At 41.3% G+C, this 258,701-nt stretch overlaps 14 protein-coding genes and 2 long non-coding RNA genes across 22 annotated transcripts; 5 read left to right on the forward strand and 11 right to left on the reverse strand.

Annotated features, from left to right (window-relative positions):
* Window positions 1–8,479: 8,479 nt before the first annotated feature.
* LOC117470025 (proteasome subunit alpha type-6-like) lies at window positions 8,480–17,134 on the reverse strand. Its single transcript, XM_034114545.1, has 7 exons — window positions 16,892–17,134; window positions 15,839–15,933; window positions 14,875–14,956; window positions 14,230–14,385; window positions 11,943–12,121; window positions 10,162–10,256; window positions 8,480–8,845 (listed from the first exon to the last, which is right to left on the reverse strand). Exons 1-7 carry the CDS (start codon window positions 16,965–16,967, stop codon window positions 8,788–8,790), a joined length of 741 nt encoding a protein of 246 aa, XP_033970436.1. The 5' UTR covers window positions 16,968–17,134; the 3' UTR covers window positions 8,480–8,787.
* A 593-nt stretch (window positions 17,135–17,727) lies between these two features.
* Window positions 17,728–54,466, forward strand: LOC117470023 (inositol-tetrakisphosphate 1-kinase-like). The gene is made up of 10 exons (XM_034114543.1): window positions 17,728–18,013; window positions 19,141–19,165; window positions 47,368–47,490; window positions 47,929–48,046; window positions 49,572–49,667; window positions 51,024–51,064; window positions 51,154–51,319; window positions 52,276–52,343; window positions 52,921–53,083; window positions 53,644–54,466. Exons 1-10 carry the CDS (start codon window positions 17,829–17,831, stop codon window positions 53,775–53,777), a joined length of 1,119 nt encoding a protein of 372 aa, XP_033970434.1. The 5' UTR covers window positions 17,728–17,828; the 3' UTR covers window positions 53,778–54,466.
* LOC117470024 (erythroblast NAD(P)(+)--arginine ADP-ribosyltransferase-like) lies at window positions 42,331–44,358 on the reverse strand. The gene is made up of 3 exons (XM_034114544.1): window positions 44,087–44,358; window positions 43,841–43,926; window positions 42,331–43,347 (listed from the first exon to the last, which is right to left on the reverse strand). Exons 2-3 carry the CDS (start codon window positions 43,907–43,909, stop codon window positions 42,625–42,627), a joined length of 792 nt encoding a protein of 263 aa, XP_033970435.1. The 5' UTR covers window positions 43,910–43,926; window positions 44,087–44,358; the 3' UTR covers window positions 42,331–42,624.
* On the reverse strand, window positions 53,976–55,661 carry LOC117470026. The gene is made up of 2 exons (XR_004554645.1): window positions 55,337–55,661; window positions 53,976–55,292 (listed from the first exon to the last, which is right to left on the reverse strand). It is a non-coding gene; the product is annotated as an uncharacterized LOC117470026 (long non-coding RNA).
* Window positions 55,662–56,218: 557 nt separating this feature from the next.
* On the reverse strand, window positions 56,219–63,621 carry LOC117469952 (cilia- and flagella-associated protein 251-like). Its single transcript, XM_034114446.1, has 6 exons — window positions 63,504–63,621; window positions 59,098–59,138; window positions 58,926–58,995; window positions 58,059–58,124; window positions 56,494–57,506; window positions 56,219–56,326 (listed from the first exon to the last, which is right to left on the reverse strand). Exons 1-6 carry the CDS (start codon window positions 63,547–63,549, stop codon window positions 56,258–56,260), a joined length of 1,305 nt encoding a protein of 434 aa, XP_033970337.1. The 5' UTR covers window positions 63,550–63,621; the 3' UTR covers window positions 56,219–56,257.
* Window positions 63,622–66,278: 2,657 nt separating this feature from the next.
* Window positions 66,279–81,123, reverse strand: sars2 (seryl-tRNA synthetase 2, mitochondrial). The gene is made up of 16 exons (XM_034114405.1): window positions 80,830–81,123; window positions 79,752–79,847; window positions 79,287–79,316; window positions 79,012–79,152; window positions 78,144–78,198; window positions 77,976–78,039; window positions 75,572–75,677; window positions 75,428–75,475; window positions 74,073–74,181; window positions 72,412–72,457; window positions 72,238–72,325; window positions 71,625–71,737; window positions 71,370–71,463; window positions 68,926–69,018; window positions 68,580–68,645; window positions 66,279–66,710 (listed from the first exon to the last, which is right to left on the reverse strand). The coding sequence occupies exons 1-16, from the start codon at window positions 81,097–81,099 to the stop codon at window positions 66,570–66,572; spliced, it is 1,560 nt and encodes a 519-aa protein (XP_033970296.1). The 5' UTR covers window positions 81,100–81,123; the 3' UTR covers window positions 66,279–66,569.
* A 613-nt stretch (window positions 81,124–81,736) lies between these two features.
* si:dkey-260j18.2 (uncharacterized protein LOC325231 homolog) lies at window positions 81,737–88,171 on the forward strand. The gene is made up of 5 exons (XM_034114662.1): window positions 81,737–82,285; window positions 83,069–83,222; window positions 84,847–84,925; window positions 85,442–85,669; window positions 86,127–88,171. The coding sequence occupies exons 2-5, from the start codon at window positions 83,069–83,071 to the stop codon at window positions 87,622–87,624; spliced, it is 1,959 nt and encodes a 652-aa protein (XP_033970553.1). The 5' UTR covers window positions 81,737–82,285; the 3' UTR covers window positions 87,625–88,171.
* Window positions 88,172–92,871: 4,700 nt separating this feature from the next.
* LOC117469997 lies at window positions 92,872–94,127 on the reverse strand. Of its 2 annotated transcripts, XR_004554642.1 has the most exons (4): window positions 93,903–94,127; window positions 93,706–93,811; window positions 93,100–93,160; window positions 92,872–93,007 (listed from the first exon to the last, which is right to left on the reverse strand). It is a non-coding gene; the product is annotated as an uncharacterized LOC117469997 (long non-coding RNA). The 2 variants fall into 2 exon arrangements; XR_004554641.1 differs by having other exon boundaries at window positions 93,706–94,114.
* A 124-nt stretch (window positions 94,128–94,251) lies between these two features.
* On the forward strand, window positions 94,252–104,332 carry LOC117469991. 2 transcript variants are annotated; one of them, XM_034114497.1, is made up of 12 exons: window positions 94,252–94,337; window positions 95,913–96,041; window positions 96,160–96,322; window positions 96,452–96,644; window positions 96,933–96,998; window positions 97,205–97,294; window positions 98,883–98,979; window positions 99,311–99,381; window positions 99,473–101,504; window positions 101,819–101,947; window positions 102,032–102,079; window positions 103,283–104,332. In XM_034114497.1, exons 2-12 carry the CDS (start codon window positions 95,930–95,932, stop codon window positions 103,513–103,515), a joined length of 3,234 nt encoding a protein of 1,077 aa, XP_033970388.1. In that variant the 5' UTR covers window positions 94,252–94,337; window positions 95,913–95,929; the 3' UTR covers window positions 103,516–104,332. The 2 variants fall into 2 exon arrangements, with proteins under 2 accessions (XP_033970388.1, XP_033970389.1); XM_034114498.1 differs by having other exon boundaries at window positions 102,035–102,079.
* A 7,353-nt stretch (window positions 104,333–111,685) lies between these two features.
* Window positions 111,686–120,998, reverse strand: LOC117469992. Of its 5 annotated transcripts, none has more exons than XM_034114500.1 (7): window positions 120,669–120,998; window positions 120,289–120,345; window positions 119,035–119,102; window positions 114,797–115,843; window positions 114,072–114,227; window positions 113,411–113,506; window positions 111,686–112,916 (listed from the first exon to the last, which is right to left on the reverse strand). In XM_034114500.1, the coding sequence occupies exons 4-7, from the start codon at window positions 115,685–115,687 to the stop codon at window positions 112,596–112,598; spliced, it is 1,464 nt and encodes a 487-aa protein (XP_033970391.1). In that variant the 5' UTR covers window positions 115,688–115,843; window positions 119,035–119,102; window positions 120,289–120,345; window positions 120,669–120,998; the 3' UTR covers window positions 111,686–112,595. The 5 variants fall into 5 exon arrangements, 3 of the variants coding, with proteins under 3 accessions (XP_033970391.1, XP_033970390.1, XP_033970392.1); XM_034114499.1 differs by having other exon boundaries at window positions 114,066–114,227; XR_004554639.1 differs by lacking the exons at window positions 119,035–119,102; window positions 120,289–120,345; window positions 120,669–120,998 and adding an exon at window positions 116,178–118,317.
* A 16-nt stretch (window positions 120,999–121,014) lies between these two features.
* LOC117469995 (GTPase IMAP family member 8-like) lies at window positions 121,015–124,742 on the reverse strand. Its single transcript, XM_034114503.1, has 3 exons — window positions 124,694–124,742; window positions 122,206–122,775; window positions 121,015–122,132 (listed from the first exon to the last, which is right to left on the reverse strand). The coding sequence occupies exons 2-3, from the start codon at window positions 122,759–122,761 to the stop codon at window positions 121,375–121,377; spliced, it is 1,314 nt and encodes a 437-aa protein (XP_033970394.1). The 5' UTR covers window positions 122,762–122,775; window positions 124,694–124,742; the 3' UTR covers window positions 121,015–121,374.
* Window positions 124,743–128,495: 3,753 nt separating this feature from the next.
* On the forward strand, window positions 128,496–153,093 carry slc5a2 (solute carrier family 5 member 2). Its single transcript, XM_034114459.1, has 8 exons — window positions 128,496–128,507; window positions 128,583–128,685; window positions 145,109–145,250; window positions 145,836–146,004; window positions 146,446–146,646; window positions 152,406–152,489; window positions 152,528–152,537; window positions 152,942–153,093. Exons 1-8 carry the CDS (start codon window positions 128,496–128,498, stop codon window positions 153,091–153,093), a joined length of 873 nt encoding a protein of 290 aa, XP_033970350.1.
* Window positions 139,276–151,649, reverse strand: LOC117469996 (GTPase IMAP family member 8-like). The gene is made up of 4 exons (XM_034114504.1): window positions 151,556–151,649; window positions 149,059–149,628; window positions 148,175–148,953; window positions 139,276–140,193 (listed from the first exon to the last, which is right to left on the reverse strand). The coding sequence occupies exons 2-3, from the start codon at window positions 149,612–149,614 to the stop codon at window positions 148,202–148,204; spliced, it is 1,308 nt and encodes a 435-aa protein (XP_033970395.1). The 5' UTR covers window positions 149,615–149,628; window positions 151,556–151,649; the 3' UTR covers window positions 139,276–140,193; window positions 148,175–148,201.
* LOC117469994 (GTPase IMAP family member 8-like) lies at window positions 140,701–143,870 on the reverse strand. Its single transcript, XM_034114502.1, has 3 exons — window positions 143,841–143,870; window positions 141,591–142,160; window positions 140,701–141,511 (listed from the first exon to the last, which is right to left on the reverse strand). Exons 2-3 carry the CDS (start codon window positions 142,144–142,146, stop codon window positions 140,754–140,756), a joined length of 1,314 nt encoding a protein of 437 aa, XP_033970393.1. The 5' UTR covers window positions 142,147–142,160; window positions 143,841–143,870; the 3' UTR covers window positions 140,701–140,753.
* Window positions 153,094–155,224: 2,131 nt separating the features above from the next.
* On the reverse strand, window positions 155,225–171,339 carry fbxo46 (F-box protein 46). Its single transcript, XM_034114528.1, has 3 exons — window positions 170,942–171,339; window positions 160,067–160,712; window positions 155,225–158,494 (listed from the first exon to the last, which is right to left on the reverse strand). The coding sequence occupies exons 2-3, from the start codon at window positions 160,583–160,585 to the stop codon at window positions 156,740–156,742; spliced, it is 2,274 nt and encodes a 757-aa protein (XP_033970419.1). The 5' UTR covers window positions 160,586–160,712; window positions 170,942–171,339; the 3' UTR covers window positions 155,225–156,739.
* A 2,313-nt stretch (window positions 171,340–173,652) lies between these two features.
* Window positions 173,653–196,318, forward strand: coq8b (coenzyme Q8B). Its single transcript, XM_034114596.1, has 16 exons — window positions 173,653–173,738; window positions 174,843–175,021; window positions 175,624–175,780; window positions 178,265–178,470; window positions 179,094–179,160; window positions 180,682–180,756; window positions 182,204–182,317; window positions 182,407–182,492; window positions 183,073–183,213; window positions 183,305–183,386; window positions 185,999–186,092; window positions 189,753–189,894; window positions 194,057–194,164; window positions 194,254–194,319; window positions 194,557–194,643; window positions 195,560–196,318. Coding segments are annotated over exons 1-16 (1,917 nt in total). The 5' UTR covers window positions 173,653–173,737; the 3' UTR covers window positions 195,872–196,318.
* The last annotated feature ends 62,383 nt before the right edge of the window (window positions 196,319–258,701 follow it).

Genomic DNA, 258,701 nt, shown 5'->3' on the forward strand with positions numbered 1-258,701 from the left:
GGTGGAGAGGAAGGAGATGGTGGAGATGGTGGAGAGGAAGGAGATGGTGGAGATGGTGGAGAGGAAGGAGAGGAAGGAGATGGTGGAGAGGAAGGAGATGGTGGAGATGGTGGAGAGGAAGGAGATGGGGGAGATGGTGGAGAGGAAGGAGAGGAAGGAGCATGGTGGAGCAGGCAAGGAGATGGTGGCGGATGGTGGAAGCGGAAGGATGTGTGTGTGGTGTGGAGGGGAGCAGAAATAAGAGCCTGTGCAGTGTGTACATGTAGGTCTCGTACACCGGCTTCCTGTCTGTCCAGGACTTCAAAATACTTCTGCTGGTTCATGAAGCGCTGAATGGTTAAGGGCCAATAGACATTTCAAATATTCTGCTTCATTACGAACAATCTTGGTCTGCTTTCTGACCTCAGAGTCAGAGCTAAACTTGGAGAAGCAGCGTTCAGTTATTCAGCTCCATATATCTGGATAAACCCTAGAAACTGCTCTCTTTCCCGCTGCCCTTTATTAACAAAAAAACCGATTTATATCTTACTCTGCAACTTTTAGTCTTAGTAGTGTTATATAGATTTTAGTACATGTAAATGGTCTCCTAAGACTCAAAGAATTCTCAAGTTAAGAATGATTGGAAATAAGTTGCTGCCGGTTTTGATAAATGATTTCAAATTATAACTAAGATGAGGTTTGTGTTAAAGGTGGGGTAGGTCATTTTGGAGAAACCAGCTCGAGTGCGCGAGAATTTGAAAATACACAACCGGAGAAAATCTGCCACTTCCTTACAGAGCCCCTCCTCCAACACACACGAACGCACACATGACCAATGAGGGCACGAGATAAGTTTGTGCACAGATGGAAGGCTGACAGGCAGGTAGGCCATCCAGTTACTTTAGCCGGGCCGGCTCAGATGATTGGTCGTGCTTTTTACAGTACTACGGCTTCCACAGATGACATTTTTTTAATGGATTTGTTGTCAAAGCACTTCAGATATTCATTGCTATCGGGATGTTAAGAGCATTCCATGGAATATAACAAAAAGTGTATCTCGAGCCGGTTTCTCAAACGTACCTACCCCACCTTTAAGTTTCTACAAAAAAGGAGATCTAAGACGATGTTTTTATACCACCATTAACTAATATGTGACATGTCAAACCGTCTTACATGGAAAAGAGTAGAGAGGTTATTAGGGATCGGGATGAGAGTAAAGGGCAAAGGAGCATCCAGTGAAACAAATTACACATGTACTGTACACACCCCCCACACACTGCCAATCCAATGCATGTTTATATAATCTATCTGGTGTTGACAACATACAAGACACATGTTTGATCCCTGTGACAACATGTGGCACTGATTGCTTCCATGATTAAACTCTGACTTTTTGAACTGTAGAAATCCGTGTTTCTGTTTCTGCACTCATGCAAAGTGGATGCCTGCTGGTGTTAATAGTAGTTTCTTTTTGTGTGTTTTCACAGGTTTTTACGTGCATGCATGCAGCGCCAGAGATGAGGATGAAGAGACAAACGTGCACCTTCAACGCAGCAGTTTGAAAATGTTATTCAGAGTATTTAAAGGGCTGTATAAGGGGAGGAACTATAGCTGAATAGGGACATTTTGTTACCTAATCGGTATCACCTTTAAACTTTCCTGGTTGATGAGTTGCATTAACACAATACTTTTTTGAATTACATGTTTTCTCAAACTGTATGTTTAAATATGCAAATGAGGCATTCTCTTTTTAACCTGTTGAGCCCTGAGCCTGTTTTTCAGGTCTCAGGCTCGAAAACAACATTCCCAAAACAAATGACTATAACTTCACTTCTAAAAAGGGGTAAATTAATAATCTTTTTTCTCAAAGTAATGATAAACCTGTGAGTAGGATGTAGACAAGTCAGAATCAATATAGATTTTTTTTATTTTAAAGTAAATTCAGATTGAAAATAGTAAAACATGTAAATTATAGTGTCCGTCCAAAAAAAAAAACCATGACTTATAGTGAAAACCACCCTTGAATGATGGGATAGTAGACTAAAAGCTTTAGGAATCCAAACTATAACATATAATAAGTACCCTGTATCAAGATTGATATAAAACAAGTGACATTTGACCTTTATAGAGAGGTTTAGAAAGAAAAACCCACCTCTGGGGTCATTTGGGTGGATTTGCCATATCTCTGGAACCCATTGGTCGATTTTGATGATTGACACCTCTTTTGAACCGTTAGAGCCAATAGAATCGAGGGGAAGTCCCTAAATCCATCTAAACATTACCCATTGAGGAATGAGAGTGATGTGCATGCAGTTTGCCCAAAACCGGAAGCTGGGTTGTAGCTCTTATAGCAGCTAATATGAAATCTCCGTTTTTTATAAAAATGGAATGATGGATTATCAGAAATCATTTCAAAGTGACACAGACACATTGGATTACCCTTCAGCAGCGTTTTTCTCGTTTGAATGCCATTGAACACAACTTTTGATCAGAACAACAGCATAGGTAAGACATATTTGCCGTTTTTGCTCCGTAAAGCTGTGATGATACTTATATTTCTAGAATCTGTGGAATCTCAGCTTGAATCTGATATCTTGTTTGTGCAGATCCGATAAGTAATAAAGTATTTATACCGTGAGTTCTGTGCTTAGACCATTAGCATTTTTTCGCTCAGGGCTCATTTAGACGCTTCTTGTGAGACTTGTGTTTTCACTCACACACTCAATGATGTATCACCAATGAGTTGCAGGTAAGTTAGAATGGATACATGTTGCTGTTAAATAACTACAATGTGTATTACAACTGTTTCTTTGTGTAAAATAAAGCTTATTCCTCATGTGTGTTTTCAAAGTAACCAAATTCTGTTAAACCAAAGCATTTCCCTTTAACATGTCACCTTATATTTTCAATAAAGTACAAGCAGACTCACATTGCTGATCTCTCTTATTGTGTGTGTGTGTGTGTGTGTGTGTGTGTGTGTGTGTGTGTGTGTGCGTGCGTGTGTGTGTGTGTAGCATTACTATACTTGTGGGGACCTAAATCTGTTTACACAGTCACGTGTGGGGACCCGCCTCCCTTATGGGGACAAAATGGAGGTCCCCATGAGGGGAATCATTAATTTTAGGGTGAAGACTTGGTTAGGTTTAGGGTTAGGGTAAGGGTTAGGGTTAGGCATCTGTTGGTTATGGTTAAAGTTAGGATAAGTCTCCAGGAAATGCATGTAAGTCAATGTAATGTCCCCTGAAGTGATGTGTGTGTGTGTGTGTGTGTGTGTGTGTGTGTGTGTGTGTGTGTGTGTGTGTGTGTGTGTGTGTATTTAAATGTACAAATGTGTAACCAGACATTTTGTTTCGGTAAAAATGGTTAGTATCGTCAGTTGGCTGAGTTTTTTTCTGTTAGGTGGGTATGACACATTCATAGTTCGTTAAATGTTAAGAAGCCCTGAGACACAGTTTCGTGAAAAAAAAGCCCGTCGCCCCCGCCGGCCTTAACAGGTTAAATAAGTGGTAATTTGCATACGTTTCCAGAACAGAAATCTTGACATTGGATAAAGCCAGGTCCAAAATTCTTGTTTAATTTTGTTGACATAGAGGATTTTGTTTATTTATTTGTATCACACCATAAATCAGAAAAAATATTGTCAAAAGATAAAGAAAACAATAACATTTCACTTTGTTACAAGGATTAAAATGTCATATAAATCAGTCATTTGACAATTGAAGAACAAAGCCATCTTTAAACATTTTCAAAATATAGCTAAGAAGGAAACGGATTTTGATAGAACATCCTTTAAAGTGACTTATAGTAAAAGTACATATAAGACACTGCTAGTGAGCAGGGGAACAAACTGTTGAAAACTAAGACAATCACTTTTTGTGTTACAAGTTTTCTGAAATTCTATGTTTAATCATGCAAATTAGGAGTTCATCTAATAACTTTTGGTCAATGTTGGAGAAGTCTATAGATGCACATACTCAAAGTGCGTACTCAGTGTTTGACTAAAGGATTATCGTTGCCTTATGTGTCTCTCCTTGAGGCCTTTTGCAAATATACTATGATCAAAGTATCTGTATTTGCCTGGCGGTAATGCATCGAGCTTCAGTGCAACGCTCTGAAGTTCTCCCGTCTGAGAGGTTAAGTGGACGCAGAGGAGACTTAAGTTAAGAGGCCTATCAATGTTCCTCAGGAGCCTCTTGCAGTAGTAGCTTTAAGGAGACTAGCGGAGGGTTTTCTGCTCTCGTTGAGAATCACTGAGGCAAGCCTCTCAGCCTATAAATCCTAATTGTGTCTGCAAACAAACTGAGCATCCACTATTCAACCAGCCTCAGTGCCAGGAAGGAGTCAGAGTGACAGATTAGGGTTTTTTTTGTGAATGAAGATCGTAATTCCCTTTTAAATGTGTGATCTATCTGCATTGGACCCTTCAGAATTACAACGTGTGTGTAATGTTTGGGTTTCACATCTGTATTGTGTGTCTGGGACTTGTCTCCGTGCTTTAATGTTCAAAAAGCTCTTTATTTTTCTCATACTGCCTGTGCTGCAGCACCTCTTTTCACCCTCTGTCTGAAACCAGAGCCCAGTCTGCTCAGGTTAGCTGGCCGACTCTGTTGTGATTGGTCAACCGCTTAGAGATGTCCCGCCCCTTAAGGTAGGGACACACCAAGCTGACACCAAAGACCTCACACAGACGGACCCGACTGTTGTGTCGCCTCACGTCTCCTGCGTCTTGGCCATGTGTCGCACTGGAACACACCGCAAAGACTTCAGCCGACGGCCAAGTAGCACGTACGAACTGCGCATGCGTGAGTGGCAATAACTCTCCTTACCAGCAGGCGGCGGTAGTGTGTATTCGTCATTCAAAAGAGGCAACAACCGGAAGAGACACTGCGTGATAACCGAGAGAAGAAGAACAGACTACGTGATATAAACAAACAACAAATAGCGTGTGCGTTCCATTTTCACTCTACAACGAGAAGCTCATGGGGCTTTCCCGAACCTGTGTCGAGAGCTGGAGTTAAATGAAATCTCAGATTTGCCTTCTTAATAGTTTGTTTGGGTCCCTCACTTCCGTTTAGCTTCTCATGCACTGATTCGCTAGCTGAACAGCCAATCAGAGTGATTTATTTGACCGACAGCCTTTGGCCGATTGCCTACCGATTCAATCGGCCAAAAAGGTGTCGGCACGGCCGAAAAGACACGACGGTGCGGGACACACCAATCTGAGTAGGGCGACAGGACGCTAATCGTCGGCCTGACATCCATCGACGGCCAAAATCGTCTTGGTGTGTCCGGGGCTTTAGCCGATCACGTACAATGTGTTGGAGCGCTAGCCAATAGAAGCGCAAGTGTTACATAGTGATGTCACTATCGTAATAAACAAATGAGAAGGGAACAGAGGGATTTTAGCCTTTGCAGACCATTTACATGCACACAAATCTATATAACACACTACAGGAAAGGGAGAAACCAAAAAGGAGAATGGGGCCTCTTTGAATCAAATCTGAAGCTTCTAATTCTGGGATCATTTTCAATTTAAGCTCCACTATGCACAACTATAATCTTTACTCAACACAGCTTTTAGTTCCCTTCAGATCATCACTTTCACTCACACACTCAATGATGTATCACCAATGAGTTGCAGGTAAGTTAGAATGGTTAAATGTTGCTGTTAAATAACTACAATGTGTATTAAAACTGTTTCTTTGTGTAAAATAAAGCGTATTCGTCATGATGTGTGTTTTCAAAGTAACAACATTCTGTTAAACCAAAGCATTTTCCTTAAACATGTCACCTTATATTTTCAATAAAGTATAAGCAGACTCAAATTGCTGATCTCTCTTATTTATTGTGTGTGTGTGTGTGTGTGTGTGTGTGTGTGTGTGTGTGTGTGTGTGTGTGTGTGTTGAAATGTACAAATGTGTGTAACCAGAAATGCGTCTACACTCAGATTGCAAGTGACATTCAGTAATTGAAGACGACATTTATCCGCATCCACAAATTGGTGGGTCACTGGTGGAAACTCACACACACACACACAACCACCCACACACACACACAAGTACAACCACCTGCACACACACACACAAGTACAACCACCCCCGCACACACACACACACACACACACACAACAGGGTGTCATGCCACGATTGTCTGTCTGACGCACACACACACACACACACACACACACACACATAACAGGGTGTCATGCCAGGATTGTCTGTCTGACGCACACACACACACATACACACACACACAATGTTCCAACACTGGTAAGTATAATTGTTTACACGGTCAAAATAGGTTTCCTCAAATAGAAGAGTACACACTGAGTTCTGTTCTGAAACACAGTGAGGGACGAGAGGGAGACGCAACATTGCCATCTAGTGGAAGAATGGAGTACTTCAGGATCCTCTGAAGTACTGAACAGCAATGTGACACATGCATTGAAGTGTGACATCAAATAGGGCCTCACAATTAATCAAATATTAATCGAAATGATCATTTGTGCATGCAAGAATTACATGAAAAAGCCATATTGCTGTTTCCAATGCATGCTCCACTTTAGTAAAATGTTGCCGCTGCAGTCAGGGAAGAATATAGTTGAATCTAATTTAAAAGGATCTAATAAACACATATAGAGGGGCAAAACAATGAATGCATGTGAAGAAAAGGCCTTATTTGAAGTTATTTACAAAGTTCAAGATGTGTATATAAGCAGATATTTAATGTAGCAAATGAAAATTAAAGCAGTTCAGTTGATTTGATTTTTGTTAACAGGTTTTTTTGCAGTTTTTTAAAGATATGTTTTGCTTCTGAGATGTTAATGAGTGTTATTTTAAAATGTAAAAGTGAAATGATAACATTGAAATATATGTTGTTATTTAAACTTTAATGGCTGTAATGGTGCTGTAAGTCTGCATTCAAGCAATATTGGGAGTATTTTTTAATTAGTTGAGGGACGGTAACAGTTGCATTTAAAATGTAACTTTTTTTTTTGTCTCGTTTGGGATGCCTTTACTTTTCAATTCAATGCTCAAAAAGTTCAATAAAAAAATGTTTGTAAGTGTTCGCTTTAATTGTTTGTATTCAATTTGTATTTTAGCAATATGCTGACAGCAGAAAGGCAGAACTTAGCACATATAAATATGGTTGTTTTTTTAATTATAAGTAGTATTTTGATCAACAACTGAATCGCATATTTTCCTCATAACGTGCAGCTCTTTTTTAAACAATATTAATACTGTACTACTATCATTGCTGCTAAAATAACGAAACACAGATACATATTTCACTTCTTACAACAGTATTTGTTATTTTCTTCCAGTGTGCATATCAGCGACTGCTTTTCCAAATCCACAATATTATTTATCGCAGTATTTGGTGTGTTAATGAAAGTCCTGTGTTTTCGCTGTAACACAGTGAACTGATGCCCTCTGCTGGTCAACAAGGGGAGTGTTCTTTGACCAGGGTAACAGGAAATGATCAAATGTTTAGGTTAAAAAACTCAAAACTGTATTAACTGGAGTCATTTCAAGGGTTTGACAATAAGTCTGTTTTTATTGAAACTTTACAAATGTGGAATGACAACAGTATTGGTGTTAAAAACATACAATATTGAATAAGCTATAGGACAAATATAATATTCATGACCTGCTCCATCGAAATCAGTCGCATTGACCCGAAGACACATTTTGAGTTGTATACACTGTTGGAAAGAGGAGATTCCTAGCTTTCTAATGATATCAGGATTGTTTTTGTACAAATATGTCACATTATATAACGACTGTCATCATTTTGAGAAAAAGGCCTTTAAAGTTTCCTCTTCTCTGGAATCCATCGATCTGATTGATTATTAGCAAATGATCAAAGTAGTACGGAGGGAAGATATTTTCGTTTGGATTACTGGTCTGGGGGAAGCTTGCAAGTGTGTGTGTGTGTGTGTACGTGTGTGTGTTTGTGTAATTGTGCGTATTGTGTTTGTTTCCCGGGGAAAACCCTCACGAGAAACACCGGCTGTTGTTATGCCTGCTGTGACGTCAAGTTACTCCGTTCTCCGCTTGTAATTATGCCGTCACAAGCTTCCTAGTTGTATTTATCATCTGAATTTGCCAAAACAAGTTTAATATTCTGAAAGCCAAGACTTTGTTTAATTGAAATCAGATGAAAACAAACTATAACGGACCCTGCCGTGTTATCTATGATTACTATACGCCTTACATTCATAATGTCAGCCGGAGGGAGGGGGGGCGGCGCTGCGGAACAGCAGAGTGGCGAGTGAGAGCCGTCATCTTCCCTTCACAAGCTTCAAATATGTATTTATCGTGTGATTTTCATATTCTGAAAGCCAAGACTTTGTTTATTTAAAATCAAACAAAACACCCGAACCCCGAAAAACAATGTTTTTACGCAAATCCACGTTTATTTTTAAATGAGCCGTTGCGACTTCCGACTGATTTCGATAGAGCGGGTCACATATATGAAATAACTATATTTTTTTGCATTCAAATTAATGGACATATGTTGCACAGATGGAGGAGAAATGTGTTAGTTGTGTTTGATGGTTTGACAGATTCCCAACATTGCATTATTGGTGGTAAAAGTTATTGAAAAAGAACCGCTGGTGAAACACTAGAAATCAAACCTTTATCCATCTTTAAAAAGGGTCTCCTTCAGACGTGCTGTATCTACCTTCCTTGACACAGGTGTGTACTTCATGTTTAGCTAACAGTGCTGCTAAACTGGGATGAATCAAGCACGCTGAAAATGAAGAACTATGATGGCGGTCTGAAGTTTGTTTTGAGAGCACCTTTACTCCCGGTCTGCGATGGCCACCAGGTGAGCGTCTATCTCTTCCTCCGACAGCAACCTACAGGAGGGGAGACAATGGTAGAATAAAGGAAGGGAAAGGATTGATCGGTGAGTGAAGTACTCCAGATCAAAAACCCTACTTTAAAAGAACTACAATCAAAACAAGAAAAAGTAGATTGTTTCATCTTCAGGTTCATATCAGTATGTAATGTCTCTACTGGGACATGTCTCCAAGCTTTAATGTTCAAAAAGCTCTTTATTTTTCTCATACTAGCCTATCACGTACAATGTGTTGGAGCGCTAGCCAATAGGAGCGTGAGTTTTACGTAGCGATGTCACTATGTGACAGAAGTACTTTCCTATGTTTACCTATTTCTATGCATCTGTTGTCTTTCAAACCTGATGATTCATCTTGTTCAATTTAAATTGTCACCTATCATGCTATTTTTAGGCAATAGCATAAGTCTCAGATATATACAAATATATAAAAGACATGTCTATGAAGTGTTTTGCTCAAAATACCAAACAGATCACCCATTCTAGCCATGCCTCATATCCCTCTATTTCACTTCCTGTTTCAAAAGTGCTGATTTTGGGTAAAAAGCTTTCAAAAATAAAAATAATTGATAAAAAATTAAAAAGTAGGGGGCTGAGCTCATGCGGGACCCGGCAGCTACTGTCTAAACTAAATACTGCCGTGATGAAACGCCATATCATGGATTATCAAGGATTGTTTCTGAAACAGTATGGAGCTCAAAGGCTTTCTCTCTTGCCGGTTATACCACAAGGTGAGTTCCTTTTTATTTCCTGCTTCTTCACACACATGCTCTCCAGTACAGGTTAGCTCTGAGTGTTAGCGATGCTAATGTAAACACTGACCATATTACGTCCAAAACAGTCGGGCATTGTTTCTGATAGTAACGTTTCTGATAGGGCCGTGGGTCCACATTTCAGATATTACGTCATATCGGACGCAAATCTGGATCAGCTCCGTTGTAGCCCCGTTTTTAGAGATTTGGGTACGGAGGAAAAGAGAGGGTTTTATTTTCTGACGCTGCGCGAGTTCCCTGACACACCGGGGACACATAGTTATGTATAAAAGACATCAAAACGTGCATTTTGCATGATAGGTCCCCTTTAAGTGTCATACACATCCAAATGTAAAGAAATGAATCTGTCAAAAAAACTATATGTAGAAAAAAAATAATATTTATGGATTTTCCAATTTATTTAGCTGGCTTTTGAAAAGGATGTTGAAACAATAAACCTATAAAATAAAGTTTTTTTTTTATTAATATCAGTGTAGATTGATCACACATGCTCTTGATTATTTAATAGGATAACAAAAATGGTCTGATTTTAGTTTGAGGTTACCTGAACTTTGGTTTTTCTTTAGAGACCACGCCGATCTCCAGGTCAGATGGTCTGAAGTCCACGGAGAGGACAGAGGACAGACATGTGATGGCCATCTGCAGAGAGAGAGTAAAGTGAGTGACAGAGACACCGTGATGTAACCAGAGCTGGCAAAAGTACTCACATCCTTTACTCAAGTAGAAGTAGAGATACTCGTGTTTAAAAATACTCTGGTGAAAGTAGAAGTACTGACTAAACTTCTTTACTCAAGTGAAAGTAAAGAGGGCTTTGAAATGTACTTCAGTAAAAAGTACCCATAACTAGCAGCTGTTTTAAAGAGTACCTGACCTCCCTTTATATTAATAGAACAATAATGTCATTGTTAGCTAATGAATGTTTCCATGCTGAACAACGGCAACGTTTTCATTGGTCCCTCTTCTTTAGAGAAGACCAGGAAATGATGGATACACGGATCGTGTTCAAATCAATAGGCACGCAATGACTCTAAATAATAATGATCACGCCACCAAACACACATTCAAACTAAAGGAACCAGCCTGTTTGGAAAATGTGAGAAGTAGAAAGTACAGGTATTTGGGTTCAAAATGTGAGAAGTAGAAAGTACAGGTATTTGTGTTCAACATGTAAGAAGTAGAAAGTACAGGTATTTGTGTTCAACATGTAAGAAGTAGAAAGTACAGGTATTTGTGTTCAAAATGTAAGAAGTAGAACGTTCAGGTATTTGTGTTCAAAATGTAAGAAGTAGAAAGTACAGGTATTTGTGTTCAACATGTAAGAAGTAGAAAGTACAGGTATTTGGGTTCAACATGTAAGAAGTAGAAAGTACAGGTATTTGTGTTCAAAATGTAAGAAGTAGAAAGTACAGGTATTTGTGTTCAACATGTAAGAAGTAGAAAGTACAGGTATTTGTGTTCAAAATGTAAGAAGTAGAACGTTCAGGTATTTGTGTTCAAAATGTAAGAAGTAGAAAGTACAGGTATTTGTGTTCAACATGTAAGAAGTAGAAAGTACAGGTATTTGGGTTCAACATGTAAGAAGTAGAAAGTACAGGTATTTGTGTTCAAAATGTAAGAAGTAGAAAGTACAGGTATTTGTGTTCAAAATGAAAGAAGTAGAAAGTACAGGTATTTGTGTTCAACATGTAAGAAGTAGAAAGTACAGGTATTTGTGTTCAAAATGTAAGAAGTAGAAAGTACAGATATTTGTGTTCAAAATGTAAGAAGTAGAAAGTTCAGGTATTTGTGTTCAAAATGTAAGAAGTAGAAAGTTCAGGTATTTGTGTTCAAAATGTAAGAAGTAGAAAGTACAGGTATTTGTGTTCAAAATGTAAGAAGTAGAAAGTACAGGTATTTGTGTTCAAAATGTAAGAAGTAGAAAGTACAGGTATTTGTGTTCAAAATGAAAGAAGTAGAAAGTACAGGTATTTGTGTTCAACATGTAAGAAGTAGAAAGTACAGGTATTTGTGTTCAACATGTAAGAAGTAGAAAGTACAGGTATTTGTGTTCAACATGTAAGAAGTAGAAAGTACAGGTATTTGTGTTCAACATGTAAGAAGTAGAAAGTACAGGTATTTGTGTTCAAAATGAAAGAAGTAGAAAGTACAGGTATTTGTGTTCAAAATGAAAGAAGTAGAAGAAGTAAAAAGTGGTCAGAAAGATAAGTAGTGGAGTAAAGTACTGATACCAGAAACATGTACTTTAGTACAGTAACGAAGTATTTGTACTCCAATACTTCCCTGGATGTAACATTAAAAATATGAAATAACCCGGTTCCTCTCTACCTGTACGGTCCGGTCGTGGGTCAGCTCCGGCTTCTTCTTCATCTTCTTCTCCAGGTAGCTGTTGGCCTCCGTCTGTTTGGCCCCGACGGCTGAGGCCTTGAAGCCGCAATAATATCCTGCCGGGTCGCATTTAAACAGGACGGGACCCTGCTGGGGGTCTATAGCCACCAACATCATACCTGGGGAGGCAGGGCGATAACAGTGAGTGGAAGAATGTGCTTATGATGTTTAAATGACTCCATGTTTTATATATATATACCAAGCTCATCAATAAACTACAAATCATACAGAACTCTGCAGCCCGGATCATCACCGGCACCAAGGCCACTTACAAAGCCCTACATAACCCCCCCCCCCACCCTCCTATCTGGCTGACCTTCAGGAGTACACCCCCTCTCGCTCCCTCCGCTCCTCCTCTGCTGGTCTGCTAACCGCCCCCACCCCACGCCTCGTCACCATGGGAGCTCGGGGTTTTAGCTGCACTGCTTCCCAGACTCTGGAACTCCCCCCCCCCGCACATCCGGCAGTCAGACACAATCACCATATTCAAATCCCAATTAAAATCCCACCTGTTCAAATCTGCCTACTCACTGTAGTGCTCCCCATTATACGTTACATTTGTGTCCACTTGATTGTCTCCTCCATGATTTCCTGTTTGTGTTTTTATCATGTTCTGTTGCCTATTAGCGTTTTCTTTTTTTAACAAATTGTACGGTGTCCTTGGGTGTCATGAAAGGCGCCTAAAAATAAAATGTATTATTATATCAGGGGTGTCCAAACTACGGCCCGGGGGCGAATTGCGGCCCGCGGGCAATTTTTAATCGGCCCTCAGCAAATTCAAAAAGTATAATGGAATATGGCCCACAAAAGAAACTTGTGCTCGTCTTATATTGTACTTCTTAACTATATATGTAAACATACATTAAACCGCAGTATTCATGAGTTAATAAGCCAAATGTTTCAAATGCATTCAGTCAAGTAAAGTTGAAAACAATCTAACAAATCTAAGTTGATAAGAAAAAAGCCTAATAACTTATTTACATAACAAGCTTGAAATCTACCCTTCATATTTCCTCTTATGATAATCAATCTGAAGCTTCTGTTTTAAGGAATGAGCTGCTAACACAATTAAGTAAACCCTCTGGAGAGCTGTGATGTAGGCTGTTTGTTTTCATAAAGCATTTTCAAGTATCAAGCATCATTTACCTCCATTTGATTAATTTTTCTAACTTATAACTGAACTTATGAGGCGATGTACCTCTAATGAGCGGTCCAGCCCTTCGTATATTTTTCTGTATGTGGCCCTCGGTGAAAAAAGTTTGGACACCCCTGACCTATATCTATACCAGTGGTTCTCAACTGGCGAGTGGGTCTCGGATGTGTGAGTGAAGGAAAAAAACTGAAAAAATGTAATTCTTTTGTTTGCTTTTTGGGAAAAAAGTCAAACTTTTATTTTGAAGGCCCGATGTTCTAACGCTGTGCATGCAGTAGGCGTTGGACTGGAAGTACCGGAGACCATAAACGGTTTTGAAAACTTCTGTCACGTATTGATCATCCTCTCAATAAAACATCTTTGCTGATGTTTTTTCGAGTCTTCTGGCCAATCAGAATCAAGATTGTTGCCGGAAGTCCCCACGGAGAATAACTTTGCGGTAGAACTATTCTTTATACATCCATGGGTACAACTTCAGATAGAAATGAACACATGATGAAATATGACCCCCGGTTTGATGATTGACAGGTCACAGAACAATGGGGGCCATCTACCCTACACACAATTTAAAGTAAGTCACACAGACTATCTCCTCTTTGCTCTTCTCTCTGTGTGGAGCAGCAACATATTATTAATATGTTATGCCAAATGTCGGGTAGTAATAGATTTATTTATTTTCTTCTCAGAGTGTTCCAGAATGTGTAGTTTATATGTTAGTATTTCTAAACATCTCAGACCCCCCTTCTGGGGTTGGGTTTTCAGCACGTGGGCCTTTTTATAAAGTTCAGCTTTGATTCCATCATCTCATTAAACCTTATTTAAAAGCATACTTTAGTTCTGTGAAGGGATATATGCACTGTACTTCACTTTAATTAATATTGTATGCTGAAAAGTATATATATATTACTGCACGAATTTTTGTTGAATAGATTTGAGTGGTTCAAAATGTTGGGTCGCGATTTATTGACAAAGTAAAAAAGTGGGTCCCCAGGCCGGACCAGTTGAGAACCACTGATCTATACCATCTCATTGAATCAATAACACCAAGAGGCAGAACTAAAGACCCTCACTCACAGCAGCCTAGGGGTCTCATCTCGGCGTTCTGTGTGTAGACCTGAGAGATTTCAGCCATCCGGCGACACAACATGTCCGGCAGGATGTCGTAACCAAACTTATATTTCCACTCTCCTGCCTCCAATCGAGCGCGGTGGACCTGGGAGTGACTGTCCGCTGCAGAAGAGAGGGGAGACAGACAATGAATATAACCTTACAGACAAACGGGTAAGAATAACAGTTTCTAAACTCTAATGTTGCCACGACTAAGAAACAGTACACTTTACTCAGGAATGATGTTTGGGACTAGTATACTTTTTTTGATATTCTATACAGTATGTGTGTGTGTGTGTGTGTGTGTGTATTGTTAAGAATATTTCTGATACGGTTATTTCAAGGTGGGAATCTAATAAAGTTAAAACCCTTGTTATACTTTTTAACCATGTTGTTGGATTATGATTATTGATGCTTGAATGTGTTCATTAAAGCTGGTAAATGTGTGGCTGTTTAAAACAAAACTATGTACTGCTGCTGGATATCTGAACCTATAATAATATATAATAGTTAATCATCTGAATTCGTAAAGTAAAACAAGTACCTTAACATTGTATTAAAGCACAGTACTTGGACATGTTATCAATGAGTTTCTTGAACAATGAAACACACCTCCCTGTCCGGTCATCACACAGCCGATGCGAGTGGTCAGTTTGAAGATGTTGGTCACAGTGTCGGGGTCCAGCAGCTTGTCCTGCAGGCGGGGGGGGGGGGGGCGAAAGCGAACTTATAATAATTTTCAATTCAAGGCTTTATTGTCATACAGTATGCACAGTAGCGTCAGTATAGATATCTTAGGTCACAGGCTCCTGCAACAGAGCAACATGAATATATATAGGACATAGAACAAATCAGATAAAATAGTGCAGGAGAATGTTTTGAGATGTGCAAGTAAATACAAATAAAATAGAAATAGTAACTTATACACGTATGTGCTGCTGACACACCTCAATGTGTCACTGTGCATGTGAAAATAATATCAATGCTGCAATTACAAAAAACACATCGTGATCACATTTCACTTAAGTCTCATTCACACTGATTATGATGATTGGACAACGAAAAATTACAGCGTGGACAAAATACAGCTTTATTTGTCATTTCAAAATAAAAGTAGACTCTGGCTTCGTAATGGGAGATTTGGCATTTTTATGCACTTTCTATATTTGAGTCTCAAATCAGCAAAAAGCCAGAGTCCCGACTCCTGCAAGGCTTTCTGTTTCACTCAAACTCATAATATCATTATTCAAGACTGTGTGTGTGTGTGTGTGTGTGTGTGTGTGTGTGTGTGTGTGTGTGTGTGTGTGTGTGTGTGTGTGTGATGAGAGACCAGTAGGAAGGTATGTGGTGCTCACTGTGAGGGGCTGGTGGAGGTTTAACATGTTTACTGGAGGAGAACTGGGTGAAAAGTTGCAACGGGTCGAAGTAAAACAGGAAATGTGTGTGTGTTGTCGGGTGACCAGATCAGAGCCAAAACCCTGTTAATGTGCCATGATGTCGGTTGGTCGGGAAGGTGTGTGTGTGTGTGTGTGTGTGTGTGTGTGTGTGTGTGTGTGTGTGTGTGTGTGTGTCTCACAGGTATTTTCTTCTGTGTGACCACCACAGCGGTGTCAGTCCCTCGGACCCCCACGGACGTCAGCCCGCTCTGAGTAACTGCTTTGAAGGCATATTCTGCACCAAAAACACAGAGAGAGTTAAATACAAAAATAATCTCTCTATAATCTCTTTTTCAATATATTTGACATCATGTTTATCAGCGGAGACCTGCATGTTTGTTCCTTTACCAAAAATTGCATTTATAAGCAGCTATTTCTGGGACACTAACTTCAGAAGAGGAACTACTCAATGTTTTACTTGAGGAAAAGTAATAAGCAGAAATACTCCTATCCTGCATAAAAGTACAAAAGCATTATCAACTTCTACTTTATTGTGATTTTGTCTAATTATCTTAATCTGAAACATTACTACTAACTAAAGCTGTTATCAATGTGAGTGAAAAGCACAATATGAACATGTGACATATTGGAATAAAAGCATACAATTGACATAGCTTTAGTAAATAGCCTATTCTACTGCAATAATTGAACTTAATTACATCACACCACTGCAAAATGAACATTAATGACTTCAACATACATTACTCTAACATGTTAAACCATATCAAGAGTTACATTTGACTTTAAAATCATGACAAAGTATAATGAAAATCTTCAGGTTTAACAGGAGACAACCTGCACAATATTAACACATGACCTAGTAAATAGTCTAGTCTACAGCATAATTGAACATAATTACATTACTACACTGCAAACAATGACCAAACGGAAGGTCAACATAGAAATGTAACCTGTTAAATCATAAGAGTTGAATTGTATTTTGAAATGACAGAGAATAATACAAATCTTCAGGTTTCACATGGAAATGCTAACAAGTAGAACACCTGCAACGTGCAAAATGTGATGCTAACTGCACAACATGCTAACCTGTTTAGCTAGACTTAACGGTCATGCATATTCTAGTAGTACTGCTTCTTTAAACTCACAGTGAGATGGTAAAAGTAAAGTAACTTCCCTACTGCATTAGGGAGTATATTCATGGACTAAAACCCCATATAAAGTGTCTCTCTTACCGACTTGGTAGAGGCGGCCCTCCGGGGAAAAGATGGTGATGTGTCGGTCAAATCCTGCGTTTGAGCCTCGGGACATTTCTGTTTTCTCTCCAGGTGACCTCAGGTGAACTTTAAACACTGAAAATGTCTTTTAAAACCCTCCTAAATAACCGAGAAATGTGATCCTTTTGACGGTTAGTTAGCAGGGAACAGCATGACGAGGCGGCTTCGGGAGAATAATGGAGAAACGTCAGGGATCTGTTTTACTTTCTCTTTCTTTTATACGGCCCTGTGGTGCAGCTGCATGACTGGCCTCATCATTATTATTGGATGGCAGCGATAAGGAAGTCAAGTTTGAGGTACTTGTACTTTACTGACTGAGTATTTTATTTTCCTCCCCCTTTATACTTCTACTTTAAACCAGCTTTCGCGAAAAAATGTGTATTGTTTTTTTGGGTAACTTTTGAATATTCAGATTCATGTTATAATACAATCCACAAATGAATGAGCAGGTGATATTACAGGTTAAGATCAACTGTATTGATCCATTGTTGAAATACACAAGCTACCAGGATGTAGTCTTTATATATAGTGTCTTTAAAAAAAAATCTGGTCTTTTATAGAACATCAATTAATCAACCATTGTGCGGAGTTTGTTCTCTGAGGCGGAGCTGCATGACTGGCCTCATTCATTATTATTGGATGGCAGCAATAAGGAAGTCAAGTGACTTTACCAGTTAGACTCTCTCTCTCTCTCTCTCTCTCTCTCTCTCTCTCTCTCTCTCTCTCTCTCTCTCTCTCTCTCTCTCTCTCTCTCTCTCTCTCTCTCTCTCTCTCTCTCTCTCTCTCTCTCTAACGTAGTAAGAAATGAATCAGGAGTCGCGCTTTTTAAAAGACACAGAAGATTTTAGAGACTTCTCAGGAGACATATTGAGGGGAGGGTTGGGTGGAGATTGAGATGGAGAAGGAGCCAGGTAGAGACTCTCTCCCCCCTCTCTCTCTCCCGGTGTGTGTGAGCGGTCATTCCTCTCTCTTCGCCCCCCACACACACTGCCTGATGTCGGGCAGCAGCAAGGTCGGTTTCTGCCTCAGCGACAAGAAGCGCCGGAGGATCAACCTGCAGGCTTTTGCAGACTTCTGTGCGTAAGTTAATTTCTTAATTTCTATAAATGAATGTAAACAAGGCTTTCTTTTACGTTGAAGTGGGCCCCCTTTGTTTAGCATTATATTGTACATTTCTGTTTTTAATTATGAGTATCTTTAATATTATTACTCCTATGTTGCATACATATCTGTACTCTATTTTATCTTCTTATTTCACATTTTTACTTTAACTTCTTATTTCGTCTTAATCATTAACATATTTAGTGTTAAAATAAACACATTTTTACATATATGAATAGTTATGTTGCAGTTCAATGTGCACATATTGACTTAAATATTGGCATCCTATTTTATTCTATCTTCTTATTGCACATTTGTACTTATTACACATTTTTAATGTTGTTTTTATGTTGCTGTATTACACTGTATAATCTGGTTGTCATCATTAATAATCTGTATTAATGCACAACTGTAATTGTTATAATATACTATATTTTAACATATTTATTGTAGCTTTAATCTTCATATTTATACATATTTTCTTTTTCTTTATTACACTTTAAAATGTAGTTTTTCATCATTACCATCTTTATTAATACTAATGTTATAATATACACATTTTTACACATGCAAAAATATAAATCCACTTATAATTAATCATGTTTTATAACAGGTGAAGATCAACTTTATTGATACCTTGTTGAAATTAAAACGCTAGGCTGTATACACACACAAACACATGAATGCTTTAATAATTATTATAAAATAATATCATATATTTGTTGTAATAGATCCTTGTGGAAAGTACTTTTAGTTCTTTATTTTAACTTCAATAAAACACTGCTCTCTTCACCCTGAATACACTGTCTAGCACTGACTGTGTTAATTTTGATATTTTATGTAAAGTGAATTACATGAATTGATTTAATTGTATTTGTTTGATCTACAGATCTGAGGTTGAATGAGTAAGAGTGGCTGTTACACCCTCGATATAATCTAGTGTACACAGTTGTGCAACTCTTTATCAACAGCAGAGATAATCTGGGTTCAACTTTTATGACTTCATTAGACATTTACCTCACTCATTGTCAGCCATGTCTTACATCAGATGATCCTTATGTTAACGCCTCCATTCAAATATAAACACTTCACTCTCTTTCCTGCAGGGGCCATGGAGTGGAAGTGGTGGAGGTGAGTGGTTTCATTCACGTCAATATAAAGTGTGAGGAGCCTGACGTTGTGATTTTTGTGAGTGTGCATGTCTCAGTGTGCTCATTAAATAGGTGGAAATCTGACTCAATGCATGCTTTTCTTTGTATAGATTCAACCTTCATATCCACATATTGAATTTCATTATGTTGAGAGGTTATGAGTAAAGTATGAACCTGTAGTTTTCAAAAGATTCAATGGTTTTATTGTCATGCACAAAGCTACAGTGTAGAAATGGCAATGACATTATTCTGACCTGAGTTCCTCCAACAAAGCAACTTATATAATAAAATACAAAGTAAAATACAAAGTAAAATAAAAAGTAGTGCAAACAGTCTATATATATTTTAATAGAAGTGACCATAGCTTGACAGTGCACCCACAGAAACACACATACAGAGAAACACACACATATAAACACACACACACAGAAACACACACACACACAGAAACACATACACACACACACACACACACACACACACACACACACACACACACACAGAAACACATACACAGAAACACACACACAGAAACACACACACACAGAAACACACGCGCAGAAACACATGCACAGAAACACACGCACACACACACACACACACACACACACACACAGAAACACATACACAGAAACACACACACAGAAACACACACACACAGAAACACACGCGCAGAAACACATGCACAGAAACACATGCACACGCACACACACACACACACACACACACACACACACACACACACACACACACACACACACACACACACACACACACACACACACACACGTCATGTTCAGATGCCTTTAACTTTACTCGTCCATGTCACAGCCACCTGCAGCCCCCTCCTACAAAGTGCCCGAGTAAATCTGGTAACAATGGCTGCCTGATTGTTACTGTGGAGACATTTCACTGCAAATGAATTTCTGCACAGGAGCTTAAGAAGTTAAATTATCCCGTCGTATTGTCTTGACTTTAGTGCAATACCTTTTTAATTTCTCTCTATTTATTTATGGGTGTCTCATTTATTCCTCAAAAGTTCAATGTTGTCACTAATCTAGACTTTGCCCATGCACCCAGTTAAAATGCATAAACCTGACACTTCGAAACAATTAATTTGACTCAATAAAACCATTATAATGCAGATTATCACAGCTGTGTGTTTATGTTGTATTTTTCAACATCTTAAAATATAATAATCGACCAGAACGTAGTATTTTATGTCATCTTTCTTTCATCCAGGGAAGGAAGAATTACTCAGATGTTGTATACTTAACTAAAAATAGAAGTACCAGAGTGTAGGAATACTCTGTTACAGTAAAAGTCCTGCATTCAAAATGTTACTCAAGTTGAAAAGTATTAGTCTAAAAATATACTTAAAGTCATTGTGCAGATTGGTCCATTTCAGAATAATATTTAGGCTGGAATGGTTGGCTGGTTTAGAGGGGTTTTGGACACTTTAGCTGGCCAGGATGGCTGGTTTAGCCGGTTTAGCTGGTTTAGCTGGTTTAGCTGGTTGCCACCGGTTAAACCACCCATCCTGGCCAGCTAAAAATACCAATACTGGTATTGTCACCAGCATCCATCGATCACCAGCTTATGTTTAATAATAGTATTAAATATACCATGCTGGAAGCTTACCAGGATTCCAGGAGACGAGCATACATTGTTTAAATACTAGGGATGGGAACGATTAATTGAATATTCTAAATGATTCAGGTATGAGAATATGAGAATATGAGTTATGAATATTTTTGTTTTTGGGAGGGGTGCCTAAATTGATTACACATGATCAAATGGAATAATTCAATGTATACGACAGTGCCATAGCTAAGTGTGTTAGGTCTAAAGGTGTGTTTTGCTCCGCTCACCAGTCCCTCACAGCTGCAGGTGATCTCTCTCTCTCGCGTTCGGTTATACTTCACTCGCGTTTATGTCCAAATCCATCAGATCTAGCTAGTTCTAGCTAATGATATGGCTGCTGCCCCTCCCTACACACAGATCACGCAGACTCAAACCTCATCTTATGCCCAAATTCCAGCTGAGAGGGTCTTCTCTACAGCTGTCCTGATTGTGAATCGTCTCCGCACCCGCCTCTCCCCTGAGTAGACATGCTCATATTCTTAAACAAGAATGAGTATTGAATAGCTGCATTCTGTGCATAGGCCCTGTTACAGGTTGTTGATCTCTGTTGTGATAGGGTTACGTTACCCTAACCCGTTATGTTGTTCGTGTATGATCCCTCTTTCATTTAAAAACCAAGTTATGTTTTAAGCATGAAAGCTGTAGGCCTATAGCTGTCAACTGTTCAAACTGTGATCACCAGTTCAATACATTTGTCAAATTCGTCTTGGTTTCTATACTGATTTGAACATTTATTTTTCAAAATTAAAAAATGTTTTATAGGATATGTACATTTCGGTTAATCGGTTAACCGTTTTTTTGGGGGTCGAATATTCGAATATACATTTGCTTTCAAATTCCCATCCCTATTAAATACTGGTATGATTATTTAAACCAGAGAACATAAATATATTACAAAGATTCATTGTGTCATGTATTCTGGTATCTACCAAAATAAAGACATTGTATAGTGTTCATTACAGTATTTTAATTTAATAAATAGCTAGTTAATATAATAAAATACACAGTAACAATACAATAATTATACAAATCAACCTATACATCAAAATAAATATATGATCTAAAACAGGTGCATTTGATTTAAAATAAAAGTAATAAATATAATTCAATATTTAAATGGTAACAAAAACAGTAACACTATGTATGATAAGAAAAGGCAACAAAGAAAGTGTTTTTCCTAGTTCATGTCCATAATGTTTCCCGTTGTGTAGCGTCCTGCATCTCTGTCTGTTGAAGCCACTTCTTGAAGCAAACTGAAAAGAAATGTACAGATATAAGTACACTGTAAAAAGAAAACTTGACATTTACGTTAACATTTGGGCTGCTGTGGTTGCCAGAACTTGACCGTTAAAATATGGTAAAATACATTACAAATTACAGTCGGTTGGCATCTAGACGTTACAGTCAACAATTGCTTATGGGGAATTACAATGGCAAAAACAAATAGAGCTAGTGTACACGGTGCAGCTGTATTATCTGGGAAATAGAAGAATCGGATCAGGATTCGGTATTGGCAGACAATCAATATCAAATGAATCGGATCATTATTAGTATCAGCAGGGCCGGTTCTAGACAATTTGATCCCTAGGCGAGATTTTAGCTGGCAGTTTTGTATGAACATGTTTGAATTCGGGGGTGGACGTCACATCCTCTAGGGGGGTCCGGGGGTATGCCCGCCCGGAAATAAATGTTTGAACTTTTTTAAGTAAATTGCTTCAATCTGGTGCACTTTGAGCACACAATTACTAGAGACTAGATCTAGGGGGTACAACTCTAAAACACCCATATGAAAAAGATCGGTTTACATTTTAATAATCAAATAAGTATGTGAACATAACCAATAACCTACCATAGCCAATAACAAATACATGTAACGTATTTTATTGTTGTTGTTCATTCATATCTTATTTTACTTAGTTAACATTTATTTATTCATGCATATTTTTTTATCTCTCCAGTTTTAAACGATATTGTTGGTTTACTGTCTATAGTATACATTGGAATGATTTCAAACCTGTTTTTATTTATCCTAATAATTATAAAGGAGTGCCTTGGAAATATTTGTTTACATAAATTGTGATCAAAACGTTTGAGACCCAGTGAGATAACTTAGACTAAAGTGAACTATCTAAACACTCAGAGAGTCCTTTACCTCACTGAGCTGTAGTTATCAGCCTCTCAGTCTGACTGGACAGAGCTCTCCTCCACCCTGGTTGTAGAAACATCTTCTTCTTATATCCGTGAGAGCAGCTAGCACCAGATGCTAATAACAACAGCGCCAGTACCGGTGCGCCCTCTCTCTCTCGCTCTCGCTCGCTCCCACGCTCACTCGCACTTTGGCTGTGAGCTGCGGGCGCCTGATAAGCCAACATCCCCCACTTTCATCACTTACAGCGCCCATCGTACAGGACAAATGAAAAGTGTAACCGGGGTGAAAAGGGTGTTACATTTACTTAATTATGAATGTTGTTACATCAAGGCCGAAAATTAGGATGAGCCCCAACGGTCAAAAATGTTTTTTGCCCTCCCAGATCTGGCGCCCTATGCCACAAACCGGCCCTGAGTATCAGCATTTGATCACCTTTGTCGACTTGCAGCCTAAATACAAAGATAACTCCATTCCTCTCCTACCACTCTTACCTCTAATATGCCTTGGTAGAACTAGTGTTCGAGCCATTGGGTCCAGAACTGACTGATATTGGCAGAGCCGTCCCTGGCCAACATGAGGCCCCACGCAAAGTTATATGATGAGGCCCTCTGTTTCGCGAGCGTCGACGGGGGACGGGGGGGTGCTAGTGGGACCGTGCCGCGCCACACTAATTGCGGCGCATAAGCGCATAGGTGCGCCGCATTTTCAGCTCGGTTGAGGCACCCTCCGCAAGGTGAGGCCCCACGCAGTCTGCATGATCGGCCTGTAGGGAGGGACGGCCCTGTATATTGGCATCATATTGAACTCCAACTCCATCGATCAAGCCTGGCCAGCTTGTCCAGCCTGGTAAACTAACTAAACCAGCCTAACACCAGCTAAAACCAGTTAAAACCAGAAACCATCTTAAACTGGTCTATGCTGGTTTTTTCAGCAGGGGCATAAGGGAAAAAGTAGTTTTTGGACGCATATCCAGTAAATAAATGTCCAAACAACAACTATAATATCAGTGAAATCCCGAGTTTTTGTAATGTGATGAAAATGAGAGTTAAGTTATCCATTGTTTATTAATGTTTAACAGAGTTTTATGATTATAATCCCATTCTGTGTTTTAAAAACCATATGGGCTGCGTTTCACTTCTCTTATTTTTCATTTCCTCGCTCCTCGGTCTCGGTCTCACCGGAAGTTGATTTGTCTGTGCCATCTTGAGTAGCCTCCCAATGGCCTTATTTTTGCCGGAGGAGCGAGGAGCGAGGAGCGAGGAGCGAGGAGCGAGGAGCGAGGAGCGATAATGGAGGAGCTATAATCGAGGAACCACCAGACCATCCTTTGATGAAATCCTCAGACACTCGCTCCGCCCCCTTACTGTGTATCGCTCACTGATTGGACGATGCAGTGCATGCACTGATCTGATGCTTCTTGACATGAGAGCAGTTTCCCAGCGGAGTGAAGAAAACACATGAAACTCACGGGACTCACTCCTCAGTTTATACCGTGTTTTGTTTAAATTAATGCATAATTTAGTTACAAATATGTGATATATCTGAACAACAAAGTGGTCAAGGCAAGGCAAGTTCATTTATATAGCACCTTTCAACACAAGGCAACTTCCACAAAAATGGAAGACATTAAGAAAATGGCATTTAAAATCAGTCATTAAAAATAAAAGATAATAAAATAAACATTAAAAGAAAAAATACATGGATAAAAGTTACAGTGCAGTTTAAGATATGAATAGTTCAATTAAAAGCAGCGGCAAAAAGAAAAGTCTTCAGCCTGGATTTAAAAGCAGTAAGAGTTGCAGTGGACCTGCAGGTTTCTGGGAGTTTGTTCCAGATATTTGGAGCATAATAACTGAATGCTGCTTCTCCATGTTTAGTTCTGACTCTGGGGACAGAAAGCTGACCAGCCCTGATGACCTGAGAGATCTGGATGGTTCATAATTTAGCAGTAGGTCAGACATGTATTTTGGGCCTAAACCATTCAAAGCTTTATAAACCAGCAACAATATTTTGAAATCTATTCTTTGACACACAGGAAGCCAGTGTAAGGACTTCAGAACAGGAGTGATGTGATCCACTTTCTTAGTGTTAGTGAGGACTCGAGCAGCGGCGTTCTGAATTAGCTGCAGCTTTCTAATAGATTTTTTAGTGAGGCCTGTAAAGACACCATTGCAGTAGTCGAGTCTACTGAAGATAAAAGCATGGACAAGTTTTTCCAAATCCTGCTGTGACATTAGTCTTTTAATCCTAGATATGTTCTTTAGGTGATAGTAGGCTGATTTAGTAACTGTTTTAATGTGACTGTTGAAACTCAGGTCAGAGTCCATGACTACACCTAGATTTCTGGCTTTATCTGTTGTTTTGAACATTGCAGACTGAAGCTCAGCGCTAACTTTTATACGTTCTGCCTTGGCTCCAAAAACCATTACCTCAGTTTTATCTTTGTTTAATTGGAGAAAGTTCTGACACATCCAGTCATTGATTTGTTCAATGCACTTACTCAGTGTTTGAATTGGAGCATAATCTCCTGGTGAAATTGTTACGTAAATTTGTGTGTCATCCGCATAGCTATGGTAACTTATTTTGTTGTTTTTCATTATCTGAGCCAAAAATCATTTTATTCATTTATTGGAAACATTTTCATGATCGCTTTTTTCGTTTTACATTTTCATTTATTGTCATTTCCATTCAGTCAGTCATTAAGTGCTATTTAAAATGTTAATTTGCTACATATCCACACAAACAAACAAAGTGTGCAATCCAATGAATGTTAATCTAACTGGGTTTTGATAGATAACATATTTCTTTTTCTTCTCTCAATTATTTTATTTCTATTGTGCACTCTAATCAATATTAATCTAACTATTGTTCGTTTATACATTTTAAGAATGGCGTTTATCTTTTTTGAGAATGAGTTCTTATTTAATGTATTTGGGTCTACAACAGATGATACAAATGTTTGTGTCAGTAAATGTGTACTAACAGAGGCGGGGGTGTTTGTGAAAATAACGGGGACAGAGCTGCTGTCAGACATCAGCTGTGCGGCGTCATCACAAACGGACGTCGCTTCACGTGACGCTCCGGAGGAAAGGACGTCCCATTGCTCTTAAAACTCATTTCCCTGCTTCTCGTGGTTTCCTTGCGTCTCTCCATGCTTCCCTGGTGGGAGGGACTAGTCGCAGGGAAACGACGCAAGTGAGGGACGCAAGGAATCCATTTAACCGAAGTGAAACGCAGCCTATGAGAGTTGCTCATTCGCGCATGATGATAAAATGGCCCAACTTTTGAGAGAGCGAAACGTCACAGATTACCCGGCATGCCTGAGAAGTACCCGTATGTGCGCTCATAGCGCATGCGCAACTTTAACCATGGTTGCGGTCGAATACTCCAAAAAAACAGCTCCTAAGTTCTAACCCTATCGTCTATTCCTTGACCTTGGAGTGAAACGTCATGGGGTTAAGGGATAGTGGATAGGAGAATTAAAAAGGATTTAGGAGAAGAGACTGCGGTACTTTAGAGAATCCGACTGCACTTTCACTATCCGACGTGTTTATGATGCGCCAGCGGACGTCATAAATGTGCGCCTGCTGCTGTGGGGAAACTATGGAAACTACAGTTTTCTATACAGCGGACTACAACATGGATGTTTAATAAGAACGAGGGACTACTGTAAACTCTGCACCGTGCTCTGATGCTGTTGTTTTATGCTTTATGAACGGGGACAACAGAGAAACATATTCTTCATGACCAAAGTTGGAATTGAAATAAAAAAGGAAAGTGAAACTTATGCTCGTCACCCTCTCCCTCCGGTCCACATTAATACAAATGATCCCAATACGTATGATTGTATGAACTATGAAAAGATCTTAAAAGCAATACAAATGTATTTATTATAAACGTTAGTCCTTAACATCTATCACTGTGTATATCACCATTCAAACATCTTTTTAAAAGTTGAACAAACCCCACACAGCTCAGTAAAGACTGAAATGTTGACTTTATTTGATAATTTCAGTAAAAACTGACGTTCCTATTTCTCTTTTTGATTATAATACTGATGAACGTTCAAAACAAAGCACTTTGGCAACTTACCACATACGTTTTGAACCGTAACTTTCATGATATCATTTCTCGTTCATAATCGATTGTTTCCGTGAACGGCCGACTGTTGTGTGACGGCAAATGCCGCGGCCGCAAGGCATTGTGGGGCAGCATTTTCTCCTCTCCTTTTGGTCAGGGAGGTCCAGTGGTTCCTAAGCTAAAGGAGGTTATAAAGGAAGTTTGAAACCTCCTTTCCTTTTAATTTAGAGAATTCGAACGGCACTTATCATGGCTGCCACTGAGGGACTTCCGGGTCATTTCACTCCGTTAGGAAGGTTCCTAAGCTAAATTGACTATTCGACCGCAACCCATGGCCCCCAAAATGCTCGTTCACATCAAGCACGTCAATTTGCGTACACGTAACAGCACCGCACGTTCATGACAGCATGGTAATGGTTTGTTATTATGATAGATTTGATATTAACGAGGCGGCAGTTAGCAGCTAGCGGTTAGCTAGTAATTATGCTAATTTACACATCAATCGTTATGTACTTTTATATTACGCTGTAACAGGATCTAGTGATATCCAAGCAACAGAGCTTCATTTAGCATGAAAGAATTATTGCACTGTATATATATATATATATGTATATATATATATATATACAGTGCAATAAGCTTCTTAGTGCAATAAGAAGCTACAGGGACGTTAATCTACGTCGGTAATATTAACTTTATTTAATACAACATGTACGGTACAAGATTTAATCATACAGCCCATGTAGTATAATATTTTACAAATGATGAATTACAGCAAACATGTGCAATATATATCCATTATTACAGCTCCGTGGGCTGGCAGTAAGGCGATATGGGTCCGTTCTTATTGTGCATCCATGGGTAAAGATAAACGCATGTAGTGCTGAACATGTAACATGAACGTGCCGGGCGGCGCGGTCCCGTGGGTTAGATGCGCGTTCATAATGCAGAGGGAAATAACTCACAGAATAACGTTATTAGCACATTTTTACAATTTGAGGAACGAATGTTTTTAATAAGGGCTATACAAGTGTTCATACTGGGTAGTTTATTTAGTTTAAAAAAAATTATCCAACGATTTACAGACCACTCTTTCCCCATGTAAGTCAATGGGAAAAAGTGTGTCCGGGCCTGGCAACCAAAAGGAAGTGTAGTACCGCCGTTTGGCCAGCACGAATATTTTCATCTGAGTCCGGCGCACTTCCTGGGGGCTTGGGACAGAGCTGCTGTCAGACGAACAGCTGTGCAGCGTCATCACAAACGGACGTCGCTTCACGTGACGCTCCGGAGGAAAGGACGTCCCATTGCTCTTAAAACTCATTAGCCTCATCTCAATACCCCTCCTCGACTCCTCTCTTCCCCTCCTCCGGGACTTGACCCGGAAATCGATCAAGACACGCCATTTTGAAGGACGTCCCAATAGCTGAAATGCACACGGAGGAGTCGAGGAGGGGTGAGGGAGGAGGGGTGCGGGAGGAGACGGAGGCCCAATCCCAAACCGCCCCCAACACCCTACCCCTACACACTACCCCTCCGTTTGCGCGTTCGCGCGGAGGGTCCGCCACATTAAGTGCTGTTCCAAACCAACGAGTGTGGAGGGGGAGTGGGCTATCAAGCCCTCAAAGGCCCAATCCCAAACCACGCCCTACACCCTACCCCTACACACTACCCCTCCGTTTGCGCGTTCGCGCGGAGGGTCCGCCACATTAAGTGCTGTTCCAAACCAACGAGTGTGGAGAGGTGTGGAGGGGGAGTGGGCTATCAAGCCCTCAAACAGCGAGTCTGCATCGGTGCTGACTTGAGACTGGTCTCTACCTGACCGGAGTCACGCTGTGTGTGTCCGTCAGGAAACACGCTGTTTACAAGTAGTTCCTGCAAACATCCACTGATAAATTGCGATGTTAACAACCTCATGATAACCTCATATTTTTTTAACTTAGGATCATATACCTGTGTTTAGTCTAGAAAAAGGTAAATGTGTGCATTTTATTATAAAGTTGTGTATATTTACAGACTGTTGCAAAAACTAAGAAGCTTATAAACATCAGGTTTAAAACTAAAAGAGCTTTACAAAAAAGTAACACAATGAAAGATGTTTGGAGTTTTATTTGAGTTATTAATTTACATTTTTTGTCTAAGAGATGCTGATTTGAAACCGTTGTTACATACAGTTAGGGCATTTCCTGTTTCTGCCGGAGAGAGGGGAGTTTGTCCCAAAGCTTGCCGCTGTATTTACTCCCTCCATCTGACAGGAGGGAGCCTCGTTGAGCTGCAAGTGTGGCTACAGACGGAGTTCACTCCGCCACGGAGGAGTAGGGTCGAGGGAGTGGTTTGGGATTGGGCCAAACAGCGAGTCTGCATCGGTGCTGACTTGAGACCGGTCTCTACCTGACGGGAGTCACGCTGTGTGTGTCCGTCAGGAAACACGCTGTTTACAAGTAGTTCCAGCAAACATCCACTGATAAATTGCGATGTTAACAACCTCATGATAACCTCATATTTTTTTAACTTAGGATCATATACCTGTGTTTAGTCTAGAAAAAGGTAAATGTGTGCATTTTATTAGAAAGTTGTGTATATTTACAGACTGTTGCAAAAACTAAGAAGCTTATAAACATCAGGTTTAAAACTAAAAGAGCTTTACAAAAAAGTAACACAATGAAAGATGTTTGGAGTTTTATTTGAGTTATTAATTTACATTTTTTGTCTAAGAGATGCTGATTTGAAACCGTTGTTACATACAGTTAGGGCATTTCCTGTTTCTGCCGGAGAGAGGGGAGTTTGTCCCAAAGCTTGCCGCTGTATTTACTCCCTCCATCTGACAGGAGGGAGCCTCATTCAGCTGCGAGTGTGGCTACAGACGGAGTTCACTCCGTCACGGAGGGGTAGGGTCGAGGGAGTGGTTTGGGATTGGGCCGAAAGGGAGGATACCATGGATGTATAATAAGAAGGAGGATACACGAGAGCAGACTACGCGGAAGTGTTTTCACTACTCGCGTATAAAAGCCCCGCCCCCACCTTCACAGCTGGTCGATTTCAACACAGGAAAACGGAGAACTGGAAGAATGAGTGGAAAAGCGTCACATAAATGTGTAAATGCTCACAGCTCCGTGGGAATTATTATGTGCAATTCATTTCTTAAGGTTATACTAACAATTTAAGTCATGTTTAATGATCTTGAACGTCACTAAAACATAGCTATTAAGAAAGCTATTTCATAAATGGCTAGATCTTGATAAATACAAATTATTTGTTTTGTTTTGTGTTAAGATATTCAGGAGTTAAATTATTTAAAATTCACAGTCCTGAATGTTGGTTTCTGGTGAATGTGGGGATCTACAGGACACACATTTTCAGAGTAAAGGCTTTCACATTATTATAATTATAATTTGATTGCAATGTACATTTTACACCAAAACGGAACACAAAAGCAGGACCAACCATCATACATTGAATTCCTTGACTAAAAAGAGAAAGATTCATCATTTAAATACATATTTAACAATAAATGGGCCGGTTCTAATAGTCGCATCGCGTCCGGTGTGAACGCAGCATTAAGGGGTTATTCAGTTAAACCCAATAGGCTTGTTTGAGACGAGCTGCGGCTCGCCTCGAAAGTAGACGAGAATAGCCGATCGCAGCCGGGGGAGGTCTCAAAAAGCTCGCCTGAAGTCGGACAGCTCGGAGTCGGCTTCTTCTTCTTCTTCTTCTTCTCTCAGTTTTTTGGCGGATTTCAAACAACTTTAAGGTGCATACCGCCACCTCCGGAGTCGGCTTGACTCGGTTTGCATTTATAAATGCACACGGCATCTATTGCACGTCTGTCCGTCCTGGGAGAGGGATCCCTCCTCTGTTGCTCTCCCTGAGGTTTCTCCCATTTCCCCTTTAAACTGTGGGTTTTTCTCTGGAAGTTTTTCCTTGTATGATGTGAAACGTAAGGACAAAGGGTGTCGTATTGTCATACTGATATTCTGTACAAACTGTGAAGTCCACTGAGACAAATGTAACATTTGTGATATTGGGCTATAAATAAACATTGATTGATTGATTGATAAAGAATGGACAAATGTGTTTAATCGTTAATGTCAGATATGTACTAAGTAAATACATTTGTTCCTGCTCAAGATTAGATTCAACTTTATTGTTATTGCACAGATTACAGGTACTGAGACAACGAAATGCAGTTTAGCTTCTAACCAGGAGTGCATAAAGCAGTAAAGTGAAAAGTAATGTACACAATCTACAGAATAAAATATAGAATGAATTGAATGATGAATAAACAGTGAGGGGTATGAATACACTATATACACAGTAGCCTAGCCTAGTATGAACAGTGTGTTGTATGAATATGCTAAGATATATAAAGTATGACAACGGTAAGCAGTGCAAGTATAGTATACATTACAAATATATAGATATTAATTTAATGATGATAAACATTGTGGAACAATGATGAAAAATGTGAATGGAAGTGGCGACGTAAAACTGACACAAAACAACAACACACTTTTGCCGAGCCAATGGAGAGTTATATCTCACACAGGCTCCGCCCTCTACTGGACTCTATGGGTACTACTCTCTATCATGCTGTGCGTGCTTTCACCTACTGCATTTACGTAAACGTAACAGGGCGAGCCTACCTGAATGCGCGCACAGGCCCACAGTATATAAGGCAGCTACAGCCGCCGCCCCACTATTAGTGATGGGAATTATGGCTCTTTGAAGGGAGCCGGATCTTATGGCTCCGTTCCTTTCAAAGAGCCGTTCAAAAGAGCCGTTCAAAAGAGCCGTTTTTTCAAAGGGGGCGGGGTTACTAGGTTTATCTGCGAAATAATCACCAGGATAATGATTGACTGTATTGCCAGACCTAATGTCAAAAATCTGCATTGTAAACATGACACAAGGTGGCGCCATATCCATGTCATTCATGTCAGTGAATGACATGGATGATGACATGGATACTTTGAATTGACCCTCTGTATGTGTTAAGTAAATAAAGTTGCCTTGCCTTGAATGAAATTCACGCAAGTCTTAATATTAGATGCCGTGTTTTTAAGTGGCGATGGAGATTATTTGTTGACCCTGCTTTAAAGGATATTTTGCCTTTACAAATGGTGCGCTTTATCACTGCCTGGGTTTTGGTTGAAGTGCATCCAAATGCTGCTGCGCTTTCAAGTTTGGCTCATTTTCCATCCGAAAAACACGTTGTCTACCTGTCCTGTACCACTTGTTATGACTTCTCTCTCTCGCGTATTCCCTTAAGACCCACCCCACCTCACTCCTCGTGCTGAAACCTACCAAACAGAGTAGGGGCGGGTCTTCACAGAATACGTTTGGGGAACAAAATCAAGCTTTTTAAGGGGAGTGGATTTTGGCAGGCAGTGAGTGCGGACCAACGATTGAACGATAAAAAGAACGGCTCTCACCAAGTAGGACTCGGTTCCCCTCGTTCGTACCAAAGAGCCGTTCAAAAGAATCGGCTCGTTCTTGACCGACACATCACTAGTTACTAGGTTTATCTGCAAAATAATCACCAGGGTAATGATTGACTGTATTGCCAGACCTAATGTCAATAATCGGCATTGTAAACATGACACAAGGTGGCGCCATATCCATGTCATCATGTCAGTGAATGTACTTTGAATTTACCCTCTGTATGTGTTAAGTAAATAAAGTTGCCTTGCCTTGAATGAAATTCGTGCAACTCTTAATATTAGATACTGTGTTTTTAAGTGGCGATGGAGATTATTTGTTATCCTGCTTTAAAGGATATTTTGCCTTTACAAATGGTGCGCTTTATCACTGCCTGGGTTTTGGTTGAAGTGAATCCAAATGCTGCTGCGTTTTCGCGTTTGGCTCATTTTCCATCCGAAAAACACATTGTCTACCTGTCCTGTACCACTTGTTATGACTTCTCTCTCGCGCGTATTCCGTTAAGACGCACCCCATCTCACTCCTCGTGCTGAAACCTACCAAACAGAGTAGGGGCGGATCTTCACAGAATACGTTTGGGGAACAAAATCAAGCTTTTTAAAAGGCGAGTGGATTTTGGCAGGCAGTGAGTGCGGACCAACGATTGAACGATAACAAGAACGGCTCTCACCAAGTAGGACTCGGTTCCCCTCGTTCGTACCAAAGAGCCGTTCAAAAGAATCGGCTCGTTCGCGACCGACACATCACTACCCACTATCCTTTTTCTCTTCAGACGAGCTGACAACCGAAGAGTTAAACGTACGAAGATTAGAAGATTAGAAGAAACGAAAAATGGACTCACCATTACTGGAATCTCGGCCATGCCTCACCTGCCTTGGTTTGATCGCGGGCACCGATCTCCACCACCTCTGTTATGGCGCATTTCCACTACACGGTCGGCCTCGGCCACACTCGGTACGGCTCGGTACGGCTTGGCCGCGTTGGGCCTTAACAGGGCCGACTCACTTCATGCTGCGCTTCCATTACAGTTTAGGAACTGGGGTAGTTACTATAGTAACGCAGTGTAGGCGGAGCCGTGACGTCATCTTCAATGAGAAATCCAGAAACACAACACAGCCGTTAGCTGTGAGCACTCAGAGCTCACAGCTCCTCATATCTGTTCAGAAACTCGACAAAAGTTAAACAAGTACACACCACAGACTGCCTGTGTCATGGTGAATACAGTCGCTGCTGTATTTATGTCTGTATAGGCCGTTGTTGTGAGTGTGGACGGTCGGGGCATATACTGCGTTAGCTTAGCCAATCTCCATCTAGAAAAACACGAATTTTAAAAGGTTTTTCGCCTGCCGTCTGTCTGCAGACTTGACAAAGCATTAATTCATGGTTTTTACTAACCGGTATCAGTATGTTGTTACTTCGGCATCATTTTGAAACGTGTATTACAATTAAATCACGGTCAAATATGTCCATCTTGTTGTAGTTCTAGCCCTCTTGCCAGCGCTCCTCTCTCTAGTTTAGCATACTCAGCCCGACTCAGCCCTGTTTGTTGGCCCCGATAGAACCACAATTTTCTAGGGCCAGAAAAGAGGGGAAAAAGTGGCCCCGCGCCGTGCCGCGCCGGAACGAGGCCTAGTGGAAGCACAACCAAAAAAGGGGACGGCACGACACGGCACGCTTAAAGCGAGCTACGCGCTGCAATGGAAATGCGCCATTAGAGTGTTTGGGGGACCAGGATATGGCCGAGGCGGTGCCATTCACGTTCGCCATTCCAGCGGGGCGGATGGCTCCGTTTGCCGTTGTCGGGCACTTCCGGGTTCGGTCCATGGAGGTCCACCGCCCTAGGTGATGACCATGGCGGCGGAGCGCAGCTGCTCCCAGCGGGCAGCAGGCTGGGCAGGGAGCTGAAAAGAGCTCTGCCACGCTACCGCGTGACAGGGCGACTGCAGATAAACACAGGTGTGTTGGGCATCTCGCTCATTGCTGGAGATGCCCCCACCTCACCAGATCAGAGCGATTATTTGTAGCTTGATCGTGGCCGCCGCCGTTGTCTGCCGTGTGATATCCCGGTGAGGGATCACGCCGCATGGCACTTTTCAAAAAGGACCGTGTTGATCTCCTGGGAGCCCCCGTGTTTACGGAAGGGCTCTTTGGATCGATCTCCTTGGTCACGTGGGTGAGGAGTAGGCTGCTTCTTGCTCATCCCCAGAGGAAAGAACACTGTCCCACACTCCCCGCCCCCTCTGTAAACTCCAGTATAGGAGCCAGCAGGTGGGCGCGTGCACGTGAGTGGAATAAACCGTAGTGCTGTCAAAGCACTGTGCGGGTTCAAGAGAGTGATGTGTGTGTGAGAAATGCATTCAGTGAAAACGATTGCATTTATCCCAGAGTAAGAGTCATCTCTCTCCACATTTCCACTTTTCACCATAATGTCCGTTTCAAAGAGATGGCATTTGACAGAGCCGCGGCCCCACGGGAGCTGCCGCGGTGCGTTCAAGAACCTCAGTAGAAAATCGGCCCTTTTTCTGTGTCAGCCCCCATGCCAGAACTCCCTTTTATGGAAGGTTTGGCAGCGGAGTAGGCCACCAGAGAATACTACAGCTTCTTAGCTGTGGCTCCAAAGTCGAAAAGAGGCCCTGTTGCAAGAACGGTGGGTTACGTATATAGTAACCCTAGTTCTAGAGTGATGTGTGTGTGAAAAATGCATTTAGTAAAAAACGATTGCATTTATCCCAGAGTAAGAGTCATATCTCTCCACAATTCCACTTTTTCCCATAATGTCCCGTTGAGATCGGCAAGGCCGTTTTCATACGATGTTAATTGGACACCCATTATGAGGCGCGGCCCCCGTGAGAGTGGCCGCGGTGCGTTCAGGGACCTCCGCAGAAGAACAGTGCGTTACGTAGTGTAACTCTAGTTCTAGAGTGATATGTGTGTGTAAAATGCATTCAGTAAAAACGATTGCATTTATCCCAGAGTAAGAGTCATCTCTCTCCACATTCCACATTTCCCCATAATGTCCGTTTCAAGGAGACAGCATTATGACGATGCGCGGCCCCCCCGTGAGAGTGGCCGCGGTGCGTTCAGGGACCTCCGCAGAAGAACAGTGGGTTACGTAGTGTAACTCTAGTTCTAGAGTGATATGTGTGTGAAAAATGCATTCAGTAAAAACGATTGCATTTATCCCAGAGTAAGAGTCATCTCTCTCCACATTCCACATTTTCCACATTTCCCCATAATGTCCGTTTCAAAGAGACGGCATTATGACGACGCGCGGCCCCCCCCCCGAGAGCGGCCCGCGGTGCGTTCATGGACAGAAGAAGCTCCAATTAATGCTTATTTCTCTCTAAGAGAAAACAGCATTATGGTGGAGCGCGCGCTCTCACGGGAGCATGCCGTGGTGCGTTCAGGGACCTCAGTTAAAAATCGGCCGTTTTTTTCTCTGAGTGGAAACTACATTATAGAAAAACGGCCCTTTCTGTGTCAGCCCCCCATGGGTCAAACTTCCTTTTATGGAGGGTTTGATGGTGGAGTGGGCCACCAGAGAGTACCACAGCTTCATAGCTGCGGCTCCACAGCTGATTGCACATTATGGGGAATGGAAAATCAGTGGTGTATTAACAGAGCGGATGGACAGGACACTGAGACTGGGTTATTCACTCCAGTTTTGCAGCATCCCTCCTCCGTTCAGAGGCAGGAGAGAGGCACATCTGTCATCCCAGGAGGAGGTTTCCTCTCAGCATGTGCACTCAAGTCAGAGAGAAGGGGCACTATTCCCTGTACTTCCTGGTTCCCAAGAAGACAGGAGAATTCAGGCCCATTCTGGATCTTCAATGCCTGAACCAGCACATTGCATGCAAGAAGTTCCATATGTTAACTATGAAACAGTTACTGAGACTGGTGCAGCCAGGCGATTGGTTCACAACCATCGACCTGAAGAACGCTTACTTTCATGGCGAAATTGCTCCAAGAGCACAGAAAGTATTTGCGTTTTGCCTTCCAGGGGGTAGCCTACGAGTACAACAGACTGCCGTTCGGCTACTCCCTATCCCCACGCACGTTCAGCCACGACGCTGCAACCGCTGCGGGACCATGGCATGAGGGACGACCTCATAGTTATGGCCAGGTCCAGGGAATGGGCAATACTGCACACAGCCCAATTGATCCTACACCTAACCAAGTTGGGTTGAAAAAGAAGTTGCGGTCAATTGGAAGAAGAGCTCCCCCATACCTCACCAGCAGGTAGAATATCTGGGGGTGATGCTCGATGCAGGCAGACTGTGTGTCACCCTGACAGAAAGCAGACAGGCATCCCTGCTGCGGGCAGTCTGCAGGCTGCGTCAGGGGGCGACGGTGACAGCTTTGATCATCATGCAGACTTTGGGTCTCATGACGGCTGCTCACTCCGTAGTGCCACTCGGACTGCTGCATGCACGTCGCATGCAGAGGTGGTTTACCGGCCCTCGTTTAGATCTTAAGACACAAACGATGTCTGGTGGCCATCCCCCCCCCCCCCCTCAGTAGAGAGCAACCTCAGATTCTGGGGGTCCCCAGAGAATCTGCGGAGGGGAGCTCCACTGGGGCAGGTAACCTCCTATATCACAGTCTTCACAGACGCTTCAAAGAAAGTGACAGGATGGGGGGGGACGTGTCTAGAGAGGGCTGTGGGTGGTTGCTGGCCAAACCCTTAATACAGGGCAAACATGTGCTAGTAAGGAGCGACAACCGCACCACAGCGGCGTACATCAACAGGCAGGGCGGAGTCCGCTCAATAGCCTGGTTGACCGCAGCAGAGAACCTGTGGCTGTGGGTTTCACAGATTGTGTTGTCTCTAAGGGCCCTGCACATCCCGGGACGGGAGAACAAGGGGGCAGACCTCATGTCAAGAGGCGGACCCCTGCCAGACGAGTGGAGGCTTCACCCGGAGGTGGTGAAGCAGGTCTGGACTCAGTTCGGTAGAGCAGAGGTGGACCTGTTCGCCAATCGGCGCAACAGCCACTGTGCCCTGTGGTTCTCCCTGGCTCGGTGGGACAACCCGCCCTTGGGGGTTGACACATTTAGACACGAGCCATGGCCAAGAAAGCTGTTTTACGCCTTTCCACCGCTGCACCTTATCCCCCCCCTCCTGGAGAGGGTGAGGCGGGAACAGCTGTCAATCCTCCTGGTGGCCCCAGATCGCCGCCTGGCGCCGTGGTAACGCGGGGGTAACACAGATGATGGTGGGCCAGCCCTGGGCGATTCCTCAGGTCTGGGGAGCGCTGTCTCAGGAAGCAGGTGCAATAGGGGCGTTACCCACTCTGGGCCAACCTCTCCAGGCTTGGCTCCTGAGAGGGACAGGCTGAGACAGGTGGGGCTGTCTGATAACGTTATTCAGACTATCCAAGCAGCAAGAGCAGAATCCACCACAGCTTGTTACAGGCCAAAGTGGGCGGGATTCCGGCGATGGTGTGAAGGAAGGAGTCTAGAGCCTCTGTCGTGCACGCTGGGCTCTATTCTTACCTACTTACAGATACTGGTGGACAGGGGGCTGGCTCATTCCACAATTAAGGTGTATGCAGCAGCCATTTCGTCCTGCCATGAGGGATTTGGAGGCAGGTCAGCCTTCAGTCAGCCGCTTATGGCGCGGTTTTTGCAGGGGGTCAGGAGGCAGCGCCCAGTAGTGCATGCCTCCGCCCCGCAGTGGGACCTGCCGTTGGTGCTCGAGGCTCTGGTCACAGAACCATTTCAGCCTCTGGAGCTCTCCTCCCTGAAAGCACTGTCATGGAAGACAGCATTGCTACTTGCCTTGACTTCGGCTAAAAGAGTGTCCGAGCTGACCACTCTGTCGGTACACCCAAGTTGTCTTTTGATCCGGGGTGACCGTAGCGGGGCGACACTCAGGCCGAACCCCTCCTTTACTCCTAACGGACCGTCCACACAGCAGCGTTAAAAAAATCTTGGAGGTGGGCGTATCTGAAGCTAGGGGATACCTAGGGTACCTGGGGGCCCTGTCTTTCCTAGTCCGCTCGCTGAAGAGTGTATAGGATAGTGGGGCGGCGGCTGTAGCATTCAGGTAGGCTCGCCCCGATTGGCCGGCTACGTTTACGTAAATTCAGTAGGTGAAAGCACGCACAGCATGATAGAGAGTAGTACCCATAGAGTCCAGTAGAGGGCTCCGCCTGTGTTTATATAACTAGGGTTACAATACGTAACCCCCCGTTTCATCCCCAGCACAGGGTAAAACCCACCAATGAGCGCTCAGCTCGAGATACCAGCAAGTCGTTTCCCATCAAGCATTTCGCTTCCGCAGCCCGTGGAGAGAAACTGCGCCGCCTCGCCGCGCGTCGCTCTCAAGTCTGCGGGCGTCTTTGTCCCGCGAGATTTCAACGTCTCATGTAGGCGAGCCTCCAGAGCAAGTCGGACAAGATGACTAACCATCATGCAACGCACTAGCAAGACGTTGATCGCAATTGTGCAGGTCTGCGCAGGTCTCGCTTGTCTCAAACAAGTCTAATGAGAGGGGATACAGCTGTGCACATGTCATCATTAATAGACGTCGTTTAAGAGTGACGTTTGAGAGAACGAGGACATCCCAATTAATACCTGAGGACTCCTCTGTCCTCGCGTCACCTCCTCGTGTCTCTCGCTCGCATCTTACGGAGGTGGAGCTAAGACGCAAGGAAGGGACGCGAGTGAGGGAAAGGAGGAGTCGAGGAGGGGTATTGAGACGAGGCTTCTGTCACTACCCGATCGGTCCACCTGCCCGATCTGTACTGCGCATGTGCGAGATGGTCCGCCATATTGGACAACTACATACGGCAACTCTAATAGGACACTTGACACAGTGGCTTTTGGCAAAGCAGAAAAAGAAGTGATAGAGATTAGTTATTGTTATTACAACGTGACTTCACTATTATTTAACAACTATTTTTATTGGATTCTTTTATTTGGGGTTAAGTACATTGTCAGAATAAGTGAGAAATGGATTTAACTTCTGTTAGACAGCTATATGCCATACATTTTTGCATACATTCAGAGTAAATATTTATTCAGTATGATCAGTGGCGTTTTTATATGTACAAAAGTGGTGGGGCACAAAAAACTTAGATGTCTATATATAAGCTTCTGCAGTGATGTGCAGTGAGGTTCATGGCTGGTGAGGCACTGGCACTGACTCTTCAGGTTTACAAATATTATATTTTGACCTAAACCAAAATATAATATTATTTTCAAAAGCTTTTTTTGTCTGATGCTTCGATTAATTTTAAACAGACAGTTCAACAAAAGGTTACCCAAAAAATGTAATTTTATCATTTAAATATTGAATTGTTCTCTCTTAGTAAGATCGCATTTTCAATAAAATTGCGGTCTTACCTTGACTTGAAGATGAAGTCCATTTGCCTATCCTTCTGGACAAAAATGTCTATTACTTTTTGGTAAAAGTCCTCCTTATCTTCTTGTAGTTTCAAAAGTCTATCATAAATCTAATCGATAGATTTATGATAAAAAAATTATAAAAGTAGGGTAGACATGTGGATATTATCCGGCTGAACAAAACGTGCATTTATCTAACAGGTACGTTTCCCACAGATCTTATTTCGAGCTATTTTCTAAAATCCTATGGAGAAACCTCATTGCTTTTTTGTCGAGGGAAGCCAAGCGCAGCTTACTTCCTGGTTTTAGGACGCGTCACTGCAGCTCTCTCGTCTCCTCTTCACACACCACACTTTTCGCGGCACACGTACTTACAGCCAATCAGCTCTGAATGATGTGAGATGACGTATGGTGGGGATGGCAGCTCAGTGCCCCGATGGTCATTATTTTTTTGCCACACACATTCAATAGGAAAATACTCTGAGCATGCGCAGTGTAGTTTTTACAGTCACCGTTCACTTCACAGCGAAAGGGAGGGGCATGATCAGGTTTTGTCCCACATGGCTCTAAACAGCTCAATAGGCACACTGTGACTGTAGACACACTAATTAGAAGAACACAGACTAAAACAGCAATGTACAGACAAATCAGATGATTAAACATGATCTTAAAATATATTTTATATATTTTTTTATTTATTTTTTGCATTTTTTGTAATCATTATTTGTAATACTTTCTGCTGACACTAGGTGGGGCTCTCTCGGTTCTTTTTCTGCTTTGCCAAAAGCCTCTGTGTCAAGTGTCCTAGTAGAGTTGCCGTATGTAGATGTCCAATATGGCGGACCATCTCGCACATGCGCAGTACAGATCGGGCAGGTGGACCGATCGGTTAGTGACACTCATTTCCCTGCTTCTCGTGGTTTCCTTGCGTCTCTCCATGCTTCCCTGGTGGGAGGGACTAGTCGCAGGGAAACGACGCAAGTGAGGGACGCAAGGAATCCATTTAACCGAAGTGAAACGCAGCCACACACTTTTTTGCCCCCCCCACTTCTAAAATGAATCCGGCGCGCCTGACTGGAAGTATTGCTGATATCATGTCATATCCTCTTAAAATACTCTGTCCAACAATATAAGTCTCATGAAGAAAGGTGTTGTAACGCTGATTCAAAATAGCAGAGAAACATGCATTCTTGTACTCAGGAGGGGACATTGACAGAGGATTACTCAAAAAGTATACAGTAAAAGTATTTCATAGTACTTGTGGGAGTAGTTTCACTAGTACTGAGTCCAACAGTGTCAATCTCACGAAGAACTAATGGCAAAAATCATTTTTTCCCTCATCAAACTTAGCAGAAGTGGCTTGATTTTGTTCTCAGGAGGGGACATTGACAGAGGATTTTTTAAACAACACACTAGAAGTAATTCATTGTATTGTGGTAGTAGGTGTAAGACTACTGAGTCCAGCAGTATCAAATCATTAAGAACTAATGGTAAAATTGTCTTTTTATCACTCATCAAAGATAGCAGAATCGCTGTATAGTTTAAATCTCCTAACAATGTTGTCCATTTTAGACACAGACTTATTATATTTACAGCCCTTAATAACATTCATTTTCTGGGCTCAATGGGTGTTTCTCAATCGCGAGTACGCTTGCTTGGTAGCACATGTCTGCCGAGCATCTTGCTTCAGAAGCGAGTCAAGAATACTTCCTGGCATTCGGAAAACAAAGAGTGGAACAGGCTAGCAAGTGTGCAGGTGTGCGTCATATGAGAGGCCCCGCCTTACATCTTCCGTCACAGATTTGGGGAAATTGGTCCGTGCGCAAAGCATTGTGGGGATTTTAAGACCGCGGAGTCTACTCATGTGCAGCCTCGATATTTCTCCAAACGGAGTACGCTGGGCTCGGTAGAATTCCAAGTATGCTGGAGATTGGAACAGTCCTTCGGCGGCACTCGATGACGTAGTATGCTTGAAATAGTGGCTCTGGAGCAGCTTTACTCAAGATTGAGAAACACCCAGAATGTGTCTTGGCCGTTTTCGTTGTGATCGCTAAATTCACCTAGTTTCCCCTTGTTTATAATATTATCCCCGCCCCTCGCTCCAACGACCATTAGACCATTTAGTAAGGTAAAAAGCAAAAAGCAAAAACGTCTCTCAGACGCTCTTCCGTTTACGTGTTTAATAAAGAAAAACAATTGGACGGTAGATACACGGATTATAACACGGATTTGCTGGCTTGATTTTGTGGATCATTTTGTAACACTTCCTATGTGAGTAAGAACAGGTATCGGATTGTGTTGATGAGCTGTTGTTGAGATTACAATTGACCAAGATAGAATGAGAAACCATGGAAATATGGAGTTCTATATGCAGGAAATGCGTGCAATGCAATACCATTTATTTGAATTTGTTTGTAAATGTTAGAGTAAACATTTGAATAAAACACGACACTGAAAAATAAGAACAGACAAGCCACATTATTGCATTTAGCAGTTTAATGACTAGTATTAAGCAGAAGCAGTTATTTTCTTTTGAACAATTACAACAACACAGATCTAAAACGTCTCTTTGTAATTGGACACAGAAAATATACCACGTTGCTGGAACATTTGATTAAACAAGTCCACAATGATTGATCAAAGCCTGAGCATTAAAATTAATCAGCGTAGAGAAAATAAAGCCATGTTTAACACCGTGTAACTAATTCATTTATGACAAGCTAGTTAGAAGGTTTAAAGATGGACATGGTATTTTCCATTTGTTTGAGCAATGCAGCTTCATTTCAAACCAAGGCCTTGCAGTTCAGAGAGCTCATGACCCCTGCACTCTCCAAGACAAAGACAACTTCACAATCCTCCAGACCTTCGACCCTTTGACCTTTCTCAGTTATCTTGAATGTCTCATAGGGAGGGATGAGAACCTCGTCCTCTGTAGGAATGGCTGAATATTTTTTCACAGATGCGCCTAAACAGGTCTTAATTTTGAAGCAGGTCTTAAAACCGAAGTTCGTCAACTCTGAACTGAAAGATGTTGAGGCAAAGGAGCCAAACCGAATTATTTCGTCGACTTCACCAGTAAATAAAACCCTGGTTCGTCTGAAAGTAGTGTGACAGGGGCTGTTGTTATTCAAGATCTGTATGGCAGATGTCAGCAGGTAATGTAAAGAGCGGAATTTGAAATTGAAGGGACGGGGATAGATTCTCCCTTCTGTCCGGACTGCAGTATTAAAGTCCTCGTACACACCGTTATTTGTGTAAACACAGATTGCAATAATGTGATCTCTGGTTAGAGCCTTATCCTTCCTTTTACCAAATGTATCTTTTGCACAAGATTCTCCCACACTCCAGTGTTCTCCAAAATTGTTCACAGCTTTTTCTTCTTTAAGGAATTTGTCCTTCACTTTTGTCATCATTTTGTCATTGCAGCCAAGATACATGTCATCAACCGAATCTTTAACCATGGTCAATCGGATCCCCTTTTTGGCCACTTCGGCCCCAATTGGGACCTAAAAAACAAAACAAAGAGAAAGATGAAAACAAACATCATTAAACCAGCACTGTTAAAACTGTACTGTATAACAGTGTCTCTTTTAGAACCTTATTTAGATGGTGAAAGTTGTCAAATGAGTTACGATTGGGAGCAGGCTTGAGGCTTGAGAGTAAGCTTGAGAGTAAGCTCAAATGCATCACTTAGTAAATGATGGTATCCTAGTAACACTGCCACTATAGCACTTGTACACACTCATAGTAGTTCCTTAAGAATACATTTTTAAAAAGGAGACCAATTATACTCATGCAAAAAATTCTTTGATGCAAAATACAGGTTCTGATAATGACCATTTGTCCCAACCAGATCGCATAAAAAGGATTATTCAAAAAGTATAAATCAAGTTTTTCCCAGGCTTCCAAAGAACACACTATTCTAGTTTCACTGCTGAGATGTTTTATACATATATGAACTTGATCTTTAAAACACCCACTTCCACATGCTCAACTCACCGAGTCAACAGGCATCATCCAGCAAAGGAGTAGACCCAGTGTAGCAAAGATCCACATGTTGCCCTCCATCGCTGCAGTCAGGATATCTGTTGAATCCAAGCAGATACTCAAAGCAAGTCATAAACAATGAGCTGCATCATCATTTGTACCAGTAACACAGATACGTTAGGACAGTGGCATGGCAAATGCAAAAAAGTATTTCAGAAAAGAAAGATGGTCAAAATATGATTTAAAAGTTGAACTCACCAGCCTTAAGGATGGGAAGATGTTGTGCACTAGGTAAAGTCCTCAGGTCAAAGGTTTCAGACAACCGGTCCTCAGCATGTGTTCAGGACTCACGGTCAACTTCATATATACCTTCCCTTCGTGATGGGCAGGTCACACATTTACAATGCACTCATACAGTCGGCAGTAAGGAAGTGTCATATTACAGTATAAGGATGGGGCCGTTTTGCAAGATAGAAATTACCTTAAAAGGGAACTTTAGGGATTATTGTATCTTCAGCTGCTATCTTAGAGTATGGTCAGGCATTCACTCGTCTTGTATGTGGAAGGACTGCTCTGATGTTTTAAAGTATTTTAATTAACCTTTTGGTTTATTTGTACTCTAAACATTTTAAAGAAAAGTTTTATTTTTGTATTGACTTGTGTTTTCTTTCATTTATAAATAAATACATACATTGCATAAGTCAGGTAAAAGTCTGTGCTAAACGAATTCACAGAATTGAAAGTAAAAATGGCTTTCAGACATAAAATGATAGTTCCTCTAATATTTTATATATTAACTTATCTTGAATTACATTCTATCCCACTTTTGTATTTGTAAGAGATTATTGATTCTATACCACGTTTTATTTTAAGTCTGATATAAACCACCACAAGCTATTTGTGGTGTTTTACATGTTAAAATGATTCAATTTAAAATGTTATGTATTTGTCTGTCTTTGTCTTTATTAAGATATTAGCACAGACATGAGCTCTGGCTATTCTTCCACAGGTCCATACACGTTATGCCATTTTTTTATGAACTTATCTAGAATTGTCACAGTGACTCATAGAAGAAAGATTGGTTTATCTTAGATTACATGTTTTACCATTCTGCTTTCTATGTTTTCCAAGTAACAGAAAAACGGTGATGGCCCTATATTCAAAGCTACAGGTGCTGGGAGATAGTCAAGGAGAAAACTACTACAGAAATGTGGACAACTGCTTTAATGAACAGTAAAGATGCCCTGTAGAGTTCTCTTGTGAACAAACAACATTTATTTTTATATTGAATGTAACTCGCCCCGGGGAGGTTATTGCAAAGACATGTATGCATTTGGACAGGGCTAATGCATGTACTAGAGGAAGTATCAGAAAATGACTTTAGGACTTGTTTTTGGTTGATTCGTGTTCTTGAAAGATTGTTTTTTAATATTGTCTTCCATGGAATTGTTATGAACATTTGAACTTACTCTTACTTATCTGTAACTTTCAAAGCAACTCATGAAAGGACGATTTGAGAAGGCACATTATGCAAAGACACAATGACACCGCTTTACATGTTCGCCGTGCACGTAACAGACAAGACAAACGGTTATGGCCCTGTATGCAAATCTATAGCTGTTGGGAGGCACTCATTGAAAAACTACTACAGAAATGTGAACTGCCATAATGAACACTAAAAGAGCCACGTGAAGTTATTTTTTAATGAACAAACAAAAGCTATGTTTATATTTAACTCCCCAAATCTCATTGTGTGTATCCTTAAGCTCTCAGAAACATGATGATGATAACACGTGGGTTCGCTATCCTGGCTCCAAAATGGTGGAATGAGCTCCCCATTGACATCAGGACAGCAGAAAGCTTACACATCTTCCGGCGCAGACTGAAAACTCATCTCTTTCGACTCCACTTCGAGCGATAGAATTACTAACAAAGCACTTTATACTAACTAAGGACTGGCTTATCTAAAGCCTGTTGAGTAGCACTTGAAATGCTTGGGCTCTATGAAACCTGATGTACTTATATGATTCTGTTTTCTTCTAGTTTGTATCTTCTTGGTCGAATGCACTTATTGTAAGTCGCTTTGGATAAAAGCGTTAGCTAAATGAAACTTAATGTAATGATCAACATAAATGAGGGAAAAAACTGTACTTAAACTATAAACATTAAATAATGATGATGCATACCTGTTATAGATTTTAATGCATTTGGATAGGGCAAATGCAAAAGTACTACAGGGAATATCTCAAGACTGATTTTTATATAGATACACAAGGTAAAGGACTCAAATGCACGAGCCGGGAGACAGAGGTAAAGTATGAGTAAATACTTTATTTTCAAAAATAGGAATACAAAACAAGATCGATCACGAGGTTAAAAAAGGCACGAAAGAAAATCGCTCATTAAGTGAGGAACAAAATTTACAAAGTAAATCAGGAGCATGAATCAGGCTTGAGATAAGGTAAGTAACTGCTGGTACGCAGACTACTGACATGGAGACAGGACAAGACAAACTGACAGAATAGATTGAATCGGAGGGATGAAACCGTCTTTAATGGTCACACATGCAGAGCACACAGCACACAGTGGGTGTTTCTCAATCGCGAGTACGCTTGCTTGGTAGCACATGTCTGCCGAGCATCTTGCTTCAGAAGCGAGTCAAGAATACTTCCTGACATTTGGAAAACTCAGGGTGTTTCTCAATCGCGAGTAAAGCTGCTTCAGAGCCACTATTTCAAGCATACTACGTCATCGAGTGCCGCCGAAGTACTGTTCCAATCTCCAGTATACTTGGAAATCTACCGAGCCCGGCGTACGTAGAAATATCGAGTCTGCACATGAGTAGACTCCGCGGTCTTAAAATCCCCACAATGCTTTGCGCACGGACCAAGTTCCCCAAATCTGTGGCGGAAGATGTAAGGTGGGGCCTCTCATATGACACACACCTGCACACTTGCTAGCGTGTTCCACTCTTTGTTTTCCAAATGCTAGGAAGTATTCTTGACTCGCTTCTGAAGCAAGATGCTCGGCAGACATGTGCTACCAAGCAAGCGTACTCGCGATTGAGAAACACCCAAAGAGTGGAACAGGCTAGCAAGTGTGCAGGTGTGCGTCATATGAGAGGCCCCGCCTCTTACATCTTCCGCCACAGATTTGGGAAATTGGTCCGTGCGCAAAGCATTGTGGGGATTTTAAGACCGCGGAGTCTACTCATGTGCAGCCTCGATATTTCTCCAAACGGAGTACGGCGGGCTCGGTAGATTTCCAAGTATGCTGGAGATTGGAACAGTACTTCGGCGGCACTCGATGACGTAGTATGCTTGAAATAGTGGCTCTGCAGCAGCTTTACTCGCGATTGAGAAACACCCATGGTCCCGCCACTTCTGCTCAACAATATTTCCTGTGACCCTAAAACACCTGACCAGTTCCTCACAGACAGGGTCATACTGCCCCCTGGTGGCCAAACACTGTAACGTTATGTAATTAAAAACATACAATTAAAAACCTCAACATGTTAAATGGCTAATATATCCTGTCAGATCGACCTCACTCAGCCAATGGGACCTCAGGGGCCCTTTGACGTCATCGTCCACAAGCTGTCTGACGTCATTGTGGAGGCTGAGCACGACAGCCAATCACAGCAGCTCCTCGCCAACTTCCAGGTAAACAAAAGATCAAACTTTTACATTAATTATACAACTGTGCAATACTCATATCAGTTTAAAATGACTTTACCACACAGCATTAATGTTATTAATAGAATATAATGTATAATTGTAATTTACACATTTTACATATTTGTATTTGTCTATGTTGTTTTACAATGTGTATTTTTTTTATCGTGACTTTTCCATGTTTTCTAAAATATTTGTATTATTTTTGTATTATATGTATTTATTCTATTTTATTTATACATTTTTATTTTACTTTATTTTATTCCAAAATGAAGCAACTATTTCTGATTCTGATTCTGGTTTTTTTCTTCTTTCCCATTGATGCTTTTTAAGAGGAATATTGATTATGAATGAAGTTGTGTTCTTCTTAATAAGCCGTTATTATTGATACTGTATGCTCGATGATGTCTGTCTCTCTCATTACAGAGTTTTGTGTCAGGTAACCCCAGCACGGTTCTTCTGGACCCGCTGCCCGCCATGACCCGGCTGCTCGACCGCTTTGCATCGTATCGGATCATGAGCGAGCTGCACAATTCACTCCGAGGTGAACTGTTGCTTTGTTCATTATTATTACTCTAAACAACAACAGAAAACACACAACAATAACAAATCCAACCATTACAACAAGTGAGGTTGGTTAAGGCAAAGTGCTACAATCCAAAAGTGTACGCAGAAGGTGCAAATCAATGTTTATTACACTAGAAATAAGTACAAATTATGTAAATCTGTTGCATTTTATCCAATGTCTCAAAGAGAGGATTGGCTATGTGTGTATCGTTTATTGTACTTATTTGACCTCTCTTTAGTTGGTTGTTTTGGTTAAAGCTCCCATGTCATGCTTTTCCGGTTATTACCCGTCCCCTTGTGTGTTATGAAGGTTTTTCTGCATGTAAACGGTCTGCAGAGTCACAAACCCTCAAAGTACACCCTGTAGCGAGTAAAACTCTAACACAGAAAAGACCTGTCTATGCTGCCCCAGAACGCCTCGTCGGGGATTTCTCTTTTTCCATTGTTTGCTTCCTGGGTTCTGTGACGTGTGAACACCCAAATCAACAACAAATGACCGGATTGGCCCAAATGGACCAATCCTTGGAGCACCTCACACACCAGGATCCCTTGGCTAACTAACAGGGAGTCCCCATTGACTTGCATAGAGCTCCCTGAACGCTGGTAATAGACGAGTTGGGATGGCGGACAAATGCTCTCTGCAGACCCATTCTCACAGCGTTATAAACCTTTTTCTTAGTCAATATCAAGACACACTTATTGCTTTTACTTCGGCTGTGAGTGTTTGTGTGTGCTCAGGATGAGTTTCGCTTGTTCTCGCTGTATCGCCGACCCGGAAACCTGTCCGCTCCTCGCAGCTGCTCGCAGCAACGTCTCGACCAATCAGAGCACACTGGGCTCACAGGGAGCGGGGGGGGGGGAAGCTCCAACAAGCCGTTTAGGACAGAGAGTGAATACACATACTATACAGAGATGCTGTATGAGAAACCAATGTGAGTTTGGAAAATTGCACAATTTAAATCTATTCTAGTCGACCTCAACGATGGAATTATGATCAGTAGAAATGGCCATGACATGGGACCTTTAAGATATATTATAATATTTATAACTTTTACTCAGTGAATCTCTTATTTCCAGGAGTCTTCTCTGCTCTCTTCTCATTGTAAAGGAAAGTTCACACCCCCGGTTTTCACTTGTTTGAAAAAGTGTATGAAAAGCAAAGACAAAAAGACTCAAAGACAGTTTCTTCCCCAGAGCAATCATGGCTGAACTCTTGCACTAAAACCGCTTAGTCTTCCTCCCCTGTGCAATAATATATATAATTGATCATACATACATATTGACTCTACCATGAAGTCATTCCTGCACTTTATTTCGTTATTCTTTTATGTATGTATGAATGCTGTCTTTGTTGTTGTATGTTGTCTATTCTGAATGTTTGGATGGCACCTTCAAAAGGAGTAACTGTATGATACGTTTTACATCCACAGACCTGTTCATTACACTACCTAATCCATTATAATTATTATATGTTCTACTACTGTATATCTTCTCTCCGACAGACTGGCGTGTCTGCAGTCCTTCCTACCTGGAGATCCAGAGTGCTGATGATCTGTCGTCCGTTCAACAAGCTGTGACCACTCTCAGCTTTCCTCTCAGTCAGTGCTCTCTCTCTCTCTCTCTCTCTCTCTCTCTCTCTCTCTCTCTCTCTCTCTCTCTCTCTCTCTCTCTCTCTCTCTCTCTCTCTCTCTCTCTCTCTCTCTCTGTATCCTTCCTATCTCACTCTCCTGTGTTCATTAGCAAAAACCCTACATTTTGAGACATCAGGGGGGTCAAACTCAATTTCATCGCGGGCCACATTAGCATTATGGTTGCACTCAAAAGGCCAGTTGTAACTTTAAGATTATATAATTATACATATAAATATATAATATATATAAAATAATGTATTATATTACATTATTGCCTCTGCATTGGATTATTATCGGATAGGCAGTGCCGATTCTAGAGTCTGTGGGGGCCCTAGGCAAACATTCAAACATTCACTGGGGGCCCCTCTAACCAGCTTTTCATCACCACGCACAGCCGACAGCACGCCCCCCCCCCCCCCCCTTCATGTTGTCGTTGCTGTGGACCTTCTTAATCTACCTTCTTTGGGGGCCCCCTTCTGGTCCGGGGCCCCAGTTGCCTGCCTTGCCTGTCCGGAAGCGGCGTAGGGTAATAACTTCATAATTAATTACGTCTGGAAGCAGAAGTCTAGGGCAAATAATTGCAAGTCTCTTCATTGTCACAAAATCAGATGCATTGTGGGACATGTAGTTTATGGGCAACGTGCTTCTGTACAGCGGCATGTAACCGTATTGCAAGCTCTTGCGGGCCGGATCAAATGAAGTCGGGCCTTGAGTTTGACACCCCGGCTCTACATGCAAGAACAATAAGGTGTTTATTTACTGGTCCATTTGCATCTGTACACTTCTCCTGAATCCACCGAAAGTCACCACTGAATGATTCCTTGTTTGCATATTTTAACGAAAACTGTAAATACCAAAAATAATTGTGTAAGTACTATACTTTGTAAACATTTAAACACATGTTTCTTCTTATACTCGGAGCCTGAAATCTCTACTTAAGTAGCACTCACATACAACCCACTCTCCAGTTTCATTACTTTCTTTATTCCAAAGGTTTTTACTGAGGAGTTTTTTCATTTATCATTCATAGCCTGATTTATAGAGACTTTAACTACTAAAAACATGTAGAAATATCGTTTTCAGTGGCGTTTGACAGCATTTTCTGATTTATGGTTTGAGAAAAAACGATATATTGATTTCCTCTTGTCGCTAATGTTTTAACAAAATTAAATTTGGATGATCATCCAATGATTAGATTTCTGTTGTGAATGTGCACATACTTAATAAGATAATGCAACATCCAAGTGTCCTTCCTTCCTGTTTGCCTCCTCATGATGTTTGGCAGACGCACTAACACTTCCTCTTTGTCTCTGTTGACCCCAGTTTGTAAAACCAGAGTGGCTCATGGCTCTCTCTCCCACGAGGTGAGTAAGGTCAACATTATGAATCCATGTGTGTTTCCTCCTTTGATTTCCTCTCTGTTCACTAAGTGCATGATGTGTGTGCTTTGCAGATGTGTCTGATCTTCAGTGGGGGGGGTCTGGCAGATGTTCGTGCTCCCTGTGTTCTGCAGAGCTTCGTTAATCACGGAGCTGTTCTGCACAAAGTCTTCGTGGTGGGAGAGAAACACTTCTGCGTAGAGAGACCCTCCCTCAAGAACTTCCCTCCTGGCCCCTGTGGTCAGTCTGCAGGAACTAAAAAAAGACCTCCATTCATTTCCTTTCCTTTCCTTTCCTTTCCTTTCCTTTCCTTTCCTTTCCTTTCCTTTCCTTTCCTTTCCTTTCCTCTCCTCTCCTCTCCTCTCCTCTCCTCTCCTCTCCTCTCCTCTCCTCTCCTCTCCTCTCCTTTCTTTTCCTTTCCTTTCCTTTGGGGAAGCTTTCCTTCCTCCTCCAAGAGAGTAGAAGAGAAGAACTTTGAAAGAAGGAGTGAAGGAAGTGAGAAAGAGACTTGAGAAGACAAGGGAAGGAAGGGGAAGGGAAGGAAGAGAGCCTCGAAGAGAAGGACTTTCCTCTCCTCTTCTCCTCTCCTCTCCTTTCCTCTCCTCTCCTTTCCTTTCCTCTCCTCTTCTCTCTCTCTCCTCTCCTTTCCTTTGCTTCCTCTCGTCTCCTCTCCTTTCCTTTCCTTTCCTCTCATCTCCTCTCCTCTCCTATCCTTTCATTTCCTTCCTTTCCCTCTCATCTCCTTTTCCTTCCTTTACTATACTTTCCTTTCCTTTCCTGTCTTTTAATTTGCTTTCCTTTCCTATACCTTCCTTTTCCCCCTTTCATTTACTTAATTCCTTTCCTTTCCTTTCCTTACATTTCCCCTCCTCTCCTTTCTTTTCCTTTCCTTTCCTTCCCTATAACTTTGGTGATTTACTTTCTTTTAATCTAGTGCCACCTGCAGGCTTTTAAAAAATGTTTTGACGTAAAATGGAAAAAGTATGAAGCAGGTTCTGGGGTTACATACTTAATTGTCTTTATTTGCTTGTAAAGTGTCTTGGAGCACTACAAAGCGCTATATCATAGCATATATACCATATATAATTATTGTACTGTCTCTGTTTCGCTTTGACCTACGGTGTACATCCTTGCTTTTCTTTGCACCATGTGTTCCCTGTATCCTCTCCTCACGTATGTCCTCTCTCTGCCTCCAGACAGGAACACGATCTTCTTCAACAGCCATCATGTGTCCAAGCCCGAGTCCAACTCTGCTCTCACAGCAGTAAGTCATAACGCTGTTTTTAACAAAGCCTATATCGACTTCTCCTCTTATTTCTCACTTCTTATCCCAACCTAAGGGATACTATGACTGCAAAACTGCTTGAAAAAGGGCCTCATTGAATGTGAAGTTAACATGTAGATTCTGTCCCATTTCCAGATAACTTTCTGTAAATAAATGCTAGAATTGTCCTCCTTCTTGTCTTCCTGATGTTTAAGCTTTTTACAGCTGCTTACCCAGAAGTCTTTTAACTTGTTTTAGCACCTACCGTATTTACAATGTTGTTTTTAAAATATTCTGCATCTCTTTTATGCATGGTTTTTATGAATCTGTTATTCCATTGTGTTTATTTATTGTGTTTCTTTCTGTTGTCTTCTTATTAAGTTTTAATGATGATGTGAAGCACTTTGAATTGCCTCTGTGTCTGAAAATGTGCTATATAAATAAACTTACCTTACCTTACCTTACCTTACCTTACCTTACCTTACCTTACCTTACCGTACCTTACCTTACCTTACCTTACCTTACCTTACCGTACCTTACCTTACCTTACCTTACCTTACCTTACCTTACCTCTCAGCTGGACGAGCAGACGCCCCTGCTGCCCCCCCCCAGCTCTGAGGCCGTGGCCGCTCTGGTCAAAGAGCTGCGACTTCAGCTCGGCATGGCTCTGTTCGGCGTGGACGTCATCATCAACACACACACACACACCCTCACCGTCATCGACATCAACATCTTCCCAGGTAGCTCCACACACACACACACACACACACACACACACACACACACACACACACACACACACACACACACACACACACACACACACACACACACACACACACACACACACACCCTCACCGTCATCGACATCAACATGTGGCAGAGACGTCTCTTATCATTATCAGGAACATGGCTGGTGTGAAACTGTTTTTTAATATTGTTGTAAACTATTTGAAATTCAGCAAGTTTGCAAAGGGTCAACAATATGTGTTTTGCAGGGGAACACTTTACCAAAAGAGAGAAGGAATAAGGACTAACTACTCATTTATAAAATGTATTTGCGTGTTAAACTAGGCCTGCACTCATTTGTAAGGCAGCCTAAAGTACCATGTATAAACAAACCTTTAACCTTTAAATGGGCAAGCACCTGAAAATATTTTTGTAATGTATTTAGGCTAGAATGACACGCATTCATGATCGCAAGAGCCAGGAGGGAGGCAGGATTTGAAACGATGTGGAGCTCGTGACACTACACACACATACAAATGTAAACTGATATACACTTCTCTCTCCCTCTCAGGATATGAAGGAGTGCCTCAGTTTTTCTCGGCCCTGCTCAGCCACATCCAGTCAGTGTTGGGCAAACAGCCGGCCGTCTCTCCGGATGAAAAACTGACTTCAGGAGCTTCATCTGCTGCAGCCAAAGACCAATGACTGTTTCAACAGCTTCACACGACAAATCAAGTCATTTCTCTTTGTCTTTGCCAGTGTTTTTCTGGGACCAAACTCAAGATTTAGCTTGAATTGTAACACGACTTCTACACGTCAGAATGGCTTGATTTTTAAACTCCTGTCAATCACACTACAGATATAAGTGATACTCTATTTACACAAACCAACACTGACGACACATTAATGGTTTAATATCTTGTTTATTGATTTGATTGACAGGTAGCATAGAAGAAGATACAGCAGGCACAAAATACAGCACTCTGATTGGCCAGTAAATATTACAAATGGTGTTTTTTATTATCCTGTTGTCCGAAACGTCCCTTTATGCCCTTGTTGTCACCCCCCTCCCCAACAGACATTTCCTACGTCTCTCTTGCTGGTTTTTTGTAAGATTGTGAAAAAAACGTTGCACTAATATAGAAAACAAAAAAAAGAGTACATTAGTTTTGCATTTGTTATTAAAGTGAACAAACACCTCATCTTTGGAATAGACAGTAATCAGTGTTGACTGATCGTGTGTGTGTGTGTGTGTGTGTGTGTGTTATCACTCCGAGTTCACACAAATACATGAATGTACTGTAAATCTTGGCTGTGTAGAAAAAGAGATTATATCTGCTAAACGAGTACTCTATGATGCACTTTGATAACATATTAAAATACATGAAATCATTCATTATTTGGCTAATTATTGCGTTAACATGTGCTGTAGTCTATAGTGTTATTGCAGTAAAGTGGGCCTACCCTGATAAGTTCTACCCAGTGTCCTCTTGGGGGCGCTGTTGCTTCATATTTCCTTATTTGACCTTGGCTTGCAGACATACATATCTGATATTTACACAAAAGGACATGACAGCCATGAACACTAACACTACAGAGCGTGTATACATGTTATTGTTGCTGTTTACAAAGAGACAACAAAATGGCTTTTAGTGACTCCGTCTTCCCTCGACTTCTCCTTGGCTATTTTTAGATAAGAGTGCAAAGCTGAGAACCTGGAGTGACACTTTTAGACCTTGTAAGCTCATCACATCTCAAAGACAAACAGATGTAACCGCTGAGCTGCTTCCTGTCTCTGTGTGTTTGTTTGTTTGTTTGTTTGTGTCACTCCGGTTCGTCACAAACAGTCTGAGTTTAACAGTGCGAGAGCCAAATGAAACACAATCCTTATTTTATCATTGAAGAAACGAAGAAGAGGACTCCCCATATCGGTAGTAGTACATGTCGTTAACAGTCAGAACAGCTTACACATCAGTTATTGCACACAATATACATTTAAATACACATATTACTTATAGTAGGGAATCCCAGTAAGAACAACCAGCGAGGATGAATCTGCCGTCGATAATAACATCTGAATAAAAGTGCTGAATGCTTTTCATCCATGGCGGTTTAGGACTTTAGTGAATGACCTGTCTACGTTACAAACAGCTTCTACAGGACTTCAGTGAATGACCTGTCTACGTTACAAACAGCTTCTACAGGACTTCAGTGAATGACCTGTCTACGTTACAAACAGCTTCTACAGGACTTTAGTGAATGACCTGTCTACGTTACAAACAGCTTCTACAGGAGATCAATGTCTCTTAGATTCTCTAGAAAAGTGCGCCTCCTTTTTTTTTTTACACTGATTGGAAACGGTGAAAGCCTACTGCAGGCGATCTAGAAGCAGAGATGAAAACAACAGTTTCTACTAACGTCCGTTTACATGTTCACTTCTGAAGATCTCTGAGTGCTGCAGGGGATTCAAAGGCTGTGAGAAGGGAAAGTGTGTGAGCTGAATGTGTGTGTGTGTGTGTGTGTGTGTGTGTGTGTGTGTGTGTGTGGGTGGCCTAGCATTACTATACTTGTGGGGACCTAAATCTGTTTACGCAGTCACGTGTGGGGACTCGCCTCCCTTATGGGGACAAAATGGAGGTCCCCATGAGGGGAATCATACATTTTAGGGTGAAGACTTGGTTAGGGTTAGGGTAAGGGTAATGGAGCGTCCACACAGCAGCATTAAAAAAATCTTCTAACGCTTCTGCCCATTCACTTTGAATGGGGTGACGTCACTTTGCCTCACTTTTCGCCGAACTGCATTGTGGGAAGCAGAGCAGAGATTTTCAGGATTTTCAGGATTCAAAGTTGAGCAATGTTCAACTTTTGAAGCTGAGGTGGAAGCGTCGGCCAATCAAATCCCGTTTAGGCAAATCTGACAGTTCAAGCGCTAGCCAATCAAACCGCGTGTATGCTGGGAGAGACATGTTAAGGGTTAAGGGTTAGGGTTAGGGTTAGGCATGTGTTGGTTATGGTTAAGGTTAGGATAAGTCTCCAGGAAATGGGTATGTGTGTGTGTGTGTGTGTGTGTGTGTGTGTGTGTGTGTGTGTGTGTGTGTGTGTGTGTGTGTGTGTGTGTGTGTGTGTGTGTGTGTGTGCGTGTGCGTGTGCGTGTGCGTGTGCGCGCGTGTGTGTGTGTGTGTGTCTTATCCTCTGCGAAGCGCCCTCAGCTCTGCAGCCACTTTGCGCAGCTCTGCTTCGATCTCCAGCAGCTCCTGTGTGTAGAAAGGAAACATTTAGAAAACCGGACACAACAACAACAACAACAATGTTTCAGATCACAGCACTGAAGTATGCACTTGGTACCTGCTGGCAGATAATAAAAGTACAACATGGTTTAAAAACAATTCAAAACGAATTAATTAAATGTCGTCCTCCTTACCTCCCCTTCATCTTCTTCAGCGTCCCCTTCCTCATTGTCTTCCTCCTCCTGCCCCTCCTCATCCTCCCTAACATATTCATCCTCATCTCCTCCATCCTCATCTCCTCCCTCCTCATCTTCCTCCTCCTCTTCCTCTGCATCCTTGTTCCTCTCCCTTTCAAACTGCTTGGTGGCTTCATCGCTGGCTTTCTCCATCACCCTCTTCTGCTGCGGCTCCTTCACCTCCCCTTCCTCGTCCTTCTTCCTCACTTCGTTCTCCACTTTCTCCCCGGTCTCCTTGTCGTCTCCTCCCTCCTTCTTCTTCTCCTCCTCCTCTATCTTCTGATCCACGCCTCCTCCATCCTCTTTCTTCCCTCCCTGCGTCTCCTCCTCCTCTTCCTCCTGAACTCGCTTCATCTTCCTCACCAGCTCGTCCAGCTCCTCCTGCTTCTCCTTCCTCTCCTTCTCCTGGTCCATCTTGCCTTTGCTCTCCTTCTCCCCGAGCAGCTCCTTCAGCTCCTTCTCCACTTTCTCCCTCTCTACCATCAGCTCCACCTCGTTCTTCCTCCGCTCGTCAATCCTCTGCTTCTCCAAGTCCTCCTCTGTTTCCCCCTTCTCCTTCTTCTTCTCCTCCTCCTCCTTCTCCACTGCGTCCGCCTCCTCCTGTGTCTCGGAGCTCTTCTGGATCTCCCTCTCCTTCACCGCCTCGTAGCGTTTCTTCTTCAGTTCTTTCAGCAGTTCTTTCAGCTCCTTGTCGTTCCTCGCCTCCTTCCCTTTCTTGGTGATCTCCTCGGCCAGCAGCTCCTCCAGCTCCTTCGCTCGCTCCTCCTCCGTGTCGCTGCCTCTGTGTTCGATGCGTGGCTCATCCATTAACTTCTTCTTCTTAATGTCCTCCTTTTCCTCTGTCTCCTTTGGAGGGTCGGTCACGTCTCTCTCCTCCTCTTCCTCCATTTGGTCCTCCTCGTCTCCTTGCTCGAAGTCGCTCTCATCGTCAGACAGGTTGTACTCGTAGCGCTCCTTCGCATGCTCTCGCTCTGAAACAATTACATACATTTTATTCACAAAGGTGGAAATTACAAGTACTCTGTTGTGATTGGTCAACCGCTTCGAGATGTCCCGCCCCTTAGCCTATCACGTACAATGTGTTGGAGCGCTAGCCAATAGGAGTGTGTCATGTCTCCATGTTTTTATAGAACACATTACAGGAAAGGGAAAAAGCATAATAGGGCCTTTTTAAAAACACCCATTAGTAACCATCCAAATACCCCTAAAATATAAACTACTAAATGGTCCAAGAACACTTACTTTATTAGACTAATCATTTGTTTAAAATAGTTAAGATATAATAAACACAAACACATTCAAAGGGGAAATAATGCTCCAAACTAAACGCATTTCAGAGTAAAGTTTACAACAAGTTAGTGCCATGTGGTGCTAAGATTCATCATCACTTGTGTGTGATGGGAGAATCATTTTTGACACATTTGTGACATTTACATTCATTTATTTCAAATCAACATAAATAAAACAGTAAATCAGACAATGTCTTCTTGCACATGAGCGTGTGAAAGTGAGTTTGTGCGTACCGTCGTCAGCGAGCCTCTGCAGCTCGCCCAGCAGACCCTGGTGTCTCTGCACCTCATCGAGCTCCTCTGCAGAAACAATTACACATAATACTTTAATAACACAACAGAGTATAGAATACCAACACATTACATTACATTACTTTGCTTTTATCCAAAGCGACTTACAATAAGTGCATTCGACCAAGAAGATACAAACTTGAAGAAAACAGAATCATATAAGTACATCAGGTTTCATAGAGCCAACACATTTCAAGTGCTACTCAACTGGCTCTAGATAAGCCAGTCCTTAGTTATTATATAAGTGCTTTGTTAGTAATTCTATCGCTCGAAGTGGAGTCGAAAGAGATGAGTTTTCAGTCTGCGCCGGAAGATGTGTAAGCTTTCTGCTGTCCTGATGTCAATGGGGAGCTCATTCCACCATTTTGGAGCCAGGATAGCAAACCCACGTGTTTTTGCTGATGGGAACCTTGGGTCCCCCTCGCAGTGAGGGTGCAGCCAGCGAGCCGTTTGGCTGATGCAGAGCGGAGTGCACAGTCTCTACAAATGTATCTGTGTCGTCTTTACACAGCAAAACATCCATAAAAAAGTTGTCAAATTTCAGCAAAAAGACCAAAAGCATCTTGCGATAGATGATTCGCATTAGTTCGCTATCTTGTATCTCCAAGTAATATTAAATGAAAAGTCGATCAATCTAAGAATTAGTCGAGTGATTTTTAGTTGTTCATTAATCTTCTATTTGTTGTATTAATGGATTGGTTGTTTGGTCTATAAGATGTCAGGAATGTGTTTAAAATATAATGGATATTCATTCAGTCGTAAAGACCCGGGAAAAATACAGACATTTCACACTGTTATTAAAGACGTCACCTGCTAGCTGTGGGCCGCAGTCATGATGCGACTCGTCCTCATTAAGTGTCTCCTGAATAATACATTCAACCTGGAGGCACAAAATAAACACACACAATAAGGTTGACTAATTAAAAAAAGAAACTATATAAATATATTATATACATATAATAAGAAAGGACTTGTTTCTGACCTTTGCATCGTTAAGTGGTGAGGACACTGGCCGGCTTCCCACTGAGACACAAACAAAGAAACAGAGAGAGAGAGAGAGAGAGAGAGAGAGAGAGAGAGAGAGAGAGAGAGAGAAGGAGAGAGAGAGCGAGAGAGAGAGAGATGAGAGAGAGAGAGAGAGAGAGAGAGATGAGAGAGAGAGAGAGAGAGAGAGAGAGAGAGAGAGAGATGGAGTCAGAGAGAGAGAGAGATGGAGTCAGAGATGGAAGAAATACTTTTACTATACTATGTTCTTTAAGTACTCCATTACAAGTAAAAGCCCTGAATTCAAAATGCTACTTAAGTAGAAGTACAGAGGGATAAGTCAATAAGTCAAAGTACTCAATATGGAGCTCTTTCCACAATATTAGTGTTACGGAGTATTATATTATCCCATAATTATTACGATAAACAGACATCACTATGTAACGCTCGCGCTTCTATTGGCTAGCGCTCCAACACATTGAACCTGATAGCCTAAGGGGCGGGACATCTCAGTGTGAGAAAAATAAAGAGCTTTTTGAACATTAAAGCACGGAGACATGTCACAGTAGAGACACTACATACTGATATACACCTGAACATCAGCAGGAGAGGACTCTTTAAAGTAGAGACACTACATACTGATATACACCTGAACATCAGCAGGAGAGGACTCTTTAAAGTAGAGACACTACATACTGATATACACCTGAACATCAGCAGGAGAGGACTCTTTAAAGTAGAGGACACTACATACTGATATACACCTGAACATCAGCAGGAGAGGACTCTTTAAGTAGAGACACTACATTCTGATATACACCCTGAACATCAGCAGGAGAGGACTCTTTAAAGTAGAGACACTACATACTGATATACACCTGAACATCAGCAGGAGAGGACTCTTTAAAGTAGAGACACTACATTCTGATATACACCTGAACATCAGCAGGAGAGGACTCTTTAAAGTAGAGACACTACATTCTGATATACACCTGAACATCAGCAGGAGAGGACTCTTTAAAGTAGAGGACACTACATTACTGATATACAGCCTGAACATCAGCAGGAGAGGACCTCTTTAAAGTAGAGACACTACATACTGATATACAGCTGAACATCAGCAGGAGAGGACTCTTTAAAGTAGAGACACTACATACTGATATACACCTGAACATCAGCAGGAGAGGACTCTTTAAAGTAGAGACACTACATACTGATATACACCTGAACATCAGCAGGAGAGGACTCTTTAAAGTAGAGACATTACATACTGATATACACCTGAACATCAGCAGGAGAGGACTCTTTAAAGTAGAGACACTACATACTGATATACACCTGAACATCAGCAGGAGAGGACTCTTTAAAGTAGAGACACTACATACTGATATACACCTGAACATCAGCAGGAGAGAACTCTTTAAAGTAGAGACACTACATACTGATATGAACCTGAACATCAGCAGGAGAGGACTCTTTAAAGTAGAGACACTACATACTGATATACACCTGAACATCAGCAGAATAGGGCCCCTTTAAAATACTGGGTTGATTACAGTACTGCATCATACCAACTACGCGTATCATTTGTTGTTTTAAAAGTAATTAGAGTGGTAAATAAATGTAGTGGAATAAAAAGTATGATATGTGGCTCTGAAATGTAGTGGGGAAGTAGCATAAAATGAAAACACTAAAGTACAAGTAGCTCAAAATAGTCACACAAGTGAATATTTTTAGCGAAGCAACAGCTGCAGGGAGCATCACAGATGAACTACTTTGTCCACTTAGTAATGTTGGTGTTGCACAGGCGTGGGTGTAGCTTTCCCCTCATTAAGGTCAGCACAGCTACCTTAAAGTGACGCAGGATAGAAGCTTAACCCCCCCCCCCTATCTGCAGGATGCTCCCGGAGGCTTTAGCTCGCAGGTAGTTTCCCATCAGGGCTAAATGTGGCACCAATCCTCGCCTGCCAATGGCTCATTAACGACACACTGAGCTGTGCCGTCAGCGCCTTTTCTCACGGAGATACAGTGAACCACACCAGGACCTGCATGTCGGAATACACCACTATCTATGTATGTTCAGAACACTTTTATCTGATGATTATATATTAGACAGGCTAAGACACAAGATATGAGGCTGTTCGATGTCTGCGCCTCGGTCTAAAGGTCCTGTTTGATCAATGTAGAAAGATTTATTTTCAATTGATGTCAAATTAACACTTTCAAACCAAATGAAGATTAAATTAAACATTACCTTCACCAAATATACATATTTGTGTTTTTAAACAACACAACAGTGCAACAAATATTGATATAGAAGCTGTAAGACTTTACAAAGTAGTCTTAGTTACTTATTCTATTCCTAAAATGGCTATATATTCTATAGCGTACTCATATATTTAAAAATATAATGTCTATATTTTCACCTACTGTATTCTATTCCTATACTCCTACTGTGCTGCAGCACCTCTTTTCACCCTCTGTCTGAAACCAGAGCCCAGTGAGCTCTGATTGTTTATTAAATTGTCTTTCAATTCAACTCCGAACTGAAACACAACCGGGCGAAAATCATTGATTTAACAAATGTAGAAGCTGTTGATCTGTGACCTCAGAACACAGATCAGGATCAATGAGGCTAATCGACAAATTGACCACTGTTGAACCCTCGTAGAGACATGTGAGCTGCCTGTGCGTGTGTGTGTGTGTGTGTGCGTGTGTGTGTGTGTGTGTGTGTGTGTGTGTGTGTGTGTGTGCGTGTGTGTGTGTGTGTGTGCGTGCGTGCGTGCGTGCGTGCGTGTGTGTGTGTGTGTGTGTGTGTGTAAGCTGGGACACCTCGGCCTCATCATTACAAAGCTGTGTATTAGCTTCCTCTGCTGCTGCCCAACTAAACCCCATGTTCAGAAATCAGAAATAAAACACGTATTTTTGCAAAAACATGTTGCCTTGTGTAACTTTAGAGCCACATCTGAGTCAGGACTACCTATAGGGGCTGAGAGAGGCACAATAATGAGTTTATAACAGGATTCCCTGCATTAAATGTAGGTCTGCACTGGCAATACGTGGCGCAGTAGGATTGTTATTACCTACAGATGCTGGTTCTGTGGTGGCGATTATTTATTTTAACATGTAGAAGACACATATCTTTATAAGAGTAGTTTTTGCCAAATATTACAGAGTGTGAAGTCTGCTTGTTTGTTAATATTTATAACATTTCATATCTTTAAATATTTACATTTAATCATGCTTGTGCCTATTGTTTTGATGCTGCTTTCTTTTATTACTGCATGTATAATTTGTTTTAATGAACGTCACCACGAAAAGCCAAGCAAAAATTCAAATCACATTCACTCAAGTATTTTTACATTATGCAACTTTTACACTTCTTGAGGGCATTTTAATTTAATTTGTACTCCTCTACATTATTTAACAGCTTTAGTTACTATAGCTACTTTGCATATATAGATTAATAATACAAATGACCTAATAAATCATAGGTTAAGATACCCAGCAGTATATCCAATTAAACCCCACCTTAAAAGCACAACATTGACATTAATGCATTACAACTTAAAACACAATCATGTAACATGTGAAAAGGGCCATTCTGCAGAGTGAGTACTTTTATATGTTGGTGCTAATACTGTTGTACTATTACTTGAGTCAAATTTAGATGAATTCATTTGAGTTTATTTACAATGTAATGACAATATTTGAGTACGTAATCTTTCTCCGATTGAACCAAATGACAACAATGCTCATCCTATTCCATTTTCTATTCATCCTGTAAGCTAAATGTATGTTATTGCAGTGTTACCTCAGGACTCAGCAGGTATCAGCACTGCAGACTAATATACCCCCTCTGTGTGAGTCTCTCTTAACACTTTAGCAGCCAACACTTATTTCATAATTAGCCTACCGTATTTCCCACACAGTTCGCACCTTGCAGCATGTGCTCTGTTCCGCTCAACATGTGCGCGGTTTAATCCGCATTAGTGTTTTTTAACATGACTGTTTAACCAACATGATTGTGTTTAAAATGTGCACCATGACAATAACAACACCCTCAGTCCGGCAGAAACAGAAAGGTATAGGCGCATGAGGAATTATGTAACAACGCTTTATTTGAGCCTATTAGTGTAAACCCCCGAGGCTTTAGGGTTAGCAAACACACCTTCTGTTAACCATGTAAATCACATTATACCGCATTGTGCCTCTTTATATTAAGATATACAGGCTACATGCCGGTAAAATGACACAGTTGAGGCAGTGTGTGAAGGATGAGCCTGCTGGGAGACCCACACACTCACACGCACACATATACCTATCGTCGTTTCACACCGAGCCCCCCCCCCCCCACACACACACACACACATTAGCAGTTTGATGAATGTGGTGCATGCTTACCTCCGACTGCAGCCCACAGGAACACTGCGGTTATCAGAACTCCCATAGGATCCGTAGAGAGAGGTTCCTGCAGGAGATAACCTTGAAATATAACGGGCTTCTTCACACACACCCGCCGAGCGAGGTGGAGCCTGTGTGTGTGTGTGTGTGTGTGTGTGTGTGTGTGTGTGTGTGTGTGTGTGTGTGGTGTCAGGTGACTTGAGACCAGATCAGAGCCAAAACCCTGTTAATGTGCCCATGATGTCAGTTGGTCGTCCTGTACTTACAGTGTGTTAACAAAATGATCTGATTAAAATAAACAGGAGGCAGCTGTGGCTCACGGGGGAGAGGAGCATCTACTATTACATTCAATTAAATTAAATTAAAATGTATTTATATAGCCCAGCATCACAAAACACATTTGTCTCAGGGGGCTTCACAAATCAACAAACACGAATGATAATGTAAAAACATCAAACGTATCTGAGAATATAGTAAAATTACAATCAGAGGGTCAGTGGTTCAATCCCAGTCCCTGCAAACTCTCCTTGGTCCAGATACTTAACCTTAAAATGTTATTATTTCTTTTTTCTTTATTTGTAATCTCCATTAGGTCTTTTCTTATTCAAGATTCAAGGGTTGGATTATCATGTGCACAGTAGCTACAGTATAGTTATGGCATTTAAAATCTTAGGTCCCGAGCTCCTCCAACAGTGCAACATATTATATACATGACACAGACAACAAAATAACAACATAATAATAATACTAAAACAGTGCAACACAGTACGATACATTTGAATACAAGAGTCCAGGTGAAAGAAACAGAATTAAATATTGTACAGTGAAATATAACTATTAAGATAATACATTAAATACATTCTAAAGATATCTGCTTAAAGTCCTTTCCTTCATTCCTTTGCTATTTTTGTTTATCAAATAATCTGTTATCCTTTGTTTATTTCCTGATGGTCTTTCCTTTCTTTTGCTTCCTTTTATATATTATAAGAGCACATATTTTATTTGAACACATCTCTAATATAAGTACTGTGGTTCTCCATATTTACAAAATGTATCCTCATGGTTGACTGCACTTATTGTAAGTCGCTTTGGATTAAATGACATGTATACAAATGACCTGTAATAGCAAACTGCCATGTTAGATATCCTTTTTAAAGAGGTGCACAACTAAGAAAAACACAACAAACTTCAACACAATTCCACTAAATATGCCTATTAGAATATCATTATAATTGTATATGCATAGTCCCTGCATCACCCCCTACTGCAGTTCAATCAGGAGAGACTTCATTTTGTTTAAAGAACATTTATTGACACATGTCATATGATAAATGTTAAGTCTTTGGCGATTAGACCCCGATCCTGAAATCGTATATCTAAAGGGGGAAATGCAGCCGTGAGCATATAAGGAACCCCCCGGGGTCTAGACACTGGTGATGATGCTGAAGATCTGGATTTGATGAGGAGATGGGATGAAGAGGAGGTGTGATGAGGTCTTTGGATTAGCTCTCCTGGCACTGGATATGATGAAAGGAGGTGGATGGGGAGGAGGCGGGGCGGCAGCATGACAACCTGAAATCACAGCTGACTGCAGGAGAGAGAACCATTTTAAAGTTTGGCTGCAGCAGTGATTGGCTGCTGGAGAATGAGGTGAATGTAATAGGTTAAAGATGAGCTGATTATATGCAGCTGCGGACTGAATGTATATATACCCAGTCTTCCTGAAAGAACTTGCGCTGAGCTTCATGTTAATTACTTTAGCAATAATCAATAATTGACACCTTATAACAGCTGTATAATGTAACTCACATAGAGAGGACTCACCTGCTGTATCTGCATCCTCAAGGTCACACTGACATCAGTATGTTTGCCATCGTATGAACAGTGACAGAGTAGGATAAGCAATATGTTATGGCTGTGATTTGACAAAAATGGGGCTATATGATACACATCATAGTACAGGGTTACGATTGAATGATAAGCAAGATTTAACCAATTTAAACAAATGTAAAAAAGGTGTATCCAACAATTTTTTTGTGGGAGGCTGTGGCTCAGTGGTGAGTGTGCTGGACTTCAAATCAGGGGGATAGCAAGGGGATAGCAAGGGGATACCAAGGGGATACCAAGGGGATAGCAAGGGGATACCAAGGGGATAGCAAGGGGATAGCAAGGGGATACCAAGGGGATACCAAGGGGATAGCAAGGGGATACCAAGGGGATACCAAGGGGATAGCAAGGGGATACCAAGGGGATAGCAAGGGGATACCAAGGGGATACCAAGGGGATAGCAAGGGGATAGCAAGGGGATAGCAAGTTCGAGTCCCACTGCAGTCAGCATGTCGTTGTGTCCCTGGGCAAGACACTTCACCCCAAATGGCTCCTGTGGGGATTGTCCACAGTACTGAATGTATGTAAGTCGCTTTGGATAAAAGCGTCCAACAAATGACATGTAATGTAATGTATTTATTATCTATTTACTTTGTACATTTTTGAGATACAACACAGTATACCCAAACTTAATATCGAGATAGAGAAATGTATCGAAATAGCAATTGTTAAACACTTATTGTAGGAGCCATTATTGTTTATTTATGATATGTAACGCTATCTTATTTACATATATTGTGCACTAATTTTTAGTATTGGAAATTTGGTAATGTACAACAATTCAAACTAAACTGCTCAGTGGAGAATGTGCTGTATTGTGTCTGCGTACGATCACTTCCATCTACCTGTGTGACAACCGGAGAACAAAGAGTAACATCAATATGAAAATTGCCATTACACTTATCTTTATTGGATATTCCTCATTATGATCCCCACAATAACACACATTCTTGCGTTCATTGACCAATTCCTAGTGTATAAAAGCAACAAAATAAGACATAAATATATTTACAGAGACAGGAAACTGCAGGGTCTGATCCGTCGCCTCAAAACAGTGACGCTCTCGACTCAAAAAGTCAGAGTGTGTTTCATTTAATCTGAAGAACAATGGAAATGTTTCTCAACAGACAGTGTGTGAAACATCCTGATGCACGTCTGCTTTCTGTGTGTGTGTTTGTGTCATCTGCTCTTGGGAGCGGGTCGGGGGGGTCTGTTGTGCTGGTTCGGTCCGATGTATTTCAGAGGAGTGTATTTGGGCTTCTCGATCACTTCCAGGCCCAGAAAAGGCTGCAGAGCGCGGGGGACTCGCACTGACCCCTCCTGGGGAGACGGAGAGAAAGGATGTGGGTAAACACAACATTTAAAAACACAATGGTTTTCATAATTATTAACACTTTGATTTTAAGTCAATTGGATTTAAAAAAGGGTTTGAAATAAATTAAATATTATCTTTTAAATATATATCTTTTTGTATTCCACCAATAGGGTTATAGTAAATCCCTAAGAAGTTTAAGAGTCCTTTAAAAATTCATTCTCATATAAGGCATTGTCCATTTCTATGAAACATTGTGAAAAAGGGTTCATATCTCTATGAAATAAACATGAATACATTACACATACTGCCTTTCCTTTAATGTTTGTATCACAGTGTCTTTATAAATGACACTATGAGTTTTTTTTACTATAATACCTAAATGAATAGTTTTTCTACACTTTTTCCATGCCCCATTCAAATCAAATCACAGCGCACAAAACCAAAGAGGTGAAGGAATGTGGACGTGTGTGGGCTGTTAAAGGTGGGGTAGCTAAGAATGGAGAAACCAGCTCGAGTGCGCTAGAATTTGAAAATACGCAACCGGAGAAAATCTGCCCCTTCCTTCAGACTTCCTTCCAGAGCCCCTCCTCCAACACACACGACCGCGCACATGACCAATGAGGGCACGAGATAAGTTTGTGCACGAGATGGAAGGCTGACAGGCAGGTAGGCCATCCAGTTATTTTAGCCGGGCCGGCTCAGATGATTGGTTGTGCTTTTTACAGCGCCACGGCTTCCACAGATGACATTTTTTTTATATATTTATTGTCAAAGCATTTAATATATTCATTGCTATCGGGATGTTAAGAGCATTCCATGGAATATAACAAAAAGTGTTTCTGAAGTGAATTACCTACCCCACCTTTAACACAAAGACTAAATATCTCAATGACCAAGAACTCTTTAAAGGGGACCTATCATGCAAAATGCACTTTGGTACGTCTTTTATACATGAATATGTGTCCCCGGTGTTCCAGGGAACTCACCAAGTGTCAGAAAACACAACCCTCTCTATTTTCCTCCATACCCAAATCTCTAAAAAAGGGGCTGCAACGGATCTGATAAAAACTGATCCAGATTTGAACACTGTCCTGACGTCAGGACAGTGGCGCTACGGCTATTGGGCCAACTCCACCAATCAGGAGGAGACAGCCACGGCCATTGCCGTTCGAAAGCGCTGGAGACGCTGTAGTACATTTGCCAGGCCTCTAGATGGTGCTGTTCTCACTGAATCAGCCCTTGCAAAAACAGGGCTAAAAATATTTATTTATGTATTGCCTCGGGAAAATGTAAAACTGATTAGAAATGGCAACTGCAGTATTACTACTAGATCATTATTTCAGCATTTCTTATAAAATGCATGACTGACAACAATCACAAGGGGGAGCCACTTCAACACAGGTGCACGCAAAGATGTGAAATAGTGTAGTTTTGATAGAAAACACAAAAATAGAAGATGAAACTACTCAGATATTTTTCTAAAGATTATTTTTTTTACTCATAATATTTCAAACTTTGTCTGAAAAAGCATCACATTTTGAATTTTTAGGATGTGTTGTTATGAGCATGGGTTAATGCATAACAACTAGATTTATCAACGTTCACAGCTAGTAGATAATGCAGGGACATGAATACAAATATATTATTGAGGCCTTTCTTGACGGCTATTATGGATAATATACCATTTTTAGCATAACGTAAAGCAACCATTCCACAAAATGCCTCGACACAAATTGTGTTTCTCATTTCTTTTCAACACAAATCATTTTGTCCAGGACATTTCAATCGTTGTTGTAGTTTTCCATGACTTTTTGCATTAAATAATCCAGGTTTTTGGCATCCTCTCATGGTTAAAGTGAGCTCTTATGTCTTACTTTGGTCTGGTGGGTCTCCAGGATAGCGATGATGGTTCTGGGGATGGCACAGGCTGTAGCGTTCACCTAGAGAGAGAAACAGAGACATGATGGAGGTGTTATAGTGCTGTCAGACACAGGAACACACACACACACACACACACACACACACACACACACACACACACACACACACACACACACACACACACACACACACAACACACACACACACACACACACCACACACACACACACACACACACACACACCACACACACACACACACACACACACACACACACACACACACACACACACACACACACACACACACACACACACACACTCTCTCTCTCAGACTCACAGTGTGGGCGTACTGCAGGAGGCCGTCCTCGCGCTCATACAGGATGTTCAGGCGTCTGCTCTGGTAGTCTGTGCAGTTAGATCCGCTGGAGATCTAATAAAGAGAGAAGAAGTGAGATCAGAATCATACAGCTCTGTGAGGATCAATGACATGGTGACAATATGCAGGCCTAGTTCAACTTTTTTCGTACCCCATGACCAGAGTTGGGTGTAACGCGTTACTGTAATAATATTACTTTTGTCGGTAACGGAGTAGTGTAACGCGTTACTTTTATAATTCAGTAATCACACTACAGTTACTAACATTGCCCCGACACGCGTTACTTTGTTACTTTTATAAAATCAGTCATAATCACACTGACAGACAAGAGGGGTTTCCGCCGCAGGTTTATATGTACGTAATCTGCGCGACTTGCACGTCCACATCTCCACGTGCAGTGCTGCATAAACATGGCAGAGTCAGCGATAACTTTCGAGGGGTGGAGGTATGCCCATTATTTTGAGTTCGTCCGAAGAATAGACAGGAATGTGACGGTGAGGTGCAAACTGTGTCCAGGCCAGAAGCTGTTATACACTGCTGTAAACACCACGTCAAACCTCAACAAACACCTGCAAAGAACACATGCTAAGGTCAAGCTAATAGCTAAGGACCCCCGAACCCAGAGTGAGGATGTTGTGAGTGTGCCGCCACCGACTCCGAAGCAGCACAAATTAGAATTTGGAGGACCGGTAACCAAAGCAGAGATGGACAGGCTTGTAGCATCCTTCATAGTAGAGGTAATGTTGCCCATTTGCACAGTGGAATCACCATCACATCGTTCAGAGATATACTGCGCAAAATACAGATAGCAGGAGACAGAGGACAGCCATAGTCAGAGCTATCTGGATCAGTCTTATGCGACAATGCGACAACTAAAGAGAACATTTGAAACTTTAGCAGTCTGCGTGATCTGCCTGTAGGGAGGGGCGGGCCGGCCCTGCGAGTAAAGTAACGAGTAAAGTAACGAGTAAAGTAACGAGTAAAGTAACGAGTAAAGTAACGAATTACTTTATGTAGAGAGTAACGAAGTAGTGTAATATATTACTTTTTTAAAAAGTAATATGTAATATGTAATATATTACTTTTTTTTAGTAACGACCCCATCTCTGCCCATGACACTAGATTGACGTTCATGAAACCTGCAATTACATCATCATCATCTTCCCCATCTTATTATTTTAATAATCCCATCTTATTGACTCTCTTTTATCCATTTATTTGGGAGTTTTTCCTTGTCCGATGTGAGGGTTCAAGGACAGAGGGTGTGGTATTCCTATTACAGGGTATATGCAGGAATCCTGAAGTCAAATGTAATACCTTTTAAGACCTTTTTTAAGACCCTTTCCATACATTTTAAGACCTCATCGCCACTTCGAGTTCTAACCGGTTACATTGGCGACACACTTTACCTCACATTGACTATATACAGTATTGATTGTCCTTCCTCCTTATCTTCCAACCATTTGGACGCAAACTTGCATTTCCCCATAACGATGTTGCTTAACAACCGGCGTAAACGGACATTCGCTCGCTATCAAGCAGTGAGCGCGCGATGTCCTGTTCAGATGACGTCAAATCCAATGGGATGCCATAAATAAACTACACAGAATCACACTACACACCTACGCAATGATTACATTCAGGCAAACTGTAGAATACAACCTCTTTGGACAATTTATATACTTATTGAAAACAAGCTACAAAATGTAATACCTTGGAAAATGCTGTTTAATACTTTTTAATAGCCTTCATTTTCGCTAAATTGATTTATCAACTTTTAATACTTTTTAAGACCCCGCGGACACCCTGTATTCATATTCTGTACAAACTGTAATCCCCTGAGACAAATGTAAAATGTGTGGTTATATAAATAAACTTTGATTGATTGAATTATTTATATTGAAAGCCAGTACCATTTTTAGCCAAATAGAGTCTAAATATTTAACATTTGCTACATTTTTCTCACACATCACTGTGTTCATACATGACACAGATTCTGCTCTCTATTACTAATTCAGGACCAAATTGTTGAATAAATGAACAGAAAATTGATATTTTTCACCCAAAGATGGAAATTGTTTGGCTACAAAATTGAGGTGGTAAAGCATACGTTGCATAGAGAAATGTAAGGAGCGATTTCTGTCTGTTTTTCATTCTTTCAAATGTTGACAGAATTAAACTTTTGAGAAATGATGTGATTGCTAAGCGTGTCACTGAACCTTTGAGTGATAAAAGGAGGTCGCTGATATTGTAGGGAAGTTTGCATCTCACCATGCACAAGCTGTAGGAGAGATTTTCACAAATAATCATCTTTATAAAACTCATAGTCAGCAGATATCTCAGTTGACATCCCATCATATCCTCTGCATCTGTGGCAGGTATGTAAATGATATGATGGGACTGACCTCTCCGTAGTTGTCCCTCCCGGGCATCCAGGCTTCGATGTCGTACTTCCTGTGTGCCGGAAGACCGAGCTCCTGCGTCGGCATGTCCAGAACTCTGAGTGAAACACACACAAATACAGCATGGGGCTCAAAATAGAGCCAGGACTCTGTGTATACTCTCAATATCACTTAAAATGTAATGCATGTAGGAAAGAACATGGCCACTCAGATGTTGTGTGTGTGTGTGTGTGTGTGTGTGTATGTGTGTGTACTCACCTGTAGTGTAGTTCCAGTGCAGAGAACATTTCTTTCTGTAAGGAGATGAACTCCTGCAGCAGCTGAGCACTCTCTTCTCCCGTCTCATCTGCTGTCACTCCAAACATCTCTACCTGTGTACACACACACACACACACACACACACACACACACACACACACACACACACACACACACACACACACACACACACACACACACACACACACACACACACACACACACACACACACACACACACACACACACACACCACACACACACACACACACACACACACACACACACACACACACACACACACACACACACACACACACACCACACACACACACACACACACCACACACACACACACACACACACACACACACACACACACACACACACACACACACACACACACACACACACACACACACACACACACACACACACACACACACACACACACGTTAAAGGGGCAGCCGCCTGAACATTTGAAAACATCCTTTTCCTCTCACCTTTAGTGCTAATTCTCAGTCTAAATGAGTTAGCAATGCACATGAGCAAATATGTGAATGCATATGTTTATGAGAGTGATTCCTGTGTGTGTAATACATGTGTGTGTTACCTTGTTGAAGTGATGCACTCTATACAGGCCCCATGTCTCCCTGCCGGTGTCGGTCTCTGCTCTGTAGCAGGTGCTGCTGCACACCGTCCTGCAGACACGTCACACATCATCAGATCAAATATAACTTGATTTATTTTCTGTAGAGAATTAAGAGTGAGGGGTTCTGTTTATTACCTGGCAGGCAGGTCCTTCCAGTTCACTGCATGATCCATGAAATAACCTGCAGAAGAGAGACACATCAAACAACAACCTACTACACATGTGACATGGATGTTTCCAGCTCTTCTGATATACGCTAGTGTGTGTGTGTGTGTGTGTGTGTGTGTGTGTGTGTGTGTGTGTGTGTGTGTGTGTGTGTCTGTACCATTCCCTGGTCCTGATCAAATACCTTACTGATCAGGTATTGTCAGTGATGAAATGTAATAAAGTAAATGTACTCAAGGACTTAAGTACAATTTTGAGGTACTTTTATTTCAATTTATGATTTATACCACTAACATCTAAAAGACAATATTGTACTTTTTATTCCACTACAGTTATCCTAAAAATGTAGTGACTCTAATGATTCAGATTATACGCTAATGCAAAATGTAAATCAACAATATATAGTATATAGTATCATATAGTACATGAAGTAAAATGTAAATTAGTTCCACTTTGACCAGCTGTGATGAACACATTAGGCAACAATAATCATAATCCAGTAATTTAATGTATATGATTCTGAATATTACCCATTTTGAGTACTTTTGGTAGGTTTAATTTGATGATACTTTTGTACTGAAGCAAGATTTTGAAAGCAGAACCTTTACATATTGCTCCTCAAGTTCTTCTACCACCAAAAGTTATTGTTAAAGGTCCCATGTCATGCTTTTCTGGTTATTACCCGTCCCCTTTTGTGTTATGTAGCTTTTTCTGCATGTAAACGGTCTGCAGAGTCACAAACCCTCAAAGTACACCCTGTAGCGAGTATTACATTGCATTACATGTTACTTGTTAGACGCTTTTATCCAAAGCGACTTACATACTCAATACTGTGGACAATCCCCACAGGAGCAATTTGGGGTGAAGTGTCTCAGGGACACAACGACATGCTGACTGCAGTGGGGTTTGAACCTGTGACCCCCTGAAAACTCTAACACAGAAAAGACCTGTCTATGCTGCACCAGAACGGGTATAGTGACGTAACGGCTCACACACACACACTCAATCTTTTCTCAGCTGCAGCTCCACGGATTTCTCAGCCTGAACTGACGGCGGGACGCGGCGAGGCTCGCTCGGCCTGGGCACACACACACACTCACAGCCAGTGTGAGTGTGTCTCGCTGTCTGGCAGACCCCACGCAGCAAGCAGGAAATGAACCCAGCTCACACTGTCCGCTCCAGCAGCGAGCCCCGCAACGTCCCGCCAACACGGCACCCAGACCCCACGCAGCATTCTCATCTGTTTGTCATTACTGGTGTCATTTTCTGGTTGCTAACAAACGCCAATGTAACACATAAACACTGATGTTCCGCTGTAACGGTGGTGGACTTATCAGAACAGAGTGGGCGAGCTGACCAATCAGAGCACACTGGGCTCATAGGGAGGTGGGGGGGCAGGAGCTCCAACAAGCCGTTTAGGACAGAGAGTGAATACACATACTATACAGAGATGCTGTATGAGAAACCAATGTGAGTTTGGAAAATTGAACAATATAAATCTATTCTAGTAGACCTCAACAATGGAATTATGATCAGTAGAAATGGCCATGTCATGGGACCTTTAAAAGTGAAAACCTTGTTGTGACTGCAACACATTAACACATAAACGTTAGTGAATAATAAAGTATCACCTGCCACTCCGACCTCTCCGGTGCCGGCCAGGTTCAGGTCTGGGAATAGCTCCGGGTCCAGAGAATAAACCTGAGAGCGGTGAGATTTGGGCGGCATCCCACAGCCCTCCTGCAGGGGGACGAACCAAATTATTAAAAAACACAACAGTAGTTACATAGTGTAGGACATGTGATGGCTTAAAAAGGGCTTTAACTGAACTTTTGGTCTTTAAACGGTTACGTCTGAGTGTTTTGTGGCAAAATATTTACTCATAATTATTAATGTCTATCTAATCTCATTTTTTAATTAAAAATCTTATTGCGTTAACGTGTCAACATCAGGGATGTTAGAAACAGTGTTCAGCTACTATCATAGTAGTCCCTCCCTTTCCGGGGGACCTCCATGGGACCTTATTACGGAAAAAGTATGTATTGAAGTCAATGGAGAGAGAAAGATTATCTTTCAATCCCGTTTGAATTGTGCCACGAATCACACATATGATGTTTGTCAATTTAAAAGATAATTTTGCAAGTCAAGAAAATTAAAATGTGTCGTAAAACTGTGAAGTAACACTTTTTTTTGGTGTGAAACCGCTCAATGAACTACATCTCCCGTCTCGCACCACACACCAAGACGGCCGTCACGTTGGCACATTTCACTTCTTTCTTTCAGAATGAGGCGAAAAGTATTAAACGAGGTGAAAATCACTCCAAGTCTGGGCATGTTGAGAGCTGTACATACACACAAGGGGAGTTAGTCGGTTCGTAAGAGCCAGCATGCGGGACCGGGATTCTGGGATTTGTAGTCTTTCTAGTTGCGTATTTTTCATAGTCTTATATTTCAACAGTTTTACGACAAACTGTGACTTTTTTGATATGGAAATTATTTTTTAAGATTGACAAACATCATATGTGTAATTCATGGCACAATTCAAACGGGATCGAAAGATAATCTTTCTCTCTCCATTGACTTCAATACATAATTTTTCCGATATAAGGTCCCATGGGGCGGAAGTAGATGGGCAGGACTTCGCCTCTCTCCTCTTCTTTGTACATTTTTTATACACAAATCTAAGTTTACAAATTCTATATTTTGTGTATTTCATGATTTTATTTTATTTAAAAAAGCCCTAGAAGCTAATTATAAGAAATGAAACAATAAAGTTCTTTGGTACTAAACAATAAAGTAAATATTTAATACATTTACTTTATTGTATTCTTATTTATTGTAAATAGTAATGTCTGATATGTTTATTGTTCATTTTATTATGCACTTGCTCTATCCTGTTAGTTCATTGTGAAATACCTGAGAGCCATGTTGTTTTGTACATGTAATCGTTCAGATTAAACAAAACAATATCAATTCTGCGACTCACAAACACTGCCCCCTTCAGCATGTCAGGCACGACCATGGGAACGAAGCCCTGCAGGAGTCAGAGGGAAAACTCAACGTTAACTCTCCTAATCAGAATAATAATATACATTTAGAAATGATATCTTATATTCTCACACATGCTCACCCGTCGCTGCAGGGTGTCGAGGGCAAAGTTCTGCAGAGCGGTCTGAAGTCTGGCCCCCGCTCCCCTCAGGTAGTACGACCTGTGGCCCGAGATGTGAGCCAGATGTCTGCAGGAACAAAGCATAATGATCCCCGTTTATATCAACAGTTGGCTTCTTTTTTTTTTAAAGGTCCCCTATTATAGTGTTTTCATCAATATATTATAGGTCTCAGATATATACAAACATGTCTCTGAAGTGTTTGGCTCCAAACACCAAACAGATCATTGCAGCATTACCCATAATCCCCTCTGTTTCAGCCCTGTTTCAAAAGTGCTGATTCTCTGTCTGTTACTTTAGATGAAAATAAGGAGCCCCTCCCCACGCCCCTCTGAGAGAGATTTGGTTAAAAAGAACACAATGGTGTTCTAGGAGGAGATTCAGGTGATAAGGTGGGGGGGGTTACCTTGGTTGGTGATTGGCTAATGGTTACACAAGCCAAAAAAATCGTTATGACATCATAAAGTGACCAAAATCTGATCAGCTCATTTTCAGACAGGTTTTTATATAAATGGATCAGGACAAAAAGAGAGAGAATCTTTGTTCCTGAAACTTTCAGAGTCTCTTTACACAGAGGGGACACATGTTGATGTAGAAGAGACATGAAGAAGAAGGGACACATGTTGATGAAGAAGAGACATGAAGAAGAGGGGACACATGTTGATGTAGAAGAGACATGGAGAAGAGGGGACACATGTTGATGTAGAAGAGACATGAAGAAGAGGGGACACATGTTGATGTAGAAGAGACATGAAGAAGAGGGGACACATGTTGATGTAGAAGAGACATGAAGAAGAGGGGACACATGTTGATGTAGAAGAGACATGGAGAAGAGGGGACACATGTTGATGTAGAAGAGACATGAAGAAGAGGGGACACATGTTGATGTAGAAGAGACATGAAGAAGAGGGGACACATGTTGATGTAGAAGAGACATGAAGAAGAGGGGACACATGTTGATGTAGAAGAGACATGAAGAAGAGGGGACACATGTTGATGTAGAAGAGACATGAAGAAGAGGAGACACATGTTGATGTAGAAGAGACATGAAGAAGAGGGGACACATGTTGATGTAGAAGAGACATGAAGAAGAGGGGACACATGTTGATGTAGAAGAGACATGAAGAAGAGGGGACACATGTTGATGCAGAAGAGACATGAAGAAGAGGGGACACATGTTGATGTAGAAGAGACATGAAGAAGAGGGGACACATGTTGATGTAGAAGAGACATGAACAAGTGGATTTTGCATCATAGGTGACCTTTAAGTGGGTTTGCATGACGTTCTCATCCATAATCAGTGAATGACTCCAGAAGATGGAGGTCAGCTCGCACCAACTTTGGAGACACAGACGGGTGTACCACTATGGAAGTTAAGCAATGTTGTGCTGTGGATGGAGGCAGCAGTGAAACACATTTTAACCACCTAAAAAAACTATATTAATGTAAATGTATTCTATATTTGGCATATTTCCATTGACAAAAACAGTAATTTTGCCTTAGAGGACACATGGGTTGCTGATCTGCTTCCTTGGTCACTTAGTAAGTTTGTGTTATTGTGTGATTTTAAAGTATTAGATCAATTTGACCAACGTCACACAATTTTGTCAATTACTCCTGTGTTCAGAAAGGTACAACTACTGAGTCTGCTAACTTTGAAGAGAGCATGGATGGATAAAGAAGTTCCCTGTTGGAAAGCACTTTCTGATGGCTGATAAAATCTGTACAAATATTTTAAATATAGCATGCTCTTTGTTTTATATTGATTTTTTAGGTAGCTTGAATAAGTATTGCTACTCTTTGTCCACAGCAGCACATTGTTCAGCTCTTGTGCCGTTACTAAAGTCTGTTTCTCCAAAATGGGGTCCAGTTCACCGGCGTGTACTGTAAGTAATAGACTGTGTATAAGAACCATCAAACCATTCCTTTAATATTAGACAAATTATTAAAGGTCCCATGTCATGGCCATTTCCACTGATCATAATTCCATTGTTGAGGTCTACTAGAATAGATTTATATTGTGCAATTTTCCAAACTCACATTGGTTTCTCATACAGCATCTCTGTATACTATGTGTATTCACTCTCTGTCCTACACGGCTTGTTGGAGCTCCTGCACAACACACAAGGGGACAGGTAATAACCGGAAAAGCATGACATGGGACCTTTTAACCAATTGGACAATTTTTATACATATTGCACGTCAAATTTTTACTTTCTTTGCTCTCACTTGCAGGCTGATTCAACAGATGAAACTAACGTCCTCTTTCCCTCAGTTTTATAAAAAAAATATGAACCTAAGTTTCAAAAAGAGTAGTGCACAGGTGAAAGTGTAATATAAAGTGGGAGATATGAGAGCGGTCCTCACCTCTGCCTGATGAGACCCAGCTCCTCCCCCAGCTCCACATGGCCTCTGGGCTGGAAGTCAAACTCTGCAGCAGATAGAGAGCAGATTATGAGATTAGTGTTTTCTAAATCACACACAGGTAAAGCACTTTGGATGATTATCATTGATCTGACACTCCTGATCAATCACCTGGTTTCTCTCCAACCAGCTCCACCACCTTCGCCTGGCTCTCGTCTCCAACCGGCTGGAAGAGGACAAGACAAAGTATGTTGAGTATCCCAAAGTTGTATGTTAGAAATGTACAGTATGGGTCCTCAGTACATAGAAACTGCCGGATGCTAACTCACATATAATGGGCTATTTGCACAATTGGCATAAATTGCATTAATTAGCATATGCAGACAATAGCTAAAGAAATTGCATGGCCGATTTGGACAATTTTGTAGGAGGTTATTTAGGATGTTGAATCTATTTCGGACCTTTGAAGGATCAAGAATGGCAGTTTTGAGTCCCCTAAAACTTTAAAATCTACCCAAAATTAATCAAATCAGCACACCGAGAGTACAAAAATTGCCACTCTCTGGTTAAAACTGCAATTTTTGATCCCCATAATGTCAGTAATTGATTCAATATCCCCGATAACCTCCAAAATTGTCCACGCCCATTATCTGCCTATGATAATTAACGCAACCTATGCTAATTGTGCAAATTGCCCAACATATAAAAGTTAGTTATGTGATGAGGACCCATATTTCTAACATAAAACGTTGGGGTACTCAACATTTCCAGGTTCAGAATAGGTCTCTATGAGCTGGCAAATAGACAGACACATTTAAATATATACATTTCCGGTGTGTGTGTGTGTGTGTGTGTGTGTGTGTGTGTGTGTGTGTGTGTGTGTGTGTGTGTGTGTGTGTGTGTGTGTGTGTGTGTGTGTGTGTGTGTGTGTGTGTGTGTGTGTGTGTGTGTGTGTGTGTGTGTGTGTGTGTGTGTGTGTGTGTGTGTGTGTGTGTGTGCGTGTGTGTGCGTGTGTGCGTGTGTGCGTGCGTGCCCTCACCACATCAGGGTGTGAGCTGTTGGGCAGTCTCAGAGCTCGTCCGTAGTGCTCCTGGTCCAGCTCCGTCTCTTTGGGGTAGAGCTGGTTCAGTCTGTTGCGGGTCTCTCTCCCTTTCTGCAGAGCCTGGTTGAATTCTGGAAGCTGTGTGACAAAAAGAAATGTAAGAATCAGAACCTGGTCCCACATTACCACGGAGCAGGGTACTGACAGGGGAGAAACACTGCCTACATGTTGAGGGATTCAAAGTTTTAAATGTTAAAAATGCTAAAACTTACATTGCTGAGGCTCTTCTTGTCGTTCTTGATCTGTGAGGAAAAGACGAATGATGTCACGGTTATAAATGCAGCTTTAATCTTGTATTATAATTTCTAACATTTGGGATTTCTATGTTGTAAATGTACATTTTCTCCCTGGTAATGGTGGCATTTCTTGGGATTTTTCCTGGGAGACAGCGGGTTTTATATGCTGTACACACACCCTGAGACAAATGGGTAATCTGTGATATTGCGTTATGTACAGTAAATAACATTTGATTGGTTGATTGATATTCTTACAAACACACCTATTTCTCAATAGTTATTCGTAATGCCTGTCCAGGGGTCAGACTCCTTGTGAAATCAGTGTTCTGTCCACACTGGTCGCCACAAATAACCACAATAATCTGAGTTCCTTGTAATTGCTTTAAGTGAAATTGAAATCACAAATCAAGTTTCTATGTTCAAATCAATCAAAAAACTGACCACCAGTGCTTTGACTGACTCCCCGATCTGAACCTTCTGCTGCTCCAGCCCAGAGATCTCCGTCCTCACCGCCTGCAGCTCCTGCCACACACACACCTGCACAGTACACACATTTAAACACAGTTAATAGAAATACCAGGAAAACAGTGGCACTCAAGTTACATTTTTCCACATTTCATATTTCGTTATGTTTGTTTGCTTGTCTGTCTTTAGCTGTGATGCCAACTGGATATGATTATTATATGTGTTAAATCTGTTTTCTGGTTACATTTTATAACATAACTTGCATAGTCAGGTCACAGGAATACTTTAAATGACATGTTCTTATCTGACTTGAACATTGGGAGGGCATTTTAAAGTCCCCCTCCACTCAAAAATGTATTTGTTTTGCTTATTTTTACTTCATTTGACTCTCTTTGCAGAAACTGTGTATAATCAGAGTTTGACAACAGAAAGCTATTTTCCCATTATACCTCTGCAGGTATACATTTTAAAAGGTAAAAGTACTCAGATCTTGTACTTTAGTAGAAGTAGAATGACCAGAGTGTAGGAATACTCTGTTACAAGTAGTAAAAGTATTGGCATCAAAATATAGTTAAAGTAGCGACAGTAAAAGTAGTCATTATGCAGATTGGTCCATTTCAGAATAATATATATGATATGTTTTATAATGATTGATCATTAAAGTGTTCTCAAAGCTGGTAAAGGTGCAGCTAGTTTGAATGACTTTGTATACTGCAGGGTAGCTTGTGAATTTACTCCAGGTGGAACTAAAGTCTGATTCAACACTTGATTATATTTCACATCATTCATCCAGATCTGTGAAGTAACTAAAGGTATTAAATAAATGTAGGGCAGTAAAAGTACACTATTTACCTCTGAACTGTAGTGGAGTAGAAGTACAAAGTAGCAACAAATGACATACTGTATTAAGTACAGTGCTTTTACAGTACATGTACTTAAGTTACTTTACACCACTGAATTAAAGTCTATGTTTTGGCTTCTAAGCATCCAACCAGCCAACTGTCAACCCCAGACATGATTTGTTATCTTAATTAACAACTGCAGAAACACTTACAATCTTCCTGACATCTTCTCCTCTCAGCTCTCCCTTCCTGTTTTCCACATTTGCTATGACTTTCTCGGTCTGCTCACACACTTCCGTCATGTCCAGCTCCGGCAGGTCGCTGTACCCTTTGACGGAATGATCGTACAAACTGCTCCGGGCTCCGTGAGAGCACCGGATAAACACCCTGATCCTCTGCCGGGAACAGTGCCTTGTAATTGGCTTCAGCGCTGTCAGAGCAGTGGCTCCAACCCTGGAGACCATGCCGATGGAGGTCGCCATGTTTATGTTGCGTTCAAAGGTATGTGGGAATAATCAGAACTGTATTCTTGTGTAAACGAGAAGTCTTCTTCTTTGTTTGAAGGTGTATTACCGCCGCCTACTGTATTGGAGTGTGGACCTAAAATAAAATATATACAATTAAATTCAAATGTAAATTATTTGTATTAAGTCTAGCTATTAGCTTTTAAGCTAAATGCAACGTAATGTAATGTTTAAATAACTACGTTCCTATTTTCAGTGAATGCAGCATGAATACCGGAACTTACCATTTCGAAAATAAAACTGTTATTTTGCCCAACGGTCAGCCAACGGTTAACACATTTTGAAAAGAAAAACGAAGATTAATTGTTTTATTTATTTTCCTTTATTTATTCAAGAACAAATTGACATCAGGGTAAACATATAAAGTAATAAAATAACACGTAAAATTTAAAATGTGATTAAATATGTCTTAAATACACAATTCGTTTTGATTGCCTTTGTATTCATACTGTTTTTAATAGTGCTACTATAATGTTTTAATTCTTGGTGAATGAAAAATGTTTAAAATGAGGTTTGCAGTTAGCCCATTTCTTTTTATATAGGCACATTTCCCTAAAAATAAAATTAACTGTACAACAACAACACAATCTGCGTCCATACTGTCACCTTTGAAGTATGTACAACATGTCTCTATCCTGTAGTTGTACATTTTATCTCGTTTTTCTTTTAAAAAACGAGCAGAAATTGTTTATTGTATCTCTACACGGACGTCACGAGTCAAAGGTCGTCCAATCAGATGAGCGGAAGTTTATACGTTGCGGTAATCCGGTGTGCGGCCGACTGAACCTGAAGTCAGTGGTACATTTTACCCCTGTAGCCTCTGAAAAACTGCACTATTTAAACACATATTCTGCTTTGCAACAAAGTAGGACGTGTGAGGAGGATATCATGGTGGACTGACATCTTGTGAGCACCAGAGGCGGTGTGCACAATGCGCCTTTGAGAGCTAGTTTTGTTATGGATGTTGTTGCACCGGTGCTGCTGGATGAACACCGAGCTGACTCTGCTTCACAGGCCGCCTAACTAAACCCTCACAACCGGGTTTAGTTACAGCCAGCCTACCCCCCCCCCAAAACTGCCTCACACATTCCTGCTGAGAGAGACCCAATCCGGCTTCACGGTGGAAACCAGAAGACGAGCAAAGGTAATGTTGAGCTGTGAAAAATCCACATTTGACCTGTTTACTAATGCTACAAAAACAGCCTGCTTTGTGTGTGTCATTCCAGTCTGTAAATGCATATTCCTTTTTATATTCTGCACATGTCTGTTCTAGGCTAGCTTTTTTTGGACTGCTTTAAATTCTCATTTACTGCACCTATTTTATTCTACGGAAAACGATTAGGGCCAAAATTCTGAGACTTTTTTTAATTACATTTTTTACTTTATTTTCCTCGAAATTCTGTCATTGTGGTTGTGTACCATTTATATACTAAAGCAAAATCCTTGCATGTGTTAACAGACTTGGCAATAAACCTCATTCTAATTGATTAAGGACGGTATTTCAAGACATCTCCTTATGGTAAAATAAAACTGAAACGTTATGCAATAAGAAAACTGGGGCCAACACTATTTACTTAAAAATAGCTTGTATCTTGAACTCAACATTTTTTTTTCAGGGTCATATGTGTTATTTCTAGTATTATCTTTCAATATTTTTATGCGCGCTTCTTGAGTGATATTAAGCAATCTTTGGCTCTTTACTTGCTGTAACAAATGTACATGTCCCCTCTGTGGGACGAACAAAGGTGTTCTGATTGTGAACCTTATCTGCATATTGAAGTATGAATGCTTGTTGTTTGTATGTTGTACATCTCTTGTTTGTTTTTTTGTATTTTTGATGGCACCTTAAAAAAAAGGGAGTAGCTCTACTCATCCCATTGTACCTGTATAATGACAATAAAGAATTCTATTCTATGTTGTTGCTCAGATGAACGCTGTGCGGGGGGGCACAGCGACCTGGCGCCCCCAGCCGTGGCAGGACGGGGACGGGGGCGGAGGAGAGCCTCTGTCGGACAGCGACTCGGAGGAGGAGGACTTCCCCGACGACAGCACCACGCCGCTGGGAGACTACATCACACACGGTGAGTCAAGGTCAACTTTATTGTCAATCTTTCAGTTTGTGTGTACAGACAGAGAAATCGAAATACCGTTTCCCACAATCCCAAATACAAATATATATGTATAAAGATATGTATATACCTATATATCAGGGGTGTCCACACTACGGCCCGTGGTCCACTTTGAATTGGCCCACAAAGGAAACTTGTGCTTGTCTTATATTGTACTTCTTAAATATAAATGTACAAATATATTACACAGTAGTATTCATGTGTTAAAGGTGGGGTAGGTCATTTTGGAGAAACCACCTCGAGTGCGGTAGAATTTGAAAATACACAGCCGGAAGAAATCTGCCACTTCCTTACAGAGCCCCTCCTCCAACACACACGAACGCGCACATGACCAATGAGGGCACGAGATAAGTTTGTGCACAGATGGAAGGCTGACAGGCAGGTAGGCCATCCAGTTATTTTAGCCGGGCCGGCTAAAATGATTGGTCGTGCTTTTTACAGTACTACGGCTTCCACAGATGACATTTTTTTATGGATTTTTTGTCAAAGCACTTCAGATATTCATTGCTATCGGGATGTTAAGAGCATTCCATGGAATATAACAAAAAGTGTATCTCGAGCCGGTTTCTCAAACTTACCTACCCCACCTTTAATAAGACCACTTTTCAAATAAATGTAGTTGATTAAAGTTTTCTAACATATCTTAGTTGATCAGAAAAAAGCCCAGTGACTTATTTACATAACAAGCTTGAAATACACCCTTCCTAATTCTCCTTATTGTAATCAATCTGAGGGATGAGCTGCCAACACTCACAAGCATCATTTACCTTCATTTGATTGATTATTCTAACTTATAACTGAACTTATGAGGCAATAAACCTTTAGTGAGTGGCCCAGCCCTTCGTATATATATTTTTCTGTATGTGGCCCTCGCTGAAAAGAGTTTGGACACCCCTGGTCAAGTCAAAGTCAACTTTATTGTCAATCTTTCAGTGTGTGTGCACAGACAGAGGGATCGAAATACCGTTTCCCACAATCCCGAATACAAAAAATACAAATATATATAAAAACATGTATGCAAATATGTATATCCTATATATACACAATCAACAGACACATTTATACATACTATGCACACATTAAGACGTAAATAAAAGCACAACAATCAATATATACAAAATAACAGTCACTTCAATATCTTTTGGGAGCAAGACTCATGAAGCTAGAGAGAGAATTCTGGAGAATGAACCTTGTAGTGAATTCATTAAGTTTCACCTGTCTTCAGAAACACGATCATAATTATTTTATTTGTCCTGCAATGGGGAAATTCAAGGTGTTACAGCAACAAGAGTATAGTGCAGATTAATTAAAAAGAGTACACTTACATACAGTATTATATGAAAAAGTAGACGCATGTTGTTAATAATACAGACACCATGTTATAGAAGTAGCTGGGACTGTTCACAGATTGATAAATAAGCGTGAAATGCACGAGGGTATATTGCACACAGTTTTATTTTGACAGGCATTGCTATAACACCTTTACTGTCTTTATTCCTGCCTCCTTAAATCTCACTTCTTCTGTTCCCCCCCTCGCTTCCCTGATATTTATTTCCTCGTCCTGCTTTGTTTCTAGGATTGAAGCAGCTCCTGGATGCTCAGCAGCTGTGTGATGTTACTCTTCTTGTGGAGGGAAAGAAGTTCATGTGCCACAGGTAGGACTGCTTTTTCCTACACAGATGATACAGAAAAAAAAGATTAATGATTTTGATTGAAGACATTTATTTTTAAATTCCTCCTCTTGTGTTTGTGTACCATTATACACTAAAGCAAAAACCTTGTATGTGTTAACGAGCCATCCATCCCGCTTATCCGTGGTCGGGTCGTGGAGGTAGCAGTTCCAGCAGAGTGTTAACGAGCAATAAACCTATTCTGATTTATTAAGGACAGTATTTCAAGACATCTCCGTATGGTCAAATCAAACTGAAACATACTGCAGTGAGAAAGCTTTTTTTTGCTATTAGGGTCATATCGTTGTTGTGTTGTTTCTAGTTTTATCTATTAATATTTCTATTGTGTTATTTAGTTTTCTTCATATACCACTTTACACGATAGCAAACACATTGGTTTGTCAGTGAGCTGTAGGGAGACAAAAACAAGGTACTGTTAAATGTACAATTCCTTCTCCTCATGATATAAACACGTTATCTTCTATCCTTCTCGCTCCTCAGAGTCCTGTTGGCAGCGGTGAGTCCGTATTTCCGGGCGATGTTCACCAGCCCTCTGGTGGAGTCCCGCCTCACTGAGATCCGACTGGAGGAGGTCACGCCGTCCGTCATGGAGACGGTGATCCAGTTTGTTTACACCGGTGAGGCGGGGCTCTCTCTGGACACGGCGGAGGATCTGTTTGTGGCCGCCAACCGGCTGCAGGTCATGCCCCTTCAGGACCTCTGCTCCAGGTAAATCAGCTGTAGGAAAAGTGACAGGTGATCAGGTTTACAGCCAAGATTCAGGTAGAGATGTGTTCATCGGTAGAGAATTGGCAATACTGTTCCTACAGTAGTATTTAGTAGTAGTAGTAGTTGTTATTTTTCTTCTTTACTTGCTTGTAAAGCGCTTTGAGCACCAGGAAAAGCACTATATAAATCAAATGTATTATTATTATTATTATTATTACAGGATAGCTACTCTCCCATTATCTCATGATTTTCAGGTGATCTTGAATATCCAGGTGCCTTGCAAGTGACCTGAATTGGGCAGAAAATGTCGAGTGACATTGAAAAAATAAGCACTCTGTCAAGTACTTTGACGTTAGGTTTTACAACCCAGCTTTTGTCTTCTGGATATCAAACCCCCTAGTCTCATATACTCTAACTCTCCCCCTTCCTCCACTTTTTTCTCTTCTCTGACCTCCAGGTTCCTGTTTGAGCACCTCTCGGTGGATAACTGTCTGGGGATGTACTCTCTGGCTCGCTCTCACCACGACCAGCTGCTGCTCCGCGCCACGCTGCGTCTCGTGGCTCAGCACTTCCCCCGAGTCGCCCGTCAGAAGGACTTCCTGCTGCTGGACCACGGCACGCTGGGCAGCCTGCTGAGCTCCGACCGGCTGGGCGTGGACTCGGAGGCGGAGGTTTACGACGCGGCGCGGCGCTGGGCGGAGCACCAGCCTTTAGATCGCTACGCCCACATGCCGGCGCTGCTGCACCACCTCCGTCCGGGGCTGCTGTCCCAGGAGGAGAGCCGGAGACTCTGCCAGGAGCTCGGCCCCGCTGCCGCCGGCGAGGCCCTCGGGGGGCCGCTGAGGCCGCGGGAGGGCATGTTCGAGAAGAAGATCGTCTGCGTGGACCTGACGCCTCGGGAGGACGAGAGCGCCGCCTCCAGAGACCTCACCGTGGACTGCTTCGACCCGCGGACAGGGAAGTGGGAGAAGCTGGCGGCCCTCGGGTCCCTGGTGAGCCCCGGCTGCACCGCTGTGGGGGACCGGCTGTTCGTGGCGGGGGGGATCCTGAGGACGGGCTCCGTGTCTGCAGCCGTGCACGAGTACGACGCCGTGCTGGACCGCTGGATTGAGCGGCCCCCCATGGTGCAGCCGCGGGCCATGCTGGGCCTGCTGGGCTGCGGGGACTCCATCTTTGCATTGGGGGGCAGTAACCGCTCCGCCCTACTGGACTCCAGTGAGACCCTGGACCTCTCGACGCTGCGCTGGTCCCCGGGGCCTCGCCTGCCGCTGCCTCTCAGAGCCTTCGCCTGCGCTGCTCTACGCGGACGTCTCTACCTGCTGGGTGGAACCACGCTGGAACAGAACCGGGCCGTGGTGCATTCAGGGGTCCTCGTCTATCACACCCTCACAGACTGCTGGACTCGCGTGGCTCTGGACTCGGGGGCCACCTGCCTCGCCGGGGGGGTCGCGGTCCGAGGGGGCGTCTGCGCCATCGGGGGATACATGAGGGACACCACCAAGTTTCTGGACGGAAACTACACTAACCTGGAGACTTTAGACGCCACGGGGCGGGTTCTGTTCTTCAGGGAGGGCCGGGGGTCCGGGGCAGATAGGGAGGTGACCGGGGGGGGGGTGATGGTGAGCGCCGAGCAGCGAGGGGGGGCAGGAGGAGGGAGCGACCGTGCCCCGAGTCCGGTAGTTTTCCCCGGGTTGCCGCGGAGGATAGCGGCGGGCGGCGTGGCCCGGTGGAAACGCAGGATTTACGTCCTGGGGGGCGAGAACGGGTCGCGGTTCTACGACAGTGTTTACTGCTGGAAGCCCGGCTGGCGCAGTTGGGTCCAGAGACGAGAGAAACTCCCCGGAGACACAGGGGGGGTGAGCCAGTTCGGGTGTACCACCTTAAAGTTCCCCAAGAAACACATCCTGTCCAGACTGAGACTAGCCAAAGAAAACTGCAAGAAGCCCGCCGACTAGCTCCACAGGGACCAACTGAAGACGAAGCAGCTGATCATGTGACACACAGACCAGGAAGTAGCTCCTCCTTAACCTCATGAAATGTTGAGGTTGAGTCACAAGGAAGAGGCCATTTTATACAGAGTGCAGCACACGGTAGTCTTTTATTGACAAGATACAGGCAGATCTTGTGTTTTAAATCAGATGTCAGGCAAGTGGAGCTAGAACAGACAGTCAGGCAATATGCACCTGAATGTAACCTTATCCACAAATAGTAAAGTCCTTTCAGAAAGGAAAGGGCCTTTTTTTTTTAAATGTTATTCTTAAAGTGCAATGTTTTTTTCAGCATTTTGCTTAACCGCACAACATCTCAATGCTGTGAAGTTTCAGCTGCGTTGAGTTTAGACACAAGGACACATCGGCACATTTCTGACCATGCTATGTTTCATGCTATGTTGTATTGTTCTATTGCTTTTTTGAAACTGCATTAAGGGCTCTACAAATGCCCTTTATTTGAGTGGGAACCTATCAAAGATACTTTTCATAAACCATTTGCATATAGACAGTTTTTACTTGTTCTCTCATTTTATTTTAATTGACTATTACATAATAGAAACACACAAGGTTTGGTATTTCATTACCACAAACAAAGCAGCCATACAGAATATTAGTGACAAATCGACATTTTAAAACAAACAAACAGTATTCGTATGTATTACTACATTCATAACGGGTTAATCCAGGCACTCAAAACCCTAAATATGGCAACCCATGTGTTAATCACACATCAGATAAAGTCTTCTTACTCGGTACAGACTGTCCTCATGTTCAGTGAGGGGAAACCTGTGCAGATAAGGCATCATGATACGAAGATTAAAGATAGCCACAACCATTTTAAAGGTTAAAGCTGGCTACACACCAACCCGATTTTGGGAGTCAGAGGCAGTCGGGCATTCGCGGCGCCCTACTCAGGTTGGTGTGTCCCGCACCGTCGTCTCTTTACGGCACCTTTTCACACCTCCCGCGGCCGATTCAACATGTTGAATCGGCCGCGGGAGGTCAGAGAAAGTCGGCCCAAGCAATCACTCTGATTGGCTGTTCACACTACTGCTGGCAAGGACAGTTATTGCCACTCGTCGACTGAAGTATTTGCGGTGTGTTCGTAGGCGGGCGGCGTAGCCAACGCAGGCGACGTAGCTGACGTAAAAGTCGGACGTGTGTTTTATATATAGAGCATGGTACAGTGTCCGAGGGTACATGTGTTAGAGCAGGGGTGTCAAACTCAAATACACAGTGGGCCAAAATAAAAAAATCGGTACTAGTCGAGGGCCGGACTGGTTCAATGTTTATTGAATGAACTTATTGCACATATTAAACCTGGAGCTAACAAAGCTTAAATTATTGCCTATAAAAACAACATTAAATAATCAGTTGCATTCATTTCTTATGGCTCTATCTGCAGCTTTTCGAGAGTCATTTCTTATGATTACATTTTCCCACAGGCCAACAACAGCTTCAAGAAAACTATTTCCCTCAAAGAACAAACCAAACATGCCCTGTTGTCGCAAGAAAAAAAGTGCAAAAGGAAACATCCATTGAAACCCAGTTTGCTGCTCTGTGATGCTAGTTCAAGCCAGATACTTGGCATCTCATCTTGGGTGCAAGTTCATCAATGTTTGGGGTCAGGCTCTGAGCTGAGGGAACCCTCAGGATTGAGTGAAGGTGTGCGTGCAATATACCGGCGGGCCAGATCTAAAGGCCCGGACACACCAGCCCGATTTTGGGAGTCAGAGGCCGCCAGAGGCAGTCGGGCATTCGCGGCGCCCTACTCAGGTTTGTGTGTCCCGCACCGTCGTCTCTTTACGGCACCTTTTCACACCTCCCCACTACCGCTGCCTGCTGGTAAGGACAGTTATTGCCACTCGTCGACTGAAGTATTTGCGGTGTGTTCGTAGGCGGGCGGCGTAGGCGTAGGCGGGCGGTGTAGCCGGCGACGTAGCCGACGCAGCTGACGTAAAAGTCGGGACACCTTCGGTACACGTTCTTTGGTCTCAGGTGGGTGTGTAGCGGCCTTAATAGTAATTTGAAATTATCCTGCGGGCCGAAATTAAATCCACCACGGGCCTGATTTGGCCCCCGGGCCTTGAGTTTGACACATGTGTGAGTCCTTGTGTCTAAACTAACTTTCCTAGAGCTCCAGGTGAACAGCTGTGTTTCTGCAGCCGTGTCAAAACAATTTTATTTCCATTGCTCCAACCACAGAGCGTGTGAATGTGTTAGGCATGGAGTATTATGCATTATTTGAACACTTTAGCATTGCACCTAATTTATTCAGATGTATTTCTAAGGTTTTATTGTGAAATGTCATGTTGCTCTGACTGCAGGGCGGAAAGATAAGCTCAGACAGGAGCATGTGTTAATTCACTCTCATCTTGCTGAGTTGACCTCACCATCTTAACAATACATTCTTCTCATAACTGCAGGCCAGATACTGGGTTTAAAACTTTGGATAGTTGGCTAACTGATTCAGTTTGAATACTTTTTTTAGGAAGGAAACAGGAAGTGCGTCTTTCAGAGATGTAGGATTTTCTCTTTCAACATCGAGATAAGACACATTTTCACTCTAGATCTGCAGAGTTGATTTATTTAAGTTTACGAAATTCACTCCGAGTCGCTACTTAAGTATTTCAACTCAGAAATAAGCACTAATTTGGTGAGAAATAGAAGATTTCACATGTTAAAACCTGATCCAAATTCATGCATCTCCCTCAAAAAGACTCAAATCAGACTGGGTTGTCTCATAAATCTGCTTTTCACTTTCACTGCTAGAATCAAAAATGCTAGTACTTTTCATAATTTTCCAGCTTTTAGAAAGTATTACAATGACTCTCTTGAGACACAAGAACTTCCCTGTATTTTCTATCTGCTAGCAGCAGATGTTTAACACTACAGTCATGAACTCCCCAGCTATCACTAAACACTTTTAGTGCAACATCTGTCACTTTGTTGCTTTTCCAATAACATGTTCTGAATCATGTCAAATTAACAATTTATTTGTCTTCCTTGGTGTGACATGTGAAAGGTGTGTGTGTGTGTGCGTGCATGTTTTATATTGAGGCGTAAACCTGTTTTTTGCACACATCCAAACCCGTGCAGCTGCCCTCATTTTATGCAATCGGATCAAGTTTGTGAACTGAAAGGCAAATGGATGTTTTAATGAAGAGCCCTGCTGTCTAAGGATTAAACGACTGTTTGATACATTGTTTTTCACTTGTGAATTTTCTTTGCAAATGCCGTGACTTTTTAATTAAATGTTTGTACGTCATTTGGGTTTTACGGTAGATTTTTGTGATAAAAAAAAAGGCCCAAAATAGATTCAAATCTTCTTTAAAATCCTGTAAAACATGATGACTGAAAGCCTGTTTTTCATGGTGTTAATAATTACTCTAATGAATAAACTGCTGACACTTAGTCACCGCTGACCAAAGTTCTCACTTAGACTGACCACTACAGATCTACTGCCCATGCATCGCTCTCTAGTCCTTTTTTTTTATGTCTAACTTTATGTGTTTTTGGAGTTTTAGAAGCACAAAGGCAGGTTGCATAATATAGGAAGCTATTTAAATTGAAGCAGCAGGTATAACAACGTGTCTTCAGGTGTAAGTGGAGCGATGGAGAATCTCTCTTCAGGACAAATGGTCATCAACAACCCTGCAGACATCTCAGTTATTGTTTTTGTGTGTGTGTGTGTGTGTGTGTGTGTGTGTGTGTGTGTGTGTGTGTGTGTGTGTGTGTGTGTGTGTGTGTGTGTGTGTGTGACCACTAGAGGGTGCAGACAGATACAAGATAATAAAATATACATAAAAGTTACAGTGCAGTGTAAAATATGAATAGTTCAACTGCAAAAAGAAATTTCTTCAGCCTGGATTAAAAAAATGGTTTAGGATTCTTTAAGTGGTATTTTGCAGGTTAAGGCCGGTAGGCCCCGTTCAGTTCAATCTATCCATGTATGAAAGGAAGTCAAGACAAAATCGGTCCAAGTCTTTTTTTGACAAGCAACAACGTCTTGATGTGTTTTCCAGAAAAGGGGCTTTATTGGGCAAGATCAATTTGCTTTGTCTCTGTTTGGAGCATCAATGTTCCTATAGTCATCTCACTAACTTATGTCACGTTACTTCTCCAGGTCTTCATTTTCTTTGGCATGTTTTTTTTCTGTGTTTTCTTCAAATCCAGGTGGGTGCCTCTCAGTTTGCCAGCAACATTGGCAGTGGTCACTTTGTGGGTTTGGCCGGCACCGGGGCAGCGAGTGAATCACAGTGGGGGGGTTTGAGTGGAACGTAGGTCATCAAACATCTTCTTTAAAACACTGGATTGATGCATTAATTACTCTAAATCTACTATAAATGGCAGTATCACATGTAATGTAACACAAGTACTGTACATCAAATATTCACTGTTTTCACAATAACTTTGCACCGGCACACATACATGTAAAATATATTTAGTATATACATTTGAACAGTTACTTACCTATATATAATGATATTTTTAATTGTATTAATCTTGAATCTTGTGTGTCCTGTTTTTCAATCTCACCCTGTTGCTTATGAAATATTTTTTACGGTGCATATATGATCAGATGTATAAGTTGAAAGATACCAATAACTTGATTGTGCTCCTTGTAGTTTCTAAAAACAGCCATTCTCTTATCATACTATCGTTTGTATTTGGGCAAATGGTTGTTTTCTAAAATATAGTGAAACGTGTGTGTGTGTGTGTGTAACAGCGAAAGTCCAAAATGTTTTATCGTCACGTGGTTCATGGAGACTCAGATTGTTCCCGGAAGTTCGTGGCGGGCCATTTGAATGCATTAATAACAGGCGTGCCTATCAATGATTGTCAACTGACAGCACAATGAGTCAAAGCCGGACTAGCTGCAGCAGCATGATGATGTTTATGTGTTGTTTTAGGAATATCCATGTAAATAAATGGAATTCAATAAACATTGAATAGCATGTCATGCAGTTTGTCTGTGCCTTTTCCTCCGTGTTGTCCTGGCATATAGTCTCCCCCATGGTTTGCTGTGCTGCCTGGGGATGCTCCAATCGCTCAGAGAAAAGAGTACAAATGTACGGCTTCCCCACTGACACAGAGAGGAGGAAAGAATGGCTGGCTCAAGTCAGCAGGAGCAATTTAACTATCACAAAAGACAACAACAAAATATGTGAGGTAATCATATTTTTCACAAAACGAAGACCACACCATTGGGAAGCTTAATGTCTGGTTTAATAAAAATAAGGAACAGGGAGAGGCTTGCAAAACTCTGGGAGTTGAGACTCAGGTGCAGGGTGAGGGTCTCATTGCAGGTCTTCAGGCTCCATTGAATCCCCCTGGGGTTCTTGTGCTGAAAGAGGGAGACAAAGACAGGAGAAAGGGTTAGATACATCTATATAGCAACCTATAGGATGGGAAATTGCTGACCTATTTTAAACTTACCTTGTGTTTTCACTCTCACTTAAGTCCATCTCCCTTTGCCATCAATCCAAAATCAGCTGAGCTGCAACATAATACAGACAGGTAATAATCAACAGAATCACAAGGACATATGGCTCTGGTAAAAACACTCACCCATAAGTAGCGTTTTTGTTTACCGTTTGGAAGTCTCAAATATGCACTTTAAATCTATATCAATAGCAATGCATCACAACAATAGCTCTCTTCCTTATTATTGTGTAACGTTAACTATATTATACTAGCTTGAACTCCAAAATATCCTAATTTCACCACCTCCACCCACTACAATCACACGCACCAATGTTATATTTAACTCCCTCCACCCCGGATAAAAGCACGTTAAGAAGCCCTTTTTCTGTAATTCCACAACGTTGGATGAAATAACATTAGGAGAACGGATTAATAGGCTGTTCATGGTTAACGTGTGTTGCTTACTTTATCCGGTATCCTAGCCTAATCTGTTATCTGTAAACGTTCCCTAAATCAGTAGATTTAGGGGTAATCCACTAACATCCTTTAATACACATGTTAATTTGAGTCAGATGTGCTGATAATATCCGCAATATAAATCTTTAAACGTCTTCTTACCTTTAAAAGTCCATCACGAACGGTCTATTATGCTGCAACTCTACTGCGCTGCTAGCCTTGCCGCTAACTTCCGGGAACTATTGAGAGGCTCCACGATCCGCCATTGCTGTACACAAATGGTCCATTGGAGTAAACGGAGATCGTAACTCTTTCTATTAGGGAAACTCTATCTATTATAGGGCTCTGGGTATACCTACCATTTTACCTGACTACCCACCGTCATTACGCGAACCTTGGTGGTATACGTGGACTATGCCGAAGTCGGCTTAAAACAAAGAGTGTATCCATGTTTGTTAGTGTCTAACTAACATAAATCCTCATTTTCTGAAAAAGTCATTTTTTACCACTAAACCTGTTTTTGAGTGTATCCCAGTGTATAGAACAGCGCATCACATCGGTGGTCGGTAGCTTTGCAGTTCCATACACATTTGTGCAGTTCCTTACACATTTTTTTTATGCAAAAGGTCACATTTGGCGGGCTGGCTGCCCTGTGATTGGCTGGTTTTCCTGCGTGGGTGGTCCTTACAAACCACCTCCAAGATGCATGCTTGCTGCTGCGTTCAGTGCGTTCACTCCTGGAAAGACACATGGACAATGGAGCTACAATAGCCTACTTGATTAAACACAAACAGGTAAGCTTGCATACTTGTAGATATTGCTTCTTTTACATGAGTAAATGTAACCTCCATATTATTATTGATTGCCAGCTGATGAAATAGCATAATAGCACTAGAGCTAGCTGCACGTGCTTTAGAGTATGCTAGCATGTGTACATGTTTTTGTATTGAACTAGTAGCACCAGAGCTAACTGCGTGTGCTTCAGACTCTTGAGTATGCTAGCATATGTGCATGTTTTTGTATCGAACTAGTAGCACCAGAGCTAACTGCGTGTGCTTCAGACTCGGAGTATGCTAGCATGTGTAAATGCTAGGTAAGAGTAATGCTAAAGAAACAATGTCGGCAGCTGAAGTGTGTTTTTGTTTTTTGAGTCTCCGGTTTATTTATGTGATGTAAACATTGTATTTAACTTTTACATGAGTACGTGTAAACGTAACCTCCATATTATTATTGATTGCCAGCTGATGAAATAGCATAATAGCACTAGAGCTAGCTGCACGTGCTTTAGAGTATGCTAGCATGTGTACATGTTTTTTTATTAAACTAGTAGCACCAGAGCTAACTGCGTGTGCTTCAGAGTATGCTAGCATGTGTACATGTTTTTGTATTGAACTAGTAGCACCAGAGCTAACTGCGTGTGCTTCAGACTCTTGAGTATGCTAGCATATGTGCATGTTTTTGTATCGAACTAGTAGCACCAGAGCTAACTGCGTGTGCTTCAGACTCGGAGTATGCTAGCATGTGTAAATGCTAGGTACGAGTAATGCTAAAGAAACAATGTCGGCAGCTGAAGTGTGTTTTTGTTTTTTGAGTCTCCGGTTTATTTATGTGATGTAAACATTGTATTTAACTTTTACATGAGTACGTGTAAACGTAACCTCCATATTATTATTGATTGCCAGCTGATGAAATAGCATAATAGCACTAGAGCTAGCTGCACGTGCTTTAGAGTATGCTAGCATGTGTACATGTTTTTTTTATTAAACTAGTAGCACCAGAGCTAACTGCGTGTGCTTCAGAGTATGCTAGCATGTGTACATGTTTTTGTATTGAACTAGTAGCACCAGAGCTAACTGCGTGTGCTTCAGACTCTTGAGTATGCTAGCATATGTACATGTTTTTGTATCGAACTAGTAGCACCAGAGCTAACTGCGTGTGCTTCAGACTCTTGAGTATGCTAGCATATGTACATGTTTTTGTATGAACTAGTAGCACCAGAGCTAACTGCGTGTGCTTCAGACTCTTGAGTATGCTAGCATATGTACATGTTTTTGTATGAACTAGTAGCACCAGAGCTAACTGCGTGTGCTTCAGACTCAGAGTATGCTAGCATGTGTAAATGCTAGGTAAGAATAATGCTAAAGAAACAATGTCGGCAGCTGAAGTGTGTTTTGTTTTTTGAGTCTCCGGTTTATTTATTTCAAGGTTCTTTATTGTCAATCTGACATAGCTACAGAGTAATTATGTAGTTGAAAATCTTATGTCACAGGCTTCTCCAACAATGCAACATAATAACATTTATTTGATGTAAACATTGTATTTAACTGGAGCTGAGGACAGGAGGTATGAACTATTACTCTTTTTCACAGCTACCATCAAAGTCAAGATGCAAAGGCGGAGACGGAGATGCATCAATCCAAAGGATGATGCCAAATGTTATATTGACACTGGAGGGGACAAAGCAGGACTTGACGTCCAATACATCAATGCCATCAAAGGTGAGTTTATTCTTCAGTTCTGACTGTTTAATCATGATTTAACTTAAAGTATAAACATAAAATATTTGACTTTAGTGTGCTATTTTTCTCACTTATTTGTTATTTGTGTTCCTTGTAGGTCAAGGCATCTTCACCTCTATACCATTTCAAACGGGAGACTTTTTGATAGAATATAGAGGTGAACTCATAAGCCAACAACAATGTGAGACGAGACTGAAACGTTATCCTGTCAGGCTCAAGGGGTTCATGTTCGAATTCCATTTTGATGGAAAACTGTGGTGGTGCGTATTATGTCAATGATAAGTCTGAGCAGAATGAATGAAGTTGGATTTTATTTTCACAGCTTAGCTAGCTGTTTTGAGTATTTTAATTGACTGTTTTGCAATGAAGTTTTACTTGTGTTTTTGTAGCGTTGATGCAGCAAAAGAGAATGAGTCTCTTGGAAGACTTGTGAATGACGATCACAGAAACCCGACTGCAAGGATGAAAAAACTATCTGTGCAAGGGAAGCCCCATCTTTGTTTGTTCGCTGACCGAGACATAAGTCCAGGAGAGGAGATCACCTATAATTACGGTGATTCAGACTGGCCGTGGAGATGCAAGGTGGTCAACATTTTACTTGCTCTAACCATCACACCACATACGTAAATGCTACATATTGTCCAATGCATTAGTTTTGATTATGATTATTTCAGTATAAATATCATTATTTTTGTTATACTTCTGATACAGTGAAACATAACTACATGGTGTTTATTGAAATGTATATCTGAATAACTTTAATTTCATGTTACTACAAGCTATGGATGGTTTAGAATCTTTAGGTACATGGGAACGCACCATCCAATAATAATAATAATGTTTTTGTGTGTGTGTGTTTGCATCTTGCAGGGTCTTGATGAAGTGATGCCTATCGAAACCTGTGGGGCCACATCTCCAAATGAGAACATTGAAGAGGTATTTTTACATTTAACATATATTTAATATCTCAAATTGATGTTTTGTGGCTTACAAAAGGATCCAGTAAGGTTTTTAACTAAGTTTTCCTTTCATTCTTTCTGTCATCAGTAGGACCATTCTTTTATTCAATTCCAAATATTCTCTGATAGTACATTTCCGACTTTCTGTTTTATTGATCCTTCTCTGTGTTTTATCTGCTACAGATGGTGACTAACAGCGACTGCACTGAGACCACTGAGAGCTACACGAAGACGACAGGTCAAGTGTTTTCTCCCCTCAGCAGAGCCGAAAAGGTACATTACATTTAAATACTACTTGATTTTTATCTATTGACACACCGACATGTTTCTTTGGGCTGTGTATGCAGTAGTCTGAATATCATATGGTTTATAGAGACAATGGTGTGTGAGGACATTGCCTTCAAATGCTTTTCAAAGTGTAAGTCATGACTGTAACTCATATTTGCACTGCCTGCATGTGATCTGTATGTTAAGTTGTTCAGTAAGTAATGATAAATGTAATCTATAGGGATGGGTATCGTTAAGGTTTTAACGGTACTACTACTTTTATCGATACCGCTTATCGGTCCGGTCTTTTAACGGTACTCTTATCGGTTCTTTTGGAGAGAAAAATGAGGTAAACTAACTATTATGTATGTCAGGGACTATGGATGGAAATTAGCTCAAAGCTAAAATCCGGCATATTTACACTTGAAGCATTATTTGTCTAAAGTGTTCATTAATGTGCATTGTCCCTATTCAAATAAACAATTAAATGAAAATTAACAAATTGTGAACATAACTAACATTGCTTTTTATTTAAATGAAATACATAATATTTCACATCAACAGAAGCAACAACGTTTTAACAAATCATATTAAATAATCTGATGACAGAACTGTGAACAGAATGGCTGAAACTTTAACAAACTAAATAACTCAGTTACCTCTAATCATTAACCCATGTTTGAATCATTGAGTTAGCTCCGTGTGTTGCTGCTAGCATACATAATATACCTGACGTGGAAACGTTACTCGTGGATGGGGCTACAGAGCTACTAGAGAGACAGTCAAACCCGGTGCATTTCTCCGTCTGAACGTGGTGCACTTTTGCTAAATGTTTAGACAAATTGCTCGTGTTACCGCCCTTACATGCTAAACTCTTATTGCACTTTAGGCAACGAGCGAGACGGGTAAAGTTTAACCACACCTCGGAGCGCGTTCTCTCCGCCATCTCCTCCGTGTGTGTGTGTTGCTGCATGTAGCAGCTGCGTGTGTGTAAACTGCCCCGCCCCCTCGCACACAGACGGGGGAGAGAGATCTCTTGTCTGGATTGGAGAGATCGAAAATACAAAAAATGACGCATTTTGCAGTCTTTTTGCGTATTAGAAACGGAGTTGGCGACACTAAAACTGCAATATAATGTTTGTGTAGCAATAATACACATGACATATTTTTTAGATGTCTCCAGTACCGATAAAAAGACCAATAACGTCGGAGCTTAACAGTACCACGGTCTTTAATAATTCAGCCCCGGGGCCCGTTTAATACCGGGGCTCGGTACCCATCCCTAGTAATCTATGACAAGAGATAATGTAAACTAAATATAGTATATCCTGAATTCCTGAGTGTGAAAAGTGGGTTTAAGGATTATACTTTTCATCACCTAAGACCTGTAATCATTTGGCCTGTCGAGTGAATGCAGAACGGCATTGGATTTCAGAAACACAACCTAGATGCTTTCATATGTCTTGAGACTTGTAAAAGCAAATGTTATTAAACATTGATTTTTGCTATTAAAGGATTTGCTTTAAGTAGATGTCAACATGTCAATGTGAAATTGTTGCTGCTCAAAAATAAAATTGTTACATTTTGCCAACAGCATTGCTTGAGGATCGCAACTGTATCCTCATTGGACAGGTGTGTTTCCTGTGTGGGACCTGTGTCCTCCTCCAAGTGGCTTGGATATGAATGCAGAGGTGAGATAGTCATGTATGAATTTGCAGTAGTTTGGTATACTTTTTAGAATGATACACCTTGGGAAAGGTATTCCTAGTTTACACCATTGGCTATATATATATAAACTGTATTAGTGTAATGCTGCGTACAAATAGGTCATTATTGAATTATAATAGTTGTAGACTCTGGTATATTGTTTGGATTACTTACAAATGTTTTATTTTTCTTCCTTATCTTTTATGGTTTAATGCTGAAGATCTTTTTGACCCCACTTTTGTATTTCATTGTGCAAACAAAACAGTTTTAATAGACCAGTACTATTTACAATAATATACAAAAAATGTGTTGCAGAGTGTTCACAAGTCTGGCATCAATCCTGCTTCAGAAACATTCAGGATGATAACCTCCATTATCTACCTAAGGTGAGCATGAGCTTAAGGTTTTGTTGAACTTTTAGCTGTCTATAACTATACGTCAAAACTAAATGTCGTTTTTTTTTTTCATTTCCAACAGCCTTCTGAAAACAGTGTCAGAGATGAACTGCAGTCAAACCAATCGGATTCTGAAAAGGATCAAATATCAGATGAGTGCATGTCTGTTGAGGAATACATACCCGACTCACAAGATGATGATTCAGATGCAAGTATCCCCTTAATGCCTGGTCAGTCAAAAGCTGGACAGATTGCATTTAAAACACTAACTGATGTCGGAAACAATTATCCATCGGACACAAGCCTCCCAGTATTGCCCAGTACATCAGAGGATTGGCCCCCTCTTGATATGGATATCGATGCTACAACATCTAGTCCATCGATTTCTAACAAAGACTCGTACAAGAAAAAGCCAAAGGCTAAAGCTGAGCTTCCCGAACAACATCTGACATTGAGCACAAAAAATTACTGTTTCGTTTGTAGAAAACCACAAAGCAAAATTTCCCGCCATTTCAGAACGCACAAAACACATGCTGAAATTATACATGCATTTTCCCTTCCCAAACACTCGAAAGAGAGAAAGATATTAATAGAAAAAATGAGGAATAAAGGAAATTTTAAACACAACACTGACGTTTTAAAGAGTGGAACAGGGACGCTAAAAGTAAAGAGAAAACCAAAGGCTGAAGCACCGGCAGGAAAATTCATCCACTGCATGTACTGTAAAGGATTGTACATCCGCAAGGACCTTTGGAGACATGTCCGCAGATGCCCCTGTAAGCCAGAAAACGAAGAAGAAGAAGAAGAAAAACCTGGAAGAACCAAAGTACTGGGTTTGGCCTCAGCTCATGAGTCAGTATTTTCTCAGCCGATCTCAAGTGGAGTGTGGAAGCTACTCAATGCGATGAGACAAGATGAGGTTGCCTCAGTTGTCCGAAATGACATTTCTATTATTCAGTTGGCCCAGTCACTCTACAACAAACACGGTCAAGACCCTACTAAGTATGAATACATACGTCAGAAGCTACGTGAAGTTGGACGTTTGTTGCTTTGTCTGCGAACAGAATTCTCGGTTTATAGCCTTGAGGAGGCTGTTAAACCTGCTAACTGCCAAAGAGTGGTGCAAGCGGTGAAGAAAGTGTCAGGATTTGATGATAAACACCACACATGTTCAACACCAGGCCTGGCATTGAAACTTGGACATGCGCTACTCAAAATAAGTGGCATTATTCATTGTCGGGCCCTTATGGCAGAGGATGATGAACTGATCAAATCGACTAAAATGTTCGAGAAACTCTACACCTCCAAGTCGTCTGAGTTTGTGTCTCACAGTGCTCTGAACACTCAGAGCGGTGCAAAATACAACAAACCATCAACATTACCCTTCACCGAAGATGTTCAGATCCTTCATCGGCACCTTGACAAGTCTGCAGAAAGTGCCATTTGCAACTTAAAAGAGGAGGCGACGCCTCAGAACTATGCTAAACTTGCAAACGTTGCCCTTGCACAAATCATAGTGTTTAATCGAAGACGTACTGTGGAGGTTTCAAAAATGCGCCTCAAACATTTTAATGAAAGAGACAACGCAGAACTGCATCAAGATGTTGCCATGGGGTTGTCAAAGACGGAACAGAGGCTCTGCAACTATTTCAGCCAAGTTGAAATCACGGGAAAGGGGGGCAGAAAGGTTGCAGTTCTGCTTTCACCAAGCATGTTGGATGCCCTGACCCTTCTTGTGAGTAAAAGAACTGAATGTGGTGTTTTTTCCACCAATGTGTTCCTGTTTGCAAGACCCAAATGTATGATCTACTACCGAGGACAGGACTGCTTGCGTCTTCATACAAGCAAGTGTGGTGCAAAGCACCCTAAGCACCTCAGGTCGACACACCTTAGAAAACATGTCGCAACACTCTCCCAGGTGCTTAATTTAAAAAACAATGAACTGGACCAGGTAGCTGATTTCCTGGGTCATGATATCCGGGTACACCAGGATTTCTACAGATTACCAGTTCCAACCACACAACTGGCCAAGATTTCTAAACTGCTGTTATCTATGGACAAAGGACAGCTTTCCAGCATTCAGGGGAAATCACTGGACGAGATTGATATTGAAGGTTTGTACTACAGAAACATTTGTATTTATTTTTTAAACAAAAACATACTTGCACTCATCCTTACCAGCCTGGAATGCTCTAGGAAAATGTTGAATTCCCAAACAACATTAACCAATCAAATGAAATGCATTGTGAGTGAGGTTGACTTTGGCTTTTGATTCTTAAAGTGTGCACTTGCATCAAATAAGCTTCTTGAGTGTGCATTGTTTAAACTATTACAGAATTGTATATATCTAAAGCTAAAATAATTCAGGTATGTTTTTATTTATTTATGTCCAGATATTAATGCAAGTTTTACCTGTACTTTTTCCTAGATAAAATTTCATTCAGTGATGCTGAAGACGTAAACAGTGACTCTGATGATGATGAGACAGCAGCACCAGAGTGTGGAACTAGCGAACCTGTGACTGCTGCATCCACATCTGTTATCACAGAGCATTTGGGTAGGTTGCTTCACTTATAGTTGTGTCTGACAGAATAGAGAATACAAATTATATATTTAACAACAAAAACATTTGTGTGTTAAGCAGAAACGGTGTCATCCACAGTGAGTGAGACGGCTCCTCCCTATAAAGGTAAGGTTGTTGAACTTGTTGAAATAAGCTTATAAGAAAACTGTTAAGACCTAGCCGAGACAGTTTTGATCTTCAAAAATGTATTGATTAGTTTCCTTATTGGGAGTGGTCAATTATTACTAGAATGCATTTCCAGCCTAGGACTTTTTAAATGTCTAACCCATCATTCTACCCCTGCTGTCCAAAAAGATAGGAGGTATGAATATATGACCCTCAATTAATTTATTAAAAGACAGTGGCAAAAAAAGGGTAGCACTTCTGTTTGGAACTGTACCCTTTTTTCTGATATGACAACTGGCTGACGCTCACTGGGTCTGGCCCACATTGCTGTGTCTGTCTGTATGGGGTAAGATCTTGACTAGGGATGCCAGAAACTAACCATGATCAAATTCGAAAATCGGACAGCCCTGGCGAATATTAATCGTTTATTCGCCGCCGCCCACCCAAGATTTCTCAATAGTCACTTTACTTATTGGATTGCAGTCCTAAAGTTAAGGCTAGGAGGCAGGCAGGAGGAGGAAGAATGAGAAGAGGATGGCATGTATGTGCTACTCAGCGTTTCCACCAGGGAGGCGTCTTGCCGTCATTTGACGCCCTTATTCAGCTCAGAACGCCCTGAACTCGAGCCGAGGGCGCCCAAAAAATAATAATAATTTGAGAGAAGATCGAGAGTTTTTATCGCTTGAAATGATGAAAAGGAAAAAGGACCAGGACATCCCTCTGTTGGAGGGGCAAAGGAGTCTGGTGGGATTATTTTCGCCGCCAGCAAAGCGTGTTCCTGTGACGGAAAATGTACTGCCGTTGAGCCTTAGCGGGGGGTGCTAGTGGAGCACGCGTGTGAACTGCGAGTGCCGGAGCCTCGCAGCGGCAAAACTGAGGCTCCGTGGTAAACTTTGGTAACATGAAGAGCCGTTTAGGAGCCGGCTCTTCTTAGTGACTACTGACTAGTCACTAAGAAGAGCCGGAATTCCCATCACTAATACGTAAAGAGATAGTATCTATAAGGGACGGCTCAATTCAAGTCACGTGACACAGCGTGACGTCACCCCCCCCCCCGCTCTCGGGTGGACGCCCTCTCAGCCCTGGTCTGGCGGAAACACTGGTGCTACTCGTATCAAATTTTCAGATAAAAAGCAGATGTTATTTCCAACTAAAATTTGATTCTACTGATTATTAATTTTTTTTTACTTGTATATCTTTCAGGAAAGAGTCGTGAAAATGCCAGAAATATAGTCAAAAAAGTGTGGGCCAAGGATGAAGTAGCTGCAGTAATGCGGCATTTTAAGCTTTATATTGACAAAGGACATCGGGCCACCAAATCTGAGTGCCAGCACTGCAAGCTGGTTGAAGGAAAAGTGCTTGATGAACGAACAGTACAAAATGTAAGAGACTTCGTTCGCAATCGCGGAATTGCCCGAAAGAGACAGTCACAGTGAAACTATCAGTTTTGTATTATGTTGTGGTTATCCTGATGTCTTAACGTTTCATACAGCACCCATGTTCAACAGACGGGTTGACAGAGATGATGCTGTTAAGTAACATAACATATAGGTTATATTCCTGGCTGTTTTGTGGCCATAAAACTAAAAAAGCTGTTAATGAAGAAAACCCTTTGAATTGGGTTATTTACCTATTTTTATTTTGTGTTAAACCAAGGATTTGATAGTCTTATTTATATCCAATGTGTTTTTTGAGACATTGGTTTAAATTGTATACTATTCAGATATGTCCTGTGTTATAATGTTGTGGTTATCCTGTGGACTTCAAGTTTATTACAGCACCCATGTCCAACCGAAAGGTAAGTTGGATAAAAATTGCGTTATGGGAAAGCAAAGCTATGTAACATTTTGGACGTTATCCTGGCCGTTTTGTTTTGTGGCCAAAAAACCGATTGTGGTGTTTCTAATCTATTTTATTTTGTATGTTAAACCAATGATTCATATTAATGCACTTTTTGACATTTGTTTAAATGGTAAACTATGCAGATTTTTCCTTCAAAAAAGCAAGCTATGGACTCACCTACAACCCATAAACGTGTGTGTTTGTAAGCTGTCCGTCTGTCCAGCTGTATGTCTCTCTAGCAAGCTCATCCATTGGTCTGTCTTAACAGTTTATTTTGCTCCAACTTTTGTCACATGGCCTGTTAACTGGACCTTTTTCTGCATAGTATACTTTAATGTGTTAAACAAATGTATTGGTTTGAGAAGAGTTGATACTACCTTTATTTTACAATTAAAATGGCTGCTCCCATAATGCTGTGTCCTGTCTGGTTGTGTATTTACAGTATGTACATTTGGAGGGGTGTGGGAGTTGTCTTATTTGGTCCTTATAAGTCACACTTTTGTCATAAGACATATATCTGGGTATACCACAATATAAGTAGGTGGTGTGTTTAACCGTTTTAAAGGGTGTATCAGCTATCTAAAGTGAGCTGATTTTTTAGAGTACTTTGACCCAACTCCCATATTTATCACTTGTCACCGGCTTGAGCTTCAATCTCAGGATCCATGTGTTTCTGATCCTCTCCAGAATGGAAGTAGTCATCACATACAGAGTTCCTGAACAGTGTCCTTCACATGCTGATATCCAAGAGAGGGAGTTACACAGTCACAAGATGGAGGAATAGAAAGCAGTATTCAATGTTTACTTCAGATTAGCTCCACGTCAGAAATGATCATGCTTGTCATATGTCTATCTCCATAGAGGCTGAATCATCATGTTAATCACATAGCTATCATATGCCTCAAACAGTCCTGATGCTCTTCTAGGTAATCATACATCCTGTCATGTACACAGCTGCAGTTGGGATACCTTTGTTATCATGTGTACTCTGATATTGGAAGAATACATTCAGTATTTTTCCAACAGGCTGTAAGAACATTTTGATGTTTAAGAAAATGTATAAAGAAAGCGTAATTAGACGGTATGAAGAAGGGGCAGGTAAAATAAGATGTTCTTCTCCCTGCTCCTTTCCACCATGTGCTATAAAAAATTTAAAAAACAATATAAGTACATGTTTTGTTTTAAATTAACTGCCATGTGTGGAATAAATAAAGTATACAATAAAATAACACGGCAGAAGATGCACTTTTATTTAGCATATTTCTGACTTGTATTTGAGAGTATTAGTGTATCGCTATAGCTGTAGGGCCTCAGGAAAGGGTAGCCCATCTAAACTACCACCGGGCCGGTTTTGGGAAAAAGTGCGGCTATTGCATAAAAACCCGTGTGTGTGTGTTCAGGTGGCCTGGCTGCTCTGATGTACACTGACACCGTTCAGACCTTCGTCATCATCGCTGGAGCCTTCGTCCTCACCGGCTACTGTAAGTAAATTATGCAGCATTGTATTTCATCTTCCAAAGGCTTTCTCCGTTCACCCTTCACACACACTTTTGGCTCCTGTCAGTACCTCCAGGCTGCACTATGTCCCTCAACAATTGTGTAAAAGACAAAACAAACGGAGAAGAAGTATAAGAGGTTTGGGTTTTCGGCGGTGCTGGGCGTTATTTTTGTTTTGTCTTTTTATAAGAAAAGGTCCTTGGACAACATGAACATCTCTGTGTAGGCATTGAAGTGTAAAGAAAGGTCAAACATAACAAAAAACAACTATAACTAACAACAGAAATACATTCAAATGCATTCTTTATTATTAGGCTATATGACAATAAACCCTTTTATTTATTTATTTATTATAATTCTGTGGTGGTAAATGTTCCTGTAACAACAAAAGAAATGCAAACATCAAAAAGGCCAAACATAGGAAAAAAACAACTCTAACTAAGATAGTATAAGTATATTAAAATGCCATTAGAGTATATGCACTTTAAAACAAAAACGTAGAAATTATAATTTTTTCAAATGTGATTTTGATTCGGTAGATATTCCTAAATAATTGTGGTGTTTGGAACTCACTACCAAATTAAATAATCATATAATATTATTAAAAAATGTCTAAAAATAAGGCTTAACAAAAATGCTATTTTCAACACCAGATGGCACTATAGTACCAAATATCCTGAACATCTGCAACGCCGGCACAAGATGATCACCATAAATACAAAAAAGTAATTAAATGTATATGAGTTTGTGTATTTATAAACTATTTTTAAAAAGTTATTTGATTTACAAGATAAATCAGAATGTTTTTGTTGTGAGATTAAGTTATCAGAAAGTCAAGTAAATGTTTCCATATGTGACCCTGTATAGGCATATGATAGCTATGTGATTAACATGATGATTCAGCCTCTATGGAGATAGACATATGACAAGCATGATCATTTCTGACGTGGAGCTAATCTGAAGTAAACATTGAATACTGCTTTCTATTCCTCCATCTTGTGACTGTGTAACTCCCTCTCTTGGATATCAGCATGTGAAGGACACTGTTCAGGAACTAGTTGATGCTCTGTATGTGATGACTACTTCCATTCTGGAGAGGATCACAAATACATGGATCCTGAGATTGAAGATCAAGCTGGTGACCAGTGATTATTAACATTTTTAAGTATTCAGAAAACGGGAGAATTTTGATAAAAAGTGAGAATATTGAAAAAAAAGTGAGAATTTTGAGATTTTTTTTGAATTTTTAGAAAAAAGTGAGAATTTTGAGAAAAATGTTTGCATTTTGACAAAAAAGTCATTTTCTTTTGAAAAAGTCAGAATTTTTTGAGAAAGTCAGAATTTTTGCAATTTTCAGAAAAAAGCTAACATTTTGAGAAAAAACTCAGTATTTTGAACATGACAGGATGTATGATTACCTAGAAGAACTGGTATTCCTTCATTCCTTGAAATATCACATCCTCCACCCTGATTCTCAACACCGGTGCCCCTCAAGGCTGCGTGCTCAGCCCTCTCCTCTACTCCCTGTTCACCCACGACTGCGTGGCCACACACAGCTCCAACACCATCGTGAAGTTTGCTGATGACACGACCGTCATCGGCCAGATCACAGACGATGACGAGACGGCGTACAGAGAGGAGGTCGAAAACCTGACATCTTGGTGCCAGGAGAACAACCTCCATCTCAACATCAGCAAAACAAAGGAGCTGATTGTGGACTACAGGAAGCAGCAGGGAGAGGGACACGCCCCCATCGCCATCAATGGGACTACGGTGGAGAGAGTCAAAAGCTTCAGGTTCCTTGGGGTCCACATCACTGAGGACCTGACATGGTCTCTTCACACCACCACCATCACCAAGAAAGCTCGACAGCGGCTCTTCTTCCTCCGCAGGTTGAGGAGGTTCAAAATGGATTCCAGGATACTCTGCAACTTCTACAGGTGCACGATAGAGAGTATCCTCACTGGCAGCATGACGGCCTGGTACGGCAGCTGCACCGACCTCGATCGTAAGGCTTTACAGAGGGTGGTGAAAACTGCACAGCACATCACCAGGACGGAGCTGCCATCCATGGAGGACCTTTACTCCCAGCGGCTCAGGAAGAAATCACTACGGATTATCAAAGACCCCCATCACCCCAGCCACAAACTGTTCTTTCTGTTGCCGTCTGGCAGACGTTACCGCAGCATCCTGGCAAGGACAAGAAGATTCGGAGACAGTTTCTTCCCGCGGGCAGTGAGACTGTTAAAAAAATTGAACTGTTGAAACAACTTCAAACATTCAACTGCTACTCAGTAGTATGTATCTAATACCTAATATATATATATCATTCCAATAACTTGTATATAGACTCGTACTGCATTATTCCACATCATAACTTTATTTCATTTTTATAACTATTATTATTTTTGTATTGCTCATGCTCTTATTGTTATTATGTTATGTTATTATGTTGCATTGTTGGAGAAGCCTGTGACATAAGATTTTCAACTGCATAATTACTCTGTAGCTATGTCAGATTGACAATAAAGAACCTTGAACCTTGAACCTTGATCTTGTGACTGTGTAACTCCCTCTCTTGTATATCAGCATGTGAAGGACACTGTTCTGTGCTAGTTGTACCAAATGCTCTGTATGTGAAGACTACTTCCATTCTTGAGAGGAGAATAACTACAAGGATCCTGAGATTGAAGATCAAGCTGGTGACCAGTGATATTTTTCGAACATAATAAAAAACAACTGTAACTGGTCGTTGTGAGGATGTTCAGAATGTACGAATGTGAGATGATGTGTTTTCAGGGTGTGGGTGCTGTGCATCGTGTGCGTCAGTATCTGCTGGATCCCCGTGGTGCAGGCGGCTCAGAGCGGCCAGCTGTTCGACTACATCCAGTCCGTCTCCAGCTACCTGCACCACCCATCGCCTCCGTCTTCCTGCTGGCTGTGTTCGTGAAGAGGGTCAATGAGAAGGTCAGATATCATACATGTGGTAACGTCATAATAAATCATATTACCTGCTCAAAAACACACACTGTTTTCACACATACATGTAAATATATCTAATATATATTTAGGACCCAAATATGTATATGACATGTCCTGTTTTTCATTATTACCCTGTTGATGTTAAACTACTGAATTCTTGTCTTATCTTATCTGAATCATACCAACAGAACTCACACATACACACATGTTCAGAAACTGCAAACAAGGTGTCTAATATGCTTCTTCTAACTAATATGCGTCTTTTTAAGTTTTAGATTAGGACCCTTTTTTGGATTTTGCATCAAGTTGCACATTTTTATGTTTTAAAATTTGACAATTTGGTGATCAAAATATATGTTATGTATACCATTTTCTCCCCTATTGTAGACAAGATAACAAATATTAAATAATTAACGCTTCAGTGTGAAATCTAGCTGAAGAAATGCCATTAAGATTGTCAGCTGAAACCAAGTACACAAGTGCTATAGTTGTATTGTAATTAATACCGTCCATCATTTTAAAACGAGTGTTATATTAAAGCAGGGGTGTCCAAACTACGGCCCGGGGGCCAAATGCGGACCATTTTGAATCGGCCCTCAGCTAATTTTTAAAGTATAATGGAATATGGCCCACAAAGGAAACTTGTGCCTGTCTTATATTGTACTTCTTAACTATAAATGTAAAAATATATTACACAGTAGTATTCATGTGGTAATGAGACCACTTTTCAAATAAATTCAGTCAATTAAAGTTGGAAACATTTTATAACATATCTTAGTTGATAAGAAAAAAGCCCAATAACTTATTTACATAAGAAGCTTGAAATACACCCTTCATATTTCTCCTTATTATAATCAATCTGAGGGATGAGCTGCCAACACTCACAAGCATCATTTACCTTCATTTGATTGATTTTGCTAACTTTTAACTGAACTTATGAGGCGATGTACCTCTAGTGAGCGGCCCAGCCCTTCATATATTTTTCTGTATATGGCCCTCGCTGAAAAAAGTTTGGACACCCCTGTATTAAAGGCTTCTGTTATAAAAAAAAAAAGGGTACATACAATAGCTGTTGTTCAGACGCTGAGTCTCTCTCCGCTGCAGGGTGCGTTCTGGGGTCTGATGGGTCTCTGCAGGATGTTGCCTGAGTTCTGGTTCGGTTCTGGCAGCTGTATTTTCCCTTCTTGGTGTGTGGGATCCATTACCTGCACTTTGCCATCATTCTGTTCTTCTGCACCTCAGTGCTGGTGCTGCTGGTCAGCCTCTGCACACCGCTCATCCAGGAGCAACATGTGACTTCTGAAAACACACGTGCACTGATTCACTAAGTCACCGTATGTTTCTGTAACAGGTCCACAACATGTCAGCCCGTCTGTCTGTATGTTTGTAATCTTACATACTACTAGTGGTGGAATGTAACTCAACATTTACTCAAGTACTGTACTGCAGTACAATTTGGAGGTACTTGTAATTTACCCAAGTATTTCCATTTTATGATACTTTAAACTTGTACTACATTTTCGGAAGCCAATATTGTACATTTTAGTTACTTTACAGATTCAGATTATTAACTAATAAATATGGGTTAAACCTTCCAGCTGCAGTATACAAAGTAAATAAAATCAGCTCCACCTTTACCAGCTGTGATGAACACATTAAGGCATTATTAATAATAATAATAATATTTTACAAGATAAATAAACGTATTTATAACATTTTTAACTTTGTTTTCATATTCTAGCGCCCCCATTTAGACTAACTTAAGTACAGTTATATTAAAACACAAGACATTCACACATTCACTGTGTGAGGTGAGGTTTTAAAGCATGAAAAGTTCAAACTGATTTTGTTTTTATCACAATGTCCGACACATCAACATTCAAATAATAAGAAAAGACCAACACGGTAGAGATTTTAATTTTAATTTGTATGAAATCAATAAAAAAAAAAAAAAATCATATTACATTTTAAGTCAAAATAAAATTCTCCCAATCCAAACTGTAACAATGTTAGGAATCATGCTTTATTTATTTTTTATATTTCATTCATATTATTTATCAGTAACTTAAATCATGTCTTCTATATGAGTTTATTACATGTAATCATCCAATAACAAAACATCTGACATCATTTATATTCTGATTATATCATCACACATTAAAACTAGTTAAAATACATTCATGTAGAAAACGAATAAAATGACCCAAAGTGAAAATCAGAGATAGACATCCAACAAACCACTCTGGTGATGAACATCAACAAAAACAGTTACTGTACTGTGTTCATTTCCATCGTACTTATTTTTAATGGAAAATATACTTTAAAAGAAACAAAATGCTTACCGCATTACCTTTCCTGTCAACAGGAGATGTTTTAATGTATCTGCAAAACATTTCCTGACTTAGTGTTTCATTTGTTTTCACTAAATCCTGATTAAACTGTTTCTCTGGTTCAGGTTCGGAAACAATGGGATCTTTATGGTCTAGTAACTGCACTGAAAAAATTGTTATGTTGAATTTACTTAATTTTATTAAGGTAAGTGGATGCACAAAACAAAGTTATCTAAATCCAGATTTATTTTTTAAGTTCACTGTACTTATTATTTTTGAGTAATTTCAACTTAATTATACTGATAATTTTCAGTTAAACTATTTTGAGTAATTTCAATTTAATTATACTGATAATTTTCACCTCAACTATTCCGAGTAAAATGTACTCACTAAACCCATGTTAAGTATACTAAAATGGATTATGTAACAGTAACCTTTTTTCTTTTTGTACATTCAGATCAATTCAATAGTTTAATTTCTACATACAAAAATTAAGTTGAATTTAATTAAACATTTTCAGCCATTATTACTATGTTAACTTTCAATATATTAAAATAAAAAACATCATATTTGATACATACTCTTACTTTATTATCTTGTACAAAATGACGTAACATGAAGCATGTGTCTTACACAAAACATCTTCTGATTCGAATAAAACATGCAACTGTCATGGCCTCCACCGTGTGTGAGTGTGTCCACAATCCAATCACCTCTGCTATAAGACTCCGGCCCTGACTCCTCCACTTCGCCATATCGTAGACTCTGTAACCACAGCTTCAAGCCAGCCTGACTCCTATCCTGTCTCCAGACCACCTCTAACGTTGGACCCTGTCCCGCTCCTCCAGGCTCTTCTCCCTGCACTCTCCAACTTGGTCAGACCTCCGTTCCCCTCTCCCTTGGACTCAGTCTAGCTTCCCTGGCCCAGACCCCCCCTGCCTACTGCCCAGTAATATTCAATAAACGTTATTATTTTGCTTGAAACTCTCTGCTCCTGGGTTCCCTGTTAGCCTTAACAGTACAATCTGGCCACTGTTAAGGCTAGCAGGGAACCCAGGAGCTGAGCAGAGACAGGAGGCAGGAGTTTCAAACACAATAATAACGTTTATTGAATATTACTGGGCAGGGGGGTCTGAGCCAGGGAAGCTAGACGGAGTCCAAGGGAACGGAGGTCTGACCAGGTTGGAGAGTGCAGGGAGAAGAGCCTGGAGGAGCGGGACAGGGTCCAACGTTGGAGGTGGTCTGGAGACAGGATAGGAGTCAGGCTGGCTTGAAGCTGCAGGCACAGGAGACGTGACTGACTGTGGTTACAGAGTCTACGATATGGCGAAGTGGAGGAGTCAGGGCCGGAGTCTTATAGCAGAGGTGATTGGATTGTGGACACACACACGCATGGGGAGAGACAGACTAGGCAGAGGTGGAGGCCATGACAGCAACAAAGTGCAGTGGAAACAGACAGAGAATAAATCCTGACGTAACATGAAGCATGTGACTTACACAGCTGAGGAGAATATAACCTACACATTAATACATGTAATATTTTCCCATTCTTCTCCAGAACTAGATGTAAATTGCCAATATAAAAAATAAAATGTTTTACGCTTGGCTAAGGTAGAAAAAGTTGCCGTTTCGATAAAAACGAAATGCAACAAAGTGCAGTGGAAACAGACAGAGAATAAATCCTGACGTAACATGAAGCATGTGACTTACACAGCTGAGGAGAATATAACCTACACATTAATACATGTAATACATGTCTTCTAAGTCCATCAACATTTCCACATTCTTCTCCCAACCTTTGAGGTTTGACTGGTGTTTTTGTAATGCTTTAGTGGCATCGGTTCACAAGAGCGGCTGAAGAAATCCTACAGTCCAGCATGTATCTTGTTCTTCAGTCCAAGGACTTTGGGGGAAAGCCTTTCACCATCCATTTGCAAGAGCACTTTCTGAATGAATTCATAGTAGTACCTTAGCTCTTTGGGGTAAGCCATGTTCAGTGTATAGATGACTCCCAGCATGATGGCACAAGCTCGGGCTACAGATCCAATGTTGTCCAGAATGATTAGTCCTTCAACAAAAATCCCAACGTCGTCATAATGTCCAGGTTCTCCACCATCCTTGTTGATGACGTATACGCCCATGGTAGATTTCTGCAGGTCTCTGGTGATGTCATCTCCTCCGATGTCCTGTATATTTAAAGAAAAAACATGTATTCATTCAATATATGTAATTTTAATGACATACTTTATCTTATACATTTTTTGTAATATTGCTCACATACCTATTAATCCCTTAAAACAAAGCTGGTCATACTGTATATATTTCTGAATCAAACTAAATATGTGTGAGGTGTTTTTAAAGATTTACGTACGACCCAATAAGCTTGGTGATGAGTGTCAGAAGTCAGAGAGGATTGACAGGTGGACTAAGACATTGTTGATTATGGTCTTTCCATTGGACAATAAGAAAAACAATGAATAAAGCCAACCTCATCGTATAAAGAAACAAGGTGATGGTTTGAAATGCTTTAGTCTGTTGATGAATATCAACATTCATACATATAAATATGCTCAACCTTCATGCTTCTTATAAGGTAAAAAATAATTATCTAAAATTGATGCCTGACACTAGGATCTTAAAACACTACATGTGACTGGCAAATGCAATTACAATGACTCACCATATACTCCCGAATGAGATGTCCATCATCCTCACCAAGGTGGATGCAAAGTGCCTTGAGGATTGCTTCCCTTTTAAGGTTAACATCACTTGTTGCCTGTGTAAAAAAATTACAATTAAAATATTTCTAAATACATCAATAATAACAATATTGCAATGACTTCATTATACATGTAAATGGACTGACCTAAAGTATGTTAAAGAATTGTGACTTAAATGTATTACAATGTCAGAGGTCTGAATGTGTTGGGGCGATAGCACTGTTTACTAATTCTACTCATCCAGGGACTTTTCACCAAGAGCAATGCTCTGTTCTTCACAGTTCACACCTGGAATCTGCCAAGTACAAACACAGTCTGATCTGTTGGCCACTGAGGATTAAGTGACTTGCTCAAGGCAGGTTCTGCTTTTTCACTTTCCCCACCTGGGGATTGAACTTGCACCTTTACAGTCACAAGCCTGCTTCTCTAACCAGTATGCCACTATTGCATTATTAAGATCAGATTTCCTTAGAAAAGTGTCTTGCATTCTTGCACCTGGCAAGTAATCCAGGCTGTTGTTAGGCAAATGGGGCTCTATACGGTACTAGACAGGTACATTTCATAAAATTGCTCCACAGAGTATATGACAATTTGTATAAAACAGTGTATACACACATTTACCTTTTGCAAAATCGCCAGATGTTTGGCTAGTTTCTGGCCAACAACTCCTCCCTTCTTCTGGAAGACAGATGTCAGCTGAGGTAGATGGCTGTCCAACTGCGCCATGAAGGCCGTTTCAAGTGGGATAGTTGTTATGCGCTGGAATTCAGCATGTATCTGTTATGCAAAAACAAAACGACAAAGAGCACATTCAGCCATTGGTGTAATGATATTTTGTATCTACTATATAATTAAAGGATAGATTCTCATTTTGACCTCTTTAACCAAGTCCTTGATGAGATGTGTATTGGTGTACAGTGTGTTCTAACCAAAGTATTTCTATTAATCTAAGGTAATTGCAAGGAATTAAAACTAGACCTGTAAGCTGTATGGTTGTTTAAACCTTGCTAACACTTTTTTTAATTGACAATGGGTAAAATGTTGAGGTATAAAGTGAAAACCCCAATTCCAGCAGCAGCTGTTTTCTTCAGACAATCAAACAGCAGACAGATACAGTTAGAGAATAGATGGTGAGGAAAGCGGAACATTGAGCAGCTAAAGAGCCAAATACTTTACTAAGGAGTTGGTGGAGAGCAAAAACAGAGCTAAAAGATAGTGAATATTGGACTTATCAGATGGACAGAAACACCATTTCAAATGTATGATCATGTTGCTCTGTATCAGCTCAATGTGTACGATAAATAGACATTTCACCATACATTCACCATGTGAAATATATAACTTACCTCATCAATATGGAAAAGTGCAGGCCACCTGGCTTTGAACTCTCCAGCAGATAGATTTCCCTGCACCACCTCTTTTCTTCTGTAGGAGAATGTTTTGGACATCTTCTGTTTTACACACGGTGCATTGCTTCTTTGTCTGACATCATTCAATAGTTCAAGTCTCAGATTTTCTAGGCTTTCATCTGTTTCGCCAGCAGGGTGTGAAGGACAATAGTTGACTTCAGCCTTTTTAGGTTTCTTTACATTTTTGGCTGGGATGCATTCATCACTTGATTTGTTTTTCAAAGCATTTACAGTCACTTCTGGACAGCCAAGGTTTCGCATCTTTGTCCTGTAATTAGCCATTTTATATTTTAGGCTAATCATCCAGCCATAGTAACCAGTGGCAGATGGTTCTTTCAAACAGGGACATTTTTGGACGAGTGCCCCTGCTACCTCCTCTATTTGGAGATTTTGTGGATATGCCGTATACTGGAAAATGTCCTCGGCTAGCTTCTCCAAGATGTCCGATTTCAGCCCTGGTGTGATCTGCAGTCGAGTGCCAGTTTCTCTGAAGCTCTCATTTCCACGTCGAAGCTGCACCTCTACATTGTATGGAAAGAGAGGAATGGGGAATTTGCGTGGCCATGCACGTGTTCTCAGTTCAGTGTCTGTACGTGGCAGAATAATGGTGCTATCCGAGTTTGTTGAGGATAATGACGACACACTGGAAGATGTTTGCCTGCTTACTGGTGCTCCAGATGATCCAGGAGTGCTGGGAGCATTCTGCACTGAAGAAGATGGACTCGAACCCACATCATCAAGTATGTACACCACCTTGATCGTACTTCGGTCCTGTATGTCTTGTACTGATGTAACATTCATGAAATCATTATTGAAGTCAGGATCCATGAACTGAATACGAAAGTCTCTTTCAATTCCAAATGCTTGGCAAATTGTATCGTGTAACTGTCAGAGTTTTTGGCATTCCTGAATGGAGATCAAGTCTTCTACAGTCATCCGTGTCCACAATGACCCTCAACTTCAGATGTCGTGCCATTCTTCAATCTAATTGTTAAAAGACACAAAACAACATGTTGTTAAATAAATATTTGACAATGTTGTTACTTAAGTATACACTTTTATTATGAACAAAGTTAGAGTAGGTAAGTTTAATTAACATGCACATTTCTATAATACATGGCAACATGAGGGTAATTTAGCTAAGGAAGACGTCAGAGGACTGGATACCTTCCATAAAAAAATTCCCACAAGGATTATAGTTTCAATTTGACTAAAAACGAAATGAATCCTCCTGTAAAGCAACCCTCTTGTTACCATATTTAGTGTCTTAATGTCAACTCATGCAACACATGAACACAACACAAATGACTGTCCTAACCTTTTATGTGTATGAATCGTTTAAGTGTCACCATTCGCCGTCCTCCAATCCTGTAATCTGCCAAGGGGTACTGGTCTACCAAGGCGCCAAGTTGAATGAGAGAGACTTGTGACGTGGGACATAACTCAAATGCCCTAAAATGCTCCCTATACCAAGCACTCAGCTCTTTAACAATAAAGCTCAAGCTCTGTTCCACAACAACCATCTGGATAACTTCTGCAAACTCTGGCAAGCCACCAGCAGAGCCATGAGCAATAACCATACCCTCCCTGTAGTTCACTCCATTAACAGATGCATTCTTTGTGAGCTGAATGTGAGCAATATCAGGGTCTCTCAGCTGTAGGACCTTCTGTACATCCTGATGCAAAATATCAACAGAGACCGTTGAAACAGCTGAGACAGTCAGGCTAGACTTTTCGGTTGTGGCTGACTCCAAATGATATGCCATCATGAACTGATGCTTCACCGCCAGGGACAAGAGTATGTTTTTAAAGCAGCGTGTGTGGCGGACTACCTGCTTAAAAAAACTGTGTTTCGCCTCAAACCTCATTGTCCACATCCCAACTAGTGGGCCAAAAGACCGGATCATCTGTGGATAATGTTCCACAAAATGATGTTTGGGCAAGATCTTTATACCCGGAAACACCTCTTGTAACCTATGTCTATGGTCACAAATCTTGGCTTCAAGGAAAGCAATGGATTGTGTCGTGTGCACTGGTGCAACAACTAGTTCGACGATATCTTTAAGGTCCAAAACGACCTGCCAGGCTGGCTCATCTGGGGGCACCAACTGTCCAACCAAAAATGGAAGCAATCGCAAAAGACTCCAATTTTCGTGAGCATTTCCTCCAATAGTTTTCTTCACCGTGAATGCCCTGGGAATAGCATGAGGACGGTTACTCTTGTCTGTCCACTTGTAAGGGAATTTCTTAATGGACTCATTGAGATTTTCAAGGGTGAAATATCTTTTGGAAATGAACAAATTGAGGCAGTGTGCCAACTCGACTGGTAATATGCCTTCAAAGATGTCATGTGCAATATCTGGAGGGTAGCCAGTACAGACATTGAAATGAGAAAGATGTGCAGAGAAAACACAACTTCTTTTAACACCATAACAATGTTTTTGATTTTCCTGTGCTGATCTGACATGCGTTTCATGCATCTCCTTGCTTCGGAGAGTAAATGCAGCTGAACTCACTTCCCTCTCCTGAATTTCAGACTTTTGTGCCACACAAAAACGGCAAATGTACCCACCTGAAAAACTCTCAAGAAATCCAGCTACTCCATGTGCTCCCAAATTGTCAGCTATGACACACTGTATTGTGCCCTTAACACAATCTCCAAGCTGTGCAATAAAAATACCTTGACTTTCCAAAATGACAAGATCCCTCAACAAGGGCTCTAGGACCCTTTCATAGCCATATGTTCGCACATCGTCAGACCTGCAGAGTAAGGCCAAATAAATAGAAGATAACGAAGAATGGCAACCTGGTGGTAAATTGCTGAGAGTCCAATAAACGCCACAGATCTTGTGCTTTTTACGAGATGTGCCAAGCGGATTACAAATCTCAAAGTCATCGACATACAAATTCAGTAACACTCGCAATTCACCTCCTGACAAAAAATGGTTATCCTTGAAAAACAAACCATCTCGAAAAGACTTGTATACCACTTCTTCTCCTCTATCCTCTGATATGAGTTGACTGTCTAATGCTTTGTTAAGAATGTGACCATCAGTGAAAAGCTGCTGCAAAAACTTTAATAGTGGAACATACTGTAGCGTTCTTTTATCTTTCTCATCCAAGATATATTCTATGGGTTCCACAACTTTAAAATTGTGTTTATAGTATTGCTTGCGTTTAAAGGATGTTGCCAAAGGACAACCTTTACCAATAGCCTTGTACACAGGATTAGATGTACACAGAGCAGATGCAAGTTCTTCAATGACCGACTGGTCAACTTGTAGATTGTAACTATTTAGTGTGTCATGGATCACATTTCTTGTACTACACAAAGATGCTGTGCTCAACAAATATTGAAATTCTTCCAGCAATTCATCAACTGCAGCACTTGGCACATGAAAAATATTTTCCAGCTTTAATAACACTGCCGCAATTTTTTGCTCTATTTCTGGCTGATCCTTCGACATATCTAAATCAACATCATCAAACTGACTTTCATCGCAAATGTCCTCATTGTTTGAAACACCAGGCTCTCCAGTTTCACCTACACAAGTTCCTTGTACAACACCGTCCTTAAAATCTACCAATGAATGCAAGCTGTGCTTCCATCTTTTGTGTGACTTGAAGGTGCTGTATATGTTGGATTTGTATGCACAGCCTTTAAACATACAAGTGACTGTCTCATTGTTTCTCAGATGATGGCTTATGTGCACAAAATAATCACGTTCTGTTCCGAGTTCACTACAGCCACATAGATGACAGGAAAATGTAGTAAATATGTCAGCAGAGGGCTTTGAGGTATTGGTGTGATTCCTTGACAAGTGTACCAAAAGAGTATTCCAAGCCTTAAAAATGCATGGACAATCAGGATATATACACTTAATATGATGGCCACGCCCAAAATGACTATGTTTTAGTCTGTAATGTTTGAGAATTTGTGATCGCTTAGACACTTCAGCGCCACAGTCTTTACACTGCCACATAAACTAGACAAACACCAAAGAGAGAAAAGGGGGGGGGGGGAATCAAACATTAGTGATGGTGTTTCACAGTCACCTTTGGGTCATGGTGATCTACAAATAATTTGGATCTCTAAGCAGAGTGAACTAAACGAAAATCCTAATAGTTTGCTCAAAACTTGAAGAGTAAGGAATTTGTTTGATAAATTGACTTACCAAAACAACATGAGGTCCCCAAAGAGTAAGGTTCTGTTCTACATCACACCAACATCAGATAGAAAAACCTGCAATAAAAATAAAGATGAGCAGAAATTAAAAATAATAATGGTAAATGAAAAAAGGTAATTGATTGCTAATGATTACTAACTTGTGTTAGGCCAATGACTCAAAATCCTACAAAATTCTTTGTGACAAACAATGTTACGTTTTTCTTTTTAAATAGAGCCTAAATATTACTGGATGTGGTGCACTTTTGCTAAATGTTTAGACAAATTGCCTGTGTTACCACCCTTACATGCTAAACTGTTATTGCACTTGATGGCACCTTTTAAAAAGGGAGAAGCTTTTCTTTCATTGTACATGTATAATGACATTAAATGATTATATTGTAACGTTCCACAATAGGAGTCGGAAACAGGCCACACACACACACACACACACACACACACACACACACACACACACACACACACACACACACACACACACACACACACACCACACACACACACACACACACACACACACACACACACACACACACACACACACACACACACACACACACACACACACACACACACACACACACACACACACACACACACACACACACACACACACACACACACACACACACACACACACACAACCACAGGCCCGCACGCCGACCAGCATTACTGTGCCGCTCTGTGATTGGCAGAGAGCCGGGGGATGCTTGAGTGACCCACACAGCACCCTATACCGGGTCGTTACAATATTCTATTCCATAGCCAAAACCTATCAATTATTTCTCACTTTTGGCAAAGAGTCCACCTCAAGACGGGTAACATTTAAACACACCTCGGAGCGCTTAGTTCTCTCTCCGCCGTGTGTTGAATGCATGTAGCAGCCGCCTGTGTGTAAACTGCCCCGCCCCCTCGCACACAGACGGGGCACGGGGGAGAGAAAGATCTCTCGTCTGGATTGGAAAGATCGAAAATACATCATAGACGCATTTTGTCTTATAGCATATTATATACGGTGTTGGCGAAACTAAGACTACCCCCCCTCCCCCCTAGTTCGGGGGGAAAGTACTCCGGTCCGGTGTGAAAGCGCTTATAAGACCAAGATATGAACTAGCCGCAGTAACATTAACCCCTTGCCGCCAGAGAGTAACGTTACCAAAAGCACCCTTACCAACGTGATTTCATATGTTTAGTTGTGTCCTAATATTACCACAGTGATAAGAATAAAATAAAACATACTTACAGTCGGTCAGGAAGACAGCATGGCCAGTATACAAGCTGGGCAGCGGGGAAGTTGAAGCTACAAAAAAAAAAAGCCATAGGAACAGGCAGTTTAACATTCAACTTGTATTAGCCAACAACTAATAATAAAGTCTAACAAGACAAAGATTGAATTTAACACGTATTTAACTTGAGAGCAGTATTAAGTTATCTTATAATGTTAATGATGCATGTTACACTTCATTTAAATTACTTAAACATTACTACACAACTAAGCTAGGCTAACAGTTAGCTAGCTGCTGTAGGCCTACGTTAACGTTTGCTAATGTTAATCTATCAAAAAGCTACCTATTTAAGTATAATATAATACACCCAATGCTATAAATTAGCTAGCCTACTTACTTAAAACGGAGAGCCGTGGAGAATGTTCACCTCACGACAGCGGAGCTATACACAGGCAGTCCTGTCCTTCCGATTCCGAATGGAAAATGGAGGGAAAAGTGGCGGTCTGCTTGTGTATGCACATGCGCAGACAGGACAGTATTATGTGGTAATTAAATGGTACATAATTTTTTCTAATTATTTTTAAATGAATGAAATGAACTTGTTTTAAACAGTGACAAAATATGTTAAGATTAATTAAAAAAGATAAGAAGGATGCTATAACACATTCAAATCTATTAAAAAAGGCTAGATTAAAACATGTAACATCTAAAAGGGGTCAGAATCAGTTTTTTCAGTGTGGTGACTTGAAGCCTGATACATGACTTGTTCATTTTCATTTGAAAAACATAAGCACCATCCCTCCTGAAGCAAAGTGTTTTGTTTTCTAATTCAAATGGAAGGAACCTTTGTCTGTCCTTTCATTCCCCCAACAGTCATTCACCCGATCGACTCAACACTTGCTGTGAAGTACAATAACATATTACTTCCTGAACTGACGGAAAACTTCTCTCTGATCATAACGAAGAAATCAAGTACATAATTAAAATATATTAAGTGAAACCTTTTTGTCGTATAAATGTTGTTTTCATGAAACAGGCGGTGAAACCTCATCCCACACTGCTACTGAGCCTGCAGCCTCTCCATTACCACCATCCACAATTGACTACAACTGTCTCATAGCTGCAAGCATTGGCATTCCATTATAAACCGCAAGTAATTTTAAGAGCCACTCCATGAACCATTTAAAGAGGTCCAGCCAAAACTGAGTAGTTGTCGTTTCGCTGACTCTTTCGGACCCTCCTGATAGCATTTGAACCCGTGTGGACCTCTCGGAGATGAAGTGCTTTCCGTTATTGGCTGTTACCATCTTATCCATTTTATCCAGAAGATGTTTAACCTGCACCCTGTTTCCTCTCTTTGTGTTGTCAAACACACTGTATCTACCTGCACACATGGTTACTAGGTCAGACACAGATCTCTCAGCCTTAATCAAATTCTTAATGGACTTGCCTTTCAGGCCATCCCCGTGAGTGAATAGGACCATCATGTGTTTACGAACACCTTTGCCAAAGAGTTTTGGCAGCATCTCAAACAACATAATTTCTGCTTCAGAGATCCTGTTTATTCTCAACACAATGATGAAGGCATGCGGCCCTGGATAAGCCTTTTCTACTGACATCACGATCTCCCTGAAAAGGTGTTCAGGATCTTTATCAGTGAATCCTGGAGTGTCCACCACTGTGACCTGACGACCCTCCACTGTGGCTGTTTTAGAAACAGCTTCTGTACTTACTCCTCTAAAGTCACAGCCTGATTTAAACTGAATGGATCCCAGGATGGTGTTTCCTGATGCACTTTTTCCCTGTCCAGGCAGACCGAGCAGCACCATCCTCCTCGGATCACCAGGAGGATCGGACACCACTAAAGGAAAGAAACAAAACGTTTTAGCACTTCAAAAGAAGCTAAAATATTTTTGCATTATTTCATTACTCACCGTCACTGAGGTGACCGGACTTCTCCAGCAGATGTCGGACTTGTTCCAGTCTTCCATTTTTATTGTTGAACACATGATATCTCCCTTTAAATCTTTCAACAAGTGTTGGAAGAGGACTCTCTGGATCGTCATTGATGAAATCATCCAACTGCTTGTCCTTAAGGGCATCCCCTGATGTGAAGAGCAGGTGACAGTTCTCAAACCCCTCACCGCCAATGACTCTGATCGCTGCCTCCACAGCGTTCTTCTGCTCATCAGTGAATCGATCTATTTTAACCACTATCAGGAACAAACAAGGTTCCTTGGACTTCAGGAGATCTTGACACAAGGTTGTAACCTCCTTCTCGGATCCTAATATTCCCGGAGTGTCAACCACTGTGATCCGTTTACAAAACACGCTGTCAGTTTCTTTAGAGACTTCTTTTGTCACTGAGGTGAAGGAACGTTTTGACACAAATGCTTTTCGTCCCAGGATGGTGTTTCCTGAAGCACTTTTGCCAACACCTGAGTTTCCCAGAAGGACGATGGTGAGACCTGAACTTGGACCTGAAGCCATTTTTGGTTGTTAGCCTGAAAGAAATGTAAGAGGGAATTATGGACAACAGTGTTTCTCTATAATTTCTCTCAGTTATTATGACTGTGAATATGGTCGGTGACATTACTAAAGAGAAGTCTGACAGTTCAGATGTTGAAACAAACATTACATTACATGTCATTTGTTCGACGCTTTTATCCGAAGCGACCTACATACATTCAGAACTGTGGTCAATCCCCAGTAATTTGAGGTGAAGTGTCTTGCCCAGGGACACAACGACATGCTGTACTGGGACTCAAACCAGCTCTCCCTGATCCGAAGATCAGCACACTATTCTACTGAGCCACAGCCTCCTTGACAAATCAACCTGTTGTACTTATTGTAGCCCTATGTTGGTCCTGTTAGCTCTGCTTTGAATGTGCTTTATGTAAATGAGCTGTGCGGTTGCCCTGATGTCCTTGGATTCTCATCTTCTGGCCCGCCCCCGAAGATTGTGATTGGAGCCTGTGTGATCTGCCTGTAGGGAGGGGCCGCCCTGACAATATGGCTCCTATTTCAAACAGGACCTATTTCAAACCGGTCTGATGGGTGTTTATATGATCTGCCACACCTTAATTTCTCCCAGATTAAACTAACCGATTTAATAAAATAACAGACATCTCTTATATTATAAAACAGTCTAGGGCAGGGCTTCTCAAACTTCTCAAAGATCCGGACCGAACTGCAAATCAATCCGGACCGGACCCTGTGTCCCATTATATATTTAAAAAAAAAAAGAAAAATCTGATTCTGATAAATTAATGTACATCATTATGTACGCGCGTCTTGTGTCTGACGCGTAGTGAGAATGAACGTGCATATATATTTACTTGTGTGCGCAAGCGTGACACTCATTGCAGACCGCAAGTTAACCGCAAGTTTACCTTGACTTTCTAATGCTTCTAATGCCTTTTTTGCCGAGGTTCAAGGCATTGACTACAGACAAACAGCCAAGCCATATGTATGTATTGAATGTGTGAGTGTATAAAGCGCGCCGTTTGCCGACAGGCAAGTGCTTGGACCAGAAGGGGCCCCCCAAAGAAGGTAGATTAAGAAGGTCCACAGCAACGACAACATGAAACAACACCCTTTCATTTACTGCAACGACATGTCGGGAAACCCCCTCAAGGGGACCCCATGCATAGCGCGCCATAAGAAAGTGCTTCTTAATTTCAGTTTCGTTCATGTTAAAGTCAACCAACCCTCAAGAAAGAAAAAACCTAATAAAACATATACAAATTATGGGAATCAAAATGTTTTATTTAAGCTAGAATTAAGAGTATTTTTGGATGTGTTCTTCAGACCAAAATCAACCTTTTTATTACAAAGGAAGAAGTTTTAAGTGTATGTAAATCGAATTGAATTAGGACATCAGGTGTCACATCAAATATTGGGTACCACTTTACAATAAGACAATCCTTATAAAGGGTTTACGAATAGTTTGTAATTCATTTATTAATTAGGTTGTGAACACTTTATAAATCATTAATAAGCTTTTATAAGACATGAGGTAAACAGGGCAACTGTGACCGGTTGCTTGCCAAATAGTGAGCCCGCATGTATCTGTACTGCTAAGCCTTATATTGGCTACCTAGCTTACTTCCTCTTCTTCATCAGCCAGCATCCTTGGTATCTGTTGTTCACTGAGTTGATTCTCGCTAAGTAGCCAATATAAGGCTTAGTCATCTTGCCAAATAGTGAGCCTGTGGTGATGTATGAAAACTATGTTAGATCTGGTTTATAAATGGTTCTTAATGATTAATAAAGTGTTTACAACCTAATTCATAACCTAATTATAAATCCTTTATAAGGGTAGTCTTATTGTAAAGTGGTACCAAATATTGTATAAAATCAATACGACACAATGGTACAAAAAACACTTTAAAAATGTAAAAACAATACAAAATGGCTGACCTGAGAGCAGAGGGTGTTGGTTGAGTCCTGAGGGAATAAAGGTATTTCCGTATACTTCCCATTAAATACACATTCAAGTCTTTCAAGTTTCACAGATTTAGTTGCACCACTTCCTGAAATCAGCTTCAAAATAAAATCCTTCGTTTGTCTTCAGATGTCAGGCTTGTGTAAGGTCCATCAGAAAGTGTTTCTTTAGTTTGTTTCAACAGGAGATCTCTGTGTTTACATCTGTGCTAACAGACCTTTGTTATTTTACATTGTTCTCTATATTTCTAAACAATGTTCTGTTGCTGCCGGATACTGATCTTATTTTTGCAGAGAGTCTTCCACACAGCTAAACGTGTTGACAGACTTTAAAAAGGAAAGCACCTGCGATGTGAACATCCACTAAGTTACATATATACGGATGATAGTTTAACCTTAACTCGAAGTCTTACATGTTATTAATATTTTAAAGCTAGTTCCTTCATTTAAGTGACTTAACAAAAGTACAAAGTTGTTGTAAGTTAAAGTGGTGTAAAGTAACTAAGTACATTTATTCAAGAACAGTACTGAAGTACAATTTTGAGGTACTTGTACTTTACTTGAGTATTTCCATTTGTTGCTAGTTTGTACTTCTACTCCACTACAGTTCAGAGGTAAATGGTGTACTTTGACTCCACTACTTGATGATGTGAAATATAATCAAGTGTTAAATCAGACTTTAGTTCCACCTGGAGTAAATTCACAAGCTACCCTGCAGTATACAAAGTCATTCAAACTAGCTGCACCTTTACCAGCTTTGAGAACACGTTAATGCATCAAAGTAATGCATGTTTCTGTGTGTTATGAAATGTGTTTTTCCTCTCAGCTCCATCGTCTGATGTTCAGCCTCCGTCACTCCAAAGAGGAGGGGAAAGGATTTGGACTGGGAGCAACAGGAGGAAGGGAGAAGAGTGAGAAGAGTGAGAAAGAAATAGTCACTTCTCCAAAGACAGACAAATGTAAGACACACACACACACACACACACACACACACACACACGTGCACACACACGTGCACACACACTCGCACACACACCATATAACTTGTAGTACTTCATCATCTTTTTTATATTTTACCCCACAACATCTTATCCATGCTAGATAATTACACACACACACACACACACACACACACACACACACACCACACACACACACACACACACACACACACACACCACACACACACACACACACACACACACACCACACACACACACACACACACACACACACACACACACACACACACACACACACACACACACACACTTGCTATGGCCCATGTATCGTTAACATGTATGTTTAGTATTCTTTGTAATTTGTATTTGTTGTCCCTTCAGTAGTAGGGGGGTCTCCCTGGCCCCAGAGGATCAACCTGAGGCCTCGGAGAAGCTCCCGGACATCAGCGAGGCCCCGGTGTGGAAGTACACTGTGGACGCTAACGCTCTCATTGTGATGGCTGAAGCAGTGTTTGTGTGGGGATACTATGCTTAGCTGATTCATTCTAGTGTTTGTTTTTATAATAATTAAAATGATAATACATTTAATTTTTATAGCGCTTTTCCTGGTGCTCAAACGCTTTACATAAAATCAGAAACAGAAACAGTACAAATATGTGATTAGGGGACATTATGTGATTACGTTTAACAACTCTGTTTGGATGATAATATAACAATGTCTTCCCCTGTTAATAATTACATGTCACTGCACTTCCAATCAAGGTTTCAAGGTTTTTATTTGTCATACGAACATAGCTACAGTGTAGTTATGACGATGAAAATATTAGGTCACAGGCTCCTCCAACAGTGCAACACAATAAAACAGATAAACAGAAAAAATATAGTGTAAGTAAATACAAAAAGAAAAATAGTTTAAAAAAGTGAAATAGTACAATAAGAGTCTAAATACCAGTTATTGGAATGATATATTAGATAAATAATATAGCAGCCAGATGAATGTTATGGATGTTGTTTCAACAGTTCAGGTGTTTAGCAGTCTTATTGCCTGTGGGATGAAACTGTCTCTGAATCTGGTGGTTTTAGTCCGGATGCTGCGGTACCGTCTGCCAGACGGCAGCAGACTGAACAGTTTGTGGCTGGGGTGATGGGGGTCTTTTATAATCCGGAGGGATTTCTTCCTGAGCCGCTGGGAGTAAAGGTCCTCCATGGATGGCAGCTCCGTCCTGGTGATGTTCTGTGCAGTTTTCACCACCCTCTGTAAAGCCTTACGATTGAGGGCGGTGCAGCTGCCGTACCAGGCCGTGATGCAGCCAGTCAGGATACTGTCTATGGAGATATCACAATCTGAAATAAATTAAATAAATAAACATGCAAGTATAACTACAGTCTCATTTCTCTTTAGAGCAAAGTTCAATACTTTATAAGTGCTGAAAAGTACTTTTTACCCTACATTTCTCTGGCAACTTTAGATAATGGTGTTTTTGTTAAGCAAGAAGTGAGTAGTATTTATTATTATAGTTTCAGCTACCCAGCATGATATCAAGTACAGTGCATCCGGAAAGTATTCATACCCCTTAACGTTTTTGACATTTTGTTATTTTACAGCCTTATTTCAAAATGGATTAAATTAATTTTTTTCTCAACATTCTAAACACAATACCCATTACTGACAAAGTGAAAACGTTTTTAAAGAAGTTTTTGCAAATGTGTTAAAAATGATACAATGAAATATCACATGTACATGAGGTCCAAGGAATTGTCTGTAGACCTCAGAGACAGGATTGTATCAAGGCACAGATCTGGGGAAGGGTACAGAAAAATGTCTGCAGCATTGAAGTTCCCAACGAGCACAGTGGTCTCCATTATTTGCAAATGGAAGATGTTTGAAACCACCAGGGCTCTTCCTGGAGCTGGCCGCCCAAACTGAACATGGGGGAGAAGGGCCTTGGTCAGAGAGGTGACCAAGAACCCGATGGTCACTCTGACAGAGGTCCAGTGTTCCTCTGTGGAGATGGGAGAACCTTCCAGATGGACAACCATCTGTGCAGCACTCCACCAATCAGGCCTTTTTGGAGTGGCCAGAAGGAAGCCAAAGGCACATGAAAGCCCCCATGGAGCACCTAGAGTGCTCTCAGACCATGAGAAACCAAATGGTCTGGTCTGATGAAACCAAATTTGGCCTGAATGCCGAACATCATGTCTGGAGGAAACCGGGCACCGCTCATCACCTGGACAACACCATCCCTACAGTGAAGCATGGTGGTGGCAGCATCATGCTGTGGGGATGTTTTTCAGCGGCAGGAACTTGGAGACTAGTCAGGATCAAGGGAAAGATTAATGCAGCAATTTACAGAGAGATCCTTGATGAAAACCTGCTCCAGAGCGCTCAGGACCTCAGACTGGGGCGAAGGTTCACCTTTCAACAGGACAACGACCCTAAGCACACAGCCACGATAACAAAGCAGTGGCTTCGGGACAAGTCTGTGAATGTCCTTGAGTGGCCCAGCCAGAGCCCAGACTTGAACCCGATTGAATATCTCTGGAGAGATCGGAAAATGGCTGTGCACCGACGCTCCCCATCTAATCTGATGGAGCTTGAGACAATCTGTAAAGAAGAATGGGAGAAACTGCCCAAAGATAGGTGTGCCAAGCTTGTAGCATCATACTAAAGAAGACTTGAGGCTGTAATTGCTGCCAAAGTTGCTTCAACAAAGTATTGAGTAAAGGGTGTGAATACTTATGTACATGTGATATGAGTGTTTTGATTTTTAATTAATTTACAAATATTCTTTTAAAACTTTGTTCACTTTTTCAATATGGGGAATTGTGTGTAGAATGTTGAGAAAATAAATGAATTTAATGCATTTTCAAATAAGGCTGTAACATAACAAAATGTGGATGAGGTTGGCTGTGTTGTCCCTGAGGTGTGTAAGAGGGTGTGTGGGACTGAGGTGGGCTGCTCCAACATCGCCTATCCCAAACTGGTGGTGTCCATCATGCCAAATGGTAAAAAACCATAACCATGACCACTTTAACTCCCTTGTTTGTGTGCATGTAATTGTACGCTACTTGTTGCCACTTGATTCGGCCCACACGGGTCCTGGGAGGGTGGGGTTTTTATTTTATTTATTTTTGTTTGTTTTGTAAGGGAACTGTTTGTATGTTCTTTCACGTGGTATGTACAGTATGTGTTTTGTACCATGTTTTTCTGTGTTGGAATATGAGGAAATGACCGAAGAGTGGCGAAGTCCCTCCCCTTCCGGTGGACCTCCATGGGACCTTATTTCGGAAAAATTATGTATTGAAGTCAATGGAGAGAGAAAGATTATCTTTCGATCCCGTTTGAATTGTGCCACGAATTACACATATGATGTTTGTCAATTGAAAAGATAATTTTGCAAGTAAAAAAAAAAAAAATGTGTCGTAAAACTGTGAAGTAACACTTTTGTTTGTGTGAAACGCTCAATGAACTACATCTCTGGTCAACAACACATGTCACCAAGATGGCCGTCACTACTGTCTTGTCAACAAAACGATTGACTACCCTCACTATCACCACAATGAAACACGTCCAGAAGAATGTCATGCAAAGCTGCCTGCCTGCCTTCCTTTGATTCTCTCTGAACTGCCTGGTCGTTTTAATGTTTAATGTCAACCATTTGTGCAGATAGCATGAAGTAGAGAAGATCGCCGATGCTAGCGTTAGCGTTAGCATTTCTCCCCCGGGCTTAAATTGTGTATTATAGAATGATCACACCGGTGACAGTACTATTCAAAGGGTTCACGAAATATGACTACTACTCTTACTGTTTAACATTTTGGGTTACTTAATGTTACTTCATGTTAAGGCTAATAAAAATGACAAAGATGTAATGCTAACTAACGTGCTAGCTACTAGCTAGCTTGATCCAGACACTCCTGGTCCTTTCATCAGACGGGAAGCGAAAGAACGAGCAAGACCCATTGCTGGTATGATAACAACCTGGTACTAAGCACACAGGCATCTTGTTAAAGTTATCTTATCTTAGCCAGCGCCATATAGATAGATTATATCTATATGGCGCTGATCTTAGCTATCTCTTAGTGGAGGAAAACAATTGTGACATCACTTACGCGACTCTGGGATTTGTAGTCTTTCTAGTTGCGTATTTTTCATAGTCTTATATTTCAACAGTTTTACGACAAACTGTGACTTTTTTTACATGGAAATGATTTTTTAAGATTGACAAACATCATATGTGTAATTCATGGCACAATTCAAACGGGATCGAAAGATACGTTTTCTCTCTCCATTGACTTCAATACATTATTTTTCCGAAATAAGGTCCCATGGACCGGAAGTAGATGGGCGTGACTTCGCCACTCTATGTATCTCCCAGCATACACGCGGTTTGATTGGCTAGCGCTTGTACTGTCAGATTTGCATAAACGGGATTTGATTGGCTGATGCTTCCACCTCAGCTTCAAAAGTTGAACATTGCTCAACTTTTGAATCCTGAGATGCCTGGAAATCTCCGCTCTGCTTCCCACAATGCAGTTCGGCGAAAAGTGAGGCAAAGTGACGTCACCCCATTCAAAGTGAATGGGCAGAAGCGTTGGAAGATTTTTTTAACGCTGCTGTGTGGACGGGCCGTAACTGATGCAGTTAGTCACTTCTTTAATGGTTGTTCTTTCTGATGTAAAGTCAAGGTTGTAACTGTTTGCAATGAAGTCGTGGGGCGCTGAACTGTTCCTTTGAATCTTTTGAATTTTGATACATGATAGTAATTACTTGACTTTCAAATTTGAAGGAGGGTGAGCAAGCATCTTGAGGAACATTCATCATTAACTCCTCCACAAAATATAGTTTATTCAATAATAAATGAATATGTGAATCATAACAGTGATTGACAGCTGATAGGAATAATATGATTGTAAATAGTATCATATTCAATTAATGTACTTATTGCAGCAGTCTGCATATATTTGGTACCCCTGCTGGAGTGAGACAAACTCATTCAGTTATTGTTCAGTTCAAATTCATTAAATGATGTCTGCCACCTTATATATTTATATTTAAGGCTTTACTGATGTGCCACAATAATGTCACCAAATGTTATTGAGTTAAAATATTAATATTGTGGCTTTCCAAGTTAACATTGATTGATATGACTGCGATTAAATCAGCATATACTTCTGCCAGGGGATGCCACCCCTCAAAATCTCCTGCCACCCTCTTGCCACCCCATGAATAGTTGTCTAGATCCGCCCCTGGTTCTACCGCAAAGTTAGGCCCAATCCCAAACCACTCCCTCGACCCTACCCCTCCGTGGCGGAGTGAACTCCGTCTGTAGCCACACTCGCAGCTCAACGAGGCTCCCTCCTGTCAGATGGAGGGAGTAAATACAGCGGCAAGCTTTGGGACAAACTCCCCTCTCTCCGGCAGAAACAGGAAATGCCGTAACTGTATGTAACAACGGTTTCAAATCAGCATCTCTTAGACAAAAAATGTAAATTAAGAACTCAAATAAAACTCCAAACATCTTTCATTGTGTTACTTTTTTGTAAAGCTCTTTTAGTTTTAAACCTGATGTTTATAAGCTTCTTAGTTTTTGCAACAGTCTGTAAATATACACAACTTTATAATAAAATGCACACATTTACCTTTTTCTAGACTAAACACAGGTACGATCATAAGTTAAAAAAATATGAGGTTATCATGAGGTTGTTAACATCGCAATTTATCAGTGGATGTTTGCTGGAACTACTTGTAAACAGCGTGTTTCCTGACGGACACACACAGCGTGACTCCGGTCAGGTAGAGACCAGTCTCAAGTCTGCACCGATCCAGACTCGCTGTTTGAGGGCTTGATAGCCCACTCCCCCTCCACACCTCTCCACACTCGTTGGCTTGGAACAGCACTTAATGTGGCGGACCCTCCGGAGGGGTAGTGTGTAGGGGTAGGGTGTAGGGCGTGGTTTGGGATTGGGCCTTATTCTCCGTGGGGACTTCCGGAAACAATCTTGATTCTGATTGGCCAGAAGACTGAGAAGGGTCTAGCTGCGGCCGCGGCCAGTACACGACACTACACGACACGCCCACTACACGACACGCCCACCTGACACGACACTACGGTGGCTGAGAGACATTACCATACATGGCAGATTAAAAGCGAATTGACGACACTGACGCTGATGCAAGGATATTTAAAGAGACATGAGGTTCAGAGAACAGACAAACAATATGGCGCACCGAGTACAGGTAATTAACGTATTGTGGTTTTAGATATAATTACATACTATTTAGGTTCTCGTTTGTTTGTCGATGTGGCTGTTTAGCGCAGTGTAATTGTGTTTATTTAGCTAATTTGTATTTTAAATATTAAATGTAAAGGAATGGAATACATATAAATATATATATATCTTAGCTCTTAGCTTGACATGCTCGACGTTCAGTTAGCATATATGCTAACTGAACATGCTCGTTCAGTTAGCATGTCAAGCTAAGAGCTAAGATATATGTATATATTTTAGCTTGACAGATGGAACAATGCATGTACTCGCATTTTTACAAGAATCTGATTTTAAATATTCATTGAAGGTGTCTTTCACATTTGAATGTTTTAAAAAAAAAACATGTATTAGCTGCTATACTGACATGCACATATGTATAATTATATTATTATTTTAAGTGTGGTTTAAAGTTAAATGATATATAGTTATTGGGTAGAGCCAAGTAACCCAGGTGGATGCAATCAGGCCTCTGTTTTTAGATGGGGTTTGTGGCCATGCTGTAGGCCTGACATTTAAACCATAGACCGTATATATAAAGATTTAAACTAGCTGAAGGGCTTTCTGTTCGAACCACAGTGACATCTAGAGGTTGTTTTGTGCATAACATGTCAACCAAAAAGGTAGAGCTGGCTGAATCAGATGGAGTTAAACTTTTTTTTTTTTCAACAAGATATCAAGACACAAAATGTGCTCTACCAAATGGTGGCGCTGGCAGTTAAAGGGTTACCTTCTGAAAGTGAGGAAGTATGACCAGCTTTGTCCCATAGGATTATACAGGCCAGTCCATTGCTGCTTGTTTAAGGAGTTAACTATTTCCAATATTAAAGTCACTGAAATTGTATTCTATTTTATTCACCTATAGACAAACAACACAACACTCCGTGATGGAGCACGCCCAGAGCTCAACAAATTGGACTCGGACACCTTCCAGTGTCCATTTTGTGAAAGGACCGGGTCATACCCTGGTCTGATGGCTCATTTGCAGAGCCACCAGAGGGCACTTGTGAAATATGGAGGTAAGTACATCTATAATTCTATATGATCATTGTATACTTCATCACATTACATTACATGTTACTTGTTAGATGTGTTTAATGCCTCACACATTATGGATACATGTGTTATTTCTGTGCCCCAGGACATCCTTGGTGTAAATTCATTTTTAATTATAAATTGAACATTAAAAATTAGATTTATATTCAGGTTATGAAGTGTTAATAATGCTGGAAAAATATCCTTATTTGGGGTAGGCACAATATGAGCATAATCACACATTCAATCTGCAAAAAATCAGTTTATAGGCAAAAATATTATTGTTGGTGACATGATTATTTATTGCTCTCGCACAAACACCTTGTTTCAAATTGCATATTTACAAGAAATTCATGTTGGTTTGTTTCTAGAATCCTCTAAACTACTTTCTGTCTCTTTTTTTTAGGTTATAATGTTTATAAATGCCATCTCAAATGTGTGGCCAGCAGCCATTATCACTGTGGCTTTTGCCCAAGAATCATTGGGAGAAAGGAGATGTTTATTAGTCACTTTAAAAACTGCTGCACTGAACATCCAACTACGTTGGCGGCGGCCCCAGCAACCACAACGACTCCTCCAGTGATGGCCCCGACGGCCGCTCCAGTGATGGCCCCGACGGCCGCTCCAGTGATGGCCCCGACGGCCGCTCCAGTGATGGCCCCGACGGCCGCTCCAGTGATGGCCCAGACGGCCGCTCCAGTGATGGCTCCGACGGCCGCTCCAGTGATGGCTCCGGCTGCTGCAGCAACATGGCACAATATTTCCACAGCCCCCAACATTTTGATGTCAAAGCGCAAAACCACAACATGTTGTTTTTGTAGCCTACAACTAAAAAGGAACATTTTTCACATGATGTTCTGTTCAATAAATGTTCATTGAGGAAAACGGTATCAGTGTCTTATTGTATATTCATCACAGTGAATGCAGTGCATGCTGAACTTGCCAGACCATATACTGTAGTTGAAAGTACACAATGAAACACTGGCTTGCTTGTATCAAATCAATACAATTCCCACATGCCCTACCCCGGAACCTGCGGTCTTCAGACTCTGGCCCCCCGCACCAACCTGCGATCCTTCGGGGACAGAGCCTTCAGTATGGCAGCCCCCACTCTCTGGAACGCTCTCCCTGCGGAGATCTGCAACATCCCCACGCTTGACGCCTTCAAAAGGGCCCTCAAGTCTGCCAAGGTCTTTGGCCCCAAATCTATTTGTGTTGTCTGTCTAACTGTTCGTCTAACTGCCTTTAGTTATGTTTGTTTCTACTCCTGTTCTTTTTAAAGCGACCTTGGGTCTCATGAAAGGCGCTATATAAATCCAAGTTATTATTAATACATCATTGGAACGGTAAGAATCTCAGCTACAACACTGACTAAAGCCTTCCCATCTCCAGTATGCCTACATGACAAGCATTTTTATAATATACAGTAAACATATCTTTGACTTATTAGAGAAGAGACAATCATCAAGCCAGATACCAAGGTATTTACAACAGGCAACCACTTCAATTACCTTTCCTTTATGTTATTGTTATTTGGTTTTTATTAGTGCTTTTGTCGTTTTGAAGGAAATTAAAATACTGTATTGAGTTGGTTTCTTCTGTTTTGGAAGCCTTGTATATCTTTTTGGTCTTTTAGAAATACCCCATGGTAAAACAGTGTTCTAGCAGCAGTTAAAGAAGCTTAGTTTGCTGTCTTAGACTGCCAGTTGTATTAAGATGGTTTGTTCACAATTTACACATAAAACCTAAATGTTCATCTGTTTATTGTTCTTCTTCCTTTATATTCAAAGCATGTTGATTGTCTATTGGCTATATCTTGACATTATGTTAATTTGATCATACTTGCCATACATTTATTTTAATTTATGCGATTCCTTCAAAGGTTTTGTAATAGACCCCTAGTACTTTTAATTTATAAAGTAATAATAATACATGTGAATGATTGAGCTCATTAGTGGCCTGACTGGCCCTCCTAATTTGTTCCTTAATGACCCCATGATGTGATAATGTATATCTTAAAACCTTTAACAACTATATTTAGATGTTCACAAATATCTACATTTATGTATAAAATACATGTGTAGCAGTTAGACAAACATAATCAATAGATCATCTCATTAATACCTATTTTATATATTAAAAAAAAGTTGACTAAACCACCGTTTGTTGACAAAATGATTTGGGTTGAAAGTTATACTGTTGTGTCTCAAACGGATAGACTAGGTTATTAATTTATTTGCCTAATAGTTGCTTAAAATGCTACAATAACATTTGCAATTCGTTTTTAATCTGCCATGTACGATCTCAATAATAATAAGTGTCGTCAATTCGCTTTTAATCTGCCATGTACGGTAATGTCTCTCAGCCACCGTAGTGTCGTGTCAGGTGGGCGTGTCGTGTAGTGGGCGTGTCGTGTAGTGTCGTGTACTGTCCGTGGCCGCAGCTAGACCATATTGAGAAGACTCGAAAAAACATCAGCAAAGATGTTTTATTGAGAAGATGATCACTAGGTGACAGAATTTTTCAAAACCGTTTATGGTCTCCGGTACTTCTAGTCCAACGCCTGCTGCATGCACAACGTTAGAAAATCGGGCCTTCAAAATAAAAGTTTGAATTAGTTTGAAAGGTACGCTCTGATTCAGTGCAACGGCCAGGGCATTCTATCAAGGATATAGAATACCTTGGTTGAAGGATATTCTACCCAGAGACCCAGAACAAGATCTGATTGGTTGCTTTCTTTTCTAACACAAAACCACTTAAATGCGTAGTGCATGGACCGAGAAGGACAAACAAATCAACGTAACACTGTAATATTACAGATCAACAACACAGATACGATTCTCATTTATTCATTTTATGTACATTTTATTTATATAATTAAATCGATTTTGTTTTTGTTTTATCTGAGTGTTCCAGGGTATTCTCTGAATACCTTGAAGGCCCTGACGCTTCGCCACTGTTGCATACATATTTTTATATATATTTGTTTTTTAATTCGGGATTGTGGGAAACGGTATTTCAATCTCTCTGTCTGTACACACAAACTGAAAGATTCACAATAAAGTTGACTTTGACTTTGACTAATGTCCCTCACTTTTCTCCACTCAGTCTTTCTTATCAGATACGCTTTTCAGATTTTCACTTTCTATACAAACCACTGTAACTGGTAGTTCTGAAGATGTTCAGAATGTATGAATGTGTGATAGTGTCTTTTATATCAATATTCCAATTACTTGTATAGACTATTCTGCACTATTTCTATTATATTTTTATTTTATTTACTTGCACTATTATCTGTTTTATTGTGTTGCTCTGTTGGAGGAGCCTGTGACCTAAGATTCATAACTACACTGTAGCTATGCACACATGAAAATAAAAGCCTTGAATCTTGAATGGTGTGGGTGTTGTGCATCGTGTGCGTCAGTATCTGCTGGATCCCCGTGGTGCAGGCGGCTCAGAGCGGCCAGCTGTTCGACTACATCCAGTCCGTCTCCAGCTACCTGGCTCCACCCATCGCCTCCGTCTTCCTGCTGGCTGTGTTCGTGAAGAGGGTCAATGAGAAGGTCAGATATAATGTGGTTATGTTTGAAAAATATCACTCGTCTCCGGCTTGAGCTTCAATCTCAGGATCCATGTATTTCTGATCCTCTCCAGAATGGAAGTAGTCATCACATACAGAGCATCAACTAGTTCCTGAACAGTGTCCTTCACATGCTGATATCCAAGAGAGGGAGTTACACAGTCACAAGATGGAGGAATAGAAAGCAGTATTCAATGTTTACTTCAGATTAGCTCCACGTCAGAAATGATCATGCTTGTCATATGTCTATCTCCATAGAGGCTGAATCATCATGTTAATCACATAGCTATCATATGCCTAAAACAGTCCTGATGCTCTTCTAGCTAATCATACATCCTGTCATGCACACAGCTACAGTTGGGATACCTTTGTTATCATGTGTACTCTGATATTGGAAGAGGACATTCAGTATTTTCCCAACAGGTAACGTCATAATAAATCATATTACCTGCTGAAACAGATTCACACACATTTTCAGAAAACTGCAAACAAGGTGTATAATATGCTTCTTCTAACTAATATGCATTTACGTCTTTTTAAGATTTAGTTTAGGGCTCAATTCATAAGGAACCTTATTTGGATTTTGGATCAAATTGCACATTTCTATGCCATTGACTATTTTGAAATTTGAGAATTTGGTGATCAAAATATGTTATGTTTTCCATTTTCTCTCCTATTGTAGACAAAATAACAAATAGCCTAATTAACGCTTCAGTGGAAATGTAGGCAATGAAATTTGATAAATATTGTCAGAGGTGGGAAGTAGTGGAGACTACTTATTTTTTTATATAGACGACTTTTTACTTTGACTTCTTACATTTTGAACCCAAATACCTGTACTTTCTACTTGTTACATTTTCCAAACAGGCTGGTTCCTTTAGTTTGAATGTGTGTTTGGTGGCGTGATCATTATTATTTAGAGTCATTGCGTGCCTATTGATTTGAACACGATCCGTGTATCCATCATTTCCTGGTCTTCTCTAAAGAAGAGGGACCAATGAAAACGTTGTCATGTTGCCGTTGTTCAGCATGGAAACATTCATTAGCTAACAATGACATTATTGTTCTATTAATATAAAGGGAGGTCAGGTACTCTTTAAAACAGCTGCTAGTTATGGGTACTTTTTACTTAAGTACATTTCAAAGCCCATACTTCTTTACTTTTAGTAAAGAAGTTTAGTCAGTACTTCTACTTTTACCAGAGTATTTTTAAACACGAGTATCTGAACTTCTACTTGAGTAAAGGATGAGTTTACTTTTGCCATCTCTGTATATTGTCAGCTGAAACCAAGTACACAAACTGCTAATCGTCATGTAATTAATACCATCATTTTAAAACAAGTGTTCTATTAAAGGCTTCTGTTATTTAAAGAAAAAAAAGGGGTACATACAATAGCTGTTGTTCAGACGCTGAGTCTCTCTCCGCTGCAGGGTGCGTTCTGGGGTCTGATGGGTCTCTGCAGGATGTTGCCTGAGTTCTGGTTCGGTTCTGGCAGCTGTATTTTCCCCTCGAGCTGCTCCTTCTTGGTGTGTGGGATCCATTACCTGCACTTTGCCATCATTCTGTTCTTCTGCACCTCAGTGCTGGTGCTGCTGGTCAGCCTCTGCACACCGCCCATCCAGGAGCAACATGTGACTTCTGAAAACACACGTGCACTGATTCACTAAGTCACCGTATGTTTCTGTAACAGGTACACAACATATCCGCCCGTCTGTCTGTATGTTTTTAGGCTAATCTTACATACTACTAGTGGTGGAATGTAACTCAAGTACTGTACTGCAGTACAATTTGGAGGTATTTGTAATTTACCCAAGTATTTCCATTTTATGATACTTTATACTTGTCCTACATTTTCGGAAGCCAAAATTGTACATTTGAGTTACTTTACAGATTCAGATTATTAACTAATAAATATGGGTTAAACCTTCCAGCTGCAGTATACAAAGTAAATAAAATCAGCTCCACCTTTACCAGCTGTGATGAACACATTAATGCATTATTAATAATAATAATAATAATAATATTTTACAAGTTTGTTTTCATATTCTAGCACCCCCATTTAGACTAACTTAAAGGGGACCTATCATGCAAAATGCACTTTTGTATGTCTTTTATACATGAATATGTGTCCCTGGTGTTCCAGGGAACTCACCAAGTGTCAGAAAACACAACCCTCTCTATTTTCCTCCATACCCAAATCTCTAAAAAAGGGGCTGCAACGGATCTGATAAAAACTGATCCAGATTTGAACACTGTCCTGATGTCAGGACAGTGGCGCTACGGCTATTGGGCCAACTCCACCAATCAGGAGGAGACAGCCACGGCCATTGCCGTTCGAAAGCGCTGGAGACGCTGTAGTACATATGCCAGGCCTGTAGGTGGTGCTGTTCTCACTGAATCAGCCCTTGCTAAAACAGATCTAAAAAATGTCAAATTGAGCAAAATGAGGCATGGCTAAAATGCATGATCTGTTTGGTATTTTGAAAAAAAAAAAGGATAAATATGCCTTATATAGGTATGGTCCTACACTATATTATTATAATATAGCATGATAGGTCCACTTTAAGTACAGTTATATTAAAACACAAGACATTCACACATTCACTGTGTGAGGTGAGGTTTTAAAGCAGGAAAAGTTCAAACTGATTTTGTTTTCATCACAATGTCCGACACATCAACATTCAAATAATAAGAAAAAACAAACCCGGTAGAGATTTTAATTTTAATTTGTATGAAATCAATACAATAAAAAAAAATCATATTACATTTTAAGTCAAAATAAAATTCTCCCAATCCAAACTGTAACAATGTTAGGAATCATGCTTTATTTATTTTTTATATTTCATTCATATTATTTATCAGCAACTTAAATCATGTGTTTTATATGAGTTTATTACACGTAATCACCCAATAACAAAACATCTGACATCATTTATATTCTGATTATATCATCACACATTAAAACTAGTTAAAATACATTCATGTAGAAAGGAATAAAATGACCCAAAGTGAAAATCAGAGATTGACATACAACAAACCACTCTGGTGATGAACATCAACAAAAACAGTTACTGTACTGTGTTCATTTCCATCGTACTTATTTTTAATGGAAAATATACTTTAAAAGAAACAAAATGCTTACCGCATTACCTTTCCTGTCAACAGGAGATGTTTCAATGTATCTGCAAAACATTTCCTGACTTAGTGTTTCATTTGTTTTCACTAAATCCTGATTAAACTGTTTCTCTGGTTCAGGTTCGGAAACAATGAGATCTTTATGGTCTAGTAACTGGTGACTTGAAGCCTGATACATGACTTGTTCATTTTCATTTGAAAAACATAAGCACCATCTCTCCTGAAGCAAAGTGTTTTGGTTTCTGATTCAAATGGAAGGAACCTTTGTCTGTCCTTTCATTCCCCCAACAATCATTCACCCGATCGACTCAACACTTGCTGGAAGTACAATAACATATTACTTCCTGAACTAACGGAAAACATCTCTCTGATCATAACGAAGAAATCAAGTACATAATTAAAATATATTAAGTGAAACCTTTTTGTCGTATAAATGTTGTTTTCATGAAACAGGCGGTGAAACCTCATCCCACACTGCTACTAAGCCTGCAGCCTCTCCGGCAGTAGGGGCTTAGACTGTGAGCCCTGGGGTCGCCGGTTCAAGTCCCAGACCAGCCCTAAATATGGAGTGTGGACTGCTACTGGGAGAGATCCCAGTTCACCTCCTGCCTTGCTGTGGTGCCCTTGAGCAAGGCACCGGACACCCCCCACCCCCCTCACTCCCATTGCTCCCCGGGCGCTGTACAATAGCTGCCCACTGCTCCTAGTACTAGACTCCTGGTACTAGGATGGGTTGAAAGCAGAGAACACATTTCACTGTGTGTGCTGTGCTCTGCATGTGAGACCATTAAAGAGGGGTTCATCCCTCCCAATTCTATTTATATCTATTACCACCATCCACAATTGACTACACCTGTCTCGTAGGTTCATTACCTTACTTTTACCATAAGTCGTTACTAATCGGGGGGGCTGTGGCTCAGTGGGTGGTGGGCTGGACTTCAAATCAGGGGATAGCAAGTTCGAGTCCCACTGCAGACAGCATGTCGTTGTGTCCCTGGGCAAGACACTTCACCCCAAATTGCTCCTGTGGGGATTGTCCACAGTACTGAATAACTAAGTAAGTCGCTTTGGATAAAAGCGTCTAACAAATGACATGATACGTAATTGCACGAGCATCTGTATGAACCATTTACCGATCTTCTGCCATCTCGTAGAAACATAATCTGTTCTGACTATTTCGGACCCTCCTTCTGATGCCATTTGAACCCGTGTGGACCTCTCGGAGATGAAGTGCCCTCCGTTATTGGCTGCTACCATCTCATCCATTTTATCCAGAAGATGTTTAACCTGCACCCTGTTTCCTCTCTTTGTGTTGTCAAACACACTGTATCTACCTGCACACTTGCATACTAGGTCAGACACAGATCTCTCAGCCTTAATCAAATCCTCAATGGACTGGCCTTTGAGGTCATCTCCGTGAGTGAATAGGACCATCATATGTTTACGAACACCTTTGCCAAAGAGTTTTGGCAGCATCTCAAACAACATAATTTCTGCTTTAGAGATTCTGTTTATCTTCAACACAATGATGAAGGCATGCGGCCCTGGATCAGCCTTTTCTACTGACATCTTGATCTCCCTGAAAAGGCATTCAGGCTCTTCATCAGTGAATCCTGGAGTGTCCACCACTGTGACCTGACGACCCTCCACTGTGGCTGTTTTAGAAACAGCTTCTGTACTTACTCCTTGAAGGCCACAGCCTGATTTAAACTGAATGGATCCCAGGATGGTGTTTCCTGATGCACTTTTTCCCTGTCCAGGCAGACCGAGCAGCACCATCCTCCTCGGAGGACCAGGAGGATCGGACACCACTGAAGGAAAGAAACAAAACGTTTTATATATTTTGCATTATTTCATTTCTCACCGTCTCACCATTATTTCATTACTCACCGTCACTGAGGTGACCGGACTTCTCCAGCAGATGTCGGACTTGTTCCTGTCCTCCATTTTTATTGTTGAACACAAAATATCTTCCTTTAAATCTTTCAACAAGTGTTGGAAGAGGACTCTCTGGATCATCATTGATGAAATCATCCAACGACATGTCATTGAGGGCATCGCCTGATGTGAAGAGCAGGTGACAGTTCTCAAACCCCTCACCGCCAATGACTCTGATCGCTGCCTCCACAGAGTTGTTCTGCTCAATAGTGAATCGATCTATTTTAACCACTACCAGGAACAAACAAGGTTCCTTGGACTTCAGGAGATCTTGACACAAGGTTGTAACCTCCTTCTCGGATCTTAATATTCCCGGAGTGTCCTGCACTGAGATCTGTTTCCCAAACACCCTGTCAGTTTTTTTAGAGACTTCTTTTGTCACTGAGGTGAAGGAACGTTTTGACACAAATGCTTTTCGGCCCAGGATGGTGTTTCCTGAAGCACTTTTGCCAACACCTGAGTTTCCCAGAAGGACGATGGTGAGACCTGAACTTGGACCTGAAGCCATTTTTGGTTGTTAGCCTGAAAGAAATGTAAGAGGGAATTATGGACAACAGTGTTTTTCTATAATTTCTCTCAGTTATTATGACTGTGAATATGGTCGGTGACATTACTAAAGAGAAGTCTGACGGTTCAGATGTTGAAACAAACATTACATTACATGTTACTTGTTAGACGCTCAATACTGTGGGCAATCCCCACAGGAGTAATTTGAGGTGAAGTGTCTTGCCCAGGGACACAACGACATGCTGTCAGCAGTGGGACTCAAACCAGCTCTCCCCTGATCCGAAGATCAGCACACTATCCCACTGAGCCACAGCCTCCTTGACAAATCAACCTGTTGTACTTATTGTAGCCCTAATACAGTGCATCAAATGATTTCTAATACATGTTTCAGCTGGTTTCAGTTTGTCCTCAAAACAAAGTCTGATCATCTGACTGTAAGTCGCTTTGGATAAAAGCGTCTAACAAGTAACATGTAATGTAATGTAATGTAATGTAATCTAATGACTCATCCTTCTGACCTGTCAAACTTCATTCTGTTCGATCAGTGTTTAAAGCCAGCCTGTCCAGTTTTGTGCAGGCATGTTGGGGACTTCTAGAACAAGATGGCTCCTATTTAAAACCTGTGTGTGTCTGATGGGAACAATAGGGTTCTGATATGATCTACCACACCTTAACTTCTCCCAGATTAAACAAAATAATAGACATCTCTTATAAAACAGTCTAGGGTAATAACATGTTGAACAGTCAACCAACCCTCAAGAAAGAAAAAACCTAACAAAAAATGATGGGAATCAAAAAAAAGTATTTAACCTTTATGTTGTGTTCGGGTCTCCCGTGTCCCGTTTCAAGTTAAAATTATATAATAACTAAACTCTAGTTTTTTTTTATCGGAACAAGGCATCATGATATCCTCTAACAGCTATATAAACACTCCAAACTGATTTTGACAATTTTAGCAAAGTCTGACTTTGCTAAAATAAAACACTATAGACCTTCAGATATATAAAGACATAAAAAGTGTATAATTTGGTGTTCGGGTCTGTGGAGAGCCAGCAGAATTGTTTTGGGTGACTCTGGGTCAAATTTGGCCCAATCGAGATTCATCTTTGACTTTAGACACCCCTCCCCCTTCATCCACTGTAACAATACTTTTTTCGCAACATGCACCTGGTCTCCCCTCCCTCTGGCCCCCCTCCCCCCACGGGAACTCCACCTTTCTCAAAGAATATGTACACTAACACTTGAACCTGAACACACATGCACATGTGCAATATGTGGTGTAATGTGTTTTGGGGCCATAAGTTAACATTAAATTACAACAGGATTGTACGGTTATGAATGCATTATAAGTTAGTTATGATGTAATTAAAACAATATTGGATGATAGTCATTATTTTTGTGTGTTTTGGACTGAGATAAATCATGGGTCAAAATTGACCTGCGAGCACCATGAACGGTAACAGCTTTCGAACACAACACTAATTAAGCTAGAATTAAGAGTATTATTGGATGTGTTCTTCAGACCAAAATCAACCTTTTTCATTACAAAGGAAGAAGTTTTACGTGTAATTTAAATCGAATTGAATTAGGACATCAGGTGTCACATCAAATATTGTATAAAATCAATAAGACACAATGGTACAAATAGACAGAAAAACAACTTAAAAAATGTAAAAACAATACAAAATGGCTGACCTGAGAGCAGAGGGTGTTGGTTGAGTCCTGAGAGAATAAAGGTATTTCCGTATACTTTCCATTAAATACACGTTCAAGTCTTTCAAGTTTCACAGATTTAGTTGCACCACTTCCTGAAATCAGTGTCAAAATAAAATCCTTCATTTGTCTTCAGATGTCAGGGTTTGTGTAAGGTCCATCAGAAAGTGTTTCTTTAGTTTGTTTCAACAGGAGATCTCTCAGTGTTTACATCTATGCTAACAGACCTTTGTTATGTTACATTGTTCTCTTTCTAAACAATGTTCTGTTACTGCCGGATACTGATCTTATTTTTGCAGAGTCTTCCACTTGTCGACAGCTAAACGTGTTGACAGACTTTAAAAAGGAAAGCACCTGCGATATGAACATCCACTAAGTTACATATACAGATGATAGTTTAACCTTAACTCAAAGTCTTACATTGTTATTAATATTTTAAAGCTAGTTCCTTCATTTAAGTGACTTAACAAAAGTACAAACTAAATATGTTGTAAGTTAAAGTGGTGAATGCAGTGGTGTAAACTAAGTAGCTACATTTACTCACAGTCGGAAGTACAATTTTGAGGTACTTGTACTTTACTTGAGTATTTCCATTTGTTGCTAGTTTGTACTTCTACTCCACTACAATGGAGTAGTTTACTCCACTACTTGATGATGTGAAATATTAAGTGTTAAATCAGACTTTAGTTCCACCTGGAGTAAATTCACAAGCTACCCTGCAGTATACAAAGTCATTCAAACTAGCTGCACCTTTACCAGAAACCCTAACAATGACCACTTTAACTCCCTTTTTTGTGTGCGCATATGTAATTGTACGCTACTTGTTGCCTCTTGATCCGGCCCACGGGGGTCCTGGGAGGGTGGGGGTTTTATTTGATTTATTTTTGTTTGTTTTGTAAGGGAACTGTTTGTATGTTCTTTCACGTGGTATGTACAGTATGTGTTTTGTACCATGTTTTTCTGTGTTTCTGCTTAAATAAATAAAAAATGTGATCATAAAAAAACAATGTCCACTTTAACAGAGTGTCAACAGAGGGACGTTATAATAATGCTTTTGGAGATCAACACAAAGAAAACAGAGGAAATTGTATTTGGTTCAGAATCGGACTCCCATAAAGTCTCTATTGGTATCTATACTTGTCACAATAAAGCAGTTCCTTGAGTGTAATGATAGACCACCTGCTATAGACAAACTCTCTTCTCCTGTGATTCTGAGTGTGTTTCCAGTACCTTCCTCTCCTTCTCTGCAGGTCTGCGAGGTCTGATGCTGGCTGTGATGCTGGCTGCTCTCATGTCCTCTCTGGCGTCCATCTTTAACAGCAGCAGCACTCTGGACATCTGGACCCGCATCCGACCGCAGGCCACCGAGCGAGAGCTGCTGATCGTGGGTAGGTAAACGGACGCTGTTAAAGTAGAAAGTCCTTCACTTTTCTCCACTCTGTCTTTTTTCTCAGATACGCCTTAATGTTTTTTCACTTTCTATACTGTTGGGGAAATACTGAATGTGCTCTTCCAATATCAGAGTAACATGATAACAAAGGTATCCCAACTGTAGCTGTGTACATGACAGGATGTATGATTACCTAGAAGAGCATCAGGACTGTTTGAGGCATATGATAGCTATGTGATTAACATGATGATTCAGCCTCTATGGAGATAGACATATGACAAGCATGATCATTTCTGACGTGGAGCTAATCTGAAGTAAACATTGAATACTGCTTTATATTCCTCCATCTTGTGACTGTGTAACTCCCTCTCTTGGATATCAGCATGTGAAGGACACTGTTCAGGAACTAGTTGATGCTCTGTATGTGATGACTCCTTCCATTCTGGAGAGGATCAGAAATACATGGATCCTGAGATTGAAGCTCAAGCCGGTGACCAGTGAGATTTTTCTAACATAATAAAAAACAACTGTAACTGGTCGTTGTGAGGATGTTCAGAATGTATGAATGTGTGATGATGTGTTTTCAGGGTGTGGGTGCTGTGCATCGTGTGCGTCAGTATCTGCTGGATCCCCATGGTGCAGGCAGCTCAGAGCGGCCAGCTGTTCGACTACATCCAGTCCGTCTCCAGCTACCTGGCTCCACCCATCGCCTCCGTCTTCCTGCTGGCTGTGTTCGTGAAGAGGGTCAATGAGAAGGTCAGATATCATACATGTGGAAACGTCATAATAAATCATATTACCTGCTGCAACAGACTTACACACATTTTCAGAAATTGCAAACAAGGTGCACGCTGTCTAATATGCTTCTTCTAACTAATATGCGTTTTCGTCTTTTAAGTATTTTGGTTAGGGCTCAACTTATAAGGACCCTTTTTTGGATTTTTCATCAATATGCCATTGACTATTTTGAAATATGAGAATTTGGTGATCAAAATATATGTCATGTTTACAATTTTCTCCCTATTTAGACGAGATACCAAATAGCCTACACTTCAGTGAGAAATGATTGTGCTAATTGTAGTGTAATTAATACCATCATTTAAAACAAGTGTTCTATTAAAGGCTTCTGTTATTTAAAGAAAAAAAAGGGTACATACAATAGCTGTTGTTCAGACGCTGAGTCTCTCTCCGCTGCAGGGTGCGTTCTGGGGTCTGATGGGTCTCTGCAGGATGTTGCCTGAGTTCTGGTTCGGTTCTGGCAGCTGTATTTTCCCCTCGAGCTGCTCCTTCTTGGTGTGTGGGATCCATTACCTGCACTTTGCCATCATTCTGTTCTTCTGCAGCTCAGTGCTGGTGCTGCTGGTCAGCCTCTGCACACCGCCCATCCAGGAGCAACATGTGACTTCTGAAAACACACGTGCACTGATTCACTAAGTCACCGTATGTTCCTGTAACAGGTCCACAACATGTCAGCCCGTCTGTCTGTATGTTTTTAGGCTAATCTTACATACTACTAGTGGTGGAATGTAACTCAACATTTACTCAAGTACTGTACTGCAGTACAATTTGGAGGTATTTGTAATTTACCCAAGTATTTCCATTTTATGATACTTTATACTTGTACTACATTTTCGGAAGCCAATATTGTACATTTGAGTTACTTTACAGATTCAGATTATTAACTAATAAATATGGGTTAAACCTTCCAGCTGCAGTATACAAAGTAAATAAAATCACACATTAATGCATTATTAATAATAATAATAATAATAATAATAATAATTTACAAGATAAATAAACGTATTTATAACATTTTTAACTTTGTTTTCATATTCTAGCGCCCCCATTTAGACTAACTTAAGTACAGTTATATTAAAACACAAGACATTCACACATTCACTGTGTGAGGTGAGGTTTTAAAGCATGAAAAGTTCAAACTGATTTTGTTTTTATCACAATGTCCGACACATCAACATTCAAATAATAAGAAAAAACAAACCCGGTAGAGATTTTAATTTTAATTTGTATGAAATCAATACAATAATAAAAAAATCATATTACATTTTAAGTCAAAATAAAATTCTCCCAACTCCAAAGTTTAACAATGTTAGGAATCATGCTTTATTTATTTTTTATATTTCATTCATATTATTTATCAGTAACTTAAATCATGTGTTCTATATGAGTTTATTACACGTAATCATCCAATAACAAAACATCTGACATCATTTATATTCTGATTATATCATCACACATTAAAACTAGTTAAAATACATTCATGTAGAAAACGAATAAAATGACCCAAAGTGAAAATCAGAGATTGACATACAACAAACCACTCTGGTGATGAACATCAACAAAAACAGTTACTGTACTGTGTTCATTTCCATCGTACTTATTTTTAATGGAAAATATACTTTAAAAGAAACAAAATGCTTACCGCATTACCTTTCCTGTCAACAGGAGATGTTTCAATGTATCTGCAAAACATTTCCTGACTTAGTGTTTCATTTGTTTTCACTAAATCCTGATTAAACTGTTTCTCTGGTTCAGGTTCAGAAACAATGGGATCTTTATGGTCTAGTAACTGGTGACTTGAACCCTGATGCATGACTTGTTCATTTTCATTTTAAAACATAAGCACCATCCCTCCTGAAGCAAAGTGTTTTGGTTTCTAATTCAAATGGAAGGAACCTTTGTCTGTCCTTTCATTCCCCCAACAATCATTCACCCGATCGACTCAACACTTGCTGTGAAGTACAATAACATATTACTTCCTGAACTGACGGAAAACTTCTCTGTGATCATAACGAAGAAATCAAGTACATAATTAAAATATATTAAGTGAAACCTTTTTGTCGTATAAATGTTGTTTTCATGAAACAGGCGGTGAAACCTCATCCCACACTGCTACTGAGCCTGCAGCCTCTCCATTACCACCATCCACAATTGACTACAACTGTCTCATAGCTGCAAGCATTGGCATTCCATTATAAACCGCAAGTAATTTTAAGAGCCACTCCATGAACCATTTAAAGAGGTCCAGCCAAAACTGAGTAGTTGTCGTTTCGCTGACTCTTTCGGACCCTCCTGATAGCATTTGAACCCGTGTGGACCTCTCGGAGATGAAGTGCTTTCCGTTATTGGCTGTTACCATCTCATCCATTTTATCCAGAAGACGTTTAACCTGCACCCTGTTTCCTCTCTTTGTGTTGTCAAACACACTGTAGCTACCTGCACACTTGCGTACTAGGTCAGACACAGATCTCTCAGCCTTAATCAAATCCTTAATGGACTTGCCTTTCAGGTCATCCCCGTGAGTGAAAAGGACCATCATATGTTTACCAACATCTTTGCCAAAGAGTGTTGGCAGCATCTCAAACAACAAAATTTCTGCTTTAGAGATCCTGTTTATCTTCAACACAATGATGAGGGCATGCGGCGCAGCCTTTTCTACTGACATCATGATCTCCCTGAAAAGGTGTTCATGATCTTCATCAGGGAATCCTGGAGTGTCGACCACTGTGACCTGACGACCCTCCACTGTGGCTGTTTTAGAAACAGCTTCTGTACTTACTCCTTTAAAGCCACAGTCTGATTTAAACTGAATGGATCCCAGGATGGTGTTTCCTGATGCACTTGTTCCCTGTCCAGGCAGACCGAGCAGCACCATCCTCCTCGGATCACCAGGAGGATCGGACACCACTGAAGGAAAGAAACAAAACGTTTTACATATTTTGCATTATTTCATTACTCACCGTCTCACCATTATTTCATTACTCACCGTCTCACCATTATTTCATTACTCACCGTCACTGAGGTGACCGGACTTCTCCAGCAGATGTCGGACTTGTTCCGGTCCACCATTTTCATTGTTGAACACATAATATCGCTTTTTAAATCTTTCAACAAGTGTTGGAAGAGGACTCTCTGGATCGTCATTGATGAAATCATCCAACGGCATGTCATTGAGGGCATCCCCTGATGTGAAGAGCAGGTGACAGTTCTCAAACCCCTCACCGCCAATGACTCTGATCGCTGCCTCCACAGAGTTGTTCTGCTCAATAGTGAATCGATCTATTTTAACCACTATCAGGAACAAACAAGGTTCCTTGGACTTCAGGAGATCTTGACACAAGGTTGTAACCTCCTTCTCGGATCCTAATATTCCCGGAGTGCCCTGCACTGAGATCTGTTTCCCAAACACCCTGTCAGTTTCTTTAGAGACTTCTTTTGTCACTGAGGTGAAGGAACGTTTTGACACAAATGCTTTTCGTCCCAGGATGGTGTTTCCTGAAGCACTTTTGCCAACACCTGAGTTTCCCAGAAGGACGATGGTGAGACCTGAACTTGGACCTGAAGCCATTTTTGGTTGTTAGTCTGAAAGAAATATAAGAGGGAATTATGGACAACTGTGTTTTTTCTATAATTTCTCTCAGACTGTGAATATGGTCGGTGACATTACTAAAGAGAAGTCTGACAGTTCAGATGTTGAAACAAACATTACATTACATGTCAGTTTCTAGACGCTTTTATCCGAAGCGACCTACATTCAGAACTGTGGGCAATCCCTACAGGAGTAGTCTGAGGTGAAATGTCTTGCCCAGGGACACAACGACATGCTGACTGCACTGGGACTCAAACCAGCTCTCCCTGATCCGAAGATCAGCACACTATCCCACTGAGCCACAGCCTCCTTGACAAATCAACCTGTTGTACTTATTGTAGCCCTATGTTACGGCCGCCGCCTCCCCGGTCCTGTTAGCTCTGCTTTGAATGTGTTTTATGTAAATGAGCTGTGCGGTTGCCCTGATGTCCATACTCATCTTCTGGCCCGCCCCCGAAGATTGTGATCTGCCTGTAGGGAGGGGCCGCCCTGACAATATGGCTCCTATTTCAAACGGGTCCTATTTCAAACCGGTCTGATGGGTGTTTATGCCACACCTTAATTTCTCCCAGATTAAACAAACCGATTTAATAAAATAACAGACATCTCTTATATTATAAAACAGTCTAGGGCAGGGCTTCTCAAACTTCTCAAAGATCCGGACCGAACTGCAAATCAATCCGGACCGGACCCTGTGTCCCATTATATATTTAAAAAAAAAAAGAAAAATCTGATTCTGATAAATTAATGTACATCATTATGTACGCGCGTCTTGTGTCTGACGCGTAGTGAGAATGAACGTGCATATATATTTACTTGTGTGCGCAAGCGTGACACTCATTGCAGACCGCAAGTTAACCGCAAGTTTACCTTGACTTTCTAATGCTTCTAATGCCTTTTTTGCCGAGGTTCAAGGCATTGACTACAGACAAACAGCCAAGCCATATGTATGTATTGAATGTGTGAGTGTATAAAGCGCGCCGTTTGCCGACAGGCAAGTGCTTGGACCAGAAGGGGCCCCCCAAAGAAGGTAGATTAAGAAGGTCCACAGCAACGACAACATGAAACACCCTTTCATTTACTGCAACGACATGTCGGGAAACCCCCTCAAGGGGACCCCATGCATAGCGCGCCATAAGAAAGTGCTTCTTAATTTCAGTTTCGTTTCATGTTAAAGTCAACCAACCCTCAAGAAAGAAAAAACCTAATAAAACATATACAAATTATGGGAATCAAAATGTTTTATTTAAGCTAGAATTAAGAGTATTTTTGGATGTGTTCTTCAGACCAAAATCAACCTTTTTATTACAAAGGAAGAAGTTTTAAGTGTATGTAAATCGAATTGAATTAGGACATCAGGTGTCACATCAAATATTGGGTACCACTTTACAATAAGACAATCCTTATAAAGGGTTTACGAATAGTTTGTAATTCATTTATTAATTAGGTTGTGAACACTTTATAAATCATTAATAAGCTTTTATAAGACATGAGGTAAACAGGGCAACTGTGACCGGTTGCTTGCCAAATAGTGAGCCCGCATGTATCTGTACTGCTAAGCCTTATATTGGCTACCTAGCTTACTTCCTCTTCTTCATCAGCCAGCATCCTTGGTATCTGTTGTTCACTGAGTTGATTCTCGCTAAGTAGCCAATATAAGGCTTAGTCATCTTGCCAAATAGTGAGCCTGTGGTGATGTATGAAAACTATGTTATAACTGGTTTTATAAATGGTTCTTAATGATTAATAAAGTGTTTACAACCTAATTCATAACCTAATTATAAACCCTTTATGAATCCTTTATACGGGTAGCCTTATTGTAAAGTGGTATCAAATATTGTATAAAATCAATACAACACAATGGTACAAATAGACAGAAAAAACACTTTAAAAATGTAAAAACAATTTGAAATGGCTGACCTGAGAGCAGAGGGTGTTGGTTGAGTTCTGAGAGAATAAACGTATTTCTGTATACTTCCCATTAAATACACGTTCAAGTCTTTCAAGTTTCACAGATTTAGTTGCACCACTTCCTGAAATCAGCTTAAAAATAAAATCCTTCATTTGTCTTCAGATGTCAGGGTTGTGTAAGGTCCATCAGAAAGTGTTTCTTTAGTTTGTTTCAACAGGAGATCTCTGTGTTTACATCTGTGCTAACAGACCTTTGTTATTTTACATTGTTCTCTATATTTCTAAACAATGTTCTGTTGCTGCCGGATACTGATCTTATTTTTGCAGAGAGTCTTCCACACAGCTAAACGTGTTGACAGACTTTAAAAAGGAAAGCACCTGCGATGTGAACATCCACTAAGTTACATATATACGGATGATAGTTTAACCTTAACTCGAAGTCTTACATGTTATTAATATTTTAAAGCTAGTTCCTTCATTTAAGTGACTTAACAAAAGTACAAAGTTGTTGTAAGTTAAAGTGGTGTAAAGTAACTAAGTACATTTATTCAAGAACAGTACTGAAGTACAATTTTGAGGTACTTGTACTTTACTTGAGTATTTCCATTTGTTGCTAGTTTGTACTTCTACTCCACTACAGTTCAGAGGTAAATGGTGTACTTTGACTCCACTACTTGATGATGTGAAATATAATCAAGTGTTAAATCAGACTTTAGTTCCACCTGGAGTAAATTCACAAGCTACCCTGCAGTATACAAAGTCATTCAAACTAGCTGCACCTTTACCAGCTTTGAGAACACGTTAATGCATCAAAGTAATGCATGTTTCTGTGTGTTATGAAATGTGTTTTTCCTCTCAGCTCCATCGTCTGGTGTTCAGCCTGCGTCACTCCAAAGAGGAGGGGAAGGATTTGGACTGGGAGCAACAGGAGGAAGGGAGAAGAGTGAGAAGAGTGAGAAAGAAATAGTCACTTCTCCAAAGACAGACAAATGTAAGACACACACACACACACACACACACACACACGTGCACACACACGTGCACACACACTCGCACACACACTCGCACACACACTCGCACACACACCATATAACTTGTAGTACTTCATCATCTTTTTATATTTTACCCCACAACATCTTATCCATGCTAGATAATTACACACACACACACACACACACACACACACACACACACACACACACACACACACACACACACACACACACACACACACACACACACACACACACACACACACACACACACACACACACACACACACACACACACACACACACACACACACACACACACACACACACACTTGCTATGGCCCATGTATCGTTAACATGTATGTTTAGTATTCTTTGTAATTTGTATTTGTTGTCCCTTCAGTAGTAGGGGGGTCTCCCCGGCCCCCGAGGATCAACCTGAGGCCTCGGAGAAGCTCCCGGACATCAGCGAGGCCCTGGTGTGGAAGTACACTGGACGCTAACGCTCTCATTGTGATGGCTGTAGCAGTGTTTGTGTGGGGATACTATGCTTAGCTGATTCATTCTAGTGTTTGTTTTTATAATAATTAAAATAATAATACATTTAATTTTTATAGCGCTTTTCCTGGTGCTCAAACGCTTTACATAAAATCAGAAACAGAAACAGTACAAATATGTGATTAGGGGACATTATGTGATTACGTTTAACCCTCCTATTGTCTTCGTTTCCCCCCCCCTTACTTTGGTGTTCGCGGTCAAATTTGACCGGTCCTGTTTTAACTGCTATTACATTAACACAAAAACCATTAATCATCACCACATTTCATTTAACACCCTTTCAAACTGTACATATTGTATCAGACTACTGGTATACATGAAAAACTGCAGTAAATATACAAAGAATAGACACTGAACATGTATTGCGTGTGCCAGGTGTGATCCATGTGGGGGGATGGGCACATAAGAGCGGGACATGTGTCAAATTGTTCTGTGTGTGTGTGTGTCTGTGCCAGGTGTGATTCACATGGGGGGATTGGGCACATGAGGGGGGGGGGGGACACATCTAGAGTATGTGTGTGTGTGTGTGGGGGTGTTAGTGTGTGTGTTTTATCTGATCCGGATAGTTACTAATTCCTTTTCTTTATGGCGGTCATTTTTGACCGGGAACAAGGTGTTACAAAGTTGACTAAATCATCCAAAATGCAATGAAAGTGGTGATCAGCAATTTTATATGTTCAAATGTCTGCTGTGAAGGATATCATAAAGCCTTAATGCAATCAAATGTAAAACAAAAAAGTTATGATTGATGAAAGTAGTAAATCGGTCAGATTTGACCCGAAGACAACAGGAGGGTTAATAACTGTTTGGATGAAAGTACTACAATGTCGCCCCCTGTTGGTTATTACATGTCACTGCACTGCCAATCATAGAGATGTCACAATTTAAAATGAATAAATAAAAAACATACCAACTGTCTCATTTCTCTGTGATCCATTATAAGTGGTGAAAGTACTTTTTACCCTACTACATTTCTCTGACTACTTTAAATACTGGTTATTTTGTTAAGCAAATAGTAAGTAGTATTTATAATTATAGTTTCAGCTACCCAGCAAGCTATCAAGTACATGTCATTTAAATTATATCCGCCCTTTTTATCCTTAAAGAGAGGAACACAATAATGATATTCCTACAACATAAAATACATTATACTAAAATGGGGCACTTTCGGTACTTCAATTATATTGGTGATTATTTTTAATTATTTCTATTCTATTCTTAAGTCATATTTTGATTGGAGAACTTTTAGTTGCAATACAGTATTTCTACACTGAGCAGAATATCCAAGTGCTTCTTCCACCACCTCCTTCCTTCCCTGCATCTCTCCAGTCCTGCAGAGTGCCTGTGATGCGATGTGAAATGATTTGATCAGGTTAAAAGGCCATTACTTAGTGTATACTGTTACATGTTGATTCAATCACAGGTCAATCTGCGCCTGCTTCAAAGCTCTGAAAAATAAAGGTGTGAAATAAGGTGTAATTGAGCAGCCTGATGTGAATTCAATAAAGTTTAAAGTAGCTTGAAGATTTGCTTTGAAAGTTTATTGGACTCCTTGTAAAGCTTTGGCCAAATACATTATTTAAAGGGATCATGTGATGCCCATTTTTTGTATTTAGTTCCTGTACTGTGACATGTCTCTCACCCTCTGTCTGAAACCCAGTCTGCTCTGGTTAGCTGGTCGGCTCTGTTTTGATTGGACACCACTTAGAGATGTCATTCCCCTTAGCCTATCACGTACAATGTGTTGATGCGCTAGCCAATACAACACACTACAGGAAAGGGAAAAACTTAATTTTGGGAGGAACTGTCCCTATAAATGTATACTTTATCGTAGAGACATGCGAGATAAGTAAAGTCAATGATATCTGATTTGTATTCAATTCTGATCGGTCAATTGAACAGGCATAACATGCATCAGACAAATAACATATTTAGTGTTTATAGGTTTGAAAAATTGGATTAGCTTCCCTTTTTTGCCCCATGATTCTCTGGAAAGTAGTTTTTTTTGGAGGATGGTCAGTGCATTCAACTCTGTTACTGTTCAGGACACATTATTTAATCAATCACTGTTAAATCCTCAGCTTATTGCAGGCCTCATATTAACGTATCAAACACCACACGGACGAGGTAGCGCTTCAGATTTCCAGTTTTAATCATCACTTCTGTTTTTATTCAAGCAGATATTTCCCATTAGCATTGTACATGTCTGGAACCGGCAAAGTTCACCCATGAATACCCGACCGTCCGCCCACTTCCATGCACAGTTTCAGCATCATTCATCATACGAGTCCTTAAACGTCCAGTCTGTCAGCTTGCAGGGGTTTTTACAGCAAGGGAGAGGGAAAGAGAGGGGGGGAGAAGGGGAGTTGTTTTTTTTTTACAATAATGAAGAGTCAGAAGCGTCACCAGGCACTGTTCGTCTTACACTCTCACACACAGAGTTATGGGTGGATCCAGTGGAGCTGCATGTTCCTGTGCAACTCCCAAAACCCTTCATCGTACGTGAGGTTTCTGACGCCTCAATCTCAATGGGGGGGGGGGGGGGGGGTAAGAGGTAAAGGGTTTTTAAGGCTGGAAGCTGGTGTGGAGAGTTTCTGTGGTAGTTGGTTTCACCCGCTTCGAAGCATGGATAACGGCTTTGGAGAACACTGCCATCGGCCGCAATGCAGGACGGGAAGGAGAGGAGAGGGGGTTGAAACAAAAAAAAAATACATCTTTGCAGTTGGATGACAGACTTCATACGGGGAGAACACAGTCCTCAAGAATAAAAGCAAACAACAGCAAACATTCTCTGACACACGCACACACACACACACACACACACCTCAGTAAAACAGCCAAACAAAAACAACAAAAAATGGCAAACAAGCAAGTCAATCAAACCATACAAAGTGACATCAGGCCATCAAGTTTCTCTTTTTGAAATCCCATTCAATCCCACTGGTCTCAAGGTTAGGGTCCGCTCTGAAACAACGACGAGAACTGTGCCCGCCATTAAACCAAATGGTATGGCTATTTCAGTAATAATAATAACGTCAGTGACACAGGCAATGATTTCAGCAGCATTATCAGGGGACTAATCAAACATAGTACACTGTTACAGCACATTCAGAGAAGTGGAAACGCATGGCGCAGGACAGGTACAAAATGGCGTCTTGTACAACGGAGAACTCAAAGTTTGCTTTATACAATCACATTTCTAGAGCGGCGCTGCACATTCCACATCCACTTTTTACATCTGCTGGGACTTGGGTACAGCTCATTTCATTGAAGCACCGTTGTACAGCTCACATGTGGTACTACACAGAACACAGAACGAGTATTTGGGAACAGTAAGCAGGCTCTAGGGCGATACATTTCTATGCGTCACTGTATGGATGCTAATCTCAATCAAATACACTGCAAAAAGTTTTTTCACGTGAATGACCTTCAACGGCCGTGTGTGGAGTTACACAGGAAAAACCCGGATGAGTAAGAGGCAGAAAGAGAGGGCTGGCGGAGGGGACCCCAACCCTGGTTTTTAAAGAAAGTGCCACTCTGGAGGAGAGGGATTCTGGAGGGCTTGAAAAACAAAAAGGCAAGGAGTGCTGGAGCAAAGAAAATAGTCCTGGAGTGCTGATTCCTCCCCCCCCCCCCCCTTTCTCTACCTGGCCTCCTCCCTCCTGTCCTCCCTCTTGGTGCGAATGGGCTGCGAGCCGTCGGCCGGCTGCTGGACCCAGTTGTTGTCATGGAGCCCGACCCGACAGCCCGGCGTGTCTTTGTCCGTCCGCCGGCAGCACATCCAGTAGGAGCGTCCGTAAGGCAGGTCGTGGTGGTAAGGTTTGGGGTGCCAACGACATAAAGAAACGTCCCCGCGCTCGTACTGCCGCTTGCACTGCTTGCAGGGGTCCTCGCGGTACAGAGGGTCTTGGTTCCAGCGCGAGTCCACCGCTCGAACCCCGTAACTCTCGATGAGCACCTTGAAGTAGTGGCAGGTGCACTTGAGGGCGGCCAGCGAGCGCGTGGGCAGGTATCCGAAGATGTTCACCATGATGTGGTCGGGCAGCAGCAGCATGTACTGCCTCGGCTCCAGGAGGCGCTGGATCTGGAAGCGGATCTCCAGGAAGTCATGTGACACGTGGCGGTAGAGGCGACACAGCGAGGGGTCCGAGCAGTCGTCCACGGGAGAATCCGGTCGCTCCCCCGAGCCGACGGACACCCCGGGGCCGCCGCCGCCGTTGTTGTTGTTGTTCGCACAGTCCAAAGAGCAAATCCCCGACCCACCGCCACCACTCGTTCCTTTTAAATCCTCCTCTGGACCCCGTGGAGGCTGCAGGAAGAACAGCTGTCCGGGAGGGGGGTCGTCTGATGAAGGGTCTGAGGAGCCGCTCCCTCCACTGGGCAGAGCGAAACACACCGTCTCCTCCTGCACATTCTCCGTACTGTCTTTGCCGTAAAACACACATTGATCCACGGCGCCCGTCACCACCACCTCCACGTGGAAGCCGGTCACTCGCTCCCTCCCCAGCCCCGAGGACTTCTTCTCCTCCTGGGTGGGGTCCGGGCTGCCGCAGCTCGGCCTGTCCGGGTGATGGAGGTCTCCGTCTGGTTTGGGGGCGGCGGAGGTGGCGGCCAGCAGCAGACTCCCGGGGTCTCTGGAGGAGGGGCTGACCAGCTGGTAGAGGTCGCAGGTGATTTTCTCTTTGGCCCTGGCTGCTGCCTGGCTCCCCCCCCCTCCCCCACAGCTCATGAACATACATCGGGACCTTCCAGCCGGCTCTAACTGAGACCGGGGGTCCATGTTCGACACTCGGAAAGCTATTCTGACCTCGCCGTGACTGTGACTGGGGGGCGGAGGAGGGGAAGCGACGCCGGACTCCCCTCCTCTCCGACGCTCACTCTCTGGATGGACAGAAGAGTCTGTTTCAGGTCCCAGATGGAGCCGGCTCTCCTGGTTCTGGGACTCAAAGTGCGCGATGGCCTGGGCCACCCTGAGGGACTCCTGCTGCTGCTGCTCCTCCAGCTCCTGGTCCGTCTGGATGGGGGACGATGACTCTTTGGAGGGATGGCCACTTGAACTGTCCGACACGAACACGATGGGGCTGGGGTCGGACACGGTGCCACGCAGGAGAGTGTGAGGGGTGAGACCCTGACCGTTAGGAGACTGACTCTGAACAGCCACCATCCCCTGGAGGGCCATCGCTGTCCTCTGCTCCACGAGGGCCACCATCTCTGCCACCGACAGCAGGTCCGTCTCGCTCACCCCCCCCAGAGGAGGCTCGTCGGGGCTCGGGGGGGAGAGAGGGCATTCGTGGCTGAGGTTCAGCTCCGAGGCCTGGGAGCGAGTCGGAGGGTCGTACGAGGAACACCGTCTTCTTCGCTTGGCTTTACTGCAGTCCGTCGCCCAGTTACCTTTCACCTGTGGAGGAGGAAAAGGATGAATGTTTTGTTTAAAATAACCAAAGTTAAACCTAAGGAAGCACCAGATATTTGTCCGACACATTATCACCAGATAATAGGAAACTTATATTATGTAAAATTGCGATATTGAAACTATAGCTGAAGGTTACATTGCTTTTATTGACTTGGTGCAGTACCTACACCCTCCAATACAGTAGGAGGCGCTATGCACTTTTTAGGGTAGGTTTGCGATCCGACAACAAACACAGAGAAGAAAGAATGACTGTGTTTTTTTCTGTTTCAAGGAAAGAAAACAAGATTAAAAAACAATCTTTAGGTTTTCTACGTGTTTAACAGTGATGGTGAGGTCAGAGCTGTCAAATATTAGAGGTTTTCATTTTTTCAGATTTTATCTTGTCTAGTTTTTTTTGTCCTCAGCTTAGCATTAACTAGATTTGGAACTTAAAGGTGGTGTAGGTAATTTTGGAGAAACCGGCTCAAGTGCGCTAGAATTTGAAAATACACAACCGGAGAAAATCTGCCACTTCCTTACAGAGCCCCTCCTCCAACACACACGAACGCGCACATGACCAATGAGGGCACGAGATACGTTTGTGCACAGATGGAAGGCTGACAGGCAGGTAGGCCATCCAGTCATTTTAGCCGGCTAAAATGATTGGTCGTACTTTTTACAGTACTACGGCTTCCACAGATGAAAATTTTTTTATGGATTTTTTGTCAAAGCACTTCAGATATTCATTGTTATCAGGATGTTAAGAGCATTCCATGGAATATAACAAAAAGTGTATCTCGAGCCGGTTTCTCAAACTTACCTACCCCACCTTTAAAAGCTTAAAATACAAATTTGTACATTACATTATCTTTCCTGTATCGGCCATGAGAAGCCAGCAATTCCGATTTGCTGACAATAAATCCATACCGTGCATCCATCCTCTTTTAATAGTCAACTCTCTTAACCTGCTAAGTCCCAAAGACCCCGTCGGCGGGTCCTTTTTTTCTTCTCACAAATTAAATTTAAAAACATTTTATTTTTTTATTTAATCTTTTCATTTTAATTTTTTTTCTTTGGATGGAATGAATACCTATGGTGATAATTCAATGTAATACACCATTTTTATAGTCTGGTACCTGAAAAAGGTCAAATGTCACTGATGGAACCAGATGTACCCAAAGCTTATTCCGCCTGGACTTTTTTTTCCTAAACCTCTCTAAAAAGGTCAAATTTCACTTGTTTTGCCTCAATCTTGATACAGGGTACTTATTATATGTTATACTTTGGATTCCTAAAGCTTTTAGTCTACCATCCCATCATTCAAGGGTGGTTTTCACTATAAGTAATGTTTGTTCTTTAGGCGGAGGTAAGAATTTACCTTTTTTTGCTATGTTCCATCTGAATTTACTCTGACTGAGAAAAATCTATATTGATTCTGACACTTCTACATCCAACTCACAGATGTAACCTTACTTTGATAAAAGAGATTATTCATATAACCCTTTTAGAAGTGAAGTTGTAGTCATTTGTTTTGGGCATGTCATTTTCGAGCCTGAAACCTAAAAAAACATCTCTTACCTTCATGGTGCTGGGTCGTGGCTGCCCTGCTCCGCTGAACTGATGAGCCACGAAGAAGGCGATCTTCTCCTTGGTGTTCCCCGGCTTGATGACGTACCAGGTGTCTAACAGCACGCGGCCATCTTCCATCTGGGACCCCGAGGAGGGCGGCGACGGAGGGTCCGAGGAGGGCAGAGGGTCCTGGCTCTGCGACATGGAGCACTCAGGTTCGGGGGGAGTGTTCTCCTCCCCTGCATCCTCCGCTTCTCCATCCTCCACACCCACTACGATGCCTCCATCTTCCCCTCCGTCCACGCTCCTCGAGGAGGGCTCAGCTTTGCAGAGGTTGGGGGTCCCCGTCCCTCCTCCACTTCCTCCTCCTCCACCTCCTCCACTTCCTCCTCCTCCTCCTCCTCCGCCTCCTCCTCCTCCTCCTCCCCCGCTGCCCCCTGAGCCTGGGCTCCTAGCTTTGTTCTGGGAGTAGGTGCCGAAGGGGCGGGGGCACCACAGGCGGATGTGGGAGAAGGTGTCTCGGTCCATCAGGATGAGGAGGACCACCGGGACATGTCGGCGTCTACGCTGGCCAGCAAACACCCAGAGCCAGAGCTCTCATGGTGGGGGTCGCAGTGCCAACCTGACGGGTCAGCGGCAACACGGAGCATACAACCTGCAGCGAGAGGGTGGGGGGGGGGGTAAGAGGGAAGGGTGGGGAACAGGCGGGGGAGGAAGGAAGGAAAAGAGAGAAACCGTTAAACAATTACATTTCTTTGTTATGTTAAAAATCCTAATTTAAAAAACACATACATATTTTTCTATAGGTTCCAAAAAAAAGTTTGTCTTATGTGGACATTATTATTATTATTATTATACATAACTATTTTTAGACATTCTGATATTCTGAAAGTTTTGTAGCTGTGATCTACTAGGGGGATATTTTCATATAAGCTATTTATAAGCTTTCTGTCCTCCCACTTCAGCTCATTTTGTTTTCGTGTACCTTGTCTGCAGTTACATTGAAGCAGTGGATAAAAAAAATAAGAGTTTGTACAGCAACAATTCTCAATAGAGCCGGGATCAGTTCAGGTAATCAATGCTCAATTGTGGCTGTATCGAGTAGTTGCCTGGAGGTACAAATACAAAAGCTGTTCACGTTGTAGCAGCAGCAGTGCAGTACACTGTAGAGAACACATGCATATATATATATAAATAAATATATATATAAATATATATATATCATGGTACTACAAACTGAACCACTGGCGTGCCTGCTACTTTAGCAAAACTCAATTAGCCCTTACATTCACTACTGTATACTATGATCGTCTCCCAGCTTTAGAGCGTCTCAATCAAATTAAAGGGATTGCATTTCAGGTTTAGTGTCTGCGGGCGGGACATGAAAGGGATGAAGGATGCAACACAAATGGACTCTCCCCTCTCTTCCCCCCTGCATCTCAGTGCTTCAAAGAGGACTTGCTTAATAGGAGGCAACACAGGGAGGAGCATGCAGACATATGCTGGACCTATTTATAGCTCACAGCAGGAGGGGGTTGGTAGTGTAGTAGTGAAACTGCTGGAGCCGTCCTGCCTGTCCTCACCCCTTTCTCCCTGCCAAAGAGCCTATTGCTACAGGCTGGGGGGGAGGAAGGGGGAGGAAGGGCGAGGATTTGAAGTCCACCCAGCATGCTTCTGCAGCTGTAGGGGCTGCCAGGAACGTGCCGGAGAACTTAAGGAGAGAAACAAGTGGCGAGGGAACAACATGGTTGGCTCGCCGCTGATCTGAATGCCTGCCAACAGCCTGACATTTATTTTTCATATCAACTTTCAACGACTTTTAACCGAGCAATTTCACACTTTAGATTAGTTGCAACAGCCTGAGACCAGCGCACGTCAGTATTACACTACTGCAGGTCAAGACAAAAGCAAATCAATCAAAATTAAACCAATTATGAACACAAGGTCTCAACTTTGCGATTAGTCAATTGACAAAAATATTATTGGCATTTTTTTTTAATAATACTTGTTGTAAAGTTCATGGCAGAAAACGCCATTTCTCATTCTCATCTACTTTGAGAAACCAGGATGGACATTTTAAAGTATTTTTATACCTTATAAATCCAAGCGATTATTAGATTTATGTAGAAAAGAATCAGCTAAATAATTTGAAGAAATGAACCAGCCACTCAAACCTTTACATAGTTCGATATAAACGTACGTTATATTCTCCCACAGGTTGGTATATATTGCAAACATGACTTTCAGACTGTGGGTGTTTCTCAATGTCAAGGAAGGATGCTCCAGAGCCACTATTTCAAGGATGCTACGTCATCGAGTCCCGCCTAAGGACTGTTCCAATGTCCAGCATACTTGGAATTCTACCGAGCCAGGCGTCCTTCGTAGCGTGACATTTCGAGGCTGCACATGTGTATCCTCCGCGGTCTTAAAATCCCCACAATGCTTTGCGCACGGACCAATTTCCCCAAATCTGTGGCGGAAAATGTAAGGCGGGGCCTCTCATATGACGCACACCTGCACACTTGCTCGCCTGTTCCACTCTTTGTTTTCCGAATGCCAGGAAGTATTCTTGCCTCGCTTCAGAAGCAAGTGACTCGGAAAGACATGTGCTACCAAGGAAGTGTCCTCGACATTGAGAAACACCCCCTGTTGACAAGACAACATCTAGTGGTTAGCATCATGTGAAGAGGCTTGTTTGAATTTGTATTTTCGTATATTGACTAAAACGGGGAGAACAACAAAAAGTATACATCGCTGTGGGACAACTTCTCCTTGTAAATGACAACAAACAATTCAGCTACAGCTTTCTTTTGTGTCTTCTCATCTCTACAGGTCCAGACATTCTGGGTGTTTCTCAATGTCAAGTAAAGCTGCTTCAGAGCCACTATTTCGAGCACACTACGTCATCGAGTCCCGCCGAAGGACTGTTCCAATGTCCAGCAAACTTGGACTTCTACCGAGCCCGGCGTACTTCGTTTGGAGAAATTTCGAGGCTGCACATGAGTAGACTCCGCGGTCTTAAAATCCCCACAATGCTTTGCACACGGACCAATTTCCCCAAATCTGTGGCGGAAGATGTAAGGCGGGGCCTCTCATATGACGCACACCTGCACACTTGCTCGCCTGTTCCACTCTTTGTTTTCCGAATGCCAGGAAGTATTCTTGCCTCGCTTCTGAAGCAAGTGACTCGGAAAGACATGTGCTACCAAGCAAGCGTACTCGACATTGAGAAACACCCACAGTCACAGCTTCATTCGAAAAAAAAAACATCCATTGGTTTCTTTGATTAACTTTCTCTTATGCACTTGTACATGTTTGAAAGTGGCAGCAACTTGACAAAAGCAACAGTTAAAATTGTCTCAACTTGATGTGTACGCAAACATAGCAATACCCCAAAATAAAATGGGCTGTTACAAACATCCCCAGGTGTAACAGTTGGGAATATATCCGCAGGGTGTGTTTTAGTGGACTATAAAAGCTAGTATTGCAGTACTTAAAAAACACCCCACAGTCTGAGTCCTTCAAATAAACTTGTTGCATAACACAACGTTTATGACGGAGCTTATTTTGCAAATATATTTGTTTCTCTTTAGACGACAAAATAGCCTGCTTTACATTTAGCCGCCCGATGATGGCTGTAAACAGGACATGGTGGTGCCTCTGAATTGGCGGTGCTTTGTACATTGGGACTAATGGAATGGCTCAGAGAAGTGCAAAAAGCTAACACCGCCCACACAGTGTGCTGAACCAATTCAAACGCTTCCTCCATAATCACATAGCAACAACTCAGCTAAGAGCCGGCAGATTATACTGTTCTCAGAAAAAACAACAACTGCTGAACCTTTTTTTTTTTCTCTCTTCATGTCCCATTCTGAATCTCTCTCTCAATTTAACCACTTTTATTCTCTACTTCCTCTCCATCCACTCCTCTCTCCCCCCTCTCGCTGCATCATGTAATCCATCTCTCATAACAGATTGGATGGTATTATAAGAGAGAGATGGTCTGCCCACTGCAGTGCTTCAGGACAAAGCCACACACACACACTGATAAACACACACACTGAACATCAGCCACTTCAACAAACTACAGATCAGAATTATTAGCCTGATGTTTTTCTGTGAATTGGGGATTGTGAGAAGAGAGGCCATGTGCCCACAATAGAGCAGACGCATCTAAAAAACGGTTTACATTTACGGCTGTAACTTAAAAAATATATTTTGATCTTCTATGTTGATAATCAAGTTGTCGTTAAAACAACAACAAAAATGCTGCCTAGAAATTGGACATTTCCTGATGTTTTATGATATATTTAAAAAGGGGCTCCATTCTGATCATCTTCAGGTGTATATCAGTATGTAGTGTCTCTACTTTAAAGAGTCCTCTCCTGCTGATGTTCAGGTGTATATCAGTATGTAGTGTCTCTACTTTAAAGAGTCCTCTCCTGCTGATGTTCAGGTGTATATCAGTATGTAGTGTCTCTACTTTAAAGAGTCCTCTCCTGCTGATGTTCAGGTGTATATCAGTATGTAGTGTCTCTACTTTAAAGAGTCCTCTCCTGCTGATGTTCAGGTGTATATCAGTATGTAGTGTCTCTACTTTAAAGAGTCCTCTCCTGCTGATGTTCAGGTGTATATCAGTGTGTAGTGTCTCTACTTTAAAGAGTCCTCTCCTGCTGATGTTCAGGTGTATATCAGTATGTAGTGTCTCTACTTTAAAGAGTCCTCTCCTGCTGATGTTCAGGTGTATATCAGTATGTAGTGTCTCTACTTTAAAGAGTCCTCTCCTGCTGATGTTCAGGTGTATATCAGTATGTAGTGTCTCTACTTTAAAGAGTCCTCTCCTGCTGATGTTCAGGTGTATATCAGTATGTAGTGTCTCTACTTTAAAGAGTCCTCTCCTGCTGATGATCAGGTGTATATCAGTATGTAGTGTCTCTACTGTGATATTTCTCCAAGCTTTAATGTTCAAAAAGCTCTTTATTTCTCTCATACTGCCTGTGCTGCAGCACCTCTTTTCACCCTCTGTCTGAAACCAGAGCCCAGTCTGCTCTGATTGGTTAGCTGACCGGCTCTGTTGTGATTGGTCAACCGCTTAGAGATGTCCCGCCGCTTAGCCTATCACGAACAATGTGTTGGAGCACTAGCCAATAAAAGCGAGAGTGTTACATTGTGATGTCATTATGTTATGGACGTAAACAAAGGAGTCCAATGGAGGCGTTTTCGGGCAGGTGGGGAGCATGGATGTATAATAAGAACTGGATACAGCGTGGGAGGCGGGGTCTCGTTCTTTCCTATGAGAGCTGTTCATTGGCGCATGAGGACAAAATGGCCCAACTTTTGAGAGAGCGAAACGTCACAGATTACCCATCATGTCAGAGCAGAAGAACCCATATGTGCGCTCACAGAGCATGCACCCCTTAAGCCCCGCCCCCGGAGCTCCCACTCTCGGCTCAGTAGAATGAATGGAGACAGAAAATAAATCTAGATTCGGGTTTTAGTGCATTTCACAACTTTAAGGACCTAATGATTCTAATAAGGGCTATAAAATAGTTCATCCTGGGTAGTTTATTTAGTTTAAAAAAAAGTATCCGCTGATTTACAGACGTCTCTTTCCCAATGTTAGTCATTAGGCGCGTTCACACCAAGTACTTTGCCGTATTTAGTGCCAGCACTCAGTGCCCCGGCACTTATAACCCCAGGGCATTTAGTACAGATCGCGTTCACACCGGAGTACTTTTCCCTGAGGGAAGATTACACAAATGAGCCGCTGACATCACTTCGTCTTCTTTGGGTTTACTGGCAGGCCGCAAACCACTTCACGGCGTATACTGCCACCCGGAGTCCCCGGAGTTGGGGACTGGCTTCAGTAGAAGCTGCTGGGAGTCCCAGCAGCTTCTACTGAAGCCTTCCGAGTAAATCGCCAGAACGCCGACACCTCCTCATCTCCACCGCTCCCATGTTTTATTTTGTGTTGCCATAAGTTAGTCTCTCTGCGTTTGTGCACTGGGCGAATGCTAATGCTAATAATGCTAATGCCAGGATAATAAAATGGCGGCTCTCCAAAACATTTCAGAGTTGTACGGGGCGTGGTTTGCAATTCGCCCAGCCAATCAGAACTGGGGCACTTTTTTCCCCCAGGAAAGTACCATCTCTCAGCAGGCACTAAAAATGGGGGTAAAAGTTCCCGGGATTAAGTGCTCTTTTTGGTGTGAACGCGACATAAGGGGTACTAACGGAACTAAACGCGAAAAGTACGGTGAAAAGTACTCCGGTGTGAACGCGGCTAATGGGGAAAAGTCCTTCTGGGCCCAGTGACGTCACGGATTGATACGGAAGTTGTAGTACTGCAAACAACGAATATTTTCATCAGAGTCCGGCGCACTTCCTGGGGGCTTGGTGGGGAGACTGTGATAACACAGACCATTTACATGCACACAATCTATACAACACACTAAAGGAAAGGGAAAACCCAAGAAAGCATAATAGGGCTTGTTTAAGTAAATATCTCTGGGTTTGAACTGTCGAAATAAGATGGTTTTATTAATACAACTTGGATTTTGTGAAATAGGAAATGACATGTTATCAACCAAATGATAAATCTATATTAATAATGAAAATAGCCATACATTGCTTCTCTATTTGCTTACAAAAAAGACAGCACTAGCGTTTTGGAATAGTCCAGCCTCTACACTGAGATCTTGCTCCTCTGATGGTTAGCAAACAGCAGAATTGTGCAGAGCAGCCAACATTTGGCAAGCAGAGGACCGTTTACAGCCAGGATACTGCTGTCGCTCTCCGCAGGTCCAAACTCCACTCTGTCCACTCCTGCTCTCATTGATCATCTGTCTCAGTACAGCTCAAAACGCAATTTAACTGACACATCCATAGATTTGAGCTTCTATTGCCACATGAAGAAGATTCATAGATGTCTTGACAGCCTATATAATAACCAAGGTGAAACGCAAAGTCATTGAGACCATAAAAAGATTAAATTGCCGTCTAACGCTTAATCCATTCCTTTCCTTTCCTACGTTCGGTTCGCCTGTCCTTTCTTGTATAACCTCAACCCTGAAAGGCATCATCTAGTAATATACATCTTTCTTTTCAGGACACACTAAGTTATCAGTAAATGTAGGCTACAAGGATGTTACATTATTGTATAAATAGTAATAAAGACGGAATTTGAATTTGACAGAAAAGAATTCACACAGAGAACATTACGGCTTGAGACTTCATCTGACAACTAAGATTGTCCTGTACTAAGACCTTGTTATGCTTCTTAGTACAATTCGTAATACAATTTTTCTTATTCAGTAGATTTAATCACCAAAGGAACATACAACATCTTGTGTTTACCACAGATGTGCTCATGGGATTTGTTGGAAATAAACCATGTAGCTTTAATAATGACTAATCAACTAAATAAGTCTAATCAACGAGGACGAGGCAGCCCTTCTGACAAAATGAACACAATGTTCTTATGTTTGATCAGCTTAATTGATGAAAAAACTAAAGTGATAACAGAGATTTGATGACATCTTGAAATTAAAGAAACCAAGCTTCTCTCTGCAGGGATAAATCATCGTTTTGGAAAAGCTGCTACTTCAAAATATGGTCATCCATCATCCATGGGTGTGGTGAATGAGAAGATTCATGGTAAAAAAAACAGGCAATTCAATAGATATTTCAAGATTCTTATGCCTAGTATCTCACATCCAAATCCAGTTGTATCTCTAATTCAGTTTCCAGTACTCCACATTACTCTCAAAAAGTCCCTTTAAGTTACTATTGAGCTTCTTTTTTTCCTCTTAATTTGAAATGGTTTTTCTGCAAATTAAGGCTTGGGTTTGGTTTTAAGCTTTCTGCATAAACCTAATCCTACAAAATCCTGTCCAAGCGCAGTGACAGCCAGCAGCACCAGCAGCACCAACACGACTGAAACACCACTGAAACACTATAGAAACACTATGGAAACACTATAGAAACACCACAGAAACACCACAGAATCATTACAGTGCATGATAGGTAACCAAGGCTGTTTGAACCACAACTGTCACAAGCTTTCTGTATTTATTTTTTAACTCTTTGACACATACAGAAGTTAATGTCGGCAGCAGTTAAGACTAGGGCTGAACGATTAATCGATTTTAAATCGAAATTAGAAATGATGCGATTATCAAATCGCAAAGCCTGCAATTTTTAAAAAGAAAATTTTTTCTTGTGTGTCAGTCATCCACACCAATCAGAAGTGCTGTGCTCCACATGTACCAGCCATTGGTGCCCTTTCCAAATGGCTTCCAATGGAGCTTTCCTAGATGGTTTGGTGAAACAAACCATCTGAGTCAGGTTAGTAATGCTCCATCACATGTTCTATTACAGGGTGAATCTTAAACTGAAGCTTGACTTTAAAGCAACCCCATGGAAGTTTCATGTAAGTGTAGTTCTTTCACTCGTAGCTCGGGCTGCGGGGGTGCTAGAGACGGGAGCACGTTGATGCGACCTTCCTAGCCGGAGATATGGCCGCATTTTACAATAAACTTCCGTTGGGTCGTTTAAAAACAAATATCGCAAATCGAATCGCAATATCTGTCAGAAAAATCGCAATTCGATTATTTCCCCAAATCGTGCAGCCCTAGTTAAGACACATAAACCCGGATGACACAAGCTGTTGCAACATGGTATACAGTGATGGTGCTACTAAGCTCCTTTTTTCCAAGTCAAGTCATACTGCAGATTTGTCAGTCTAAAATGAAAAAAGAGCAGTGTTAAGTGGACAAGACAAGACACAGGAGTTCTGCTGTTTAACCTGCATACACATCTTGTCAATAATACAAAGTGAATCATTCCTCCTCTATCAGGAAGACTTCTGAAGTATTTTGAACATTGGAAAACGTGTCTAAATACACACATTGTTACTCAATGTTATGTCAGAGTGTTATGCTTCACAAGGTAGTGACCTGTTCACAAATAACAATCCTACTCTTTGCATAGTGACAGATTCCCATGACTTAAAAACAACATTTCTGCTGGACTGGGTCATTTCCCTATACAAATCACGAGCAGTTTCGCCAGCACTCTCAGCGGGATAATAGTTTCACTGTGGTAGTAGTAGGTGCGTGCCGTTCAGAACACACAGTTTACCACATCCTCATTAAAGGCTAATTTAAGATTTAACGAGTCGGATTACCAAAAAGAGCAATTTACTACTTGTGATTTCTAAGGCTGCAGAAAAAGTCAGCCTGCTAAACACAAAGCAGTCACTCCAACTCAACCCCCCGCTTACTATCCTCCAGCCCTCCTACACTGTTCTTCACAGCCAGACGACCAAAAGCTGACGAAACATAAAGCATGCCAAAAAGTCTTAGCTCAATCTCCCTCTCTGCATGTGTGCCTGTGAAGACAATGCAACAGAAGAGCTGCCAGCAGGCAAACTGTCAACAGAACAATAGAGCCGAGTGAGAGCATCACTACAGCGGTCTGCTCAAGAGGAACGTTATTACATCGAGAGGACACCTAGGAAGAGTGGCTGTCTGCCCTGCAGTGCATCTGTCTCAGCTTCTGTAACAACATCACAAGTTAGACTTTGATGAAAGCTTTCATACTGCAATCACTACGACCACAGTGTCAACACAGGGTTATCGTACTTGAACATCCGATAAAGGAGAATGAAAAATAATCAAATCAGATAGAACTCCATGTGGAAATGAGCTATTTTAGCAAAACATAATTGATATACAGCAATGACAATGTGAGAGTTTAATATGCTACTGTCCCAAAAAACAGCTTATCAATGTGGACATCTCCTTACAGCAACTGTGCCATAGGATGCAATAATACACTTATTGAAATATGCATTGTTAAAACACTTAATATTATGGTAGAGTCTGTCAACATGTAGTCCCTACTATGATCAAAATAAGGCCTGCAGGTCACTAGACCAACCTTACGACTGACTGTAATTGAGCCAGCTTATCCAGTGACAACCAACAAGTGTGGTGTAACAAACAGTGGTGTCAAGTACTGTACTTAAGTACCATTTTGATAGACTTGCAGTTAACTTAATATTTAAATATGTTGCTATTTTGTACTTCTACCCCATTACAAATCCGAGGTAAAAGGTGCTCTTTTACTCCACTACATTTATTTAGTTACTTTGCGCATTTGGATTAATTATGTGAAATATAATCAACACTTAAATAAATGCAGTAAATGTACAAGCTACTCTGCAGCATACCAATGAATTAAACCTAGCTGCACCTTTACCACCTTTGATAACACTAATGCATCAATGTGTATAATCAAAACATATCATATATATTATGCTGAAATGGACCAATCTGCAGAATTAGTTAGTTAGTTTTACTTTTGGTACTTTAAGTATATGCTGATGCTTATACTTTAGTAGTTCTACTTGAGGAACATTTTGGATGCAGGACTTTTACTTGTAACAGAGTATTCCTACACTGTAGTATTTTTACTTTTAATTAAAACATTACCTAAGTACTTCTCTCATCTCTGATCACAAACAACAAACAAAACTGCTTACTTATAAGCAAAATACTTATTTTTAAAGCACCAACCACTAGCTGGTTCCCTAACTAGCAAACAGCTAGCATAACGTCCTGGTAAAATGTGAAAGTAGGATCTCTGATATTTTTTAAGTACATTATTATATAACATTAACAGATCCTGAACAAGTACGCTTCCACTTACTTTAATAGTGTATAACTGTGGTATTGCAAAAGGTCAATACACCCGCCATTAGCTACCGAGCCTGCTAGCTGGATAGCACAACTTACCTGCATAATAACATGACAGCGCTGGCTAGCAAGCTAACAAGCTAACAATGTAGAAAACAACGTATTTTTTGTGTAGCATCCTCACCTTAGCAGCGTTAATATCCACAGACAGCCTCCTTGACTTGCAAAACAGTCGATGACAAGTGCTGTTTTTCCTTTTTGTGCCACCAGTTGGTCTGATGAAATGCAGGAGTTAACTATCCGTGAAGCTAAAGCTAAGCTAGTGACGACATTAGCCAACAGCTACTTTCTATTATCAACCTTGTCTAGTGATTATGCTATTGTGTGTGTGTGTGTCTGCCTGTCAGTCCTCTGAGCAAAGTCTAGCTGCCTTGTTAGGACTCCGAGCAGTCCCTCTGCCACTATCTATTTAGAAGTGACACAAGCCTTTACGGTATGTTCTCGGGGATACCAAAATAATCAGTGTCAAAACGGCAGCAGCAGCAGCAGCAGGAGGAAGGCCATCTTGTTGACAAGCAGCTGCATAAGGCCCGCAGCCAATAGCAGAGCAGAGTCGGTGGTATGCCCATATATGGCGTCCGCACAGTGCCCTCCCTCTGCTGCACACACACACACACACACACACACACACACACACACACACACACACACACACACACACACACACACACACACACACACACACACACACACACACACACACACACACACACACACACACACACACACACACACATTACCACAGTGGAATAAAACATCATAAGGTCACTGTCAAAGACAGGTGTGGAAATCCATTTAAACAGCCATTAGGCACTTCATGGTACACAGTCATAAGTCATGGATAAGTCATGGATGAACTACTGAACTGCAAAGCAAGCAAGCCCATACACACATTTAGAAATAGAGAAAGCAATACAAAAATTAATATTAATGCAGTTCTTAATTAAAAAAGAAAGTCTAACAATTAGATTTTCATCTCTGATTTTGAATGTGGAATTTCCCGAATAATAAACTTACTAACTAAAGAAAGATATGTTTGTATATCTCATTACCTTCCAAAAAATATATACAATCCTGAAAAATAGTTTTGCACAATTTCACTTATTATAGTTCTATAGCATACAAAGTAATACAATAAATGACTTGATGAATGAATTTCATAAATGTTCACCTGCACAATGTCACTTGAAGGGAATCATCAAGACCGGAAAGAGATATTTAATCTTAACCATAAGTGACACAACATGACAACAAAGAGATGCAAAGCGACTGCAAAAACACACAAAGCACACAGTTATTAAATAGATTCAAATTAACTAAAAGATATGTTATGCATATATATATATACAAGAACAGGACTGTCAATTGTTATTAGAAATGTTAACATCCATCCGACATGGGAACATTTCAATATTTAAACAATTATGACCTGTTCAAATTCTATATGTGCAGTCTAGTGCCTCGCAATTGCTGAGCAGTCCAGTTTTGCCCCCTGGTGGGTTAATCCATTTGTGACTGCAATTGAAATCTTGAATGTCCTTTTGTGGAAGTCTTCTCTCTGTTTGCCTCAGCACATCCTGAAATATTGTGTCAAATTAGGTCAAACCATTTTTTGAATCATGCTATATTTAGTCTTTTGCACATGGCAGTGGCTCAGTCAGTATAGGGGCTTGGACTGGGAGCTGTAGGGTCGATGGTTCAAGGCCCCCGACCAGACCTAAAATATGGATTGTGGACTGATACTTGGAGAGGTCCCAGTTCACCTCCTGCCCTGCTGTGGTGCCCTTGAGCAAGGCACCGGACACCCCTCACTCCCATTGCTCCCCGGGCGCTGTACAATAGCTGCCCACTGCTCCTAGTACTAGACTCCTGGTACTAGGATGGGTTACAAGCAGAGAACACATTTCACTGTGTGTGCTGTGTGCTCTGCATGTGTGACCATTAAAGAGGGTTTCATCCCTCCCAATTCTATCAATTCTATCAATTCTATCTATGGGACTACTTTGTTTTTTAAACATTCAATCCTATTTTTGGAGGAAAAAAAACAGTAGTCCCATGTGCCTAAAGACAACATACAATATGATAGATAGCGAGAAAGGAGTTCAGTCAAGGTTATGGTATCTATTAACTCATAACAAGATACATATTTAAAGATACTTACTCAGTGTTAAAAGAAAATGTATATGGAAGACATTTAATCATCACGATGTAAAAAAATGGAGAAAGTTAAGTTAGAACTGGAGAAAGCCAAATCATACGTATTTTAATACAACGGCATGTGCATGCGTAACATTGATTTGACACTGTAACCCCCTTACACCCCCCACCCCTCATGTCATTGTCCTGTTATATTGTAATGTGCGTGACTGAGCATTGTCCTTGTCCTATGTCTTTGAAACATGTTATAGTGGTGTATAAACAGAATGTACAAATATGTGTGTTTATATGGTTTTTATTAAGTAACCTTCAAAATGTTATGTTTTTCATAGGTATTGGTACCACATATCTGGTTTGTGTGTATGTTATTGTTCAAATTACTTATTTTATATATTGTCCTTTTGTCAATAATAAAAAAAACAATCTGTACAGTATGGTAGCAGTGCCTCCTTGAGCACGTGGAGTCATCGGTGACACCCTTTACTCATTAGAAGATGTTCCATTTAAATCCCGCCTTATGTTCGCTCTGATTGGCCCGATATTGCTGATGTAGATGTCAATCATGAATACTCTGGTCTCCTATTGGTCAAATGATTATGCCCCTCCTTTCTTTACATCTGAGCTCCGCCTTCTTACTGAAACTAGCACTGTGGTTGGTTAACGGTCATGTCAGTCAAATTTGAACTTCCGGGTGGATAGTCGTTGCAAAACAGAGCAGTTGTGCAGTCACCGAGCTGAACCTGGATAAAGTACCTGCAGGAAAAGTGAGTTGTTTAAATTGTCAACAGGAGAATGTTTGATTAAATAAAGTGTTTTAATGTGGAATAATAAACCCTGTGTTGCGAATTGTTTGGACTTTGTAATGCTTCATTCATCTGACGTAACACAATATTGTTGACACTATGTAACAGCAGCTAGCTAACACGCTAATTAAACGTAGCCAATAGCATGTTACTACTGTCTTTAATTCTGCAAATGCGTTGTTAAATTGTATTTATAAGACTGCAGGTCACTGTTGCAACGTTACTTAAGTGCGACACGTGTTGGTGAGGCATGTCTTCATACACCCAAGGTTAAACAAATCTGGCAAGGTGAAGACAATTACAAATGTCGGACCTAAATATCTACATCGGTCTGTCATGTTTTGAAATGCATACATGGACAAATGTGCTTGTTCTAGTTAAATATTGCACATTTGCTGCGTTTCTTTTGCAACTTGGGGGGGCGTGTCTGGTACTTTGTGTGCTGTATTCTCAACGAAGATCCAAGATGTATTGTCATATGCACAGAAGCTACAGTTTAGCTATGGCAATGCACATCTTAAGTCCCAGGCTCCTCCAACAATGCAGCGTAAATATATATATATATATATAAGATATACAACACATAGTAACAGTAGAAATAAAATAGTGCATGATTATGTTGCAAGGGATGCAGGAGAAGTGAAAGATAGACATGTCAAATAAAAAACCAAAAAGCTAAATAATGCAGAGAACGTTGCAAGCGATCAAGTAGATGCAGAAGTCTATATACAGGTAAATAGAATAAGATAAACAAGACCAGAAAGTAAAATGGAATACTGTACAGTGGTATAAATACTGCTTATTGTAGAAATAAAAACCCTGCTATAATAATAATAATAATAATAATAATAATACATTTCATTTATATAGCACACTTTAAAAACAATGTAATCTCAAGGTGCTTCACACTGCTATGAGCTGAAAATAATAAAACATACAATAAAATGTTATCTAAGGTGCATATTGAATAACATATGGATATAGAGCATGCACTTTAATGTCTGTCTAACCATCTTAGCGTACATAACTTGACTCCCTCCTCTCTCTCCACCTCTCTGTCTGTAGTGATGCTATCCGAAGTGCTGCAGGTGCTGCGTGGGGCCGGTAAAGTGGGGTCTGCGCTGGTCGCCACTCAGGGGGAACAGCTGCGGTTGATGGCCTGCACCTCCTCCATGGGAGCGGGGGTCAAGGCTGCTCAGGATGTGGTGGAAGGACTGGTGGGCACCTTTATGGGCGGCAGTGCGGTAAGGATTCCTGCAAAGACCCTGAATGCATCACTTTGGGTTCTGGGAACTTGTGATGGGAATTACAAAAATGACCTGTTTTTTAAATGTTTAAAAATCTCACAGAAAAATAACCAGTTTTAGTCTGATCCTTATGTACATTATTCAAGATGCAAGGCTTTTATTGTCATTTGAACAGAGCTACAGTGTAGATATGTCAATGAAAATCTTAGATCACAGGCTCCTCCAACAGTGCAACACAATAAAACAGACAGAATAGTTAAAATAGTGCAAGGAGAGTCTATATACAAGTAATTGTATGGAGGCGTGTGGCGCAGTGGATAGAGCCTTGGTGTTGGGATCAGGGGGTCACAGGTTCAAACCCCACTGCAGTCAGCATGTCGTTGTGTCCCTGAGACACTTCACCCCAAATTGCTCCGGTGGGGATTGTCCACAGTATTGAGTATGTAAGTCGCTTTGGATAAAAGCGTCTAACAAGTAATATGTAATGTAATTGGAATATGATATATTAGATAAATAATTAGTAAGTTGCAAACAGATGAATGTTTACTTTATAGTAATTATTTTGCTAACTGACTTTAATAACTCTACTTTTTCTGTAGCCAAAGCCAATAACTGAGGACGTGTTTCCGGACGCTGAGGGTTGGGAGACTGTGGATCCCGATGAAACAGCCAAATGGTCCATGGGGTCCGAGTTTCCCCCTGACGCTGCGGAGCAAAGCCAATCAGAAGCTGGAGCTGCAGCAGAGATGCCAACAGGTACTAACAATAACAATAATAACAATAATAATAATAATTGTGGCGGCTATATTCCCATTGAATACAGCCGCTCTGAGGCTAAACTTCGCTCATTGATGTGACGCATATACATAATAAGTCTGTACTGAACTCGACGTTTTAAGGATATTTAATATTGTAAATCAAAACAATTAACAAACAGAATCATACGGTCAACTAAATATATCAGAGCTAAGCTCACCCCCATTGTCATGCTACCAAACCTCCACATACACCAGGTGCCCTAAATACCATTAACCACACCCATGTGACAATTACCGGAAACAACCCATTACAAGTGTGTGTGGTTTTAACAAATAATGAAGATAATATAACTATAAACACAGGCTACCACAGCATTTTGGCTCCTACAATAATAATAGATTACATTTGTATAGTGCATACAAACATTTGTATATCTATCTATCTATTACATTACATGTCATTTGTTAGACGCTTTTATCCAAAGCGACTTGTATACATTCAGTACTGTGGACAATCCCCACAGGAGCAATTTGGGGTGAAGTGTCTTGCCCAGGGACACAATGACATGCTGACTGCAGTGGGACTCGAACTTGCTACCCCTGATTCGAAGTCCAGCACACTATCTACTGAGCCACAGCCTCCCATCTATCTATCTATCTATCTATCTATCTATCTATCTATCTGTCTATCTATCTATCTATCTATCTGTCTGTCTATCTATCTGTCTGTCTATCTATCTATCTATCTATCTATCTATCTATCTGTCTGTCTATCTATCTGTCTGTCTATCTATCTATCTATCTATCTATCTGTCTATCTGTCTATCTGTCTATCTGTCTATCTGTCTATCTGTCTATCTGTCTACCATCTATCCATCTATCCATCTATCCATCTATCCATCCATCTATCCGTCTAATCGAGAAAAAACTGAAAATGTGTGTTTGATTGTAAAAGTTGTGTATGACAGCATGTTACCTTGCAGGAGGTGAATTACATAAAAAAAATGCTGCACAAACGAGAGTATTTTGTTCCAGTGTTGCATTTATTAAAAGGATTGTTACAACGTTGTTGGGAAGTATGCATCAATGAATGCAGAACAAAATAGGTTGACCACTTTATTCGAAAACATGCCATCAGAGCTTTTTGAGGCCTTGGAAAAGAAGACAATCTAAAAGTATTCCTAATTTTTGTTTATGGATAATCAAGTGCTTGAAAACAGTTCAGTTGTATAGCTTCTTAAGATGGTATACAAAAAGTCTCACCTTTTTGTTATGTAGCCAAAGACAGACCAGACACACATGCAAATATAACTAAATGTTAAAAGAGGTACGATATAGTCCTTTCCAGTGGCGTTTTTATATGTATAAAAGTGGTGGGGCACAAAAAACTTAGATGTCTATATATAAGCTTCTGCAGTGACGTGCAGTGACGTGCAGTGAGGTTCATGGCTGGTGAGGCACTGGCACTGACTCTTCAGGTTTACAAATATTATATTTTGACCTAAACCAAAATATAATATTATTTTCAAAAGCTTTTTTTGTCTGATGCTTCGATTAATTTTAAACAGACAGTTCAAAAAATGAATATTGAATTGTTCTCTCTCAGTAAGATCCCATTTTCAATCAAATTGCGGTCTTACCTTGACTTGAAGATGAAGTCCATTTGTCTATCCTTCTGGACAAAAATGTCTATTACTTTTTTGTAAAAGTCCTCCTTATGTTCTTGTATTTTCAAAAGTCTATCATAAATCTAATCGATAGATTTATGATTCAAAAATTATAAAAGTAGGGTAGACATGTGGATGTTATCCGGCTGAACAAAACGTGCATTTATCTAAAAGGTACGTTTCCCACAGATCTTATTTCGAGCTATTTTCTAAAATCCTATGGAGAAATCTCATTGCTTTTTTGTCGAGGGAAGCCATGCGCAGCTTACTTCCGGGTTTTAGGACGCGTCACTGCAGCTCTCTCGTCTCTTCTTCACACACCACACTTTTTGCGGCACACTTACTTACAGCCAATCAGCTCTGAATGATGTGAGATGACGTATGGTGGGGATGGCAGCTCAGTGCCCCGATGGTCATACTTTTTTTGCCACACACATTAAATAGGAAAATACTCAGAGCATGCGCAGTGTAGTTTTTACAGTCACCATTCACTTAGACAGTGAGAGGGAGGGGCATGATCAGGTTTTGCCCCACATGGCTCTAAACAGCTCAATAGGCACACTGTGACTGTAGACACTAATTAGAAGAACACAGACTAAAACAGCAATGTACAGATGAATCAGATGATTAAACATGATCTTAAAATATTTTTTATTTATTTTTTGCATTTTTTGTAATCATTATTTGTAATACTTTCTGCTGACACTAGGTGGGGCTGTGCCCCACCTGCCCCTAATGACCAGTCGCCACTGGTCCTTTCATGTTCTTGTCATGTTTTTAACCCAAGCATTGCCCTCTTTCTGTTTCTACTTTAGGAGTTCCCCCTTCTCCAGGAGGAGTCCCTGGAGGGGCAGGCTGGCCGGGGCAGAGCACTCGCTTCCTCCACACGAAGCCCAGCCTCCACCGGTACTTCTACCAGACCCGGTCTTTACACGACACGGTGGTGGCCCGACTCAGCCCAGAGGACATCAAGAAAGCCAGGGAGGCAAAGCAGGCGCTGGTCAAACCCGTCAGACAGAAGGTCGGTTCAAGGACTGTCTGCAACTTTGATTAATAAAAAAAACAAAACAATATGAGTTATTGCAGATTATGTAGTGAATGCACTACAGGGGTCGCTGTATACCTAAAACCGCCAACGGGTCAAATGTACCCGCTATTAGAATACATTGATTCTCAAGGTACGATGTTCTTTTATTTATCATCTATCCATCTATCCATCTATCCATCTATCCATCTAGCTCTCTATCTCTCTATCTATCTCTCTATCTATCTGTAGACCTACAGTATAGACACATTTTTAACAAGGCCAGATAATGGGGGATTTCTCTCTTGTTTGGTGATGTATTTGTCTTTTTTACATACAGTGGTTAATGTATAGTCGCTATCTAGTCATACATCTACCTGCTGGAAATGAGCCAATGACAGCTTCTATATTTTGAGTGTACTCAAGTTATGTAATGTGTGTGTTATATATAGTATGTTGGCCTTGGTGGTGTACTTGAAGGTTACTGTCTGAAGAGTTTTGCCCTTTGTTACCTATAACTTCAAGTCAAGAATGAATCAGCAATACACAAGAGCAGTTTTAGAAGTTATTTCTAATACATTTATTCATTTTTTTGTATTATCTGTTGTGTGTTTCCTCAGCTGAGTGACCGTGCCAGAGAGAGGAAGGTTCCTGCCACAAGAATCAGCAGGCTGGCTAATTTTGGGGGTAAGAACAATACACATTATATGTTTCTATTGTTGTGAATATTGTACTTCAAAAGACATATCGTTCATAAGCCGTAAGCTGTTATGTTCCAAAGACAAATACCTTCTCTCTGCTGGAAATACGGAGCACAGAGAGCAGTAATTACACTCTTAATTACACTTCTTGACATATCTTCAGACTGCCCACGTTAGTCATATGCGGACAAATCGACACAACAATGTTTTATCATGATTCCACTAGGGCTGTACCCGAATATCCGAATATTCGTTCGTTGGAGTACTATTCGGGTTTCAATTTCGTTATTCGAATATTCGTTTGTTTGTTTTTTCGTTTTTTTCCCGTTTTCTTTTCAAATTGAATTTTTTGAAATCTCCAATATCAACGTAAGAGCTTGTGCCTCTTCGGGGGGGTGCTAACACTTAACCATAAACGTTATCGTTTACTTTCTCCGTCTTTATATGTAGATATTACTTGTATCCGTTAATCTCTGTCACGTTGTTTCCATAGCAACAACAACTTCCTGTCAACTGCGCTAACTCTCCTTCAAAATAAAAGCATGTCCATAAATAGGAAGCCAAGCCAAATTACACTTAAGACATATACAACTGCAACGAAAGTAACAAACACAATGCGATATCCTTTTCAAAGAACACAAATTGGGTTACATTAACAAATAACTATAAAACAACAATACTGTAGAATAACACAATGAATGCCGTGAATACACCGAAATACACGTGCTGAAGCGGTTCGCTGCTGATTACTATGCCCCCCCCGCCCCCCCCGCGCGGGCCGAATATTCGAATATTCGCTGCTGATTACTACCGAATATCCGGAGCCCGAAAAATTGTATTCGGGACAGCCCTAGATTCCACCAACGCTGACATTACAATCATTTCATAAGGTAACGTGAAGTCACAGCTCTGTGGGGTTTTCACAGCTGCTGGTAAAAGTATTGTTCAATGTTTCTCTGTAAGAAGCACAAGTTAAGTTTTGTTAAAGGGTCAGTGTCATAATGAATGTTTGGCTACAGGTAATTCAACAGTTTGTCCCTAAATGTAACATTCAAATAGTTTTTTGATGAATCCAGACTTGAATTTATATTTTAAAATGTTCTGTACATGTGTGGACTGTTTCTTTTTTCAAGTAGATACAATGATACCTTTTTTTGTTTGCACTAAATAATGTGTTTTGTGGAATGAGTAATGTATTTATACGTCGTGAAATACATTTGCAAATCATTCATTTATCATAATACTGATTTGACCCCATATTTCCTATGATGTTATTTAAAAAAATATCGTATTCACAACTCCTAGTCTCTCTCTCTAACACAGAACAGAGAATGCTTTTGCTTTAAACAGTAACAGCGATAAGGTTTTTGTTTTGAACTGCTTTTCATAAAAATACTTTTGGTATCACGCATAGAATATGTGCAGCAGCTGTTTCAAATCAGTGCATCCCTCAAGCATTAAGTGGGATTTATCCCAAATCACTTGTGTCTCTGTCTCCCCGCTGCAGGACTGGCAGTAGGACTCGGGATAGGCGCCATTGCTGAAGTGGCAAAACAGTCATTTGGAGGAAAACAAAAAGGAGGTAAAGATACTCTCCTTTACTGTCCTCTCCTGCCATCCTGTCAAAGAGCTTTTTCTCCAGATCCCTCAGACAGCTGCTCGGCCCGGAGAAGTTTCTCATTAGTCAGCACCTGTCAGCCACTAGACAGGCATTAAATCAAAGCTGTTAACAAGAGCTCAACACAAGCTTAATACATGTGTTTAATGATGTACCACTGACCTTGTTTTTTAGCTGCTTCTGTTAACAATTGCTTAGTAACAGGGTTCCCGCGGGGTCTTAAAAAGTCTTACATTTGATAATCAGAATTTAAGGCTTTAAAAAGTCTTAAATATGATAAAAAAAATTAGAAAGGTCTTAAATATGATTTTATGAAAGGCACTTCTGTGTTGCGATCGCGTCTAAATGTGTTTTGGGGGAAATGTCCGGGCTGCAAAGTAACCAGTACGGTAATAGCCTTTCAGTTCCCCCTAACAATTTGTATTGAAATAAATCAACATGGAACCTGTAATCACTAACTTAGCAAACCCCCCTGGCCCCTTATCGGAGAACACCCAGCTAGTAACCTAGCAACCAAGCAACCAAGCTTCAGCTAGCGAGAGCACGCTCATGAACCGTTGCGCCGGTGTTATGAATGCCCGCCGAGATATGCATGTACCTCGCGGGAGTGCGCACAGCGTAAAGCAAAAACTCCCAGACATTTCAATGATTTGTACGGTTTGGAAACGGTATCATTTCCTTTTTGGAGGGCATGCATAACACGGCACAACACCGGAGCCTCGCTGCGGGGAAACTTTTGCGCTGTTCCGAGTTTGTTCTAATCTGTCAAAGTGACAGACTGCTTTCAAATTTTTCCGTCATTGTTAAAAATAGACGGAAAATATTCGGTTAACGCGACCACTGCCTCTGGGCTACGTTTGGGTCTACGTCAACCCTAAAAGCGGAGGTGCTTTGGACGCTAAATACTGTAGCTAAACACCAATCCTACAACAGCAACGATGAAAGATTGTAGCCAAGGCAGCAGAGCTCAGAAGATAGCTCTTGTCACACACACACACACACACACACACACACACACACACACACACACACACACACACTACACACACATATACACACATATACACATACACACTTTCACGGTTAGGCAGTTCTTTTTTAACACGCTGTTAGGCTGTCATGTTCAGTCATCGTTCTTATGTGGATTGGAATACATTTACTTTGAAAGTAATTATGGGACGTATTTCTTCTTCTTTCATAGCAATTTTCCTTCATTCTTTCTTGCCGTGAAATAGGTCTTAAATTCCATTCAAAGTGGTCTTAAATTTGAGTTGGTGAAACCTGCAGGAACCCTGAGTAAGAGCTGAGGCTTAATTACTTACATGCAACAGTTTTAAGACACTTGCTAAGAGAGATTGTACTTCTAAAGAGCTCACTGTAAATAATGCTGTGTGTGCTTTCTGTTTTCTAGGCGCCCTGCTGGACTCTCCTCTTTTGTCCGAGGCCAACGCTGAGAGAATAGTGAACACACTGTGTAAAGTCCGTGGAGCTGCACTGAAGATCGGACAGATGTTCAGCATTCAAGGTAAACGGCATCACTGTCAAATGTTGTTCATCACAGTCACAGAAAGACGTTTTTTTTTTTCTGACGGTTTCTCCTAATTCTTTCTTCAGACAACTCCTTCATCAACCCCCAGCTGCAGAAGATCTTTGAGAGGGTCCGGCAGAGCGCAGACTTCATGCCTGTCTGGCAGATGAATGTAAGCATTAACTGACCCTCATGTCCCTGGGTGTTTCTCAATGTCGAGGAAAGGCTTGCTTGGTAGCACATGTACCTCCGAGTGAGTTCCTTAAGAAGCGAGGCAAGAATACCTCCTAGCCTCGGAACAGGCTAGCAAGTGTGCAGGTGTGCGTCATATGAGAGGCCCCGCCTTACATTATAGGGATGTGTAGTATTCTGAGTGCTGGTTACTGTGCAGGGAGAGTTCTAATCTATGCTTCACCCATAGGAGACCATGGCTAATAACCTTAAAATCATTTAACTTAATGTAAACGGGGTTCTTAATCCGACCAAGCGAAGTAAGATTTTGAGTAAAATGAAAGAAAAAAAAGCGCAGATTGTACTACTACAAGAAACGCACCTTAATCCTACTGAACTCACCTGTCTCTCTCTCACCTGTCTCTCTCTCACCTGTCTGTCTCTCACCTGTCTCTCTCTCTCTCTCTCTCTCTCACCTGTCTCTACCACCTGCCTGTCTCTCTCTCTCTCACCTGTCTCTCTCTCACCTGTCTCTCTCTCAACATGAACAATTAAAATAACTTTTTTGTCTGATTGTGTAGAAAGTCCTGGAGGAAGAACTGGGTCCCGGCTGGAGAGACAAGCTGTCGTCCTTCGAAGACAAACCGTTTGCAGCAGCCTCCATCGGCCAGGTGCATCATGGGGTGTTAAAAGATGGAAGAGAAATCGCCATGAAGATCCAGGTAAACAAACACACTCTATTTATGTCTCCTTCACCACCTTTAGCAAACCCTCTCTGCATTGATGTTGTTTTCTGTTCTTACTTCCTCGCAGTACCCTGGAGTGGCAGAGAGTATCCACAGCGACATCAACAACCTGATGTCGGTGCTGAAAATGAGCGTCCTCCTGCCTGGAGGTAACAAACACTTCAATATTTGTGTTTTAGTGTTTGGTGATAACTTTCCCGATTTTCATTGTCCTCTCACAGATTCCTCCTGCGGTCGCAATTCTCCTTTTTTATGACAAAACTATTCTTACTACCAGCTATTATTTTCCTTATCGATCAAACTGCAGAGTCATTTCTTTTTCCTTTTTGGTTATAACCAGCTTTTGGCTTTGTACAATGTGTGTGTTCTCTCCCGGGTTCACACCTTGTCCTCCTCACTAAGTGAAAGACAGCGAGAGAAGAGACAGGAATACTCCAACAAATGTCAGAGGTCCTCAAGAGAAGACTTTTTGTTCTTCTTTAAAAGATTTAAAGGAAAGGGGCGTGCATTTAGTAAAATCTGCATAGTCACAACTTTAGCTGTCTAGCGTGGGTTTCACATCCTTGAGAATCGCCATCAAGAGGGCAGAAGAATACACAGATGCACAATAGGCGCATAAAATGTATGAATGAATGAAAACTGTTTATAAGTTAATGCAAGAGATTCACCCAAGTGTATGCACTACTAGGGTTGGGCTGTATATCGAATATACTCGATGTATCGTAGCTTGATTTGATAATCATAACAGAGATATGATAAAAATGTCCCCCAGTGCTTCAGCTGTCTAAGTAATATAACTTCTCCCTTCAGTTTGTTCAACACAGCAACATGATTATTGCCTTATCGGTTTTTTGCTGCTAGCTCTTTATGAAACATAACTTGACTTTAGCTGAAGCACATTTTGCCAGGCTGTCCGTTTGAGGGGTAATTCAATTAGGAAAGGTTTGTGTTTTTATCTGGAACAATTAGCTAATGTTCAAGTCTGACTACAGCATTTTCACTATTACAGTTTAGAGCACAGGTGTCAAACTCAAGGCCCGGGGGCCAAATCAGGCCCTTAGTGGATTTAATTTCGGCCCGCAGGATAATTTTTAATTACTATTAGATCTGGCCCGCCGGTATATTGCACGCACACCTTCACTCCATCCTGAGAGTTTTCTCCGCTCAGAGCCTGACCCCAAACATTGATGACCTTGCACCCAAGATGAGATGCCAAGTATCTGGCTTGAACTAGCATCACAGAGCAGCACACTGAGTTTACATGGATGTTTCCTTCTGCACTTTTTCTCTCACGACAACAGGACATGTTTGGTTTGTTCTTTGAGGGAAATTGTTTTTTTGAAGCTGGTGTTGGCCTGTGGAGAAATGTAATCATAAGAAGTGACTCTGGAAAAGCTGCAGATAGAGCCATAAGAAATGAATGCAACTGATTATTTAATGTTTAATGTTGTTTTTATAGGCAATAATTTAAGCTTTGTTAGTTCCAGGTTTAATATGTGCAATAAGTTCATTTCAATAAGTTTTGCAATAAACATTGAACCAGTCCGGCCCTCGACTAGTACCGTGTATTTGAGTTTGACACCCCTGGTTTAGACCATGGGGGGGTGCTATAGATGCATGTCAACACTAGGTTGTTACTGATGTCCAATCCTGCTTACTTCAGTCAAAACACATTCAACTATTTCTCACCACTGCTCTGTTTTTGTATGAAGCTAATGTTATGCACGCACCCTCACCAAAGGGTTAACAGTAGAAAACATTAGAAATGTTTCCATGCTTTGCTGTTTTGCAGAAACCTCTCTCTCTCACCTGTCTCTCTCTCTCACCTATCTGTCTCTCACCTGTCTCTCTCTCACCTGTCTGTCTCTTACCTGTCTCTCTCTCACCTGTCTGTCTCTCACCTGTCTGTCTCTTACCTGTCTCTCTCTCACCTGTCTGTCTCTCACCTGTCTGTCTCTCACCTGTCTGTCTCTCACCTGTCTCTCTCTCACCTGTCTCTCTCTCACCTGTCTCTCTCTGTCCCTCGCCTGTCTGTCTCTCACCTGTCTGTCTCTCACCTGTCTCTCTCTCACCTGTCTGTCTCTCACCTGTCTCTCTCACCTGTCTCTCTCTCTCCCTCTCTCACCTGTCTCTCTCTCACCTGTCTCTCTCTCTCTCTCTCTCTCTCTCTCTCTCACCTGTCTCTCTCTCTCACACCTGTCTATCTATCACCTGTCTCTCTCTCACCTGTCTGTCCCTCACCTGTCTGTCTCTCACCTGTCTCTCTCTCACCTGTCCGTCTCTCACCTGTCTCTCTCTCTCTCACCTGTCTCTCTCTCTCTCACCTCTCTCTCTCTCTCACCTGTCTCTCTCTCTCACCTGTCTGTCTCTCACCTGTCTCTCTCTCTCTCACCTGTCTCTCTCTCTCTCTCTCTCTCTCTCTCTCTCACCTGTCTCTCTCTCTCACCTGTCTCTCTCTCACCTGTCTGTCTCTCACCTGTCTCTCTCTCTCTCACCTGTCTGTCTCTCTATCACCTGTCTGTCTCTCTCTCACCTGTCTCTCTCTCTCTCACCTGTCTCTCTATCACCTGTCTGTCTCTCTCACCTGTCTGTCTCTCTATCACCTGTCTGTCTCTCTCTCACCTGTCTCTCTCTCTCACCTGTCTCTCTATCACCTGTCTGTCTGTGCATTTTGCAGAAACCTCTTTGTTGTGTTTTAAAGATGACGGATGTTTTATTTAGTTTTCCCCGCTGAGTTTTGCACTCTTTATTTTTTCCACAGGTCTGTTTGCAGACAACAGCTTAGAGGTTCTTCAGAGGGAGCTGGCATGGGAGTGCGACTACAAGAGGGAAGCAGAGTGTCTCAAGAAGTTCAGGTGGGTTTACGAGGAGCATTGAACCGTACAACCTCCCACACTGAACACAACATTAAGACCGCACGTAATAGGAAACACACCAAGATGGCTGTAAAGATAGCTTGATGGTAACTGTAAAATAAGAGGTTCACTCCTGATACAATTCTGCATATACTGTGTAATGCACTGTGTTTAAAATTGCATATGGTATGTGTGTTAAATCAACCATGTTCATTTTAAAACTGTCAGTCCTGCACAACCCTCCGAATTTTGCACACTGCACACAAAGCTACCTCTCATATCACCACAGCTTTCCACTTGTCATGCCAATACTGTACATCATTTTATTTTCATCTATACTCCATGTAAATATTGCTCCATGTTAACCTAGTTGGCTATAAATCTGATTCTGATTAAGTATGCTATTACCAGCAGAGTAAGGTTAAATGAAACGTCTTCTCAGCGTCACGACTGTATCAATCAAGAAGTTAATGGTCTGAGCTGCCGTTAAATTAAAGTTGTTTTTCATGAATGTAAATCAACTTTACATCGTGCACTCAATGGGATTCTTCACACTATTATTTGCGGCGATTAAAATGAATAACGGTTTACATAAAGACATCTGCAGTGTGAGGGAAGCAATTGGAAACAGGTTTCAAAGAGAAACTAAAGTAAAAATAATATATAGAAAATATTATATCAAATATAAACAGTATACAAATTCTGGATCATTAAAACGTTCTAAAAAAAAGTCAAAAATACTGTAGTTAGTAACAGGAATATATGTTTACACTACAGGAGCATAGACATACTTGCTCCTGTAGTTTATTCTTACTCGAACAACATTATTATATTATTATTATTCATTGTTACTATCTTAATGTGCATCTGTTCTTACTGTTTTAACACATTGTCTGTGTATTCTGCCAATGCACAAACTAAGGCTGCTCGATTATGGCAAAAAAATCATAATCACGATTATTTTGGTCAATATGGATATCACGATTATCAAATACGATTATTCATTGACTTTGAAAACATCCATTAAAAAAATTATAATAATTTGAACAGTATCTTTTTAACAGTTGATTGAATGATTCCGAGATGGCATCGCGTAACACTTGTCCTCCATAGTGTTAACCAGTTGTCCATAGTGTTAACCAGTTGTCCACAGTGTTAACCAGTTGTCCACAGTGTTAACCAGTTGTCCACAGTGTTAACCAGTTGTCCACAGTGTTAACCAGTTGTCCACAGTGTTAACCAGTTGTCCACAGTGTTAACCAGTTGTCCACAGTGTTAACCAGTTGTCCACAGTGTTAACCAGTTGTCCACAGTGTTAACCAGTTGTCCATAGTGTTAACCAGTTGTTGTCCATAGTGTTAACCAGTTGTCCATAGTGTTAACCAGTTGTTGTCCATAGTGTTAACCAGTTGTCCACAGTGTTAACCAGTTGTCCATAGTGTTAACCAGTTGTCCACAGTGTTAACCAGTTGTCCATAGTGTTAACCAGTTGTCCACAGTGTTAACCAGTTGTTGTCCATAGTGTTAACCAGTTGTCCATAGTGTTAATCAGTTGTCCATTAAAATTGCATATGGTCTGCATGTTAAACCAGTTGTCCACAGTGTTAACCAGTTGTCCACAGTGTTAACCACTTGTCCAGTGTTAACCAGTTGTTCACAGTGTTAACCAGTTGTCCACAGTGTTAACCAGTTGTCCACAGTGTTAACCAGTTGTCCATAGTGTTAACCAGTTGTCCATACTAGTTGTCCACAGTGTTAACCAGTTGTCCATAGTGTTAACCAGTTGTCCACAGTGTTAACCAGTTGTCCACAGTGTTAACCAGTTGTCCATAGTGTTAACCAGTTGTCCATACTAGTTGTCCATAGTGTTAACCAGTTGTCCATAGTGTTAACCAGTTGTCCATAGTGTTAACCAGTTGTCCACAGTGTTAACCAGTTGTCCACAGTGTTAACCAGTTGTCCATAGTGTTAACCAGTTGTCCATACTAGTTGTCCACAGTGTTAACCAGTTGTCCATAGTGTTAACCAGTTGTCCATAGTGTTAACCAGTTGTCCAGTTGTCCGTAGTGTTAACCAGTTGTCCAGTTGTCCGTAGTGTTAACCAGTTGTCCGTAGTGTTAACCAGTTGTCCGTAGTGTTAACCAGTTGTCCACAGTGTTAACCAGTTGTCCACAGTGTTAACCAGTTGTCCACAGTGTTAACCAGTTGTCCACAGTGTTAACCCGTTGTCCACAGTGTTAACCAGTTGTCCACAGTGTTAACCAGTTGTCCATAGTGTTAACCAGAACCAGTTGTCCATAGTGTTAACCAGTTGTCCACAGTGTTAACCAGTTGTCCACAGTGTTAACCAGTTGTCCATAGTGTTAACCCGTTGTCCACAGTGTTAACCCGTTGTCCACAGTGTTAACCCGTTGTCCACAGTGTTAACCCGTTGTCCATAGTGTTAACCAGTTGTCCACAGTGTTAACCAGTTGTCCATAGTGTTAACCAGTTGTCCACAGTGTTAACCAGTTGTTAACCAGTTGTCCACAGTGTTAACCAGTTGTCCACAGTGACCAGTTGTCCATAGTGTTAACCAGTTGTCCATAGTGTTAACCAGTTGTCCACAGTGTTAACCAGTTGTTAACCAGTTGTCCACAGTGTTAACCAGTTGTCCACAGTGACCAGTTGTCCATAGTGTTAACCAGTTGTCCATAGTGTTAACCAGTTGTCCACAGTGTTAACCAGTTGTCCACAGTGTTAACCAGTTGTCCACAGTGTTAACCAGTTGTCCACAGTGTTAACCAGTTGTCCACAGTGTTAACCAGTTGTCCACAGTGTTAACCAGTTGTCCATAGTGTTAACCAGTTGTCCATAGTGTTAACCAGTTGTCCACAGTGTTAACCAGTTGTCCACAGTGTTAACCAGTTGTCCACAGTGTTAACCAGTTGTCCACAGTGTTAACCAGTTGTCCATAGTGTTAACCAGTTGTCCACAGTGTTAACCAGTTGTCCATAGTGTTAACCAGTGTTAACCAGTTGTCCACAGTGTTAACCAGTTGTCCACAGTGTTAACCAGTTGTCCACAGTGTTAACCAGTTGTCCATACTAGTTGTCCATAGTGTTAACCAGTTGTCCATAGTGTTAACCAGTTGTCCATAGTGTTAACCAGTTGTCCATAGTGTTAACCAGTTGTCCATACTAGTTGTCCATAGTGTTAACCAGTTGTCCACAGTGTTAACCAGTTGTCCATAGTGTTAACCAGTTGTCCATACTAGTTGTCCATAGTGTTAACCAGTTGTCCATAGTGTTAACCAGTTGTCCATAGTGTTAACCAGTTGTCCATAGTGTTAACCAGTTGCTTAAACCCCTGGTTGCTAACCGTGCTAACTGGGCACATGTCTTTAGCTATGTAGAATGTGATGGCATCTGTTATATCTTTGTGTCTTTGAGAGCTGGCTTTAAGAGAGGGGTGAAAGTGCACGTGCGTGCAGGATGTATAACGGAAGACAAATTGAGAGCATCATTGCAAAAGGGAATGCAGCAAAATAATAGTTTTATTTCGATGACGTAGTCATTGCAAGCCAAAATCGAGGATTAATTGCACAGCCCTAGCACAAACTGCTCGTCATGAATGATTTGTCCCTAATGTTAGTTTTCCGGCCCCTCTGTCCCCTCACAGGTCGATGCTGGAGGGGAACGATCTGTTCCAGGTCCCCGAGCTGGTGGAGGAGCTGTCGGGCCGCAGGGTGCTCGCCATGCAGCTGGTCCAGGGAGTCCCTCTGGACCGCTGCGTGGACCTGGACCAGGACACCAGGAACCAGGTAGGAATACAACAACAAAAACGGCATGTCCAGTACAAATATTATTTACAAAGTTAAAATTAAACAAAAAGTATAACCTTGTTTATAAGACAAATGAGTTTCATAACGGATGACAAAACATCAAGCCATTTTTACTTCCTCTTTAAGGGTAACCTTTGATGCAAAATCCACTTTTTCATGTCTCTTCCTCTGTGTAAAGAGATTCTGAAAGTTTCAGGAACAAAGATTCTCTCTCTTTTTGTCCTGAGCTGAAAATGAGCTGATCAGATTTTGGCCACTTTATGATGTCATAACGATGTTTAGGCTTGTGTAACCATTAGCCAATCAGCAACCAAGGTAACCCCCCCCCCCCCCCCACACCTTATCACCTGAATCTCCTCCTAGAGCACCATTGTGTTCTTTTTAACCAAATATCTCTCAGAGGGGCGTGGGGAGGGGCTCCTTATTTTCATCTAAAGTAACAGACAGAGAATCAGCACTTTTGAAACAGGGCTGAAACAGAGGGGATTATGGGTAATGCTGCAATGATCTGTTTGGTGTTTCAGCCAATCAGAGACAGGTTCTGGATATATCTGAGACCTATAATGTATTGATGTAAAACAGTATAATAGGGGACCTTTAACGTAAGTGAGCAGACCTGAAGTTTACAGTAGCAGCCATTTGCTTTTTGGTTAACACAAACAGTATTTGACCCCTTTTGTTGACACAGGCTAGTGTAATACAGGTATACAAAAAAAATACCCGTAAAAACATGAAGTTATTGAGAGCTCTTATTCAACTCAGAGTTTGTCACACAGACTGAAAAAATTAAAGAAAAACTAGCGATTCTTGGCATGTAGTCGCACTTTGAATTTTTATTTTATTTATTCTACTACTTCAACAATTAGACAGTTTATACATCCGAAAAACAAACACAATGAGTAGAAGCGGGAGGACAGAAAGCAACGTTTATACAGAGGAAGCCTCCCGTTAGTCATCCAGTTGCAGGATCATTTAATTAGGTCTCTGGGCATTTGAGTTAAGATTTTTTTTGTTGAAATGACTACAGCAGAATGTTGTTAACGCAGCATAATCAAATATCGTTATTAGGGATGCAGGATTTAGGGAAAAATAACTAAATTGGATCTGACTGATATTGGAGGAACTGATCATTCTCACTATCATTTCAAGATATATTAAAAAGATCATACTGTGTATTTGAGTTGAGGATCTGTATGATATATATATATATGTTTTTTTTTTTGTCTTTAATATACAATTACTACGCTTGGACATCTCTGCAGCTTCACAACACTTTAACACAAATTGCTCTTCCTGCCATTTTAATATTGCACTTTAAAAACATTTAGTTAATATTATCCATATTGCATTAAAGTGGAGTAATTGAAGTTAATAATTGGAGCCCCTGTGCAGCCCTAGTTGTTATTGTATTAGGTGGTCTTCACTAATATATCACATCAGAAACCCAGGAAAGCTCAACTAACTTTAAAGGGGACCTATCATGCAAAATGCACGTTTTGATGTCTTTCATACATAAATATGTGTCCCCGGTGTGTCGGGGAACTCACGCAGCGTCAGAAAATAAAACCCTCTCTCTTTTCCTCCGTACCCAAATCTCTAAAAACGGGGCTACAACGGAGCTGATCCAGATTTGCGTCCGATATGACGTAATATCTGAAATGTGGACCCACGGCACTATCAGAAACGTTGCTATCAGAAACAATGCCCGACTGTTTTGGACGTAATATGGTCGGTGCATGTTTACATTAGCATCGCTAACACTCAGAGCTAACCTGTACTGGAGAGCATGTGTGTGAAGAAGCAGGAAATAAAAAGGAACTCACCTTGTGGTATAACCGGCAAGAGAGAAAGCCTTTGAGCTCCATACTGTTTCAGAGACAATCCTTGATAATCCATGATATGGCGTTTCATCACGGCAGTATTTAGTTTAGACAGTAGCTGCCGGGTCCCGCATGAGCTAAGCCCCCTACTTTTTTATTTGTTATCAATCAAAAAGCTTTATACCCCAAATCAGCACTTTTGAAACAGGAAGTGAAACAGAGGGATATGAGGCATGGCTAGAATGGGTGATCCGTTTGGTATTTTGAGCAAAACACTTCATAGACATGTTTTTTATATATTTTTATATATCTGAGACCGATGCTATTGCCTAAAAATAGCATGATAGGTGACCTTTAAGTAATAAAAGCTGAATTCCTTTAAACCGACATAACATTTTAGGTCCCTACGTGTATTTATTTGTACGTTCGAAGCTTCTATTGAGGCTTTTGAATGACTTAGATGGCCATTACCATAATGGAAACTGAAATGCAAGGGGGAAATATTGTTATTGTGGTTGTAAAAATGTGATTTATGGTGCTGTCAGATTGCTGCTCCACCGCCTCGGTAATAAAGGTGTAGACTTCCCTTTGTGTGCAGCGAGCGAGCGAGAGACAGCTTTTTACTGCAGTGGAAATGTTGTTTGGAGTAGAAAATATGATGAGATTAAAACATGTTGTGAGTTCTATACCCAATGACTTTTACAGTGTTTTGGATTTATCTGACATGTTTGGATCACACCTGTCTAAAACAATCCTACACACCAAGCACAGGAATCTTAGACCACACAGTCAAAATACTTATATTATTATTGTACCATAATCTGTAACTGTGCAGACATACCGTGTGTAACCAGATTTAATAGCAATGCAAAAACAGGTAGAAGCTGTGCAGTTATCACATTTGAATGTCAACCTTATGAATTAAGCTTGATACTATTCCATAAAACCCTTAAAATAACCTTAAATCCGGGGAACAGATTAGAGCTAAAACCATATGAAAGATGGTTTATCTGTTTCTCCACCGTGGGCTTTTGTTGAATTTAAATCTAATTCATAACTGACCCTCCCCTTGTTGGTGAAAGTAAGAAAAGTATTCATCAGGAAATGTGTGAAAGTTACTTTTTTTGCCATATTATAAAACATTTAGCTAACTTACTTAGATATTCTCTAACTTTTAACGTTGGCTTTATGTGTTTTCATAGAACAATTATTACAGGCTGATCATAATTATCTGTTCATTGTCCCCCTTTTTCCTATTATTGAAAAATCTGATTGAGTGAGATATTTTATGGATATTTTGTATTATAATCAATGCATAACATATAGTATAGAACAACTTATTAACATGATGAGTTTTCATGTGGCGCTTTTCCACTGCAGGACCTAGCACGGCTTAGTACGGTATGGTTAGGCCTTGGTAGGCCAGGCTCACTTTAAGCTGCGTTTCCATTACAGTTTAGTACCTGGGGTAGTAACTATAGTAACGCAGTGTAGGCGGGGCGATCGGCTGTTCGGCGGGCGGAGCGACGCTGCGTAAAAAAATGCCGTGACGTCATCTTCAATGCGAACCACAAAACCAAAACATCAGCCGTTAGCTGTTAGCACTCAGAGCTCACAGCTCCTCATATCTGTTCAGAAACTAGACAAAAGTTAAACAAGTACAAACCACAGACTGCCTGTGTCATGGCGAATACAGTCGCTGCTTTATTTATGTCTGTAGGCCGTTGTTGTGAGTGTGGACGGAGCATATACAACGTTAGCTTAGCCTGGTCGATCCGATCTCCATTCAGAAAACACACATTTAAAAGGTTTTTCCCCTGCCGTCTGTCTGCAGACTTGTCAAAGCATTAATTCATGGTTTTTACTAACCGGTATCAGTATGTTGTTACTTCGGCATCATTTTGAAACGTGTATTACAATTAAATCACGGTCAAATATGTTCATCTTGTTGTAGTTGTAGCCCCCTTGCCAGCGATTCTCTCTGACCATTGAGCAGTCGAGAGTGTTTACGTCACTAGTTTAGCATATTCAGCCCGGGTGTTGGCCCGGAAAGAACCTCGATTTTGGAGGGCCAGAAAAAAGGTGAAAAAGTAGCCCTGAGCCAGAACTACCCCTAGTGGAAAAGCAAAAGAAATACGTGCTCCAGTGGAAAAGCGCCATTAGTTTCATGAACTTTTGATACAATTCTTTAAAATTTATGTAATTTCTAAGAATCATAGACGATAAATCGGCCTATTTTTTGACAAATGTCTTCTCCCTATAGCATGAGTATGATACTGATAATACCCACATGTAACACTCTCCTCTCCTCCTGTCTCCAGATCTGTTACAACATCCTGCAGCTGTGTCTCAGGGAGGTGTTTGAGTTCAGGTTCATGCAGACCGATCCAAACTGGGCCAACTTCTTCTACAACGCTGACACCAACAAGGTAATACACTGGGAAAATAATAAAAAATGTGATGCCAGATTTATAAATCCTCATGCAGCAGATGAATAACCCTCTCATCTGTCCTGCAGGTTGTTCTGTTGGACTTTGGTGCGTGCAGAGACTACCCAGAATCCTTTGTAGACGACTACATAGAGGTATGATGAATGTTAAATTATAAGACACCCACACAACATGATTTATGCAACAGGATTTCTGTGAATAATGAAGCACTAAACTAAACTTGCAGAAAAACAATCATATAGTTTTGCACACATTCCAACTTGCAGCTACTTAAGATCAACAAACCGGTGCATTAATAAGGAGCTCTTTAAATAAACATGGTTATCACGTCTATAATATCATTCTGTGTGTGTGTGTGTGTGTGTTTTAAGGTGGTGCACGCAGCGTCAGTGGGCGATCGAGCCACTGTTCTCTCAAAATCGATTGAACTGAAATTCCTGACAGGCTTCGAGGCCAAGGTAAAGTATTTCAGTCTCTGCTGCTGTGCTCATTTATTTTTGATATGGGTTATGCTCCTCTTGTCATCTCCTTTTATCTATGTCTCTTCCAACCTCACTTGACTTGGTTTTTCCTGTCATGCCTGATCATCTTTCTTTCTGTATTGTTGCTAAAGGTTGTGATTTCAAACCTGTCTTTATTTGGTAAATGTCATGAATTATATTTTGAGTGAGTGCTGGGTTGCAGTCGAATAGTCAAAAGATCTGCTCCTATCGTCTATCCCTATCGTCTATCCCTATCGTCTATCCCTATCGTCGTCTATCCCTATCGTCGTCTATCCCTATCGTCGTCTATCCCTATGGTCTATCCCTATGGTCTATCCCTATGGTCTATCCCTATGGTCTATCCCTATGGTCTATCCCTATGGTCTATCCCTATGGTCTATCCCTATGGTCTATCGTCTATCCCTATCGCCTATCCCTATCGCCTATTCCTTGACCTCTGTGTGAAACGTCACGGGGTTAAGGGATAGTGGATAGGAGAATTCAAAAGAGACTGCGGTGCTTTGAGAATCCGACTGCACTTTCACTATCCGACGTGTTTATGATGCGCCAGCGGACGTCTGCTGCACCGAATTAGGGAGGCGTGTGGCGCAGTGGATAGAGCCTTGGTGTGGGGATCAGATGGTTACAGGTTCAAACCCCACTGCAGTCAGCATGTCGTTGTGTCCCTGGGCAAGACACTTCACCCCAAATTGCTCCTGTGGGGATTGCCCACAGTATTGAGTATGTAAGTCGCTTTGGATAAAAGCGTCTAACAAGTAACATGTAATCATGTGTACTGATATTGGAAGAGTACATTCAGTATTTTCCCAACAGGAACACAAAAACGGTTCACAAAAGAATAATTGTATTCTCTTTGTATGCTCTCCTCCAGGCCTTCGAGGAGGCCCACGTGGAGGCGGTGATGATCCTCGGGGAAGCCTTTGCGTCCGTGGAGCCGTTTGACTTTGGGAACCAGAGCACCACGCAGCGCATCCAGAACCTGGTCCCCGTCATGCTGCGCCACCGCCTCACCCCCCCGCCAGAGGAGTCCTACTCCCTCCACCGCAAGATGGCCGGCTCCTTCCTCATCTGCTCCAAGCTGAAGGCACAGATATCCTGCAAAGACATGTTCATGGACATTTACAACGCCCACAACCAGAGGAGGCTCTCGCAGCAGCAGGAAGCCGCTCAGGCCAGTGTTTAGACTGCAGAAAGACTTTGTCAGAGAGAGGATGCTAGGAAAGGAAATACTAAAATGAAATAATATGAAACGGAAAATTAGCATTGTGTCCTCTTGAATTCTGCAGAATGTCGGACTGAGAGATTTTTTCCGCCTCCAGTTCAAAATCTCTTTTTCTCCCATACGCAATAATCTTCTCTACCTTTTATCTTTGAAGACACTGCATCAGACTAACTTCAGCCTTTGTTGATGTTTAACATGCTCTGATAAAGGGCTTTAAATGTGCTTCTCAACTTTTTTTTAAGTGCCACTTGTCACCGACATCAATATGAGAGCATGAGAACATGTTAAAGACTCAACTCTCGCTAAATATATGTCACATGTGTGGAAAATGATGGTGGAAGTTGTGCCATAACCAATATATGCTTGAACACAAATGGTTATATAACTAATTAAATATGTTTATTAATTGAAGAATTCCTTTTGAGGTGATTGTGCGAGTGTTTGATCATATTGGCCCAAAAGTTACATCTGTCTTGTCAAAGCAGACACACTAAATAACACTACTGTAAATGTTACGTGTGTGTGCAACTTCTCAAATCAATGTAACTGACTTTCACTCCATGGTTTACAAAATCTCCCTCTTTGTGTCTTAAGCTTTTAGCTCAGTGCTTTCTTCTGTTAGAATAACTCTGTTTGCTGCCTAATAACTTAAATTAAAGAGGCCCTATTCTGCTTTTCGGGGTGTTGTAAATGGGGCTAAAATCCCCACACACTTAAAAAAAAAATATGCAACTAGAAAGACTACAAATCCCAGAATCCCGGTCCCGCATGCTGCCTCTTACGAACCGACTAACTCCCCTTGTGTGTATGTACAGCTCTCAACATGCCCAGACTTGGAGTGATTTTCACCTCTTTTAATACTTTTCGCCTCATTCTGAAAGAAAGAAGTGAAATGTGCCAACGTGACGGCCGTCTTGGTGTGTGGTGCGAGACGGGAGATGTAGTTCATTGAGCGGTTTCACACAAAAAAAAGTGTTACTTCACAGTTTTACAACACATTTTTATTTTTTTGACTTGCAAAATTATCTTTTAAATTGACAAACATCATATGTGTAATTCGTGGCACAATTCAAACGGGATCGAAAGATAATCTTTCTCTCGCCATTGACTTCAATACATACTTTTTCCGAAATAAGGTCCCATGGAGCTCCCCCGGAAAGGGAGGGACTTCGCCTCTCTATTGCACTCCATTTTGTTATAGTGACATCACTATTTAATGCCCACGCTTCTATTGGCTAGCGCTCTAGCACATTGTACGTGATAGTCTAAGGGGCGGGACATCTCTAAGCTGTGGACCAATCACAACAGAGCCAGCCAGCTAACCAATCAGAGCACACTGGGCTCTGGTTTCAGACAGAGGGTGAAAAGAGGTGCTGCAGCACAGGCAGTATGAGACAAATAAAGAGCTTTTTGAACATTAAAGCATGGAGACATGTCACAGGAGAGAAACTACATACTGATATACACCTGAAAATAAGCAGAATAGAGCCCCTTAAACTTTTCTCCTAAATGTGATGACTGGCAGACCATATTGTAATCGAGTCACGGAGAGAAATTGAAGGTTGAATGACATAAAACTCCACCATGTGAAATGCTGACGGCCTTCTTTTTATTGTATCAACACTTCTTAATGGCGGAGATGTGTATTGTAAGACAGGGCAGTGTGCTATGTGTGGTTTTTTTATGAAATAAAAAAATATGTATACGTGTCACAAAGAGTTTTACTGGCAGGTGTCAAGAGGTGGTTATAAGCCAAGGATTTCCATCACTCTGTATTGATTTCTCCATATCAGATTTAGACCTCTTGGTGAGGTATTGACCATGCTTGACCTCCATCTACACAAACACAGGTCTTGTATTGACCGTTTGGCATCATGATACGATGCTCAGAAAAATGTGAGACTTGAGAGCTAGTGGTGGCATTGATGGGTCTATTTTTTTCAGGAACTATTTTTGTGTCAAGGCAGCGTTGTCTTCTGTGGAGCTATTATTACAAAGCTGCTCACTTAGTGTTCACAGGAGCTGAGATGTGAGGCTTTCACTGACGTCATACACATCTGATGGAGGAAGATGCAGCCGAGTGCTTACTGTTGGTGTTCATAGACTGAGCGTTGTTGCATCCAAACCTCTTTTCTATCATTGGGCAAACAGACGACCCCTGCCTCAGTCACACATTTGAAGGGATATTACATATTTTATTCAATGCATAACAATACCCAATACATACAACACAATTAGTGAATGGAATAAGTACAGGAAGTGTGTGTACATTTTGTGATTTTGTGTGAATTTAGAGCAGACTATTTCCTGTCACTGATGAGATTTCCTGTTATTTTCAGCAACGTTTAACACAATTCTGTCTGTAATAGGCTTTATTTTCATTATTTATTGACTTAACAGGCTTGTTTTTTTAGGAGAAATGTTGTGTTTTTCTTCAATTTGATGATTTGCCTTTGTATTTTACATCTTACCTAATGCAGAATGAGGTTGTTTGGCAGACAGGGAGGACTGTGAATATAGCAGATGTTATCTTATTCCCACCCTCTGTCTGAAACCAGAGTCCAGTCTGCTCTGATTGTAGCCTTTGCAGACCATTTACATGCACCAAAACCTATATAACACACACTACAGGAAAGGAAGGAGCTTTACAGTACAGCTGCTGTTCATGCAGCTCTCTAACTCTTCCTCGGGTTCACAGTTTGTTCTTCTGCGTTTTGGGAGCCGGCCACAGTCAGTAACAGCAGCACATGTTGAGAGAAGAAGAGACACATTCTTCTTCTTGAAGTTTCACGCAATGGAAAGTTGGAGTCCTTTCTCTGCGTGTAAAGAGCAGCTGGCTGCAGTTTGCTGGAGGAGAACCGGCTCCTTTTGGCACCGCTCTCAGGACTCATAACTCAGCAGTCCCCGTGTTCAAAGACTACCAGGAAGAGTTCATTTAGGAAGTTAAAACAGGGGACACACTCCGGAGGAATGTTGGTGTTTACTTAGCCTTTCATTGTTGTTGGTGAATAAAAGATAAAGTGACCGGAGCCACACTGTGAACATTAAGAGACAGTCTCTCTGCCCAGAAGGCTTCCACTGTTTATATTACATTATATAACCTGGATTTATTGTGATTGAACTTTACAGTTAGTTTCCTGTTTTCAGGTTTTATGACCACTAGGATTCCCGAAGGATATTAGCTGGTTATAATAACCTTATTGTATGTGATGTTGTTAATGATTTTTTGTTATGGCTTTGGAGCTTATATGGTATTGCTGTCGTATTTATAAGCAGGGATGTAGCTACCAACTGTTTTTAGGGAACGTTTTCACCAGTTTTTGTAATCTGAGAGTAGTTTACAATGTACACAATATTTCTCTTATTATGTTAACCAGATTCTATTTTATTTATAAAACTCAACATAATTTAAGATCCCTCTAAGACAGGGGTGTCAAACTCAAATACACAGTGGGCCAAAATTAAAAATTAATCTTACTTATTCATCTTAAGGGTTTTGAGCAAAATCTCAAAATCAAAATGACCTTAGTCTTCGTGTTGGGAAATAAGATTGACTTAATGTTATTGAACAGAAATATATAACCATGACATTTATTCCTTTCACATAAAGTGAGTATTTTCATTCTGTGCGACTTCCTACTTCTTCTGTGTTACAGCTCGTAGGGAAAATCATTTTTACTACCCAGACATTTTAAATCTTCATGAGCAGACATACCGTTTTAAGAAACGGGAACGAGCTGCCTGGGGAAATAAGGCTTGCTTTATTAGATTTAACTTTTAAATCCTATCAAAACCTCACTTTTATAGACAGGCTTTAATGGGAACACTTTCTGCATTTAAAGTACTTTCCGTCCTCAAAGGTTTCAAGAAATGTGTTATACAAATAAAGATTAAAAAAAAGAAGAATATATAATAATAAGAATTGAAAATAATAACTGATGCAGGACTACACTACCAATATGTATTACAATATCTTTAATTGGCTCCTTAATTAATTGACTATGACATTAAAATACTCTTATATCTGTTTAAAACCAGAATAACACTGAAAGGAGAAAAGAAGAATGACATCAGATCAATAATACCTTATTTATCACGGGGGGAATTAGGTTGGTGACTTAAGAAACAAATACAATGATACAAATAAAATATAATAGAAATAGGCATATGAGCATCGAATTTAAGAAGATACAATTACATCAAATACAATTAGGATTAACATAATAAGTAAGGTAACAATGTGCACTTTGTACTAGTATATATACCATTAAATATGTACAAATGTTTATATTACAATGCATACAGTTGTGTATAAGTATTAGAAAGATAGTAATGATGAATATTGGATTAATGTTCGAAATGCAATAATCCGAAGTATAATACACTGCTTAGTTGAATAATTGCTCACGTTATACAGCTTTAGTTGTGTTGGTATTGTACAGTTTAATGGTAAGGCGACTTCAGTAACATTTTGAATACAGGACTTGTTTTGTAATAGAGTACTTTTAGATGTTAGATGTTTCTACTTGTACTTAAGTAGGCTAGAGGTTCAGAGTATATTTTTCGTTAGTTTAAGATGGTGAGATGACTTCAGTAACATTTTGGATTCAGGACTTTTACTTGTAATAGATTACTCTTAGATTTGATATGTTACTTTGACTTAAAGGTGGGGTAGGTAATTTTGGAGAAACCAGCTTGAGTGCGCTAGAATTTGAAAATACACAGCAGGAAAAAATCTGCCCCTTCCTTCAGACTTCCTTACATAGCCTCTCCTCCAACACACACATTACATTTTTTACATTACATGTTACTTGTTAGACGCTTTTATCCAAAGCGACTTACATACTCAATACTGTGGGCAATCCCCACAGGAGCAATTTGGGGTGAAGTGTCTTGCCCAGGGACACAACGACATGCTGACTGCAGTGGGGTTTGAACTCACTGCGCCACACCCCTCCACGCCTACACACGAACGCGCACATGACCAATGAGGGCACGAGATAAGTTTGTGCACGAGATGGAAGGCTGACAGGCAGGTAGGCCCTACAGTTATTTTAGCCGGGCCGGCTCAGATGATTCGTCGTGCTTTTTACAGTACTACGGCTTCCACAGATGACATTTTTGTATGTATTTATTGTCAAAGCAAAGCATTGAATATAATCATTGGTATCGGGATGTTAAGAGCATTCCATGGAATATAACAAAAAGTGTTTCTGAAATAAATTACATACCCCACCTTTAATTACAGGTTCAGACTAGTATATTTTTCCACCACTGGCTGCAACTTTCCACCAGCAGAATGAATTACCCTGCCTATAAAACTGCAATAACTTACTTTATAAATGACTACCACAGCAGCGTTAACCCCACACGGTGGCGCAGTGGAGCTCCTGAAGAAGAACTGCTCTTCATCCTCTCTGAAAACATCAATGGGAACAGTGGATTTGCATGTCCGGCTGTCTGTGCCAATGGGCGCTCTGAAGGCTGGGTTAGCGGGTGGAGCCGGGGAAGCAGCCCAGTTTATACACAGTCAACAACCAAAGCATCCGAGAGTACTACAGACACACCAAATCCTCCGAAACCTCCCTTAACATTCGCTGTTTGTGCACCTTTTATTTTATTTTCTGTGGTGTGAGTGCATGTGTGTATGTGGGCACCGAGCAGGTTTCCTTCGCGGCTCCACATCGCCTCGCTTTCACAGTGCGGATAAAGAAGATTTTTGGGGTGAAATTACCAATTACACCTTATTCTCGTGAAGGGCATACTACATTTGTGCTGGATTTACCCAGAGGAGGAGCGGCGAGCAGATCATCCGTCGTTCTCTTGGGTGAGTTCACGGTCCATTCCTGTTTACTGACACTTCCAGGGTTTTATTGTGGATCATCAATGTCTTTATAATGAATAAATCCACCAGCAAGAAGTCTGCGATCCATCCTGAAAATCCATTAAATCCTGCATGTGAGAGTTACCGGGTAATTATACTCTAATGGAAAGAAACTGCAACGCTTTTAAGGAAATGGTCACTCGCCAATGGGCCCATATGCGTGAAATGAATGAAATGTGGCAGCTCCAGCCTTTGATAGCGGTTTACATGCCTAATCCAGCCATAACCAAGTAGAAACAAGTATCCTAATAGGACTGCACAACTACCAGAGAGTCTTAATGTGCATATTATCTAAGGGATATTCAAATGGTGCTATATTAGATTTAAAAAGCTGTAACTTTATAGGCCTGGTATGCATTAGGCTATAGCTCTTTATTATGACCGATTATTGTCAGAAAATGTGGTTATTACGTCCTTATTGGCGTGGGAATGTGATCTAGATTGAGCTGTGAAGAGTCACGTTAATTCTTGGGTAATTTAATGCTTCATAGGTTTGCAGTGTTTCTATGTATTTTCTCCAGGACAGCATGGTCACCGCTAAAAACGCGCCTTGAGTTTGAATATTTAAGACCATAATAATTCTCCCTGTGTGCAGGATTCACTCTGCCTCATCATGTTGCATGGTTTTATTTGTGTTTAGGGTGTGCTTGCATCTTTTCAAAGTTATTCAGGGCTTATTCTTTGTTGCAAAAAAAAAGTGCTGCAGCTTACTGTGAGGAGAATCATTGAACATGAGAGCAACACAAAAGCTATAATACACTCACTCCCTTCACACACTTGGCACACATGCCTTGGTACTATATAGGCCCAGTAAATGCATGTGGCTCTATTGTCTGTGGAGCTCCATCTGTTCCATGACATGGCATTCCTCAGACAGCCAGTCATGCTGTTAGGGGGTGAGAGAGAGAGAGAGAGAGACACACACACACACACACACACACACACACACACACACACACACACACACACACACACACACACACACACACACACACACACACACACACACACACACACACACACACACACGGGGGTGTATTAAGAAAGTAGGTGCAGGGCTCAGGGTGTCTCAGCTCAGAGCCCCGGACCACCTGCATCGACAGCTCCTGGGCCGGAGGATAGCTAGGTTTAGTCTAAACGCTGGAGCCAAAAGGCGGTTACATTTGGCCGTGATATTGATCTAGATTATGCAAGCTTTGGGCTACAACTGTAGTGAAGGCAAGACTAGGGCAATATTTGGTGAATGGACTGGGGCTAAAGCAAGGCTACAATTGGTCTACAGCTGGGGCTAGTGAGTAGAAGGCTAGGTTTAGTTTTGAGGGGAGGCTAGAGAAGACTAAGTCTGGGGCAAAACGAGATTGGTTTGGTTCGGTGGTTGGGCTACATTGCCTAGGAAAAGTTCAGGTTCGGTCCAAAGCTGGAGGAAAGCTACGTTTGCTCAAAGGCTGTGACTAAAAGAAGATTATTGGTGCGAAATGGGCCCAATATTTGGTCTTGAGCTAGTTGAAGGCTAAGTTTGATTCAGAAATGCGATTAGAGTGAAGCTAAGTTTGTCTGGATGAAGATGAAGGTTAACTTTGATACATATGGGGTGTAATGATGTATTGATGATGGCTAATAAATAGGGTTAGACGAAAGTTAAGTGCAGTCTGGAAGTAAGGCTAGAGGAAGGCTAAGTTTGGCCTGATTATTAGGCCAGATGAAGGCTTACTTCGGTCCAGAACTGGGGCCAGAAAATACAACATTTGTTCCAAAACTGGAAGAAAGCGTAATTTTGGTCTGGAAACTAGAGAATAGGCAGGCTAAATTTGTTCAAGAACTGGGGTAGAAGAAAGCTTAGTTTGGTCCAGAACTGGCGCAAGAGAAAAGGCTAAACTTGGCCTGTAAATAAGGCTATCGAGGTAGGCTAAGTTTGGTCCAGAAATGGGGCTGGAGGGAGATCGGATTGGTCTCCAGCGGGTAATAAAGAAAGATTATTACTGATATTCTGTACAAACTGTGAAGTCCACTGAGACAAATGTAACATTTGTGATATTGGGCTATATACATAAACATTGATTGATGAAACATTGATTGATTGATTTGCCAGAATTTGAAGTCCAAACCAGGGCGCTGCCGGACATTAATTGGCTCTGATGAAGCTAATCACTGTTTCAGCTCAGTGATCAGAACTAGAACATCATTGCACCGCCCCCATCCAAACAGCACTACACACACACACACACACATGCATCCACACACACACACTCTCCATTTCCCCTCAGACCATTTCCCCTCTCCCACTGCTCTGATTGCTGCATTAGGACTTGGCTGTCTTTTGTTGTCCGCACACTCATGCACGCACAAAAGGGGGAGGGTTGGCGCAGCTGAGACCACAATACAGCGGGGATCAAAGGTCATCCAGCGGGCCAATCAGGGGCCTGTCTGGGTCGGCTGGTGGAGGAGGTAGGGGCGTCTCCCCCCCTTTGTGCCGGTCAGGGTGGGTCCGCTAAACAAGAGGCTCCACTTCCAGCCTGCCAAGCTTCCTCCTGCGCCAGACACACTTTGTTATAGACTGCGGGTCAGGGGCTTGTCCAGTTTACAGGAAGTCCTTTATTGATTTATGACTGGGCTTCTGGTTTGCCTCTTGAAAAACTTGTGTTGCTGGAGAATCTGAATTATTTTATTCGTCCGACAAATGCATTTTATTTATAGAGCGCCTTTCAAGAAACTCAAAGACACTATAAACATAAAAAAATGCATAAAAACACAATAAAAACAACACATTACAAAGCTGGAAATTAACATTGTTACAGCAAAGATCGAGACGGAGAAAATAGAACACTATTATATTAAAGGCATGCACATACTAGTATAAGTACAGTACCTGAGCAAATCTACTTAGTTACATTACACCACTGGGTATATTTTACGTGATGGACGATTTGGGGATTCACAGTGTTCAATTGTTACTATGCAGTTGTAAAATGTGCGTGGGTGTTAAAGGTGGGGTAGGTAATTCACTTCAGAAACACTTGTTATATTCCATGGAATGCTCTTAACATCCCGATAGCAATGAATACATGAAATGCTTTGACAATAAATACATAAAAAAATGTCATCTGTGGAAGCCGTAATACTGTAAAAAGCACGACCAATCATCTGAGCCGGCCCGGCTAAAATAACTGGATGGCCTACCTGCCTGTCAGCCTTCCATCTGTGCACAAACTTATCTCGTGCCCTCATTGGTCATGTGCGCGTTCGTGTGTGTTGGAGGAGGGGCTCTGTAAGGAAGTCTGAAGGAAGAGTACTTTCAAATTCTAGCGCACTCGAGCTGGTTTCTCCAAAATGACCTACCCCACCTTTAATGAATGAAACAAAAACCCTCCAGCTAAACCCTTAATTTGACTACAGTATGCTATTTCTGGTGATGGTATTAATTAAAGAACTTGACTACGGTATTGTCTTTTAAAGCACTTAAAAGATGTTGAAGACAGGAAGCATGGCAAAGGAGGTGAGTGGCGGGAAGAGGAAGTGCTTTAGAGACATGGGGGTGCTGAGGAGGAGAGATAAAGAGAAAGACAATACAACAGAAACTGAGAGAAGCAGATTGAGGCTGGAGAAGCACAGAAGGGAGTGGAAATAAAAAAGTGAGAATTAGCCGACAGGGACACATTCAAAACCATTTGTTCCCCATTCACAGTCTTTAAATGGTTGTAGAAACTCCTCAGCTTATGAGATGTGATCATGTCAATGTGCAGACACAGAAGATATACTTGTCTTCTAAAATGTACGTCATCCTCTCACTTTCTCTCTTTCACACACACACAGACACACACACACACTTCCAGCTCTGTCTGATGCCTATAAGTGCTTTCAGTATATGCTGAGTGGAGTTATCTGATTTCTGCAGGCTAGTTAAACGCAACCACTCCCTCACATAGTTCCATTACAGCACACCATAATGGCGTGCTCACGGTGCGAACACTTGGGCCTATTGTTCCCTCTTCATGTGTGTTATTGTGTGTTATTGTGTGAATTGGATGTGCTTTTATTGCCATGCATTATGTTGTTCTGGATTGATAAATGTTTTGTCTGATGGACACTCATGTGTGAAGGCAGCGGTGTGTGTGTGTGTGTGTGTGTGTGTGTGTGTGTGTGTGTGTGTGTGTGTGTGTGTGTGTGTGTGTGTGTGTGTGTGTGTGTGTGTGTGTGTGTGTGTGTGTGTGTGTGTGTGTGTGTGTGTGTGTGTGTGTGTGTGTGTGTGTGTGTGTGTGTGTGTGTGTGTGTGTGTGTGTGTGTGTGTGTGTGTGTGTGTGTGTGTGGTGTGTGTGTGTGTGTGTGTGTGTGTGTGTGTGTGTGTGTGTGTGTGTGTGTGTGTGTGTGTGCCTGTTTCCTGGCGATCAGCAGTTTATTTCTTTGCTTCAGTGACATTTTTCTCTGCAGATAACAAGGAAAGTGGAAATGGGTCTTATCTCAGCAGCCTCCGTATACGCTCATCCCAACTTATAACTGTCACGTTGTGTTGCATTTTTTAGTCTCTTTCCTCTCTTGATTTATTTGTTGGCGCTGACCTATTTCAGGCTGTTTAGAGCAGTTGACGCTCTAATGCAACAGCTCCAAGAGGATCGCAGTGCAGAAAACAATCCTCCGAAACACCACAATCCTCCCGCAGGACCTGATTGGATCTATATGGTGTTTCCAAGCTTTAAGCAACTGCTTAAATAGTTTTCACATGGTGTATCCCAAATGACGCCTAAAGCAGTAACTGTGAATGTCCAACACATGATGTGGTTTCACCAATATCTCCTATTGCAGAGTGGCAACATTTCTACTAAAAGTTTTCAATGCAGAGGATGTTTAAAGAGGCCCTATTAAGCTTTTGGGGTTTTACCCTTCCTGTAGTGTGTTATATAGGTTTTTGGGCATTTAAATGGTCTGAAAATGACTTAATTGCCAAATAAGTAATGATCTCTTCCCTCCATGACTCCAATGTTAGCATTTGAGAACAGATGAATATATGGTGGGATAAAGGAACAGTATGACACTTGGGAAAATGTGCTTAGCTTAGCATAAAGACTGAATCGGTTAAATTGTAATTCTGAATATTGGTAGAGATAATCGCAATCGTAGCATCCCTATTCCTTGAGCAAGGCATCAATCCCTGTCTCCCTTATGAATACAGCTGTTATATGTCATGTAACATTGCATTTAGCTGCTTGACTGTTTGTCAGGATTCATGAACAATTGCGCATGGACTCTCCCTGGATTATAGTAAAGCGTGGTTGCATAATCAGGATCCTCCATTTGATCTACACATGGAGGTAAATGAGCCCTGCTGTGCATCAACCGCTGCTGGTTTCTAATCGTGTGTTATTTACAGAACCTACATCACACGTACGATGACTTTCCACTCCTCTGTAATGATTCAAAGCCTGTGTGTGCTGCTGGGCTTTGGTATGGGAAGAAAAACTGTATTTAATACGAGACTTCTACTCTGCACTATTTCAGAGTAACGTCGAAGCAGAGAGATTGTTAGACAGAAGTTATATATTGCAGAACACAGAGGGGCCTGTTCTGTCTGTGTGTGTGTGTGTGTGTGTGTGTGTGTGTGTGTGTGTGTGTGTGTGTGTGTGTGGTGTGTGTGTGTGTGTGTGTGTGTGTGTGTGTGTGTGTGTGTGTGTGTGTGTGTGTGTGTGTGTGTGTGTGTGTGTGTGTGTGTGTGTGTGTGTGTGTGTGTGTGGTGTGTGTGTGTGTGTGTGTGTGTGTGTGTGTGTGTGTGTGTGTGTGTGTGTGTGTGTGTGTGTGTGGTGTGTGTGTGTGTGTGTGTGTGTGTGTGTGTGTGAGCGGGGTGACAACACTTAAAAGCATTTTTACGGTTGATGGCGTGCATCTGAGTGGTGTGTGTGTTCTGTCTGCGACACAAGATTGAAGAATGGAGGATAGCTGACAGCAGTTTTCTGCTCATTGAAGACATGTATAGGAATCTGCAGTTCTGTATGTGTGTGTGTGTGTATTTGAGAGAAAAAGAGACAGAGTGAGGGGGCATGTTTCAGTTTTTGTGGGAAAGCATCAACAAGGTACCTCCGGCTGAAAAAGAATGAGTCACCAGAGAGAGCGAGTACATCATGCCTCTATTTTTATTTTGGTGTACGCTGTATAAGTGTGTGTGTGTGTGTGTGTGTGTGTGCATGATGTAACGTGCAAGTAAATGTGTTACTGCTTACACACTGGTGGGTACAAGGCAAAACATGACAGGGTGTGGCAAAATAAAAGGTCAAGGAACATTTCTGTGAATCAGAACTGCTTGGAAAGTCTGACAGTCTGGTGTCATCGGAAATGATGGTTATTTATAGGGACCCTTTAAATTATTTAACATGTATATGTAGTTATCAAACCTTTAAATAGTCTTTGATGAGTAAAAACTGGTCCCTTAAAATAAGCCTTAAAACCGCTATAATAATCAGGCTTTAGTACATTAAGCTACTGTTAGCACCCTATACAGTACATTGACACCCTTAGCTAACAGTTCAATTAATGCAAACGTTCACTATCCTTTGTGTTAATTATATGATAGCAACTACTTTATTCAGCTGCTGTTTCAGAAGCACACATCTTGAGGTGACTGGCTGAAGATAAACTAAATATACATGTCGGGTAATAAAAATGATTAAAGGAACACAGTGCTCTTGATAAGTTTTTTGCAGCAGTGTGTTGTCACAGTTTTATATTTTGCAGTACATTTGGCTGGCTTTTGGTTCCTACAGTAAATAACAGCCTTTATTTCTTCACAGCCATGAATCAGTTGTAGCTTGTGGCTCTAATGTGATCATGAACAAAATCCTATCACGGTTAAATAAGACAATATTGCAGGACATCAGTTATTGCTTCCCCTTTTCTCCCAAGACATGAATGCAATATACTTGTAGTTTAATCTTCCATAGATTTCGTGACAGTTTATATTGAATTCCTTGCTTGAATCCATCACTGATGCCAGAGTAAACAAGATTTCCCTTGTTTGTTTTGAGACTCCGACAGGTTGTATTATAATCCTAAATCCAGCTGTTATATAATAATGACAGCTTGTGAGCAGCATGTGTTGTTTTCTGTTTCTCCTCCTGCGGCAGTACAGCGTTCTTGTTAAAACGTAGAAGTGATGTCGCGGCGAATGTCTCGGTTTATAAAACATTTGTGTGTTTACCGGTGCGATGACTCATGGTTGCTATAGTGAGGCGCTCTGATAGAAACAGGAGAAACATCTGACTCCACATGGCTGTTCCCCTCTTTCTGCCGCACTCGTAAATCTATATCCCTCTTTTCATTATCTTCCTATCTTTCCATCATAAGTCAATTCTTTCTGTGTCAGAATTGCAGGAGTCACCGAATTTCGTTTCATTTCCCTCTCTATTGGTCTATGAAAGTTAGGAAAAAGTGATGTCCTTCCAAAACCCAAGGAAAATTGTAAATTGTCATAAAATTGTAAATAACAATCTCAACGCCTTTAAGTCCAACATTTTTAAGCTGAATTTTCTGCAGTTTCTCGCATGAATATTTGTTTAACTATTAATCGGTTTGCAAAATAATTGTTGATTTCTTCCAGTCCATCTACCAATGATTGCAGCATAGTTATCCGTAATTGTTTCTTTAGATATGCAGTACTCTTCAACCTTGAATAAACCTTTTATATAGATTTCCTTTATCCCCCCATCACTACTAGACCTCGGTCTCTCTACAGTATATATTCCAGCTGTGCACCAGATGTGGGCCTTTCCTGCAGCTGTTGGCATCGTGATCACGGAGAAGAGACGGCTGAGGGGGAAATGACCCCTACGTAGTAATCCTGCAGCACACGTGAGAAGGATAAATATATGAAAAATTGCAGGAAGTAGGAAGGAAATGCATAAAAAAACAGTCCAAATCTATGAATAGCCAAGAACAAGGAATGTACAGTAATATCCTGCCATGCAGTTGGAGATAAAAAAAAACACAAACACTTTAGAGAGTACCAAACATGGACTGTTAATCCCTTTATGAACATTACAGTGATGCAACAGAAGATACAAATGCCATTACGTATAGTGTAAGGTCACTGCTGCTGAGTACCACAGACTATTATGACATAAAGGGTTTGCATTCATTATAAAACATTAGAGAGATGCAGGAATATGCAACAACCCAGGAAGAGAGCAAGGTTTTTGTTGAGTTTGAGGTAGAGAAGAAGGACTGTCAGAAAGCTGGCTGAGTCGTGAGTGGTGACAAAAATAGATGAAAATGTCGAGAAGCAAAGGAGGTGAAAATAAGTGAAAACATTTCTCTCAAATGCCACCTTTCAAAAACTAAAAATAAGATCATTGCTGTTAGATATGTTTCACAACGGACCCTGTGCTCCTCTCTCTCTCTCTCTCTCTCTCTCTTTCTCTCTCTCTCTCTCTCTCTCTCTCTCTCTCTCTCTCTCTCTCTCTCTCTCTCTCTCTCTCTCTCTCTCAAAGCTATTTGGCATTCAGAACAACTCTTTCTCACTTTAAATGAGAAAAATGATACCACTCTCATGTGTGTCCACTAAAAATGAAGCTAGCAGTCCGTTAGCTTAGCAAGCAAACACAGCTAGCCTGGCTCTGTAAAGAAAAAAACATCCTAAAAAGACCCGATGCTTCCCGAACAAAAACGTAAAACGTAAAACCATTAAATTGAGGCCAGCAGTTTCCCCTTCTTTCCTGTGCGTATCTAATGCTAACAAGAGGCTAGCTGTTTACCCTCCTTTTTGTTTGCGAAGCTAATGCTAACTGTCTATTCCTTTGATGAAGTTTCCAACGTTCCCACAAGTATTTGGCATTTCTTTTCAAAGTAATACAACATAAAATCACAGTAGCATATATGGGACATAACATAAAAAATGAAGCTAGCAGTCGGTTAGCTTAGCAAGCAAACACAGCTAGCCTGGCTCTGTAAAGAAAAAAACGTCCTAAAAAGACCCGTAAAGCTTGCTTATTAACACCTTATATTTGATTTTGTACCCAAACAAAAACAAAAACGTAAAACCATTAAATTGTTGACAAGAGGCCAGCAGTTTCCCCTTCTTTTCTGTGCGTATCTAATGCTAACAAGAGGCTAGCAGTTTACCCTCCTTTTTGTTTGCGATGCTAACTGTCTATTTCTTTGATGAAGTTTCCAACGTTCCCACAAGTATTTGGCATTTCTTTTCAAAGTAATACAACAGAAAATCATAGTAGCATATATGGGACATAACACTAACCATTTAAAGTAAATCAAAAGTAAAGTCAATGCCAAGTAAGACTTTGACAGGAGATATTGTCGTAGGCGGCAAAACACTTGATAGCCTACAAATGTTTATTTGCAGGGAAATATGTGGAAAAAGCTAGTACAGAGTCTGCTTCAATAAATGTCTCATTGAAAAGAGAATATATTGATATTTACGACATTTTAACAAGGAAGAATGAGTCTAGTAGGGAATCAAATCATCATCAGACATTGGTTTTTCACACGACAGCAGCTATTCGCGGGGGCTGATGGATGAGGCTGGAGGCAGAGAGGAGAGAGGAGAGGAGATGGACAGAGAGGGGGAGAAGAGGAGGGAGGAAAAGGGAGGAAGAGGTGTCTTGTTTCTCAGTGGAGCTGCCATGAAATGCCACCGTAATGTTAGCATTTCGAGTCGATGTGTCCTGTCGCGTTTGCTCAGGGAGAAACACTTTTTCAAAAGGGCAACATTTTGATTGATTGTTGGTGATAACAGCAGAAACATATTGGACAACATACAGCTAGCTTATTCCAAATTCCTCCCAGTCCTCGGTTCTTAAAAAGCTCCCCTTTTATCTTTCCCTGTCCTCACCCTTTCCTCTCAAAAACATCCACTTTCTCCATCTATCTCACTTTCCCCTCCTTCTCTCTGTCAGCCTCTCCCGGTCAGGGGAAGTCGGCTCGCTCTCCGAGGAACAGACTAGTCTTTGTCCGCCTTTCACTGTAAGAGAGGACGAGGAACCCGGTCCACCCAGTATAAGCCCAGAAAGCCCAGTAAGGATTCAGGGTTTTTCTGTGTCCAGCCAGCCACCCAGAACGCCTGTAAATCCGCCAGCCTCTCAAGCCAAGGCCTCCGTCTATAGCTGTGGTCTGTGAGGTATTGTGTTAGGCACTCTGCACTGTGAGGAGGAATGGATGGGAAAGCATGACGGAGACAGACAAACCGCAGACCGGTTACATGTTGTCCAAACATAACTAAAATGTTAAATGTTCTGAATCCTGAACATAAGTGTTGCCGCTCAAAAGCCTCCCTGGCTTACTTGGACGTGTGCCAATAAGTGTGAAATTATTGCAGTCCAATTTAGTACCTGATGAGAGAGAAACCAGTGGGAACTGTGTGGTGTTTTACAGTTGACAAAAAGGCACTGACATGTGTGTTATTTTTTGTTATTGTATTCTTCCTCTCATGACTGTTACAAAAAGCAGCCTATTGGGGTGTTTGATGGAGAAAAACCTCTACGATTCACACACAGATTTAAAGGGCAAGTGATTTTCTTTTACTAGAAAAGAGATTAAAACTTAAAGGTTACTTTTGTCTTGATGGGAAAAGTCTGGGTTCATTTTACGCTATAAGGCATTTAAATAAAATCAATACTAAATGACAGCTAGAAGCTGCTTAGCTTAGCGTAACATGAGAGTGGAAACAAAGCTCACTTCACACTTTTAAAGATGTTTGTTGACAGATCCAGGTTAGCTGATTTGCTCTGCTCATACTGTATGCGTTGTGCTCAATCTAACCATCTTCTGGCTTCATAATCAAACTAGCAGCTTTAAATTATATATACTACACCATCATTGACAATTTAGCTGTATATAACAAGTATATGCTTTTGTGGTCAGTTATTTTACCATAAAACTACAAGTATTTCTTGTCTGAAATAGACTCTGGGGTGCAGTGATAATAATAATAATAAAGATAATCTAATCAGCTCCTGGCTAATTTAAAGCTCCCATGTCATGCTTTTCCGGTTATTACCCGTCCCCTTGTGTGTTATGAAGGTTTTTCTGCATGTAAACGGTCTGCAGAGTCACAAACCCTCAAAGTACACCCTGTAGCGAGTAAAACTCTAACACAGAAAAGACCTGTCTATGCTGCCCCAGAACGCCTCGTTAGAGATTTCTCTTTTTCTTCCTGGGTACAGTGACGTGCCCATACCCAAATGGACCAATCCGTGGGGCTCCTTACACACACACACACACACACACACACACACACACACACACACACACACACACACACACACACACACACACACACACACACACACACACACACACACACACACACTCTCAGCAGCGAAACTGTGACGCACGGGGGGGGGGGTGCTAGTGGAGCCTCGCAGCGGCAAAACTGTGGCGCGCTTACACTGTAGGTGCGCCGCGTTTGGGGGTGCGGGTGCTAGTGGAGCCTCACAGATGGGGGTGCTGCAGCCCCCTCAGCACCCCCCCCTTCCCACGTCCATTCGCGATGTCTCGCAGACCCCGCGCAGCAAGCAGGAAACCAGCTCACACTGTCCGCTCCTCGCAGCAGCGAGCCGCGCAACATCCCGCCAACACGGCACCCAGACCCCACGCAGCATTCTCATCTGTTTGTCATTACTGGTGTCATTTCCTGGTTGCTAACAAACGCCGTTGTAACACATAGTCACTGATGTTCCGCTGTAACGGTGGTGGACGGTGGTGGACTAAGGGGGGCGGGGCAGGAGCTCCAACAAGCCGTTTAGGACAGAGAGTGAATACACATACTATACAGAGATGCTGTATGAGAAACCAATGTGAGTTTGGAACATTGCACAATATAAATCTATTCTAGTATACCTCAACAATGGAACAACCTTTAATCTAATCTTCAACGAGAAAGTGATTAAGGATAGGCCTATTTCACATTTCATTTAATTTCCCGCTGGGGGGAAATACAGTAAAAGTTTAAGCATTAGTTTTAAATGCTTACACTAATTTAGATAATATAATAATAAGGCAGCAGGCTGCGTCTCCTTTGGGAAATGTGACTTTTTAAATCGACTAAATAAATAAACGTAATAAAAACAAAAGCAGAGAAACGTGACGAGGAGCAGAGAACAAGCTATTTCTTATCGTTAGCACGTTAGCGTCTTATCTGTGTGTTAAAGCTCTGGCTGAGTATAATAAGAAATATTAAATTGCTAAATGATTCATGATAGTGGAAGGAAGGATCATTTGTGTATCAGTATTTGAAAAATGTAAATCATAATTGTAAGACATTTTGCAAACAACATAAGAAATGTTTTTTAGATCTTATATATATATATATATATATATATATATAATATAAGACTTGTATTCTAGGACATTTGTGCAACACCATCATATTAAAGTCAATAATATTTACATATATTTTGCTTATTCCAATTGTTGTGCCTCTTGTGATTTGGATATTTTAAAAGCTTCCAAACCTTTTCTCCAAACCAGTACCAAGCCCTTTTAGGACAGGAAACCAAAAACATCCAGTAACATTGATTTTCTGTTATATTTCAGAGCTGAAACTACTTAGCATCATTACGCCCACCATGAGCCGTCTGATTTCACCTTCACGCTCTGAAATGACTCCACAAAGTGTGATGAAATCAGAAAGTAGTTATATTTTAATGGATGAGGCAGCAGACACCTTGAGGCTTCAACAAGCCCTAACAAGGAGATCAATAAAAAAAGAATAAAGGATAGACGGTCGGATCACAGGGGAATATTCTGGAGAGGCCAAGGCGACAACCAGGAAATGATTTGATGTAACAGGAACACTATGGTTTGATTAGAGGAGCCTCTCTCCCTTCATGTCTCACCTTGTAGCCCACTGCTGAAGTCAATATGTCAGCAGAGGTGAAAATGCATTTGCCATTCTCTTTTAAAATCCCTCGACATTCCCCTCTGTCTTCAAAGGATTGTACGAGGTTAACAGTATATGTGTACAAGAAGAGGACACAAAGCGGTGGTGAGGAGAATACAAATAAATGGCTGCAGGGCTCGACAAGTCTCAATTTGAGTTATGTTTCACCGCGCAGACTGTGCTTCTCATATCTTCAAGCAATGGTTTAACATTTTAAGAAAAACTCTTTATTTGATACCTTGATGCCTTGATGAAGTATTATGGTTTGGTATCATACATCGTATCATACATCGTATGTCCGTTCACAAAAATTGAAACCTGCCATCGATTACAGTAGCTTAGCACGCTAAAAACAGCTAGCCTGAATATATTCAAAAGCAGAGTATCGTATCCAGTGGTGTAGTGGGGATTTTTTTACTGGGTGGACGGGGTGGACGGGGAGACACTATGGACGCGCTCATGAACTGTCAACGGGGGGGGGGAGGGGGTACACTGTGTGTGGACCTCTGTGTCGCGCCTGTCAGCGCAACTTACATGATGCTGTTTAGACAATATAATAATAAATAATAATAAAGGGCGGTGCCGGCCGTCAGCGAACTGATCCGGCCTTTCTGCGCGACTGTCACTCAAATGCGGGACATAGTCTCAATTTGTGTGACGCGGGACAAATAATAAAAATGCTGTGTGTGCAGTCCCGCACACACACACACACACACACACACACACACACACACACACACACACACACACACACACACACACACACACACAGTGCTGCCCCTCACACACGCTTCAAATCAAGTTGCATAAATGCTTGAGCTACGTTTTTATTATAATTACTGTGAAATCTGCCAATTAGGTTTTCGTCATTATTACAACAAATGCACACTTGCAACTGATAACACTGGCAATGATTTTATATTTATTAGACTATTAAAAAAAAAAAAGTGGGGGTACGGCGTACCCCCGCGTCCAACGCCCACTACACCACTGATCGTATCGTATTGTATTGTATCGTCAATCTACTAAAAACGAAACCAGCAGTTGATTAAGCTAAGCTGGCCAAAAAGAAACTATCCTGGTTGTATTCAAAAGTTTAAAAAAAAACTCTCTTAGAGGACTGTGAAAGCTTAACATATGAAACAAACATATATTGTTTTTTATTCTTACAAAAACAGAAGTATAAAACTATAAAAAGTATTGATAGCATGCTAGCTGTTTCCCCTTTTGTGTGCGAAGATAATGCTAACTGTCTATTCTTTTATGACGTTTCTAAGAAGGCTTACACCAAGTATCTATTTTAAAAGTAATACACCAGAAGAGTATAGTAGCGTATATAGGTTACAACTTTATTAGTACAACAGTATCCTTACAAAAACTATCAACTTAAAAAATCGTTGATAGCATGCTAGCTGTTTCCCCTCTTTTTTTGTGTGAAGCTAATACTAACTTTCTGTTCTTTCTAACACATTTACTTCACATATTTGGCATTTCTTCTAAAGGTTTGACACCACAAAAGGATAATAGTTCACAACAATAGTGAAGTAGGACTTTATTGGACCTGCGAGGACGTTATTGATGTAACCAGGACACTATATAATTCCTCGCTTCATCTCTCACCCATGTAGCACAACTTCTGTCTTTGTCAATATTTCAGAAGAGTTTGGCGAGGATCTACCATTTCCTTCAAGCCTCTCTCGACATTCCCCCCTTCTCTCCCCCTTCTGTTTAAAAGGATGATCTGATGGTAACAGTATGAGTTACAAGAAGAGGACAATAAGCGGTTGTTAGGAGAATAAAAATAAATGGCTGCAGGCCTGGACAGCAGTCTGACGCAGCCTTGTTCTGGACCGTCCAGTTCACCAGATGGCTGCTTGATATGTGCACAGAGAACACACTCTGCTTCTGTGTGTGTGTGTGTGTGTGTGTGTGTGTGTGTGTGTGTTTGTGTGTGTGTGTGTGTGTGTGTGTGTGTGTGTGTGTGTGTGTGTGTGTGTGTGTGTGTGTGTGTGTGTGTTTACATGCAATCCATCCCTATGTTCCTCTCTATGGGCTCCACACAGGGAATGTGTTTTTGCTCTTGCTCTGCATTCCCAAGATCCAGAGGAAAATCTCAACTCCTTTTTAACCCACGTTCTCAGCTGTAGGGCCGCTTTGAAGTTTTTTTTGTATTCTCTTCCCTCACGTACACACACCCTTACACAGCTCCTTCCCTCACATGGACTTTGTTTACATCCTGGCATCCAGTTCCTACAGTACATGGCTTCAGGAGGAAAGATTTACTGACGCTCTTTTGCTGAGATGTTGCTTCGTCAAGCTGTGTTTGCATAGGATGATTCAGACACAAACTGCATCGCCCTCGTGACACAAATGCATTTTGAACGATTTTTGGCACTTTTTGGTTTGTTATCACCTCCTTTTCCTCTCTTGGAGACTTGTTTTGACGGACAGATCCTCAGCCCAAAGACTAGTTGCTTTAATCCTCGATGACTGTGAAGTGTAGAGCTGTTAATGCATCCTGTCTATTTCCACATACTGCACCATAACATGCATACTGACAGCACTGGGAGGGTTACTTTAAATAAAATATTCTGTTACAATTACTAGTTACCTGTGAATACATGTCATCTAAGTAGGACAATATAAAATAATTGTAACCTGACTACTTTCCGTTACTTTCGAATTACCTGAATATCAAAGAAGAAACCAAGACATTTAGGATAGAAAATGTGTCATTAATGATAAATGATGGACCAGGCATACAATTGTTTCAAATTCTGTTTTAGTTTAAAGCATGAATAAAAATGTATTTATTAAATCAGGTGTTCACGACAGCATTATAACAAAATGGTATCCTGATTAAGCCGTTACATGTGATCCATTACTCCCAAAGCCTGCATACTGATAGTGATGGATTTCAGATTCTTTTTCTCTGGCCCCACCTGATCCCCATATAAACATTTATTATAATATCAAAAGCAATGTCTGCATGTTTCGTGAATGATATGAGATGTTCAGAGGCGCGTACAGTAATCACGCTATATATATGCATTATGTATAAACGCATTGATATCCCCATTATGCTGCACTCTGCATCTCTCTACATTCGCTTCTTTATCCCCCCCCATTTTCTTCACCTCAGTGCACATCCTGTACGTTTTTTAAAATCTCAAAAAATGTGTGAAAAAAATCCAAGTGTTCGCCTGAGGCTCCTTCTTCACAAGGTAACGTTTGGAGAGATTTTGTCAGACCCCCAGTGTGCTGCGTGGGCTCCCCCCTCCCACATGCATCAGTAGACTATTGTGTCTTAATAACAAGATGAAAATATGCACTGTTATAAAAACAAGGACAAACACAGTGTTTAATTATTGTTATCCTGCACAGCTGACAAGTCCCTCTGATATGTTACTTTTAAAGACACTACTTTTCATTAATTAAGTTGAATAATGTTCCTATTTCAAAAGATATTTAAGTGTAACTATCATGACGTGATCATAAACAAGACATTATTAAGAAATTGACAAATTAACACATTTGAAAATGGATTTGAATAACCTCTTGAATTGATTAAGCCAAATGTATTGTTATATCATTTTGTATTTGTGAGTGATAAGTCATCCTGTGTGTGTGAATCTGTGCATGGATCTAGGTCTGTGTTATCTAATCCAATCTGTCCCCATCCAATATTCACACGGCTAACCCCCGAGGATAATGAGACCGGGGGGGGGGGGGGGGAGAGAGAGGAAATGAGAGTGATACACAGAACTCTTCCTGGAAGTCTCCTGGCTTTTTAAAAGGGATGCTTACACAGAACAGAATTAATACACACAGAAAAAAGTGGCACACGCACTTACTGGCAGATTCTAAAGTGCTACAGTCCGCACATTAAAGAGGCCTTATTATGCTTTTTGGGGTTTTCCCTTCCTTCTAGTGGGTTTAGGTTTTTATGATAGGCTAAGAGGCGGGACATCTCTAAGAGGTTGACCAATAACAACAGAGCCGGCCAGCTAACCAATCAGCAGACTCTTTTACATTAAAGCATGTAAACATGTCACAGGAGGAGGCACTAAATACAAACATGAAGTATGTCCTCTCTAACCATCGATGTTTAAAGAGAACTGGATACAGAGTTGGAGTCCCGTTAGCTCCGATCGAAGTAGCTCAGCGGCACATGAAGCCAAAATGGCCCGAGTCTCGAGAACAGAAATACCCAGATCATCCGAATATTTGGGTCCAAAGAGCATGCACACTTGTGTTTTCCTTTAGCCCCAGCATCCAATCCACAACGTCACGTCCGGTCTCAGCTATTAGTGCATTTTACAACTTTTGGGGGATTCAAGTGTTCGTCCTGGGAAGTCCTTTTCTTAAAACTGCTGATTTACTGATGTCTCTTTCCGTAAATCAATGGGGAAAAGTATTTTTTTCGGGCTGAACGACATCACGCGGTTAACAGAGGTTGTAGTACCCTTGTTTGAATTCTACGATTATTTCCTACAATGCCCAACTCACTTCCTGGGGGTTTTAGGGAGGTGTGTGGCGCAGTGGATAGAGCCTTGGTGTTGGGATCAGGGGGTCACAGGTTCAAACCCCACTGTAGTCAGCATGTCGTTGTGTCCCTGAGACACTTCACCCCAAATTGCTCCTGTGGGGATTGCCCACAGTATTGAGTATGTAAGTCGCTTTGGATAAAAGCGTCTAACAAGTAACATGTAATGTAATGTTTTATCCGCAACCTCGTGCAGTGCAGTAGCCAGCTAGTAGGGCTCATAAACAAGGCCTCACATGCAGTCTCATGCATGCACGGCTGACGGCTACGTAAACAAAGCGCAGAGAAGCTCGAATTACAACACACTGAGGGAGGGGAACTTCATTCAGGTAGACATTACTCCACCATATCTTCTTTACAAAGCAAATAGTCCTCGCTCTGAACTTTTTAAAAAACCGCCGCGTCCCTCTAATTAGATTGAGCCGGCACTTTGATGCGCCACAGCATGCACCGATCATATTTAATTTACACCCTGCTATATTGTATGTTATATTGTGTTGTTAAATATATGAACATGTGGATGTAGTTACTCCTTTAAAGTGTTTGTGTAATAAATAAGAATTCCTTTGAGGCGAGTAAGACAAAATAGAAAACGGGTTCAATCGTTTTAAGCTGTTTCTAATTAAAAGCGTGAAATGAAATTCACTGCAGCTCTGAGGAGACTTTACTCACTGTTTTGCACAACTTCTCCACTGACTGAGTCTAATATTTCTCTTTTTATTCAGCCTCCTTTTCTCTAAAGCAATCAGTGTTCTGGCCTTGGTCTTTCCTCTCTTTTATCTGCTTTCTCTTTTGTTGTGTTGTTCTCTTTCGACGCAGCAGTTTCGCCCCGCCAGCTTCACATGACGGAGTGAAAAACAAGAACAGAGCTTGAATCAATTACTCTGTGGATGCACTTGATTTAGCGCTGCTCTGAATAAGCACTTCTGAAGTGATGCTGGCTGCAACTTTTTTTTTAGGAGAAGGCGGGGTGATGCAGATTATAGGGAAGGAGGCGGCAAAAATGGAGGAGGTTAGATCCATGAGTCAGCCTCTCTCTTCCTACAGGATTGATTCGTGAAATATGAGTCGACTGCTAGAATCAGTTTTCGTTTTTTAGAGAATCACCCTCTATTACGATGTGTGTTTCAGTAAGTAATCATGATTATACCACAGGCAATAAGACTGCTAAACCCCTGACATCTGTGAAGTGAATTTACTGACTTATGTAAAGCACATCTTTATTATAAGTATTGACTAAATACATGGTCAGTATTTCTGAATATTGTACAGTGCAGTACAATGTGTAGGAGCGCTAGCCAATAGAAGCATGAGTGTCCCATAGGGATGTCACTTACTAACGTAAACAAAGGAGTCTAATGGAGGGTGGAAGAGAAACTCCCTCCGTGGGGAACTTTGGGATTTTAACCTTTGCAGACCATTTACATGCACACAAACCTATATAACACACTTCAGGAAAGATTCTGCTTTCGTAGCTTTTCACCGCTTAAGGCATTTTTCTTTTCTGCACTGTCTCACAATCGTGCATGACTCACATGCTCTGAGCCGTAGTGATCTCCAGGGGGTGGTTGCTGCGTATTAATAGGCACCATGAGCAGGCCTGTTGGAAGTCGTCTGGGTGAGAAAACGTCCGTCCCGCTGGCTTTTGTTTGGGGCGTGGTGCTGTGTTTTACCCAGAGTGTCACAACAGCGTTATGGAGCAATCAGAGAGACAAACTCCCCTCCTGCTGACAGATGGATGTGTGTGGAGTGTGTGTGGAGTGTGTGTGAGTGTGTGTGGTATGTGTGTGTCTACATTTGGGTGAGGATTCTGGTTTGATGGGGGGGATGGGAAGATGAGTTTGGGGGCGCAAGAGGAGGTGGAGAAGTGTGTGGAGAGGTCAGCGGAGCCACAGCTGGTGAGACCCCCGCCCTAACCAGCTGCTGATTTCAAAAGAGCCGTCAGCAGCCCCTCTCTCCATCCCTCTCGCTTTCTCCCCCCTGCAGACTCAGCCCAGCTGTTCCAAGCTGTCTGCTCCCCCCGTGCACCCTGACCCCCCGGAGAGAGAATCCTCCTGCATTTACAAACAAGTGTGCATGCTCCTAAGTGTGCACACATAAACACCCCCGCAAGTCATATTGTTAGTGACTCAGGAGTGGTGAGAGCTGCAGGAGTACTCTGATCTCTTTCTAAGTATAAAAGTAACAATACTTAATTGTAGAATGACTCTGTTACAAGTAAAGGGCATGCATTGAAAGCTATACTTAAGTAAAATTAGGAACTGTTGGCATCAAAAAGTACCAAAAGTAAAAGTACTTGTTATGCGTTATGGCCCATTTCACAATCATATATATATGAAATGTCTGGATTAAGATGACAGCTGGTAAATGTGGAGCTAATTTTAACTACTGTAACTGTTTTTGGATATTGTATCCTATAGTTATGTGTCAAATTGTATTTATAAGTTGGATAATGTTTGTCAGATAAATGTAGAATTATAATATTGGCTTGTATATAATATAGCAGAGTGGAAATATAAAGACTCAAGTATAAGTACAAGTACCTTAAAATAGTACTTTTGGACAGTAATTGGGTAAATGTACTTCACTGCCTTCCACCAGTGAATCCAGCAGCTGGTCCCCTTCAGGGAGGACGTGGCTTCTGCTTAATGCCTGCTCATGTGCATCACATCAGGGAAAGATCTGTGGCAAACACTCGTTCATGATACTTAAGCGTTTTGTTCAGCAGGATAATCTGCACATATTAACACCACTTTGTGATTTGTGAAGCATAAATGCAATCTCCAGGAGTATAAAGCTAACATTAGGCTATAACAAAAGGAGTAGTCACCATCGCTAAGCTAAAGGCGGCTAATGTTTGGCTAGTGATGATGTTTAGTAGTTTCATTACTCTTGTTAGCAACAGCCATTTTTATGACACAGCTTCAGACACTCAAAAGAGGGATATTTACTGACATATTTAATGTTGCAGGACAAACCGTGATCATCTGGTGAGCTTGTGTTAACAACACACCTTCTTTCAGCTATCTCACCAAAAATGTCAATGTAAAAACATCAACTTTGAGATAGGGCTGCACGATTTGGGGAAATAATCTAATTGCGATTTTTCTGACAGATATTGCAATTCGATTTGCGATTTTGTTTTTAAGCGACCCAACGGAAGTTTATTGTAAAATGCGGCCATATCTCCGGCTTGGACAGTCGTATCAACGTGCTCCCGTCTCCAGCACCAGAGCTACGAGTGAAAGAATTAAACTTACATGAAATTCCGTTGGGTTGCTTTAAAGTCAAGCTTCAGTTTAAGATTCACCCTGTAATAGAAGTAAAACATGTGATGGAGCATTACTAACCTGACTCAGGTGGTTTGTTTCACCAAACCATCTAGGAAAGCTCCATTGGAAGCCATTTGGAAAAGGGCAGGCACTTTCAAAAATACTTGGCAGGGGATTGGATCAATCTGTCTATCACCTTCTATCATGGGCCACTTCTGATTGGTTAACAATGGCTGGTACATGTGGAGCACAGCACTTCTGATTGGTGTGGATGACTGACACACAAGGCTTTGCGATTTGTTAATCAATTTAAAATCGATTAATCGTTCAGCCCTAGCGGGAACCTATAAAAGTGGTACAATGCTGAGTCATTTCAGGGTTTAGAGAATCGTTCCTGCACTGACTCACTGTTGACGATTTTCCTCTTAGCTTTTATTTTTATTTGATCATGTTATGTTCAGTAAATCAACTTGCCGAGACGTGTTCAGAGGTTGATTATTTTTCACAGGAATGTATTCATCATCTAAACACCATCTTTGTGTTGCCAACACTGACGGGATGACTTCTCTGTATTGATGAAAATGAGCCGTGAATTAACAAGAACGTTTATCGTCATACACCAAAGAGCTGCCCAGGCATGTAGGAGAGAAAAAACCAAAGCGGAGAACACACCATCTGTGTCAAGGTATATTAGATGCAGTAACTTCCGAATTTAGCACACAATCCTTTCATACGTTGATAGTAAGCTTGTCACAAAAAGTGGACACAGATGCCTTAGTTGTGATGGATAACGCATGCTTTTTGTCTCTGGATGTTGATTATCATGCTGATTCTATTGGAAGTCAGGAAGTCAGTCTTAAAACACAACAGTACGGCAAAACATCTGCACCAAACAGTTTAATATGTCCATCTTTTTATCTGTTCTTGAGTGAGGGTTTGAATACTATATTCAATATTTCAACATGCACTGAAAAAACTGAAGGGCTGACTTTATTTAAATGTATTATGTCAACAAATGTCACGTAACTGTATTAGGTTAGTTCAAAGCAATCAAGTTGAACCTATATTATATTTCAACTCAATATTATTGCTTTCAACTAACCTAATACAGTTCAATCAGGAGAGACGGTTTTGATGTAAGAATACATATTTATTGCCGGGAATACACAAATGAATGCAATGGAGTTTTGGCGATTAGGCCCCGTTGTGCAGGAAGTATCATTCGGGAGGGGAGAACCGATCCAATGAAACCCCCCGGGGTCTTGACCCTGGTGGTGGTGAATGGATAGTTGGGTTCGGTCTGAAGGGGAGGGGCTTAGCTTGACCCTGGATTCAGAGGGACAGGAGGTGAGAAGGGGTGGAGGAGGGTTGCGTCGAGTCACCTGAAATGACAGCTGACAGAGGGGAGAGCAGATTTAAAAGGGTTAGCAGAGCGCTATGATAGGCTCTTGGGAATAGAGCGAAGTGATAGGTTAAGCTGGGGAGTGACGCCCCCGATCACTTATTGAGAGGAGAGAGAGTAGTAACAAAGACATGGTAAATAAATGAGAATAGACGGTCTTCCTGGTTGAACTTGCGCTGAGCTTCATTTGTGCGAAATCTGTTGACATTTAAATAAAGTCAACGCTTCAGTTTTTCAGTGTGTTACATACTTTTAATTTCTTCCGGGAAGTGATATATATATATATATTGTTTTTTAGGAAGAAATTAAAGTATGTAACACACTGAAAAAACTGAAGCGTATTAGAGAGATATATTATAGAGATATATAGGTATAATTCAAGGCTATTTAAACCTCAGTCGCTCTGTACAAAATACAATTATTCCCCCAAAGAAAGAACAACGGCAGCACTCCTACATGATTAATAATTGCTAGTTAAAACATGCAAAACCTCAAGGATCTTCATTGAATGAGGTGACAAAGTGACTAATTACATGATCAATTAATAATCAGAATCAGAATCAGAATCAGAAACAGGTTTATTGCCAGGTAGGTTCACACATACGAGGAATTTGACTTGATGTCATGGTGCATACATAAAATATAGAACAAGAAATATTTAAGGACACCGCAATAAAATATAGTTAAATAGCAATAAAATAAAGCAGTAATTTACATGGAAATAGAATGCTATGAATGCATTTTAGAATATGAAATATGAAACAAGAAATATGTGCAGTAAGCAGTATGAACATTGTGCTGAGGTAAAGTGTCAGTGGGGGGGCCGGGCCTTGTTTAAGAGGCCGGTAGCGGAGGGGAAGAAACTGTTCAGGTGGCGAGAGGTTTTGGTCCTGATGGAGCGCAGCCTCCTGCCAGAGGGGAGTGGGGTGAACAGTTTGTGTCCAGGGTGGGAGGGGTCGGCCACTATCTTTCCTGCCCGCCTCAGGGTTCTGGAGTTACAGAACAAGTTACTCCTACAAGTTCAACATTGAACTCTGGAGAGATTGAGATATACATAGAGATATATAGATATCATGGGTATGTAAACCTCAGTCACAAAAAAAAATGATACCACCAAAAAAAGATAAAAGCCAGCACTCCTACATCGCTAGCTGAAACATGCAAAACCACAAGGATCGTCATTGAATGAGGTGACAAAGTGACTAAAATACATGGTCAATTCATAATAAATGATCCTCCTCACCAAATGCAAACAGGTTAAAGGACCTAAAGGGAACATCGATGCTGAACTTCCTTTTTCATATATAGATATCTGCCTAATTTTCCTCCTACAAGTTCAACATTGATCTCTGGCCACCCATGATGCACCTCACCTCGGTTGTCGTGGGTGCTATGGGAGGGCCACACCCTCCTCTCTCACCAGTGCTATTGTTCACCCGATGACAAGGCCCACGTGCCCCCCCCTATTCAGCATCCTGGTGGGGGGTGGGCGGGCTCTTTGTCTGGCTGCCATTGTCCCAGACACACGCTTCGATTTGACAGACACACGTGCTGTCAAAAGAGAAAGGGAGCGGGGGAGGAAGGGGGGAGGAAGGGGCCACCGCTGGCCATTCTCCTCCCTCCGCTGGCGGTGAAAAGACGCGCTGGCCATCTGTGGTGCGTGTCTCTAATCTGTGGTGACTGCACACACACACAAACATGCACACACTTCTCTAAGAATCCCTTCCCTTTGTCTGCTTCTCGGGGGCATGCTGCCTATTGAGGTGCTGCTTTCGCCCCTAAAGTGGGGTGTGTACAAAAAGAAAATTGAGAGAGTGAGTGTGTGTCAGAGAGGCTGATAGGGTTGATGTGGAGCGGCGGTGGAAGAAGTACTCAGATGTGTTACTTTCAGTAAACAAAGCACAGGCTGTAAATACTTCAGAAGTAACAAGTAGGAAAGTAGTAGCATCCGAATAAAGAACCAAAACTAAAAGTACTTCCATTATTTACCAATTTATTTGTAATAGTTGGATTAACCTTTTTTTCCCTTTTATGCATTTTTATCAGTTGGATTGTCTGCTTTGCACATTTATTATCTTTTCTTAATATATACACACGGCGCCTATTCCCCATCTGTCCGTCCTGTTGCTCTTCCTGTTGTTTCTTACATTTTTACCCGTTTCTTGGGAGTTTTTCCTGATATGATGCGAGGGTCTTAGGACAGTGGGTGTCATATACCCTGTAAATCCCCATGAGACAAATGTGTAATTTGTGATATTGGGCATGATTGACATTTTCTATTAGTTGTTTCATATTTTTGTATTCATTATATGGACCTACAACTAAAGCTGTCAGATAAATGCATTTAAAGGGGCCCTATTGTGCTTTTTGTGGTTTACCCTTTCCTTTAGTATGCTTTTGTTAGTCAGTATGAGAAAAATACAGAGTTTTTTTTAACATTAAAGCATGGAGACAAGTCACAGCAGAGGCACAACATACAAATATGAACCAGAAAATGCCCTTTCTATGTAAAAAGTATTTTATTTTATTTGCATTCAAATTGTAGTGGAGTAGAAGTATAAAGTTCAATGGCAATACTGAATACCTCAAAAAGTACATACTTAGTTACGACTGTCTCTGAGGAACAGCGGCTGCATAATGTCTGATACCCTCTCGTCTCCTCTCTTCTGTAAGGACTATTGTTTAGGCCTGTTTTCTAGCAACAGGCCTAAACACCCGTCCACTTGTCTCTCTCCTCTCTTTCTCTCTGACTCTCTTCTCTCTCTGGCCTCGGATGACCCAGCCTGAGGGTCTTCACCTCCGCACTGTTTACCCCGCCTCTTCACAACCTCTCTCCACTTCCTCAATTTTTTCTTTTCTTCGGGAGGTTAACCGATGTTCTCAGAGCTGTAACACGGGCGACTTTCTGTGAGGCGCTGTGGGATGTTTTCACCGAAAGCTGAAATGTGACAAATCTGACTCAGTGGATGTCTTGTTCTCCTCATACTTCCTCCTCTCATATTCCTTTCCTATCGCCCATGAATCCTGCATTCATTCACTTCCTTACTTCCCCTATTTTTATCCACTCCTTTCATCTTTCTCCAGTCCATCTGTATTTGATTATTTCCTTTTCCTGTAGTCCTTATTCATTCATCACTATTCCTTATTTGATTCCATGACTGGCATTTGTTCTTCTTCTTCCTAATCATAAGTAAATGGGCTTTTTAAAAGTGAAACTACTGTTGTCTTAAAAATGTAAAGAATAAACATCCATACAGGGATAATTGTTGTTGTTTACTATCTAGATTGTATTTTGAAGCACAAAGAGGAAAACAAAACAATATAAGACAGCAAAAAATGTCTGCAAATTCTCACTTAAAGTGGACCTATCATGCTATATTTTAATAATATAGTGTAGGACCATACCTATATAAGGCATATTTATACTTTTTTTTTTCAAAATACCAAACAGATCATGCATTTTAGCCATGCCTCATTTCACTCAATTTGACATTTTCTAGCTCTGTTTGCAAGGGCTGATTCAGTGAGAACAGCACCACCTACAGGCCTGGCATATGTACTACAGCGTCTCCAGCGCTTTCGAACGGCAATGGCCGTGGCTGTCTCCTCCTGATTGGTGGAGTTGGCCCAATAGCCGTAGCGCCACCGTCCTGACGTCAGGACAGTGTTCAAATCTGATCAGTTTTTATCAGATCCGTTGCAGCCCCCTTTTTTAGAGATTTGGGTATGGAGGAAAATAGAGAGGGTTGTGTTTTCTGACACTTGGTGAGTTCCCTGGAACACCGGGGACACATATTCATGTATAAAAGACGTACAAAAGTGCATTTTGCATGATAGGTCCCCTTTAACATATTAACATTTAATCAATGTGAAAGGAATAGAAATACCTACCCTTTCTTTAAACATGTTATCAATAAACATAACAGTCTAGCTGCTCGCCTCAGTGTTAACCACACAAACATCACTCAGATGAATACAAGTAAACAAAACAACCCAAATCAAATCGTCTGTACCAGTGGATGCAAAGTCCCTTCTGTTAAGATCCATCACATACTGTAGACACACATTCAAAATCATCTTATTCATCTAATTATCAGCTAGCTACCTGTCTCAGGGTTTACTTACTACAACAAGAATGAAACAAGGAAAAAGCCATTCATGATATACTTTCATCATCTTCCTTCTTCTCTCTTTAAATATCAGCTATCAGATGTGAGCTGCAGCGCCACCAAAGTGTGTGTGTGTGTGTCTGCATTTCTACACACACAGCCCACACAGTGTTTCTGCATGACCAGCGCCGGCTCTCTAAAGCGGGTCGATGAGAGACACGACCCTGTGAAGGTCGTCCCGTCTGTGCACAACACTCCCAAACCAAAGCCAGCTGCAGCGAGTGTTTATCGCCACGACGACGCTGACCGTCCGACACTTTATTCTCATGTCTTTGTGCCGTACTGTAAATGCATCGGGGGTATTGTTAGAATATAGTAGATTTACTTTTTTGATGCCAAATTGGGAAATGTATTCGTTACAGCAGCATGTGAAGAAGGCATATGCATTGAACATATTCAACATAACATAATAGTAGATGAATGTACTGTATATATATATATTCTGTATCTCTATGGAGTACACATACAGAATAAGTTAGTATACATTAAAGACCAACCTACTACTTACAAATATAAACACAGCTACAAGTGTGCATAAAATACAAATTATAATGAGGTAGTGTAATATATATCTATTTATTTATTTGTTTATTCCACACATGGCAGTTATTATAAAACCAAACATGTACACTTTTTGTGTAAGCCATGGTGGAAAGAGCAGGGAGAAGAACATCTTATTTTACCTGCCCCTACTTAAAATCAAAAAATGAAATAACAAAAAAAAGCAATGTTCTGTCAATCACAGTTACTTACAAATACTTACAGAAACATAAAATCAGAATACAATCAATAACAGTATATATAGAATTGAATGATTGTGAATTAGGGTTATTCAAACGGAAGTCTGGTTTATAATTACATTACATGTAATTTGTTAGACGCTTTTATCCTTACACTTACATACATTCAGTACTGTGGACAATCCCCACAGGAGCAATTTGGGGTGAAGTGTCTTGCCCAGGGACACAAGGACATGCCGACTGCAGTGGGACTCGAACTTGCTATCCCCTGATTCGAAGTCCAGCACACTATCCACTGAGCCACAGCCTCCCTATAACAAAAGAGAAACTAAAGAAACCGTAAAGAAATGTGATAGTTACAAATGTTTCTGCTTGTGGGACAGACACACGCTGCAGATCTGATGGGCGACAGATGGCTGATGTCACGCAGGCAGACAGTTAGAGTGACAGACAGATGGACAAACAGACAGTTAGATAATACATGCGTTTATGCAGAGCGAGCTATTTACCGTCTGCACTGTGTAGGAGTTGATAAGCAAAAACATTTAATAAAGAAAATATGCAAAATTGAATCCAATGGATATCTGAAGAACGCTATGATCCATTTTTGAGAAACACAAGTAATTTCAATTCAAATTTGGCATCAATATTTTAAATACTCATCATAATATCAACATTCAGTCAACTTCTAAGTGTTTCCTGTTCAGGAATTCACAGCCTGTCAGACGCAGAGTGATTATGTTAAAAGCTTTGAAAGCCTTTATTGATTTTACAGTTCTGGCCTTGTCTCTCGTAGCTTTACATGATAAACATGCATTATGCATGAATTCTGAGTATTGACAGACGGCGGCAGATATCTGAAAATACTTGACTTGACATGCAGGGTTCACATGAGTGTGTGTTGTGAACACAGTCATGAATGTGTGGCCACATCTCTTCCTGTCGGGACGGAGAGGTCAGAGGTCAGAGGTCAGAGCAGAAAGTGACCTGGATTTTGACACACACACACACACACACACACACACACACACACACACACACACACACACACACAGGTTATAGTTCTGCTGGATGTAAAAACATGCAACCTTTTGCTTACACATCCATATTTAAATGTTATATTAAAAGCTTCCCCGTAAGTGAACAAAAGCGCAAGCAATGGAAGTTTAATAAGTCTCTCAAAAGTACAGTATAATGGATTTTTTGAAATAGGGTTTTTTCATATCATATCCTCCACACTCTGTCTGACACTGCAGAATTACAGACCTGTCATTTTAAGATTTGTGGACTACCACACACACACACACACACACACACACACACACACACACACACACACACACACACACACAAACACAAACACACACTATGGAGTGAGATTATGACGGTGTAGTACTCCTACTCTCCAACAGGGGCGCTGTCACACAGGCACACAGGTCCCTTTCTATCTGCACCATCCATCAGTGTGTGTGCTTTAAACATGAGACACAAACACTTAAATACTTAATAAGTACATATACTGGGTCACATATCTATACTACTGTAACACCAATGTGGAGAACTAACACTACTATGTGCAATATACACTTTATTACAATTTACTAACGTTACAACTGGCTGCTATTTTGATGTGTTGAATTTTTATAATGTGTGCTTCTTGGATTTATTATATTAACACGTGCTTGCCTATGTATTTAATAGGACAAATAAAGCATTTCTGGTTTCTAGAATACAGGCAGATGGCAGGTTAGGAAATGATGCAATGACTTTATGATATCATTTATTTAAACTGCTCAATACAAGGTCTGTGGAGGATCTTATGTAACAGGGTCATGGTTTATAGATAGAAACAATGCTGTTGATTTTTCAGATGTAGTTTTTTGGCACTTTCATGTAGTTCCTTTAATATTTGAATGAAGGCATACATCTCTGCGTCTGATCTCTAACGCTCTGGAACTAGATTGATGAATGGCACTATTTCTGATTTGGGGGTAAACAGCTCATATTTACTTGTAGAATTTCCTTTCAAATGTACACAACTTTTAAATGTATACAGTATTATTATTTCTCAGGAAGAATTCCAGGAACAAGGAGGTTCCCCAGTAGCTATAAAATACAGGTCTGTCATTTTGAGGTCTGACTGCATACAGTATGTTACTCACATGTAACTACACTGACATGAGGAGAAGACTCCATTATAACTGTGAATCATGGGATGTAAGAGTCGTACATTGCCCCTTTTGTAATAGCACCAGCTCCAGGGCACTCCTGGATTTGCTCTCCCTAACCTCCCTGTGAGTCATCCCCCATCTAACGGTAGAAACCCAGCAAGTATTTCAGTGTACAAAACTATTTACGTGCAGGTTAAATTATTGAGAAGTTGACTTTTCCCTCTCCCTCTATCTCCCTTACTGCTCCTCACCAGGAAGACCTCGCTGTGATCATTGCAGAGGGGGGTCTCCTTTCACTCACAATGTTGTCACTGTCTGTCTCTCAGAGAAGTGTGTGTGTGTGTGTGTGTGTGTGTGTGTGTGTGTGTGTGTGTGTGTGTGTGTGTGTGTGTGTGTGTGTGTGTGTGTGTGTGTGTGTGTGTGTGTGTGTGTGTGTGTGTGTGTGTGTGTGTGTGTGTGTGTGTGTGTGTGTGTGTGTGTGTGTGTGTGTGTGTGTGTGTGTGTGTGTGTGTGTGTGTGTGTGTGTGTGTGCAGCTCCTGCTACTTCCTCTGCCTTCTTCTCTCTTTCTATTTTAGTGCTACTGCTTTTCTCCCAAATATCTGCCTCCCTCCCGCTCCCCCTTTTTTCCTCTTCCCCTTCCACACACGAACAAAAAAAAACACCCATACCATTGGTTGCTATGGGATCCGGTTGCCATGCAGCAGCAGCCAGGTTTTTCACATGTTCCTCGCGTGTTTGCGTGTCCGCTGTAGCGTGACGGGGTTTGGATGCCCTGCTGATTGGGGAGAGAGGGGAGAGAAGAGGTGAGGAGTTGGGAGGTTGCTGCAGTCGAGCTGTTCCCAAACACTTGACCCACATAGAGAGTTTTATCCAATAGTAATGCGATAGGAATAAGCATCAGAGAAACAATGTGAAAGTTGGGAATTCACTCTGAAACATTTTAATCAGAATCAGAATCAGAATTAGAATCAGAAACAGGTTTATTAACACATACGAATAATTTGACTTGGTGTTGTGGTGCATACATATAAGTAAAACAACAATTATTGCCATTTTTATCGCTATCTCTGACTTTTATTTTATTTATTTATTTTTATTTTTATTATATTTTATATTTTATATTTTATTTCATTTTAAATTTAATTTTTTAATTTTCATTATTATTATTTGTTTAATCTCTCAAATTGTATCAGTGTCCTTTGCTGTGAAGCGCTTCGAGATTTGTCTTGGCAGATGACAAGCGCTATATAAATTAAATGTATTATTATTATTATTAATTACTAATACTTGTGCTGTTCCAAATATTGCCTATATGGTCATTTTGTAAATCTTGTTTTTTTTCAAGTAGTATATTTTCCTGGATTTGTATTTTGTTTAGAAAATGACATTTTAAAAGATCAACTAAGTAAACGTAGGAGCTTTAATAAGTCAGTTATAGCCCATTAGTAAGTAAACCTTTATAGAGGACATATTTAACTCATTACCAGGTGTATATCAGTATGTAGTGTCTCTCCTGTGACATGTCTCCATGCTTTAATGTTCAGAAAGCTCTTTATTTTTCTCATACTGCCTGTGCTGCAGCACCTCTTTTCACCCTCTGTCTGAAACCAGAGCCCAGTCTGCTCTGATTGGTTAGCTGGCCGGCTCTGTAGCTTAGAGATGTCCCGCCCCTTAGCCTATCACGTACTATGTGTTGGAGCGCTAGCCAATAGAAGTGGGAATGCTACATAGTGATGTCACTATGGTAAACAGCCTTTGTAGACTCCTAAAAAGTAGAATATGGCCTCTTTAATAAGTCAATAGAAGCTTGAGTGTTACATAGTGATGTCGCTATGTTACTGAAGTCAACAAAGTAGTCCAATGGAGGCAATTATAGCCTTTGCAGACCATTTACATGCACCAACAACCTATTTAACACACTACAGGAAAGGGAAAACTCCAACAAGCACAATAGGCCTCTTTAAATCAAAGTTCACTGAGCTCAAAGAAGAAACAATGAAACAGTCTTCACTCCTCATGCTTCACTCTGAGACTTCCGCCTCTTCAGCTCGTCTTCATGTTATCTTATGGTTCTAGTGACCTCTGCTAAACCAAGCACCAGCTATCGAATCAGCTGCTGATAAAAAAAATCCCGCAAAACTCTCTTATCCACCCGGTCGGTCACGCTCGGTAAAACTGCACTCAGACTGACGGACAAATCCTCCGCCTTATCCTGACAGGCATCGATTTCTGCCTCTGGTCAATACCACTCCACTTTTTATTCTTTCTCTCCCTCCCTCTCTCTCTCCCTCCCTCCACTCACCCGTCTCTCCTCAATGACTCTCCATCATCGTACGTCTCCATTACCCTGGAATTATCTTTCTCTACAGACCAACGCAAAGCCTGTAGTTACAGACACAAGCCTCATTGAGCAACTGTGAGATGATGGAGGAGTGTGACTTGGGGTGAATGTCAACTAATCAAGCTTGGCACTAGATGACATGATCAATAGCTGTATGTCCTCCAGGTGTGTGTGTGTGTGTGTGTGTGTGTGTGTGTGTGTGTGTGTGTGTGTGTGTGTGTGTGTGTGTGTGTGTGTGTGTGTGGTGTGTGTGTGTGTGTGTGTGTGTGTGTGTGGTGTGTGTGTGTGTGGTGTGTGTGTGTGTGTGTGTGTGTGTGTGTGTGTGTGTGTGTGTGTGTGTGTGTGTGTGTGTGTGTGTGTGTGTGTGTGTGTGTGTGTGTGTGTGTGTGTGTGTGTGTGTGTGTGTGTGTGTGTGTGTGTGTGTGTGGGTGTGGGTGGGTGGGTGGGTGGGTGTGGGGGGGATAGTCTTAGCACCCAAAATGTTGTAGTTACTGTTTAAGCCACTCACACTTCTGAAACATCTCACACTTTGTGGCAAGACATACACACAATCAGTTCTCCTTCATTTATTTTACAACCAGATTTAAATGTCGCTTCAAAAGTGACTCATCTCTCGGCTAATGTGAGACAATATGCAAACAACGGGTTAATAGAATTAAATCAAAAACGCATTAGACACACTTACACACAATCCACAGCAATTTTAAGTCTGTAATGATCAATACTGTTATTTTTTTGTGCCACTGTATTTTTGTTTGACATTGTTTTTACCATTACAATCAACTGTTTGTTGCTCTCACATTTTGTATGAATGAGTTTCACCACTCAATCTGACAGTCATAGAGCGAGGCGGACAATTTGCTTATGATCATAAAAGTCCCACACTTCGGGCCGGCCCATCTGCTCAAACATAAGAGAGTTTGTTATGATAGTTTAATTTAAAAAAGACTACAGTATACGGTGACAACACTGCTACTTATCTGAAAAGTTGAAATATTTAAGTTCAAAGCTCTGTGTGTGTGTGAGAGCGACTGTGTGAGAGACTGTGTGTGTGAGAGAGACTGTGTGTGTGTGTGTGTGAGAGAGACTGTGTGTGTGTGAGAGACTGTGTGTGTGTGTGAGACTGGGTGTGTGTGTGTGTGTGTGTGTGTGTGTGTGTGTGTGTGTGTGTGTGTGTGTGTGTGTGTGTGTGTGTGTGTGTGTGTGTGTGTGTGTGTGTGGTGTGTGTGTGTGAGACTGTGTGTGAGACTGTGTGTGTGTGAGACTGTGTGTGAGACTGTGTGTGTGAGAGAGACTGTGTGTGTGAGAGACTGTGTGTGTGTGAGACTGTGTGTGTGTGAGAGACTGTGTGTGTGTGTGAGACTGTGTGTGTGAGAGAGACTGTGTGTGTGTGAGAGACTGTGTGTGTGTGTGTGAGAGAGACTGTGTGTGTGTGAGAGACTGTGTGTGTGAGAGAGACTGTGTGTGTGTGTGAGACTGTGTGTGAGACTGTGTGTGAGACTGTGTGTGAGACTGTGTGTGAGAGAGACTGTGTGTGTGTGAGAGACTGTGTGTGTGTGAGACTGTGTGAGAGACTGTGTGTGTGAGAGAGACTGTGTGTGTGTGAGAGACTCAAATAATCCAGGGCTTTAACACATAATTAACAATCAAGTTTTTGGGAACATAGTTTCTAGGGTTTAGAGAAATGGTTATAGTTCTGCTGGATGTAAAAACATGCAACCTTTTGCTTACACATCCATATTTAAATGTTATATTAAAAGCTTCTCCCGAAAGTGAACAAAAGCTCAAGCAATGGAAGTTTAATAAGTCTCTCAAAAGTACAGTATAATGGATTTTTTGAAATAGGGTTTTTTCATATCATATCCTCCACACTCTGTCTGACACTGCAGAATTACAGACCTGTCATTTTAAGATTTGTGGACTACCACACACACACACACACACACACACACACACACACACACACGCACACACACACACACACACACACACACACACACACACACACACACACACACACACATACCATGTATACATCACTTCAGGGGACATTACATTGACTTACATGCATTTCCTGGAGACTTATCCTAACCTTAACCATAACCAACACATGCCTAACCCTAACCCTTACCCTTAACCTTACCCTTACCCTAACCCTAACCAAGTCTTCACCCTAAAATTAATGATTCCCCTCATGGGGACCTCCATTTTGTCCCCATAAGGGAGGCGAGTCCCCACACGTGACTGTGTAAACAGATTTAGGTCCCCACAAGTATAGTAATGCTAGGCCACACACACACACACACACACACACACACACACACACACACACACACACACACACACACACACACACACACACACACACACACACTCACAGTTATTATTATTGAGGTTTTGGGTAAATGCCTAAAGCGTGTGGTATGTTAAAGGAAATGATGTCAGAGTGTGGTTGGTTTTTAATTTCCTCTGCTTGGCCGAGACGCAGAAAAGAAAACATGAAAACATAACTCTGTGTCCGGGGGCGTGTGAACCTCATTTTGTTATTATATTGTATTCTGATTTACGATCTCAATATACACTTATACAAACCAGGAAATATCAGGGAAGAATGCTACGAAATGCATTTCACTGTGATTTGTTGACATATATACGCTTTAATTTATTATGTTAAGCTCATTTCAAGTCCAATTATTATTTCAACTATATTGAAATATCAAATGAACTCTAAGAAACGACCTAGAAATGCATCATTTGATCAGATATACTTTATTTTATTCATTGCAGTTTCCAGCGAGGGTACATTTAAGTAGATTATTGTTTGCATCTAAATCCCCCCAGTGTTATATTTAACACACACACACACACACACACACACACACACACACACACACACACACACACACACACACACACACACACACGGCATGATTACATTTCTCTGTTTCAGCTCTGACTCTGTGTGTGTGTGTGTGTGTGTGTGTGTGTGTGTGTGTGTGTGTGTGTGTGTGTGTGTGTGTGTGTGTGTGTGTGTGTGTGTGTGTGTGTGTGTGTGTGTGGGTGTGTGTGTGTGTGCTGCCACCTGGTTGGTGAGATCATCATGTTCATAACTCCACGGCACCTATAATAGGCTTATAGTGTCTGTGAAGTAGACTGATACACACACACTTAGACAGATGAATACACACACACACACACACACACACACACACACACACACACACACACACACACACACACACACACACACACTCACACAGCAAAGTCATCCAGTTACTCTTCAGTAAATCACATCACTAGACATCATATCTCCTCTAATACCTCCTCTGATTAGTTTCAAATTCTACCCTTGTTTTTTTTTTTCCGGGGGCTTTGTCTTTCCGTCTCTTTACTTACTTTTGGATTACTTTCTTCCTCACCCTCCTTCTTTCTGTTTGTGCATCTCATCCCCGGAGAAGTGCAAAGGATAAGAAAAGAAGGACAAGTGAAACATGTAGATAAAAGGTTGATTTGATGGATATTAAAGTGGAGGTTTTACCATCTCGCCGAATTCACTGAAGGCGTAAAGCTGCTGTTACACAGGTGGCATTGCAGCTCTGAAAGATTGTCCTCTGTTGTCACATAATTACCAAAGCAGTTCCTTTTATTCGGAGACACACACTGATGTGTTCCAGACATCAGATGTAGAAAACAATAGAGTGACAACACAAATACCACGATGACATTTGTGTTGGGTTTTTATCTGTTTCGGTAAATGTCACTGTTGCTGTGCACTTTTCAACAATAGAAAAAAACACAACTGTCTAAAAATGATATAGTGAGTGTCTGACAGCATCGGGATTTTGACTGTTTATAGTCTATCCAATTTTCTTTTAAGTTTTCCTACGATTTTTTTATCAAACCTCCCACACTCCCCCACTGCCTGAAACGCCTCCATTGCTCTCCTTTGTTTAGTTCCGTAACATAATGACATCAATATGTAACACGTGCGTTTCTATTGGCTAGCGCTCCAACACATTGTACGTGATAGGCTAAGGGGCCGGACATCTCTAAGCGTTTGACCAATCACAACAGAGCCGGCTGCAGCTAACCACTCAGAGCAGACTGGGCTCTGGTTTCAGACAGAGGGTGAAAAGAGGTGCTGCAGCACAGACAGTATGAGAAAAATAAAGAGCTTTTTGAACATTAAAGGTCCCATGTCATGCTTTTCTGGTTATCACCCGTCCCCTTGTATGTTATGAAGGTTTTTCTGCATGTAAACGGTCTGCAGAGTCAAAAACCCTCAAAGTACACCCTGTAGCGAGTAAAACTCTAACACAGAAAAGACCTGTCTATGCTGCCCCAGAACGCCTCGTTGGAGATTTCTCTTTTTCCATTTGTTTCTTCCGGTTCCCGGAACCAAAATGGACCAATCCGCGGAGCTCCTCACACACCAGGACCTTTAGCGTACATTTTCAACTAACAGGGAGTCCCATTGACTTGCATAGAGCTCCCTGGTTGGTAATAGACAAGTTGGGATCGTGGAGAAATGCTCTCCGCAGACCCATTCTCACAGCATTTATCAACCGTTTTCTTACTCAATATCAAGCCACACTTATTGTTTTTACTTTGGCTGTGAGTGTTTGTGTGTGCTCAGGATGAGTTTCGCGCTGTCTCGCTGTATCGCCGACCCGGAAACCACACCAGTAAGCCAGCTCACTGAGCAGCGAGCTTCGCAACGTCCTGACCAATCAGAGCACACTGGGCTCACAGGGAGGGGGGGGCAGGAGCTCCAACAAGCCGTTTAGGACAGAGAGTGAATACACATACTATACAGAGATGCTGTATGAGAAACCAATGTGAGTTTGGAAAATTGCACAATATAAATCTATTCTAGTAGACCTCAACAATGGAATTATGATCAGTAGAAATGGCCATGACATGGGACCTTTAAAGCAAAGTAGAGGAACAAAATAACGATATGAACCTGAAAACCTGTTCCTAATAGGGCCCCTTTAACATCATAAGCTCTTACATGTTGTGAGTATTACATGCATATTTATTCATATGCCTTCTGTAATTAGATCAAGTCTCCTGCACCGAACGCTTTGTCAAGTTTCCCCACGGGGACAATTAATTACATCACAATCACAATGATGTTAGGCCTGTCAGCTCTCTGAACAGAGTGAGAGGGAAACAGCTGACAGTGAGCGTATACAGAGATGAAGCTACAAGGACAACCGGGACGTTCTGATCCGGTATCATGCTCTGTGATCTCTGGCTCTGGGTGTTACCGGGTCAACAGCTTACGGGATGAACTGGCATCATAACAGACTATAGATGTGTGAGAAGAGAGAGACAGCATTAACACTGAGCTACTGTATCCCTATCCTCAGCTCTATACACTCTTTCAGCGTTCCCCTTTAGACTCAAACACACTAACGCAGCGTCCACACGGCGGCGTGCGTTGAAGCTTGCCGGTGGGCGTGTTTGAAACTCGACCAACAACCAATCACATGAATCTCCCGCCCCGGACACACAAGCACGCGGTTTGATTGGCTAGAGCTTGTACTGGCATATGATTTGATTGGCTGACGCTTCCGTTGACGCTTCAAAAGTTGAACATTGCTCAACTTTTGAAGCGAGCAAAGCGAAGCGATTCTCCCACAATGCAGTTCGGCAAAGCGTGACGTCACCCCATTCGCCGCCGTGTGGACGGGCCGTAAAGGTATAAGTAGATAGCTTACCTTTACCCAGTGTGGACCATTAACACCTGTGTACTATTCTTCTCACCAGAACTTTGTTACACTGTAAATACTTGAAATGTTTAAAATCACATTAAGATTTATTTTTTGTATGTTTTTAAGAACAAAGTCGAGCAAAATACACCTTGAACTTTTATGATTTTTAAAAAAGACATTAAGGAAAAAGGTTCTGAGTTTGGATTGGAACAACAAATGCTTGGAAAATGAAAGAGAAACGTTTCCAAATGTCTTTCCTCTTATTTCTTATTATGATCCAGGTGCATTTACACTTTTTCTTACAGTAGTTGTGCTCCCTTGTGGATTTGCTTTTTGGTGTGAGAGGTGTGAACAACAATGTGCAAAGGGGAGTTTATATGTTCCTATGCCCAGTCAGATCAACACCCAGCTGCCAATATGCCTTTTAACCTTCCTCACCTCCATCTATTCAAGTGTAGTTTTCAAACAAAATGCTCCTCAGTTTCTCCTTGATGTCTACAGCTGTGTTAAAACCCTAACACATGATACGCTTTTCCCCCTAAAATCTGTGTGATCATTTTCAAACACTGGAAAACCCACTGTAAATTAAGTGATTGACTCCTTTCCCATCGCCAGAAGACAACTATGCGTGTACCTGTTTTCTTCTCACACTACTACTTTTACTTAAGTTTAAATATGAATACTCTTTTCAACTCTGCTGCTCCTAAGAATGAGGTTATTTCCTCGTTTGCTATGAAAAAACGTGTATATATATTTCCCATTTTACTGTGCTGTATATGCAATGTAAGAGGCAGTGCTGCACATCTGATGCACAGTAGAAGAGTTGACCTGAACTCTATAGCCGCTTTCACACCAAGTACTTGCCGTACTTAGTTCCCAGCACTTAGTTCCCAGCACTTAGTTCCCAGCACTTAGTTCCCAGCACTTAGTACCCCCGTGGAACTAAGAGCCGATCGAGTTCACACCGGAATAAGTTCCCTCAGGGAAGATTACGCAAATGAAGCCGCTGACGTCACTTCTTCTTCTTCTGCTTTGGGTTTACTGGCAGGCCGCAAACAACTTCACGGCGTATACTGCCACCCGGAGTCCCCGGCCGGAAGTCCCCGGAGTTGGGGACTTCCGGCCGGGGACTTCCGAGTAAATCGCCAGAACGCCGGAACCTCCTCATCACTCCACCGCTCCCATGTTTTCTTTTGTGTTGCCATAAGTTAGTCTCTCTCCGTTGGTGCGCGGGGCTAATGCTAATAATGCTAATGCCAGCAAATACAATGGCGGCTTCACAAAACCTTTCCGAGTTTTACGGGGCGTGGTTTGCAATCCGCCCAGCCAATCAGAAATTGGAACTTTTTTTCTCCCCAGGATAGTACCACCTCTCTAGCAGGCACTAAAAATGGGGGTAAAAGTTCTCTGAACTAAGTTCTCTTTTTGGTGTGAACGCAAAATCCCAGGAACTATCGGAACTAAACGGGAAAAGTACGGGGAAAAGAACTCCGGTGTGAAAGCGCCTTATGTCAATCTGGGCTTTGCAGCATGACCCACACACCTCTTTAACTGGGTTTACTGGAATAAACACAGTTCAGCCAATCTGAACACTGCACCTCAATGTTTTCAGACTCTCTGAAATGTTGAGTACGTTTCTACGGCTTTGTAAATGTTTTCCAGCTTTGAAACCTGGAACAGAAAGCAGTAGATAGTCCAAATATGGATCATTCTTACGAGCAGGTGCTCACAGGGTGTGGATTGAAGTTTCAGTCCAAAACACTTCTCATCTTTTGGGAATGCTGCATTTCTGTGGCCTGCCTTTAGTATCCATACAGTGGGAAGCAGCAAAACGCCCCTGTGGAAACATAACAGTGGTGGAAGAAGTTTTAAGATCCTACAAGTAGTAATACAACACTTTAAAATGACTTTGTACTAAGTTACATTCCACCACTGCCTTGACTTAAATAAAAGTACAAATACCACTCTGTGAAACTACTTTTTAAGTAGAATTCATGTATTGGAAATGTTACTTAAGTAAATTAGCATACGCAGCAAAATGTACTGAAATGACCAAATGCAGAAATATCTTAAACAGTTGGAAAATTACCCAAATGTTTGTGGATGCCAGTTTAAAATCTCTCAATTGGTTATTCAAGCAATAGCTCACGACAGGCCGTGGTATATGCTCATTATATCACAGCTAAGGGGCGTGGTTCGGCCCGACGCGAAGCGCAACTGTATACAGTTAAATCGACCGGACTTCTTTCTGCAGATGTGAGCGTCCTTAACAACGGTCAATAAGTCCTTGCTGCACATTATCCCTAACATGTTTCCATCTTAAGCTTTGTTAGTTAGTTAGTTTCGTAACGGACGTAATGTAACAGTTGTAACGGTTGTAGCTTTTTCTCAGACACGGAGGGATACTGACTTATACGCTCATTATATCACGGCTAAGAACCAATCAGATTACTTGATTTGACTTGTCCGTTTTATAATTGATAATTTAACTGTAGCCGTTCTTGTTTAAACTGTTATAACTAAATATCATATTTTATAAACTTCTGTGTTCTTATGCAACAATTTAAATTACAAATGTAAAATAAATACACTAAAGTAATAGTACAATATTTCCCTTGAATTGAGGTGAAAATAGTGTTTAAAAAAACACTACAAAAATACTTTTAGAAGTATATCTTATAAACTCTTGTGTTTTATATAAATACTAACTTGTAAAGTAACTAAAAATGTAAAATAATCAAGTAGAGAGTATCCCTTTGTTTTATATCATGGATGAAGTATAAAGTGGCTTAAAAAATACTCGTAATTTTACAATAAATACGTAAATAAATTAGTAAATGTTACACTCCCCCCCTGAATACTACTAATAATAATAATAATAATAAATTGTATTTGTAAAGCACCTTTCATTGCTAAAAGTAATCCCAAAGTGTGGGAGAAACTTCTGTGCAGCAATGCAGTGGGAGTCACCGACTCAGGAAGAAGACACGGGGAGAGCTGGAGCTTTGATGTCAAACACTGATGGTTTATTTAGGAGCTTCGGCCGGAGAATTCACAAAACAAGTCCAGAGTCAGAGGCTCTGACTTCACGGTAGAGTTGCCACGTCAATTCTGAAGAACTCTACCCCAGACCCGTGTATTTAGCTAGAATAATCAACATTGTGCATAACAAGATAGAATCTTAACACCTCTATCAGCTGACGCCAACAGGCAGGAACATTACATTACATTACATTGTATGTAGCTGACACCTTTATCCAAAGCGATTTACAATTACCAATTACAGGGACATTCTCCCTGGAGTAACTGAGGGCTAAGTGCCTTACTCAAGGGCACACTAGTGGTGGTGTTCCAGGCGGGATTTCACAACCTTCTGATCTTCAGCCCACCTCACTATCCATTAGACCACCACTACCCCAGGAACAGGGAGACAAAACACTGAGAGCACAGCAGCCAAGGCTACAGGTGCGTGTGCTCAGTCAGGACAGCAAACTGGGTCAAAGTTATGAGCCTTGGAAAATATTTCCCCAACACCAAGTGCTACAAGAGGCGTAATAGAAATAAAGAAACACAAGTTTAATACTACCAGGCTGCTCCCCTCATAGACCCCTCCTCCCCCCTGGCTCCACTCCCTCCAGATCCAGCTCCCGTCCCCTGCTGCAGCCCCATTTCTCGCCCTCTCCCCCAGTCACTCCTGCCCAGTGCGGCCACAGCAGATGGAGAGAGAAACTGTGTCACCAGCAGCCATTACTCCCTCCCTCCTTCCCTCCCTCCCTCTCAGTGACTCTCTCTCTCTTTCTATCCTCCCACTCCATTCTTTCCTCACTCCCAGGATTTGCTGCATCAAACATTGATTTGTCTTTATTTTTAGAGCAGCTGTTATCGTGTGTGTGTGTGTGTGTGTGTGTGTGTGGTGTGTGTGGTGTGTGTGTGTGTGGTGTGTGTGTGTGTGTGTGTGTGTGTGTGTGTGTGTGTGTGTGATGTGTGTGTGTGTGTGTGTGTGTGTGTGTGTGTGTGTGTGTGTGTGTGTGTGTGTGTGTGTGTGTAGTAGTTTTTGTTAGTGTGTTTACCAGACTGCATGCCGGGCAGTTTGACTGTGTTTACTGTAGGTCTTAGCGAGTGTGTGTAAGGGCTTCTTTTTCCAAGTTAATCCCTTAAGAAGAGGTGTGGTTCTGTTTCTGCGCCGCCTCTCCTGTCTGAGCGCAGTATCATCACACACTCCTCTCCTCCTCCTCCTCTTCATCTTCCTCTGTCGTCCTCTCTGCATCTGCTCTCGGTCTTGTGTGGCATGAGTTCTTGTGGCGACATGGGGGAGGCCGTTGAACTCAGGTGAGTCCAGTGCTGTGTGTTTTGGTTTTGAAACAGTGCACACACTAATGCGTTTTTCTGCATTTCTGTGTCGCGCACTAGGATGGATTTTAGTTTTAAATTGGGTCAACTGTTTCTGTAGCAGTGGGCTATATTTTCCTCACCTCGTTTTTCTGTCCATCAAGTTGACCCTGTTGGCTGAATTACGCAAACTTAACAGATGTGGGGTTGTAATGCTATTGCTAGTGATAGCAGTTGTTTGTTGTTGTTTTGTTTATTGGCTCTGGTGGTATTTTCTGTCACTGCCAAACTGATAATAGGTTTGTATCCACAGGGTTCAAAGCGGCTAATAGCTTTAGCAGATGCATTAGCCCCTGATCCCCATATGGAAGAGATTAAACCTGCATCATTGATACAAACACTTTCCTGCATCGCGGCAATGCCTCCACAGTTTGTGTGCATGTACAGATACGGACGTGTGCACCTGCAATGCACTGATTTGACGCAGCAGCATATCCTTGTTTTTCCAACCCTTCTGAACTGGTTTCGCTTAGATTTCTTTCCAAATTCAACCCTTCCACTCTTTTCTCTCCCTGCCCTCGTGGTTAGATAATTGAGAGGGACATGTGTGCCGTGTGTGTGTGTGGCCAAAAAAGAAAGAAAGAAAGCGAGGCAGAGTGTGAGAACACTGCGGACGCCAGAGACAAGTGAAACGAGGACAACTGAAGAACAGCAGGAGGGAGAAGATGAGAGGAGGGGTGTGAGAGTCAGAGGAGGAAAGGGTGATAATTGGAGTGAAGAAAAAAGTGTGTGAGGAAATGCACTGTAGATTATCAGCAGAGGAGCTTAAGATAGAAAACACACATTTTAGTGCGAGTCGGTTTCTATCATTGTAGAATACCAAAAGTAGTTTAAAATGTTTTCTTGTGCTAATGTTGAGAGAGTTGTTTTCAAAGGCACAGAGGAGAAGTTTGTGACCTGTTAAAGGGGCCCTATTATGCTCATTTTCAGGTTCAGATATGCAAGTGTGACATGTCTCTGTGCTTTAATGTTCAAACTAGGGCTGTGCGATTGTGGAAAAAATCATAATCACGATTATTTGGGTCAATAATTGATATCACGATTATTAAATACGATTATTCATTGACTTTGAAAAAATCAATTTATTGAACTTTAAAACAAATACAAATAATAATTTGAACAGTATCTTTTTAACTGTTGATTTCCCTGAACGTATAATTCAACTGAAAAACCAATACAAAAATAAATGATACATTTAAATAAATAATATCAAAATAATAAATACCAATAAACAAGATCAACAAATATTTTGGAGCGCACTTCCCCAAGCTACTAAACATACTGTATATAAATATGATAAATACAAATAAATGAGACCAAAATTAATTAGATCAAATATGTTGCAGTGCACTGTCACAACCTAGCAAAGCTAAATAATTGTTTTTTTCGATTATGTTGTTTTCGTAATTGTGGCAGGCCAAAATCGTAATTGCGATTAAAATACGATTAATTGCACAGCCCTAGTTCAAACAGCTCTTTATTGTTCTCATACTGCCTGTGCTGCAGCACCTCTTTTCACCCTCTGTCTGAAACCAGAGCCTAGTCTGCTCTGATTGGTTAGCTGGCCGGCTCTGTTGTGATTGCTCAACCAGCTTAGAGATGTCCCGCCCCTTAGCCTATCACGTACAAAGTGTTGGAGCGCTAGCCGATAGAAGTGCGAGTGTTACATAGTGATGTCACTTTGTTCTGGAAGTAACCAAAGCAGTTGCGGACCGTTTTATATGCAGAAAAACCTATAAAAGAATCTTTGTTTGACGGAGAGAGTTCAGTGCTTGTGATGCAGGCTGCAGAGTAACACGGGGTCACTTTTATTATTCTCCTCTGACTCTAGAGTCTGACGTAACATCTGTACAATTCAAGGGTGGGGTTGACAAGCCTTTGAGAAATTACAGCAGCGACAATAGGTTATTCAGCGAAGGAAACATTTGAGTGATGGTGCTTTGTGTTTAAGATGTTTGAAGTTTTTTGTTATACTTCCAATCGAGTGAAACCGAGGCCTAGAGGCACCACAAGTTCATGTTGTATACCCCTTTCTCTTTTCTAGTGAAAGCAACGCCTCAGGAACACCTCGATTATTCGCACCATTGTGTCCCTAGCTCTTTTTTCTGGTTACGTCTTAAGTTTATTCTGTGTTGCATTGTTGGAGGAGCCTGGGACTTTAGATGTAAACAACTACTCTGTAGCTATTGTATATGACAATAAAGCTTTTCAATCCTTTGAATCTTTTGAAAGGTAATTTCTTCCAATTTGTCACAAACGTGAACTTGGACTCTCGGATACATTGTTCAGACTTTGGTGGTTAAAGGTCACTGTGAGCCCACTTTTCTTTTGCTATAACTCTAGTATCATTTTGATAATTATGACAATTTCACACATATATCTAATAGATTAAAGATAGGGTAGGTCATTTTGGAGAAACCAGCTCGAGTGCGCTAGAATTTGAAAATACACAGCCGGAAAAAATCTGCCACTTCCTTACAGAGCCCCTCCTCCAACACACATGAACGCGCACATGACCAATGAGGGCACGAGATAAGTCTCTGCACAGATGAAAGGCTGACAGGCAGGTAGGCCATCCAGTTATGTTAGCCTGGCCGGCTCAGATGATTGGTCGTGCTTTTTACAGTACCACGGCTTCCACAGATGACATTTTTTTATGGATTTTTTGTCAAAGCATTTCATATATTCATTGCTATCGGGATGTTAAGAGCATTCCATGGAATATAACAACAAGTGTATCTCGAGCCGTTTCTCAAACTTACCTACCTCACCTTTAAAGTTATAAAGAGATGACATTTTGACTGTCAAAGCAAGGAAGTGGTTTGTCTACTAAAGTAAACTTGAATGACACTTTAGTGAAGTCCTGGTGTCCTACATGTATTATGTTTGAAACACATGTCCTTGAGGATGTGTCAGCTAGTGGCAAATACGGAGCTCTTTTTCCTCCTGCCTGGAATAAAGTCAAGTTATTATATAATGTCTCTGCTTTGGGAGTCTCATCTCGTTCCCTCAGAGATGAAAGAGGGCCTTGCTGTCATATCAGAGGAGCGTTGATAAGCCGGCCTTCAGCTCTGGTCTAGACTGATAGCAGGGAATACAAAGTGGAAACACCGCATGACAACATGATACTGGAGCATATCGACTTGACTGCTCCACTTCACGCCTCGCCGCACTGCGTTCAGATTAACTTCCCAACACACCCACACACTTTTCCCATCACTCACACCATGCAGATATGGATGCAGACACGTGCTGTATTCTGTTTTGAATATACAGAAGAGGGGTAATGATACATTTGGATATATATCACCATATTTTGAATACTCTTTTGTTTAGAAATTTCCGTTGCTTCATGAAAATTCAGACAGTGCTTAAACATGACAAATGTAACACCTTATAGGAAAACAACATTAGGTCTACTTTACTTATTTTTATTATAGAGAGAATAGATGGTGCTTTCATTGAAATGCCTGGAATGGCTGGTTCTTTCAACACACTTAGAGATTTAGGCAAATATTGTTAAACACGCACACACATGTAGCTATTCACACACACACATACACACACACACACACACATACACACACGCACACACACACACATGTAGCTATTCACACACACACACACACACACACATACACATACACACACACACACACACACACACACACACACACACACACACACACACACACACACACACACGCGCAATCAGAAACACACATGTAGCGAGCGCTCCCTGTACCCTTTTGGCCTGCTGTTCCAAGGACAGAGGGGGATTTGGATATTGTTATGTTAATCTTCTCTCTTTTGTATCTTGGAACCTATTCAGAGACACACACAAACACACATGCACACAAACATGCATACACACAGGTATGAGCACATACAAGCATGCACAGACATGTGTGCACAAAAGCAATATAAGAGAAGGTCAGGAATAGGCTTTCTAAGAAACAAGGGAACATGCATGTTTCCCTGCAGACACACACACACACACACACACACACACACACACACACACACACACACACACACACACACACACACACACACACACACACACACACAATCTTCTCCAGGCTTAACCTGGTTTAGTGGAAGTTTAAACAGCAGCAGGATGGGCAGTGACACAGTGCTGTGTTAAACCTGGAGGAAAAGGATAATAGGTGTGAGGTTACAGTGCATGTGTGTGTGCGTGTGTGTGTGTGTGTGTGTTTGTATATTAAACTTGTGACGTGACAGACCTGATCCCAAATCAGCAGCTTGAGTCACTTTTTATCCAGGCATGTGATCACGACACATCTCTCAGCTGTGATAATGCTCTCAAGTCACAGAGAGTCATTCAATCTCATTATGGAAGATGACGCCCATCCTGCTCACACACACACACACACACACACGCACACACACACACACACACACACACACACACACACGGAGACACACACACACACACACACGGAGACACACACGGAGACACACACACACACAGAGACACACACACACACACACACACACACACACACACACACACACACACACACACACACACACACACACACACACACAGACTCACAGTGAATGTAATTGGCATTAGAGATAATATTACATTAGAGGGTCGGAGCAGAGGAAGCACAGGATGCATTTACCCGTCTAGCATCTGTGCGTAACCGTGTTTACTTTTTCACACCAGTCTCTCTCTCTTGTCTTCTCTTTCATTCTGAATATAAACTCATAGACTGCAGAGACAACAACAACACAATCAATATAACATTTCATTTAGCTGATGGTCTCATCCAAAGCAACTTACAATAAGTGCAGTTAACTATGAGGATGCACTTTCACAACAGAAGACTCCTGCCATCAGCTTCAATCATGATAAACCTTTGTGTCCGCATAACGCCTGTTCAATTGATTCCAATGAAGAGTGAACACATGCTGTTACATGTATCCACCAAAAGAAAAAGCATTGCCTTTTTTTGCGCACCGCCACTTTTGCTGCTCCGAGAGCTTTGAACATAAATATTTCAACTTTTCAGATAAGTAGCAGTGTTGTCACCGTATACTGTAGTCTTTTTTAAATTAAACATCATAACAAACTCTCTTATGTTTGAGCAGATGGGCCGAGCCCGAAGTGTGTGACTTTTATGATCATACTGTAAGCAAATTGTCCGCCTCGCTCTATGACTGTCAGATTGAGTGGTGAAACTCATTCATACAAAATGTGAGAGCAACAAACAGTTGATTGTAATGGTAAAAACAATGTCAAACAAAAATACAGTGGCACAAAAAGATAACAGTATTGATCATTACAGCCTTAAAATTGCTGTGGATTGTGTCTAATGCGTTTTTGATTTAATTCTATTAACCCGTTGTTTGCATATTGTCTCACATTAGCCGAGAGATGAGTCACTTTTGAAGCGACATTTAAATCTGGTTGTAAAATAAATGAAGGAGAACTGATTGTGTGTATGTCTTGCCACAAAGTGTGAGATGTTTCAGAAGTGTGAGTGGCTTAAACAGTAACTACAACATAAGTCCTAAATATGTTGAAGAAAAGTCAAGAATTAAAAGGATGTCACCATATTTCTGTGGCAACCATATTTAACAAAAAATCTAAAATGGAGAAACTTTTTGGGTTTGCTCCTTGATGTGTGCTAAGACTACACACACACACACACAGACACACACACACACACACACACACACACACACACACACACACTAGGATACTTGCTCCGCCTCTCGATGTCCCCTCCTTGTCTCTCCGGACAAGCCACAGAATAATGGCTTACCGTAAGGCGAGGTGGCAATGACTCATGTTATTGTGTGTGTGTGTGTGTGTGTGTGTGTGTGTGTGTGTGTGTGTGTGTGTGTGTGTGTGTGTGTGTGTGTGTGTGTGTGTGTGTGTGTGTGTGTGTGTGTGTGTGTGTGTGTGTGTGTGTGTGTGTGTGTGTGTGTGTGTGTGTGTGTGTGTGTGTGGCGTCATTCCTCCTCCTCCTTCTCTCTCCCTGTACGAGGTGTTTTGCGAGCAGCTGTTTGAGAAGAAGCAAAGTGTGAGGGTGGAGTGTGTCGCATTTTGCCAAAAAGCTCTTAGCTGCTGTTGAACACAGAACATCTGGATCAGGGAGGAACACTGTGTGTGTGTGTGTGTGTGTGTGTGTGTGTGCGTGTGTGCGCGTGTGTGTGTGTGTGTGTGTGTGTGTGTGTGTGTGTGTGTGTGTGTGAAAATACAAGGGTAGAATTTGAAACTAATCAGAGGAGGTATTAGAGGAGATATGATGTCTAGTGATGTGATTTACTGAAGAGTAACTGGATGACTTTGCTGTGTGTGTGTGTGTGTGTGTGTGTGTGTGTGTGTGTGTGTGTGTGTGTGTGTGTGTGTGTGTGTGTGTGTGTGTGTGTGTGTACATGAGTGTGTGTGAAAGAAAGTGAGAGTGCCAAGGATATCAATCAGACTCACATCTGGCTCCAACGAAACACAGCTGGACACACATGAGTTCACGCAGTCTCAACATAGATGATGTGTAGGGAACACACACACGTACAAATTCAATATGACATTAATATTAACTCTGTAACACTACCAAAACAAACAAATACACTGATTTTAAAGACACACACACACACACAAGCACATTGTAAATTACACAATTCTACCAACTTTAACAAGCTGGAGAAAAAATATTTAAATATTTTCCTCCACATTTTATGAGTCTGTACGCGTAGGCGAACCGTTCTCGCTAAATTCATTCCTGTTAAACTCATTTCCTCACATTCACATCGGCAGAGCTGCAGACATTTAGCTCCAGGGTCCTTCTTTGTGTCCGTCGTTGCATCTTGAGCAGAGAAAAAGGGGAGATCTGGAGTCAAAGTAAGAAGTAGAATAAGATGGGAAGAAGCAGCGATGAAATGAGGGTCAACTCGGGTGAACAGACTTGAAAGTGTACCACATAGCATCATATGATCGTAAGTCGTCTCTCTTGCCATCTCCTCCGCAACAATACGATCCCAGATGGCTGCTAACTCACACACTGGATCTGAAACAAGTATGTGTTTCTTGGCAGCGGGCCTGGTGTTTGTGTAGTCTGCAGTGAAGTGCTCATGAGTTTTGCGTGGGTTTGTGACGAGAGCGGGACTTCATTTGTGCCGTTGATTTACAGATTTATGTTCTGATGTTTTCCAGCCCCTCGGTCTGTCTCTGGGCTTTATTGTATATTCGTACAGATGGTTCTTGTTGTGCGGGGTGAGGTCAAAGCTATGTGAGGCGTTCACATGTTGCATGCTGGGTTATAACTCCACCCTAATGTGTCTCTTCATCAAAGACAGTTTAAAAACACATTTCTGTTCCTTTCACACTGTGCTGCTCAGCAGGAGAAGGACTTTCTACTAGATTTCACTGCAGACTGAACTGCTTCATAGTCTGATGTCCTCCTGCCATTATTAATACATGAAACAGACAAAAGACTGGTGCGGGAATGAGTCCTTAAACCAGAAATGAGTTAGCATTTTAGCACTTCAGGTTCCCTCCTCTCAAGGTCAGGTTCTTTGAGTGTGTTTGTGGTAAAATGTCTGTAAAAAAAGGTCTGTGGTTAACACAAGCTTAAGAGATTTTTATATTTTGTGCTACAACATGAAACATTTTGGTAAATCCATCCCACTCGTGAATGTCTGTGTCTTAAAAACAGTGGTTGCTAACAAGCGGCTAACTGAGACTACTAAACGTCATCACACCAAACATTAGCTGACTTTAGCTTAGCCAGATGGTTCTTGTTGTACTGGGTGAGGTCAAAGCTATGTGAGGCGTTCACATGTTGCATGCTGGGTTATAAATCCACCCTAATGTGTCTCTTCATCAAAGTGCCATTGTAAATACATGAAACAGACAAAAGACTGGTGCGGGAATGAGTCCTTAAACACGAAATGAGTTAGCATTTTAGCACTTCAGGTTCCCTCCTCTCAAGGTCAGGTTGTTTGAATATGTTAGTGCAAGATGTCTGTAAAAAAAAAAAGGTCTGTGGTTAACACAAGCTTAAGAGATTTTTATATTTTGTGCTACAACATGAAACATTTTGGTAAATATCCCTATGGTGAATGTCTGTATCATAAAAACAAGAGGCTAACTGAGACTACTAAACTTCTTCTCACCAAACATTAGCCGCCGTTAGCTTAGCTGTGGTTGCATGAAGTCATGTGACCATAATTAGGGATGTCCCGATCACCTTTTTTTGCTCCCGATCCGATTCCGATCATTTGATTTTGACAATCTGCCGATACCGATTTTTCCCGATCCGATCTTTATGCAATGCATTAAGAGAAAAAAAAGGAGAAAAGCATTCAAGTTGTCCCTTAAACCCCACGTTCTCCACCACAGATAACGGCTGGTCATCCACACTGAAAGTGTTGGTTGTTTCAGTGCCGTTACCTGAGTGGCCGCTGTGTACTCGTCGTGTTGTTGTTGTTGGTGTTTGTATTAGATTGGTCATGTTGAACGTAGCTCTGTTCTTTCCACCACGCGGAACCTCCGCCTTGCAAACATTGCATCTGGCTGTTACACTGCCTTCACTTTCAATTTTATAATACTTCCAAACTCCTGACATTTTCTCTGTCCCGAGTCACCAGCTGAACGTAGCCTCTCGTTAGCTTACTGCTACTATTAGACACTGCGCCCACTCTGTTGCCAGATTTGAGAGAAATAAGCAACCAGGTCTATGAAAACAAGCCCAAAAGAAGCAACACATACATGATGTTGTGTAATTTTAAACCAAAACTAAGGCCTCAGGATGACTTTAAGACGTGAACATGGTCATTTTTGTTTTGTAACATTAAATAAAATAAGAAAAATATTTTATTAAAAAAAAAAAAAAAAAAAAGATTCCGATCCCCGATTTTTTTCTCCCGATTCCGATCTTTTGAAAATCACGTGATCGGCTCCGATCCCCGATCACGTGATCGGATCGGGACATCTCTAACCATAATGTAGCTGCTTTATATGTAACGTTGGATATATTCTACTGGTACAACAATGGAAAAATCCCATTAACGGTGCTAACTTGTGAATTGGCAAAAATGTGTCATCCAGCGTTTCCGCCAGGCGGGCGTCTTGCCGTCATTTGACGCCCTTATTCAGCTCGGAACGCCCTGAACTCGAGCCGAGGGCGTCCAAAAAAAAATTCGAGAGAAGATCGAGAGTTTTTATCGCTTGAAATAACGAAAAGGAAAAAGGACCAGGACATCCCTCTGTTGGAGGGGCAAAGGAGTCTGGTGGAATTTCTTTTCGCCGCCAGCAAAGCGTGTTCCTGTGACGGAAAGTGTACTGTCGGCGAGCCTTGACGGGGGGTGCTAGTGGAGCACGCGCGTGAACTGCGAGTGCCGGAGCCTCGCAGCGGCGAAACTGAGGCTCCGTGGTAAACTTTGGTAACATGAAGAGCCGCTTAGGAGCCGAAAAAGCCGGCTCTTCTTAGTGAGCCGAGCCAAATGATCCGGCTCACTAAAAAGAGCCGGAATTCCCATCACTAATACGTAAAGAGATAGTATCTATAAAGGACGGCTCAATTCAAAATTCAAGTCACGTGACACGACGTGACGTCACACCTCCCGCTCTCGGGCTGGACGCCCTCTCAGCCCTGGTCTGGCGGAAACACTGGTGTCATCCCTGCTTCACTCTTATGTTTTAAGATGGACATCAAGCCAGCAGCATGTTAGCTTAGCTTAGCTTTGCATTAATGATGCTAACCGCTGTAATGAGCAACCATGTCCAGCATTACTCAAGCGCAATATATAGATCTCTTTTTTTAAATCTTTACAAAAAACGTTTTGAAGTTTATAAATATCAATTTGCTTTTTCATGGCACATCTATGAAATCTCTAATAAGCACTTTTACCAAAACGCCAACGTAGGACACAGTAAATACAGAGTTTCTAGTTTAAGTCTCATCTCTCATACTTAACCAGATGTTTCCTAATCAATACATTACTCTGCTTAACACCTTAAAGCTAGTCTCTGCCCTTACATTAGCTAAAAAGGCAGAGAATAAACGTGTGCAAAGTGTTGGTGTTGTTTCTGTCCTCATCTGGTTTCCTCATTCTAGTCGGATGGCTTATTAAAGTCTGTGTCAAACCACTTAACCTCCTTATATTTGCATTTAATTAAATCAGGATGAGTGATGGCGGTGGAGCGGGGTAATTGGGTGTGTCACAAATCTAATTTTCTCACCTCATTTGTTTTATTTTTTTTCTTCCTCCTTCTCTTCTCTCCTCTTTTGTTTTTGTATCCACTCCCAATCTATACAATACCTACACATATTCAAAATAAATAGCTACACCATCACTTTAGATCGTCATGCTCTAGATGCATTGTGTATCGTGTAATATGCATTTCAGTCAGACAGCTCACGTGTTTCTTAATATGTTTATTAGAAGCAGCATATAGTTTGAGTTTGGCGTCTAGGCTCTGGCCTCGTCTCTCCACAGATTTACAAAGAACATTGAGTGATGATTAGATAACTATCCCCCCGAGCCTACAGGTGGAAGCTGGGGTGGAAGCTGGGGTGGAAGCTGGGGTGGAAGCTGGGGTGGAAGCTGGGGTGGAAGCTGGGGTGGAAGCTGGGGTGGAAGCTGGGGTGGAAGCTGGGGTGGAAGCTGAGGTGGAAGCTGGGGTGGAAGCTGGGGTGGAAGCTGGGGTGGAAGCTGGGGTGGAAGCTGGGGTGGAAGCTGGGGTGGAAGCTGGGGTGGAAGCTGAAGGGTGGAAAGCTGGGGTGGAAGCTGGGGTGGAAGCTGGGGTGGACGCTGAGGTGGAAGCTGGGGTGGAAGCTGGGGTGGAAGCTGGGGTGGAAGCTGGGGTGGAAGCTGGGTGGAAGCTGAGGTGGAAGCTGGGGTGGAAGCTGGGGTGGACGCTGAGGTGGAAGCTGGGGTGGAGCTGGGGTGGAAGCTGGGGTGGAAGCTGGGGTGGAAGCTGGGGTGGAAGCTGGGGTGGACGCTGAGGTGGAAGCTGGGGTGGAGCTGGGGTGGAAGCTGGGGTGAAGCTGGGGTGGAAGCTGGGGTGGAAGCTGGGGTGGAGGTGGGGTGAAGCTGGGGTGGAAGCTGGGGTGGAAGCTGGGGTGGAAAGCTGGGGTGGAAGCTGGGGTGGAGCTGGGGTGGAAGCTGGGGTGGAGCTGAGTGGAAGCTGGGGTGGAAGCTGGGGTGGGGTGGAAGCTGGGGTGGAAGCTGGGGGTGGAAGCTGGGGTGGAAGCTGAGGTGGAAGCTGAGGTGGAAGCTGGGGTGGAAGCTGGGGTGGAAGCTGGGGTGGAAGCTGGGGTGGAAGCTGGGGTGGAAGCTGGGGTGGAGCTGGGGTGGAAGCTGGGGTGGAAGCTGGGGTGGAAGCTGGGGTGGAAGCTGGGGTGGAGCTGGGGTGGAAGCTAGGGTGGAAGCTAGGGTGGAAGCTGGGGTGGTGTTGGGGTGGAAGCTGGGGTGGAGCTGGGGTGGTGGTGGGGCAGTGGTGGGGCAGGCGAGCAGCAGCAACATGAAACACATCAGCAGGAACATGAACGCAGCAATAGCAAGTGAACACAGCAGTGGCAGCAGCAGCAGCAGCATTAACGGCCCGTCCACACAGCGGCTTTGGAAAAAGCTTGCCGGCGGGCGTGTCTGAAGCTCGACCAACAACCAATCACATGAATCTCCCGCCCCTGACACACAAGCAGCGGTTTGATTGGCTTGAGCTTGTACTGGCATAAGATTTGATTGGCTGACGCTTCCACCGAAAGCTTCAGAAGCTTCAAAAGTTGAACATTGCTCAACTTTTGCAGCCTGAAACGCCAGGAAAGCTCCGCTCTGCTTCCCACAATGCAGTTCGGCGAAAAGTGACGTCACCCCATTCAAAGTGAATGGGCAGAAGCTTCCAACGCTGCTGTGTGGACGGGCCGTAAGGAGGCAGAGGCAGGAAGACCTGGCAGCTTAAATAGAGCGGCATGTTTAGGAGAATGTGTTTGGTTGGTTGTAAGAGGGACGAGGCGCGTCACGTGTTAATGTATCATTGGTGCTCGAGTTGACTGCATGAACTAGCTCGCAGGCTTCGCCCCATTTCTCACAAAACACACTTAATTGGAAACAGTGACTTAAGAGTTGAAACGAGTTGCTGATGGACTCGCGGGAGTGTCTTGCAGAATTAATGACTGCATCAGCAGAACTGTTTAAGTTTAATATATGGTAGTAATTAAGGTGGAGCATTAGCATAAACACCTCCTTGTTAAATGAAGTGGAGACAGTATTTCTCCATATGGGCTATTTTTTAACGTGGTATTTAGCAGAGATCTTCTTTGCTTTTTGTAATGATTTCAACAAATAAAGGTGTGTTTTTTTGCTGATGTTCGGGGTTTTTTGTGATCAATTCAGGGTCTGCTTTAGTGATTTGGTCTGTAGCTTTGGACACCATGAAGTGAAAGATAGTATAAGATGTTTTTAATCTAAGTTGAGTGCTTAACCTCGTCACTTTACAAGATAAAAAGATTATATTATTAGGTGCTATTATAATGTCAGTGCCAGCCCAGAGAAATATGTGAAAATGTAAACTTCTGCGCTCTAAAGTGGATAAACAGGATTATGGATATTATTATATTTTCAATATATGAGTTAAAGGACCTAGAAATTGGTGTAAAAAAACCGTGTTGACATACAGTAATGGGATGTTTCATTTTGCTGCTTGTCATCACACATCTCCCTCACAATGCTGGTTTGCTGATTTCTTTCTGAACCCATGAATTGTTGGAAGTAAGTTGTTGTTTAGTATAATTCAAGTTGTGTATCTAAAGGCAATGAAATGACCTCGAGCTCTCATTCTTTTAACCCTTAGATGCACGAGACGAGTGACTGGACCCTACACTCTTCCATAAGTGGGTCAAAAAGGACCCGTATTAGAATAATATGCAATTTTTGTCATTTTGGTTAAGAAAAATCACTTGTATTATATTTTGGTTCACACTCGAAATATTTTAGATTACATTTTTCACTCTTTATAATTTTAGACTTTTTTTTTACATTTTGAAAAAAAAAACGTTTTGAACATATCGATGCAAAGATCTCCGCTATTCTGAGACCCTCACAGTATTCCAGTCCCTTTTCAAAACTCATCTCTTCTACTCTTGTCTACTCATAGCCCCCCCTCCCATCAATCCATGCGGGTTGATCAAGTTTGATAGTCCTATACCCCCCACCCTAACCTCCCCTTATATTGTAAAGCGATTTTGAGTCCTTGAAAAGCCCTATACAAATATAATGTATTATTATTATACTGACAGGTATCAGATCTTGCTGTGTAAAATAATCTTCCTGGGAGGTGTCACTTGTGATGTAGTCTGTGTGGTCCACAGTGAATGTATTCCTGACAGCAACAGGTGATAAGAATCAAAGGTTCCCATAGGATCCCATAGGAAATGCATGCGGGTCATTTTTGACCCACTTATGGAAGCTTAGGGTAGAAATACAAAAACTACAATTTCTTAAAATGTAAATTTAAAATGTGAATGGCATAATATCCAAAACATGTTTTTTGAGGAATAGCTGGAATATGAAATGATAAAAAAATGTAATTACAAAGATACTTCAAGAAAACCACCTCACCGGGTCCAAAAAGACCCACTTATGCATCTAAGGGTTAACCAAATATAGAGTTCATAAATAAGAGATACAAAATTATAAGATAACTAATAAACACCAGGGGTAAAATAATTAAAAGACTCATGATAAACAAATAAGGCTGTAACAGTCCTCCAAATTAAAGGCCAGATCAAACAGATATAGGTCTTCAATTTCCTTTTTCAAGATTTTCAAAAGAGATATTCTTATTGTCTTGTTGCTGTCACATCACACATTTCCATGTAATTATATCTGGATGATTCATGTGTGATCAACAGGATAATTAGGTGTGATTCAACCTCATTTTCTCCCCACATTTCTTCAATTATCCGTCAGTTTTCCGTCTCCTCAGCTCATTTGATTTAATATCTGTGGGTTCCTCATGTGGCTGGCATCAGATCCTCTTCCTCCTCCTCTCCTCCTGCTGTCCCAAAACATATCAGAGCACTTACATGGCCTCCTGTCATCTCTAACCAGCATCGCCCTCGCCCCCCTCGTCCCCCTCGTCCCAAATATCCTCCGCCTTTATTACACACCAGAGCTTGTATATACCCCTTCACACACACACACACACACACACACACACACACACACACACACACACACACACACACACACACACACACACACACACACACACAGACACACACAGTTGCTGCCAGCCAGGTGCCAGTCATCTGCTGCTCTGCCCAGAAATGACTGGCACCAGATCCAGTATGTGTGTGTGTATCGAGCTGCAGAGGTGTGTGTGTGTGTGTGTGTGTGTGTGTGTGTGTGTGTGTGTGTGTGTGTGTGTGTGTGTGTGTGTGTGACAGAGGGTGCCTCACATGCCAGAAAAGCCACTCGATCTGTTTCATTTGCATTACACACACGCCTCAAAGTGTGTGTTGATCTCTCTTCCTGCACGCCTGCCTTTGGCTCCCATTACCAGTAACATAGCAGTGATGATGAGAAGTGATGAGACTGTATGTGTGTGTGTGTGTGTGTGTGTGTGTGTGTGTGTGTATATATTTGCTTGTAAACTCTGTGTGTGGCAGAGCAGAGAGAAGATTTGCTTATACAGTAGTGAACAGATGAGATTATGGACGTTACATTTCAGTGTAATATTTATTTGTTTTCATGCCCCGTTTTAACCAGGATGCCAGCTCATGGGGCAACCACACGGTAAGAAGAAAAAGTATTCAGATTAAGAAAAGAGACATGTATGGAAAAGGATTAGGGCCATATGAGAAAAAAGCTTTGGGATATGATCCACATTTTTCCTGAAAATCAAAAAATTCGGACTTTTTTCCGATTTTTTGCTTTAAACTGAGGAAAAACAGGAGGCTAATGGACAGTTAATTCACTCTTGATTCAAACAGAGTACGCACACAAGGAGAGATGTTTTTGTTGTACTCTAAATCTTCTGATGAAGGCGGGATGTGGAGGAATGAAAACAGTAATTATAATTTTTAAGCGGGTCATGTTTGGATGGATTCATTTTTCATTGTGCTGGAAAATTAGCATCGCTAAGCAGCAGGCCAGCGGGCTGAATGAACCAATTAAGCAGCGCAGAGAGGTGTGTGTGTGTGTGTGTGTGTGTGTGTGTGTGTGTGTGTGGTGTGCTTCAGCATCAGCTGCTTGCTCCCAGGTCTCACTCTCTCGTACTCTCCTTCTCTCTCTCTCTCT

This window comes from Trematomus bernacchii, unplaced genomic scaffold (genome assembly GCF_902827165.1).
Source record: "Trematomus bernacchii unplaced genomic scaffold, fTreBer1.1, whole genome shotgun sequence".
NCBI classification, from domain to species: domain Eukaryota; kingdom Metazoa; phylum Chordata; class Actinopteri; order Perciformes; family Nototheniidae; genus Trematomus; species Trematomus bernacchii.

Bases quoted from the DNA above. Each gene is read 5' to 3' on its own strand.
- sars2 (XM_034114405.1), bottom strand. From the start codon at position 81,099: ATGGCGACCTCCATCGGCATGGTCTCCAGGGTTGGAGCCACTGCTCTG. The intron at 75,678-77,975 runs GTGAGGACCGCT...TTGTTCCTGCAG, and splicing joins CTGGGTCTCATCAGGCAGAG to ACATCTGGCTCACATCTCGG. The intron at 71,738-72,237 runs GTAACACACACA...GTGTGTACACAG, and splicing joins GAGTGCATCACTTCAACAAG to GTAGAGATGTTTGGAGTGAC.
- LOC117469994 (XM_034114502.1), bottom strand. From the start codon at position 142,146: ATGGCTTCAGGTCCAAGTTCAGGTCTCACCATCGTCCTTCTGGGAAAC. The intron at 141,512-141,590 runs GTGAGTAATGAA...TCTTTCCTTCAG, and splicing joins GTCCGGTCACCTCAGTGACG to TGGTGTCCGATCCTCCTGGT.
- si:dkey-260j18.2 (XM_034114662.1), top strand. From the start codon at position 83,069: ATGAACGCTGTGCGGGGGGGCACAGCGACCTGGCGCCCCCAGCCGTGG. The intron at 83,223-84,846 runs GTGAGTCAAGGT...CTTTGTTTCTAG, and splicing joins GGGAGACTACATCACACACG to GATTGAAGCAGCTCCTGGAT. The intron at 85,670-86,126 runs GTAAATCAGCTG...TCTGACCTCCAG, and splicing joins CTTCAGGACCTCTGCTCCAG to GTTCCTGTTTGAGCACCTCT.
- LOC117470023 (XM_034114543.1), top strand. From the start codon at position 17,829: ATGGAGAAGGAGCCAGGTAGAGACTCTCTCCCCCCTCTCTCTCTCCCG. The intron at 47,491-47,928 runs GTAAACAAAAGA...CTCTCATTACAG, and splicing joins AGCTCCTCGCCAACTTCCAG to AGTTTTGTGTCAGGTAACCC. The intron at 51,065-51,153 runs GTGAGTAAGGTC...TGTGCTTTGCAG, and splicing joins ATGGCTCTCTCTCCCACGAG to ATGTGTCTGATCTTCAGTGG.
- LOC117469952 (XM_034114446.1), bottom strand. From the start codon at position 63,549: ATGGGAGTTCTGATAACCGCAGTGTTCCTGTGGGCTGCAGTCGGAG. The intron at 59,139-63,503 runs GTAAGCATGCAC...TTTGTGTCTCAG, and splicing joins CCTGTGGGCTGCAGTCGGAG to TGGGAAGCCGGCCAGTGTCC. The intron at 58,996-59,097 runs GTCAGAAACAAG...TTGTGCCTCCAG, and splicing joins CACCACTTAACGATGCAAAG to GTTGAATGTATTATTCAGGA.
- LOC117469995 (XM_034114503.1), bottom strand. From the start codon at position 122,761: ATGGCTTCAGGTCCAAGTTCAGGTCTCACCATCGTCCTTCTGGGAAAC. The intron at 122,133-122,205 runs GTGAGTAATGAA...TCTTTCCTTTAG, and splicing joins GTCCGGTCACCTCAGTGACG to TGGTGTCCGATCCTCCTGGT.
- LOC117470025 (XM_034114545.1), bottom strand. From the start codon at position 16,967: ATGTCCCGAGGCTCAAACGCAGGATTTGACCGACACATCACCATCTTT. The intron at 15,934-16,891 runs GTAAGAGAGACA...TTTTTGGTGCAG, and splicing joins GGGCCGCCTCTACCAAGTCG to AATATGCCTTCAAAGCAGTT. The intron at 14,386-14,874 runs GTGTGTTTCATT...TCTCTTCTGCAG, and splicing joins TGTGATGACCGGACAGGGAG to CGGACAGTCACTCCCAGGTC.
- LOC117470024 (XM_034114544.1), bottom strand. From the start codon at position 43,909: ATGGAGGGCAACATGTGGATCTTTGCTACACTGGGTCTACTCCTTTGC. The intron at 43,348-43,840 runs GTGAGTTGAGCA...TTTGTTTTTTAG, and splicing joins GGATGATGCCTGTTGACTCG to GTCCCAATTGGGGCCGAAGT.
- LOC117469992 (XM_034114499.1), bottom strand. From the start codon at position 115,687: ATGGATCCTGACTTCAATAATGATTTCATGAATGTTACATCAGTACAA. The intron at 113,507-114,065 runs GTGTGTATACAC...TTTTTTACACAG, and splicing joins CGATTTTGCAAAAGGTAAAT to GCAACAAGTGATGTTAACCT. The intron at 112,917-113,410 runs GTGAGTCATTGT...TTAAATATACAG, and splicing joins ATCTCATTCGGGAGTATATG to GACATCGGAGGAGATGACAT.
- slc5a2 (XM_034114459.1), top strand. The intron at 146,005-146,445 runs GTCAGATATCAT...TCTCCGCTGCAG, and splicing joins TGAAGAGGGTCAATGAGAAG to GGTGCGTTCTGGGGTCTGAT. The intron at 146,647-152,405 runs GTGACTTCTGAA...TTTTCCTCTCAG, and splicing joins CGCCCATCCAGGAGCAACAT to CTCCATCGTCTGGTGTTCAG.
- coq8b (XM_034114596.1), top strand. The intron at 175,022-175,623 runs GTAAGGATTCCT...CTTTTTCTGTAG, and splicing joins CCTTTATGGGCGGCAGTGCG to CCAAAGCCAATAACTGAGGA. The intron at 183,214-183,304 runs GTAAACAAACAC...ACTTCCTCGCAG, and splicing joins AAATCGCCATGAAGATCCAG to TACCCTGGAGTGGCAGAGAG.
- LOC117469996 (XM_034114504.1), bottom strand. From the start codon at position 149,614: ATGGCTTCAGGTCCAAGTTCAGGTCTCACCATCGTCCTTCTGGGAAAC. The intron at 148,954-149,058 runs GTGAGTAATGAA...TCTTTCCTTCAG, and splicing joins GTCCGGTCACCTCAGTGACG to TGGTGTCCGATCCTCCTGGT.
- fbxo46 (XM_034114528.1), bottom strand. From the start codon at position 160,585: ATGGACCGAGACACCTTCTCCCACATCCGCCTGTGGTGCCCCCGCCCC. The intron at 158,495-160,066 runs GTAAGAGATGTT...CCTCCTCCACAG, and splicing joins CACGACCCAGCACCATGAAG to GTGAAAGGTAACTGGGCGAC.
- LOC117469991 (XM_034114497.1), top strand. From the start codon at position 95,930: ATGCAAAGGCGGAGACGGAGATGCATCAATCCAAAGGATGATGCCAAA. The intron at 96,645-96,932 runs GTGGTCAACATT...TGCATCTTGCAG, and splicing joins ACTGGCCGTGGAGATGCAAG to GGTCTTGATGAAGTGATGCC. The intron at 101,948-102,031 runs GTAGGTTGCTTC...TTGTGTGTTAAG, and splicing joins TGTTATCACAGAGCATTTGG to CAGAAACGGTGTCATCCACA.